General features: G+C 47.8%; 5 protein-coding genes, 1 long non-coding RNA gene and 1 pseudogene across 9 annotated transcripts in view; 2 read left to right on the forward strand and 5 right to left on the reverse strand.

The window, feature by feature from the left end:
* Positions 1-13024: 13024 nt before the first annotated feature.
* LOC144612253 (uncharacterized) lies at positions 13025-43452 on the reverse strand. 4 transcript variants are annotated; one of them, XM_078431810.1, is made up of 7 exons: positions 43349-43430; positions 38405-38577; positions 37565-37632; positions 28842-29032; positions 19879-23973; positions 19602-19776; positions 13025-17004 (listed from the first exon to the last, which is right to left on the reverse strand). In XM_078431810.1, the coding sequence occupies exon 7, from the start codon at positions 14789-14791 to the stop codon at positions 13025-13027; it is 1767 nt and encodes a 588-aa protein (XP_078287936.1). In that variant the 5' UTR covers positions 14792-17004; positions 19602-19776; positions 19879-23973; positions 28842-29032; positions 37565-37632; positions 38405-38577; positions 43349-43430. The 4 variants fall into 4 exon arrangements, with proteins under 4 accessions (XP_078287936.1, XP_078287935.1, XP_078287933.1 ...); XM_078431809.1 differs by lacking the exon at positions 19602-19776; XM_078431807.1 differs by having other exon boundaries at positions 19602-23973.
* Positions 43453-51657: 8205 nt separating this feature from the next.
* On the reverse strand, positions 51658-60481 carry LOC144612201 (protein FAM187B-like). Its single transcript, XM_078431757.1, is given in 6 exon segments — positions 51658-51894; positions 59259-59361; positions 59363-59580; positions 59582-60102; positions 60105-60409; positions 60411-60481. Coding segments are annotated over 6 exon segments (1455 nt in total).
* Positions 60482-95561: 35080 nt separating this feature from the next.
* Positions 95562-162298, reverse strand: LOC144612202 (uncharacterized). The gene is made up of 12 exons (XM_078431758.1): positions 162187-162298; positions 157636-157811; positions 156802-156869; positions 148107-148297; positions 142624-143247; positions 141543-141630; positions 123298-123405; positions 120451-120601; positions 115412-115683; positions 114571-114638; positions 100995-101185; positions 95562-97562 (listed from the first exon to the last, which is right to left on the reverse strand). The coding sequence occupies exons 5-12, from the start codon at positions 142986-142988 to the stop codon at positions 96382-96384; spliced, it is 2424 nt and encodes an 807-aa protein (XP_078287884.1). The 5' UTR covers positions 142989-143247; positions 148107-148297; positions 156802-156869; positions 157636-157811; positions 162187-162298; the 3' UTR covers positions 95562-96381.
* Positions 162299-171582: 9284 nt separating this feature from the next.
* Positions 171583-174613, forward strand: LOC144612092 (uncharacterized). Its single transcript, XR_013549618.1, has 3 exons — positions 171583-171689; positions 171999-172116; positions 174399-174613. It is a non-coding gene; the product is annotated as an uncharacterized LOC144612092 (long non-coding RNA).
* Positions 174614-187713: 13100 nt separating this feature from the next.
* On the reverse strand, positions 187714-188918 carry LOC144612088 (protein FAM187B-like; annotated as a pseudogene).
* Positions 188919-196886: 7968 nt separating this feature from the next.
* On the reverse strand, positions 196887-208119 carry LOC144612203 (uncharacterized). Its single transcript, XM_078431760.1, has 4 exons — positions 208038-208119; positions 206415-206537; positions 204623-204742; positions 196887-198476 (listed from the first exon to the last, which is right to left on the reverse strand). Exons 1-4 carry the CDS (start codon positions 208117-208119, stop codon positions 197632-197634), a joined length of 1170 nt encoding a protein of 389 aa, XP_078287886.1. The 3' UTR covers positions 196887-197631.
* A 35179-nt stretch (positions 208120-243298) lies between these two features.
* Positions 243299-288358, forward strand: part of LOC144612204 (myelin-associated glycoprotein-like) — a 760913-nt gene continuing 715853 nt past the window's right edge. The window contains 6 exon segments of the mRNA XM_078431761.1: positions 243299-243388; positions 254433-254514; positions 258963-259024; positions 259027-259342; positions 265322-265615; positions 266201-266482. Of these exon segments, the coding sequence (XP_078287887.1) occupies positions 254475-254514; positions 258963-259024; positions 259027-259342; positions 265322-265615; positions 266201-266482 (994 nt within the window). The 5' untranslated portion in view covers positions 243299-243388; positions 254433-254474.

The raw sequence follows: 288358 nt of genomic DNA on the forward strand, positions 1-288358 counted from the left end.
TAGTCGAGGCGAGGGGTTTGGTCGAGGCGAGGGGCTTGGTCGAGGAGGGGTTTAGTCGAGGCGAGGGGTTTAGTCGAGGCGAGGGGCTTGGTCGATGTGAGAAACAGGATGATTAAACCACCAGGGACAGGATGATTGAACTACCACTCAACCAAGGACAGGGCTATTAAACCGTCAGGGACAGGATGGTTGAACTACCACTCAACCAGGGACAGGGCTATTAAACCGTCAGGGACAGGGTGATTGAACTACCACTCTACCAGGGACAGGGCTATTAAACCGTCAGGGACAGGACGATTGAACTACCACTCAACCAAAGACAGGGCTATTAAACCGTCAGGGACAGGGTGATTGAACTACCACCGAGTTCGTTGGGGCACTGATAATGTGGTACAGGGATAGAGGCAGGCTGGACAAAGGGCCGTAAATTTAGGAGAGTGTCTAAGCAGCAGGGATGGGTTGAAATGGGTCATGAAGGTAACTAATGGTCATGTGGATAACTACTGCGCTTGCTCAATGAGGTAAATGAATATTGCAAATACGCCCCTGATCGGGGGAACTGCCAATTGCCATGCACATACAATGTATGATCTGGGGGGGGGGGGGGGGGGGGTACCCGGGGCAGTACAGAAGATTGTGCACCTCAGCGCTCTGATTGGAAGGAGCCCGAAGGGGAGGGGGATTCAGCAAAAGGGAGGGAGATTCAACAAAGTTGTACTGTATAAAGAGAAGGCACTGTCTTTGTCTCGGTTTGGAGAGGCACCCGGCTCTGCAGACTCGTGGATAAACTTGTCTTGTTTCCACGACTTTGTCTCTGGCATCGTGATTGTGAGCACTCACATTTACATCTCACAAGCTTGGGGGCTCGTCCGGGATCGCCACTTTGGCCGCTTGGCGGAGGCGCGGAAGGAAGGGAAGGTGCACCCTGCTGATTTCAGCAGTCCCTGATCTCCTTGCTTGCCATCAGCGGTTTGAGCGAGTGATATCCGGACAAGAGACTCGTGGAAACAAGAGGGAATCCGGAGAAAGGAAGGGATCAATCGAGCAATTTCTGTGCACAGGACCCGGGTAAGAAAATTGACTATTAAATATTACTCGGGCGATTGGGTTCTGTCGGACGGGAGAGGTCGGACAGGGAGGATGGGTAATTCTTGTGTTAAGAATAATAACATAACAGAGCTTTATTTGTCGTTCGGTACCGAAGTACCGAAAGAAACTACATAGCAGTCATAGAAAACAAAAAGAACACAAGACACACGACCCCAACACAAACGTCCATCACAGTGACTCCAAACACCCCCTCACTGTGATGGAGGCAACAAAACTTCCACTCTCTTCCCCACGCCCACGGACAGACAGCTCGTCCCCGACCGACCCGCACAGTCCCCGCACCGGGCGCTGAAACGTCTCGCGGCCGAACCGGGCGATGAAAGGCCCGCGACCAAGCCTTGCGCAGCTAAGTCCCGCAGCCGAGCCGCACCAGCGGTGAAAAGTCCCAGCAGCCGAGCCGCACCGGGCGGTGTTAAGTCCCGCAGCCGAGCCGCACCAGCGGTGAAAAGTCCCGCAGCCGAGCCGCATCGGGCGGTGTTAAGTCCCGCAGCCGAGTTGCACCGGGCGGTGTTAAGCCCCGCAGCCGAGCTGCACCGGGCGATGTAAAGTCCCGCAGCCGAGTTGCACCGGGCGGTGTTAAGCCCCGCAGCCGAGCTGCACCGGGCGATGCAAGTCCAGCGGCCAAGCCGCACCGGGATGTAAAGTCCAGCGGCCAAGCCGCACCGGGATGTCAAGTCCAGCGGCCAAGCCGCACCGGGATGTAAAGTCCAGCGGCCGAGCCGCACCGGGGGAAGTTAGGCCCCGCAGCCGAGCCGCACCCCGCGCCGTGAGGAAGAGAAAAGTTCCCCACACCCACCCACCCACACCCACCCCCCACACACCACCACCCCCTCCCACACATACACAACCAAAAAAATATATATAAAAATCATCCCAACACCGACACTCAACAAAAAAAAGACGGACAGACTGCTAGTCAGCCGCTGCCGTTAGGCGCCGCCACGTGAGCGAGTGATAAAAAATGTGCCAAGGAAAAGGGACCAAGGGAAGAGGGTCCCCACATTCCGCCCGATAGTCCGTTGGGGCGAATGTTACAACTCTGGGGAGAAGGAGGCACAGGGGGTAAAAATAAGGAGACTATGATTAAATTCTGTTATTTTGATTGGCCAAAGGAACCAATAAAAGGGAGTTCAGTCTGGTGGCCACGACTGGGCTCCGATGAGGCGATGAGGATTGGGTACGGCAGGCATTAAACGTGTTTGTCAATTCAAAAGCTTTACCCAATCTGGAGGAAAGTTGTTATGTAGGCTGTTGGGTTCCTCAGGTACGTTTACTAGAATTGGCAGGTAAACAAGAACCAAATGTTCCCAAATGGGATCCCTTGGAACATTTGCCACCACCATACGTGGTCCCACCGCCTCCCCTTTCCGGGTCTATACCCGAACAACCAAGGGAAGACGGAGGGGAGACGTCAGGTGGAGGAGGACAGGGAGCGGCAGAGAATCTGCCTTCCCTAGAACTCCGTAGATCCCGTCGAATAGAGGAAAGGAAGGGTGAAACTTCAACTGCATATCCCTTGAGGGAGGTCCCCATGGGCGGACAAGGAGGGGGATTCGGATTTGTAAACGTTCCCCTGACCAGTATGGAGGTTAGGAATTTAAAAAAGGATATGAAGGGTTTGCTGGAAGATCCCTTGGGGTTAGCAGAGCAACTCGACCAGTTTTTGGGCCCAAATATATATACCTGGGACGAACTGATGTCCATTATGGGAAATCTGTTCGACTCTGCAGAAAGACAAATGATTAGACAGGCCGGAATTAAAATTTGGGAGTGATCCGGGCATCATCCAGCTGTAGCGGGGAACGTGAAGTACCTGATTGCCTCGCCCAATTGGGACAAGCAGCCCGAAGAGGGTCGGAAAAGCATGAGAGAACTCCGGGAAATAATAATAAAAGGAATAAGGGAGGGCCGTGCATAAGGGACAAAATTTTGAGCGAGCATTTGAGAACCAGCAGGCAAAGGACGAGGCCCCCACTACCTTCCTACGAAGGTTAAGAAAGAACATGCACCAATATTCAGGGGTCGACCCGGAGTCAGACGCCGGGCAACAACTCTTGAGGGCGAATTTTGTAACCAAATCCTGGCCCGATGTCCGGAAGAAATTAGAAAAAATAGAGGATTGGAATGAGAAACCATTAAGTATATGTGCGGCGGGATGAGGAAAGGCAGAAGGGGAAAGCCAAAATGATGATGCAGGCGGTAAAGCAAGTGGTTGAGCAGGACCGAGAAGGGGATAGACGGAAAGAGACCTATAGGGGAAGAGGAAGAGGAATAAGGGGAAGAATGGGAAGCGAGAGAAGATATATAGGACGCGATGGGGCATGGAGAACAGGACCTTCTAGGTATTATCACTGCAATGGGGAAGGACATTTCAAAAGAGTAGTGCCCTAAACTAAGGAGAGAGGTTCAGTCGTCTGCCCTGATGGAAGAGGAATAGGGGGGTCAGGGGTTCCCCTCCTTGGGGTTAACAGGACACAAACGGGAACCCCTAGTAAATTTAAAACTCGGACTCCAAGGAGAAGACACAGTGTTTATGGTAGATTCGGGGGCTGAAAGATCAAGTGTGACCAGAATACCTGAAGGGATGGCGACCGGAAAAGGGCATGTGCAGATTTCTGGAGTAGGAGGGAAAGTGATGGCGGCCCCGGAGATAGAAGGAGTAAAAGTCAAATACGAAAATAGGGAGGCGGTAGAAGATTTGATTCTAGTTCCACAGGCTGGAGTAAACTTAATGGGACGGGATCTGCAGATCCAGTTGGGAATAGGAGCGGCACCTGTGGAAGGGCGGATAGTGGTCCAATTATATAAACTAAAAGAAGAAGATGAACAGAGGATCAATGATCAGGTCTGGGCTAGGGAAGGAAATAGAGGGGGGCTGAGGATACCACCCCTCCGGATAGCCCTCCGGGAAGGGTATGACGTGGTGCGAGTCAGGCAATACCCTATCTCCATCGAGGGCCGAAAGGGACTCCAGCCAATCATTGAAAATCTATTGAAGGAGGGAGTATTGGAAAGTTGCATGTCCCCTTATAATAGCCCTATCTTACCCGTACGAAAGACAGACGGAACATTCCGGCTTGTACAGGACCTCCGAGAACTAAATAAGGTGGTCCGGACTAGGTATCCTGTGGTCCCTAACCCAAACACGATTATGGGACGGATACCCCCCAGTCACAATTGGTTCAGTGTCGTGGATCTAAAAGATGCATTCTGGAGTTGTCCCTTGGATGAGGGGAGCCGAGACTTGTTCGCTTTTGAATGGGAAAACCCAGGAACGGGTAGAAAGCAACAGTATCGCTGGAAAGTACTTCCTCAGGGATTTACTGAATCTCCAAACCTGTTCGGTCAAATCTTGGAACAGGTGTTAGAGGAATACCCGTGTGTGTCCCGGATCCAGCTCCTGCAGTATGTGGATGACCTCCTGATCTCTGGAGAGGGAGAAGGGGAGGTGCGGGATGCCACTATAATATTACTAAATTTCCTGGGAGAGAAGGGACTAAGGGTATCGAGGAATAAACTCCAGTTTGTGGAACAAGAGGTGAAGTACCTGGGCCACCTAATTAGTGGGGGAAAGCGAAGAATAAATCCTGAAAGAATCGCAGGAATTACAGGCTTGCCGATGCCTCGGAATAAAAAGGAAATCAGAAAATTTCTGGGGCTAATTGGGTACTGTAGACTCTGGATCGATGACTATGCCAGACAAGTCCGGTTCTTGTACAACAGGCTAGGAGATGAGAAAGATAAGGTGGAATGGGACCCGAAAGAACAACAGGATTTCCATCAGCTAAAGAATAGCTTGATAACCGCTCCTGTTTTAGCCCTGCCATCAATAGGCCAGCCCTACCATCTGTTTGTAAATGTGGAGGATGGGATAGCCCTCGGGGTATTGACTCAGAGGAGAGGGGGAAGCCGGCAGCCTGTGGCATTCTTATCAAAAATATTGGACCCAGTGTCACGAGGATGGCCTGTCTGTATACAGGCAGTGGCAGCCACAGCGGTCCTAGTAGAGGAGAGCAGGAAATTGACCTTTGGGGGGGTTTTGGTGGTCTCCATCCCACATACGGTGAGAACAATATCGGCACAGAAGTCTCAGAGGTGGTTGACAGACTCAAGGATATTAAAGTATGAAGCTATCCTGATGGAAAAGGATGATTTGACCCTAATTACGGACAAAAACTTCAACCCATCTCAGTTTTTGTACCCGCCCGAAGAAAAAGAAAAAGAGACAGAGAAGCCGGAACATGATTGTAGCGAAATAATAGAATTAGAGACCAAGAGTAGGGAGGACCTGGGGGAACAGCCTCTGGCTGAGGGAGGTCGATGGTTTATAGATGGGTCATCTCGGTGCATAGATGGGAAAAGACACAGTGGATACGCCATAATTGACGGGAATACATTAAGTGAAATAGAGGCTGGACGATTACCTGGGAGCTGGTCAGCCCAGTCCTGTGAGCTCTATGCCCTGATGCGGGCATTGGAGTTACTCGAAGGCCAAGAAGGCACCATATATACTGATTCGAAATATGCTTTTGGGGTGGTGCATACCTTTGGAAAGATTTGGAAGGAAAGGGGAATGATAACAGCGAGAGGAAAGAAGTTAGCACATGAACAGTTGATTGAAAAAACCTTGGAATCATTAGCAAAGCCAGAGCAAATGGCAGTAGTACATGTGGCGGGACACCAGAAGGGAAATTCTCTAGAGGCCCGGGGAAACAGAGCCGCGGACGAAATGGCAAAATGGGCGGCTTTACAGGTGACAGTAAAGATGATGTCTCTGATACCTCTCAGGGAAGGGATGGAGAAGATACCCGTGTTTTCCAAATTCGAGATAGGTAGGATGAATGAGTTGGGAGCAAAAATAGCAAAAGATGGACGGTGGTGGACGCCGGATGGGAAGCAACTGCTAAATAATAATAATAATAATAATAATACATTACATTTATATAGCGCTTTTCATATACTCAAAGACGCTTTACAGGGATTTAGAGAACATAGGGAAGTGAATAAATAGATAAATAAGTAAACGAACAGAGAAAGGAGACAGAAGGTGAGGTGGCCTTCAGTGGTTGAAGGCAGTACTGAATAGGTGAGACTTCAGTGATGTTTTGAATGTGGTGAGTGAGGAGGAGTCTCTGACGGTTTGAGGTAAGAGTTCCATAGGGTGGGAGCAGCGATGGAGAAAGCCCTGTCCCCCCAGGATCTGAGTTTGGTCCGGATGTGGGGGGATAGGAGATTGGCAGCAGCAGAGCGGAGGGTGCAGGTGGGAGTGTGCCTGTGGAGGAGGTCGGTCAGGTAGGATGGGGCCAGGTTATGGAGGGCTTTGTAGGTCATGAGGAGGATTTTGTACTGGATTCTCTGGGGGATGGGGAGCCAGTGGAGTTTGTAAAGGACGGGGGTGATATGGTCACGGATCGGGGTGTGGGTGAGTAGACGGGCAGCGGAGTTTTGAATGTATTGAAGTTTACTGATTAGGAGGTTATCAGAGAATTATTGGGGAGATTACATTCCCAGTCACACTGGGGGGCTCAGGCATTATGTGATACCCTTTTACGTACGTATGCTTGTAGGGGAATATATACTCTGGCTAAACAAGCAGTCTCAAGCTGTGTCATCTGTCAGAAGATAAATAAGAAAGTGATGAGGGCAAAACAGTTAGCCATCAGACCATTCCAGAGAGTACAGGTAGATTTTACTGAACTCCCTAGGATGCAGAAATGTAAATACCTCCTAGTGGTAGTGGATCACTTTACTCGTTGGGTGGAAGCATTTCCCACAGTAAATGCCACTTCACAGGTGGTAGCCAAAATTCTATTGGAACAAATAATCCCGCGGTATGGAATCATCAAATCTCTCGATTCAGATCGAGGAACCCATTTCGCATCAAAAGCCCATTTGCTCATTTGTGATGCCCTGGGGATAAAATGGAAGTTGCATACTCCCTGGCACCCGCAGAGTTCGGGAATGGTGGAGAGGATGAATGGCACCCGAAAGACACAAATTACCAAACTAATGGAGGAGACTAGACTACCTTGGATTATGTGCTTGCCGATAGCCTTGCTTAGAATTCGAACCGCCCCACGAAAGGATATAGCAGTATCCCCCTACGAAATGTTGTTTGGGTTACCCTATTTGGGAAAGATAGAAGGAATACCCACCTTAGAGGGAAGTGATGTTTTCTTAAGGAACTATCTATTGGCAGTATCTCGTTCTATTACAGAATTAAAAACCAAGGGGCTGCTGGCACAGAGTCCCCCTCTCGACTTTCCAATCCATTCTGTGAAGGCGGGAGACTGGGTTCTTGTGAAATCGTGGAAGGAGGAGAAGTTGCAACCCCGTTGGACTGGTCCGTATTTGGTATTGTTGACCACGGAGACGGCAGTGCGGACGAAAGAGAAAGGGTGGACACACGCAGCGCGAATAAAGGGACCAGTGGAACCTCCGGCTGAGGAGGACTGGACAGTAAGGCAAGGGAGGAAACCACTGACTCTGATCTTTGAGAAAGAACGATTGAACTAGAAGATTACAATGCAGTGCGTGGCACTGGTGCTCATGATGGTTGCCACTGTAAGTAAATGCATGGACAGCTGTGATAAATGTTACCGCCCCATCAGGTATGGCGGACAAATCATAAGGTCTTTTACCTATTATTCCGATGCGCCTGACGCATGTTATACCTTTAGGGCCAAGGCCAGCTGTAAGGAGGGGGGGGGGGTAGAATACTACCTAGTGCAGAATTTGGGATACTCAGGGGCAAGGATAGGTTGTAAGGGGTTTCTGCGCCGAGCTTTCGCCCGACCTAAGGTCCCCGTGCCTTGCTCTGATCCCTTGACCAGGCCGTGCACACTGGTTCCCCGTGAGTGGTTCGACCCACTCACCCCTTACGGTTCTAGACACTGGGCTTAGATGCAGGAGCTCTTATAGTGCAGAAAAAATTCAACCAGACCAGATTTTAAAACCAGGGTTTAAATGAAAAAGGCTTTTATTCAGCACTTGGGACTATTGTCCATGAATACTTATACAGTTCTATAATACATGACTATGAAACACATACCGAATCACACGAATACTTATAACTATGAATCATAAAACACACACAGTTCTATAAGGCATATACACGAATACCTTTTACTTATGAATTCTTAAACACAGTTCTGCAAGACACATACACGACTGTAAGATGGGGAACGCACGACGCATCGCAACCTTGACCAACACATATTTTAGTACACACCCAACGTTTATTCACAACCACCCTCCCCTCTACACTAAACTATGTCCAGGATATGTAGGATTTGGAATGCATGCTCACCACGGGGCTATTACTGGGGTTACTGGCTGTTCGTTTGGCAGTATTTCTCCTCGAGTTGCGTGCCTGTTCCTCTCTCTTGCATCCGTTTTTCTTGCCTGTCTTTTCTTCCTCCTGCATTCGTTTTCTTGCCTGCTTGCGTTTCTTGCAGGTTTTCTTCTAGCTTCAGCTTCTTCTTCCAGTATTTCTTCTTGAGTTTAAAACCCAAAAGTAGTGGCCAGTTATACTGTTTCTGACCCGTCCTATCTCCCGCCAGATCTTGGAATCTCTTTGTTCAAAAGATATGTATGAGGTTTTTCTTCTGATCTGCCTTATGATCGGGGATACCGGGGATGGCCAGACGGTGTAAATTGGGATTTCATTGTGAGGTGATGGGTGTTAACTGGTTTCCCATCACCTACCAGGTAGTTTTCTATGGGCTATTGTGCCCCCTCACTGAGATGAACTGTTTAGGTCGGCTTGGGGCATTGTGAGTATGCTGATGTCAGCGCCCCAGTGTCTGGACTCCGACCTGGTTTCGTGGGTTTCTGCATGGCCAATACCCATCCTTTGTTCTGGCCATGGCTTTGCAGAAAAACCTAGAGACTGGGATGTAAGGTTTTTACCTTTTTGTGGCTGGTCACGAGGTCCTGCGGCCATTTTAGGACCCACGGATTGTGACATCCTTTGTTAATCTGACCGCAGCCTTTCTCCGCTATCAGCCCCAGTCTCCCGTTTAAACTGTCCAAACTGCAGCTCTTTGGTATTGCGTTGCTTTTCAAATGAGGGAAAACTTCTCAAATCTTACAGTCCCTCCTGTTGATTTGCATAACCCCAGCTTATCGAATCAATTAAATAATGTGGTTGAGCAATGTTTTCCCGATTCTCCATATCCAGACCCCTGAGGTTTTAACTAAACTAGTGTTTCATTGCGAACGTACAGTCCCCATCTCTTAGGCTGATCTTTACTGCCCGTGTCCCGGGCAAAACTATATTACATGTACATTTTCATATCGGACATATACACCTACACCTTGTCCCAGGCCGATGCCTCCGCCATCCTCCTACTGGTGTCAGCTGCAATGTAGGACATGAAAACGATACAGCAGTAAAACGATACATTTTTTTACATTCCTTCACAAATTCGAATACAAAAACCTAGTTTATACAAATTTTAAAAAAAAAAAGGGACAATATAAAACAGTCTACTCGGTGAGGAGGGGGGGGCACGTCCTCCTAGCAGCTTGTGGCTGGGTCCTGCTCGCCCACCCGCACGTAACGGTCTCTCCATTCCCCTTGATGTACTCGGTTATTGAGGTGCTGCCCTCTTTTACATTTTCCCCTTAGTGGTTTTTGGGCACTCACCCTCCTGTGCTACTGCCAGTGGAACTGTGGGAGGTGTCATGCGTGGTCGTGTGATGAGTTCAGTGGCGTTTACCGGGATCGGGGAAAGGGGGACCCCACAAGCCTGCGAGCTAACATCCCACCTCATCCCCTTACCGTCATCCTGCCACTGTCTCTGGAAAAATATGCTGTTGCCCGTGGGACAACGATACCTCGAACCCCACATACACATATAAATCCCCTCATCCGGTTCCCACCATTTGTCCCAACACACACTCAACTGTTCTTTAGTCCCAGAAATAGTCCTGTGAGTGTCGTTGTCAAGTCTCTCCCACTCAACAGTGGAGTTGGCCATTGTCCGGCTTGTTTTCCTCAGCCACCACCGCCTGCTCGCGGGGACCTTCCCCGTGCATACCAGGCAGATCCTTTTGCCAACGGTGGCGCTGATCTTTTGTGCGATGATTTTGACTCTCGGGCACAATAACGAAGTGTCCCGATAAGCAAAACCTGGGGCGCTGGAATACTCTGAAGAGTTTGATCCCAGCCACCCTGGCCACCGGCCTTCATGGAAGTAAACTGCGGTCTCCTCCGCTTCTCTCCTTCCAGTCCCATCGGTCGCGATGGGAGCCGTGTCCCCGGAGCAGCCGTAGACGATGATGTCCTTGGTGCGGCCCCGATAGGTCCACCCACATCCGATCGCCGTGGCAAAGATCCACCATACGAGTGCCTCCTTCCACTCCAGAAAACAGATAAAGAAGAATGGTATAGCCAGCCTCTTGGGGAGCGCTTGGCTTTGTTAAACGCCTCTGCGGGCGGGTCTCTTGACCCCCAGCCTGCACCCCACACCCACACATCCTGGACGCATCAACTTTATTTAAACGCTAACTATTCCCACAAAACTTATCTAAAATAGCTTATCCTTATCTAAAATACCTATCCTTATCTATATTACCTAAAATATCTTAAATAGCTTATCCTTATCTAAAATAGCTTATCCTTATCTAAAATACCTATCCTTATTTATATTATCTAAAATATAATACAGTGCCGCCTTCCCCGGGCGGCTCCGCTAATCCCTGTCAGGGCTGCAGCGGTTCTTCTCCTGCGGCTGCACCACGCTGTCTCCCACCTTTGATCCTCCGCAGCCTGTCGCTGCCTGTCGGGGGCTAAACCTCCGCTGAAACGTAAGCTCCCTCCTCCCTACTTGGCTCCCTTCCCTCGGGGCGTGATTGACCTCTGGCCAAAACTTTCTAAGTTGGGGTTTCCTGCTGGACCTACGGAGGATCACCTTAGACACTGCCCCCTGGACAGCCTGGCTGAGGACCGGTTCCTGCCGTGCCGCAGCTCGGGTACCCCCCGCAGCTGCCGACCCTGGCCCCGCCTCATCCAGCTCTGCCCCCTTGGTGCTGGGTATACCCGCGGCATCCGGCCTCACTCTACCTGTATCTACAGGTGGTGAGCCTTCGCTCGCTACCCCCGCCATCCTGGTGCATGAGTCGGGGACGTTACTGTCGTCCCCCTCCGACTCCTCTTCCTCCGTAATGGGATCCAGCCCCTGGTCGAGCTGATCAGGCTCTTCCTCACCTGAATCCCACTGTTGCCCGTGGGGCAACGATACCTTGAACCCCACATACACATATAAATCCCCTCATCCGGTTCCCACCATTTGTCCCAACACACACTCAACTGTTCTTTAGTCCCAGAAATAGTTCTGTGAGTGTTGTTGTTAAGTCTCTCCCACTCAACAGTGGAGTTGGCCATTGTCCTGCTCATTTTCCTCAGCCACCACCGCCTGCTCGCGGGGACCTTCCCCGTGCATACCAGGCAGATCCTTTTGCCAACGGTGGCGCTGATCTTTTGGGCGATGATCTTGATTCTCGGGCACAATAATGAAGAGTCCCGATAAGCAAAACCTGGGGCGCTGGAATACTCTGAAGAGTTCGATCCCAGCCACCCCGGCCACCGGCCTTCATGGAAGTAAACTGCGGTCTCCTCCGCTTCTCTCCTTCCAGTCCCATCGGTCGCGATGGGAGCCGTGTCCCCGGAGCAGCCGTAGATGATGATGTCCTTGGTGTGGCCCCGATAGGTCCACCCACATCCGATCGCCGTGGCAAAGATCCACCATACGAGTGCCTCCTTCCACTCCAGAAAACAGATAAAGAAGAATGGTATAGCCAGCCTCTTGGGGAGCGCTTGGCTTTGTTAAACGCCTCTGCGGGCGGGTCTCTTGACCCCCAGCCTGCACCCCACACCCACACATCCTGGACGCATCAACTTTATTTAAACGCTAACTATCCCCACAAAACTTATCTAAAATACTTAAACTTATCTAAAATACCTATCCTTATCTATATTACCTAAAATATCCATATCTATAATAGCTTATCCTTATCTAAATTTACCTAAAATATAATACAGTGCCGCCTTCCCAGGGCGGCTCAGCTAATCCCTGTCAGGGCTGCAGCGGGTCGTCTCCTGCGGCTGCACCACGCTGTCTCCCACCTTTGATCCTCCGCAGCCTGTCGCTGCCTGGCGGGGGCTAGGTCCCCTCCGGGACGTAAGCTCCCTCCTCCCTACTTGGCTCCCGTACCTCGGGGCGTGATTGACCTCTGGCCAAAACTTCCTAAGTTGGGGTTTCCTGCTGGACCTACGGAGGATCACCTTAGGCACTGCCCCCTGGACAGCCTGGCTGAGGACCGGTTCCTGCCGTGCCGCAGCTCGGGTACCCCCCGCAGCTGCCGACCCTGGCCCCACCTCATCCAGCTCTGCCCCCTTGGTGCTGGGTATACCCGCGGCATCCGGCCTCACTCTACCTGTATCTACAGGTGGTGAGCCTTCGCTCGCTACCCCCGCCTTCCTGGTGCTTGAGTCGGGGACGTTACTGTCGTCCCCCTCCGACTCCTCTTCCTCCGTAATGGGATCCAGCGCCTGGTCGAGCTGATCAGGCTCTTCCTCACCTGAATCCCACCCAAAACGGGAGACCCTCCATTCCTGGAGAATGTCCTCCCCCCTCACGCAGGCAACCTTGCCTGTCTGCGTGACCTGCCTCATCCTTGGCTGTGAACGCGCGCCAGTCTGTTCCTTCCCTGTGAACTCCGCCAGTGCGAAAGGGACCCCCGTGGACAGGGGAGAGTCAAAGGGTTGCTCTGTGTGGACCACGGTGCATGAAGCCCCCATGTCCAACAGATAACTGCCCCTTTGCCTCTCCACTACCATCTCCACAAGCGGCCTCTTCCACGCATCGTAGCGGAGAGGACACAGATAGGCAGGCTGCGTGGGCTGATGTCATTGGGGAATGTCCAGTGCCCCCCTCGCACCCGGGGAGCCGGTAGCGACTGCCACCTTCCCCTGGGCGGCCATGAGGGACTGCATCACCTCGATCATCGTTTCGATGATCTCGGGCTTAACTGGGACCTCGGTGCGCTGCGTGGTGCCAACCCTATCTTCCTTGGTGTGGGCCCTGCAATCCTTCCGCCAGTGCCCCACCTTACCGCACCTGAAACACTTGGACTGTGCGGTAGGGTTACCCTCCTGTCGCCACTCCTTTTGGGCCAGTGCAGTAGCCTCCGCTACGTACACCTTCCCTTTTTCGAGTCGGGTAGACGTACTCCGGGTGTTTCTATACCCTACCGTGAGATGGTCCAAAACCGCCTCCTCCGTGCTATTTGTGGGATCAAACCAGGCTTTCGCCTGCTCCCTGACGGCTGCCAGGCTGTTTGACACCAAGCAACGGAGCCACTGGGCTCTCCCATTCCCGGCCAGGTCATCCCGCGCGGGGACGTGCGGGCAACTGCTCTGATATACTGACCACAGTCGCGCTGCAAAAACTCTTGGGGGTTCTCCCTCCATCTGGAGGGTCTTCCCTAATCGGGCAAATGGACCCTCATCGCCTACCCCCAAGACTTCCAGGACCTCGTCCCGCAGGAGATCGTAGGTCCTGGTCCCTCTTTTACTCTCGTCTGAGAGGCATTGGAGGATCGAGCTGTCCAGGGAGAACAGCAACATTTTTGCCCGTTCTCCCTCGTCGCAACCGTTGATAGCGGCGGTTTGCTCGATCTCCCTAAAATGCAGCGAAGGGTCCCCTGATTCGGACAATTTAATTACATGTCCGATCATAGCTCTTAACTGCTGGGAGCTGTGGGGCACCACGATCTCGCTCTGAATGGGTCCGGCGTCCCCATTCAGCGCGGTGGGTCCCCGTCTGGTTTCCAGGACCGGGCACATGGGCGCCGGTGCCGAGTCCTCGACCGGGAGCTCCTCTCTCTCTCTCACCCCTACACTACCCCTTTCCCAGGATGCCTCGTAGCTAGGGGAATTGTGGAGTCTGGGGGCTGAAGCCACCATGGTCTTTCTAGGGATCGGAACCGGGACCTTCGCACCCGTTAGTGACTGGCCCGCGGGGTGGTTCATCAAACAGACCAGCCCGCTTGCTTTATTTAAAGCACCCCGCAGACCCTCTATCTCCTGCAGGCAGGCCCCGTGGTCGGCCCCTTCCGACCTGTCCTCCAAAACCATTTTATAGGCTGCCCTAACTCCCTTAAGTTTCTCTTCCTGGGTCTCCAGCTGGTGGCTCAGGGAAGCGCACTGCTCCCTGAGCTTGCCCTTACTGCGCATAGCCTCAGTGATCTGACACTCCATCAGCTCTACCCTGGCCTTGTGGCGGTTGGTTACGACCCGGCGCTCCTTGTTTAAAGAGTCCAGAGCCTCAATCAACTGGTTCCCACCCGCAGCCTTCTCCTCTACCTCCTCCTGAAGGTCCCTGATCTGGGCTGCCTGTGCCACAACCACGCGGTCCAAAAGCTGGACCTGCTTTTTATAGCAGGTCAGCCAGACCGCCTTTTCTACAGATTTCTTATGGGCTGTACTGGCCGTCCACCGGATCGCTGCATCCAGTGGGCGCTTGTCATCTAGTAACGCACACATCCATTGTTTGGTGATATTCACCTTACTAAACACATAGTCCGCAATGCGCTCGTCCATTATGTCCCTAGTTTTAAAATCTTTTTCTGGTACACTATCATCCTGCTGCCAGTGTCCCTTCGTGGTCGCCATTATCTGTAAGGGGTTTCTGCGCCGAGCTTTCGCCCGACCTAAGGTCCCCGTGCCTTGCTCTGATCCCTTGACCAGGCCGTGCACACTGGTTCCCCGTGAGTGGTTCGACCCACTCACCCCTTACGGTTCTAGACACTGGGCTTAGATGCAGGAGCTCTTATAGTGCAGAAAAAATTCAACCAGACCAGATTTTAAAACCAGGGTTTAAATGAAAAAGGCTTTTATTCAGCACTTGGGACTATTGTCCATGAATACTTATACAGTTCTATAATACATGACTATGAAACACATACCGAATCACACGAATACTTATAACTATGAATCATAAAACACACACAGTTCTATAAGGCATATACACGAATACCTTTTACTTATGAATTCTTAAACACAGTTCTGCAAGACACATACACGACTGTAAGATGGGGAACGCACGACGCATCGCAACCTTGACCAACACATATTTTAGTACACACCCAACGTTTATTCACAACCACCCTCCCCTCTACACTAAACTATGTCCAGGATATGTAGGATTTGGAATGCATGCTCACCACGGGGCTATTACTGGGGTTACTGGCTGTTCGTTTGGCAGTATTTCTCCTCGAGTTGCGTGCCTGTTCCTCTCTCTTGCATCCGTTTTTCTTGCCTGTCTTTTCTTCCTCCTGCATTCGTTTTCTTGCCTGCTTGCGTTTCTTGCAGGTTTTCTTCTAGCTTCAGCTTCTTCTTCCAGTATTTCTTCTTGAGTTTAAAACCCAAAAGTAGTGGCCAGTTATACTGTTTCTGACCCGTCCTATCTCCCGCCAGATCTTGGAATCTCTTTGTTCAAAAGATATGTATGAGGTTTTTCTTCTGATCTGCCTTATGATCGGGGATACCGGGGATGGCCAGACGGTGTAAATTGGGATTTCATTGTGAGGTGATGGGTGTTAACTGGTTTCCCATCACCTACCAGGTAGTTTTCTATGGGCTATTGTGCCCCCTCACTGAGATGAACTGTTTAGGTCGGCTTGGGGCATTGTGAGTATGCTGATGTCAGCGCCCCAGTGTCTGGACTCCGACCTGGTTTCGTGGGTTTCTGCATGGCCAATACCCATCCTTTGTTCTGGCCATGGCTTTGCAGAAAAACCTAGAGACTGGGATGTAAGGTTTTTACCTTTTTGTGGCTGGTCACGAGGTCCTGCGGCCATTTTAGGACCCACGGATTGTGACATCCTTTGTTAATCTGACCGCAGCCTTTCTCCGCTATCAGCCCCAGTCTCCCGTTTAAACTGTCCAAACTGCAGCTCTTTGGTATTGCGTTGCTTTTCAAATGAGGGAAAACTTCTCAAATCTTACAAGGTAGCATCTGCCCCAAAGGAGAGAGATGGTTTTGCTTATGGAAAGCCGGACAATGGGGAATGGGGTTCCGGTTGGGGAAGGAACATCTAGACAGGCAAAAGGAAATCCTAATAAAATGGCTACGAGCAAAAGGGACAACCCGACCAGCCCCACCAGCCCCAACTAAGGGACCTCAAGTACATGTATCCTTGTATGAAGAGATACAGAAGCTGATAGAAATTCCTGAATTGGGAGAGAATCTCTTTGTGGACCTGGCTACCAGGATTGCTCAGACGCTAAATGTCAAGGACTGCTGGGTTTGTGGAGGACCTCTTATGAGTTCTCAATGGCCTTGGAGGGGATCAACTGTCGAAGTGGGGGACCTATTTGGGTGGAACATCACGAAAGGGAGAGATCGGGGACCCCAGGAATGGCTATTGACTGACGCTCCAATAGGGACGGAATGTATAGCTCGACCAAAGACTCAGGGGAGAGAAGAAGTAGGCATTAGTCCTTGTCAACGCATCTTAACCTTGTGGGTGAACCAGACACGGACCTGGTGGCCTGAGGAACCTAAATGGTATCTGGCCAAAGAAGACTGGGGAAATTGTACAAACATCACCCCAGTCAGAGATAAAACAGGCAACGAAAGCCGAGTCTGGAACTGCACAGGGAACAACCCATATCAGGGTTTACCAGTTTTACGGGACCTCTGGGAGAGGGACACGGTCAGTGGACCTGCTCCAGAGGGATTACTCTGGATCTGTGGACATAAGGCCTACTCAATACTTCCGGGAAAATGGAGTGGAACGTGTTTCATTGGGTTAGTGCAGCCGGGATTCTTTTTATTGCCAGCCGGGGGAGGACGAATGCTGGGCACTCCAGTGTTTGATGACCTACAAAGGGAAAAAAGAGAGTTGGAGATAGGAACCTGGGAGGATGATGAGTGGCCTGCGGCCCGAATCATTTCATATTATGGGCCAGCCACCTGGGCTCAGGATGGTTCCTGGGGATATCGTACCCCGGTGTACATGCTAAACCGGATAATACGCTTACAGGCTGTATTGGAGGTGATCACTAATCGAACGGCTGCCACACTAGAGATGTTGGCAAAGCAGCAAACGCAGATGAGAACAGCAATATACCAAAATTGATTGGCCCTAGACTACCTCCTAGCCGAAGAAGGAGGGGTATGTGGGAAATTCAACCTCTCTAATTGTTGCCTGAATATTGACAATAACGGACAGGCAGTAATGGACATATCCGAAGGAATCCGGAAATTGGCGCATGTTCCAGTGCAAAACTGGAACTCAATTATGGGCATTGGATGGTGGGATTCCCTCCTGGGAGGGTCATGGTGGAGAACGGTGGCACAGGTGATCTTATGTGCACTGGCTGGGCTGATCTTTATTCCCTGTTGTGTACCTTGTCTTAGGGAGCTCATAACTAGGAGCATAAGTCAGATGCAGGCTGTAGCAGTGCCAATGGGGACAAGAGGGGAGGTGCACAAACTTAAAACACACGGTATTGAGGGTTCAGTGTTGAGGTGGATAGAAAATTGGTTGGCGGACAGGAAGCAAAGAGTAGGAATAAACGGGTCCTTTTCGGAATGGCAGGCAGTGACTAGTGGGGTACCGCAAGGCTCAATGCTGGGACCCCAGTTATTTAGAGTGTATATTAATGATTTGGACGAAGGAATCGAATGGAACATCTCTAAGTTTGCGGATGACACGAAGCTGGGTGGCAGTGTTAGCTGCGAGGAGGATGCTAGGAGGCTGCAGAGTGACTTGGATAGATTAGGCGAGTGGGCAAATGCATGGCAGATGCAATATAATGTGGATAAATGTGAGGTTATCCACTTTGGCGGCAAGAACAGGAAAGCAGAGTATTACCTGAATGGTGACCGATTGGGAGAAGGGGAGATGCAACGTGACCTGGGTGTCATGGTGCACCAGTCATTGAAAGCAAGCATGCAGGTGCAGCAGGCAGTGAAGAAAGCGAATGGTATGTTGGCATTCATAGCAAGAGGATTTGAGTTTAGGAGCAGGGAGGTTCTGCTGCAGTTGTACAGGGCCTTGGTGAGACCGCACCTGGAGTATTGTGTGCAGTTTTGGTCTCCTAACCTGAGGAAAGACGTTCTTGCCTTAGAGGGAGTACAGAGAAGGTTCACCAGATTGATCCCTGGGATGGCGGGACTTACATATGAGGAAAGACTATAGACTGGGCTTGTACTCGCTGGAATTTAGAAGACTGAGGGGGGATCTTATAGAAACATATAAAATTCTTAAGGGGTAGGAGAGGCTAGATGCGGGAAGATTGTTCCCGATGTTGGGGGAGTCCAGAACCAGGGGTCACAGCTTAACGATAAGGGGGAAGTCTTTTAGGACCGAGATGAGAAAACATTTCCTCACACAGAGAGTGGTGAGTCTGTGGAATTCTCTGCCACAGAAGGTAGTTGAGGCCAGTTCATTGGCTATATTTAAGAGGGAGTTAGATGTGGCCCTTTTTGCTAAAGGGATCAGGGGGTATGGAGAGAAGGCAGGTAAAGGCTACTGAGCTGAATGATCAGCCATGATCATATTGAATGGCGGTGCAGGCTCGAAGGGCCGAATGGCCTACTCCTGCACCTATTTTCTATGTTTCTATGTCTATGTTTCTATGTGCAGAGAATCATGATAATGCAGCCAGGGAAGGTTCTGGATTCCCAGAGTAAGGAAATTAGGAGAATGCTACATCAATTGGAGACAAAGGAGTTTGAAAATGGGGTTTAATCAGAGAATGCGTAGCAAAAGAAAAAGGATGGATTGTGAGAAACAGGATGATTAAACCACCAGGGACAGGACGATTGAACTACCACTCTACCAGGGACAGGGCTATTAAACCGCCAGGGACAGGACGATTGAACTACCACTCAACCAAGGACAGGGCTATTAAACCGTCAGGGACAGGATGGTTGAACTACCACTCTACCAGGGACAGGGCTATTAAACCGTCAGGGACAGGGTGATTGAACTACCACCGAGTTCGTTGGGGCACTGATAATGTGGTACAGGGATAGAGGCAGGCTGGACAAAGGGCCGTCAATTTAGGAGAGTGTCTATCCAGCAGGGATGGGTTGAAATGGGTCATGAAGGTAACTAAGGGTCATGTGGATAACTACTGCGCTTGCTCAATGAGGTAAATGAATATTGCAAATACGCCCCTGATCGGGGAACTGCCAATTGCCATGCACATACAATGTATGATCTGGGGGAGGTACCCGGGGCGGTACAGAAGATTGTGCACCTCAGCGCTCTGATTGGAAGGAGCCCGAAGGGGAGGGGGATTCAGCAAAAGGGAGGGAGATTCAATGAAGTTGTACTGTATAAAGAGAAGGCACTGTCTTTGTCGCGGTGTGTCTCGGTTTGGAGAGGCACCCGGCTCTGCAGACTCGTGAATAAACTTGTCTTGTTTCCACGACTTTGTCTCTGGCATCGTGATTGTGAGCACTCACATTTACATCTCACAGTCGAGGAGGGGTTTAGTCGAGGCGAGGGGTTTAGTCGAGGCAAGGGGTTTTATATCGCCGAATGTTCCTATCCGGCTATCTAGCAAGCTAAACAATTGACCCAATAAAGACCAGTAGAGACGAGCTGTCGTTTGATGCTTTACTGAATTCAAATGTGAAACTGTAACGTTTAGGCACAAAAAGAAATAACATAGGGTTTAGTTACATTATACGTTTAGTATAGGAACATATAAAGATGATGTCACTAAACATAATTACTTACAGACATTGCGTCTAACAAACTCTGTGACGAAGGATGGCAGCAGATTACACACAGATGAATCACACTGTCTACACCATGAGGGTTCCCTCTCTGACCTGCACTTCCTGTTTATGACAACTTCCTGTCTATTGTAGCGACCATAGGGATTGGTCCTGGCAGTCGAACCCTCGGATTGGCCAGCAAGGTCACATGGTGGTGCGACCATAGGGATTGGTCCTGAGAGTCGAACCCGCTGATTGGCCAGCTAGGTCAGGCGGTGGTTTTGGAGCCCAAAAAACGGGCAGTGGGAAGAGAACTTCGATATGAACAGTTTGAGTTAATGGTTGTCTGTAATCTCGTTTGTTATCCTTTGTAATTGAATATTGCTGCCGCAATAAACTTCTTTAACAAAGTACAAGCCTCCAGACTCGCCATACTAATCCCTTAACGATCTTATATGTTTCAATAAGATCCCTCTCATGCTTCTAAATTCCAGAGTATACAAGCCTAGTCTTTCAACATACGACAGTCCCGCCATTCCAGGGGATTAACCTGGTGAACCTACGCTGCACGCCCTCAATAGCAAGAATGTCCTTCCTCAAATTTGGAGACCAAAACTGCACACAGTACTCCAGGTGCGGTCTCACTAGGGCCCTGTACAACTGCAGAACTCCCCCTTCTCCTGTTACTCTCAATCCCCCTCTCTCTGTGTACTGTTACTTTCACTACCCCTCCCCCTGTGTACTGTTACTCTCCCTCTCTCTGTGTAATGTTACTCACTCCCCCTCTCCTCCTGTACTGTTATTGTGGGAAGAACTGACCTGTTGTGTCTTGTAATGAACATGGGCAGCACGGTACTGTGGGAATAGAGCGGCACGGTGGCGCGGCGGTAGAGTTGCTGCCTCACAGCTTACTTCTGCGGTGAGGAAGAGACCGTGTACCATTTGTATGAGAGGTTGCAGCCCGTGTTCGAGTGTCTAAAGGGGTTGCTCCCCAAGTTTTGGCTCCATTTTAATCCTGTGCTCCTGATTTTTGGGCACCCGGTACAGAGGGGGGGAGGGTCGGGAGGGACGGTGGGGTCTCCCTGTCGGTCTGCTCCTGGGCCTGGCCAAGATGGCCATTTGCGGGTCCAGGCAGCGGGTAGTCGACGGCCGCACCGGGGTCGGCTACCTGCCCCTCTTCCGGGCCAACGTCCATACCCGCGTGTCCCTGGAGAGGGAACACGTGGTGTCCACGGGCCGCTGGAGGCCTTCCGTGAACGCTGGTCGCCGCGGGACGTCGAGTGTATTATTGATAAAGTTGGCAATGTATTAGTTTGATGTTTGTTTGTTTGTAAACTGCCAATATCGGCAGCCTTTGATCGTGTTACCCTTTTGTATGTTTGTTTTGTTTTCTGAATAAAAGCTTTTGTATATATTTTTAAAAAGAGACCCGTGTTTGATCCTGACTACTGGTGCTGTCTGTACGGGGTTTATACGCTCTCTCCGTGACCGCGTGGGTTTTCTCCGGGTGCTCCGGTTTCCTCCCACACTCCTGCAGGTTTGTAGGTTAATTGGCTGCAGTAAATTGTCCCTCATGGTGTAGGATAGTGCTTGTGTGTGGGGTGATACATGGTGAACGCTGGTCAGCGTGGACTCGTTGAGACAAAGGGCCTGTTTCCACGCTCCATCTCTAAAGCCTAAAATAAAGAATACTTAATTCCAGTGAAGTTTCCTATCAGTGCAAGACTAAACTGTTTAAATGTTGGGATAGTCCCTGCCTCAACTACCACCTCTGGCAGCTTGTTCCACACATCCGTGGGCTGAATGGCCTAATTCTGCTCCTATCATTTATGACCTTTGTCAGCTTGACGGCAGCTGAATCCAATGCCCTCCATTAGAGTCGGAAGACGGGTCACGACCCGAAACATCGCCTATCCATGTCCCCCACAGATGCGGCCTGACCCGCTGAGTTACTCCAGCGCTGTGTATTTTATTTGTAATCCAGCATCTGCAGTTCCTTGTGTCTCCCCTCCATTTCCTGACGCTGCCCTCGCCCTCCCTCCCGCCCGCACTCACCGGGGTCCCACACATACACGCACTCGTCGCACACCACGGGAACCTCACGGCGGCCGGAGGAGCAGGGACCATGTCACAAGCGCATCGGACACAGACTGGGGAAACAGCTTGCATGAGCCGCGTGTGTATTGATGCAGCGCTGCAGAGGGTGAAGCCGGCCGGCTGAACAAAGGGCATAAATACTGGACGGTGCATGTGTGCAGGCGCTGCAGCGGCAGGGGTGGAGTCGAGCGCTGGGCAGGTTTGGTGATGAGGCAGGAGGGGATTACACAGTGACCAGCGCCGTGCGTCCACTGAGCCGCTGCACTTCCCATCAGCAACAACAGGGAACATGATGCACGGAGCTCCCAGGAGTTGATGCCATCGCCATTAAAAATACTCTTCAATCACATTGATTCACAACACAATTACTTGAATAACATGACAATAACATGAACAGATTTAGCCGGGACAACGCGGGTGCTGGTCAATCGCCTCACACAGAAATATTTTAAATACAATGCAAAATGAAACAAATTAAAACACATTTCAGGTCTCAAACATTCGTTAAATAAATTACATCAATCAGCATCTAACGATTCAATTTACAAACTCACCTTCTGCTTATACTTCGAACAACACTTCAAACGTTGCAAACTCCAGTGTCAGCATTTTAGTGATCACCACTTCAAGAAATCTCACAGGAATAAAGTGAAACCTGCAGGGACCAGCAGTTTGATCAAAGTAACCGGAGCAATGAGCCCACGGCACGGAACGGTTCTCCTGACTTGCGGCAACAATAAAAGTGGTTAATTTATTAATCGCCGTGTTGATGAACTCAGTGCGATAACCAGACTGCATCACGACAGCCCCGATCCGAGCAATCCCTCAGTCACAATAACCATCTAATTAAGATAGAGCTCTTAAGGATAGCGGAGTCAGGGGGTATGGGGAGAAGGCACGAACGGGGTACTGATTGAGAATGATCAGCCATGATCACATTGAATGGTGGTGCTGGCTCGAAGGGCCGAATGGCCTACTCCTGCGTCTATTGCCTATCCCAGTGGGGGCAGTCTATCCCAGTCGGAAGATGCAGTTGAGAGAGGGTCGGACATGCAACAATGATACCCGTCCCTGGTCCCCAATTCACACAGGGAGTGGGAAACCACGGACCCATCCCTTCTACCCCAGACTTCTCCACACAAAGTATCACCAAAAAGAGGGAAATACAGCAAATACCAATATTGATACTGTTTGAAAACATAAATAATTACTTAACGTAGTTCAAAAGGAAATAATTGAAATAAAAGAAATTAAATAATATAAAGGAAATTATAACACTGACAATTGGTGAACTTTTACTGTTCAACACAGGGTCTCAGGTGAACAGTGAAAGCTGCTGCGTCCTTGAAGACATTCCCACACACGGGGCATGTTTCAAGGCAGGTGTGAGCTTTCTGCTGATAGAGATAAGAAAAGCTCTTCCCACAGTCCAAACATGTGTACGGCCTCTCTCCGGTGTGGGTCCGCTGGTGTTTCCGGAGGTCCCCTGCCTGTGCAAAGCTCTTCCCACAGTCAGGACATTTGTACGGCCTCTCTCCGGTGTGGGTCCGCTGGTGTAGATGGAGAGTCCCTGCCCGTGCAAAGCCCTTCCCATGGTCAGAACATTTGTACGGCCTCTCTCCGGTCTGGGTCCGTTGGTGTCGGTGGAGGTGCCCTGAGTATGTAAAGCTCTTCCCACAGGCAGGACATTTGTACGGTCCGCTGGTGTAGGTGGAGCTGCTCTGCCCACGTGAAACACTTCTCACATTCTGCACATTCATGCCATTTCTCCGTTATTCGTCCTTGAATATCACCTGACTTCCCTATAACCCTCCTTCCGTCAGTTGGTGTGAACAGACTGCCCACATTTAATTTGTGGATCTGTGTTCAGTTTGGAGGAAGAAGGCTGTCCAGCTGACGTTGGTCTGGAGGCTTCAGGATGCCTTCTTACGTGCCTTGGAAGGAACTCCACCGTGGTGAATGCTACAGTGCAGTGAGGGCAGGGATGACAGTCTCCTTGGGTCACGCCGTCTATAGTCTATTGGAGAAGGAAACAGAAATGATCACTTTCAGCAAAGAATCCACTCTCTGATTTGGAAGACAGATTAGTAAATGCTTCAGTGTTAACGGAGCTGCTCGGAGATGTTAATTCAAATAATTTACAGGCGTGACTAGTGAAAGATTGTGGGGAGGAGGGATTTATCAATCACTAGATGATTCTGATAAAGACTCAAGGGGGATGGAATCTGTCTTTGATATACCCCAAGGAACAAGGTACACATCAATGTTTTTAAGAATTCTTCTAACCCAGTGTGATAACTGGTTTGTTAAAATGGGCAAAGTGCAGATGTCAAATAACATGATGAGCTGGGAGTTGCTGAGGATGACAGCAGGGCAAAGGGGATGACTGCATCTTTGTAAATGCTCAGTGATTCAGCGTGAGGTTCTCCAAGGATGTTTTGAGTAAAATCAGTGCATCAGTTTTTGTGCTTCTGACACCTGCGACATCATTCAGCAGTCTCCATCACAGGCTGACCTCTATTACAAACCCACTGACTCCCACAACTACTTTGTTTACACTTCTTCCCACCCTGTTTCCTGCAAAGACTCCATCTCCTACTCCTAATTCCTCCGTCTACGCCGCATCTGCGCCCAAGATGAGGGGTTCCCTACCAGGACATCTGAGGTGTACTCATTCTTCAGGGAATGAGAGTTCCCCTCTCCCATCATGGATGAGGCCCTCACTCGTGTTTCTTCGGTACCCCACAGCTCTGCCCTTCCTCCCCTCTCCCTAATCGCAACAGAGACAGAGTCCCGCTCTTCCTTTCCTTTCACCGCATCACCCCGCGCATACAACACATAATCCTCCAACATTTTCGCCACCTCCAACGGTATCCCACCACTAGTCACATCTTCCCATCTACACCCCTTTCCTCCTTCTGCAGAAAATGATCCCTCCGCAACTACCTGGTTAACTGGTCCCTTCCCACCCAAACCTCCCCCTCCCCAGTTACCTTACCTTGCAGAAGATGCAACATCTGCCCCAATACCTCCTTCCTCGAATCTCCCAGGCACCCCAACAGTCCGTTCAGGTTAGGCAGAGGTTCACTTGCACCTCCTCCAACCTCATCTACTGTATTCTTTATTCAATAGACTATAGACAATAGGTGCAGGAATAGGCCATTCGGCCCTTCGAACCAGCACCACCATTCAATGTGTTCACTGCTGATCATTCTCAATCAGTACCCCGTTCCTGCCCTCTCCCCATACCCCCTGACTCCGCTATCTTGAAGAGCTCTATCTAGCTCTCTCTTGAAAACATCCAGAGAATTGGCCTCCACTGCCTTCTGATGCAGAGAATTCCACAGATTTACAACTCTCTAACTTAAAACGTTTTTGCTCATTTCCGTTCCAAATGGCCTACCCCTTATTCTTAAACTGTGGCCCTGGTTCTGCACTACCCCAACATTGGGAACCTGTTTCCTGCCTCTAATGTGTCCAATCCCTTAATAATCTTGTATGTTTCAATAAGATCCCCTCTCATCCTTCTAAATTCTAGTGTATACAGGCCTAGTCACTCCAGTCTTTCAACATATAACAGTCCCGCCATTCCGGGAATTAACCTAGTGAACCTATGCTGCACGCCCTCAATAGCAAGAATATCCTTCCTCAAATTTGGAGACCAAAACTGCACACAGTACTCCAGGTGTGGTCTCACTAGAGCCCTGTACAACTGCAGAAGGACCTCTTTGCTCCTATACTCAACTCCTCTTGTTATGAAGGCCAACATTCCATTGGCTTTCTTCACTGCCTGCTGTACCTGCATGCTTCCTTTCAGTGACTGATACACTAGGACACCCAGATCTCGTTGTACGTCCCCTTTTCCTAACTTGACACCATTCAGATAATAATCTGCCTTCCTATTCTTACCACCAAAGTGGATAACCTCACATTTGTCCACATTAAACTGCATCTGCCATGCATCTGCCCACTCACACAACCTGTGCATGTCACCCTGCATCCTCATAGCATCCTTCTCACAGTTCACACTGCCACCCAGCTTTGTGTCATCTGCAAATTTGATAATGTTACTTTTAATCCCTTCATCCAAGTCATGAATGTATATTGTAAATAGCTGCAGTCCCAGCACCGAGCCTTGCGGTACCCCACTAGTCACTGTCTGCCATTCTGAAAGGGACCCATTTATCCCCACTCTTTGCTTTCTGTCTGCCAACCAATTTTCTACCCATGTCATTACCCTACCCCCAATACCATGTGCTCTAATTTTGCCCACTAATCTCCTATGTGGGACCTCGTCGAAGGCTTTCTGAAAGTCAAGGTACACTACATCCACCGGCTCTCCCTTATCCATTTTCCTAGTTACATCCTCAAACAATTCCAGAAGATTAGTCAAGCATTACTTCCCCTTCGTAAATCCATGCTGACTCAGAACGATCCTGTTACTGCTACCCAAATGCTCCGCAATTTCGTCTTTTGTATTTGACTCCAGCATCTTCCCCACCACTGATGTCAGACTACCTGGCCTATAATTTCCTATTTTCTCTCTCCCTCCTTTCTTAAAAAGTGGGATAACATTAGCTACTCTCCAATCCACAGGAACTAATCCTGAATCTAAAGAACATTGGAAAATGATCACCATTGCGTCCACGATTTCTAGAGCCACCTCCTTATGTACCCTGGGATGCAGACCATCAGGCCCTGGGGATTTATCAGCCTTCAGTCCCATCAGTCTACCCAACACCATTTCCTGCCTAATGTGAATATCCTTCAGATCCTCCGTCAGCCTAGGAACTCTGACCACTAGAACGTCTGGGAGATTGTTTGTATCTTCTTTAGTGAAGACAGATCCAAAGTACCGGTTCAACTCGTCTGCCATTTCCTTGTTCCCCATAATAAATTCACCTGCTTCTGCCTTCAAGGGACCCACATTTTTCTTAACTATTTTTTCCTCTTCACATACCTAAGGAAGCTTTTACTATAAGAATATAACTGCAGATGCTGGTACAAATCGAAGGTATTTATTCACAAAGTGCTGGAGTAACTCAGCAGGTCAGGCAGCATCTCGGGAGAGAAGGAATGGGTGACGTTTCGGGTCGAGACCCTTCTTCAGAAGCTTTTACTATCCTCCTTTATATTATTGGCTAGCTTACCTTCGTACCTCATCTTTTCTCCCCGTATTGCCTTTGTAGTTATCTTCTGTTGCTCTTTAAAAGAGTCCCAATCCTCTAGCTTCCCGCTCTTCTTTGCTATGTCATACTTCTCTTTTATTTTTATGCTGTCCTTGACTTCCCTTGTCAGCCATGGGTGCCTCTTACTCCCCTTAGAATCTTTCCGCCTCATTGGGATGAATTGATCCTGCAACTTCTGCATTATTCCCAGAAATACCTGCCATTGTTGTTCCACCGTCTTCCCTGCTAGGGTCTCCTTCCAGTCAAATCTGGCCAGCTCCTGCCTCATGCCTCTATAATCCCCTTTGCTATACTGTAATATTGACACTTCCGATTTTCCCTTCTCCCTCTTAATTTGTAGATTAAAACTTATCATATTGTGATCACTGCCTCCTAATGGCTCTTTTACCTCGAGTCTCCTTATCAGATCAGGTTCATTACACAGCACTAAATCCAGAATTGCCTTCTGCCTAGTAGGCTCCAGTACAAGCTGTTCTAAGAATCCATCTCGGAGGCACTCCACAAACTCCCTTTCCTGGGGTCCAGTACCAACCTGATTTTCCCAGTCTACCTGCATGTTGAAATCTCCCATAACCACCGTAGCATTACATTTGTGACATGCCAATTTTAACTCTTGATTCAACTTGCACCCTATGTCGAGGCTACTGTTTGGGGGCCTGTATGTAACTCCCATTAGGGTCTTTTTACCCTTACAATTCCTCAGTTCTATCCATACTGATTCTACATCTCCTGATTCAATGTCACCCATTGCAAGGGACTGAATATCATTCCCTACCAACAGAGCGACCCCACCCCCTCTGCCCACCTGTCAGTCTTTTCGATAGGTCGTATACCCCTGAATATTCAGCTCCCAGCCCTGGTCCTCTGGAGGTCATGTCTCTGTAATTCCCACAACATCATACTTGCCAATGTCTAACTGAGCCTCTAGCTCATCCACTTTATTTTTTATACTTCAAATACACTTTAACTTTGGTATTCACCTCCCCTGTCACACCGATCACCATTGGCCCTGACCTTATTCTCTTATCCCATCTTGATCTTTCCTTCCCATTTATTCGAGAGTCTTTTGCAATATTTCCTGTATCAAGATGTGGACTTGTATACATCGGCGAGACCAAACCTAGACTGGGCGATCAGTTTACTGAACACCTTCATGCTGTCTGCCTGAACCTACCTGATCTCCTGTTTGCTAAACACTTGAATTCTCCTTCCCATTCCCACACTGACCTTTCTGTCCTAGTTCTCCTCCATTGTCAGAGTGACGTTAAACGCAAATTGGAGGAACAGCATCTTATATTTCGCTTGGGCACCTTAAACCCCACTGGTATGAATATTGATTTCTCTAACTTCAAGTAACCCCGACATTCCCTGTCTCTCTATCCCTCCCCCACCCAAGTCGCACCAGCTTCTCATTTTCACCCAACAAACAGATAACAGAGGCCTGCTTCCTTTACTTTCGTAACTTTTTTGCATATCTTTCATTCATTGTTCTTTTTCTCCACATCACCTTCCATATCTCTTGTTTCCCTTTTCCCTAACTAGTCTGAAGAACCGTCTCGACCCAAAATGTCACCCATTCCTTCTCTCCAGAGATGCTGCCTGTCCCGCTGAGTTACTCCAGCATTTTGTGTCTATCAGTTCCTTCCCACACATTTAAAGTTGGCCTGCAGTTCCCCGATTTGTGCAGAATCCTCACGTTTTGGGTCTTGGTTTGACATCCACATTGTGGTCCATGTGATTCTCAGCTCCTTGGCATAGTCATCACCGTACCAGACCAGCAACTCGCAGTGAGGAGGAACCGGCTTGCAAGTCCTGTAGTAAATGTTGCCCCAGTGCTGGAAGGCAACAAGGTTCTGTTCCTCCTCCTTTCTGGCGCAGTTCACAAATCTGCAACACAACAAGCACAGATAGAAGGTACAACAGTCACTTAAAATTATAAGTGAACACAGAACGTAAAGTATATCAGCAAATTCTGTTGAATGGGAGATGTCCCCAGCCATGGCCCAAATTCAACCTTAAATATTGTACACCCTTTGTCAGCACACTGCTGAAGGAAACTTGAACTTTGTTTCTCTTCCCACAGATGCGGCCTGACCTGAGCAGTATTTACAGTACTTTGTGTTTTTATGTTTACCTTGTATTACTGTTGTTGGTATTGTATTGATTACTTTCTATTTATCTGCATGTTATTGCGTTAACAGACTTGTTAAGCTGCAGGAAGTTAGAATTTCATTGTGGAACAATTAAACACTGTTGACCCTGGCTGTGTTATTTACAGGGAGGCAAAGACAGAGCAGCTGTGATGCAGCGTGGCGTGAATTGAGTTATTCTTCTCTTGGAATATTGGCTTCACGGAGATACCACAGATTTTAACATCAAGACCTGATTTTAAACTGTGGCATCAGTCTCCCAGTCACAGATCAAGACATGACAGGCTGAATATTTGATGCAAAGTTTTGCAGCATCAGGTGACATTCCAAGAGCACGAGGCTTGAGATAGGAGTTGTGGGTCATGGAGTGATCCAAGGAGAAAGGCTGGTTTAGGCAAGGAAAGCATCGCCCAGACAGAATGCTGATTCTTTCTGGATTAATGAGTAAAATGGAATATTTTCTTTCCCCGAGTCATGTATTTCCCATTCATCCCCTCTTTTAAACTAAATAGTGGGGGGAGTGGGGGGTGTCAAATGGGATAGACAAAGATGGATTTGAAGGGAAAGAGAGTATAGGAAAAGTTAAGACACCAGAATTAACGGGACAGAAAGCTCACAAAGGGATAGGAGAGAATGGCCAAGTGTAATAGGAATCGGTGTGAAAGGTGAGATGAGTAATGGATTAAAAGTATTATATATGAATGCGCAGTATAAGAAATAAAGTGGATGAGCTTGAGGCTCAGTAAGAGATTGGTAGATATGACATTGTGGGGATTACAGAGATATGGCCACAGAAGGATCGGGACTGGGAACTGAATATTCAGGGTTTATAGGTCCTATAGAAAGGACAGGCAGGTGGGCAGAGGAGGTGGGGTAACTCTGTTCGTCAGGGATGAAATTCAGGCCCTTGCGAGGGGTGACATAGGGACTGACAATGTAGAGTCACTGTGGATAGAGTTGAGGAATTGTAACGGTAAGAAGACACTAATGGGAGTTATCTGCAGGCCCCCAAACAGTAGCCTGGATGTAGGGTGTAAATTGCAACAGGAGTTAAAACTGGCATGTAACAAATGTAATGCCATTGTGGTTATGGGGGTTTCAATATGCAGGTAGACTGGGTAAATCAGGTTGGTTCTGGACCCCAAAAAAGGGAGTTTGTAGAGTGTCTCCGAGATGGATTCTTAGAGCAGCTTCAACGGAGCCTACCAGAGAGAAGGCAATTCTCGATTTAGTGTTGTCCAATGAACCAGATTTAATAAGGGAACTCGAGGTAAAGGAACCGCTTGGAAGTAGTGACCATAATATGATTAGTTTTAATCTGCAATTTGAGAGGGAGAAGTTTAAATAAGAAGTGTCAGTGTTGCAGTTAAACAAAGGAGACTATGAAGGCATGAGAGAGAAGCTGTCCAACGTCGACTGGAAAAGGATCCATGCAGGAATGTCGGTGGAACAGCAATGGCAGGAATTTCTGGGCATAATCTAGAAGATGCAGGATCATTTCATTCCAAAGAGGAAGAAAGATTCTCGGGGAGTAAGAGGCAACATGGGAAGTTAGGGATGAAATAAAACTCAAAGAAAAGATGTAAAACATAGCAAAGAGTAGCAGGAAGCCAGAGGATTGGGGAACTTTCAAAGGACAACAGAAGGTAACAAAAAGGGCAATACAGGCTGAAAAGATGAAGTACGAGGGGAAGCTGGCCAGGAATATAAAGAAGGAAAGTAAAAGCTTCTTTAGGTATGTTAAGAGAAAAAGATTAGCAAAGACAAACTGTGGGTCCCTTGAAGGCAGAAACGGGTGAAATTATTATGGGTAACAAGGAAATGGCAGAAGTGTTGAACTGGTACTTCGGATCTGTCTTCAATAAGGAAGCCAAACAATCTCCCAGATGTACATGAGGACAGAGGATTTGGGAGACAGAGGAACTGAAAGTAATTTGCATTCGACAAGAAATAGTATTGGGTGGACTGATGGGATTGAAAGCTGATAAATCCCCAGTGCCTGGTGGTCTGCAACCCAGGGAACTCAAGGAGGTGGCTCTAGAAATCATGGACGCATTGGTGATCATTTCCCAATGTTCAATAGATTCATGATCAGTTCCTGTGGATTGGAGGATAGCTAATGTTATCCCACTTTTCAAGAAAGGAGCGAGAGAGAAAATGGGGAATTAGAGACCAGTTAGCCTGACATCGGTGGTGGGGAAGATGCTGGAGTCAATTATTAAAGAGGTAATAACAGCACATTTGGATAGCAGTTAAAGGATTGGTCCAAGTCAGCCTGGATTTATGAAAGGGAACTCTTGCTTGACTAATCTTCTGGAATTTTTTGGGGTTGCGACAAGTAAAATGGATGGAGAGCCATTGGATATGTAGACTTTCAGAAAGCCTTTGATAAGGTTCCACACGGGAGGTTGCTGAGCAAAATTAGAGCACATGGCCTTGAGGTAGTGTATTGACAATTGACAAGGGTTTGAAAAGTCCGGGAGCAGAGCAAGGACGCCCGTTGGCTGAGAAGAAAAGTAAGTGTTAATTGCAGTGGAAAAGGCAGTTTAAAAAGAGCGCCAAGAGGACGCTAGTAGTCAGTTTGAAAAGTCGGCGATTGGTAAATTGGCCATTTAAGTAATTTAGTGACTGATATAAGCAAGGCTTGCACAAGAGGTGCAGCCCTGTCCGGTTGCAGCCCTGTTGAGGGAAGTGCCCTGTGAGAAAAGTGCGAGTCTTTGGCTGCGAGTCTCCGGCGAGGAGGCTGAGGTGAGGAGGTTACGCTTGTTTTTTGAGCCGGAATTGTTTTTGACACCGAAGTGATGGCGCACAAGTTGGCGCAGTGTGTTTCCTGCAGGATGTGGGAAGGTAGAGACACTGCTGGGGCTTCTGGAAGCTACACCTGCAAGAACTGTGTCCAGGTGCAGCTCCTGACTGGACGTGTGGCAGAGTTGGAAAAGCAGCTGGTTGACCTCAGGGCCATCCGGGAATGCGAGAGTTTCCTGGACAGGACCTACTGTGAGGCTGTCACGCCAAGGGTCCAGGTCGAGCGAAGGTGGGAGACCGTTTCAGGGGGGAGCGAACTTGGACAACAGGAGACCCCGGGGGCTGTGCCTATTGCAAACAGGTACACCCTATTGGGAACTGTTGGGGAAGAAGACGCTTCCAGTCCGAGCGGCAGTCGCGTTGGCGGTTCTATCCCAGGCAAGGAAACTCGACCAGGGAGACCGAAGTCAGGAAGAGCCATAGTAGTCGGTGACTCCATTGTCCGAGGTACGGACAGGAGATTCTGTGGCGACAGGTGGGAGTCGAGGATGGTTTGTTGCCTCCCTGGTGCCAGGGTTCAAGACATCACGGAGCGGCTTCAGAACATCCTAGCGAGGGAAGGTGATCAGCCGGAAGTAGTTGTGCACGTGGGCACAAACGACGTCGGGAGGAAGAGGAAGGAGATACTGCAGTGTGAGTTTAGGGAGTTAGGAAGAAGACTGAGAAGCAGGACGTCGAGGGTGGTTATCTCTGGACTGCTGCCTGTCCCTCGTGCTGGTGAGGGCAGGAACAGAGAGATCGGGGATATGAATGTATGGCTGAGGGGCTGGTGCAGGGAGCAGGGATTTAGATATCTGGACCACTGGGATCTCTTCTGGGGTAGAGGTGACCTGTACAAAAGGGACGGGTTACACCTTAACAGCAAGGAGACCAACATTCTGGCAGGCAGGTTTGCTAGTGCTACAAGTGTGGCTTCAAACTAAGTAGTGGGGGGGAGGGGTTGACAAATTGGGAATATGGAGATGGAGTTAAAGGGGAAGCGAATACAGGAGAAACTGTAAAGGACTCTCGTATGAATGGGAAGGGAAGTTCTAGAAGGGATATGAGAGTAAGGTCAGGGCCAAGGGTGACCGGTGTGAGAGGGGAGGTAAATACCGAAGTTAAAGTGTTGTATTTAAATGCGCGAAGTATAAGAAATAAAGTGGATGAGCTTGAGGCTCGGTTAGACATTGGCAAGTATGATGTTGTGGGAATCACTGAGACATGGCTACAAGAGGACCAGGGCTGGGAGCTGAATATTCAGGGGTATACAATGTACAGAAAAAACAGGCAGGTGGGGAGAGGGGGCGGGGTAGCTCTATTGGTGAGGAATGATATTCAATCCCTTGCAAGGAGTGACATAGAATCAGGAGATGTAGAATCAGTATGGATAGAGTGAGGAATTGTAAGGGTAAAAATACCCTAATGGGAGTCATCTACAGGCCCCCAAACAGTAGCCTCGACATAGGGTGCAAGTTGAATCAGGAGCTAAAATTGGCATGTCACAAATGTAATGCTGTGGTGGTCATGGGAGATTTCAACATGCAGGTAGACTGGGAAAATCAGGTTGGTAATGGACCCCAGGAAAGAGAGTTTGTGGAGTGCCTCCGAGATGGATTCTTAGAACAACTTGTACTGGAGCCTACCAGGGAGAAGGCAATTCTGGATTTAGTGTTATGTAATGAACCTGACCTGATAAGGGGACTCGAGGTAAATGAGCCATTAGGAGGCAGTGACCACAATATGATAAGTTTTACTCTCCAAATGGAGACTGAGAAGGGAAAATCGGAGGTGTCAGTATTACAGTATAGCAAAGGGGATTACAGAGGCATGAGGCAGGAGTTGGCCAAAATTGACTGGAAGGAGGCCCTAGCAGGGAAGACTGTGGAACAGCAATGGCAGGTATTCCTGGGAATAATGCAGAAGTTGCAGGATCAATTTATCCCAAAGAGGAGGAAAGATTCTAAGGGGAGTAAGAGGCACCCGTGGCTGACAAGGGAAGTCAAGGACAGCATAAAAATAAAAGGGAAGAAGTATCACATAGCAAAGAAGAGTGGGAAGCCAGAGGATTGGGACTCTTTTAAAGAGCAACAGGAGATAACTAAAAAGGCAATACGGGGAGAAAAGATGAGGTACGAGGGTAAACTAGCCAATAATATAAAGGAGGATAGTAAAAGCTTTTTTAGGTATGTGAAGAGGAAAAAAATAGTCAAGGCAAATGTGGGTCCCTTGAAGACAGAAGCAGGGGAATTTATTATGGGGAACAAGGAAATGGCAGAAGAGTTGAACCGGTACTTTGGATCTGTCTTCACTGAGGAGGATACAAACAATCTCCCAGATGTTCTAGTGGCCAGAAATCCTAGGGTGACAGAGGAACTGGAGGAAATCCACATTAGGCAGGAAAAAGTTTTGGGTAGACTGATGGGACTCAAGGCTGATAAATCCCCAGGGCCTGATGGTCTGCATCCCAGGGTGCTTAAGGAGGTGGCTCTAGAAATTGTGGACGCATTAGTGATTATTTTCCAATGTTCTATAGATTCCGGGTTCGTTCCTGTGGATTGGAGGGTAGCTAATGTTATCCCACTTTTCAAGAAAGGAGGGAGAGAGAAAACGGGAAATTATAGACCAGTTAGTCTGACATCAGTGGTGGGGAAGATGCTGGAGTCAATTATAAAAGACGAAATTGCGGAGCATTTGTATCGCAGTAACAGGATCGTTCTGAGTCAGCATGGATTTACGAAGGGGAAATCATATAACATATAACAATTACAGCACGGAAACAGGCCAGTTTGGCCCTTCTAGTCCATGCCGAACACTTTCTCCGACCTAGTCCCATCTACCTGCTCTCAGACCATAACCCTCCAATCCCTTCCCATCCTTATACCTATCTAATCGTGCTTGACTAATCTACTGGAATTTTTTGAGGATGTAACTAGGAAAATTGACAGTGGAGAGCCGGTGGATGTGGTGTAACCTCGACTTTCAGAAAGCCTTCGACAAGGTCCCACATAGGAGATTGGTGGGCAAAATTAGAGCACATGGTATTGGAGGTAAGGTACTGACATGGATAGAAAGTTGGTTGACAGACAGAAAGCAAAGAGTGGGGATAAATGGGTCCCTTTCAGAATGGCAGGCAGTGACTAGTGGGGTACCGCAAGGCTCGGTGTTGGGACCGCAGCTATTTACAATATACATCAATGACTTGGATGAAGGGATTAAAAGTACCATTAGCAAATTTGCCGATGATACAAAGCTAGGTGGCAGTGTGAACTGTGAGGAAGATGCTATGAGGTTGCAGGGTGACTTGGACAGGTTGTGTGAGTGGGCGGATGCATGGCAGATGCAGTTTAATGTGGATAAGTGTGAGGTTATCCACTTTGGTGGTAAGAATAGGAAGGCAGATTATTATTTGAATGGTGTCAAGATAGGAAAAGGGGACGTACAACGTGATCTGGGTGTCTTAGTGCATCAGTCACTGAAAGGAAGCATGCAGGTACAGCAGGCAGTGAAGAAAGCCAATGGAATGTTGGCATTCATAACGAGAGGAGTTGAGTATAGGAGCAAAGAGGTCCTTCTACAGTTGTACAGGGCCCTAGTGAGACCGCACCTGGAGTACTGTGTGCAGTTTTGGTCTCCAAATTTGAGGAAGGATATTCTTGCTATTGAGGGCGTGCAGCGTAGGTATACTAGGTTGATTCCCGGAATGGCGGGACTGTCATATGTTGAAAGACTGGAGCGACTAGGTTTGTATACACTGGAGTTTAGAAGGATGAGAGGGGATCTTATCGAAACGTATAAGATTATTAAGGGGTTGGACATGTTAGAGGCAGGAAACATGTTCCCAATGTTGGGGGAGTCCAGAACCAGGGGCCACAGTTTAAGAATAAGGGGTAGGCCATTTAGAACAGAGATGAGGAAAAACTTTTTTAGTCAGAGAGTTGTGAATCTGTGGAATTCTCTGCCTCAGAGGGCAGTGGAGGCTACTTCTCTGAATACATTCAAGAGAGAGCTAGATAGAGCTCTTAAGGATAGCAGAGTCAGGGGGTATGGGGAGAAAGCAGGAACGGGGTACTGATTGAGAATGATCAGCCATGATCACATTGAATGGCGGTGCTGGCTCGAAGGGTCGAATGGCCTACTCCTGCACCTATTGTCTATTGTCTATTGACATGGATAGAGAATGGTTGGCAGACAGGAAGCAAAGAGTAGGAATAAACAGGTCATTTTGAGAATGGCAGGCAGTGGCGAGTAGAGTGCCGCAAACTCAGTGCTGGGACCGCAACTATTTACAATATATATTAGTGATTTGGATGATGGAATTAGAAGTAACACTAGCAAGTTTGCACATGACACAAAGCTGGGTGGTAGTGTGAACTGCGAAGAGGATGTTAGGAGGTTGCAGGGTGACTTGGACAGGTTGAGTGAGTGGGCAGATGCATGGCAGATGCAGTATAACATAGATAAAAGTGAGGTTATCCACTTTGATGGCAAAAACAAGGAGGCAGATTATTATCTCAATGGTGTCAGATTAGGTAAAGGGGAATTGCAATGAGACCTGGGTGTTCCTTGCACACCAGATGCTGAAAGTAAGCGTGCAGGTACAGCAGGCAGTGAAGAAAGCTAATGGCATATTGGCCTTCATAACAAGAGGACTTGAGTATAGGAGCAAAGAGGTCTTTCTGCAGTTGTGTAGGGCCCTGGTGAGACCACATCTGAAGAATTGTGTGCAGTTTTGGTCTCCTAATTTGAGGAAGAATGTCCTTGCTATTGAGGCAGTGCAGCATAGGTTCACGAGGTTAATCCCTGAGATGGCGGGATTGCCACATGAGGAAAGATTGGGCTTGTATTCACTGGAGTTCAGAAGGATGAAATGGGTTCTGGACAAGCTAGATGCAGGAAAAATGTTCCCAATGTTGGGGGAGTCCAGAACCAGGGACCACAGTCTAAGAATAAAGGGGAGGCCATATAAAACTGAGGTGAGAAGAAACATTTTCACCCAGAGAGTTGTGAATTTGTGGAATTCTCTGACACAGAAGGCAGTGGTGGCCAATTCACTGGGTGAATTTAAAAGAGAGTTAGATAGTGCTCTAAGGGCTAGTGGAATCAAGGGATATGGGGAGAAGGCAAGCACAGGTTACTGATTGTGGATGATGAGCCATGATCACAGAGAATGGCGGTGCTGGCTGAAAGGGCCAAATGGCCACCTCTTGCACCTATCTTCTATGTTTCTTTCCCCTCACTTGACTGGCTTTTTTCCCCGCCCCACCTCTCTTTTCCAGCTTTATTCCCTTATCCATCAGTCTGAAAAAAAGTCCCACCCGAAACGTTGTTTGTTGATTCCCTGCACAGATGCTGCCTGACCCACTGAGTTCCTCTCACACTTTGCTTTTACTCCAAGATTCCAGCATCTGCAGTCTCTTGTGTCTCCTTTCTGAAATAACCCAGTTATTGCTTATTATTATGATCAGCGTTAGTCTTTCCTTACCTCATCCAGTTCGATTTAGATTCATCCTGTGCATCAATGTATTCAGTGTCATTGTTTGCCTTACTGATCTATAAAAAGATACTTGATTAAAAACAAAACACATTGATAAAGAAAACAAAAGTGAAGCTTACACAGTTCCCAGTATTATGCCTTCAACTAACTACTACTAAACCTATTTTACTTGATTACACATTTATATCAGAACACTCCAAAATTCCCGCGAATTAAAACACATGGCAAAGAATCTCTAAGAATATAATAAACATTTTGCACAATTTCAAGGAGCTTTGTCGGGTTGTAATATGTTCTTTAATTTTGGTAATGTCACTGTTCTAATGATTTCTGATGGTCAGAAATGTTCAATGCATTCTCAAACAAGGAGGTCAGACATCAGGGTGAAAGAGGAGGAGCAGCAGAACAGGAAGGAGATGGAGCACTGATTCAGCTCAGAGATTGGGTGAGGGAGAGGGATGCCAGTCTGAGCAGTAAAGTGAGAATCACTGGAACAGGACAAAGAGCACAGACTCTTCAGTCTTTATTCAAATTGACAACCACATGAAAATGGAAACATGTAATTAAGAATCTAAGTTACAGAAAATATTTTCAGTTAGCTTCAAACTATTTCTTTATTGGTAAGAAACTTGATGACTCTGATTAGAATGCAAAATAATTCAGCTACAAAAAAATTGTAATAAAAACTGAGAATTCAGGAGATACCCAGCAAGGCACGCAGCATTCGTGGAGGATAAAACACAACTCACATTTCAGGATGATGATATTTCATCAACAAATGTTATCAAACCTGCTGAGCATTTTCCATGAACTATTGGAGTCACTTACCACCCATGAATATCCACTGGTAGCTTCTTCTTCACTTGAAACCTCTCCTCCATCGGGTCCAAAAGGTACACCCCTGGGAATAACCTTCCCTTAATTCCAGATGCCAAGATCGGCTTTACGAATTTTGGATGTGGCAATGCCGAGACCTTCCGGAAGAGTTAAACGAGCTCTATCTGGGCAATTGGAATCAACAACAGTGTCCTTCATGAAGACTGGTGGGCCATGCACAGGGTATTCGTCAATAAAAAATGTCCTGCAGGCTTCACAAACTAAAACGGAAACTGCAAAATTAAGAACTAATCAGGGTGTTGGCGTTATTGAAACTGGCTGGACTTTGTACTGAAAATGCTTGTTGATCCACAAAAGATGTTATCTTATTAAAAGTATTTCAGAATATAATACGACCATGATGTAGATGCTGTGCAGAAGATCTTGGCAAAATTACCTTTTCCAAAATTACTCTCTATGGAAGTATTGAAAATGTGAGAGATTAATAGTGGCCGATTTGTGAAAAATCCGTTCATGATGTTTGTCGGTCACCATGAATATCTTCGGGGTAAGATGCCGCTATTTAATTCAAAATGGCTGCGGTGTTGAACTGTATGGATATTTATAAACATCAAGAGAAAAATCATGACCACGGAATATAATTTTGCATTTAGTAATACCAAGCATGATGTAATGCAGAGGGTATGTTTAATGGTAACAGTGCTGTGGCGCATGGAGTTAACTCCAAGAAAAGTGTTTTGAAGGATAAAAGTAACAGTCTATTATGTGAACTAATGAAGCATTTGTAACAAGGCAGATGAATTAAGACCAGAGACATAGAAAATAGGTGCAGGAGTAAACCACTCGGCCCTTCGAGCAAGCACCACCATTCAATGGCTGATCATCTACAATCAGTACCCCGTTCCTGCCTTCTCCCCATATCCCTTGATTCCGCTAACTCTTTTGAATGCATCCAGTGAATTGGTCTCCACTGCCGTCTGAGGCAGAAAATTCCACAAATTCACAACTCTCTGGGTGAAAAAGTTTTTCCTCATCTCTGTTCTAATGGCCTACCCCTTATTCTTAAACTGTGCCCCCTCGTTCTGGACTCCCCCAACATCGAGAACATGTTTCCTGCAACTACTGTAGCTTGTCCAATCCCTTAATTTTATATGTTTCTGTATAAGATCCCCTCTCATCCTTCTAAATTCCAGTGAATACAAGCCCAGTCGTTCCATTCTTTCATCATATGACAGTCCCGCCATCCTGGGAATTAACCTCGTGAACCTACGCTGGACTACCTCAATAGCAAGAATGTCCTTCCTCAAATTAGGAGACCAAAACTGCACACAATCCTCCAGGTATGGTCTCACCAGGGCCCTGTACAACTGCAGAAAGACCCTTTTGCTCTGAAACTCCAATCCTCTCGTTATGAATGTCAACATGCCATTAGCTCTCTTCACTGCCTGCTTTACCTGCATATTTACCTTCAGTGACTGATGTAGAAAGATACTCAGGTCTCGTTGCTCTTCCCCTATTCCTAATCTGACACCATTCAGATAATAATCTGCCTTCTTGTTCTTGCCAGCAAAGTGGATAACCTCACATCTATCCACATTATGCAGCATCTGTCATGCATCTGCCCACTCACACACCCGATCCAAGTTACCCTGCATCCTCATAGGATTCTCTTCATAGTTCACATTGCCACCTAGCTTTGTGGCATCTGCAAATTTGCGAATGTTATTTTTAATTCCTTCATCTAAATCATTAATAGAAATTGTAAATAGCTGCGGTCCCAGCCTGGCGAACCAATTTTCTATCCATGTCAATACCATACCCCCAATACCATGTGCTCTAATTGTGCCCACTAATCTCCTGTGTGGGACCTTATCAAAGGCTTTCTGAAAGTCCAGATACATTACATCCACTGGCTCTCCCTTATCCATTTTACTTGTTACACCCTGAAAAAAATTCCAGAAGATTAGTCAATAAAGATTTCCCTTTCATGAATCCATGCTGACTTGGACCGATCGTGTTACTGCCATCCAGATACACTGCTATTACATCTTCAATAATTTATTCCAGCATATTACCCACCACCGATGTCAGGCTAATTGGTCAATGATTCCCTGTTTTCTCTCTAGGTCCTATCTTGAAAAGTGGAATAACATTAGCTATCCTCCAATCCACTGGAACTGATCCAGAATAAAATGATCACCAATGTGTCATGATTTCTACAGCCACCTCCTTGAGTACCCTGGGATGCAGACCATCAGGCCCTGGGGATTTATCAGCCTTCAGTCCCATCAGTCTACCCAACACCATGTCCTGACTAATGTGATTTCCTTCAGTTCCTCCGTCACCCTAGATCCTCTGTCCCCCTGTACTTCTGGGAGATTGTTTGTGTCTTCCTTAGTGAAGACAGAACCAAGTTACCTGTTCAACTCGTCTGCCATTTCCTTGTTCCCCATAATAAATTCTCCTGTTTCTGTCTTCAAGAGACCCACATTTATCCTTAATTAATCTTTTCCTCTTCACATACCTAAGGAAGCTTTTACTATCTTCCTTTATATTCTGGGCTAGCCTGTCTTCGTATTTTATTTTTTCTCCCCATATTTCATTTTTAGTTACCTTCTGTTGTTCTTGAAAAGTGTTCCAATCCTCTGGCTTCTCGCTCATCTTTGCTATGTTATATGTGTTATCTTGTAGTTTTATACTGTCCTTGACTTCCCGTGACAGCCACGGTCGCCTCTTACTCCCCTGAGAATCTTTCTTCCTCTTTGGAATGAAAGGATCCTGCATCATCTGGAATATTCCCAGGAATTCCTGCCATTGCTGTTCCAACACCATCCCCACTAGGATCCCTTTCCAGTCAACTTTGGTCAGCTCCTCCCTCATGCCTCCATAGACCCCTTTGATCAATTGCAACACTGACACTTCTGATTTTACTTACTCCCTGCAAATTACAGATTAAAACTTATGGTCACTACCTCCTAATGGTTCCTTTACCTTGAGTTCCCTTATCAAATTTGGTTCAATACACAACACTAAATCCAGAATTGCCTTCTCCCTGGTAGGCTCCAGTACAAGATGCTATAAGAATCCATCTTGGAGGCACTCGACAAACTCCCTTTCTTGGGGGCCAGCACCATCCTGATTTTCCCAGTCTGCCTGCATATTTAAATCTCCAATTCCCTTTGTTACATGCCAATATTAACTCCTGATGCAACTTGCACCCTATATCCAGGCCATTGTACCTTTGTTACATGCCAATTTTAACTCCTGATGCAACTTGCATCCTATAACTATGCAAAAAGAAAAGAGATTTAATAAAGTATGCAATACAGAAAACTAATTACATGGTTTGTATCTAAACTGAACTTTACCAAATGCAAGAGAAGGTTGCGTTGGTCCTACTGATATAATTTTACATGAGGGCAACTGTGATGAACAGCTTTGGCTCAGGAAATCATGTGGTGGAATAAGAGAGGTCAATCAAAAATGTCAAAGACATAGAGCACCTCACAAAAGGAAAATCAAATATTTGTAGACAACTTCAATCTTCATATAGAAAGGGTAAAAAATATGAATTCATGGGAAGTTGAATTTGAAACTGAAATGACAATAGACAATAGGTGCAGGAGTAGGCCATTCGGCCCTTTGAGCCAGCACCGCCATTCAATGTGATCATGGCTGATCATTCACAATCAGTACCCCGTTCCTGCCTTCTCCCCATACCCCCTGACGCTGCTATCTTTAAGAGCTCTATCTAGCTCTCTCTTGAAAGCATCCAGGTAATTGGCCTCCACTGCCTTCTGAGGCAGAGAAGGATCTAACCAAGGATCTGGTCTAAAAAAATCACATATCTATTTAGTTTACATGTGGGGAAAAAAACCTCATGTCAGCATGCATCAATAGAAAAGGGCAAAAAGGCAAAAATAGTATATTGTGGCGGCTCCCAAGGGTCGGGCCATATCATACCACTACCGACCCCTCGGCACGGGAATGGACCAGTCCAGGGGGGCGGTCCTGTACTAGGTATATAAGGACAAGGTATAAGAAAATAACTGCAGATGCTGGTACACATAAGAAAATAGCTGCAGATGCTGGTACAGACCCGAAACGTCACCCATTCCTTCTCTCCCGAGATGCTGCCTGACCTGCTGAGTTACTCCAGCATTTTGTGAATAAATCGATTTGTACCAGCATCTGCAGTTATTTTCTTATATCTTCCTGCATCTTATTATCTTCCTGTCTCCACCTATATCCTTCCTTTGTCCCACCTTCCTGACATCAGTCTGAAGAAGGGTCTCGACCCAAAACGTCACCCATTCCTTCTCTCCCGAGATGCTGCCTGACCTGCTGAGTTACTCCAGTATTTTGTGAATATAAGGACAAGGTTTTGGGCGCGAAGCCTTTCCAGCAGACTCGCCCAGCCTGATAACTGAGAAATAAACCGAACGCCCCAAAATACCCGGCTCCTCGCCTTTATTTCGGGCCTCTCTCGACGCGCCACATTGGTGACCTCGACGGTCCATTCATAGTAGGATGGACATACGATGGAAAGCCGACCGTCCGTCCAGCTCGCAGGCCGACCAGGCCGCAGCTGTCGACGCGGTAGCCATCAAGCTCCCGACTTTCGGGACCACCCGGGCTCAGTTCCAGCTGCGGGGCAACACAACGGATGACACCCGTTTTTTCCACCTGGTGGGAGCCCTTGACCAGGACACGGCCGAAGAGGTCACGGAGTTCCTCCAGGACCCACCGGCCCACGATAAATATAAAGCCCTTAAGGAGCTGCTGCTCCAAACCTACGGGCTAACCCGAATGGAGCGGGCCGAAAGGCTCCTCCACATGCCAGGCCTCGGTGACCGGCGCCCATTTAGCCTCCTGAAGGAGATGGTCGCGTTGCTCGACGGGCACAGACCGTGCCTGATGTTTGAATACACTTACCTGCACGTGCTGCCGGCCGACATTCGCCTGCAGCTCACAGACGCCTCCTTTGTTGACACCCGGGCCCTCGGCAGGCGCGCTATGGGCGGCGCGCCGTGATGACGTCGGCGCGCTAAACGTCACTCGAGGAGCGCCCGATTTTCTCCGGTCGGGCGGGGGAGCTGTGGAAGGAGTGACAGCTATGCCCCGGAGGCCTGCGAGATTTCCCCCCGGTGGCCATCGCGGGTCCTGCACCTGCAGTCCCACACCAGCAGGCTCCAGCCAGCATCAGTCGGAGGCACTGGTGTTATTACCACCAGCGCTGGGGTGCTACAGCCCGACAATGCCGCCAGCCGTGCACGTTCCCGGGAAACGCCGGGGCGGCTGCCAATAGTCCCCGTGGCGGCCGGCCAGATTCACCGCCTCTTTCGCCTGGGATCGGCGCTCCGGGGGCCGCTTCCTCGTGGATTCCGGGGCGGAGCTGAGCGTCCTGCCCCCTTTGCTGCTGGACATTCGTTCTGGGAAGCAGGGCCCATCCTCACCGCTGTAAACGGGAGCCACATTCGGACTTATGGCATCCGCACGGTCCACATCGTTTTCGGCGCCAGTCATTTCATGTGGCAGTTTACCATCGCCGACGTCTCCCAGCCGTTGCTCGGGGCTGACTTTCAGCGGGCTCATTCTCTCCTGGTGGACGTCAGGCAGCAGCGCTTGGTCCACGCCGCCACGATGGAGCCCATTGCGTTGCGGCTGAATGAGCCCGTTGTACGCCCGCTGTCGTCCGTGGACTCCCATTTCGCTCGGGTTCTGGCGGAATTCCCGGATATTATGGCCCCGCAATTCCGGTCGTCGACCCCCAAGCACGGGGTGGTCCATTATATAGTAACTACCGGCCCACCCCTCCATGCACGAGCACGCCGACTGCCGCCTGAGAAGCTATGCCTGGCACGGCAGGAGTTCCGCACGATGGAGTCCTTGGGGATTGTCCGCCCTTCCAACAGCCCATGGGCATCCCCACTCCACATGGTCCCCAAGGCAAACGGGGGCTGGAGACCTTGCGGGGATTATCGGCGGCTGAACGTCGCTACCGCCGAGGACCGATACCCCGTGCCCCACGTCCAGGACTTCAACGCCCATTTGGCCGGGGCCACGATATTCTCGAAGGTGCATCTGGTGCGAGGCTACAACCAGATCCCGGTCCACCCGGAGGATGTGCCCAAGTCGGCAATCATCACGCCGTTCGGACTGTACGAGTTCATATGGATGCCGTTCGGCCTCCAGAACGCCGTGCAGGCATTCCAACGGTTAATGGACGGCGTGTGTCGCGGGCTGGATTTCCTGTTCGTCTACCTCGACGACATCTTGGTAGCCAGCCGCTCGCGGCAGGAGCACTGTGCCCACCTCCGGCAGCTCTTTCAGCAGCTCAGCGAACATGGGTTGGCTACCAACCTCGCCAAGTGCCGCTTCGGCGTGGCCACAATTGACTTTCTCGGCCACCCTGTGTCCTCGCAAGGCGCGGTTCCCCTGCCGGCCAAAGTCGACGCCATCTGCCGGTTTCCCCGTCCGTCCTCGGTGCGCGGTCTGCAGGAGTTCGTCGGCATGGTGGCGTTTTATCACCGGTTCCTGCCATCTGCAGCCCACATCATGCGGACGCTATACGAGCTGCTGGTGGGGAAGCATAAAAACGTCGTGTGGACCGACGAGGCGGTAACAGCTTTCGACGGCGCGAAGGAGGCCCTGGCTCGGGCTGTGCTGCTGGTTCACCCACGGGAGGATGCCCCGACAGACCTTACGGTGGACGCCTCAGAGTCGGCAATTGGTGCCGTACTGGAGCAACTGACGGACGGGGTTGGCGCCCACTGGCCTTCTTCAGCCGCCACCTCAACAACGCCCAGAGGAAGTACAGCGCATTTGACCGCGAGCTCCTAGCTCTGTACCTGGCCGTGCGCCACTTCCGCTATTTCCTGGAGGGCCGCCCGTTCACCGCATACATGGACCACAAGCCGGTCACGTTCGCCCTGGCAAAGGTCTCCGACCCATGGTCCGCCCGACAGCAGCGCCAGTTGGCGTACATATCTGAGTTCAACACTTCCATCCGCTTCATCGAGGGGAAGGAAAACCGGGTGGCCGACGCGTTGTCTCGCCCCGCCATCAATGCCGTTTTAGAAGTGGCGCCCGGTATTGATTATTCTGCCCTGGCGGAGGCCCAGCTAACGTACGGGGAGATGCCCACCTACTGGACTGCCATCTCTGGCCTCCGCCTTGAGGATGTCCCCCTCGGCCCCGGAGGAGCGACGATACTGTGCGATGTGTCGGCAGGTCGGCCGCGCCCCATCGTCCTGGCCGCGTGGCGCCGGAGGGTGTTCGACGTGGTCCACGGGCTGGCTCACCCATCCATCCGGGCGACGACCACACTGGTAGCTGCGCGGTTCATGTGGCACTGTCTGCGCAAGCAGGTTGGCCACTGGGCCCGCACCTGCATTCCGTGCCAGATGGCGAAGATTCAACGCCACGCCCGGGCGCCACTCCACGAGATCGGTCTACCCTACCGACGTTTCGACCACCTGCACGTGGACATTGTGGGCCCTCTCCCGCCGTCCCGGGGCATCACACTCCTCCTCACGGTGGTGGACCGCTTCACACGGTGGCCGGAAGCCATACCGCTGGCCGACACAGCCACAGCTACATGCGCTCATGCGTTGGCTGCGCACTGGATCGCTCGCTTTGGGGTGCCGGTGGTCATCTCATTGTACCGGGGGCCACAGTTCACCTCTGAGCTTTGGTCGGCCATAGCCCACCTGTTGGGCGTGCAGCTGCACCACACCACGGCCTATCACCCGCTGGCAAACGGCCTAGTAGGGAGGTTCCACCGGCAGCTGAAGACCGCTGAAGGCGCGACTCTCTGGCCCCGACTGGATTGATGAGCTACCATGGGTCTTGCTGGGCATCCGGACTGCGCCCAAGGAGAACCTGGCTTCATCATCAGCGGAGCTCGTATACGGGTCCCTGCTCACGGTGCCCGGGGAGTTCGTGCCCTCGTTGCCGGGGCGAGAGGAACCACCCTCATCCACCCTACAGCACCTTCGAGAGCGAGTTGGCAAGCTCGCACCGGTGCCGACGTCCCGCCATGGGACATTCCGCCCTTGCGTGCCATCGGCCCTCCGGGACTGCGCCTTTGTGTTCCTGCACCGTGACGCCCACCGGACGCCGCTCCAGAGGCCGTATGAGGGCCCGTACCGGATGCTGGAGCACGGACAGACAACCTTTGTCTTGGACACGGGGGGCCGGCCGGAGACCGTGTCAATTGACCACCTGAAGCCGGCCCACTTGGACATCGACCAACCGTGCAGGTTGCCCAGCCTCGGCCACGAGGTCGCCCACCTTTGCGGGTCCCACCACCTGTCCCTTCAACTGTCCCTCCAACTGTGCCTCTGCCGGCCCCTCTGTCGACCGATTTCCGTACGCGGTCCGGTCGGGTTGTGCGACCACCAGTGCGGTTCGTGCCTCCGGTTCTGGGAGGGGGGGGGGGTCCTGTGGCAGCTCCCAAGGGTCGGGCCATACGATACCACTACCGACCCCTCGGCACGGGAATGGACCAGTCCAGGGGGGTGGTCCTGTATTAGGTATATAAGGACAAAGTTTTGGGCGCGAAGCCTTTCCAGCACTCGCCCAGCCTGATAACTGAGAAATAAACCGAACGCCCCAAAATACCCGGCTCCTCGCCTTTATTTCGGGCCTCTCTCGACGCGCCACAATATAATATTTTGTACAAACCAACGGCAAGAATGGCTTCGTAATTCCGCTTCACATTCTTAGAATGGAGCTTCTCCCAGTCACTTATTTCTTCAAACTCTTTCTTGGTAAAATAGTCAGCAGAACCAGGGGTCACAGCTTAAGAATAAGGGGGAAGTCTTTTAGGACCGAGATGAGAAAACATTTCTTCACACAAAGAGTGGTGAGTCTGTGGAATTCTCTGCCACAGAAGGTAGTTGAGGCCAGTTCATTGGCTATATTTAAGAGAGAGTTAGATGTGGCCCTTTTTGCTAAAGGGATCAGGGGGTATGGAGAGAAGGCAGGTACACGCTACTGAGTTGGATGATCAGCCATGATCATATTGAATGGCGGTACAGACTTGAAGGGCCGAATGGCCTACTCCTGCACCTATTTTCTATGTTTCTAATTACTTTGAAATGGTCAGGATCCTGGAAAAACAAACATTGTACCTGATACACTTTGGAGCATAATCTTAATTATCAGATATTAATTTCAAAACAGATTAAAAAATATCATTTTTTTATTTAATACAGGACATTTCCAGGATAATGAATCACAACAAAATGCTGGAGTAACTCAGCAGGTCAGACAGCATCTCAGGAGAGAAGGAATGGGTGACGCTTCGGGTCGAGACCCTTCATCAGTCTGAAGACGGGTCTCGACCTGAAACGTCACCCATTCCTTCTCTCCTGAGATGCTGTCTGACCTGCTGAGTTACTCCAGCATTTTGTGAATAAACATTAAGGAGACTTGTTCCAGACGATTATCAGTGACATATTGCATTGCACGTTACGAAATATCAATTAACTACAAAAAATGTTGTACTGTTGGATTAGTTTCAGGAGAATTACTTTTCCTAACGTGCTGCTTTCTGCCAACTTACTGTTCAGAGCAGATAAAATAGGGTAGTACTAGCGCCAGAGACCTGGGTTCAATCCTGTGTATGGGTGCTGTCTGTACGGAGTTTGTACATTCTCCCCTTGACCTTGGCCAAAGGCTAAGATAGGGTGGATGTGGGGACGAAGTTTCCACTAGAGTCGAGGACTAGAGGTCACAGCCTCAGAATTAAAGGACGTTTCTTTAGGAAGGAGATGAGAAGGAATTTATTTAGTCAGAGGGTGGTGGATCTGTGGAATTCTTTGCCACAGAAGGCTGTGGAGGCCAAGTCAATGGATATTTATAAAGCGTAGACAGATTCTTGATTAGTACGGGTGTCAGGGGTTATGGGGAGAAGCCAGGAGAATGGGGGTAGGAGAGAGAGATAGAGCAGCCAGGATTGAATGGCGGAGTAGACTTGATGGGCCGAATGGCCTAATTCTGCTCCTATCACTTATGACACTGCCAGAAGTGGTGATAGAAGCAGATACAATAGTGATGTTTGAGAGGCTTTTGGAAAGGCACATGGATATGCTGGGATTGGAGGGATATGGATCATGTTCAACTTGGCATCAGGGGCCTACCTGATCTCCCAGTTGCCAAACACTTTACTGCCCCATCCCATTTCCACACTGACCTTTCTGTCCTGTCCTCCTCCATTGTCAGAGTGAGGCCAAATACAAATTGGAGGAACAGCACTTCATATTTTGCCTGGGCAGCTTGCAACCCAGCGGTCTGCAGATGCTGGTTTAAACCGAAGATAGACACACAATGCTGGACTAACTCAGCGGGACAGGCAACATCTCTGGAGAGAAGGAATGGGTGATGCTTCGGGTCGAGACCCTTCATCAGTCTGAAGAAGGGTCTCGAACCGATCAGTCTGAAGTAGGTTCTCGACCTGAAACGACACCCATTCTTTCTCTCCAGAGATGCTGTCTGACCCACTGAGTTACTCCAGCTTTTTGTGCCTATCTTCGGTTTAAACCAGCATCTGCAGTTCCTTCCTTCATACAACATGTGTTAATTGGGTGTATGGTGAGATTGTGCTGAAACTGTGATGTTTGAAACTTGCAGATTGTGGAAGTCAGAGTACCAGTTGTGATTGAGATGTGGTGTTGTGTTGGAAGCACAGAGCTGGCCTGGGACATAACACATGCATTAGATGCATCAAGAAGTTGCTATGGAGACGGTGAAGGACGTTCCCCCCGGTTATGGCAGGATTCCCTTCCTGGGAACCGTTCCCAACATGCGGCCGTGAACAGAGCTCCCACACGGCAGAAGATGTCTGCAGCCCCGCAGCAGCCGGTAAATCCATCCCACCGTCTCCCACACACTCGCTCATGTGTATGGACTGCACTTTAGTGTGTTCCTAAGCTGGGGACGACCTACACCTCAAACAAGTCAACTCGGGGCTGGGCAACGAATAAAGACGAAGACAGAACAAATAAATAATGACAGGAAATGCTCGAAATACTCAGCCGGTTGGGCAGCATCTTGTGGAGAAAGAAACAGTTCATGTTTCAGGGCCGTATAGAAACAGGCCCTTCGGCCCAACTTGACCATGCTGACCCAGATGCCTCCTCTACGCTGATTCTATTTGCCCACGTTTGGCCCATCGCCCTCTGACCTTTCTTATCCATGTACAAATGTCTTCTGAAAAATGCTTTTTCAGATCAATGACCGTTGATCAGAACTGGATGCAGGCACATGATGTGGCCAGTTCTGATACAAACTGGAAAGGCTGGTTATCTGAAATTGTCCATATTAATGATGACCTCAAGGACTGCACCACACTCAGACGTGGTGCTGTTCCAAAAGATTTTGTCTGCTTCATTGGAACAATTGGAACGGTTTCACAGTGGGGCAGCGGTATAGTTGCTGCCTCGCAACGCCAGAGACCCGGGTTCTATCTTGACTACGGGTTTGTCTGTGACCTCTGTGGGTTTTTTTCCGAGATCTTTCGTTTCCTCCCACTACTTCAAAGACGTACATGTTTGTCGGTTAATTGGCTGGGTATAAATGTAAACTGTCCCTAGTGTGTGTAGGATAGTTAATGGGCAGGGATTGCAGGTCGGTGCGGATTCGATGGGCTCTCTAAACTAAACTGAACAATGTGGACAACATGCAACAGCCTAGAAAATCGGCCAGCCAGCAGCAAACTCCCAAATGCACCAGATTTATGAGTATTACTGGACTCTGACAACCAGAGTAGATCCTTTGGCGTTTCTGGAGGATTCCTGAGTATCTGAAGTTCTTCCCAGGTCAGAACATTTGTGCGGCTTCTCTCCGGTGTGGGTCCGCTGGTGTTGGTGGAGGTACCCTGCCCATGTGAAACTCTTCCCACATTCTGCACATTCATGCCGTCTCTCATTTGTCCATGCTTGAGTATCACCTGATTTTCCAATTCCACTCCTTCCGCCAGATGGTGTGAAAGGACTCTGCTCAAGTTTACATTGTGGATCTGTATTCATTCTGGAGGAAGAAAGGTTGTCCAGCTGACGTTACTCTAGAGGGTTCAGGATGCCTTCTTAAGTGCCTTGTAAGAAACTCTGCCGTGGTAAATGCAACAGTGCAGTGAGGGCAGGAATGACAGTCTCCTTGGGTCACTCCTGACTTGCCGCAACAATAAAAGTGGTTGATTTATCAATCACCGTGTTGATGAACCCAGTGCAATAACCAGACTGCATCACAACAGCCCCAATCCCAGCTATCCCGCACAGTCAGAATATCCCAGTGGGGGCACTTTATCACAGTTGGAAGATGCAGTTTGGAGAGGGTCGGCCATGCGGCAACGATACCTGTCCCTGGTCCCCAATTCACATAGGTAGTGGGAAACCATGGACCATCCCTTATACCCCAGACTTCTCCACACAAAGTATCATCATAAAGAGGGAAATACAGCAAGTGCCAATATTAATACTGTTGGAAAACAAATAGTTACTCCAAAGTAATTCAAAGGGAAAGAACTGAAATAATATAAAATGAAATAATATAAAGGAAATAATAACACTGAAAATTGGTGACCTTTTTCTGTGATTCTGTTCAACTGAAAGCTGCTGAGTTTTTAAGGACATGCCCCGCACACGGAGCACGTTTCAAGGCAGGTGTGAGCTTTCTGCTGACGGAGATAAGGAATGCTCTTCCCACAGTGAGAACATTTGTACGGCCTCTCTCCGGTGTTGGTCCAGTGCTGTTGGTGGAGGGTCCCTGCCCCTGCGAAGCTCTTCCCACAATCTGCACATTCATGCAGTCTGTGAAACTCTTCCTACAGCGTCTATCCCGTGTAAGTCCTCTGGTGTTGATGGAGGGAGCTGAAATCTGAAACCTTTCTTGCACACTGCATTTGCACTGCCTTTCTCCGGTGTGGGTCCGCTGGTGTAGGTGGAGGGTCCCAGCTCGTGTGAAACTCTTCCCGCAGCCTGAACATTTACACGGCCCCTCGTCGTGGATCTGCTGATGTCACTGGAGATGATCTATTCGTGTGAAACTCTTTGTATAATCTGAACATTTACATTCAATCTGCCTCTTTCCGATGTGGATTTGTCGATGTTACTGGAAGGTCCCTGCCTGTGTGAAACTCTTCCCACAGTGTGAACATTCACAAGGCCTCTCTGTGGTGTGGGTCCACTGGTATTGCTGGAGGTGATCTATCCGCGTAAAATTCTTCCCAATCAGTGCATTTAAACGGCCTCTCGCCAGTGTGCATCCACTGAAGGTCCCTGTTCACTGAAACGCTTCCCATGGTTGGCTTTTTTATGGCTCCTCCTGTGTGGATCCACTGCTGTCATTGGAGGTCCCTGCTCAGTGAAACGTTGCCCAGTCTGTGCATTTATGTGGCCAGTATGGATCCGCTGGTGTTTCTGGAGGATCGCTGAGTATGTGAAGCTCTTCCCACAGTCGGAACATTTGTACGGCTTCTGTTGATGAACACAGTGCGATAACCAGACTGCATCACAACAGCCCCGATCCCAGCGATCCCACACAGTCAGAATATGCCTGGTAGGGCAGTTTATCGCAGTCGGTCGATGCAGTCTGGAGAGGGTCGGACATACGACAATGATACCCATCCCTGGTCCCCAATTCTCGCAGGGAATGGGAAACCATGGACCCATCCCTTATACTCCAGACTTCTCCACATAAAGTATCACCATAGAGAGGGAAATACAACAAGTCCCAATATTAATACTGTTGGAAAACAAATGATTGCTCAAATAATTCCAACGGGAAAGAACGGAAATAATATAAAATGAAATAATATAAAGGAAATAATAACACTGAAAATTGGTGACCTTCCTCTGTGTTACTGTTTAACATAGGTGAACAGTGAAAGCTGCTGTGTCCTTAAAGACATTCCTTACATGGGGCACGTTTCAAGGCAGGTGTGAGCTTTCTGCTGACGGAGATAAGAAAATCTCTTCCCACAGTCAGAACATTTGTACGGTCTCTCTCCAGTGTCGGTGGAGGTGACCTGCATGTGTGAAACACTTCCCACATTCTGCACATTCATGCCATCTCCTTTATTCGTCCTTGGATATCACCAGATTTCCCAATTCCATTCCTTCCATCAGATGGTGTGAACGGACTCTGCCCACATTTACATTGTGAATCTGGGTTTCCTCTGGAGGAAGAAGGTTGTCCAGCTGGCGTTGGTCTGGAGGGTTCAGGATGCCTTCTTAAGTGCCGTATAAGGAACTCACAAAATTCATTTTAACATGAACATCCACCACAGTGACTCCTCCACATTCCTCACTGTGATGGAAGGTGAAAAAAAGTTCAATCTCTTCCCTTCTTTGTCCTCGCGCGGTCGGGGGCCTCACGCCTTACGTTGACGGGACAATCTTGACTCCCGTAGCCGGTGGTCGGGGCGATCAAGCTCCTGCATCGGGGGAGGGATCTCGGTTCCCCTGCGCCGAGCAATCGACTCTGGGTCGGGGCTAGTAGAAGTATTTCAGAATATAATACTACCATGATGCAGATGCTGTACAGAAGATGTTGACAAAAATACTTTTTCCAAAGTTACACTTCTGAGGAAGCATTCAAAATGTGAGAGATTAACTAGCTAATTTGTAAAGAATCCCTTCATGATGATTGTATTGGGTCACCATAAATATATTGGGGTAAGATGGCGCCGTTTAGTTCAAAACACTTTCACATCCTTGATAATGCCTGAATGTACACAGCAAAGAGCCTTGCCTAAATTGGACATGAACCATACTCTCTTCTCAAATCACTGTATTTTACAAATAATCAAGGTCGGATGCCAGTGTATGACAAAATTCCAGAAGTGAACGACAATTGTTACGAAAAGTAATTGTGATTCATTTTTAAAGAAAAATCAGTCCATGAGCGAACACAAGTCTGTGCTCTTGAACCAAAGGCTGCATTGTTCCACCATTGCCCTGGCTACCAATGCACCGTGCCATCACTAAAATGCTCCTAATGAAATATGGTTGCTCTGAAGAAGTAGATTGGTTACTTTGGACATACAAAGGTAATCCTCATCGTGGAGCTCCCATTCTTCTCTGTAAATTATCCTCTCCTTATTTCTTAAATTATAACTTCTCTTTTCTGCCTCTTTAGTCGTTTCATATCATATCATATCATATATATACAGCGCGGAAACAGGCCTTTTCGGCCCACCAGGTCCGCGCCGCCCAGCAATCCCCGCACATTAACACTATCCTACACATACTAGGGACAATTTTTTACATTTACCCAGTCAAATCCACGCTTGTAGATCCCAACGTTTTTCTGGTGGAGACTGTTGTACTACCTGGTCTGTTATACCTTTGTTATGACCCTGGACTGACCACAAGTACACGTGCTTAAAAGGTTTAAAGGCTGGAGCTTAAATCCAGGCTGTTTATTCCATGGCCACCTGGAACCAGAGTGACCACCAAATCACCTCATTCTCTTATGTACATGTTACTACACAGGCAAACAAAGTAGTCCTTGTGATACAACAAAGTAGTCCTTACAATATCACAACAGAGACAACTATGTACTTTGGACATACAAAGGTATTTGTCATAATTTGTTTTTAAAAATCACTTCATGATATGTGTAATGGGTCGCTATAAAGATGCCGCTGTTTAATTCAAAACACCAGCCGAATTCAGCTGCGTGGATATTTCTAAACTTCAGGAGAGTAATCCTGACCAGAGAGTATAATTATGATTTGGTAATAACCAGCATGTAGGAATGTGGAGAGCATGTTTAATGGTAACAGTGCTGTGGTGCATGGAGTCAACTACAAGAAAAGCGTTTTGAGGGATAAATGTAACAGTCTATTATGTGAACTAATGATGCATTTATAACATGGCAGATGAATTAAGACCATGCAAAGAGACAAGAAATTTAATAAAGCATACAATACCGAAAAGTGATTTCATGGTTTGTATCTAAACTGAACTTTATCAAATGCAAGACAAGGTTGAGTTGGCCCTAATAATATAATTTTCCATGTGAGCAATTGTGATGAACAATTTTAGCTCAGGAAATCATTTTGTGGAATATGAGAGAAGGTAAATCTCAGAAACCATGTTGAAATGACAGGAATGTACATTGAGCTGATGAGTGGTGACGTGAAATCAGAAACTTGAGATTTATCTGAAGTCATTTACTGATATATATAAGACCAGATTGCTTAGATTTGGAAATTAGATGAAACATTATTACAGGTAAACAAAAGTAATTATTTAAAGGCAATGATCAATCCAAGATAATACCTTCGAGCAAGGCACCTGCAATGCTTTCAATAATACTGCTGATTAGAAGGTAAATGGTAAAACAATACACAAGATGTCCACAAAATTACATAACAGGAAAAGATAAAAGACAAGAGGTTGAAAAGAGAATAAAATCTCATTGTTCTTTCCCACAATGTACCACACCAGTTTGATGAATATTTTCTGTAATGTAAGTTAGTTACACTGTTCATAGTCCTATATTAATAATACACAAAGCAATACTCTCTTACTTTCACGTCCTTTACAAATTGGACATGAACCACACTCTCTTTAATCATTCACTGTCAGTTTACCAGGAAAAATATCAGATTCCAATGTATAACAAAAGTTCAGAAGATAAAATCAAATGTTAAGTTAAGTAATTGTGATTAATGTTAAAAGAGAAATTAGTCCATGAGCGAACACAAGTATGCTCTCTTGAACCATTCCTGTCATTTTTCTACCATTGCCCTGCATACCAATCCACCACTCTGAGAAGGAGCAGCATCATCTTCCCCATTCCCAGGCCCCCAAGAGGACATTTATCACAATCACAATTATACCTTATTTGCCAAGTATGTTTTGCAACATGCGAGGAATTTAATTTGCCATACAGACATAACAATAAACAGCAACGGGCCACACAAAATACATTTTAACCTGAACATCCACCACAGTGACTGCTCCGCATTCTTCACTGTGATGGAAGGTGAAAAAAAGTTCAATCTCTCCCTCCTTTGTTCTCCAGTGGTCAGGGGTCTCTAACCTTCCATCGATGGGTTGATCTTGACTCCCGTAGCCGTTGGCGGGCCTTCCTTGTCGGGGTGATCAAGCTCCAGCATTGGGGGGGGGGGATCTCAACACCCCCATGCCGGGCGATCTACCCTGGGTCGGGGCTTGTCGAATGTCGTGCAGCTTGGAGCTCCCGAATTTGTCTCAACCCAAGACTGCGAGCTCCTGATGTTAAAGTCTGCATCTGTGGGATGCCCTGCCTCAGAAGGATCTGTGGAATGCCCTGCCTCAGAAGGCAGTGTAGACCAATTCTCCCAATGCATTCAAGAGAGAGCTGGATAGAGCTCTTAAGGATAGCAGAGTCAGGGAGTATGGGGAGAAGGCAGGAACGGGGCACTGATTGAGAATGATCAGCCATGATCACATTGAATGGTGGTGCTGGCTCAAAGGGCCGAGTGGCCTACTCCTGCACCTATTCTCTACTGCGGTTGGAGCATCGATCCCAGGCAAGGAATCGTCTCCGATGGTAAGTCCACGCCCCGCGGTGGGGCTCAAAGTCAGTCCCAGGCAAGGCCTCCAGCTCCACGATGTTGGGCCGCAGAGCGACCGGAGATACGATCCGGAAAACAATCGGATCCCCGGCAAGGTAAGAGATTGTCCCACTGCATTCCATCAGCAGTTTATGCTTCGAAGTTTTACACGTTCATAAGTTCTAGCAGCAGAATTAGGCCATTCAGCTCATCGCGTTTATACCGAAATTCAATCATGGCTGATCTACTTCTCAACCCCATTCTCCTGCCTTCTCCCCACAATCCCTGACACTCGTACTAATAACAAATCTGTCAATCTCCACCTTAAGAATATCCATTGACTTGGCCTCCACAGCCGTCTGTGGCAATGAATTCCACAGATTCACCACCCTCTGACAAGAAATTCCTCCTCATCTCCTTCCTAAAGGTGCATTTTTTAATTCTGAGGTGATTGCCTCTGGTCCGAGACTCTCCCACTAGTGAAAACATCTTCTCCACATTCACTCTTTCACTATTCTGTATGTTTCAAAGAGGTCCTCACTTATCCTTCTAAACTCCAGCGAGTACAGGCTCAGTGCCATTAAACGGCCATCTTATGTTAACCTACTCATTCCTCGGATCATTCTCGTAAGATCTCCTCAGGACTCTCTTCAACACCAGCACATTCTTCCTCAGATATGGTGCCCACAACTGCTCACAATACTCCAAATGCGGCCTCACCAGCGCCTTATAGAGCCTCAGCATTACATCCCTGTTTTTGTATTCTAGCCCTCTTGAAATAAATGTTTGCATTGTATGTGCCTTCCTTACTAGTGATTCGACTTGCAAATTAACTTTTTGGGAATCCTATACCAGCACACCCAAGTCCCTTTGCACCTCCGATTTCTGAATTATCTCCCCATTTAGAAAATCGTCTATGCCTTTATTCCTACGACCAAAATGCATGAGTCCAGACTTTGTTAGGCTGTGTTCCATCTGCTTGCTGCAGATTCCAGCTTTTTTAGTTTTTTAGTTTAGAGATACGGCGCAGACACAGGCCCTTCGGCCCACCGAGTGCACACCGACCAGCGATCCCCACACATTTGCACTAACCTACACACTACGGACACATTTACATTTCTACCAAGGCAATTAACTTACAAACCTACACGTCATTGGAGTGCGGAGGAAACCGAAGATCTTGGAGAAAACCTAGGCAGGTCATGGGGGAACGTACGAACTGTGTGTAGACAAGCAGACAAGCCTTCCATGATTTGATACTTTACAATAAAGACTTATCATTCTAATCTCCAGCGAGTACAGGCCCAGTGCCGTCAAAGCTCATCGTAAGTTATCCCACTCATTCTTGTAAACCTCCTCTGGACCTTCTCCAGAGCCAGCACATCCCTCCTCATATACAGTGCCCAAAATTCCTCACAATACTCCAAATGCGGCCTGACCAGCTCCTTATGGAAGATGCGACCCCTGACCCAAAACGTAGTCTGTCCATTCGTCACTGTGCTGTTTTTACCCAATGAATTCCTCCAGCGCGTTTGTTCTTTTTTCACATAACCGCATATTACGTTGCAGCGTGGAGAATAGTCACATATTAGTTACGATATGGAGGAATGTAGATTCAATGTAATGTTATTGGGATACTGGACAACATTTGTGTGGTTACAACAGGTGCAGAATGCGAGAGAAAAGGTCCATTTTATCTGCCGAGATGAATCCTGATCCTGAACACTGCGTTAAGATGTCCACTAAATGTCATGCACACTGACACACACAAACATGAAAACATGCAAACACACACACAGGCGGAGATTGGCACTGAACCTGTGTCTCTCGGTTTGAGAGACACTGGCTCTACCCGCTATGCCAAGCAGTCTACAGTATGAGAACAGGGTCTCCACTAATGAGTGGTGGGAAGGGATCTGGTTTGAATGGCCGAATGGCCACCTCCTGTCCTATTTCTTCTTAGCCAGCAATAAAATTGTAACTTCTCAATTAACCACGCACTTTAACATGAGACAACTTTAATTAAATAGAAGGCATTGTTGCTCTGTTCAGACTACTCAACTCAGTGTGCGGCGGTTTATGAAGGCGTGAGTTAATGGCTTTGGGACAGCAGGGAGTCTCACATGGTTTGATTCAATACTGTGGCGGGAGAGTCACCTCTTTACAGCTCCAGAGACCAGGGTTCAAATCTGACCTCCGGCACTGTGTGTGTGTGTGTGTGTGTGTGTGTGAGTGTGGGTGTGTGTTTGTGTGTGTGGATGTGTGAGAGAGAGTTTGTGTGTGTGTGCGCGTGTGTGTTTTGCTGGTTTTCCTCGCGTTTCTGTACACCTACTGCGCCCAGGTGCAGCGCCGCCAGGTCGTGCACTGGTAAATCCCCACCCTTCACACGTACACCCTCACTTGCACCAATATCACAGCAGGCCACTCACCCCCTCCGGGTGATAGTACCCCAGAGCATGTGTGCGTGTGTGAGGGAGTGTGTGTGAGTGTGTGCGTGCACGTGTGTGTGTGGATTTGTGTGTGTGTGTGTGGATTTTTGTATGTTTGTGCGTGTGCGCGCGCGTGTGTGGTTGTGTATGTGCGTGTGTATGGGGATTTGTGTGTGTGTATGGATTTGTTTGTATGTTTGTGTGTGTGCGCGCGTGGATTTGTGTGTGTTTCCATTGGCTGCTTCGATTCCTTCTCCATCCCCAAACAAGACATGCTGGTGTCGGTGAGGTTATTAGCTGCTGCGAAATATCGAACAAAGAGATGGGGCTGGGGTTCACTCACCTGTTCAAGTGTTAGGTGAATACTTGTGAGGCAATGCAGGGAAGGTATCTGTGCGGTGGCTGATTGGGTGGACAAATGCCGGAGATGGGAAAAGATACAAACGGCTGTCAGATAACGAGGGGGTGAAATGTAAAGCCAGAGGGAGTGATAGAGGTGAGATGGGGCGGGGGGGTAGTGGGTAGTGAGTGATATTGGGATAAAGAGGGGGATAAATTAGTTGATTAGTATGGATGCCAGGGGTTACGGGGAGAAGGCAGGAGAATGGGGTGGAGAGGGAGATAGATCAGCCATGATTGAATGGCGGAGTAAATTTGATGGAACGAATGGCCTAATTCTGCTGCTATAACTTATGAATGTATGAACTCACGTAATGAGGGGAGCTGTTAGGAAATAGAATGCAGATTGCTCTGGGATAGTATCACCCGGAGGGGGTGAGTGGCCTGCTGTGATATTGGTGCAAATGAGGGTGTACGTGTAAAGGGTGGGGATTTACCAGTGCACGACCTGGCGGCGCCGCACCTGGACCTTCTCGACGTCCTGCGTGTCCACCACGTAGTAAGCGAGGGTCCTGTTTCCCGACCTGCAGAGGTAGGTGTACAGAAAGGTGAGGAAAACCAGCAGCAGATACCAAGGCGATGGCAGTCAAGGCGTACCAGACGAAGCACATGGCGCTGGTCTTGGCCGCCGCCCTCCTCTCGTTAGGCTCCAGCACCTTCGGGTGGAAAGATCCAGCCAGTTCCTCGGAGACGTAGCACCTGTAGACCCCCTCGTCGACTTTCTGGACGCCCTTTATGTTGTAGACGATTCGGCCCATCACATCGTCCAAGGCGTGAGTGCTACCCACGCCGTCGGGAGAGATCCGCCCGCGAAACGTCGGTGGAATTTCTCCGCCACGACACCGGTGTGCAGACCGAGGCGTCGGGGCACTTGAAGCTCACGTTGCCGTTGACCAAGTAGGTGTCGATTAGGAGGACGACGGACAGTTGCAAAGGCCCAAATTTCTGACCGGGCACTTCGAGCTTCCTGACTTTGGCGAGGTATGGGGGCGAGGTAACGCAGGGAACGATGCACGGTTCCAGTCCCAGCTCCGGGGTCCGCCCTGGAAGTATCTGTAGCTCGACCAAAGCCCAGATGCCGCAGGGCACCGGGTTGTGGTCGATCGGGACTGGCCGGGCATAACAGAAACCCACTCGCATCCTCTCCGCCGGGACCCCGCACCTGTCGCAGTCTTCCCAGGCGTTCCACACGGTGAACAGCTCCAAGTGCCGGCCTCCTACTTCTAAGAAACGATTGGGGAGCGAGGAGACGCCGATGGATTTGCCCGAGATGTGGACCTTCTCGGCGTCCTGCGTGTCCACCTCTAGTAAGCGAGGGTCCTGTTTCCCGACCTGCAGAGGTAGACGCCCGAGTCCGTGACCATGGCGGACCTGATGACCAGATGCGGCCAGGATAACATGCAACGGGCCCGGAGATCCAAGAGCGCGTCCGCGTTCAAGGTGTCATCTCCAGTCCCAGCGAGGACCACCGTCTTGGTGTCGGGCCCCGTGGTGTTGTAGTAGACCCAGGCCACGCCGCCGGGGTGGCTCGGCCCGTTGGGACAGAGCAAAGTGGCCGGGTTCTGGGTGAGGAAGATGACTTGACACGGCCAGTTGGGGTAACAAGCCAACTTTGGCCAGCCGGGCGCCGGTCAAGAGCAACAGGGCGATTGGAAGAGTGGGGGTCCAAACCGACCAGGCGTCCATCCCACGGCGCCTGATGGAGAGAGGCGTCCCCCGTCTCCACGCCTCATCTCCTGGAGACCGCAGTGACGTGTAGAACGAGTCAACAATGGGGCCGTCGTTCACAATTCCACCCGGTTCGGTCCCGAGCCAGAACGTTGCGTCATCCGATTCTAAAAGAAAAGACTGTGAATGATCGCTGTTCCTTCTAAAGCCCCGGGGCCACAGTTTAAGATTAAAGGGTCGGCCATTTAGAACGGAGATGTGAACCTGTGGAATTCTCTGCCTCAGAAGGCAGTGGAGGCCAATTCTCTGGATGCTTTCAAGAGAGAGTTAGATAGAGCTCTTAAAGATAGCGGAGTCCAGGGATATGGGGAGAAGGCAGGAACGGGGTACCGATTGGGAATGATCAGCCATGATCACAGTGAATGGCGGTGCTGGCGCGAAGGGCCGAATGGCCTACTCCTGCACCTATTGTCTATTTCCTATTGTGTATTCCGGCAGTTCTCACCTTAAATGAGTTGGGTTTGAGTTTGGTTTATTGTCACGTGTACCGAGGTACAGTGAAAAGCTTTTTTTTGTTGTGTGCCATCCAGTCAGCGGAAAGACAACACGTGATTATAATCCAGATCTCCCAACATTTGATTTTAGTCATTCAGAAATTTATATAAAAATTCATGATATGCAACTTTTGAGCAAAAAAAGTATGCACACCAAATGCGCGTACGCGTTGCGTTACATTCATGTGTGAAAAACAACTATTATTTCCAACAGTCTGTAGTTCTTGGACCACATGTACAATGTCAGGCCTATCATGAGTACATTCTGCTATTTATAGAAAGGTTATTCAACAGAAATACTTTTTACAACACAACGAAAAAATAGTTTTGTTTTCCCTATTTTGCTTTTTCCTTACACAAAATATATGACAAAGTTTCATTAAAAAAATACACATACCTAATTTCATTGAAGACATACTTGCTCCAGTGGTTTTCAACAGCAAATCACAACAGTACATGTCCCCCCAATCCCCCACTCCTCCCCACCAAACCCCCCCCCCCACTGCCACTCTATCCCCACTCCCGACTTCCCCCGTACTCCACTCCCCCCGACTCCCGCCTCCCCTCTCACGCCTACCCCCCTACTCCCCTTTCCCCCCTCCCTCCCCACCTCTCCCCCCCCCCCCCCCACCTCCACTCCCCCTCCCCAGACGTGGGACTAGCATTGATGGCCGTTGTGGGCGAGTTGGTCCAAAGGGCCTGTTGCCGCACTGTATCACTCTATGACACAGGTGTCAAACACAAGGCCCGCGGGCCGAATGCGGCCCGCCACGTCATTTTATGTGGCCCGCGAGAGCTTAATTGTCATTGGTCGTATATCTTTTAAGTTACAGACATTTTAAACTTTCAAACTTTCATTTCTCAACACATTTTTCCAAGTTGCTGTGCGTCTGACGGCACGGCCTCTCCTCACTCGCACACACAAGATGGACGCTGTTAGCGGAGCCGCCCGCCCGCAATCACCGCCTCCCCTCTCCTCACTCTCCTACACCCGGGGGACACTGTCTCCCGAGCAGGAGGGAGATGGTCGGACTGATGGTCCTCATCCTTCCCTTCCGTCCCTTCAACCCACGCACGGCGTCCTCGAGTCCCCCTTCCACCGATGGCGGCGTCAACAAGGGCCGCTGCCACCGACGGCCCGTCGCGACTTCAGACTGCGCGCCTCCCGCAGCGCCTCTCTCGTCTCGCGATGCTACTAGACCGGCCCCGCCCGCCTCGAGTAGTCCCACCTCCGCTGCCCGCCTCGAGTAGTCCGGGGCTCCCTCCTCCCTGCACGCTCCGTAAGTGCCTTTCGCCGCCAACGGCTCCACGGAGGGGAGGGGAGTGGAGTGGATGTGGGGCCGAGTGGGGGGAGGGAAGGGTGGGGGGAGGAGAGAATGGGATTATGGGGGTGGGGGGAGGAGAGAGTGGGGGAAAAGGGGTGGTGGGGAAAGGGGGGGGGGGAGAGTGAGAGTGGGTGAGGAGAGAGTAGGGGGAGAGTGGGACTGGGGAGGGGACAGCGGGGGTGGTTGGGGAAGAGAGGGTGGGGGTGGTTGGGGGAAGAGAGAGTGGGGGTGGTTGGGGGAAGAGAGAGTGGGGGTGGGGGGAAGAGAGAGTGGGGGTGGGGGGAAGAGAGAGTGGGGGTGGGTGGAAGGGGAACAGCGGGGGTCAGGGAAGAGGGGGGAGGGGGTGGGAGGAGCAGAGAGTGGGGGTTGTTGGGAGAGTGGGACTGGGGAGGGGGTGGTGGGGGGAAGAGGGGGGGTGGGAGGAGCAGAGAGTGGGGGTGGGGGGAAGGGGACAGTGGGGGTCAGGGAAGAGTGGGGGGGGAAGGTGGGTGGGGGAAGGGGACAGTGAGAGTGAAAGGGGGAGGAGGGGGTGGGGAGGAGGGAGGGGGTGAGGGAGGAGGGGGTGGGGAGGAGGGGGCGGGGAGGAGGAAGGGGGTGAGGGAGGAGGGAGGGGGTGATGGAGGAGGGAGGGGTGAGGGAGGAGGGAGGGGTGGTGATGGGAAGAGAGAGTGGGAAGAGAGAGTGGGGGTGGGAGGGAAGGGGGACTGTGAGGGTCAGGGAAAAGGGGAGAGTGGGGGGAGGAAGTGGGGGAGGGAGGGAAAGGTGGGTGATGGGGAAGGGGACAGTGAGAGTGAAAGGAGGGGGAGGGTGGGTGGAGGAGAGAGGGAGTGTGGGGGAAGGGGGTGCTGGTGGGGGGAAGAGAGTGCGGGGTAGGGGGGAAGGGGGACAGTGGGGGTGGGGGACAGTGGGGGGGGAGGGGGACGGTGAGAATGCAGGTGGGGCGAGTGGGTGGAGGGGAGGAGAGGGTAGGGATGGGAGGGGGTGAGGAGAGAGTGGGGGAGGCGGGGGTGCGTGAGGAGGGGTGGAGGAGAGAGTGGGGCTGGGGAGGAGAGAGTGGGGCGTGAGAGTGGGGTTGGGGAGGAGAGAATGGGGGGTGGGGGAGGAGAGTGGTGGAATGGGGGGTGGAGGAGAGTGCGAGTGGGGGTGGGAGGGAGAATGGGGCTGGGGAGGAGAGAATGGGGGGTGGGGGGAGGAGAGAGTGGTGGAATGGGGGTGGAGGAGAGTGCGGGTGGGAGGGAGAGTGCTACTGGGGAGGAGGGGGTGTTGGTGGGGGATGAGAGAGGGGGTTGGGGAGAAAGGGGACAGTGGGGGTCGGGTAAGATGGGAGAGTGGGGGGTAGGGAGAGGAGGGCTAAGGAGGATTGAGTAGGGGGTTGAGGATGCTACACCAATACAGGAGAGGCTTTGGGTCCAAGGCTCCTCGGTCACACCCTCTCCCCTTCTCTGTACCGCCTTTAATTGCGCTCCCCCTCCCCTGGAGGAGCACGGCACCACAGTGAAGGAGAAAGAAGATGGCCGCTGGCAGGACGGTGTCAGAGGCTCCCTCTCCCCTTTCCCTTCCTCATCCACCCCTCCCCTCTCCACCTCCCCTCCTCCCCCCACCCATTGATTTTTATTTTTTTTAAGAGACAATTTATTTTAAAGAAAAAACGCGATTTCCCCAGGTCGCAATGGAAACCCTACGAGGAACTTGTCAATGTGCTTACATATATTTTTACATTTATGTTAATGCATGTACAATATTTGTTCATTTCAATAAATAATAATCAAATGCAGACAGTTATTTAACAATATGTTAAAGATTAGTTACATTTATACAGTCTTACAGTTACAACCGGCCCTTTGAGGGCAACTATAATGCTGATGTGGCCCGAGGTGAAAATGAGTTTGACACCCCTGCTCTATGACATGGGATACTGTCACTGCTGCAAAATACGTTGAGACATCAACAGATTGAGGAGGATGTGTGGAGTCAACTAGTGGCCAAAGCTTCGGTTTCAGACCTTGCACGATGTAGATGATGAATATAGAAAGATATCCACGATATGGAGTTGCGATGAATGGGTGAAATGAAGGGTGGTATCTGAAAGATGGAACCAGATGATTGGGGGGTGGGGTGGGGAGGGAAGAGGCAATGGGCAGATAAAATTAGATGAGAGAGCGTAAGGCGTCTTGCGAATGAGTGGTGCTGGTGGGATTTATTCTACTCACTTTCCTTCAGAACTTCTTAACTCAGGCTCTCCTCCCTCCCACACAGACCCTCTTCTCCACAGTCCTTCACAATTCAGACCCTCCTTCCCTCGTAATTTAGTACCTCTTCCAGCGGGCCTTCACAACTCAGACCCTCCTCACAACTCAGACCCTCCTCACAAAGACCATGCACACACCTCAGACCCTCCTCACAACCCAAACCCTCCTCAAAACTCAGTCCATCCTCACAGCTCAGTCCATCCTCACAGTTCAGTCCATCCTCAGTCCCTCCTTCTCTCAGTCCCTCGAACTCAGACCCTTCCCTCACTGCCCAACAGACCTTGTCTCTGCCCATCAAAGCCTCCTTGTTTCCCCTCTGACTCTCCCTTTCTCCATTCCTCTCCATCAGACTCTCTCTGCTCACTTCCCTTCAGAACATCTCACCCCAGACCCTCCTCCCCTCAAAACTTAGAACCTCTTCCTGCGGCCCCTCACAACTCAGACCCTCCTCACAACTCAGACCCTCCTCACAACTCAGACCCTCCTCACAACTCGGATCTTCCTCCCCTCGGTTTCTCACGCCTCAGACCCACTTCTCCTCAGCCTCTCACAGGTCTGACACTCCTCCTCTAAATCCCTCATAACACAGCCCCTCCCTCTCTCCCCCTCAGGCTGAGACCCTCCTCTCTCCCCATCAAAGCCTCATTCCTTCCCCTCAGTCTACCCCGCCCTCTTCCTTTCCTCTCCATTTACTCTCCTCACTTCCCCTCAGAACTCAACTCAGACCCTCTTCCTCTAAATCCCTCACAGCTCAGACCCTCCTCCCCTTGGTCCCTCACAGCTCAGACCCTCCTCCCCTTGGTCCCTCACAGCTCAGACCCTCCTCCCCTCGGTCCCTCACAGCTCAGACCCTCCTCCCCTTGGTCCCTCACAGCTCAGACCCTCCTCCCCTCGGTCCCTCGCAACTCAGACCCTCCTCCCCTCGGTCCCTCACAGCTCAGACCCTCCTCCCCTTGGTCCCTCACAGCTCAGACCCTCCTCCCCTCGGTCCCTCACAGCTCAGACCCTCCTCCCCTTGGTCCCTCACAGCTCAGACCCTCCTCCCCTCGGTCCCTCGCAACTCAGACCCTCCTCCTCTCGGTCCCTCACAACTCAGACGCTCCCTCCCTCCTCTCTCCTCCACCCTCCGCCCGCGCACGCGCTCTATCTCCCGCGCGCGGAGCCGGGAGCGTCACCCTCGCGCGGTGACCGTTGGAAGCCGCGGTGACGCAGTGCGCAGTGGCCGCGGGGCTGCTCTGCGCGTGCGCTACTTTTCCAACCGTCACTGCGCGAGGGCGACGCTCCCGGCTCCGCGCGCGGGAGAGAGAGCGCGTGCGCGGGCGGTTGTCGTCGTCCGATCGCCGAGCGGAGGGTGGAGGAGAGAGGAGGGTGGAGGAGAGAGGAGGGTGGAGGAGAGAGGAGGGAGGGAGGGACTGAGCTGTGAGGGACCGAGGGGAGGAGGGTCTGAGCTGTGAGGGACCGAGGGGATGAGGGTCTGAGTTGTGAGAAGGATATCAGTCAGGAGGTTCTGAAGGGAAGTGAGGAGAGTCTGAATGGAGGAGGGACTGAGGGGCAGGATGGGACCTGAGAGGGGAATGAGGCTTTGAGGGGGAGAGAAAAGAGGACTGTCGCGCAGTATCTGAGCGAAGAGGGCTTAAGGAGAAGGGATGTGGAAGATCTGAGTGCAAGAAGTGTCCGATGGGCGAGAGGAGGGACATGGAAGGAGCCGAGGGAAAGGGAGGGGCATCTGAGGCAGTGGGAATCTAAGACTTTCCATCATCATTAAAAGCACAAACATAAAATAGGAGGGAAGAGATGGATGGATTCTTGATTAGTACAGGTGTCAGAGGTTCTGGGTAGAAGGCAGGAGAATGGGATTAGGATGGAGAGACAGATCAGCCATGATTGAATGGTAGAGTAGACCTGATGGGCCGAATGGCCTAATCCTACTCCTATTCCTTATGACCTTATGAGGAAGAGGACAAGTAAGTAAAAAGTAAGATCCATTAGGATGTTTCCAGAAAGGAAAACCTTAGCTGTAAGGAAAAACGGGACAAACTGTAAATGTTCTCTTTGGAACTGGGCAGATTGAGGATTGAATGAATTGAGATGAGATAAATTATGGGGAGGTTAAATGTGAAAGATCTATTTTCCCTCACCAGAGGTGTTAGAAACAAGAAGTTGATTTTAAATAATTGTTGGGAAAGATTGGGGGGAGGTACGTTTTTTCCTCTCGAGGGTGGAAGGGAACCTACAATTTCCCAGTTGAAGGGGTTGCAGAGGCAGAGACTCCCAGCCAATTCATAAAACCCCTGAGCGCGTTTGTCTAGATCCATGACCTGCTGGAGTATTGTCAAGAGCAAGAATGTGGCATTAGACTGGGTCGTGTTTTCCCTACTGGCAAAGACATGGTTGGCAGAATAACCTTGCCCTAGCCATAAATGTTCAATGATTTTCAACATGCGGGGTGAAGATTTCGTGTGTGATAGACTGCATGGCACTATTGGTGTTTCCTTCTTTCCTTGGATCCAAAAAAGGAAGTCCTTAGTTTGATTTATGAGGAATTGGACAAAACATTTGTCAACATGGAAACCTCACGTTTATATTGTGACGTTGCTCTCTTCCAGCTCCGTCTCAACAAAATCAAGCAGCCTTTCAATGGCTCAGGGCACAGAGCAAACACACAATGAACCACAGCCCCACAGGTGAGCACCAGTTGAATGGTGGGGGGGAGGGGGCGGGCGCTGTTTTGATATCCAACACTTTGATCTGTTGATTCTCAGCCCCTTCCAGGTAGCATTTTGACTAAGTTGCAAATATCTGCAGGACCTAATGTGCAGCTGCCACTAGTAGCTGTGGGTGGCAGTAACGTCCTCGTTATATAACAAGACAGGGTCAGTGTGATTTAGTGAAAAATAAAAATTTGTTCAACACATCTAATTAAGCAGGTAACTGGTGAGCTGGAAAATTATTCTTTCTGAGCAAGTGGGTTCATGTTGTTGCATTGAAAAACACTTCCTGAACAATCATCAGGCTCTTGAACACTGCACACCAACCACTACCTCACCAACTGAGGACTTACCACTGTTGACTTTTTGGTTGTACTATGGACTGTGGTTTTGCACAGGCTTTGGTGACATGATGTTACTGATTATTCATGTATATATTCTTGAATACTGTGTGCTTATATGTCATCTTACTTGCTGCAGCCTGCAAAGCTGCAGCAAGTAAGAATTCGAATTGTTCTATTGCCGATATATATGACAATGAAACACTCTTGAGTCATGAATTACCAATTTGATTTATCAGTGACTTATCAATGGCCCGAAGTCGTGGTCTCTCCTGCAAATAGAGTTGTCTTCTCTGCAGCTACCTGTTTGGTCATTTTGAAGATTTCCTGAGGTTGAGGAATGATAGGATGAAGAGAAAAGAACCCCAGCCGGTTCGATCATTCTTGACAGGCATAATTTTTCAGTATGTGTTTGTTTTAGTAGACACTTTTATCTTTTAACACTTTGTTGGATCTTTGATTTTCCCTTTAACCTATCCCTCCCCACCTCTCTGCAACTTGAAGCAAAAAAAAAAAATTTCCTTTTAAAGTTCTGTTTTTGCTTGAAACCTGAACTGTTTCTCTTTGCATAATTGTTGCCGGGCCGCCGCCAGACAGTGAGGAGGGAGTGCTGCACCATGGGAGGGGTAATGAGGAGGAAGTGCTACACCATGGGAAGGGCAGTGTGAAGTGAATGAGACTCTGTGGGTGTGGCGGTGAGAAAGATGTGTTGCGTTGCAGGATGGGCAGTGCAGAAACGTTGTGGCATAAAAGACCGTGTCGGGCGCCCTTCCAGGAAAAAAGAACTCCAGTCTCGATCAGGTGCCAGATGAACAAACAGGTTACGATCTGGCCGTGTGCTCTGCCAATGGGCCAGTTCTCGTGGGTCTGAGGTATCGGGAGAAGAGAGGTAGGTTAGGACTTTATTTCTTGGAGAGCAGGAGGCTGCGGTAATATTATGGAGGTGTAGAAAATCATGAGGCGAATTCATTGGGTGAATGCACAGAGTCTTGTACACAGGGTAGGGAAATCAAGAACAAGACATAGCTTTAAGGTGAGAGGGGAATGATTTAATAGAAAACTGAGGGGGGAACATTCACTCGGAACTACATGGAACAAGCTGTTGAGGCATCTAAGGTAGAGCCATTTTACAGACACTTGTTGGTGAAACGTCCCTTGAACTGAGCTTTAACATGGAGCGGCAAAGTTTATGGGAGATGTGCGGGGCAGGACTTTTACACAGCATGTGTTGGGTGCCTGGAATACACTGCCAGTGATGGCGGTGGATGCAGATATGTTAATGGTGGTTGAGACTTTTCAATGGGCATATGGATATGCAGGGAAAGGAATTATATTCCGTCATCCTTGGCCTGCACCTCATCCTCCAGCACCCAGACCGCCATGGGACCTAAGCAAGGTTTTGTTTGTGGATTTTAGCTCTGCATTCAACACCATTGTGCCAGAGCTATTACACTCCAAACTCTCCCAGGTGGCTGTGCCTGAAACCCTCTGTCAGTGGATCACCAACTTCCTGACAGACAGGAAGCAGCATGTGAGGCTGGGAAAGTACACTTCGGGCTCGCTGATCCTCAGCATAAGAACATCTCAAGGCAGCATACTTGCCTTTACTCTCCCTATACTAACGACTGCACCTCCACAGACTCCTCTGTCAAGCTTTTCAAGTGTGCGGAGAACACAACGCCTGATTGAACTGAACTAGGATGGGGAGGAATCTGCCTACAGAGAGGAAGTTCCCTGGAACCATCATCTCCAGGGACCTTAAATGGGAGGCCACCATCGAATCCACAGTCATAATGGACCAACAGAGGATGTACTGCATGCTGATGCTGAGAAAACACAATCTGCCACAGGCACTGATGGTCTAGTTTTATACTGCCATCATGGAGTCTGTCCTCACCTCCATCGTGGTCTGGATTGGCTCAGCCACCAAGTACGACATCCGGAGGTAGCAGCGCATCATTCGATCAGCTGAGAAGGTTGTTGGCTGCACCCTTTCCCCCATTGACGAACTGTAAACTGCAAGAGCCAGGAAGGGAGTGGTTAAGATCATGTCTGACCCGTCTCACCCTGACCACAAACATTTTGAAGCAGTTCCTTCTGGGAGCTGACTCTGCAATGTCAAAGCCGCCACAGCCAGACATAAAAACAGCCTTTTTCCCCACGAGCAGTAGCTCTACTTAACAGCGAAAAGTCTGTAGCCTCTTTTTGCTCTGGTATTTTAATTTACTCTTCACATGTTTAAATTATAATTTTTATTTTTTATTGTCTAATGTATGTTGTGTTGTTATATAACAATAACAACATATAACAACTACAGCATGGAAACAGGCCTGTCCGGCCCTACCAGTCCACGCCAACCATTCTCCCTGACCTAGTCTCATCTACCTGCACTCAGACCATAACCCTCCAATCCCCTCCTATCCATATACCTATCCAATTTACTCTTAAATAATAAAATCGAGCCAGCCTCCACCACTTCCTTGTGAACAAAGCACCAAGGCAAATTCCTTGTATGTATACATATTTGGCTAATAACATTTATTCAATTCAATTCGATTCGTTTCTATGCATGCTCATCCTTCCTCTCGTCTACTGACAAGAATTTCAGTAAGAACCCCAGGTGCCGTCTAACCTGTCTTTGCAAAGTTACAAATAACGTCGCCAGAATTACCTGCCATATTATAAGTGTAAGAAAATAACTGCAGATGCTGGTACAAATCGAAGGTATTTATTCACAAAATGCTGGAGTAACTCACCAGGTCAGGCAGCATCTCAGGAGAGAAGGAATGGGTGACGTTTCGGGTCGAGACCCTTCTTCAGATTGAAAAAGGGTCTCGACCCGAAACGTCACCCATTCCTTCTCTCCTGAGATGCTGCCTGACCTGGTGAGTTACTCCAGCATTTTGTGAATAAATACCTGCGATATTATAAGGGTGTTCACAGGGAAACTACCCGTGTCCCCTCTTTCGGCCAGCAGGAGTCTGAACTGCAAGATCTTTCTTCAACAAATATTCCGTGGTGCTCCGGGGACACAGGTGGCTGCAGGTGCTGGAATCTGGAGCAAAACAAACTTCCCTGAGAAACACAGCGGGTTAAGCAGCAGCTGTGTCATAGAATAGAATAGAATTTCTTTGTTGTCGTTGCAGTGGTACATACAACGATGTTCAGGCGCACTGCCTGAGCGGAGCTCAAATGTACAAGACACAAAATAACAATAAAATAACAGTTAAAGAGTGAGAAAATCCAAGGGATAGACGAATTGGAGGTAAACGTGGACCCGGTGGTTAGATGGTTTTCATATGTCCGCATATTTAGGGAGCGCGAACAATAAGGGAGCCTATAAAAGATACACGGTTTTTACATCATTGATAGATAACAACGAAGATGAAGCCAGTGGAGGGCTGTCCGTGAAAGTACAAGATGGGAGGTGAAATATAAGGGGAAGATACAACATTAATGAATGACCCTTAAACCCTTGACCTTCAGAAACAATATTGGGGTATAGTCCATCATCCCAGGTAAGTGGCAACACAAGCAGGTAGAGATGTAAAGAGGCGTATGGTATATTGTATTCGGTGGCCCTGATGAGGCTTCTCTCCTTTCTGCGAGATTATTAGTGTAGACTTGGCGATGGTTTCGTCGGATACTTGCGCTCTGTGAGCAAAGTCATGCTCGAGCTCCCATTTATGAACTATTTTAACTCCGCTGCCCGTTCCCGTATCCATGTTTCAGCCAATGGCACCTTGGGTTGCAAGGGTGAAGCCACACGAAAACTGCACTCAGTGCCTCGTATTTCAACCCAGCCGCATGGACACTGAATTCTCCAATTTCAAGTAATACACCGCAAACGCCGTCTCTCGTTCCCCGGCCACGGACCCCTCCACAGATGTACACATTCCCCTATCATCTCGCACTACACTCATCATACTCCGTTCTCCTCCCGCTCTTATCCCACACCTTGCCACACACTTGCATCGATCCGTCTTATTTTCCCTCCCCTCTTCCCATCTACCTTCATCCCTACCTTTGTCCATATTTCACTCTTCTGGTTCTTTCCCTATGCAAACTGTCTTTGCCCCGTTTACATCAATAGTTTTTGTAACTTATTCTACCTACCTCCAAATCACTCGTCCCCATCTCTATTCACATCAGTCGACAGGTTTTTTCTACCCAATCTCTCTATTTCAGCTTTCTAGACCCGACTCCAGTCAGTCAGCATCGGGGTCCCGACCCGAGGATAGTCTCTCTTCTCTCTCCGCAGATGCTGCTTGATAATCGGAGTTCCTCCAGCATTTTATTTACCACAGGCTTGTGGCTTGCTTTCATCGATCGGGGCGATGAGTATGAGTCATTCTGCAGTTGTACAGGGCCCTAGTGAGAGCGCACCTGGAGTACTCTGTGCAGTTTTAGTCTCCAAATTGAGGAATGATATTCTTGCTATTGAGGGCGTGCAGCGTGGGTTTACTAGGTTAATTCCCGGAATTGCGGGACTGTCGTATGTTGAAAGATTGGAGCGGCTAGGCTTGGAAACACTGGAATTTAGAAGGATGAGAGGGGATCTTATCGAAACGTATAAGATTATTAAGGGGTTGGACATGTTAGAGGCAGGAAACATGTTCCCAATGTTGGGGGAGTCCAGAACCAGGAGCCACAGTTTAAGAATAAGGTGTGGGCCATTTAGAAAGGAGATGAGGAAAAACGTTTTCAGTCAGAGAGTTGTAAATCTGTGGAATTCTCTGCCCCAGAAGGAAGTGGAGGCCAATTCTTTGAATGCATTCAAGAGAGAGCTAGGGTAGCGCAGTCAGGGGGTGGGTATGGGGAGAACGCAGGAACGGAGTACTGATTGAGAATGATCAGCCATGATCACATTGAATGGTGGTGGTGGCTTGAAGGGCCGAATGGCTTACTCCTGCACCTATTGTCTATTATCTATTGTCCATTAAGTCAGCAAGTAATGTTACAGCTTTGATGACTCCGCATTTCGAGGATTCTGTCGCCCCATTATGGGAAGAATGTGGAAGCTTTGGAAAGGTCGAAGAAGATATTGACCAGAATGTTGCCTGTCTTAGGGATTATTAGTTGTAGGGGGAAATTGAACGAAGTTGCATTAGTTTCTCTGGAACGTAGGTTGGCGGGGAGATCAGGTAGAAGAACTTTGAATTTTGAGAAATAGGTGAGACATCAGAGCCATCTTCCTCTTCTTATCCATATTCATATTTCCTCCCTGGGAAGTGGTCTTTGACTTTCTTACCTGTCTTTATTTCTCATCATTTTGTATTTATAGCAGAGCATAGCTGGAGAGCATAGATTTAATGTGAGATGGACAATGTTTTAAGGAATATGTGCGGGGCAGGAACATTTTACACAGAGGGGCGTTTGCATCTGGAACACGCTGCCAGTGCTGGCAGTGGAACCAGTTAAAATACTGGCATGTAAAAGGCTTTCAGATGAGTATATGTATTGTTCTATGTTCTATGTTTTGAATGTATTATAATATACATCTAAACTGCCACGTTGAGTCCCTTGGTCTCACCCAGCCAGCGACGTTCCTATTGTATGGCCCATTCGTCACCACCTCTCTCCTGCTTAAGTCTGTCTTCGTTTCCTCTTTCATCGTTCTATGAAAGGTCCCTGACCTGAGTCTGCAATAGTTTTTCGTTCGCCCACGGATTATCTGCCCAGCTGGGTGATTCCAACATGGTCTGTGTCTCTGGTAACTTCATTAGCTTTACAGTATTTAAGATGTTCACGCTGAAGAATCCGACTGATGGGACTGTTCTGACAGCGGGAGACAAATCGAGTCGCGACCGTCCATTTCATTTCCAAAGGTAATGTAAAACTAATTTAGCGTGTTTTTAATTCAAGCAAACTCATACGTTTCACGTCACAATTTTATCCCTTGGAACACTTCTCAATCATACACGTTGGCACTGAGCTTATTTCAAGTTTCGCACTGGGATTTCTCGGATCAATCGATAGCAATAGCTCTATGCACAATACCCCCAAGTGAATCAAAACGCCACATTCGCCCACGGTTAAACAGTGAGCTTGTAATTCGGTTTGAATAGTATTTTGTGAATCAAAGGCACAGCAATTGCTCCCATGCCCCGCCCGTCATCCATAACAATTGACTTGGAAGAGACATGGCGCTTTGAGCGCTCAGTGTACCAACGAGCCCGTTATCTGCATAACCTTCTCTTGATCCGCAGATCAGGCTTCCTGTCTAATTAACAGGAGGCCCATAAACGAGGATGAACCTCTCCTTGCTTCAGGTGTTACGTTTTTGGAGGCCTTGTAACGCTAGGATATATATGACAGAAAATGAGGATTTTCGCAACTGTGTATGAAGTGTCCACCACATGTCCAAGGATACAGAATGGCAACAACGTAGTTTGATACGGAGACTCATAAAAGGATGGAGGGTATTAAACTGCACATAGAATATAAGATCAGGGAGCCATAAATTCAAGTACATTTAAAAATCTGCAAGCCATCTTGTCGGCGCCGGCTGTTTAAACGTATCTCATACGTATTTCACCCGCAAAAAAGGTTGAGCCTGGTGTGCTCTTTACGATTTGCAGTGGCCAATTCCATTCCATCCTCCGCGTATCTGGGACAAGGAAGCAAGGCCGAAGCAGCCAGCGAAGCGAAATAAAAGGCTCGACAAAACCAGCGGCGTAGGCTCCACCTCTGGAGTGGACGGCAGACGACACCATGTCGGGACCATTCTTCATACTGAGAGTGTAGGGCGAGAAACCTGGAACAGAGAGTAGGAGGTGGGCCAATGTCCGGAAATGACAGGCGGATGTACACCGATGAGCCAAAATATTATGACCACTGAATGAATAACATTGGTAATCTTACAATGACACTGTCAAGGGGTGGGATATATTAGGCAGCAAGTGAATCGTCAGTTCTTGAAGTTGATGTGTTAGATGCAGGAGAAATGGGCAGGAAATGAGCGATTTTGACAAGGGCCAAATTGTTATGGCCAGACGACTGGGTCAGAGCATCTCTGAAACGGCTAGACTTGTGGGGTGCTCCGGTCAGCAGTGGTGAGTACCTACCGACAGTGGTCCGAGAAGGGATAAACCTCAAAACGGCGACAGACAGTGTAATGGCCGTTTCTATACCTTCTCAAAGTCCAACTTCGATAGCCATTACTGCTCGGGGATGGAATGGTATAGCTTACGCACACACCGCACTCCGAGATAAGAAAGACGAATCTTCCAAACGCTGTTTCTTGATTAATTTGTCTTTATTAAAGTAACACAAATCAAAAGAGTAATTCATAACTTTTCGTTCTTATCAACTGTTTTTTCTTCAAGCAATACAATATAAATCGTGTAGTCGTTACCGTGTGGTCCTTGTGAGTGTAGCTGGCGCGAGTGTGGCAGTCGAGAGTGTGGCAGTCGAGAGTGTGGCAGACATGAGGGTGACTGGCGCGAGTGTGGTAAAAAATGTATTCTTTCCATCCTCCGAGACTAAACTGACCCACAATCTCTGTCGCTACGCTAGTCTCCTCCCATGTCGACACTCCCCATTACGTATCGAATCACACCCACAAGCATGGAAAAAAAGACAGAAACTAGAAATATTAAACATAGCCATAATACAATGACCGTAACTAAATTAAGCGTAAATGGCTCCTACACACCGGCCCCTAATTGTTCTGCGTATATAACGAAGCAATTACCAATAGATACTAGAAGGAGCTATAAAAGCTTAATATTTATCAAAAACAAAAGTAATATGCATTATATTTTGGCATCCAAACTTCTTTAGCGATTCTTCAATCTTCTCCTTCAAGAAGCAGACATATCTTGGTTATTGGTCTTACCAAGATGTTGTCCTTAGTCTGAAGTCGTATAGTACGCACAAAACCTTTAACGTCTGGCATGATCTCCAGTATCTTTTTACGAAGTTTTGACAAGATGTGATTTCTTCCTCCATGTCCGATCTGTTCATGAATATGTCGTAACAGCAATGTTGAAATATGAAAGTCCATCGAGAGAAAAATAGGATGTTTAGCTTCTTCAGGCACCGCTAGTTTATTTAGGCGACCACCTACTCTCAGAAGTCCTTTATCCAGTATCGGGTCAAGCCTGTATAAACAACTACTTCTTTTAACACCATGTTCACCAGCTTGTAATGCTGATAGCTCTTCCTTATATTTTTGTCTTTGACAGAAAGAGATAACTGCATCTTCTGCCTTAAAAAGATCATCCGGACATAAACACTGTCCCCGGTACGATACTCAACCTTTTCTTTCAGCTTGCCAGGATCCGTTTCAAAGCCACTCATAGCAGCCCGAGTTTCCTTTCTCTTACGAGTCCACTGCAAAAGCATTGTTTTTAATTTAAGAAACCAAGCCACCACAGTCTTCAACTTATTCCATGATGAGAAATGGGTAATTAAATAGTTTGTTGAATCCAATGGGTCCTTAATAATGGCGTTCACTAAGATGTCTTCCTTAATCTCCGGATCATTAGCAGAGATTTCAGTTTCAAGGTTAAATTTTGGCCATTCTCGGTCTGGTTTACATAGAAACTCTGGCCCATTGATCCATCTCTTACTGCTTAAGAAGCGATCTGCTGTTAATCCTCTAGAGGCTTCATCTGCAGGATTTTCCTTGGTATTAATATACTTCCACTGTGATACATTAGTAGCATCCCTTATAAAAGAGATCCTGTTTGCGACAAATGTTAGGAAGCGTTTATTTTCATTGTTGGTGTACCTAAGCACTGTCATGCTATCAGTCCACAAGGTAGATTCCCCCAGCAAAAGCTGCAGTTCTTTTTGCAGCAATATGTCAATTCTGACAGCTAAGACTGCAAGCTCCATTCTGGGAATCGTCATTTGCTTCAATGGTGCCACTCTGGCCTTTCCCATTAAAAATGCAGCATGTACTTCATTCTTATCATTTTCCAGTCTCAGATATGAAACAGTACCGTAACCACTTTCACTTGCATCAGAAAAGTGATGCAGTTGTGCAACTTTGATTCGACCAAAGTTTGTCGCCTTCATACACCGGTCCTAACCCTAACCGGTCCGAGATCTTGTCGAGATCTTCTAACCACTCTGTCCATCGCTGAGAGAAGATTTGCGTTATACTCTCATGCCATCCAAATTTCTTCTTACAGAGATCCTGTAAAGTTAACTTGGCTGGTAGTGTAAATGGTGCAAGAAATACCAAAGAGAGTGTGGCAGTCGAGAGTGTGGCAGTCGTGAATGTGACTGGCGCGGGTGTGGTAAAAAACTGTATTCTCTCCATCCTCCATACTAAACTGATCCACAATATCTGTCGCTACGCTAGCATCCTCCCATGTAGACACTCCCTATTACGTATGAAATCACACCCACCAGCATGCAAAAAAAGACAGAAACTAGAAATATTAAACATAGCCATAATACAATGATAGTAACTAAATTAAACGTAAATGGCTCCTACAGATAGGGTGTTGGGCGCCCAAGGCTCATCGATACGCGAGGGCAAGATGCCTATTCCGTCTGGTCCGAACCGACAGAAGGTCTACTGTGGCACAAGTCACAGAAAATGGTAAAGGCGGTCACGGGAGGAATGTGTCACAATACACAGCGCATCGCGTCCTGCTGCGTATGGGGCTGCACACGGAGGACCAACAGCATATTAGGTCATAATGTTTTAGCTTATCAGGTTATAATGTTTTGGTTCATCGGTGTATATGTAGGACCGATGAGTGGAGACGCCGACAAGGGTTAGAGATGAAAAGAAAACAAAGGCTGTGAAATAAGGAGAATAGTTGAGGAATGGAATGTAAACCGCAGCGAGGAATATGGTGGAAGTGGACGTTAGGGGAGGGAGTAGTGGGAATCTGAAAGGGAACTGAGGATCTCGGGGAAGGGATATATGCGTACGAGGAGGAGGAAGTAGCAGGGTGACAAGGCATGGGAGAAATATTTGTGCACCAGTGTGGGGGAGGGGTAAGATAGGGTGTAGGGGATATTACTTGAACGGACATTTGGTATTCCTTGGCGCAGAGAGCGCACATTCTCAGCGAAATGGTAAAAGCGTCGTCCCATGCGGTTGAAAAGTGGACTCGCATTGAGGAATTCCATGGTCTGGGTTAAGCAGAGCGGGGAGATGAATCTCCACGACCCAGGCCGCACAGCAGGATGTCACGTTACAACTTTGTAAAACAAAGTCACATTTGAAATATGGGGTGGAATCGCGGACTGCGTAACCGTCAGAGGGTGTAGGTGGACTACGATGCTACAAGAAGTGGTGACTGCTGTCCGGGAGTACAGGCGGGGCAAGTGCGTCTAGAATCAGAGATGAACCAGGAGTGTGGTTCTGTTTGAAGTTCACAAACCTATGAGCGCCGTAGCGAGACTAGAGACGAGAGAAACGTATCGCCGTAGCATAGGTTGCCATAATCGGAGCGCAGGCGCTTTAGATGACGTGGCAAGAGGTTGTATGAGCAAGGGTTATGCCATCTAGTATTAGCTTCAGATCTAGAACGCATTGCGTGAGTTGGTGATGGATGCAGGCACTGTCAGCGCTTGAAAAAATTAAGATGAATCTTTGAAATGGAATGACAAGAACGGCTACCATCCGAGTGATGGGACAACTGAGGAATGCCGACAGGTACATAATGAATGGCGAAAACACCGTGGGCAGAATGTTCTTCCCCCTGTACTGCGTGTCTCTGTGGCCATGAGTCACACTCGTTCAGGAGAATATCTGGACAAGAAGGTCAACTTTCAATGTTTGTTGATCAGAGACGTTAATCACGACAGCTCTGTGGCGTTTAGAATCGTTGGCTCTGGCTTTCAGATGTTATGCAACAAAATCGGAGTGAGGTGCAGATTTTAATAGCGCCGAAGGGGCGAGAGGCGGTGTTCCGGCCGTTGCTTGCTGGGAAAGATTTGCAAAAAAAATAACAACAGTGGGACTGAAACCATGGGAGACGTTTCATCCGGTTTGGCGCGTTCCAATCATGTTCAGCTATATCCTATGAAACGTGCGAATGAAATCCCCAATTAACCATTCATCAGCCCACCTGCCCAACATGTCAAGATCCTGTTGCAATTTTGACAACCATCTTCGCCATCTATAATACCACCCACTTTAGTGTCATCTGCAAACTTATTAATTATGCCTTGTCTGTTCGCATCCAAATCATTGATATAGATAACAAACAGCAATGGGCCAGGCACCGAACCCTGGAGCACCCACTACTCATCGGTGGCCAGTCCGAAATACAACGTTGTACCGTCACCTGCTTCCTTCCATGAAACCAATTTTCTATCTATTCGGCTAGATGTCTTTTGTTCCCAAGCCATGCAGCCTTTCGGAGCAGCCTGCCACGCGTACCTTGTCAAATACAATAGACAATAGACAATAGGTGCAGGAGGAGGTCATTCGGCCCTTCGAGCCAGCACCACCATTCAATGTGATCATGGCTGATCATTCTCAATCAGTACCCCGTTCCTGCCTTCTCCCTATACCCCCTGACCCCGATATCCTTAAGAGCTCTATCCAGCTCTCTCTTGGATGTATTCAGAGAATTGGCCTCCACTGCCTTCAGAGGCAGAGAATTCCACAGATTCACAACTCTCTGACTGAAAAAGTTTTTCCTCATCTCAGTTCTAAATGGCCGACCCCTTATTCTTAAACTATGGCCCCTTGTTCTGGACTCCCCCAACATTGGGAACACGTTTCCTGCCTCTAACGTGTCCAACCCCTTAATAATCTTATACGTTTCGATAAGATCTCCTCTAATCCTTCTCAATTTCAGTGTATACAAGCCTAGTCGCTCCAGTCTTTCAAATACCTTGCTCAAATCCATATATTCGCCGTCCTCAGCTCTGCCCTCAACAACATTTTGCTGAGATTTTCAAAAGCGAACGGGAAACTACAGGGAACTTGATCAATCACCTTGTTTAACTCTCGTTCATATGGAACACTTCAGAATACGTGCCAATCACATAACGCCCAACTCTCACCTGCAAAGAATAAACACTGAAACCGCCAAGTAACTGCACATTGGTGGAACTTGTAGAGCTGCTGGCAAGTAACTGCGGAGCCACAGTTTCAATCCGGACACGTAGTACTGATTGTGTGGAGTTTGAACCCTCTCCCTGAGACCTCATGGATTCCAACAGTGTCCCCAGAGTTCCACCGATACTTGAAAGACGTGGGAGTTGTTCGGCTGATTTGACTGTTTAAGGTTTGACGATTAGCACCTGGAGTAACTAATGGGTATGCGGGGCACGTTGAAACGAATGTTGTCTGTAGGTCCTTGATCAATGACGGGATATATCGGGGACCAGGTTGTGAACACATTATGTGACTATGGTTTAGATTTGAGTGAAGCGCCCAGTTGAAAATAAGCCATGGAATAAATGGGTTAAAATCATTGTTAAGACGTCGCTTATCATTGGCAGAAATATTCTAGAATCCAAGACAGTTGGTGGGAATGTGGAAGAATAAAAGGAAATTAGTGCCAAACGGATTAAGTAGGCCAACTGCACGGATCTGATTGCCTTCTCTCTGCGCCTGCAGCGATTGTTCGCCACCCAAGACAAATGTGGACAGAAATTAGTTTGAACCAAATCTATTTAAGCCAAACATGAGAACACAAACTGGCGTCTCCAGCATTTGAAGCGTGTTTTAATTGTCATCTACTGGATTGTTCACTAATGGAAGAGAAGATCAGGCAGTATTAAATTATGCCTGTAATAAGTTATGTTTCCATGCACGGGGCCGACTTTTCGATTGAATTAAGAGCCTTTTGATTTGAAACCAATCACATTCCATTGGTATTTCCCTGATGACGATTTGGAATGACAACTCATCCCTTCAGGCAATCCATGGCATCAGCGATTCAAGGTGAAGTTAAATGTGTCACCCCTTGTGGACAGAAAATTGGCTTCATGGCAGGAAGCAGAGGGTAATGGTGGAAGGATGCTTCTCGGACTGGAGGCCTGTGACTAGTGGTGTGCCTTAGGGTTCGGTGTTGGGTCCGTTACTGTTTGTCATCTATATCGATGATTTGGATGAGAACATACAGGGCAAGGTTAGCAAGTTTACTGATGGTACAAAAGTGGGTAGTTGTGCAGATAGTGAGAATGGTTGTGAAAAACATTGCAGCAGGATCTTCAGTTCAGTTGTGTTTAGTTTATTGTCACGTGTACGGACGTGCAGTAAAAAGCTTTTGTTGCGTGCTAACCAGTCAGCAGAAAGACAATACATGATTACAATCGATCAATTTACAATGTATACCTACTGTACATGAGAAAGGAATAACGTTTAATGCTAGGTTAAGTCAGCAAGTTCCGATAAGTCTTGATCGATTGGTCAGGTGCGCTGAGGAAAGTTTGATGGAATACAGAGAGATGTGAAGTATTGCATTTTGGTAAGTCGCACATGGGCAGAGCTTACACAGTGAATGGTAAAGCTCTGGCGAGTGTTGTGCAGCCGAGGGATGTAGGAGTGCAGGTGCGTGGTTCCTGAAGGTGCAATCGCAGGTAGATAGGGTGGTCGAAAAGGCTTTTGGCGAAAGCAAACATGAAGAAAATAATACAACGTTTCATGTAGATATTTAGGTTTTGATTTAACTTTGACAGAGAAACACCAATCGGCTGAAGCTGGGAAGATGAGCGTTTTGCAGAAATCGCGATGAATATTTGTTCTCTCCGAAGTGCCCGAACAACCACGTGGTGCTTACTTCACAATATTATGCAAAACTCTGTGAACAATAGGTTTGCTCAGGGACTGTGATCAACATGAAACTAATGACACCCAACGGTCCCGCAAGGATAATCCCTTTCCTTCAAATAAGGGAACTTTTCCAATGAGCTATTCCACAATCAAATAAGGAATTAACCTAGATGCCATTGGAGGATAAGAGGTGACAAGGAGATCAACGAATTTCAGATTGTTGGTATCGTATACGAGATCCAAAAGATATACTACCCGATCCTGGCTATTCTCGGTGTTCCGGGTAAGTGAGGAGGGCTGTCGTTTACGCTGTGCATATTTGAGAATCTGGCTGTATGTCTCTCGAAACTGCCTCTTTTAATTTCAAGTTCAGTGATCGCACTCTGCCGAGGGATTATTAAGGCGCGAACCATTCTTGCTGTATCGCATTTTACAACATTAAACGCAGAGTGATCGGCAACTTCCCGGTGTTTGCACTGGTTAACATCGAGCAGACGTGTTGTATTGCTTCTTTTATGTCCCATTGTCCAGTTCCAGCTGAATTGATGGAACATACAAAGTCACCGTGGATTGCGGAAATGCTGTGTTAAAGGAACCCCATTAATATGTGGGGCAGCAGCTGCGCCGGTCAATTTTTCATTTCAGTGCCCTTTCACTGGGTGATTTCCTGGCTTACATTATCACAGCAGGATCGGGTGAATTGCGGAGCGGGTTTAGAACTGCAGACTCAATGTGAATGATTAACCATCTCAACCACATCATGTTTCTGTCGAAATCATCCCAGTCTCCTCTTTGCATCAACTATTCATCTCTGTGTTTACCGTTGGATTAAAATCTCCGTTTCATGTTTGCCGTATAGTTCGATTGATTCATTTCCAAAACTTCCATTGAAGAGAAAGTTCCACGTCATCGTGGTGTTGTGGAATGCACTTCACAGTGCTGGGAGAACGGGCTTTGTTCCCTCTCTCTATGATAACTGTGTGACTTAGCAAGTGTGCGATCATTCGATATCAAACTCCTTCCTCAATTGCAATTGTAATTACTCCAATCACAAATATACCAGAAATCACACATTCCCATCATTTACCAAGTCAAAGATACGCATCATCTGGGTGAATTGCAAAATGGAAGTTAATCGATACTCACTAACTGCATGGTAAACGCCAATCTGATTCACGCCAATGTAATTTTGGATTCCTTTCTGATACTGAACCACTTGTCTGGGGGTAACCTACACGCATTCACACAACATACACGTCGTGGCTACCGATTTTTATATCGAGCAGTGCATTTGCCACATGGTATTATTAACCCTTATTCGTTGAGTCACGCAACATTGTTCTTTGCTTTCGGAATCACACGGATTCAATGGTGAAATCGCTGATGATGTACACCGAAGTACAGTGTGTTTTTTCACGGTGCTCGACATATGTAACTCACACAATGCGGAGGTTGCAAGCATCTTGCGCTGGTAACATGATCATTCTTTTTGCATCACAGTGAACCTGGTGGCAATTGTGGTCCTGTCTCGAGGAAAGTGTGGTCTCTCCAGCTGTGTGACCCGCTACCTGGTGGCCATGGCAGCGGCGGATCTTCTGGTCATTATCTTTGACCTGATATTGAGACAGATTCCGATTGCTCATCGTATAACATTTGTGATGTCCATCCCCCTGTGTAACATCCACGCCGTCTTGCTTTACACAGTGACTGACTGTTCTGTGTGGTTCACCGTCTCCTTCACCTTTGACCGATTTGTTGCCATCTGTTGCCAAAAGCTGAAGCATAGATATTGCAACGAGAAAACAGCGGCTGTGGTTCTGGGCACAGTGAGTGCACTGAGCAGCGCAAAGAATGTTTTCTGGTATTTTATGTACACACCTTGGTACAGATTGGTGAATACCCCCTGGTTTTGTTACATGGATGTCCGTGTTATGACTTCAATTACCTGGTCAACGATTGAGTCTCTTCATTATATCCTGACCCCCGGTGTCCCGTTTGTGTTGATTCTGCTGCTCAATGCTTTAACGGTGAGACATATTTTGGTGGTCAGCAGAGCCCGCGGGAGACTCCGGGACCAGAAAAGTGCGAAGGGCCCCAGTGATCCCGAAATGGTGAATCGATGGAAATCCGTGATATTGTTGTTATTTATCTCCGGAAATTTCGTTCTGTTATGGGCAACATTTACATTTTATATAATAAGTAAACGTGTGTGTATTTTCGAAAAATGTTTTTTTTCCCTCCCTACCTTTGTATCGGAAATAGGATTCATGCTTCAATTACTTAGCAGTTGCACAAACACGTGCATATATGCGGTGACACAGACGATGTTTAGAATGCAATTGTTGGCTGTGTTTACATATCCCGTTGCTCGACTGATAAGATTAATTAAACACTGAAAAATAATGAATAACTGGAGCATCTAAAGCATCATAATCAAATATTAGAATCAGACCTGTTGAAATGCATTACGCAAACAGACTCGACACTCATTGTGACCACGTTCGGCATTAACCATCCACTTACACTAATCTGACATTGATTCTATCCTCCATACATTGGATTAATCCCAGAGCCCCTCTACCTTCGGAATTAAGCGGCATAATCGGGGGTATTCACAGAGGACGCACAACGTCCACATTGCTTGTCATTGGAAGGTGGGAGGTAACATATATTTTCAGGCTAAACCTATGTGGTCACAGAGAGAAAGCGCAAAGTCCACACGCCAGCAGGCGAGGTTAGGACTGATCCCGGGTCGGCAGCGTCATGAGGCAGCCGCTCTAATAGCTGCGAGACTCTTTTCCGCTGTTCCCGCAGCTTCGTTGCAAATACGGGACATTTAGTTGGATACTGCTCATCCCATTTTTGACCTCTAGTTGTGTCTAGCGTTGTCCAAATTAGTGTATATCCCCAAGTCAATTAAATATTTCTAACACTGCTCGGTGGGTACCCCGACTCAGTCAGTTCTTCATATCATATATCATATCATATATATACAGCCGGAAACAGGCCTTTTCGGCCCACCAAGTCCGTGCCGCCCAGCGATCCCCGTACATTAACACTAGCCTACACCCACTAGGGACAATTTTTACATTTACCCAGCCAATTAACCTACAAACCTGTACGTCTTTGGAGTGTGGGAGGAAACCGAAGATCTCGGAGAAAACTCACGCAGGTCACGGGGAGAACGTACAAACTCCTTACAGTGCAGCACCCGTAGTCAGGATGGAACCTGAGTCTCCGGCGCTGCATTCGCTGTAAAGCAGCAACTCTACCGCTGCGCTACCGTGCCGTCAACACACTTCTTTCCTTGAACTCCAAGGTTAATTTCGCATTAAATATAATTTCTCAGTGTGAGCGATCAGAGGAACACCAAGGCTGGGGAACCAACATATTGACAGAGCATCCAAACTACACGTTTACAAAATGTCCGCTTGGCTCCCCGATTAATTTCCGCCAATGATTTAGTCAGTGATCGTGGTTTCCATTAAAAAAACGAAGATGCCCAAATAAGGGATGGCATACATCACGGAGTTTGCATAATCCACAGCGAATCAATAATCTAAAGACAATCCTCTGGAAAGGTGATGGACGGACGAGTTCCAACACTGGGTTTCTGATAGGGACAGACAAGATAGTTGGGAGATAACCCGTGCTCAATTGTCCATCAGTGAACCGTGATTAAAACCACGTCCTTGGTCATTTCAGGGAAGTGTCCCTTCAAATACCAGCAGCAGAGGTTTCACTCCTGGGAGCGGGAGATCTTGGGTGTAAAGGCGACGTCGCAAGTTATGGAAGTCATTAGAAATTCGGGCAAGTTTGTCATATATTTAACCCAAAAGCTTACATAATAAGAGAGTTAAAGCAAAAGTGTTTAATTGTCATGTGTATCATTTCAAAAATGTAAAATCCGCATGCAACCATTGTGACGCGAGCTATAGAAACTGTAAGTGCTGTGAATGCGTGAAAAATGTGGGTCCTCTCAGAGTGTTTTCCAGTATACGCTGTGAAGCTCTGTGAAGTTCTATGAATGTTTAAGAAAATCACCGCTACTCTACGAGATTTCTTACTGTCTTCCCCTGATTTGAGCCATAATTCTGAGTGCGACTGGTCCTCGTGTGAAGCCAGATTCAGGGTACTGGTCAGGCACACAATTCCCTCCAACACATGACACAGCGAGCAGGGGGCTACATAGAAACACATGGCTGCAAACCCGGGATGTTTAATTTTGCTACCTACATTTGTTCTATTGGGCCCCACATTGTTGTCGTGCGATTGCAAATTGTGGTACTATAAGATAACAAATTGGAGGGAAAGGAAATAATGCTGACTTGATTGGGCGAGAGCAGTGGAGGGTTAGGACTCTGTGTGGAGATGCGGCAACATGCGGCAACACACACACACACACACACACACACACACGCACACACACACACACGCACACACACACACGCACACACACACGCACACACACACGCACACGCACGCACACACACACACACACACACACTCACACACACACACACACACACATATATATATATATATATACAACCTATATACAAAACGACAGCTAGTCAGTAACACGAATGTGACATCAAATAATATGATGTAACGGCAGGGCACTCGAAGTTCAAATGTAAGCTGCAGATCGGAAACTCGCTGATATGAAATGGATACACAAGAGACCCAGAGTACAACGAATAGCGGATAATAATTTAGAATCTTTAGAAAATGGACATATTATGGTCGGAGACGATCTTGAATGGGGAATTTGGACGGTGGGCCATGTAGATATCGGTATGATCTACCCTGAACCTCTCCAGTGGACGTGCAGAACCTGCCCGCAGTCCCACGCTGTTTCGCACAGTAGTCGGGATTAAAAGAAGCGAACTGCATGGCTAACCCGTGAGGCTTTGCCAGCCTCAGAGAAACAAATGATTGTACAGGAACTGCCTACTTTCAGGAACCACGGCGATCAGCCATTTTGGGATACCCGAGCAAAGTTCAGGCTCAAGACTGAATAGTGAAATGGGAACTGCGAATGACGAGTTTTAATTGTGGACATCATGTCATTTTGCGAGTCAGTGTAGGTCACCCTGCCAGTAACCAACAAAGGGACAAAAATGCCCCATAAGCAGTACAGTGCTAATGGGAATTAAAAGCTGTTGGACGGATGATGCGGGGTTGTTTGTTGTATGTCTTTGCGTGAACAATGTCTTCCAGCATTCCCGTGTGTCAATGCTTTAAGTATCTGAATATTTCCTTGACGTGTGCTTGATTATGTTTTATTCTTATTTCGATTGTTGAGTGAAATGTGTATCGTATGCCATGTGTCGAGGGTCTGTGCGTTTTAGCATATCGCATGTGTCGCGACAACTTGTTGAGATAATTGTAATTTGCTGACAAGAAGTGAAAAGCCATGAAGAGCGTGATTGCAAAAGTTGTTTGTTGTTTGTTAAATCTGCTCTGTGAGAATGTTGAAGTCATTCCATGGAAAAGATAGAATGGGGTGCAACTGAATGATTCTGCTCTTCCACCTGAAAACACTTGTGGCTGAAGAAACAGTGTCTCGTTGAGAGATTGTCAGTTGAACGAATAGGTCGCGACAATCCATTCATCGTCTATTCTTTGTGGAAATTACCTATTTATTCTTTGTTTTGTAGTTACTTGTGAAATATCTAACTAGGGAGAGATGCAAGCATTCTGTATTGCTTTGTCTTACCCGTGTTTTAAGCTTGATTTGTTTTCTTTTCCGATTTCTTTGCTTTAGAATTGATTTTAAAGACAGACCTGGATTCCACGCTGGCCATGCGAAATCCAGCTTGAATAGATTTCATTGCAGATACGATCTGAACATTTAGGAAATAATTTGTCATTTGGGGAAATTGTGAAGAGTGTGTGTTTATACTTGGAATTTGAGTTTGGGAGATATAAACTCACACCTTTTGAGTCATCAAGTCAGAAGGGAACAGAAACTTCAGCCAAACCCGCCCATGCCGACCAAGATGCAGTATCTAGTCCAGTCTCATTTTCTCAAGTTTAACCTTCTGAAACTTTCCTATCAATGTACCCGTCCGTCTTTTAAAATAATATCAATATGTGAATATCCTTCTCTGCCACCTCGTTCCACATACCCACCACCCTCTGATTGAAAATACTGTTCAGTTCAGATTACGTTGGCCTCCTTTTAACATAAGTATGTACTGTGGTTATTGATTTCCCGACCTTAGATAATAGACGCTGCATTCACCCTACATGCTGGGCAATAAACGTCTAAGCCTGCCCAAGCTTTCACTAGACTTTAGGCCCTCGAGTCCTGCCAACATTTTCGTAAATCTTCTCTGTGCTCTTTCCATCTTAAGGATATCCTTCCTATAGCAGGCTGACAACAACTGAGCACAGTACTCCAAATTGGCCTCACCAACGGCTTTCGATCAACGAGATAGGACGTCCCACCTAAATGAACATGCTGACTATCCCTTATTAGGTCCTGTCTATCCAAATGCCTGTATATTTTAGCTTTCAAAATCCCCTCCACTACTTTCCCTACTACAGAGGTTAGGGTCATCGGTAAACAGTTCCAAGGGTCTTCTTATCACCCCGTCTTGAATAGAAACACAATATAAGTGACCTTTCGTTCGGCAACACATGCGTGCATAATGATGATTCATATACCTCAGCTGAGGTCCCTGTAAATTATTCGTTAGCTCCCCGCAGTATCTTCGGATGTATCTATCAGGCACAAGAGATTTATTTATCTTCGTAGGTTTAGGACATCCAGGAGCTGTTCGACTGCAATGCAAACAGTCAGTTACATTAACTGTCCAACTTCCCCAGCCTTATGTATTTCGCCACGGTAAGAAGAGACGAGAAACATTCGTTAAGGATCATGTCCACCTCCTGTGGCTTCACAGGTGGACCGCTTTGTTTTCTGAGGGACTCCATTTGTCTCCCGAGATAACCCGTTTCCTTAATGCACATGCTCCTGCGTCTATTTTCTATGTTTTTATATTTTCAAAAATCGCTTAAGATTCTCCTTAATTTTATCTGCCAGCGCTATCTTCTGCCCAGTTCTGGTTCTGGTTCTGGTTGATTAACATATAACATATATATAACATATAACAACTACAGCATGGAAACAGGCCTGTCCGGCCCTACCAGTCCACGCCGACCATTCTCCCTGACCTAGTCTCATCTACCTGCACTCAGACCATAACCCTCCAATCCCCTCCTATCCATATACCTATCCAATTTACTCTTAAATAATAAAATCGAGCCAGCCTCCACCACTTCCACCGGAAGCCCATTCCATACAGCCACAACCCTCTGAGTAAAGAAGTTCCCCCTCATGTTACCCCTAAACCTTTGTCCCTCAATTCTGAAGCTATGTCCCCTTGTTGGAATCTTCCCCACTCTCAAAGGGAAAAGCCTACCCACGTCAACTCTGTCCGTCCCTCTCAAAATTTTAAAAACCTCTATCAAGTCCCCCCTCAACCTTCTACGCTCCAAAGAATAAAGACCCAACCTGTTCAACCTCTCTCTGTAGCCTAAGTGCTGAAACCCAGGCAACATTCTAGTAAATCTCCTCTGTACCCTCTCCATTTTGTCGACATCCTTCCTATAATTTGGCGACCAGAACTGCACACCATACTCCAGATTTGGCCTCACCAATGCCCTGTACAATTTCAACATTACATCCCAACTTCTATACTCGATGCTCTGATTTATAAAGGCAAGCATACCAAACGCCTTCTTCACCACCCTATCCACATGAGATTCCACCTTCAGGGAACAATGCACAGTTATTCCCAGATCCCTCTGTTCCACTGCATTCCTCAATTCCCTACCATTTACCCTGTACGTCCTATTTTGATTTGTCCTACCAAAATGCAGCACCTCACACTTATCAGCATTAAACTCCATCTGCCATCTTTCAGCCCACCCTTCCAAAAGGCCCAAGTCTCTCTGTAGACTTTGAAAATCTACCTCACTATCAACTACTCCACCTATCTTAGTATCATCTGCATATTTACTAATCCAATTTGCCACACCATCATCCAGATCATTAATGTAAATGACAAACAACAGTGGACCCAACACAGATCCTTGGGGCACTCCACTAGACACTGGCCTCCAACCTGACATACAATTGTCAACCGTTACCCTCTGGTATCTCCCATTCAGCCATTGTTGAATCCATCTTGCAACCTCACTATTAATACCCAACGATTTAACCTTCTTAATCAACCTTCCATGTGGAACCTTGTCAAATGCCTTACTGAAGTCCATATAGACAACATCCACAGCCTTGCCCTTATCAATTTCCCTGGTAACCTCTTCAAAAAATTCAAGAAGATTAGTCAAACATGACCTTCCAGGCACAAATCCATGTTGACTGTTTCTAATCAGGCCTTGATTATCCAAATAATTATATATATTGTCCCTAAGTATCTTTTCCATACACCACATAAGTGACGATCTCGCGCAGGTCGGTGTGAGTAGAGTCGTGATTAAATTTTGAAGTGGCCCTTTTTGATTACGTTGAGGAGATCTAGTTGCCCAATCCTCAGTTTAAATGACTGAACATCGGGAGCGGCACGTGTGTTGGGTGGTAACATATTCCATTCCCTTATCATCCTTGGGTAAAGGGAATATTGGCAGCAAGGTTTATTGAAATTCAGCGAGTTGGTGATGTGGGGACGGGTATTTTGTCTTGTTTCATGGCGGTTGGTGCTCTGGGATGACGGAAGATTTGATGGCGTGATTTTGTGAATCTCCTTGTAAATTGCAATAAGTTTTAGCTTGATTCTGCGGAGCTCCAGGGTATCGCATCTGAGAGATGTCAGCAGGGCCTGTTTCCACGCTGTATCTCTAAACTAAACTAAACTAAACCCAAACTCCTCCCCGCACTCTACCCACTCCCCACACTGCTCATAAAACCAAACTCTTTCCTATTCCCTCTCTCCACGCTCCCCATGGACTGAAACTCTCTCCCCACAGACTCCTCTCCTCCCCATTCCCTCCCTCCACATTCCCCATGGACTAAAACTCCCTCCCACTCTCTCCCCACCACCCACCCTCCACATGGGGCCAAACATCTCCCCATTCCCTCTCACTGCCCACAGTCCCCGTGGCTCAAACATCTCCGCATTTCACTCCCACCGCCCACACTCCCAGTGAACCCAAATTCCTCCCCATTCCCTCCCACCACACTCCCCATGGACCCAAACTCTCTCCCACTCCCCACACTCTCATGGACACAACCTCCTCCCCATTCCCCCTCCACAGAGTTTCGGTGGAGCCAAACCCCATCCCAGAGAGACGATCCGAGGACAATTACAGTGGGAGAAAAGGTGAATAAGGTCATAAGTGACAGGAGGAGTATTAGGCTATTCGACCAATCAAGTCTACCCCGCCATTCAATCATGGGTGATCTATCTCTCACTCCTAACCCCATTCTCCTGCCTTCTCCCCGTAACCTCTGACACCCGTATTAATCAATGGGAAAAGAAATCGAAAGGAGGAGAAAGAGGGAAGTGGAAGCTGTGTGTCAGAGAATTAATGAGGGAGGGAGGGAGGGAGGGATGGAGGGATGGATTGAGGCACGATGGTGTGAAAGAGGTTGAATGAGAAAGATGGATACGGGGAAAGAATGATGAAAGGAATGTGGAAGAGTGAGAGGGAGAGAGAAGGATGAATGAAGGAATTCCCGACGAAAGAGAGGAGGGAGACAGAGGCAAAGAGGAAAGTGAGTGGACTGAATGAAATTCTGTCTTCCAGAAAGTTCCGTGGCGCAGCCGAAGGAGCAGAGAGCTGAAGATGGGCCGGTGGAGTCGCCCTATCAGGTTGGCACTGTTGTGGCAAAGAGGCAGGTCGGCGTTTGTCTCCTTGTTGTCCCTCCACACCAGCACTGCCCCTCAGATACTAACTCCATGACCGCGGCCATCTGCACCTCACGCTGCCACAACAAGGCCAGCAGCATAATCAAGGACCAGTCTCACCCCGGCCACTCCCTCTTCTCCCCTCTCCCATCAGGCAAGAGGTACAGAAGTGTGAAAACGCACACCTCCTGATTCAGGGACAGTTTCTTCCCGGCTGTTATCAGGCAACTGAACCATCCTACCACAACCAGAGAGCAGTGCTGACCTACTATCTACCTCATTGATGACCCTCGGGCTATCCTTGCTGGCTTTACCTTGCACTAAACGTTATTCCCTTATCATGCGTCTATACACAGTAAATGGCTCGATTGTCATCATGCATTGTCTTTCCGCTGACTGGTTAGCACGCAACAAAAGCTTTTCATCGTACCTCAGTACTCGTGACAATAAACTAAACTGAACTAAATCCCCCCTCCCGGTGTCGGGCACCAACCACCTCCCCCACACCTGCCCACCGAACCCACGCCTCCCAAATCACCGTCCCCACCCCCCGTCACCGTCTCTGCCCCAGGATACTGACCCCCCCCCCCCCCCCACCACACTGAATCCCTACGTCACATCCCACTCTGCCCACTGAGACTGGCCCACGATGTTCATAAGTGATGGGAGCAGAAGTAGCCCATTCGGCCCATCAAGTCCACTCCGCCGTTCAGTCATGGCTGATCTATGTCTCCCTCCTAACCCCATTCTCCTGCCTTCTCCCCATAACCCCTGACACCCGTACGAGTCAAGAGTCTATCTATCTCTGCCTTAAAAATGTCTACTGACTTGGCCTCCACAGCCGTCTGAGGCAATTATTCCCACAGATTCACCACCCTCTGACAAAAGAAATTCCTCCTCATCTCGTTCCTAAAGGAACGTCCTTTAATTCTGAGGCTGTGGCCTCTGGTCCCAGACTCCCCCACTAATGGAAACATCCTCGTACCCCACTCCCCCGCTCCGTCCCGTTCCACGTACTGAACATCACCAACCCTGTCCCTGCCCCACTCCCCCGCGGCTAGAACCTTATCCTGTGCCTCCACACCCCAACATTCACTCCCCTGTAAACCACCCATCCCCCTTAGCTCAGTGAAAGTCCCTCCAACCCCAGACTGTGTAACCACCTCTGTCCCCTACACCTCTCCCTGTCTCTGTAACCCCTCCCCTCCGGCCCCTACACCTCTCCCTGTCTCTGTAACCCCCTCCCCTCCGGCCCATACACCCCTCCCTGTCTCTGTAACCCCCTCCCCTCCGGCCCCAACACCCCTCCCTGTCTCTGTAACCCCCTCCCCTCCGGCCCCTCCACCGTGGGCTGTTTATTCTGTTCCTGTTACCGGTGTTTCTCTCCTCACAGGAGCTGGGTCTCAGCGAGTGGGATCTGTACAGCGACCTCAACCTCAGATACAAATGAGCCGCTGCTCAACCCCTCTCAGTGTGTACCTGGCCTCTGCCCACTTTCTGTTGTTTCTCTCTGCCCATCTCTCTCTCTCTTCCCTCACTCTCTCAAACCAACCTCCCTCCCGTTGAGTTAAAGGAGACGGACAGGGAAAGTTTTCTTTACACAGAGAGTGGGTGTCCAGAACGCACTGTCAGGGGGGCACGGTGGCGCAGCGGTAGAGTCGCTGCCTTGCAGCGAATGCAGCGCCGGAGACCCGGGTTCGATCCCGACTGCGGGAGCTGTCTGTACGGAGTTTGTACGTTCTCCCCGTGACCTGCGTGGGGTTTCTCCGAGATCTTCGGTTTCCTCCCACACTCCAAAGACGTACAGGTTTGTACGTTAATTGACTTGGTAAATGTAAAAATTGTCTCTAGTGTTTGTAGGATAGTGTTAGTGTGCGGGGATTGCTGGTTGGCGTGGACCCGATGGGCTGAAGGGCCTGTTTCTGCGCTGTATCTCTAAACTAGACTATTACTAAAAGGTGGTGGAGGAAGCAGACACCAGTAGTGACATTTAAGAAGCTTTTCACATGAATATGGAGGGGTACGAGTTGTTCAGGTAGAGACTGGTTTATCTTGGTATCATGTTCAGCACGGGCATTGTGGGCCGAAGGGCCTGTTCCTGTGCGGCACTGTTCTACGTTCTATGACTGCATGCGTCTCCACAGACGCTGCCTGACCCGCTGAGAGTTGCAGCATTTAGTGTTTTTATTTCAGATTTACAGAGTCCGCAGTTTGTTGATGTTTGATTTGCATCTTATTCAGAGTTTAATCCCCAGCTGGGCTACACAAGTGGCCCACAGACCGTACCCCATTCAGCAGCGCTCCCTGTTCACACACGGGACGCCAGCCAACACCGCAGAGCCTCAGTGACCCAGATACTGACCCGTCTGGGTGACCGAGAAATCCGTGCCGGGTTATCGCAGTTTCATTGTGTGTGGGAGGGGAAAGGGGCAAGTCAAGAATTTAGGGCCAGAATGATCTGCAAAGTGGCACAGAGTCAGAGAGCATCGTTACTGCTCCCTCCCCCTCTCCCTCTGTGCACTGTTACCCCTACTCCCCCTCTCTGTGTACTGTTACTCTCAGCCCCCCCCCCCCCCCTCTCCCCTGTGTACTGTTAGTCTCACTCTCCCTCTCTCTGTGTACTGTCACTCACTGCCCCTCTCTCCCTGTACTGTTATTGTGGGATGAACTGACCTGTTGTGTCTTGTGATGAACATGGGCAGCACGGTACTGTGGGAATAGAGCGGCACGGTGGCTCGGCGGTAGAGTTGCTGCCTCACAGCTTACTTCTGCGGCAAGGAAGAGACCATGTACCATTTGTACTTACAGTATGAGAGGTTGCAGCCCGTGTTCAAGTGTCTAAAGGGGCTGCTCCCCAAGTTTTGGCTCCATTTTAGTCCTGTGCTCCTGATTTTTGGGCACCCGGTACAGAGGGGGGGGGGGGGGAGGGTCAGGAGGGTCGGTGGGGTCTCCCTGCCCGTCTGCTCCTGGGCCTGGCCAAGATGGCCATTTGCGGGTCCAGGCAGCGGGTAGTCGACGGCCGCACCGGGGTCGGCTGCCTGCCCCTCTTCGGGGCCAACGTCCGTGCCCGCGTGTCCCTGGAGAGGGAACACGTGGTGTCCAGGGGCCGCTGGAGGCCTTCCGTGAACGCTGGTCGCCGCGGGACGTCGAGTGTATTATTGATAAAGTTGGCAATGTATTCATTTGATGTTTGTTTGTTTGTAAACTGCCAATATCGGCAGCCTTTGACCGTGTTACCCTTTTGTATGTTTGTTTTGTTTTCTGAATAAAAGCTTTTGTATATATTTTTAAAAAGAGACTCGGGTTTGATCCTGACTACGGATGCTGTCTGTACGGAGTTTATACGCTATCTCTGTGACCGCGTGGGTTTTCTCCGGGTGCTCCGGTTTCCTCCCACACTCCAAAAACGTGCAGGTTTGTAGGTTAATTGGCTGTAGTAAATTGTCCCTCATGGTGTAGGATAGTGCTTGTGTGTGGGGTGATACATGGTGATCGCTGGTCAGCGTGGACTCGTTGAGACAAAGGGCCTGTTTCCACGCTCCATCTCTAAAGCCTAAAATAAAGATACTTCATTCCAGTGAAGTTTCCTATCAGTGCAAGACTAAACTGTTTAAATGTTGGGATAGTCCCTGCCTCAACTACCTCCTCTGGCAGCTTGTTCCACACATCCGTGGGCTGAATGGCCTAATTCTGCTCCTATCATTTATGATCTTCGTCAGCTTGACGGCAGCTGAATCCAATCCCCTCCATTAGAGTCGGAAGACGGGTCCAGACCCGAAACATTGCCTATCCATGTCCCCCACAGATTCTGCCTGACCCGCTGAGTTACTCCGGCGCTGTGTATTTTATTTGTAATCCAGCATCTGCGGTTCCTTGTGTCTTCCCTCCATTTCCTGACGCTGCCCTCGCCCTCCCTCCCGCCCGCACTCACCGGGGTCCCACACACACACGCACTCGTCGCACACCGCGGGAACCTCACGGCGGCCGGAGGAGCAGGGACCACGTCACAAGCGCATCGGACATAGACTGGGGAAACAGCTCGCATGAGCCGCGTGTGTATTGATGCAGCGCTGCAGAGGGTGAAGCCGGCCGGCTGAACAGAGCATAAATACTGGACGGTGCATGTGTGCAGGCGCTGCAGCGGCAGGGGTGGAGCGCCGAGCGCTGGGAAGGTTTGGTGATGAGGTAGGAGAGGATTACACAGTGACCAGCGCCGTGCGTCCACTGAGCCGCTGCACTTCCCATCAGCAACAACAGGGAACATGATGCACGGAGCTCCCAGGAGTTGATGCAACCGCCATTAAAAAATACTCCAATCACATTGATTCACAACACAATTACTTTAATAACATGAGAATAACATGAACAGATTTAGCCGGAACAACGCGGGTGCTGGTCAATCGCCTCACACAGAAATATTTTAAATACAACGCAGAATAATACAAATTAAAACACATTTCAGGTCTCAAACCTCCGTTAAATAAATTACATCAACCAACACAACCAACGATTCAATTTACAAACTCACCTTCTGCTTATACTTCGAACAACACTTCAAACGTTCAAACTCCAGTGTCAGCATTTTACTGATCACCACTTCAAGAAATCTCACAGGAATAAAGTGAAACCTGCAGGGACCAGCAGTTTGATCAAAGTAACCGGAGCAATGAGCCCACGGCACAGAACGGTTCTCCTGACTTGCGGCATCAATAAAAGTGGCTGCTGCATCAATCGCCGTGTTGATGAACTCAGTGCGAGAACCAGACTGCATCACAACAGCACAGTCAGAATATCCCAGTGGGGGCAGTCTATCCCAGTCGGTAGATGCAGTCTGGAGAGGGTCGGACATGCGGCAATGATACCCGTCCCTGGTCCCCAATTCACACAGGGAGTGGGAACCACGGACCCATCCCTGACACCCCAGACTTCTCCACACAAAGTATCACCATAAAGAGGGAAATACAGCAAGTGCCAATATTGATACTGACTGGAAACATAAATAATTACTCAACGTAATTCAAAAGGAGATAATTGAAATAATATAAAATGAAATAATATAAAGGAAATTATAGCACTGACAATTGGTGAACTTTTACTGTTCTACACAGGCTCTCAGGTGAACAGTGAAAGCTGCTGTGTCCTTAAAAACATTCCCTCACACAGGGCACGTTTCACAGCAGGTGTGAGCTTTCTGCTGATTGAGATAAGAAAAGCTCTTCCCACAGACAGAACATGTGTACGGCCTCTCTCCGGTGTGGATCCGCTGGTGTCGGTGGAAGTGCCCTGTCCGTGCAAAGCTCTTCCCACAGACAGAACATGTGTATGGCCTCTCTCCGGTGTGGGTCCGCTGGTGTTGGTGGAGGTCCCCTGCCTGTGCAAAGCCCTTCCCACAGACAGAACATGTGTACGGCCTCTCTACGGTGTGGGTCCGCTGGTGTTGGTGGAGGTTCTCTGCCTGTGCAAAGCCCTTCCCACAGACAGAACATGTGTGCGGCCTCTCTCCGGTGTGGGTCCGCTGGTGTAGGTGGAGGTTCCCTGCCTGTGCAAAGCCCTTCCCACAGACAGAACATGTGTGCGGCCTCTCTCCGGTGTGGGTCCGCTGGTGTCGGTGGAGGTCCCCTGCCTGTGCAAAGCCCTTCCCACAGGCAGAACATGTGTACGGCCTCTCTCCGGTGTGGGTCCGCTGGTGTAGGTGGAGAGTCCCTGCCTGTGCAAAGCCCTTCCCACAGACAGAACATGTGTACAGCCTCTCTCCGGTGTGGGTCCGCTGGTGTCGGTGGAGGTCCCCTGCCTGTGCAAAGCCCTTCCCACAGACAGAACATGTGTACAGCCTCTCTCCGGTGTGGGTCCGCTGGTGTCGGTGGAGGTCCCCTGCCTGTGCAAAGCCCTTCCCACAGACAGAACATGTGTACGGCCTCTCTCCGGTGTGGGTCCGCTGGTGTCGGTGGAGAGTCCCTGAGTGTGCAAAGCCCTTCCCACAGACAGAACATGTGTACAGCCTCTCTCCGGTGTGGGTCCGCTGGTGTTCGTGGAGGCTCCCTGCCCGCGTGAAACACTTCCCACATTCTGCACATTCATGCCGTCTCTCCGTTATTCGTCCTGGAATATCACCTGACTTCCCTATTGCCCTCCTTCTGTCAGATGGTGTGAACGGACTCTGCTCACGTTTACTTTGTGGATCTGTGTCAACTCTGGGGGAAGAAGGTTGACCAGCTGGTGTTGGTCTGGAGGCTTCAGGATGCCTTCTTAAGTGCCTTGTAAGGTACTCCACCGTGGTGAATGCTACAGTGCAGTGAGGGCAGGGATGACAGTCTCCTTGGGTCACGCCGTCTACCGCTGGAGAAGGAAACAGAAATGATCATTTTCAGCAAAAAATCCACCCTCTGATTTGGAAGACAGATTAGTAAATGCTTCAGTGTTAATGGAGCTGCTCGGAGATGTTAATTGAAATAATTTACAGGCGTGACTAGTGAAAGATTGTGGGGAGGAGGGAGTTATCAATCACCAGATGATTCTGATAAAGACTCGAGGGGGATGAATTCTGTCTTTAATATCCCCCAAGGAACAAGGTACACGTCAGAAAGTTTTTAAGAATTCTTCTAACCCTGTGTGATAACTGGCTTGTTAAAATGGGCAAGTGAAAAGCAAAGTGCAGATGTCAAATAACATCATGAGCTGGGAGTTGCTGAGGACGACAGGAGGGCAAAGGGGCTGACTGCATCTTTGTAAATGCTCAGTGATTCAGCGTGAGTTGCTACAAGGATGTTTTGAATAAAATCAGTGCATCCACAAAGTTTTTGTGCTTCTGACACCTGCGACATCATTCAGCACAATTCTCTGCACTTCACTATTCTGCAAATTTCTCATCCTTACAACTGCTGCTTTGTTTTTGATCATAGTTTCTGACGTGCCACTTTAAACATCCGTAATTATTTTACAGTAAATTAGTTAAAGTTTGATTATGTTGAACAATCCCTGTTCCAGGCGTACACTGGCCCTATCCCTGACCTCTATCTCCGTCACATTGACAAGTGCATCGGTACTACCTCCTGCACCCATCCTGAACTCATGGACTTCATTAACTTCACCACCAATTTCCATCCTGCACTCAAATTCACTTGGACCATCTTTGACACCACCCTCGCCTTTCTTGATCTCAGTCTCCATCACAGGCTGACATCTATTTCAAACCCACTGACAGTCCACAACTACCTTGTCTACACTTCTTCCCACCCTGCTTCCTGCAAAGACTCCATCCCCTACTCCTAATTCCTCCGTCTACGCAATATCAAGATGAGGGGTTCCCTACCAGGACATCTGACGTCCTCATTCTTTAGGGAATGGAGGTTCCCCTCTCCCATCAGAGATGAGGCCTCACTCCTGTTTCCTCGGTACCCCACAGCTCTGCCTTCCCCCCCTCTCCCTATTCGTAACTGAGACAGAGTCCCGCTAGTCCTTACCTTTCACCCCCATCAGCCCTCACATACAACACATAATCCTCCGACATTTTCGCCACCTCCAACGGTATCCCACCACTAGTCACGTCTTCCCATCTCCACCCCTTTCCGCCTTCCACAGAAACCGTTCCCTCCGCAACTCCCTGGTTAATTGGGCCCTTCCCACCCAAACCACCCCCTCCCCAGGTACCTTCCCCTGCAGGAGATGCAACATCTGCCCCAATACCTCCTCCTTCAAATCTGTCCAGGCACCCCAACAGTCCTTTCAGGTTGGGCAGAGGTTCACTTGCACCTCCTCCAACCTCATCTACTGTGTTCAAGATGTGGACTCTTATACATCGGCAAGACCAAACATAGACGGATTATGGCGATCGTTTTGCTGAACACCTTCACGCAGTCCGCCTGAACCTACCTGATCTCCTGGTTGCTAAACACTTTAATTCTCCTACCCATTCCCACACTGACCTTTCTGTCCTAGGTCTCCGCCATTGTCAGAGTGAGGTTAAACGCAAATTGGAGGAACAGCATCTCATATTTTGCTTGGGCAGCTTGCAGCCCAGTGGTATGAATATTGATTTCTCTAACTTCAAGCCACAGAATTCTCTGCCACAGAAGGTAGTTGAGGCCAGTTCATTGGCTATATTTAAGAGGGAGTTAGATGTGGCCCTTTTTGCTAAAGGGATCAGGGGGCATGGAGAGAAGGCAGGTACAGGCTACTGAGCTGAATGATCAGCCATGATCATATTGAATGGCGGTGCAGGCTCGAAGGGCCGAATGGCCTACTCCTGCACCTATTTTTTATGTTTCTATGTTTCTAACCCCGGCATTCCCTTTCTCTCTATCCCTCCCCCACCCATGTCGCACCAGCTTCTTATTTTCACATAAACAAACAGATAACAAAGGCCTGTTTCTCTTATTCACAAAATGCTGAAGTAACTCAGCAGGTCAGGCAGCATCTCAGGAGAGAAGGAATGGGTGACGTTTCGGGTCGAGACCCTTCTTCAGACTGATGTCAAGGAAGGATATAAGTGGAGACAGGAAGATAGAGGAAGAACTGGGAAGGGGAAGAGAGGGACAGAGGAACTATCTAAAGTTGAGGTCAATGTTCATACCACTGGGCTGCAAGTTGCCCAAGCCAAATATGAGGTGCTGTTCCTCTAATTTCCGGTGGGCCTCACTATGGCACTGGAGGAGGCCCATGACAGAAAGATCATACTGGAAGTGGGAGGGGAAGTTGAAGTGCTCAGCCACCGGGAGATCAGGTTGGTTAAGGCGGACTGAGTGAAGGTGTTGAGCGAAACGATCGCCGAGCCTGCGTTTGGTTTCGCCGAAATAAAGAAATTGACATTTAGAGCAGCGGATGCAATGGATGAGGTGCAGGTGAACCTCTGTCTCACCTGGAAAGACTGTTTCTGTCCTTGGATGTAGTTGAGGGGGGAGGTAAAGGGACAGGTGTTGCATCTCGTGCGGTTGTAGGGGAAAGTGCCCGGGGTTCGGGTGGTTTGGGTAGGAAGGGACGAGTGGACCAGGGAGTTACGGAGGGAACGGTCTCTGCGGAACGCAGAGAGGGGAGGGGATGGGAAGATGTGGCCAGTGGTGGGGTCCCGTTGTAGGTGACGGAAATGATGGAGGATGATTTGTTGGATACTCTGGCTGATGGGGTGGAAGGTGAGAACGAGGGGGATTCTGTCCTTGTTGCAAATGGGGGGAGGGGGAGCAAGAGTGGAGCTGCGGGATATAGAAGAGGCCCTAGTGTGAGCCTCATCTATAATGGAAGAGGGGAAGCCCCGTTTCCTGAAGAATGAGGACATCTCTGATGCCCTAGAGTGAAACACCTCATCCCGGGCGCAGATACGCCGTAGACGGAGGAGTTGGGAGTAGGGGGATAGACTTTTTGCAGGAGACCGGGTGGGAAGAAGTGTAGTCCAGATAGCTGTGCGAGTCAGTGGGTTTATAGTAAATGTCAATCAGTAGTCTGTTTCCTGTGATGGAGATGGTGAGGTCCAGAAACGGTAGGGAGATGTCGGAGATAGTCCAGAAATGGTAGGTTTCCTTTATTATTTTTACTTTTTTGCATATCTTTCATTCATTGTTCTTTATCTCTCTACATCGTCGTTTAATATCTCTCGTTTCCCTCTTCCCTAACTAGTCGGAAGGGTCTCGACCCAAAACATCACCCATCCCTTCTCTCACGAGATGCTGCCTGTCCCGCTGAGTAAATCCAGCATTTTGTGTCTATCTGCAGCATCTGCAGTTCCTTCCCACACAATTAAAGTTGCCTGCAGTTCCCCGATTTGTGCAGAATCCTCACGTTTTGGGTCTTGGTTTGACATCCACATTGTGGTCCATGTGATTCCCAGCTCCTTGGCATAGTCATCACCGTACCAGACCAGCAACTCGCAGTGAGGAGGAACCGGCTTGCAGGTCCTGTAGTAAATGTTGCCCCGGTGCTGGATGGCAACAAGGTTCTGTTCCCCCTCCTTTCTGGCACAGTTCACAAATCTGCAACACAACAAGCACAGATAGAAGGTACAACAGTCACTTAAAATTATAAGTGAACACAGAACGTAAAGTATATCAGCAAAGTCTGTTGAATGGGAGATGTCCCCAGCCATGGTCCAAATTCAACCTGAAATATTGTACACCCTTTGTCAGCACACTGCTGAAGGAAACTTGAACTTTGTTTCTCTTCCCACAGAAGCGGCCTGACCTACGCAGTATTTCCAGTCTTTTCTGTTTTTATGTCTACCTGGTATTACTGTTGTTGTCATTGTATTGTTGATTACTTTCTATTTATCTGCATGTTATTGTGTTAACAGACTTGTTAAGCTGCAGGAAGTTAGAATTTCATTGTGGAACAATTAAACACTATTGACCCTGGCTGTGTTATTTACAGGGAGGCAAAGACAGAGCAGCTGTGATGCAGCGTGGCGTGAATTGAGTTATTCTTCTCTTGGAATATTGTCTTCACGGAGATACCACAGATTTTAACATCAAGACCTGATTTTAAACTGTGGCATCAGTCTCCCAGTCACAGATCAAGACATGACAGGCTGAATATTTGATGCAAAGTTTTGCAGCATCAGGTGACATTCCAAGAGCATGAGGCTTGAGATAGGAGTTGTGGGTCATGGAGTGATCCAAGGAGAAAGGCTGGTTTAGGCAAGGAAAGCATCGCCTAGACAGAATGCTGATTCTTTCTGGATTAATGAGTAAAATGGACCATTTCCCTTCCCCGAGTCATGTATTTCCCATTCATCCCCTCTTTTAAACTAAATAGTGGGGGGAGGGGGATGTCAAATGGGATAAACAAAGATGGAGTTGAAGGGAAAGAGAGTATAGGAAAAGTTATGACCCCAGAATTAACGGGACAGAAAGCTCACGAAAGGATAGGAGAGAATGGCCAAGTGTAATAGGAATCGATGTGAAAGGTGAGATGAGTAATAGAAACATAGAAAATAGGTGCAGGAGTAGGCCATTCAGCCCTTCGAGCCTGCACCGCCATTCAATATGATCATGGCTGATCATCCAGCTCAGTAGCCTGTACCTGCCTTCTCTCCATACCCCCTGATCCCTTTAGCAAAAAGGGCCACATCTAACTCCCTCTTAAATATAGCCAATGAACTGGCCTCAACTACCTTCTGTGGCAGAGAATTCCACAGACTCACCACTCTCTGTGTGAAGAAATGTTTTCTCATCTCGGTCCTAAAAGACTTCCCCCTTATCGTTAAGCTGTGACCCCTGGTTCTGGACTCCCCCAACATCGGGAACAATCTTCCCGCATCTAGCCTCTCCAACCCCTTAAGAATTTTATATGTTTCTATAAGATCCCCCCTCAGTCTTCTAAATTCCAGCGAGTACAAGCCCAGTCTATCCAGTCTTTCCTCATATGCAAGTCCCGCCATCCCAGGGATTAATCTGGTGAACCTTCTCTGTACTCCCTCTAAGGCAAGAACGTCTTTCCTCAGGTTAGGAGACCAAAACTGCACACAATACTCCAGGTGCGGTCTCACCAAGGCCCTGTACAACTGCAGCAGAACCTCCCTGCTCCTAAACTCAAATCCTCTTGCGATGAATGCCAACATACCATTCGCTTTCTTCACTGCCTGCTGCACCTGCATGCTTGCTTTCAATGACTGGTGCACCATGACACCCAGGTCACATTGCATCTCCCCTTCTCCCAATCGGTCACCATTCAGGTAATACTCTGCTTTCCTGTTCTTGCTGCCAAAGTGGATAACCTCACATTTATCCACATTATATTGCATCTGCCATGCATTTGCCCACTCGCCTAATCTATCCAAGTCACTCTGCAGCCTCCTAGCATCCTCCTCGCAGCTAACACTGCCACCCAGCTTCGTGTCATCCGCAAACTTAGAGATGTTGCAGTCAATTCCCTCGTCCAAATCATTAATATACACTGTAAATAACTGGGGACCCAGCACTGAGCCTTGCGGTACCCCACTAGTCACTGCCTGCCATTCCGAAAAGGACCTGTTTATCCCTACTCTTTGCTTCCTGTCCGCCAACCAATTTTCTATCCACCTCAAAACTGAACCCTCAATACCGTGTGCTTTAAGTTTGTACACCAATCTCCTATGTGGGACCTTGTCGAAGGCCTTCTGAAAGTCCAGATATAACACATCGACTGGTTCTCCCTTATCCACTCTACTAGTTACATCCTCGAAAAATTCTATAAGATTCGTCAGGCATGATTTGCCTTTGGTAAATCCATGCTGACTTTGTCCGATGATTTCACCACTTTCCAAATGTGATGCTATTGTTAAATCAAATTCTTTACCTTCAGTCTGAATAATCACACGTGATACTGGATTAGCACATCAGATTTATTCCACCATGGGGTTCTTCCCGAGAAGATCTCCAGACACAACACTAGTGTCTGAAGGGACCTTAACTCAGGGGAGGGGAAGAACAACTTCTCCACCATTGTTTACTTCGCAGTCAGACAGTGTGGGAGAGGACAATAGCCCATCTCTTCTGTACACTCCTTATCACTCGTAAAGGGACAAACACATTCTGTTCAAGGATAACGTTTCTGCCACAAGCATCCATCTTACTGCTTTCCTCTAAAATAAGCATCCATTTTATATTAGCTAAAACAACAAAAGAAACCATCTTTACTACAACAAAATATAATATCTCTAATTGACTATACCAGCTAATAGCATAGATTCTCACTATCACATCTTTAATAACTGACTAGCATTTTCCCCACTACCGATGTTAGGCTAACTGGTCTATAATTCCCCGTTTTCTCTCTCCCTCCCTTTTTAAAAAGTGGGGTTACATTAGCTACCCTCCAGTCCTCAGGAACTACTCCAGAATCTAAAGAGTTTTGAAAAATTATCACTAATGCATCCACTATTTCTGAGGCTACTTCCTTAAGCACTCTGGGATACACCCTATCTGGCCCTGGGGATTTATCTGCCTTTAATCCATTTAATTTACCTAACACCACTTCCCGACTAACCTGGATTTCCCTCAGTTCCTCCATCTCATTAGACCACCGGTCCCCCGCTATTTCCGGCAGACGGTTTATGTCTTCCTTAGTTAAGACAGAACCAAAGTATTTGTTCAATTGGTCTGCCATCTCCTTGTTCCCTATGATCAATTCACCTGTTTCCGACTGCAAGGGACCTACATTTGCCTTAACTAATCTTTTTCTCTTGACATATCTATAAAAGATTTTGCATTCTGTTTTTATGTTCCTTGCCAGTTTTCCCTCATAGTCTATTTTCCCTTTCCTAATTAAGCCCTTTGTCCTCCTCTGCTGGACTCTGAATTTCTCCCAGTCCTCTGGTATGCTACTTTTTCTGGCTAATCTGTATGCTTCATCTTTTGTTTTAATACTATCCTTGATTTCCCTTGTTAGCCACGGATGCACTACCTTTCCTGGTTTGTTCTTTTGCCAAACTGGGATGAACACTTGTTGTAGTTCATCCATGCGACCTTTAAATGCCTTCCATTGCATGTCCACCGTCAACCCTTTCAGCATCAATCGCCAGTCTATCTTGGACAATTCACGCCTCATACCCTCAAAGTTACCTTTCTTTAAGTTCAGAACACTTGTTTCTGAATCGACTTTGTCACTCTCCATCCAAATGAAGAACTCTACCATATTATGATCACTCTTGCCCAAGGGGCCCCGCACAACAAGACTGCTAACTAACCCTTCCTCATTACAATACCCAGTCTAGAATGGCCTGTTCTCTCGTTGGTTCCTCGACATGTTGGTTTAGAAAACCATCTCTCAAACATTCCAAGAAATCCTCTTCCTCAGCACCCCTGCCAGTTTGGTTCACCCAATCTATATGTAGATTGAAGTCACCCATTATAACTGCTGCACCTTTAGTGCATGCATTTCTAATTTCCTGCTTGATGCCATCCCCAACCTCACTACTGCTGTTAGGTGGGCTGTACACAACTCCCACTAGCGTTTTCTGCCCCTTAGTGTTTCGTAGCTCTACCCATATCGATTCCACTTCCTCCAAGCTAATGTCCTTCCTTTCCACTGCTTTAATCTCCTCTCTAACCAGTAACGTTACCCCACCTCCTTTTCCTTTCTGTCTATCCCGCCTGAATATAGAATATCCCTGGATGTTGAGCTCACAGCCTTGGTCACCCTGGAGCCATGTCTCCGTAATCCCAACTATATCATAATCATTAACAACTATCTCCACATTTAATTCATCCACCTTATTATGTATACTCCTTGCATTGAGACACAAAGCCTTCAGGCTTGTTTTTACAACTCTCTTACCCCTTATACAATTATGTTGAAAAGTGGCCCTTTTTGATTTTTGCCCTGGATTTGTCTGCCTACCACTTTTACTTTTCACCTTGCTACCTGTTGCTTCTACCCTCATTTTACACCCCTCTGTCTCTCTGCTCCTGCTCCCATCCCCCTGCCACATTAGTTTAAATCCTCCCCGACAGCACTAGCAAACACTCCCCCTAGGACATTGGTTCCATTCCAGCTCAGGTACAGACCGTCCTGTTTGTACTGGTCCCACCTCTCCCAGAACTGGTTCCAATGTCCTAAAAATTTGAATCCCTCACCCTTGCACCATTTTTCAAGCCACGTATTCATCTGAATGGATTAAAAGTGTTATATATGAATGTGCAAAGTATAAGAAGTAAAGAGGATGAGCTTGAGGCTCAGTTAGAGATTGGTAGATATGACATTGTGGGGATTACAGAGACATGGCTGCAGTAGGATCACGACTGGGAACTGAATATTCAGGGTTATAAGTCCTATAGAAAGGACAGGCAGGTGGGCAGAGGAGGTGGGGTAGCTCTGTTGGGAAGGGATGAAATTCAGTCCTTTGTGAGAGGTGACATAGGGTCTGACGATATAGAGTCACTGTGGATAGAGTTGAGGAATTGTAAAGGTAAGAAGACACTAATGGGAGTTATCTACAGACCGCCAAACAGTAGCGTAGATATAGGGTTTAAGTTGCAGCAGGAGTTAAAACTGGCATGTAACAAAGGTTTGTGGTTATGGGAGATTTCAATATGCAGGCAGACAATAGGTGCAGGATGAGGCCATTCGGCCCTTCGAGCCAGCACCACCATTCAATGTGATCATGGCTGATCATTCTCAATCAGTACCACGTTCCTGCCTTCTCCCCATACCCCCTGACTCCGCTATCGTTAAGAGCTCTATCCAGCTCTCTCTTGAATACAATCAGAGCATTGGCCTCCACTGCCTTCTGAGGCAGAGAATTCCACAGATTTACAACTCTCTGACTGAAAATGTTTTTCCTCATCTCAGTTCTAAATGGCCTACCCCTTATTCTTAAACTGTGGCCCCTTGTTCTGGACTCCCCCAACATTGGGAACATGTTTCCTGCCTCTAATGTGTCCAACCCCTTAATAATCTTATACGTTTCGATAAGACCTCCTCTCATCCTTCTAAATTCCAGTGTATACAAGCCTAGTCGATCCAGTCTTTCAACATACGACAGTCCCACCATTCTGGGAATTAACCTAGTAAATCTACGCTGCACTCCCTCAATAGCAAGAATATCCTTCCTCAAATTTGGAGACCAAAACTGCATACAGTACTCCAGGTGCGGTCTCACTAGGGCCCTGTACAACTGCAGAAGGACCTCTTTGCTCCTATACTCAACTCCTCTTGTTATGAAGGCCAACATTCCATTGGCTTTCTTCACTGCCTGCTGTACCTGCATGCTTCCTTTCAGTGACTGATGCACTAGGACACCAGATCTCGTTGTACGTCCCCTTTTCCTAACTTGACACCATTCAGATAATACTCTGCCCTCCTATTCTTACCAACAACGTGGATAACCTCACACTTATCCACATTAAACTACATCTGCCATGCATCCGCCCACTCACACAACCTGTCCAAGTCATCCTGAAACCTCATAGCATCTTCCTCACAGTTCACAGTGAGACAGGGAAAATCAGGTTGGTTCTGGACCCCAAGAAAGGGAGTTTGCAGTGTGCCTTCGAGATGGATTCTTCGAGCAGTTTGTACTCCAGCCTACCAGAGAGATGACAATACTGGATTCAGTGTTGTCCAACAAACCAGATTTAATAAGGGAACTTGAGGAACAGCATGGAGGTAGTGACCATAATATTGAATAGTTTTAATCTGCAATTTGAGAGGGAGAAGGTTAAATCAGAAATGTCAGTGTTGCAGTTGAACAAAGGGGACTATGAAGGCATGATAGAGGAGCTGGCCAAGGTCGACTGGAAAAGGATCCTAGCAGGAATGTCGGTGGAACAGCAATGGCAGGAATTTCTGGGCATAATCCAGAAGATGCAGGATCATTTATTTCCAAAGAGGAAGAAAGATTCTAAGGGGAGTAAGCCAGAGGATTGGGGAACTTTCAAAGGACAACAGAAGGTAACAAAAAGGGCAATACGGGCTGAAAAGATGAAGTACGAGGGGAAGCTGGCCAGGAATATAAAGAAGGACAGTAAAAGCTTCTTTCAGTATGTTAAGAGAAAGAGATTAGTTGGGACAAATGTGGGTCTGTTGAAGGCAGAAACGGGTGAAATTAACAGGTACTTCGGATGGTGATTGTGGGTGATTTCAATTTTCCGTATATAGACTGGGAATCACATTCTGTTAAAGGGCTGGATGGTTTGGAGTTTGTAAAATGTGTGCAGGATAGTTTTTTGCAGCAATACGTAGAGGTGCCTACCAGAGAAGGGGCAGTGTTGGACCTCCTGTTAGGAAATGAGATGGGTCAGGTGACGGAGGTATGTGTTGAGGAGCACTTTGGGTCTAGTGATCATAATGCCATTAGTTTCAATATCATTATAGAGAAGGTCAAATCTGGACCAAGGGTTGAGATTTTGGATTGGAGAAAGGCTAATTTTGAGGAGATGAGAAAGGATTTAAAAGGAGTGAAATGGAAATTGTTGTTTTATGAAAAGGATATAATAGAGAAATGGAGGATATTTAAAGGTGAAATTTTGAGAGTACAGAGTCTTTATGTCCCTGTTCGGTGGAAAGGAAAGAATAATAACTTGAAAGAGCCGTGGTTTTCCAGGGAAATTGGACACTTGGTTCGGAAAAAGAGGGAGATATACAATAAATATAAGCGGCAGGGAGTAAATGAGGTTTTTGAGGAATATAAAGAATGTAAAAGGAATCTTAAAAAGGAAATTAGAAAAGCGAAAAAAAGATATGAGGCTGCTTTGGCAAGTAATGTAAAAGTAAACCCCAAGGGGTTCTACAGATATGTCAATAGCAAAAGGATAGTGAGGGATAAAATTGGTCCATTAGAGAGTCAGAGTGGACAGCTATGTGCTGAGCCGGAAGAAATGGGGGAGATATTAAACAATTTCTTTTCTTTGGTATTTACCGAGGAGAAGGATATTGAATTATGTGAGGTAAGCGAAACAAGTAGAGTAGTGATGGAAATTAGGAGGATTAAAGAAGAGGAGGTACGAACACTTTTGAAGAATATAAAAGTGGATAAGTCTCCAGGTCCTGATAGGATATTCCCTAGGACATTGAGGGAAGTTAGTGCAGAAATAGCAGGGGCTATGACGGAAATATTTCAAACGTCATTAGAAACAGGGATGGTGCCGGAAGATTGGCGCATTGCGCATGTTGTGCCTTTGTTTAAAAAAGGTTCTAAAAGTAAACCTAGCAATTATAGACCTATTAGTTTGACGTCTGTGGTGGGAAAATTAATGGAAAAGATACTTAGGGACAATATATATAATTATTTGGATAATCAAGGCCTGATTAGAAACAGTCAACATGGATTTGTGCCTGGAAGGTCATGTTTGACTAATCTTCTTGAATTTTTTGAAGAGGTTACCAGGGAAATTGATAAGGGCAAGGCTGTGGATGTTGTCTATATGGACTTCAGTAAGGCATTTGACAAGGTTCCACATGGAAGGTTGATTAAGAAGGTTAAATCGTTGGGTATTAATAGTGAGGTTGCAAGATGGATTCAACAATGGCTGAATGGGAGATACCAGAGGGTAATGGTTGACAATTGTATGTCAGGTTGGAGGCCAGTGTCTAGTGGAGTGCCCCAAGGATCTGTGTTGGGTCCAGTGTTGTTTGTCATTTACATTAATGATCTGGATGGTGGTGTGGCAAATTGGATTAGTAAATATGCAGATGATACTAAGATAGGTGGAGTAGTTGATAGTGAGGTAGATTTTCAAAGTCTACAGAGAGACTTGGGCCTTTTGGAAGGGTGGGCTGAAAGATGGCAGATGGAGTTTAATGCTGATAAGTGTGAGGTGCTGCATTTTGGTAGGACAAATCAAAATAGGACGTACAGGGTAAATGGTAGGGAATTGAGGAATGCAGTGGAACAGAGGGATCTGGGAATAACTGTGCATTGTTCCCTGAAGGTGGAATCTCATGTGGATAGGGTGGTGAAGAAGGCGTTTGGTATGCTTGCCTTTATAAATCGGAGCATCGAGTATAGAAGTTGGGATGTAATGTTGAAATTGTACAGGGCATTGGTGAGGCCGAATCTGGAGTATGGTGTGCAGTTCTGGTCGCCAAATTATAGGAAGGATGTCGACAAAATGGAGAGGGTACAGAGGAGATTTACTAGAATGTTGCCTGGGTTTCAGCACTTAGGCTACAGAGAGAGGTTGAATAGGTTGGGTCTTTATTCTTTGGAGCGTAGAAGGTTGAGGGGGGACTTGATAGAGGTTTTTAAAATTTTGAGAGGGACGGACAGAGTTGACGTGGGTAGGCTTTTCCCTTTGAGAGTGGGGAAGATTCCAACAAGGGGACATAGCTTCAGAATTGAGGGACAAAGGTTTAGGGGTAACATGAGGGGGAACTTCTTTACTCAGAGGGTTGTGGCTGTATGGAATGGGCTTCCGGTGGAAGTGGTGGAGGCTGGTTCGATTTTATTATTTAAGAGTAAATTGGATAGGTATATGGATAGGAGGGGATTGGAGGGTTATGGTCTGAGTGCAGGTAGATGAGACTAGGTCAGGGAGAATGGTCGGCGTGGACTGGTAGGGCCGGACAGGCCTGTTTCCATGCTGTAGTTGTTATATGTATATCTGTCTTCACTAAGGAAGACACAAACAATCTCCCACATGTAGCGGCACGGTAGCGGCACGGTAGCGCAGCGGTAGAGTTACAGCGAATGCAGCGCCGGAGACTCAGGTTCGATCCTGCACTGTAAGGAGTTTGTACGTTCTCCCCGTGACCTGCGTGGGTTTTCTCCGAGATCTTCGGTTTCCTCCCACACTCCAAAGACGTACAGGTATGTAGGTTAATTGGCTGGGTAAATGTAAAAATTGTCCCTAGTGGGTGTAGGATAGTGTTAATGTACGGGGATCGCTGGGCGGCACGGACTTGGAGGGCCGAAAAGGCCTGTTTCCGGCTGTATATATATGATATGATATGATATAGTATAGTGAGGGATAAAATTGGTCCATTAGAGAGTCAGAGTGGACAGCTATGTGCTGAGCCGGAAGAAATGGGGGAGATATTAAACAATTTCTTTTCTTCGGTATTTACCGAGGAGAAGGATATTGAATTATGTGAGGTAAGCGAAACAAGTAGAGTAGTGATGGAAATTAGGATGATTAAAGAAGAGGAGGTACGGACACTTTTGAAGAATATAAAAGTGGATAAGTCTCCAGGTCCTGATAGGATATTCCCTAGGACATTGAGGGAAGTTAGTGCAGAAATAGCAGGGGCTATGACGGAAATATTTCAAACGTCATTAGAAACAGGGATGGTGCCGGAAGATTGGCGCATTGCGCATGTTGTGCCTTTGTTTAAAAAAGGTTCTAAAAGTAAACCTAGCAATTATAGACCTATTAGTTTGACGTCTGTGGTGGGAAAATTAATGGAAAAGATACTTAGGGACAATATATATAATTATTTGGATAATCAAGGCCTGATTAGAAACAGTCAACATGGATTTGTGCCTGGAAGGTCATGTTTGACTAATCTTCTTGAATTTTTTGAAGAGGTTACCAGGGAAATTGATAAGGGCAAGGCTGTGGATGTTGTCTATATGGACTTCAGTAAGGCATTTGACAAGGTTCCACATGGAAGGTTGATTAAGAAGGTTAAATCGTTGGGTATTAATAGTGAGGTTGCAAGATGGATTCAACAATGGCTGAATGGGAGATACCAGAGGGTAATGGTTGACAATTGTATGTCAGGTTGGAGGCCAGTGTCTAGTGGAGTGCCCCAAGGATCTGTGTTGGGTCCACTGTTGTTTGTCATTTACATTAATGATCTGGATGATGGTGTGGCAAATTGGATTAGTAAATATGCAGATGATACTAAGATAGGTGGAGTAGTTGATAGTGAGGTACATTTTCAAAGTCTACAGAGAGACTTGGGCCTTTTGGAAGGGTGGGCTGAAAGATGGCAGATGGAGTTTAATGCTGATAAGTGTGAGGTGCTGCATTTTGGTAGGACAAATCAAAATAGGACGTACAGGGTAAATGGTAGGGAATTGAGGAATGCAGTGGAACAGAGGGATCTGGGAATAACTGTGCATTGTTCCCTGAAGGTGGAATCTCATGTGGATAGGGTGGTGAAGAAGGCGTTTGGTATGCTTGCCTTTATAAATCGGAGCATCGAGTATAGAAGTTGGGATGTAATGTTGAAATTGTACAGGGCATTGGTGAGGCCGAATCTGGAGTATGGTGTGCAGTTCTGGTTGCCAAATTATAGGAAGGATGTCGACAAAATGGAGAGGGTACAGAGGAGATTTACTAGAATGTTGCCTGGGTTTCAGCACTTAGGCTACAGAGAGAGGTTGAATAGGTTGGGTCTTTATTCTTTGGAGCGTAGAAGGTTGAGGGGGGACTTGATAGAGGTTTTTAAAATTTTGAGAGGGACGGACAGAGTTGACGTGGGTAGGCTTTTCCCTTTGAGAGTGGGGAAGATTCCAACAAGGGGACATAGCTTCAGAATTGAGGGACAAAGGTTTAGGGGTAACATGAGGGGGAACTTCTTTACTCAGAGGGTTGTGGCTGTATGGAATGGGCTTCCGGTGGAAGTGGTGGAGGCTGGTTCGATTTTATTATTTAAGAGTAAATTGGATAGGTATATGGATAGGAGGGGATTGGAGGGTTATGGTCTGAGTGCAGGTAGATGAGACTAGGTCAGGGAGAATGGTCGGCGTGGACTGGTAGGGCCGGACAGGCCTGTTTCCATGCTGTAGTTGTTATATATATATATCTGTCTTCACTAAGGAAGACACAAACAATCTCCCACATGTAGCGGCACGGTAGCGGCACGGTAGCGCAGCGGTAGAGTTGCTGCTTTACAGCGAATGCAGCGCCGGAGACTCAGGTTCGATCCTGACTACGGGTGCTGCACTGTAAGGAGTTTGTACGTTCTCCCCGTGACCTGCGTGGGTTTTCTCCGAGATCTTCGGTTTCCTCCCACACTCCAAAGACATACAGGTATGTAGGTTAATTGGCTGGGTAAATGTAAAAATTGTCCCTAGTGGGTGTAGGATAGTGTTAATGTACGGGGATCGCTGGGCGGCACGGACTTGGAGGGCCGAAAAGGCCTGTTTCCGGCTGTATATATATGATATGATATGATATGTACTAGAGGACAGAGGATCTAGGGAGACAGAGGAACTGAAAGAAATTTGCATTAGGCGAGAAATAGTATTGCGTAGACTGATGGGACTGAAGGTTGATAAATCCCCAGGGCATGATGGTCTGCATCCCAGGGTATTCAAGGAGGTGGCTCGAGAAATCGTGGACGTATTGGTGATCATTTTCCAATGTTCAATAGATTCACGATCAGTTCCTGTGGATTGGAGGGTCGCTAATGTTATCCCACTTTTCAAGAAAGGAGCGGGAGAGAAAACGGGGAATTATAGACCAGTTAGCCTGACATCGGTGGTGGGGAAAATGCTTGAGTCAATTATTAAAGAGGCAATAACGGCACATTTGACAAAAACGGCAGTAAAAGGATAAGTCCAAGTCAGCATGGATTTATGAAGGGGAAATCTTGCTTGACTAATCTTCTGGAATTCTTTGATGTGACAAGTAAAATGGATGAAGGAGAGCCAGTGGATGTAGTGTATGTAGACTTTCAGAAGGCCTTTGATAAGGGCCCACACGGGAGGTTGGTGAGCAAAATTAGAGCATGTGGTATTGGGGGTAGGGTACTGACATGGATAGAGAATTGGAAGGCAGACAGGAAGCAAAGAGTAGGAATAAACGGGTTATTTTTGGAATGGCATGCAGTTGCGAGTGGAGTGCCGCAAGGCTCAGTGTTGGGGCCGCAACTATTCACCATATAAATTAATGGTTTGGATGATGGAATTATAAGTAACACTAGCAAGTTTACAGATGACACAAAGCATGAGGTTATCCACTTTGGTGGCAAAAACAAGGAGGCAGATTATTATCTCAATGGTATCAGATTAGGTAAAGGGGAAGTGCAGCGAGACCTGGGTGTCTTCGTACACCAGGCACTGAAAGTAAGTGTGCAGGTACAGTAAGCGGTGAAGAAAGCCAATGGCATGTTGGTCTTCATAACGAGAAGATTTAAGTATAGGAGCAAAGAGGTCCTTCTGCAGTTGTATACGGCCCTGGTAAAGCCACATCTGGAGTATTGTGTGCAGTTTTGGTCTCCTAATTTGAGGAAGGACGTCCTTGCTATTGAGGCAGCGCAGCGTAGATTCACCAGGTTAATCCCTGGGATGGCGGGATTGTCATATGAGGAAAAATTGGACCTGTATTCACTGGAGTTTAGAAAGATGAGAGGGGATCTTATAGAGACGTATAAAATTATAAAAGGACTGTACAAGTTAGATACAGGAAAAATGTTCCCAATGTTGGGGGTGTCCAGAACCAGGGACTACAATCTAAGAATAAAGGAGAGGCCATTTAAAACTGAGGTGAGAAGAAGCATTTTCACCCTGAGAGTTGTGAATTTGTGGAATTCTCCGATACAGAAGGCAGTGGAGGCCAATTCACTGGATGAATTTAAAAGAGTCAGATAGAGTTCTTGGGGCTAGTGGAATCAAGGGATATGGGGAGAAGGCAGGCATAGGTTACTGATTGTGGATGATCAGCCATGATCACAGTGCATGGCGGTGCCTGCTCAAAGGGCCAAATGGCCTCCTCCTGCACCTATTTTCTATGTTTCTTTCCCCTCACTTGCCCACCTTTGTCCCACCCCACCTCTCTTTTCCAGCTTTATTCCCTTGTACTCCATCAGTCTGAAAAAAGTCCCACCCGAAACGTTGTCTGTCGATTCCCTGCACAGATGCTGCCTGACCCACTGAGTTCCTCTCACACTTTGCTTTCACTCCAAGATTCCAGCATCTGCAGTCTCTTGTGTCTCCTTTCTTAAATAACCCAGTTATTGCTTATTATTATGATAAGCATTAGTCTTTCCTTACCTCATCCAGTTCGATTTAGATTCATCCTGTGCATCAATGTATTCAGTGTCATTGTTTGCCTTACTGATCTATAAAAAAGATATTTGGTTTAAAAAAAACCCACATTGATAAAGAAAACAAACGTGAAGCTTAGTTCCCAGTTCCCTTCAACTAACTACCATTTCACCTATTTTACTTGATTACACTTTTATATCAGAGCACTCGAAAATTCCTGCGAATTAAATCACATGGCAAAGAATCTCCAAGAATATAATAAACATTTTGCAATTTCAAGGAGCTTTGTCGGGTTGTAATAGGTTTTAAATTTTTGGTAATATCACTGTGTTAATGATTTCTGATTAGTCAGAAACGTTCAATGTATTCTCAAACAAGGAGGTCGGACATCAGGGTGAAAGAGGGGCAGCAGAGCAGGAAGGAGATGGGGCACTGAGTCAGCTCAGAGATTGGGTGAGGGAGAGGGATGCCAGTCTGAGCAGTGAAGTGGGAATCACTGGAACAGAAGAGAAAGACAAAGAGCACAGACCCTTCAGTCTCTATTCACATTGACAACCAAATTAAAATGGAAACATGTAATTAAGAATCTAAGTTACAGAAATTATTTTCAGTTAGCTTCAAACTGTTTCTTTATTGGTAAGAAACTTGATGACTTTGATTAGAATATAAAATAAATCAGCTACAAAAAAATTGTAATAAAAACAGAGAGTTCAGGAGATACCCAGCAAGGCAGGCAGCATTCGTGGAGGATAAAACACAGCTCACATTTCAGGATGATGATCTTTCTTCAACAAATGTTATCAAACCTGCTGAGCATTTTCCATGATGAACTATTGGAACCACTTACCGCCCATGAATACCCACTGATAGCAGCTTCTTTTTCATTTGAAACTTCTCCTTCATAGGGTCCAAAATAAATGCCCCTGGGAATAACCTTCCCTTCATTCCAGACGCCAAGATCGGCTTTACGAATTTTGGACGTGGCAATGCTGAGGCCCTCTGGTAGAGTTAAATGAGCTGTATCGGGGCGATTGCAATCAATGACAGTGTCCTTCATGAAGATTGGTTGGCCATGCACAGGGCATTCTTCAATAAAAAATGTCTCACGGGCTTCACAAACTAAAACGGAAAATATAAAATTAAGAACTGATCAGGGTGTTGGCGTTATTGAAAATGGCTGCACTTGGTACTGAAAATGCTTGTTGATCCACAAAAGATGTTATCTTATTAAAAGTATTTCAGAATATAATACGACCATGATGTAGATGTTGTGCAGAAGATCTTGGAAAAATTACTCTTTCCAAAATTACTCTTCTGAGGAAGCATTGAAAATGTGAGAGATTAATAGTGGCCGATTTGTGAAGAATCCCTTTGTGATGTTTGTCCCCCATGAATATCTTCGGGGTAAGATGCCGCTATTAAATTCAAAATGGCTGCCGTGTTGAACTGAATGGATATTTATAAACATCAAGAGAAAAATCATGACCATGGAATATAATTTTGCATTTAGTAATAACAAGCATGATGTAATGCAGAGTATGTTTAACGGTAACAGTGCTGTAGTGCATGGAGTCAACTCCAAGAAAAGTGTTTTGAAGGATAAAAGTAACAGTCTATTATGTGAACTTATGAAGCATTTGTAACAAGGCAGATGAATTAAGACCATTGACATAGGTGCAGGAGTAAGCCATTCGGCCCTTCGAGCCAGCACCACCATTCAATGTGATCATGGCTAATCATCCACAATCAGTTCCCTGTTCCTGCCTTCTCCCCATATCCCTCGATTCCACTAGCCACAAGAGTTCTATCTAACTCTCTTTTGAACGCAGCCAGTGAATTGGCCTCCACTGCCTTCTGAGGCAGAGAATTCTACAAATTCACAACTCTCTGGGTGAAAAAGTTTCTTCTCACCTCAGTTTTAAATGGCCTCCCCTTTATTCTTAGAATGTGTCCCCTGGTTCTGGACTCCCCCAACATTGGGAACATTTTTCCTGCATCTGCCTTGTCCAGTCCCTTTATAATTTTATGTCTCTATAAGATCCCCTTTCATCATTCTAAACTCCAGTGAATATAACCATAGTCTTTCCAATCTTTCCTCATGACAGTCCCTCCATCCCAGGGATTAACCTCGTGAACCTACACTGCACTGCCTAAATAGCAAGGACGTCCTACCTCAAATTAGGAGACAAAAACGGCACACAATACTCCAAATGTGGTCTCACCAGGGCCCTATACAACTGCATAAAGACCTCTTTACTCTTATACTCAAATCCTGTTGTTATGAAGGCCACAGCCTGCTGTACCTGCACGCTTACTTTCAGTGACTGGTGTACAAGGATACCAAGGTCTTGTTGCAATTCCCCTTTACCTAATCTGACACCATTGATATAATAATCTGCTTCCTTATTTTTGCCGCCAAAGTGGATAACCTCACAGTTATCTACATTATACTGCATCTGCCATGCATCTGCCCACTCACTCAACCTGTCCAATTCACCTAGCAACCTCCTAACATTATCCTCACAGTTCCCACTGCCACCCAGCTTTGTGTCATCCGCAAACGTGCTAGTGTTACTTCTACTTCCATCATCCAAATCACTTATATTGTAAATAGTTGCGGCCCCAGCACTGAGCCTTACGGCACTCCACTCTCCACTGCCTGCCATTCTGAAAAGGACCCGTTTATTCCTACTCTTTGCTTCCTGTCTGCCAACCAATTCTCTATCCATGTCCATACCCTACCCCCAATGCCATGTGATTTAATTTTGCTCACCAACCTCCCGTGTGGTACCTAATTAAACAACGGCTTTCTGAAAGTCTAGAAACACTACATCCACTTGCTCTCCTTCATCCATTTTACTTGTCACGTCCTCAAAAAATTCCAGATGATTAGTCAAGCAGGATTTCCCCTTCATAAATCCATGCTGACTTGGACCAATCCTTTTACCACTATCCAGATGTGCCGTTATTACCTATTTAATAATTGACTCCAGCATCTTCCCCACCACCGGTGTCAGGTTAACTGGTCTATAATTCCCCGTTTCCTCTCTCGCTCCTTTCTTGAAAAGTGGGATAACATTAGCTACCCTCCAATCCACAGGAACTGATCCTGAATATATTGAACATTGGAAAATAATCACTAATGCGTCCATGATTTCTAGAGCCACCTCCTTGAGTACCCTGGGATGCAGACCATTAGGCCCTGGGGATTTATCAGCCTTCAGTCCCATCAGTCTACCCAATCCTATTTCTCGCCTAATGCAAATTTCTTTTAGTTCCTCTGACTCCCTTTATACTCTGTCCACTAGTTCATCTGGAAGATTGTTAGTGCCTTCATTAGTGAAGACAGGTCCAAAGTACCTGTTCAAATCTTCAGCCATTTCCTTGTTACCCATAATAATTTCACCCGTTTCTGCCTTCAAGGGACCCACATTTGCCTTTACTAATCTTTTTCTCTTAACATACCTAAAGAAGCTTTTACTATCCTTCTTTATATTCTTGGCCAGCTTCGCTTCCTACCTCATCTTTTCAGCCCGTATTGCCCTTTTTGCCGTCTTCTGTTGTCCTTTGAAAGTTGCCCACTCCTCTGGCTTCCCGCTACTCTTTGCTATCTTATACATCTTTTCTTTTCGTTTTATTCCATCTCTAACTTCCCTTGTCAGCTACGGTTGCCTCCTACTCCCGTTAGAATCTATCTTCGCCTTTGGAATGAAATGATCCTGCATCTTCTGGATTATGCCCAGAAATTCCTGCCATTGCTGTTCCACCGTCATTCCTGCTAGGATCCCTTTCTATTTCACCTTGGCCAGCTCTTCTCTCATGCCTTCATAGTCCCCTTTGTTCAACTGCAACACCGACACTACTGATTTAACCTTCTCCCGCTCAAATTGCATATTAAAACTAATTATACTACAGTCACTACCTCCAAGCGGTTCCTTTACCTTGAGTTCCCTTATTAAATCTGGTTCAATGGACAACACGAAATCCAGAATTGCCTTCTCCCTGGTAGGCTCCAATACAAGCTGTTCAAAGAATCCATCTTGGAGGCAATCTACAAACTCCCTTTCTTGGGGTCCTGTATCATACTGATTTTCCCAGTCTGCCTGCATATTGAAATCTCTTTAACCACCCTAGCATTACCTTTGTTACATGCCAATATTAACTCCTGATGCAACTTGCACCCTATATCCAGGCTACTGTACCTTTATTACTTGCCAATTTGAACTCCTGATGCAACTTGCACCCTATAACTATGCAAAAAGAAAAGAGATTTAATAAAGTATACAATGTAGAAAAGTAAATGCATGGTTTGTATCTAAACTGCAAGACAAGGTTGAGTTGGCCGGACTAATATAATTTTACATGAGTGCAACTGTGATGAACAGATTTGGCTCAGGGAATCATGTGGTGGAATAAGAGAGAAGGTTAATCAAAAATGTCAAAGAAAGAGAGCATTTCACAAAAGGGAAATCAAATATTTGTGTTGTCAAAATCAATCTTCATATAGAAAGGAAAAAAATGCTGAATTTGTGGGAAAATGAATTTGAAACTGAAATGAGTCTGAAAACGTTCTATCCAAGATGAATGCTGGTAATCCCAGCAAGTCAGAGAAGAATTATGGAAATAAAAACAGTGTTAGCATCTCACATTGAAGTTCCAACAAAGGGTCTTCCTCCTCAAACATTAGTTGTGTTTCTCTTTCCACAGATGATGCTGGATATCTTGTGCAACATGACAGAATTAACTGGTAGCTTTGCAATAAAGAATCCTTTGGGACTCCTTGTTTAAATGACAGGAACGTACATTGATCTTATGAGTGATGAAGTGAAAACAGAACATAGAGAAATATATTAAGCCATTTACTGATATATTAAGGTCAGATTGCTTAGATTAGGAAATTAAATAGAAAGTTATGACAGTTGGCAAATAGACATCTTCAAAGACACCTTAGAGCAAGGCACCTGCAATGTTTCCAAGATTATTGCTGACAAGAAGGTAGATGGCAAAATAACTCACAAAATGACACAGATATCCACAAAATGACATAGCAGGAAAAGTTAAAAGACAAGAAGATAAAGAAAGATTAACAATTCATTGTTCTTCCCACAATGTATCACAACAGTTTGATTAATATTTTTGGTAACGTCAGTTGGTCATACTGCACATAGCCCTACATTAATAATACACAAAGCAATACTCTTACATTCACATCCTTTATGATGCCCCCAGTTACCAGGAAAGTGCCTACATAAATTGGACATGAACCACACTTTCTTTAAACAGTCACTGTCAGTTTACCGGGGAATCAATGTCAGATTCCAATGTCTGACAAAATTCCAGAAGTTAACATCAAATGTTACGGAAAGTACCAGTGATTAATGTTAAAAGAAAAAAAATCTTCATGAGTGAACACAATTTTGTGCTCTTGAACCAAAGCCCGCATTGTTCCACCATTGCACTGGCTACCAATGCACCATGCCATCACTTCAATGCTCCTATTGAAATATGGTTGCTTTGAAGAAATAAATTGGTTCCTTTGGACATACACAGGTAATCGTCATTACGGAGCTCCTGTTCTTTTGTATAGATGATCCTCTCTTTATTTCGTAAATTATAAATTATTTTGTCTGTCTATTTGGTCGTTTCCTCGCTTGTAGATCCCAAAACTGAAAAAAGAACGCCCAAAATAACCTAATTACATTGTTTCAAGTCAGGTAAGTGGTTGAACTGTAAAATATGGAAGTTAGTTACATAATATGCAACATGTTCTATGAATTGAATTGAAATGACATGGTGGTAGTCAGATGGTCATTATATCATCTCCATCATTTAATGGAATGCACAGGAGTTACTCATTTTGAGTTTTACTTTTACAAACAGAATTACCTGTTGCTCTTTTGATTCTTTTCACCAACACTGTGGCTTCCTTCGTTTCCTCAGCGGCTCCTCCCAAATCTCTTTTGCCCTCCCCTGTAATGACCTGTAAAGAGACATTTTGGTGCAACCTGTGATTCATAAGGACACAAATAGATTGGCTCTACTTCTTCTCGATTATTTCTTCCATCGCATTATTAACTTGGATACTCAAATAAGCTACTAATAAAAGCAGTAACTGCCTTGTGTGCAATATTTCAGTGAACTCTCGTCTTTCATACTCTACTCTAAAAGGAAGTTTGATATTGTCAGCAAATATGGGAAAATGTGGGAACAATTGTTCCTCTTTCAACAATAAAAACTTATTTGCGAATGTTAGCACCTGACTCCAACAGCAGTGACGAAGATTTGTCTAAAAAGCAGTCATTTCTATCTTGTAGAAAATAAAATGCCAATGTAGAGCCACTCTGTTAATTCTCACATGTCCTTTATCCTGGGAATAATTTCTGTTCTTACCTTTACGACGGGCTTTCTTTTCGTATTCTTGCCTTTTGCATTTTTAAAAGGATGCCTAAAGATTCTGACTCCTTAGGAAAAAAAGTGCCACATCAGTGCTGCTTTGGAAAAGCACAGACTTTATCTCAATAGTTTGGCAATTCTGGATATATCTAATGTTTTAGAGTTAAAAATGGAAGCAACATATCACAAAATTTAAAATTAGGAAAAGTAAATTTACATTTCATAAATAACACATTGGGAAAAACATTTCCAATTTAACAAGTTTCCTACCACTCCAAAGATAAGAATAAAATCACCCTTGCATGATTCCATAGGCTAATGGCCAAATTGATTAGAATCAATTATAGTTGAAAAACTGCATTTAATATTTCAAACAGATTTAAATTACGTTTTGCATTTTTTGTCAGAAGTTTAGGTGTCGAATCCTCATCTGATTCGCTAGATTCGTAGACTTGGGTTTGACGCCTTCTCCTCCGATTTGTCATGAATTCTGGCTTTGGTACATCCAATCCTGTGAAAAATAAAAATGCTCATCATCTGTTATGGCCAACTTCAAGTATTTATCTTCACTGAACTTAACAGTGCAAAGTGATATAATGATAACATTGCAAAGTGATATTTCGACAGATATTTATCTGTCGAAATATCACTTTGCAATGTTATCATTATTTCCTCCAGAGTATTCATGCTATTATTCAATTGTCACGTCTATTTGACAAAGACAGCAAACAACCTTACAATTATTTTTCAGAGTTAAAGAAAAATCAACCAGCATGAAGAGTATGACGGATGAGAATGTGTATATTTCCAGGTCAGAAATCGCAATGACCACTCGTCCCTGTGGTAAGTGAAATCAATCAGAATTCTTCTTTCCATTCCTCCAGGTTTAAAGTAATGGCTTATTCTAGCTGCCTGTACTCACAGTGACACTTTGTGCCATGGTTGAGTACATGGATTGAATAATGAACAACTAGGGCAACCCACCTCTTCATTAATGGGAACATTGACCTTTGTCCAATTTCTGATTTCAGGACTGTGACAAGTTGCAACATCAAAAAGCATAACTGTGCCCCAATGTCTATGGGGTTGTGCTATCCATGGTCACCATCTTCTGAATGACATAAAGCTTTGGTATTGATTGTAAAGTTAGTTCAATTTGAAATCACTGATGGAATTTTTGAATGTTGGTAAGGAACCTCTCCTGGAGGAAATAGTCATTAAAAGCAAAACTGTACATATCCTGCTGCCAATAATCTGGGACTAATCACAAGTCTGTTGGGTGTACTCATTTCATCAAAAGTTATAAGACAAATCTTACGGTTTGACACACGTAACCTGCCTGATATATTATTATTAACTCCTGCCTGATATATTAATGCCTTGCAAAGTCAATAAATTTGCAAGGCATTAATATATCAGGCAGGAGTTTCTCCCTTGGGACCTTTCAAATTTTCCAATGACCAGTGGGCACAGCGGTTAAGTTGCTGCCTTACAGCGAATGCAGCGCCGGAGACTCGGGTTCGATCCCGACTACAGGTGGTGTCTGTACGGAATTTGTACGTTCTCCCCGTGACCTGCGTAGGTTTTCTCCAAGATCTTCAGTTTCCTCCCACACTCCAAAGATGTACAGGTATGTAGGTTAATTGGCTTGGTAAATGTAAAAATAAATTGTTCCTAGAAGTGTATAGGAAAGTGTTAATACGGGGATCGCTGGTCGGCGCGGACCCAGTGGGCCGAAAGGGCCTGTTTCCACACTGTATCTCAAAAACGAACTAAAAAAGTGTGTGTGCACATAAAAATGAGGGCAGGAACAGATACCGCAACATTTAATTCTAAACATTATCTTTCAGACATTTGTTTATTAATTGAAAGATTGAGGGCATCACAGGCAGAGCTGGCATTTCTTGTTCTTTCCAAATTGCCCCTTGTGTGACATGGTGCAGAATGTGGAGGTTGTGGTGCTCCCAAGCACCCATTGCCCTCAACCTTTATGATGTAGAGGCTGCAGGTTTGGGACATGTTGTTATAGAAGTCTTACCACAAAGACTCCAGTGCAATGTCCACATTGATATCCCTTGTTTATTGGCAATCCCTTGGTGTAGAGGATCACTACTCCCATTCCAGCTCTGTCAGTTTTGAGAGAACTAATTCTTTAGGTCTTGGAGTAACCTAAAGACTCTGCTGCTGATGTCTATATGAGTGAATGGCTTATGAGGTTGGGATCGTGATATTTTTGAGACTCTTTGATTTCCTGAAGAGGTCAAAAGGCCTTCCAGGTGGTCCTCCTCCATCTTGAACAGCCACAGATCAAGGATTCCCACAAATTAATTATGCTGTTACATTTTCATAAAGGGCAGCCATAAAGCATTTTGTGCATTCTGCAAGATCTGGAGCCTTGATGCCACTCTGTTCATCTGGGAGAAACCAATGCCTATGGTTTACGTAATCCTGTCAATTAATTTGCAGAATTTTACAAAGAGAGCAGTTGGTTTATGTTTATTGTTGTCACGTGTTTGCAATACTGGGAAAAGCTTTAACTTGCATGCTATCCAATCAAATCACATAATACATCACAAGTAGAAAAGGTAGAGTGAAGGGAAAGATGGCAGACTGCAAAATATATTTCTCAGTATTGTCATGCAACAGTTCCAGAGAAAATGAACTAGGTTGGAGAATCGGGACTGTATCTAGCTTATCGAAGGACCATTCAGTAGTCTGTTAACTGTGGGGAACAGTGGCTGTTGTTTCAATGAGATTGGTCCACAAAGAATTGTTGGTAATCTTACGCCCAAGAATCCTTTGAACTTTGGCACTATTGATGATGATTGGGGCATGTATTCTATCCTGAAGTCGAGAACTAGCTTTTCATCTTGTGACATTGAAGGGGATGTTGTTAATTTGACACTAAGTTACAAGGTACTCTTTCTCCTTCCTGTACTCTGTCTCCTCATTGTTCATGACCAGACAGCGGTGTCATCTGCAAACTTATAGATGCGTCATTAATGACACATTTGATTAAGCATCGACAAACTTGTGGAGCCTGTTGCAAGTAGTACCTGTCTCTGGGACATTAAGGAGAGCAGGAATTACTGTTGCACAGTGGACCAAACAGTTAGTCTCAGATTGGAGTCTGTATCTTCAATTACTCATTCCTTCACACAACAGAAATCACTGCCTGTGTTTTCCTCCAATGGGTTTTTCCAGACATATGGAAATATATTCCCATTTTCCAAGGCTCATTATGGAAATGTTTTGCAGGAGTGTGCTGTACTTGAGGGAGCAGTGACATGTTAAGAGAGGAACTTCAAGGATAAAACACAAAGTGTTGGAATAACTCAGTCTCTGGCATGCACAAGTGATGACACAGGTTTGTTTGATCCCGATCCCAATTTTTCCAAATTATGTCAAGTTTATTGTTGTATGCATGTACGATGTAGATACAATGAAAGGCTACTTTGCAGAAGCATAACAGGTTTAGAGACGGATATACATAAAACTAATTATGTAGAAATTCTGTAAGACTGCTGCGAGAAGACTGTGCAACTCTACAAGACATCAGTCAAATTACGTTGTTATGAAACGTCTACGGTTGTGCAATAGGAATCACGGTTGCATTAGGATTGCACATATGATTTCAAGAATATAGTTGTCAGAAAGTAGCAGATCCTGATCCTGGTGGTGAGACTTCAGGCTTCAGTATCTCCTACCTGATTGTAGCAGCAAGATGAGAGAACAGCCCGGATGAATGGGAACCTTGATGACCAATGTCGCCTTCTTGAGGTGGGTTCTCATGTAGATGCTATTGATGGTGGGGAGGTGTGTGCCTGTGATGGACTGGGTCGAGTCCACCACACCATGCAGCCTCTTGCATTCCTCTGCATTGGATTGCCTTAGCAGGCCATGATGCAACCAGTCAGGATACTTTCTACAGTACATCTGCACAAGTTTGTTAAGAGTTCAGCTGGAGGTTATTGTTGCAGCACCACTCAACCAATTTCCCTCTCTCTCACATCCAGTTGCAAAGGAAGGCACAGAGAACCAGGTACTGGGCCTTACTGGTAATTTGGAGGGGATGATAGTGTTGAATGCCAAGCCGTAGTTGATGAATAGCTGTCTGACATGTATTCTCGGTGGTCTACAGCAGATGCAGAGCTAGTGAGATGGCATCTACTTTTGACCAGCTTTGACAGTTCACAAACTGAAGTGGATCCAAGTCATAGAACATAGAAAATAGATGCTGGAGGAGGTCATTTGGCCCTTCGAGCCAGCACCGCCATTCATTGTGATCATGGCTGATCATCTACAATCAGTAACCTGTGCCTGCCTTCTCCCCATATCCCTTGATTCCACTATCCCCTAGAGCTCTGTCTAACATTTGTGAGGCAAGAGTGGATTTGCACCCTAGCCAACCTTTGTAGGAACTTTATTACCGTGAATCTGAGTGCTACCAGATGGAAGTCAGTGAGGTAGATCACAGTGGCCTTCTTAAACATGGGAACGATAGATCCAATGTTGGATCAGGTGGGAACCTTGACCACAGATGCAAGAGGTTGAGGATATTCCTGAATTCTCAAAGTAGTTACTCGACACAGGTTTTTCGTACTTAGCCATGAACACTGTCTGGACTGGATGCTTGAAGTGAACTCACTTTCTTGAAGGAAAATCTGCCAATGACTTCAGAGACCAAGATCACAAGGAAGAGCCAACAGCAATTATGTTATCAAAGAACAGGAATGTTCAATATCCTCAGACATATTGTCAAAGTATACCTGTGGAGTGAAATGGTGAAAAGGAAGGATCTCACCAAGGACCTGGTCGGTCTCAGAAACCACAGATCTATTTAGTTTTCATGTGGGAAAAAAAATTTCATGTCAGCATGCATCATTAGAAAAGGGCAAAAAGGGAAAAAAAAGTGGACAAAATTTTGTACAAACCAACAGCAAGCATGGCTTCATAATTCCGCTTCACGTTCTTATAACGGAGCTTCTCCCAGTCACTTATTTCTTCAAACTCTTCCTTGGAAAAATAGCCAGCAATGTCTTTGAACTTGTCAGCATCCTGGAAAAACAAACATTGTATCTGATTCACTTTGGTGCATAATCTGTAATCATCAGATATTAATTCCAAAACAGATTTTGAAAATATAATTTAAAAAATTTAATACAGGACAATTCCAGGATAAAGAATCACAACTTAAAATTAAAGGGTAACTTCTTCAGGATAGAAATTAGATATTTCTTCACGCAGAATATAGTGAGTTTTTTTCTACGGTTGAAAGAAATCAGCTGTTAATTACATTCCAGGAAGATCAACACATTATTGATTCCAAGAAGTAATAAACCATATCACAGTAAGAGAGGAAACTGCATTTATAGTGCAGGTCTGGCGTGATCTGCCTGAAAGGTCCAGACCCAAAATGTTGCCTGTCAAGATTCAAGATTGCAGCTTCCAGCCAACAGACATTAGTGTCTACATTTCTGGCAATGAAGACAGTGACAATCATGGACTTCCCCCACACTGAAGTCAGGAGCAGCACACAGTGGCTCCTGCAAAACCACTATTGTAAAAAAAATAAAATTGCCCGAGATAATAATCAGCAAGTCAGGCAGCATCTGTGGAGGTAGAAACGGAGTCAATATTTCAGGTTAATATTCTTTCCTCACAGCTGGGGAAAGTTGCCAGATGGAGACAGACAACTAGAAGGATGAGGAAGATGGTCTGAATGGCCTCCCAGATCAATATTAATGTCAGTGATCCACTTCAGAGCCCAGGGAGCTCATCCACTCCTCACAGGCACCAATTCCTGGGGGTGGTGATGATCTGTGAAGGAGCTCCCTGGCATTTTCCCCGTTCCCAGGCTCCCAAGAGGACATTTATCTGGCATCTTCTGCCCACTCTCCAAGTCAAAGCTCCCTGGAGTCTCACCTCTGAGCCCCGCATCCCAGACATGGTCTTATCTCCTTCAGCAGCACCTCGGTCTCCCTTCCTGAGCTCAGCCACTCACTTCACAGCTCACCTCGACTAAATCTCACCTCGGCAACACCCCACCTCGACTAAACCCACCTTCACTAAACCCCACCTCGACTAAATCTCACCTCGGCAACACCCCACCTCGACTAAACCCCACCTCGACGAAACCCCACCTCGGCTAAACCTGACACCTCGACTAAATCCTCGCCTTGACTAAACTTTACCTCACTAAACGTCGCCCCTCAACTAAACACACCTCACTACTATATTTCACCTCACACCTAAACCCCTCACCTCCACTAAACCTCACGACTAATCTTCTTCTCACTCTTAAACCTCACCTCGACTAAACTTTTCCCTCGACTAAACTTTAACTCAAACCTCACTAAACCCTACCTCACTAAACCGCCTTGGCTAAACCCCACCTCACCTCAACTAAACCTCACCTCGTCTAAACCTCGCCTCAACTAAATCTCAATTAACTAAATTTCACTAAACCTTAAAACTCACTGAATCTCATCTCACTAAACTGCACAAGACTAAACTTTACCTCACTAAACCTCACCTCACTAAACCGCCTTGGCTAAACCCCCCCTCACCTCAACTAAACCTCCCACCTCACGACTAAAAGTTACCTCAACCAAACCTCACCTCGTCTAAACCTTACCTCAACTAAATCTCAATTAACTAAATTTCATTAATGCGCAAAACTCACTGAATCTCACCTCACTAAACTGAGCAAGACTAAACTTTACCTCAACTAAACCTCCCACCTCACCACTAAACTCCACCTCACCACTAAACTCCACCCCACCACTAAACTCCACCTCACCACTAAACTCCACCTCACCACTAAACTCCACCTCACACCTAATCCCCGCCTCTCTCCCGCTATTTATCCCAGGGAGCTTTGACATGGAGAGTGGGCAGAGGATGCCGGATAAATGTCCTCTCGGGAGCCTGGGAACAGGGAAAATGCTGCTGCTCCTGCTATCCCCCCCCGCCCCGCTCGCTCTGCCTCTCGCAGTGTAATCAGTGTTGTGGGGGAAGTGTGTGTGATGATACCATTAAAATGCAGAATATGTCTCATCTATCAATTCACAGATTTTTGTTATTTTTCTTTTAAAATGATTTCCGCAAGTTTCTGCCCACTAAAATGGCGTCATGACGTACTACAATTTTTATGGTCGAGTGGTCAACCTTGTTCCTCTAGTATCTTTGGTTGAGGTAAAGTTTAGTGGAGGCTAGGATTGGGTGTGAGGTGACGTTTAGTTGAGGCTGGGTTTAGTCGAGGTGTGGGGTTTAGTCGAGGCGAGGGGTTTGGTCGCGGCGAGGGGTTTGGTCGAGGAGGGGTTTGGTCGAGGCGAGGGGCTTGGTCGAGGCGAGGGGCTTGGTCGAGGCGAGGGGCTTGGTCGAGGCGAGGGGCTTAGTCGAGGCGAGGGGCTTGGTCGATGTGAGAAACAGGATGATTAAACCACCAGGGACAGGACGATTGAACTACCACTCTACCAGGGACAGGGCTATTAAACCGCCAGGGACAGGATGATTGAACTACCACTCTACCAAGGACAGGGCTATTAAACCGTCAGGGACAGGATGGTTGAACTACCACTCAACCAGGGACAGGGCTATTAAACCGTCAGGGACAGGATGATTGAACTACCACCGAGTTCGTTGGGGCACTGATAATGTGGTACAGGGATAGAGGCAGGCTGGACAAAGGGCCGTAAATTTAGGAGAGTGTCTAAGCAGCAGGGATGGGTTGAAATGGGTCATGAAGGTAACTAATGGTCATGTGGATAACTACTGCGCTTGCTCAATGAGGTAAATGAATATTGCAAATACGCCCCTGATCGGGGAACTGCCAATTGCCATGCACATACAATGTATGATCTGGGGGGGGTACCCGGGGCGGTACAGAATATTGTGCACCTCAGCGCTCTGATTGGAAGGAGCCCGAAGGGGAGGGGGATTCAGCAAAAGGGAGGGAGATTCAACAAAGTTGTACTGTATAAAGAGAAGGCACTGTCTTTGTCTCGGTTTGGAGAGGCACCCGGCTCTGCAGACTCGTGGATAAACTTGTCTTGTTTCCACGACTTTGTCTCTGGCATCGTGATTGTGAGCACTCACATTTACATCTCACAAGCTTGGGGGCTCGTCCGGGATCGCCACTTCGGCCGCTTGGCGGAGGCGCGGAAGGAAGGGAAGGTGCACCCTGCTGATTTCAGCAGTCCCTGATCTCCTTGCTTGCCATCAGCGGTTTGAGCGAGTGATATCCGGACAAGAGACTCGTGGAAACAAGAGGGAATCCGGAGAAAGGAAGGGATCAATCGAGCAATTTCAGTGCACAGGACCCGGGTAAGAAAATTGACTATTAAATATTACTCGGGCGATTGGGTTCTGTCGGACGGGAGAGGTCGGTCAGGGAGGATGGGTAATTCTTGTGTTAAGAATAATAACATAACAGAGCTTTATTTGTCGTTCGGTACCGAAGTACCGAACGAAACTACATAGCAGTCATAGAAAAAAAAAAGAACACAAGACACACGACCCCAACACAAACGTCCATCACAGTGACTCCAAACACCCCCTCACTGTGATGGAGGCAACAAAACTTCCACTCTCTTCCCCACGCCCACGGATAGACAGCTCGTCCCCGACCGACCCGCACAGTCCCCGCACCGGGCGCTGAAACGTCTCGCGGCCGAACCGGGCGATGAAAGGCCCGCGACCAAGCCTTGCGCAGCTAAGTCCCGCAGCCGAGCCGCACCAGCGGTGAAAAGTCCCGCAGCCGAGCCGCACCGGGCGGTGTTAAGTCCCGCAGCCGAGCCGCACCAGCGGTGAAAAGTCCCGCAGCCGAGCCGCACCGGGCGGTGTTCAGTCCCGCAGCCGAGTTGCACCGGGCGGTGTTAAGCCCCGCAGCCGAGCTGCACCGGGCGATGTAAAGTCCCGCAGCCGAGTTGCACCGGGCGGTGTTAAGCCCCGCAGCCGAGCTGCACCGGGCGATGTAAGTCCAGCGGCCAAGCCGCACCGGGATGTAAAGTCCAGCGGCCAAGCCGCACCGGGATGTCAAGTCCAGCGGCCAAGCCGCACCGGGATGTAAAGTCCAGCGGCCGAGCCGCACCGGGGGATGTTAGGCCCCGCAGCCGAGCCGCACCCCGCGCCGTGAGGAAGAGAAAAGTTCCCCACACCCACCCACCCACACCCACCCCCCACACACCACCACCCCCTCCCACACATACACAACCAAAAAAATATATATAAAAATCATCCCAACACCGACACTCAACAAAAAAAAGACGGACAGACTGCTAGTCAGCCGCTGCCGTTAGGCGCCGCCACGTGAGCGAGTGATAAAAAATGTGCCAAGGAAAAGGGACCAAGGGAAGAGGGTCCCCACATTCCGCCCGATAGTCCGTTGGGGCGAATGTTACAACTCTGGGGAGAAGGAGGCACAGGGGGTAAAAATAAGGAGACTATGATTAAATTCTGTTATTTTGATTGGCCAAAGGAACCAATAAAAGGGAGTTCAGTCTGGTGGCCATGACTGGGCTCCGATGAGGATTGGGTACGGCAGGCATTAAACGTGTTTGTCAATTCAAAAGCTTTACCCAATCTGGAGGAAAGTTGTTATGTAGGCTGTTGGGTTCCTCAGGTACGTTTACTAGAATTGGCAGGTAAACAAGAACCAAATGTTCCCAAATGGGATCCCTTGGAACATTTGCCACCACCATACGTGGTCCCAACGCCTCCCCTTTCCGGGTCTATACCCGAACAACCAAGGGAAGACGGAGGGGAGACGTCAGGTGGAGGAGGACAGGGAGCGGCAGAGAATCTGCCTTCCCTAGAACTCCGTAGATCCCGTCGAATAGAGGAAAGGAAGGGTGAAACTTCAACTGCATATCCCTTGAGGGAGGTCCCCATGGGCGGACAAGGAGGGGGATTCGGATTTGTAAACGTTCCCCTGACCAGTACGGAGGTTAGGAATTTAAAAAAGGATATGAAGGGTTTGCTGGAAGATCCCTTGGGGTTAGCAGAGCAACTCGACCAGTTTTTGGGCCCAAATATATATACCTGGGACGAACTGATGTCCATTATGGGAAATCTGTTCGACTCTGCAGAAAGACAAATGATTAGACAGGTCGGAATTAAAATTTGGGAGCGATCCGGGCATCATCCAGCTGTTGCGGGGAACGTGAAGTACCTGATTGCCTTGCCCAATTGGGACAAGCAGTCCGAAGAGGGTCGGAAAAGCATGAGAGAACTCCGGGAAATAATAATAAAAGGAATAAGGGAGGCCGTGCATAAGGGACAAAATTTTGAGCGAGCATTTGAGAACCAGCAGGCAAAGGACGAGGCCCCCACTAACTTCCTACGAAGGTTAAGAAAGAACATGCAGCAATATTCAGGGGTTGACCCGGAGTCAGACGCCGGGCAACAACTCTTGAGGGCGAATTTTGTAACCAAATCCTGGCCCGATGTCCGGAAGAAATTAGAAAAAATAGAGGATTGGAATGAGAAACCATTAAATCTATTATTAACAGAGGCACAGAAAGTATATGTGCGGCGGGATGAGGTTTGAAGGTTAATTGGCTGGGTAAATGTAAAAAATTGTCCCTAGTGGGTGTAGGATAGTGTTAATGTACGGGGATCGCTGGGCGGCGCGGACTTGGTGGGCCGAAAAGGCCTGTATCCGCGCTGTATATATATGATATGATATGATATGAAAGGCAGAAGGGGAAAGCCAAAATGATGATGCAGGCCGTAAAGCAAGTGGTTGAGCAGGACCGAGAAGGGGAAAGACGGAAAGAGACCTATAGGGGAAGAGGAAGAGGAAGAGGAATAAGGGGAAGAATGGGAAGCGAGAGAAGAGATATAGGACGCGATGGGGCATGGAGAACAGGACCTTCTAGGTATTATCACTGCAATGGGGAAGGACATTTCAAAAGAGAGTGCCCTAAACTAAGGAGAGAGGTTCAGTCATCTGCCCTGATGGAAGAGGAATAGGGGGGTCAGGGGTTCCCCTCCTTGGGGTTAACAGGACACAAACGGGAACCCCTAGTAAATTTAAAACTCGGACTCCAAGGAGAAGACACAGTGTTTATGGTAGATTCGGGGGCTGAAAGATCAAGTGTGACCAGAATACCTGAAGGGATGGCGACCGGAAAAGGGCATGTGCAGATTTCTGGAGTAGGAGGGAAAGTGATGGCGGCCCCGGAGATAGAAGGAGTAAAAGTCAAATACGAAAATAGGGAGGCGGTAGAAGATTTGATTCTAGTTCCACAGGCTGGAGTAAACTTAATGGGACGGGATCTGCAGATCCAGTTGGGAATAGGAGCGGCACCTGTGGAAGGGCGGATAGTGGTCCAATTATATAAACTAAAAGAAGAAGATGAACAGAGGATCAATGATCAGGTCTGGGCTAGGGAAGGAAATAGAGGGGGGCTGAGGATACCACCCCTCCGGATAGCCCTCCGGGAAGGGTATGACGTGGTGCGAGTCAGGCAATACCCTATCTCCATCGAGGGCCGAAAGGGACTCCAGCCAATCATTGAAAATCTATTGAAGGAGGGAGTATTGGAAAGTTGCATGTCCCCTTATAATAGCCCTATCTTACCCGTACGAAAGACAGACGGAACATTCCGGCTTGTACAGGACCTCCGAGAACTAAATAAGGTGGTCCGGACTAGGTATCCTGTGGTCCCTAACCCAAACACGATTATGGGACGGATACCCCCCAGTCACAATTGGTTCAGTGTCGTGGATCTAAAAGATGCATTCTGGAGTTGTCCCTTGGATGAGGGGAGCCGAGACTTGTTCGCTTTTGAATGGGAAAACCCAGGAACGGGTAGAAAGCAACAGTATCGCTGGAAAGTACTTCCTCAGGGATTTACTGAATCTCCAAACCTGTTCGGTCAAATCTTGGGACAGGTGTTAGAGGAATACCCGTGTGTCCCCCGGATCCAGCTCCTGCAGTATGTGGATGACCTCCTGATCTCTGGAGAGGGAGAAGGGGAGGTGCGGGATACCACTATAATATTACTAAATTTCCTGGGAGAGAAGGGACTAAGGGTATCGAGGAATAAACTCCAGTTTGTGGAACAAGAGGTGAAGTACCTGGGCCACCTAATTAGTGGGGGAAAGCGAAGAATAAATCTTGAAAGAATCACAGGAATCACAGGCTTGCCGATGCCTCGGAATAAAAAGGAAATCAGAAAATTTCTGGGGCTAATTGGGTACTGTAGACTCTGGATCGATGACTATGCCAGACAAGTCCGGTTCTTGTATAACAAGCTAGGAGATGAGAAAGATAAGGTGGAATGGGACCCGAAAGAACAACAGGATTTCCATCAGCTAAAGAATAGCTTGATAACCGCTCCAGTTTTAGCCCTGCCATCAATAGGCCAGCCCTGCCATCTGTTTGTAAATGTGGAGGATGGGATAGCCCTCGGGGTATTGACTCAGAGGAGGGTGGGAAGCCGGCAGTCTGTGGCATTCTTATCAAAAATATTGGACCCAGTGTCACGAGGATGGCCTGTCTGTATACAGGCAGTGGCAGCCACAGCGGTCCTAGTAGAGGAGAGCAGGAAATTGACCTTTGGGGGGGTTTTGGTGGTCTCCACCCCACATACGGTGAGAACAATATTGGCACAGAAGTCTCAGAGGTGGTTGACAGACTCAAGGATATTAAAGTATGAAGCTATCCTGATGGAAAAGGATGATTTGACCCTAATTACGGACAAAAACTTCAATCCATCTCAGTTTTTGTACCCGCCCGAAGAAAAAGAAAAAGAGACAGAGAAGCCAGAACATGATTGTAGCGAAATAATAGAATTAGAGACCAAGAGTAGGGAGGACCTGGGGGAACAGCCTCTGGCTGAGGGAGGTCGATGGTTTATAGATGGGTCATCTCGGTGCATAGATGGGAAAAGACACAGTGGATACGCCATAATTGACGGGAATACATTAAGTGAAATAGAGGCTGGAAGATTACCTGGGAACTGGTCAGCCCAGTCCTGTGAGCTCTATGCCCTGATGCGGGCATTGGAGTTACTCGAAGGCCAAGAAGGCACCATATATACTGATTCGAAATATGCTTTTGGGGTGGTGCATACCTTTGGAAAGATTTGGAAGGAAAGGGGAATGATAACAGCCAGAGGAAAGGAGTTAGCACATGAACAGTTGATTGAAAAAACCTTGGAATCATTAGCAAAGCCAGAGCAAATAGCAGTAGTACATGTGGCGGGACACCAGGAGGGAAATTCTCTAGAGGCCCGGGGAAACAGAGCCGCGGACGAAATGGCAAAATGGGCGGCTTTACAGGGGACAGTAAAGATGATGTCTCTGATACCTCTCAGGGAAGGGATGGAGAAGATACCCGTGTTTTCCGAATTCGAGATAGGTAGGATGAATGAGTTGGGAGCAAAAATAGCAAAAGATGGACGGTGGTGGACGCCGGATGGGAAGCAACTGCTACATAAGGAGGTTATCAGAGAATTATTGGGGAGATTACATTCCCAGTCACACTGGGGGGCTCAGGCATTATGTGATACCCTTTTACGTACGTATGCTTGTAGGGGAATATATACTCTGGCTAAACAAGCAGTCTCAAGCTGTGTCATCTGTCAGAAGATAAATAAGAAAGTGATGAGGGCACAGTTAGCCATCAGACCATTCCAGAGACTACAGGTAGATTTTACTGAACTCCCTAGGGTACACAAATGGAAATACCTCCTAGTGGTAGTGGATCACTACTCGTTGGGTGGAAGCATTTCCCACAGTAAATGCCACTTCACAGGTGGTAGCCAAAATTCTATTGGAACAAATAATCCCGCGGTATGGAATCATCGAATCTCTCGATTCAGATCGAGGAACCCATTTCGCATCAAAAGCCCATTTGCTCATTTGTGATGCCCTGGGGATAAAATGGAAGTTGCATACTCCCTGGCACCCGCAGAGTTCAGGAATGGTGGAGAGGATGAATGGCACCCTAAAGACACAAATTACCAAACTAATGGAGGAGACTAGACTACCTTGGACTAAGTGCTTGCCAATAGCCTTGCTTAGAATTCGAACCGCCCCACGAAAGGATATAGCAGTATCCCCCTACGTAATGTTGTTTGGGTTACCTTATTTGGGAAAGATAGAAGGAATACCCACCTTAGAGGGAAGTGATGTTTTCTTAAGGAACTATCTATTGGCAGTATCTCGTTCTATTACAGAATTAAAAACCAAGGGGCTGCTGGCACAGAGTCCCCCTCTCGACTTTCCAATCCATTCTGTGAAGGCGGGAGACTGGGTTCTTGTGAAATCGTGGAAGGAGGAGAAGTTGCAACCCCGTTGGACTGGTCCGTATTTGGTATTGTTGACCACGGAGACGGCAGTGCGGACGAAAGAGAAAGGGTGGACACACGCAGCGCGAATAAAGGGACCAGTGGAACCTCCAGCTGAGGAGGACTGGACAGTAAGGCAAGGGAGGAAACCACTGACTCTGATCTTTGAGAAAGAACGATTGAACTAGAAGATTACAATGCAGTGCGTGGCACTGGTGCTCATGATGGTTGCCACTGTAAGTAAATGCATGGACAGCTGTGATAAATGTTACCGCCCCATCAGGTATGGCGGACAAATCATAAGGTCTTTTACCTATTATTCCGATGCGCCTGACGCATGTTATACCTTTAGGGCCAAGACCAGCTGTAAGGAGGGGGGGTAGAATACTACCTAGTGCAGAATTTGGGATACTCAGGGGCAAGGATAGGTAGCATCTGCCCCAAAGGAGAGAGATGGTTTTGCTTATGGAAAGCCGGACAATGGGGGATGGGGTCCCGGTTGGGGAAGGAACATCTAGACAGGCAAAAGGAAATCCTAATAAACTGGCTACGAGCAAAAGGGACAACCCGACCAGCCCCAACTAAGGGACCTCAAGTACATGTATCCTTGTACGAAGAGATACAGAAGCAGATAGAAATTTCTGAATTGGGAGGGAATCTCTTTGTGGACCTGGCTACCAGGATTGCTCAGACACTAAATGTCAAGGACTGCTGGGTTTGTGGAGGACCTCTTATGAGTTCTCAATGGCCTTGGAGGGGATCAACTGTCGAAGTGGGGGACCTATTTGGGTGGAACATCACGAAAGGGAGAGATCGGGGGCCCCAGGAATGGCTATTGACTGACGCTCCAATAGGGACGGAATGTATAGCTCGACCAAAGACTCAGGGGAGAGAAGAAGTAGGCTTTAGTCCTTGTCAACGCATCTTAACCTTGTGGGTGAACCAGACACGGACCTGGTGGCCTGAGGAACCTAAATGGTATCTGGCCAAAGAAGACTGGGGAAATTGTACAAACATCACCCCAGTCAGAGATAAAACAGGCAATGAAAGCCGAGTCTGGAACTGCACAGGGAACAACCCATATCAGGGGTTACCAGTTTTACGGGACCTCTGGGAGAGGGACACGGTCAGTGGACCTGCTCCAGAGGGATTACTCTGGATCTGTGGACATAAGGCCTACTCAATACTTCCGGGAAAATGGAGTGGAAAGTGTTTCATTGGGTTAGTGCAGCCGGGATTCTTTTTATTGCCAGCCGGGGGAGGACGAATGCTGGGCACTCCAGTGTTTGATGACCTACAAAGGGAAAAAAGAGAGTTGGAGATAGGAACCTGGGAGGATGATGAGTGGCCTCCGGCCCGAATCATTTCATATTATGGGCCAGCCACCTGGGCTCAGGATGGTTCCTGGGGATATCGTACCCCGGTCGGTGTACATGCTAAACCGGATAATACGCCTACAGGCTGTATTGGAGGTGATCACTAATCGAATGGCTGCCGCACTAGAGATGTTGGCAAAGCAGCAAACGCAGATGAGAACAGCAATATACCAAAATCGATTGGCCCTAGACTACCTCCTAGCCGAAGAAGGAGGGGTATGTGGGAAATTCAACCTCTCTAATTGTTGCCTGAATATTGACAATAACGGACAGGCAGTAATGGACATATCCGAAGGAATCCGGAAATTGGCGCATGTTCCAGTGCAAAAGTGGAACTCAATTATGGGCATTGGATGGTGGGATTCCCTCCTGGGAGGGTCATGGTGGAGAACGGTGGCACAGGTGATCTTATGTGCACTGGCTGGGCTGATCTTTATTCCCTGTTGTGTATCTTGTCTTAGGGAGCTCATAACTAGGAGCATAAGTCAGATGCAGGCTGTAGCAGTGCCAATGGGGACAAGAGGGGAGGTGCAGAGAATCATGATAATGCAGCCAGGGAAGGTTCTGGATTCCCAGAGTAAGGAAATTAGGAGAATGCTACATCAATTGGAGACAAAGGAGTTTGAAAATGGGGTTTAATCAGGGAATGCGTAGCAAAAGAAAAAGGATGGATTGTGAGAAACAGGATGATTAAACCACCAGGGACAGGACGATTGAACTACCACTCTACCAGGGACAAGGCTATTAAACCGCCAGGGACAGGATGATTGAACTACCACTCAATCAAGGACAGGGCTATTAAACCGTCAGGGACAGTATGGTTGAACTACCACTCAACCAGGGACAGGGCTATTAAACCGTCAGGGACAGGGTGATTCAACTACCACCGAGTTCGTTGGGGCACTGATAATGTGGTACAGGGATAGAGGCAGGCTGGACAAAGGGCCGTAAATTTAGGAGAGTGTCTAAGCAGCAGGGATGGGTTGAAATGGGTCATGAAGGTAACTAAGGGTCATGTGGATAACTACTGCGCTTGCTCAATGAGGTAAATGAATATTGCAAATACGCCCCTGATCGGGGAACTGCCAATTGCCATGCACATACAATGTATGATCTGGGGGGGGGGGGTACCCGGGGCGGTACAGAAGATTGTGCACCTCAGCGCTCTGATTGGAAGGAGCCCGAAGGGGAGGGGGATTCAGCAAAAGGGAGGGCCCTGGTGAGACCGCACCTGGAGTACTGTGCAGTTTTGGTCTCCAAATTTGAGGAAGGATATTCTTGCTATGGAGGGCGTGCAGCGTAGGTTCACTAGGTTAATTCCCGGAATGGCGGGACTGTCGTATGTTGAAAGGCTGGAGCGATTGGGCTTGTATACACTGGGATTTAGAAGGATGAGGGGGGATCTTATTGAAACATATAAGATAATTAGGGGATTGGACCCATTAGAGGCAGGAAACATGTTCCCAATGTTGGGGGAGTCCAGAACCAGGGGCCACAGTTTAAGAATAAGGGGTAGGCCATTTAGAACGGAGATGAGGAAGAACTTTTTCAGTCAGAGAGTGGTGAAGGTGTGGAATTCTCTGCCTCAGAAGGCAGTGGAGGCCAGTTCGTTGGATGCTTTCAAGAGAGAGCTGGATAGAGCTCTTAAGGATAGCGGAGTGAGGGGGTATGGGGAGAAGGCAGGAACGGTGTACTGATTGAGAGTGATCAGCCATGATCGCATTGAATGGCGGTGCTGGCTCGAAAGGCTGAATGGCCTACTCCTGCACCTATTGCCTATTGAAGGGGAGGGGATTCAGCAAAAGGGAGGGAGATTCAACAAACTTGTACTGTATAAAGAGAAGGCACTGTCTTTGTCTCGGTGTGTCTCGGTTTGGAGAGGCACCCGGCTCTGCAGACTCGTGAATAAACTTGTCTTGTTTCCACGACTTTGTCTCTGGCATCGTGATTGTGAGCACTCACATTTACATCTCACAGTCGAGGAGGGGTTTAGTCGAGGCGAAGGGTTTAGTCGAAGCGAGGGGTTTAGTCGAGGCGAGGGGTTTAGTCGAGGCGAGGGGTTTTATACTGGACTCGCCGAATGTCCCTATCCGGCTATCTAGCAAGCTAAACAATTGACCCAATAAAGACCAGTAGAGACGAGCTGTCGTTTGATGCTTTACTGAATGCAAATGTGAAACTGTAACGTTTAGGCACAAAAAGAAATAACATAGGGTTTAGTTACATTATACGTTTAGTATAGGAACATATAAAGATGATGTCACTAAACATAATTACTTACAGACATTGCGTCTAACAAACTCTGTGACGAAGGATGGCAGCAGATTACACACAGATGAATCACACTCTCTACACCATGAGGGTTCCCTTTCTGACCTGCACTTCCTGTTTATGACAACTTCCTGTCTATTGTAGCAATCATAGGGATTGGTCCTGACAGTCGAACCCTCGGATTGGCCAGCACGGTCACATGGTGGTGCAACCATAGAGATTGGTCCTGAGAGTCGAACCCGCTGATTGGCCAGCTAGGTCAGGTGGTGGTTTTGGAGCCCAAAAACCAGGCAGTGGGAAGAGAACTTCGATGTGAACAGTTTGAGTTAATGGTTGTCTGTAATCTCGTTTGTTATCCTTTGTAATTGAATATTGCTGCCGCAATAAACTTCTTTAACAAAGTACAAGCCTCCAGACTCGCCATACTAATCCCTTAACAATCTTATATGTTTCAATAAGATCCCTCTCATCCTTCTAAATTCCAGAGTATACAAGCCTAGTCTTTCAACATACGACAGTCCCACCATTCCGGGGGATTAACCTGGTGAACCTACGCTGCACGCCCTCAATAGCAAGAATGTCCTTCCTCAAATTTGGAGACCAAAACTGCACACAGTACTCCAGGTGCGGTCTCACTAGGGCCCTGTACAACTGCAGAACTCCCCCTTCTCCTGTTACTCTCAATCCCCCTCTCTCTGTGTACTGTTACTTTCACTACCCCTCTCTCTGTGTACTGTTACCCCCTCTCCCCCTGTTCTGTTAGTCTCACTCCCCCACTCCCCCTGTACTGTTATTGTGGGAAGAACTGACCTGTTGTGCCTTGTGATGAACATGGGCAGCACGGTGGCTCGGCGGTAGAGTTGCTGCCTCACAGCTTACTTCTGCGACGAGGAAGAGACCGTGTACCATTTGTACTTACAGTGTGAGAGGTTGCAGCCCGTGTTCGAGTGTCTAAAGGGGCTGCTCCCCAAGTTTTGGCTCCATTTTAGTCCTGTGCTCCTGATTTTTGGGCACCCGGTACAGAGGGGGGGAGGGTCGGGAGGGACGGTGGGCCCTCCCTGTCGGTCTGCTCCTGGGCCTGGCCAAGATGGCCATTTGCGGGTCCAGGCAGCGGGTAGTCGACGGCCGCACCGGGGTCGGCTACCTGCCCCTCTTCCGGGCCAACGTCCGTGCCCGCGTGTCCCTGGAGAGGGAACACGTGGTGTCCATGGGGCCGCTGGAGGCCTTCCGTGAACGCTGGTCGCCGCGGGACGTCGAGTGTATTATTGATAAAGTTGGCAATGTATTAGTTTGATGTTTGTTTGTTTGTAAACTGCCAATATCGGCAGCCTTTGATCGTGTTACCCTTTTGTATGTTTGTTTTGTTTTCTGAATAAAAGCTTTTGTATATATTTTTAAAAAGAGACCCGTGTTTGATCCTGACTACTGGTGTTGTCTGTACGGGGTTTATACGCTATCTCTGTGACCGCGTGGGTTTTCTCCGGGTGCTCCGGTTTCCTCCCACACTCCAAAAACGTGCAGGTTTGTAGGTTAATTGGCTGCAGTAAATTGTCCCTCATGGTGTAGGATAGTGCTTGTGTGTGGGGAGATACATGGGGGGTGATCGCTGGTCAGCGTGGACTCGTTGAGACAAAGGGCCTGTTTCCACGCTCCATCTCTAAAGCCTAAAATAAAGAATACTTAATTCCAGTCAAGTTTCCTATCAGTGCAAGACTAAACTGTTTAAATGTTGGGATAGTCCCTGCCTCAACTACCTCCTCTGGCAGCTTGTTCCACACATCCGTGGGCTGAATGGCCTAATTCTGCTCCTATCACTTATGACCTTGGTCAGCTTGACGGCAGCTGAATCCAATGCCCTCCATTAGAGTCGGAAGACGGGTCCCGACCCGAAACATCGCCTATCCATGTCCCCCACAGATGCGGCCTGACCCGCTGAGTTACTCCAGCGCTGTGTATTTTATTTGTAATCCAGCATCTGCAGTTCCTTGTGTCTCCCCTCCATTTCCTGACGCTGCCCTCGCCCTCCCTCCCGCCCGCACTCACCGGGGTCCCACACATACACGCACTCGTCGCACACCACGGGAACCTCACGGCGGCCGGAGGAGCAGGGACCATGTCACAAGCGCATCGGACACAGACTGGGGAAACAGCTTGCATGAGCCGCGTGTGTATTGATGCAGCGCTGCAGAGGGTGAAGCCGGCCGGCTGAACAAAGGGCATAAATACTGGATGGTGCATGTGTGCAGGCGCTGCAGCGGCAGGGGTGGAGAGTCGAGCGCTGGGCAGGTTTGGTGATGAGGCAGGAGGGGATTACAGTGACCAGCGCCGTGCGTCCACTGAGCCGCTGCACTTCCCATCAGCAACAACAGGGAACATGATGCACGGAGCTCCCAGGAGTTGATGCCATCGCCATTAAAAATACTCTTCAATCACATTGATTCACAACACAATCACTTGAATAACATGACAATAACATGAACAGATTTAGCTGGTCAATCGCCTCACACAGAAATATTTAAAATACAATGCAAAATGAAACAAATTAAAACACATTTCAGGTCTCAAACATTCGTTAAATAAATTACATCAATCAGCATCTAACGATTCAATTTACAAACTCACCTTCTGCTTATACTTCGAACAACACTTCAAACGTTGCAAACTCCAGTGTCAGCATTTTAGTGATCACCACTTCAAGAAATCTCACAGGAATAAAGTGAAACCTGCAGGGACCAGCAGTTTGATCAAAGTAACCGGAGCAATGAGCCCACGGCACAGAACGGTTCTCCTGACTTGCGGCAACAATAAAAGCGGTTAATTTATTAATCGCCGTGTTGATGAACTCAGTGCGATAACCAGACTGCATCACGACAGCCCCGATCCGAGCGATCCCGCAGTCACAATAACCATCTAATTAAGATAGAGCTCTTAAGGATAGCGGAGTCAGGGGGTATGGGGAGAAGGCACGAACGGGGTACTGATTGAGAATGATCAGCCATGATCACATTGAATGGTGGTGCTGGCTCGAAGGGCCGAATGGCCTACTCCTGCGTCTATTGCCTATCCCAGTGGGGGCAGTCTATCCCAGTCGGAAGATGCAGTCGAGAGAGGGTCGGACATGCAGCAATGATACCCGTCCCTGGTCCCCAATTCACACAGGGAGTGGGAAACCACGGACCCATCCCTTCTACCCCAGACTTCTCCACACAAAGTATCACCAAAAAGAGGGAAATACAGCAAGTACCAATATTGATACTGTTTGAAAACATAAATAATTACTTAACGTAGTTCAAAAGGAAATAATTGAAATAAAAGAAATTAAATAATATAAAGGAAATTTTAACACTGACAATTGGTGAACTTTTACTGTTCAACACAGGGTCTCAGGTGAACAGTGAAAGCTGCTGTGTCATCATCATATCATCATATACATACAGCCGGAAACAGGCCTTTTCGGCCCTCCAAGTCCGTGCCGCCCAGTGATCCCCGTACATTAACACTATCCTACACCCACTAGGGACAATTTTTACATTTACCCAGCCAATTAACCTACATACCTGTACGTCTTTAGAGTGTGGGAGGAAACCGAAGATCTCGGAGTAAACCCACGCAGGTCACGGGGAGAACGTACAAACTCCTTACAGTGCAGCACCCGTAGTCAGGATCGAACCTGAGTCTCCGGCGCTGCATTCGCTGTAAAGCAGCAACTCTACCGCTGCGCTACCGTGCCGCCCTTGAAGACATTCCCACACACGGGGCATGTTTCAAGGCAGGTGTGAACTTTCTGCTGATAGAGATAAGAAAAGCTCTTCCCACAGTCCAAACATGTGTACGGCCTCTCTCCGGTGTGGGTCCGCTGGTGTTTCCGGAGGTCCCCTGCCTGTGCAAAGCTCTTCCCACAGTCAGGACATTTGTACGGCCTCTCTCCGGTGTGGGTCCGCTGGTGTAGATGGAGAGTCCCTGCCCGTGCAAAGCCCTTCCCAGTCAGAACATTTGTACGGCCTCTCTCCGGTGTGGGTCCGCTGGTGTAGGTGGAGCTGCTCTGCCCACGTGAAACACTTCTCACATTCTGCACATTCATGCCATTTCTCCGTTATTCGTCCTTGAATATCACCTGACTTCCCTATAACCCTCCTTCCGTCAGTTGGTGTGAACAGACTCTGCCCACATTTAATTTGTGGATCTGTGTTCAGTTTGGAGGAAGAAGGTTGTCCAGCTGACGTTGGTCTGGAGGCTTCAGGATGCCTTCTTACGTGCCTTGGAAGGAACTCCACCGTGGTGAATGCTACAGTGCAGTGAGGGCAGGGATGACAGTCTCCTTGGGTCACGCCGTCTATAGTCTATTGGAGAAGGAAACAGAAATGATCACTTTCAGCAAAGAATCCACGCTCTGATTTGGAAGACAGATTAGTAAATGCTTCAGTGTTAACGGAGCTGCTCGGAGATGTTAATTCAAATAATTTACAGGCGTGACTAGTGAAAGATTGTGGGGAGGAGGGATTTATCAATCACTAGATGATTCTGATAAAGACTCAAGGGGGATGGAATCTGTCTTTGATATACCCCAAGGAACAAGGTACACATCAATGTTTTTAAGAATTCTTCTAACCCAGTGTGATAACTGGTTTGTTAAAATGGGCAAAGTGCAGATGTCAAATAACATGATGAGCTGGGAGTTGCTGAGGATGACAGCAGGGCAAAGGGGCTGACTGCATCTTTGTAAATGCTCAGTGATTCAGCGTGAGGTTCTCCAAGGATGTTTTGAGTAAAATCAGTGCATCACAGTTTTTGTGCTTCTGACACCTGCGACATCATTCAGCAGTCTCCATCACAGGCTGACCTCTATTACAAACCCACTGACTCCCACAACTACTTTGTTTACACTTCTTCCCATCCTGTTTCCTGCAAAGACTCCATCTCCTACTCCTAATTCCTCTGTCTACGCCGCATCTGCGCCCAAGATGAGGGGTTCCCTACCAGGACATCTGAGGTGTACTCATTCTTCAGGGAATGAGAGTTCCCCTCTCCCATCATGGATGAGGCCCTCACTCGTGTTTCTTCGGTACCCCACAGCTCTGCCCTTCCTCCCCTCTCCCTAATCGCAAGAGACAGAGTCCCGCTCTTCCTTTCCTTTCACCGCATCACCCCTCGCATACAACACATAATCCTCCAACATTTTCGCCACCTCCAACGGTATCCCACCACTAGTCACATCTTCCCATCTACACCTTTCCTCCTTCTGCAGAAAATGATCCCTCCGCAACTACCTGGTTAACTGGTCCCTTCCCACCCAAACCACCCCCTCCCCAGTTACCTTACCTTGCAGAAGATGCAACATCTGCCCCAATACCTCCTTCCTCGAATCTCCCAGGCACCCCAACAGTCCGTTCAGGTTAGGCAGAGGTTCACTTGCACCTCCTCCAACCTCATCTACTGTATTCTTTGTTCAATAGACTATAGACAATAGGTGCAGGAGTAGGCCATTCGGCCCTTCGAACCAGCACCACCATTCAATGTGTTCACGGCTGATCATTCTCAATCAGTACCCCGTTCCTGCCCTCTCCCCATACCCCCTGACTCCGCTATCTTGAAGAGCTCTATCTAGCTCTCTCTTGAAAACATCCAGAGAATTGGCCTCCACTGCCTTCTGATGCAGAGAATTCCACAGATTTACAACTCTCTAACTTAAAACGTTTTTGCTCATTTCCGTTCCAAATGGCCTACCCCTTATTCTTAAACTGTGGCCCTGGGTCTGCACTACCCCAACATTGGGAACCTGTTTCCTGCCTTTAATGTGTCCAATCCCTTAATAATCTTGTATGTTTCAATAAGATCCCCTCTCATCCTTCTAAATTCTAGTGTATACAGGCCTAGTCACTCCAGTCTTTCAACATATAACAGTCCCGCCATTCCGGGAATTAACCTAGTGAACCTATGCTGCACGCCCTCAATAGCAAGAATATCCTTCCTCAAATTTGGAGACCAAAACTGCACACAGTACTCCAGGTGTGGTCTCACTAGAGCCCTGTACAACTGCAGAAGGACCTCTTTGCTCCTATACTCAACTCCTCTTGTTATGAAGGCCAACATTCCATTGGCTTTCTTCACTGCCTGCTGTACCTGCATGCTTCCTTTCAGTGACTGATACACTAGGACACCCAGATCTCGTTGTACGTCCCCTTTTCCTAACTTGACACCATTCAGATAATAATCTGCCTTCCTATTCTTACCACCAAAGTGGATAACCTCACATTTGTCCACATTAAACTGCATCTGCCATGCATCTGCCCACTCACACAACCTGTGCATGTCACCCTGCATCCTCATAGCATCCTTCTCACAGTTCACACTGCCACCCAGCTTTGTGTCATCTGCAAATTCGATAATGTTACTTTTAATCCCTTCATCCAAGTCATGAATGTATATTGTAAATAGCTGCAGTCCCAGCACCGAGCCTTGCGGTACCCCACTAGTCACTGTCTGCCATTCTGAAAGGGACCCATTTATCCCCACTCTTTGCTTTCTGTCTGCCAACCAATTTTCTACCCATGTCAGTACCCTACCCCCAATACCATGTGCTCTAATTTTGCCCACTAATCTCCTATGTGGGACCTCGTCGAAGGCTTTCTGAAAGTCAAGGTACACTACATCCACCGGCTCTCCCTTATCCATTTTCCTAGTTACATCCTCAAACAATTCCAGAAGATTAGTCAAGCATTACTTCCCCTTCGTAAATCCATGCTGACTCAGAACGATCCTGTTACTGCTACCCAAATGCTCCGCAATTTCGTCTTTTGTATTTGACTCCAGCATCTTCCCCACCACTGATGTCAGACTACCTGGCCTATAATTTCCTATTTTCTCTCTCCCTCCTTTCTTAAAAAGTGGGATAACATTAGCTACTCTCCAATCCACAGGAACTAATCCTGAATCTAAAGAACATTGGAAAATGATCACCATTGCGTCCACGATTTCTAGAGCCACCTCCTTATGTACCCTGGGATGCAGACCATCAGGCCCTGGGGATTTATCAGCCTTCAGTCCCATCAGTCTACCCAACACCATTTCCTGCCTAATGTGAATATCCTTCAGATCCTCCGTCAGCCTAGGATCTCTGACCACTAGAACGTCTGGGAGATTGTTTGTATCTTCTTTAGTGAAGACAGATCCAAAGTACCGGTTCAACTCGTCTGCCATTTCCTTGTTCCCCATAATAAATTCACCTGCTTCTGCCTTCAAGGGACCCGCATTTTTCTTAACTATTTTTTCCTCTTCACATACCTAAGGAAGCTTTTACTATAAGAATATAACTGCAGATGCTGGTACAAATCGAAGGTATTTATTCACAAAGTGCTGGAGTAACTCAGCAGATCGGGCAGCATCTCGGGAGAGAAGGAATGGGTGACGTTTCGGGTCGAGTCCCTTCTTCAGAAGCTTTTACTATCCTCCTTTATATTATTGGCTAGCTTACCTTCGTACCTCATCTTTTCTCCCCGTATTGCCTTTGTAGTTATCTTCTGTTGCTCTTTAAAAGAGTCCCAATCCTCTGGCTTCCCGCTCTTCTTTGCTATGTCATACTTCTCTTTTATTTTTATGCTGTCCTTGACTTCCCTTGTCAGCCATGGGTGCCTCTTACTCCCCTTAGAATCTTTCCGCCTCATTGGGATGAATTGATCCTGCAACTTCTGCATTATTCCCAGGAATACCTGCCATTCTTGTTCCACCGTCTTCCCTGCTAGGGTCTCCTTCCAGTCAAATCTGGCCAGCTCCTGCCTCATGCCTCTATAATCCCCTTTGCTATACTGTAATATTGACACTTCCGATTTTCCCTTCTCCCTCTTAATTTGTAGATTAAAACTTATCATATTGTGATCACTGCCTCCTAATGGCTCTTTTACCTCGAGTCTCCTTATCAGATCAGGTTCATGACACAGCACTAAATCCAGAATTGCCTTCTGCCTAGTAGGCTCCAGTACAAGCTGTTCTAAGAATCCATCTCGGAGGCACTCCACAAACTCCCTTTCCTGGGGTCCAGTACCAACCTGATTTTCCCAGTCTACCTGCATGTTGAAATCTCCCATAACCACCGTAGCATTACATTTGTGACATGCCAATTTTAACTCTTGATTCAACTTGCACCCTATGTCGAGGCGGGGGGCCTGTATGTAACTCCCATTAGGGTCTTTTTACCCTTACAATTCCTCAGTTCTATCCATACTGATTCTACATCTCCTGATTCAATGCCACCCATTGCAACGGACTGAATATCATTCCCTACCAACAGAGCGACCCCACCCCCTCTGCCCACCTGTCAGTCTTTTCGATAGGTCGTATACCCCTGAATAATCAGCTCCCAGCCCTGGTCCTCTGGAGGCCATGTCTCTGTAATTCCCACAACATCATACTTGCCAATGTCTAACTGAGCCACTAGCTCATCCACTTTATTTTTTATACTTCAAATACACTTTAACTTTGGTATTCACCTCCCCTCTCACACCGATCACCATTGGCCCTGACCTTACTCTCTTATCCCATCTTGAACTTTCCTTCCCATTTATTCGAGAGTCTTTTGCAATATTTCCTGTATCAAGATGTGGACTTGTATACATCGGCGAGACCAAACCTAGACTGGGCGATCAGTTTACTGAACACCTTCATGCAGTCTGCCTGAACCTACCTGATCTCCTGTTTGCTAAACACTTGAATTCTCCTTCCCATTCCCACACTGACCTTTCTGTCCTAGGTCTCCTCCATTGTCAGAGTGACGTTAAACGCAAATTGGAGGAACAGCATCTCATATTTCGCTTGGGCACCTTAAACCCCACTGGTATGAATATTGATTTCTCTAACTTCAAGTAACCCCGACATTCCCTGTCTCTCTATCCCTCCCCCACCCAAGTCACACCAGCTTCTCATTTTCACCCAACAAACAGATAACAGAGGCCTGCTTCCTTTATTATCGTAACTTTTTTGCATATCTTTCATTCATTGTTCTTTTTCTCTACATCACCTTCCATATCTCTTGTTTCCCTTTTCCCTAACTAGTCTGAAGAACCGTCTCGACCCAAAATGTCACCCATTCCTTCTCTCCAGAGATGCTGCCTGTCCCGCTGAGTTACTCCAGCATTTTGTGTCTATCAGTTCCTTCCCACACATTTAAAGTTGGCCTGCAGTTCCCCGATTTGTGCAGAATCCTCACGTTTTGGGTCTTGGTTTGACATCCACATTGTGGTCCATGTGATTCCCAGCTCCTTGGCATAGTCATCACCGTACCAGACCAGCAACTCGCAGTGAGGAGGAACCGGCTTGCAAGTCCTGTAGTAAATGTTGCCCCAGTGCTGGAAGGCAACAAGGTTCTGTTCCTCCTCCTTTCTGGCACAGTTCACAAATCTGCAACACAACAAGCACAGATAGAAGGTACAACAGTCACTTAAAATTATAAGTGAACACAGAACGTAAAGTGTATCAGCAAATTCTGTTGAATGGGAGATGTCCCCAGCCATGGCCCAAATTCAACCTGAAATATTGTACACCCTTTGTCAGCACACTGCTGAAGGAAACTTGAACTTTGTTTCTCTTCCCACAGATGCGGCCTGACCTGAGCAGTATTTCCAGTACTTTGTGTTTTTATGTTTACCTTGTATTACTGTTGTTGTCATTGTATTGTTGATTACTTTCTATTTATCTGCATGTTATTGCGTTAACAGACTTGTTAAGCTGCAGGAAGTTAGAATTTCATTGTGGAACAATTAAACACCGTTGACCCTGGCTGTGTTATTTACAGGGAGGCAAAGACAGAGCAGCTGTGATGCAGCGTGGCGTGAATTGAGTTATTCTTCTCGTGGAATATTGGCTTCACGGAGATACCACAGATTTTAACATCAAGACCTGATTTTAAACTGTGGCATCAGTCTCCCAGTCACAGATCAAGACATGACAGGCTGAATATTTGATGCAAAGTTTTGCCGCATCAGGTGACATTCCAAGAGCACGAGGCTTGAGATAGGAGTTGTGGGTCATGGAGTGATCCAAGGAGAAAGGCTGGTTTAGGCAAGGAAAGCATCGCCCAGACAGAATGCTGATTCTTTCTGGATTAATGAGTAAAATTGAATATTTCCCTTCCCCGAGTCCCGTATTTCCCATTTACCCCTCTTTTAAACTAAATAGTGGGGGGAGTCAAATGGGATAGACAAAGATGGATTTGAAGGGAAAGAGAGTATAGGAAAAGTTAAGACACCAGAATTAATGGGACAGAAAGCTCACAAAGGGATAGGAGAGAATGGCCAAGTGTAATAGGAATCGGTGTGAAAGGTGAGATGAGTAATGGATTAAAAGTATTATATATGAATGCGCAGTATAAGAAATAAAGTGGATGAGCTTGAGGCTCAGTAAGAGATTGGTAGATATGACATTGTGGGGATTACAGAGACATGGCCACAGAAGGATCGGGACTGGGAACTGAATATTCAGGGTTTATAGGTCCTATAGAAAGGACAGGCAGGTGGGCAGAGGAGGTGGGGTAACTCTGTTCGTCAGGGATGAAATTCAGGCCCGTGACATAGGGACTGACAATGTAGAGTCACTGTGGATAGAGTTGAGGAATTGTAAAGGTAAGAAGACACTAATGGGAGTTATCTGCAGGCCCCCAAACAGTAGCCTGGATGTAGGGTGGAAATTGCAACAGGAGTTAAAACTGGCATGTAACAAATGTAATGCCATTGTGGTTATGGGGGTTTCAATATGCAGGTAGACTGGGTAAATCAGGTTGGTTCTGGACCCCAAAAAAGGGAGTTTGTAGAGTGTCTCCGAGATGGATTCTTAGAGCAGCTTCAACGGAGCCTACCAGAGAGAAGGCAATTCTCGATTTAGTGTTGTCCAATGAACCAGATTTAATAAGGGAACTCGAGGTAAAGGAACCGCTTGGAAGTAGTGACCATAATATGATTAGTTTTAATCTGCAATTTGAGAGGGAGAAGTTTAAATAAGAAGTGTCAGTGTTGCAGTTAAACAAAGGAGACTATGAAGGCATGAGAGAGAAGCTGTCCAATGTCGACTGGAAAAGGATCCATGCAGGAATGTCGGTGGAACAGCAATGGCAGGAATTTCTGGGCATAATCTAGAAGATGCAGGATCATTTCATTCCAAAGAGGAAGAAAGATTCTCGGGGAGTAAGAGGCAACATGGGAAGTTAGGGATGAAATAAAACTCAAAGAAAAGATGTAAAACATAGCAAAGAGTAGCAGGAAGCCAGAGGATTGGGGAACTTTCAAAGGACAACAGAAGGTAACAAAAAGGGCAATACAGGCTGAAAAGATGAAGTACGAGGGGAAGCTGGCCAGGAATATAAAGAAGGAAAGTAAAAGCTTCTTTAGGTATGTTAAGAGAAAAAGATTAGCAAAGACAAACTGTGGGTCCCTTGAAGGCAGAAACGGGTGAAATTATTATGGGTAACAAGGAAATGGCAGAAGTGTTGAACTGGTACTTCGGATCTGTCTTCAATAAGGAAGACAAACAATCTCCCAGATGTACATGAGGACAGAGGATTTGGGAGACAGAGGAACTGAAAGTAATTTGCATTCGACAAGAAATTGTATTGGGTGGACTGATGGGATTGAAAGCTGATAAATCCCCAGTGCCTGGTGGTCTGCAACCCATGGAACTCAAGGAGGTGGCTCTTGAAATCATGGACGCATTGGTGATCATTTCCCAATGTTCAATAGATTCATGATCAGTTCCTGTGGATTGGAGGATAGCTAATGTTATCCCACTTTTCAAGAAAGGAGCGAGAGAGAAAATGGGGAATTAGAGACCAGTTAGCCTGACATCGGTGGTGGGGAAGATGCTGGAGTCAATTATTAAAGAGGTAATAACGGCACATTTGGATAGCAGTTAAAGGATTGGTCCAAGTCAGCCTGGATTTATGAAAGGGAACTCTTGCTTGATTAATCTTCTGGAATTTTTTGGGGTTGCGACAAGTAAAATGGATGGAGAGCCATTGGATATGTAGACTTTCAGAAAGCCTTTGATAAGGTTCCACACTGGAGGTGGCTGAGCAAAATTAGAGCACATGGCCTTGGGGTAGGGTATTGACAATTGACAAGGGTTTGAAAAGTCTGGGAGCAGAGCAAGGACGCCCGTTGGCTGAGAAGAAAAGTAAGTGTTAATTGCAGTGGAAAAGGCAGTTTAAAAAGAGCGCCAAGAGGACGCTAGTAGTCAGTTTGAAAAGTCGGCGATTGGTAAATTGGCCATTTAAGTAATTTAGTGACTGATATAAGCAAGGCTTGCACAAGAGGTGCAGCCCTGTCCGGTTGCAGCCCTGTTGAGGGAAGTGCCCTGTGAGAAAAGTGCGAGTCTTTGGCTGCGAGTCTCCGGCGAGGAGGCTGAGGTGAGGAGGTTACGCTTGTTTTTTGAGCCGGAATTGTTTTTGACACCGAAGTGATGGTGCACAAGTTGGCGCAGTGTGTTTCCTGCAGGATGTGGGAAGGTAGAGACACTGCTGGGGCTTCTGGAAGCTACACCTGCAAGAACTGTGTCCAGGTGCAGCTCCTGACTGGACGTGTGGCAGAGTTGGAAAAGCAGCTGGTTGACCTCAGGGCCATCCGGGAATGCGAGAGTTTCCTGGACAGGACCTACTGTGAGGCTGTCACGCCAAGGGTCTAGGTCGAGCGAAGGTGGGAGACCGTTTCAGGGGGGAGCGAACGTGGACAACAGGAGACCCCGGGGGCTGTGCTTATTGCAAACAGGTACACCCTATTGGGAACTGTTGGGGAAGAAGACGCTTCCAGTCCGAGCGGCAGTCGCGTTGGCGGTTCTATCCCAGGCAAGGAAACTCGACCGGGGAGACCGAAGTCAGGAAGAGCCATAGTAGTCGGTGACTCCATTGTCCGAGGTACGGACAGGAGATTCTGTGGCGACAGGTGGGAGTCGAGGATGGTTTGTTGCCTCCCTGGTGCCAGGGTTCAAGACATCACGGAGCGGCTTCAGAACATCCTAGCGAGGGAAGGTGATCAGCCGGAAGTAGTTGTGCACGTGGGAGGAAGAGGAAGGAGATACTGCAGCGTGAGTTTAGGGAGTTAGGAAGAAGACTGAGAAGCAGGACGTCGAGGGTGGTTATCTCTGGACTGCTGCCTGTCCCTCGTGCTGGTGAGGGCAGGAACAGAGAGATCGGGGATATGAATGTATGGCTGAGGGGCTGGTGCAGGGAGCAGGGATTTAGATATCTGGACCACTGGGATCTCTTCTGGGGTAGAGGTGACCTGTACAAAAGGGACGGGTTACACCTTACCAGCAAGGGGACCAACATTCTGGCAGGCAGGTTTGCTAGTGCTACAAGTGTGGCTTCAAACTAAGTAGTGGGGGGGAGGGGTTGACAAATTGGGAATATGGAGATGGAGTTAAAGGGGAAGCGAATACAGGAGAAACTGTAAAGGACTCTCGTATGAATGGGAAGGGAAGTTCTAGAAGGGATATGAGAGTAAGGTCAGGGCCAAGGGTGACCGGTGTGAGAGGGGAGGTAAATACCGAAGTTAAAGTGTTGTATTTAAATGCGCGAAGTATAAGAAATAAAGTGGATGAGCTTGAGGCTCAGTTAGACATTGGCAAGTATGATGTTGTGGGAATCACTGAGACATGGCTACAAGAGGACCAGGGCTGGGAGCTGAATATTCAGGGGTATACAACGTACAGAAAAAACAGGCAGGTGGGGAGAGGGGGCGGGGTAGCTCTATTGGTGAGGAATGATATTCAATCCCTTGCAAGGAGTGACATAGAATCAGGAGATGTAGAATCAGTATGGATAGAGTGAGGAATTGTAAGGGTAAAAATACCCTAATGGGAGTCATCTACAGGCCCCCAAACAGTAGCCTCGACATAGGGTGCAAGTTGAATCAGGAGCTAAAATTGGCATGTCACAAATGTAATGCTGTGGTGGTCATGGGAGATTTCAACATGCAGGTAGACTGGGAAAATCAGGTTGGTAATGGACCCCAGGAAAGAGAGTTTGTGGAGTGCCTCCGAGATGGATTCTTAGAACAACTTGTACTGGAGCCTACCAGAGAGAAGGCAATTCTGGATTTAGTGTTATGTAATGAACCTGACCTGATAAGGAGACTCGAGGTAAATGAGCCATTAGGAAGCAGTGACCACAATATGATAAGTTTTACTCTCCAAATGGAGACTGAGAAGGGAAAATCGGAGGTGTCAGTATTACAGTATAGCAAAGGGGATTACAGAGGCATGAGGCAGGAGTTGGCCAAAATTGACTGGAAGGAGGCCCTAGCAGGGAAGACTGTGGAACAGCAATGGCAGGTATTCCTGGGAATAATGCAGAAGTTGAAGGATGAATTTATCCCAAAGAGGAGGAAAGATTCTAAGGGGAGTAAGAGGCACCCGTGGCTGACAAGGGAAGTCAAGGACAGCATAAAAATAAAAGGGAAGAAGTATCACATAGCAAAGAAGAGTGGGAAGCCAGAGGATTGGGACTCTTTTAAAGAGCAACAGGAGATAACTAAAAAGGCAATACGGGGAGAAAAGATGAGGTACGAGGGTAAACTAGCCAATAATATAAAGGAGGATAGTAAAAGCTTTTTTAGGTATGTGAAGAGGAAAAAAATAGTCAAGGCAAATGTGGGTCCCTTGAAGACAGAAGCAGGGGAATTTATTATGGGGAACAAGGAAATGGCAGAAGAGTTGAACCGGTACTTTGGATCTGTCTTCACTGAGGAGGATACAAACAATCTCCCAGATGTTCTAGTGGCCAGAAATCCTAGGGTGACAGAGGAACTGGAGGAAATCCACATTAGGCAGGAAAAAGTTTTGGGTAGACTAATGGGACTCAAGGCTGATAAATCCCCAGGGCCTGATGGTCTGCATCCCAGGGTGCTTAAGGAGGTGGCTCTAGAAATTGTGGACGCATTAGTGATTATTTTCCAATGTTCTATAGATTCCGGGTTCGTTCCTGTGGATTGGAGGGTAGCTAATGTTATCCCACTTTTCAAGAAAGGAGGGAGAGAGAAAACGGGAAATTATAGACCAGTTAGTCTGACATCAGTGGTGGGGAAGATGCTGGAGTCAATTATAAAAGACGAAATTGCGGAGCATTTGTATCGCAGTAACAGGTTCGTTCTGAGTCAGCATGGATTTACGAAGGGGAAATCATATAACATATAACAATTACAGCACGGAAACAGGCCAGTTTGGCCCTTCTAGTCCATGCCGAACACTTTCTCCGACCTAGTCCCATCTACCTGTTCTCAGACCATAACCCTCCAATCCCTTCACATCCATATACCTATCTAATCGTGCTTGACTAATCTACTGGAATTTTTTGAGGATGTAACTAGGAAAATTGACAGTGGAGAGCCGGTGGATGTGGTGTAACCTCGACTTTCAGAAAGCCTTCGACAAGGTCCCACATAGGAGATTGGTGGGCAAAATTAGAGCACATGGTATTGGAGGTAAGGTACTGACATGGATAGAAAGTTGGTTGACAGACAGAAAGCAAAGAGTGGGGATAAATGGGTCCCTTTCAGAATGGCAGGCAGTGACTAGTGGGGTACCGCAAGGCTCGGTGTTGGGACCGCAGCTATTTACAATATACATCAATGACTTGGATGAAGGGATTAAAAGTACCATTAGCAAATTTGCCGATGATACAAAGCTAGGTTGCAGTGTGAACTGTGAGGAAGATGCTATGAGGTTGCAGGGTGACTTGGACAGGTTGTGTGAGTGGGCGGATGCATGGCAGATGCAGTTTAATGTGGATAAGTGTGAGGTTATCCACTTTGGTGGTAAGAATAGAAAGGCAGATTATTATTTGAATGGTGTCAAGTTAGGAAAAGGGGACGTACAACGTGATCTGGGTGTCTTAGTGCATCAGTCACTGAAAGGAAGCATGCAGGTACAGCAGGCAGTGAAGAAAGCCAATGGAATGTTGGCATTCATAACGAGAGGAGTTGAGTATAGGAGCAAAGAGGTCCTTCAACAGTTGTACAGGGCCCTAGTGAGACCGCACCTGGAGTACTGTGTGCAGTTTTGGTCTCCAAATTTGAGGAAGGATATTCTTGCTATTGAGGGCGTGCAGCGTAGGTTTACTAGGTTGATTCCCGGAATGGCGGGACTGTCATATGTTGAAAGACTGGAGCGACTAGGTTTGTATACACTGGAGTTTAGAAGGATGAGAGGGGATCTTATCGAAAAGTATAAGATTATTAAGGGGTTGGACATGTTAGAGGCAGGAAACATGTTCCCAATGTTGGGGGAGTCCAGAACCAGGGGCCACAGTTTAAGAATAAGGGGTAGGCCATTTAGAACAGAGATGAGGAAAAACTTTTTTAGTCAGAGAGTTGTGAATCTGTGGAATTCTCTGCCTCAGAGGGCAGTGGAGGCTACTTCTCTGAATACATTCAAGAGAGAGCTAGATAGAGCTCTTAAGGATAGCAGAGTCTGGGGGTATGGGGAGAAAGCAGGAACGGGGTACTGATTGAGAATGATCAGCCATGATCACATTGAATGGCGGTGCTGGCTCGAAGGGTCGAATGGCCTACTCCTGCACCTATTGTCTATTGTCTATTGACATGGATAGAGAATGGTTGGCAGACAGGAAGCAAAGAGTAGGAATAAACAGGTCATTTTGAGAATGGCAGGCAGTGGCGAGTAGAGTGCCGCAAACTCAGTGCTGGGACCGCAACTATTTACAATATATATTAGTGATTTGGATGATGGAATTAGAAGTAACACTAGCAAGTTTGCACATGACACAAAGCTGGGTGGTAGTGTGAACTGCGAAGAGGATGTTAGGAGGTTGCAGGGTGACTTGGACAGGTTGAGTGAGTGGGCAGATGCATGGCAGATGCAGTATAACATAAATAAAAGTGAGGTTATCCACTTTGATGGCAAAAACAAGGAGGCAGATTATTATCTCAATGGTGTCAGATTAGGTAAAGGGGAATTGCAATGAGACCTGGGTGTTCCTTGCACACCAGATGCTGAAAGTAAGCGTGCAGGTACAGCAGGCAGTGAAGAAAGCTAATGGCATATTGGCCTTCATAACAAGAGGACTTGAGTATAGGAGCAAAGAGGTCTTTCTGCAGTTGTGTAGGGCCCTGGTGAGACCACATCTGAAGAATTGTGTGCAGTTTTGGTCTCCTAAATTGAGGAAGAATGTCCTTGCTATTGAGGCAGTGCAGCATAGGTTCACGAGGTTAATCCATGAGATGGCGGGACTGCCACATGAGGAAAGATTGGGCTTGTATTCACTGGAGTTCAGAAGGATGAAAGGGGTTCTGGACAAGCTAGATGCAGGAAAAATGTTCCCAATATTGGGGGAGTCCAGAACCAGGGACCACAGTCTAAGAATAAAGGGGAGGCCATATAAAACTGAGGTGAGAAGAAACATTTTCACCCAGAGAGTTGTGAATTTGTGGAATTCTCTGACACAGAAGGCAGTGGTGGCCAATTCACTGGGTGAATTTAAAAGAGAGTTAGATAGTGCTCTAAGGGCTAGTGGAATCAAGGCATATGGGGAGAAGGCAAGCACAGGTTACTGATTGTGTATGATGAGCCATGATCACAGAGAATGGCGGTGCTGGCTGAAAGGGCCAAATGGCCACCTCTTGCACCTATCTTCTATGTTTCTTTCCCCTCACTTGACTGGCTTTTTTCCCCGCCCCACCTCTCTTTTCCAGCTTTATTCCCTTATACTCCATCAGTCTGAAAAAAAGTCCCAACCGAAACGTTGTTTGTTGATTCCCTGCACAGATGCTGCCTGACCCACTGAGTTCCTCTCACACTTTGCTTTCACTCCAAGATTCCAGCATCTGCAGTCTCTTGTGTCTCCTTTTTTAAATAACCCAGTTATTGCTTATTATTATGATCAGCGTTAGTCTTTCCCTTACCTCATCCAGTTCGATTTAGATTCATCCTGTGCATCAATGTATTCAGTGTCATTGTTTGCCTTACTGATCTATAAAAAGATACTTGATTAAAAACAAAACACAATGATAAAGAAAACAAAAGTGAAGCTTACAGTTCCCAGTATTATGCCTTCAACTAACTACTACTAAACCTATTTTACTTGATTACACTTTTATATCAGAACACTCCAAAATTCCCGCGAATTAAAACACATGGCAAAGAATCTCTAAGAATATAATAAACATTTTGCACAATTTCAAGGAGATTTGTCGGGTTGTAATAGGTTCTTTAATTTTGGTAATGTCACTGTGCTAATGATTTCTGATGGTCAGAAATGTTCAATACATTCTCAAACAAGGAGGTCAGACATCAGGGTGAAAGAGGAGCAGCAGAACAGGAAGGAGATGGAGCACTGATTCAGCTCAGAGATTGGGTGAGGGAGAGGGATGCCAGTCTCAGCAGTAAAGTGAGAATCACTGGAACAGGACAAAGAGCACAGACTCTTCAGTCTTTATTCAAATTGACAACCACATGAAAATGGAAACATGTAATTAAGAATCTAAGTTACAGAAAATATTTTCAGTTAGCTTCAAACTATTTCTTTATTGGTAAGAAACTTGATGACTCTGATTAGAATGCAAAATAATTCAGCTACAAAAAAATTGTAATAAAAACTGATATTCAGGAGATACCCAGCAAGGCAGGCAGCATTCGTGGAGGATAAAACACAACTCACATTTCAGGATGATGATATTTCATCAACAAATGTTATCAAACCTGCTGAGCATTTTCCATGAACTATTGGAGTCACTTACCACCCATGAATATCCACTGATAGTAGCTTCTTCTTCACTTGAAACCTCTCCTCCATCGGGTCCAAAAGGTACACCCCTGGGAATAACCTTCCCTTAATTCCAGATGCCAAGATCGGCTTTACGAATTTTGGATGTGGCAATGCCGAGACCTTCCGGAAGAGTTAAACGAGCTCTATCTGGGCAATTGGAATCAACAACAGTGTCCTTCATGAAGACTGGTGGGCCATGCACAGGGTATTCGTCAATAAAAAATGTCCCGCAGGCTTCATAAACTAAAACGGAAACTGCAAAATTAAGAACTAATCAGGGTGTTGGCGTTATTGAAACTGGCTGGACTTTGTACTGAAAATGCTTGTTGATCCACAAAAGATGTTATCTTATTAAAAGTATTTCAGAATATAATACGACCATGATGTAGATGCTGTGCAGAAGATCTTGGCAAAATTACCTTTTCCAAAATTACTCTCTATGGAAGCATTGAAAATGTGAGAGATTAATAGTGGCCGATTTGTGAAAAATCCGTTCATGATGTTTGTCGGTCACCATGAATATCTTTGGGGTAAGATGCCGCTATTTAATTCAAAATGGCTGCGGTGTTGAACTGTATGGATATTTATAAACATCAAGAGAAAAATCATGACCACGGAATATAATTTTGCATTTAGTAATAACAAGCATGATGTAATGCAGAGAGTATGTTTAATGGTAACAGTGCTGTGGCGCATGGAGTTAACTCCAAGAAAAGTGTTTTGAAGGATAAAAGTAACAGATATGTCAATAGCAAAAGGATAGTGAGGGATAAAATTGGTCCATTAGAGAGTCAGAGTGGACAGCTATGTGCTGAGCCGGAAGAAATGGGGGAGATATTAAACAATTTCTTTTCTTCGGTATTTACCGAGGAGAAGGATATTGAATTATGTGAGGTAAGCGAAACAAGTAGAGTAGTGATGGAAATTAGGATGATTAAAGAAGAGGAGGTACGGACACTTTTGAAGAATATAAAAGTGGATAAGTCTCCAGGTCCTGATAGGATATTCCCTAGGACATTGAGGGAAGTTAGTGCAGAAATAGCAGGGGCTATGACGGAAATATTTCAAACGTCATTAGAAACAGGGATGGTGCCGGAAGATTGGCGCATTGCGCATGTTGTGCCTTTGTTTAAAAAAGGTTCTAAAAGTAAACCTAGCAATTATAGACCTATTAGTTTGACGTCTGTGGTGGGAAAATTAATGGAAAAGATACTTAGGGACAATATATATAATTATTTGGATAATCAAGGCCTGATTAGAAACAGTCAACATGGATTTGTGCCTGGAAGGTCATGTTTGACTAATCTTCTTGAATTTTTTGAAGAGGTTACCAGGGAAATTGATAAGGGCAAGGCTGTGGATGTTGTCTATATGGACTTCAGTAAGGCATTTGACAAGGTTCCACATGGAAGGTTGATTAAGAAGGTTAAATCGTTGGGTATTAATAGTGAGGTTGCAAGATGGATTCAACAATGGCTGAATGGGAGATACCAGAGGGTAATGGTTGACAATTGTATGTCAGGTTGGAGGCCAGTGTCTAGTGGAGTGCCCCAAGGATCTGTGTTGGGTCCACTGTTGTTTGTCATTTACATTAATGATCTGGATGATGGTGTGGCAAATTGGATTAGTAAATATGCAGATGATACTAAGATAGGTGGAGTAGTTGATAGTGAGGTAGATTTTCAAAGTCTACAGAGAGACTTGGGCCTTTTGGAAGGGTGGGCTGAAAGATGGCAGATGGAGTTTAATGCTGATAAGTGTGAGGTGCTGCATTTTGGTAGGACAAATCAAAATAGGACGTACAGGGTAAATGGTAGGGAATTGAGGAATGCAGTGGAACAGAGGGATCTGGGAATAACTGTGCATTGTTCCCTGAAGGTGGAATCTCATGTGGATAGGGTGGTGAAGAAGGCGTTTGGTATGCTTGCCTTTATAAATCGGAGCATCGAGTATAGAAGTTGGGATGTAATGTTGAAATTGTACAGGGCATTGGTGAGGCCGAATCTGGAGTATGGTGTGCAGTTCTGGTCGCCAAATTATAGGAAGGATGTCGACAAAATGGAGAGGGTACAGAGGAGATTTACTAGAATGTTGCCTGGGTTTCAGCACTTAGGCTACAGAGAGAGGTTGAATAGGTTGGGTCTTTATTCTTTGGAGCGTAGAAGGTTGAGGGGGGACTTGATAGAGGTTTTTAAAATTTTGAGAGGGACGGACAGAGTTGACGTGGGTAGGCTTTTCCCTTTGAGAGTGGGGAAGATTCCAACAAGGGGACATAGCTTCAGAATTGAGGGACAAAGGTTTAGGGGTAACATGAGGGGGAACTTCTTTACTCAGAGGGTTGTGGCTGTATGGAATGGGCTTCCGGTGGAAGTGGTGGAGGCTGGTTCGATTTTATTATTTAAGAGTAAATTGGATAGGTATATGGATAGGAGGGGATTGGAGGGTTATGGTCTGAGTGCAGGTAGATGAGACTAGGTCAGGGAGAATGGTCGGCGTGGACTGGTAGGGCCGGACAGGCCTGTTTCCATGCTGTAGTTGTTATATGTTATATATGTTATATGTTATATGTCTATTATGTGAACTAATGAAGCATTTGTAACAAGGCAGATGAATTAAGACCAGAGACATAGAAAATAGGTGCAGGAGTAAACCACTCGGCCCTTCGAGCAAGCACCACCATTCAATGGCTGATCATCTACAATCAGCACCCCGTTCCTGCCTTCTCCCCATATCCCTTGATTCCACTAGCCCTAAGAGCTCTATCTAACTCTTTTCAATGCATCCAGTGAATGGTCTCCACTGCCGTCTGAGGCTGAAAATTCCACAAATTCACAACTCTCTGGGTGAAAAAGTTTTTCCTCATCTCTGTTCTAATGGCCTACCCCTTATTCTTAAACTGTGCCCCCTCGTTCTGGACACCCCCAACATCGAGAACATGTTTCCTGCATCTACTGTAGCTTGTCCAATCCCTTAATTTAATATGTTTCTGTATGATCCCCTCTCATCCTTCTAAATTCCAGTGAATACAAGCCCAGTCGTTCCATTCTTTCATCATATGACAGTCCCGCCATCCTGGGAATGAACCTCGTGAACCTACGCTGGACTACCTCAATAACAAGAATGTCCTTCCTCAAATTAGGAGACCAAAACTGCACACAATCCTCCAGGTATGGTCTCACCAGGGCCCTGTACAACTGCAGAAAGACCCTGTTGCTCTGAAACTCCAATCCTCTCGTTATGAATGTCAACATGCCATTAGCTCTCTTCACTGCCTGCTTTACCTGCATACTTACCTTCAGTGACTGATGTAGAAAGATACTCAGGTCTCGTTGCTCTTCCCCTATTCCTAATCTGACACCATTCAGATAATAATCTGCCTTCTTGTTCTTGCCAGCAAAGTGGATAACCTCACATCTATCCACATTATGCAGCATCTGTCATGCATCTGCCCACTCACACACCCGATCCAAGTTACCCTGCATCCTCATAGGATTCTCCTCATAGTTCACATTGCCACCTAGCTTTGTGGCATCTGCAAATTTGCAAATTTTATTTTTAATTCCTTCATCTAAATCATTAATAGAAATTGTAAATAGCTGCGGTCCCAGCCTGGCGAACCAATTTTCTATCCATGTCAATACCTTACCCCCAATACCATGTGCTCTAATTGTGCCCCCTAATCTCCTGTGTGGGACCTTATCAAAGGCTTTCTGAAAGTCCAGATACATTACATCCACTGGCTCTCTCTTATCCATTTTACTTGTTACATCCTGAAAAAAATTCCAGAAGATTAGTCAATAAAGATTTCCCTTTCATGAATCCATGCTGACTTGGACCGATCGTGTTACTGCCATCCAGATACACTGCTATTTCATCTTCAATAATTTATTCCAGCATCTTACCCACCACCGATGTCAGGCTAATTGGTCATGATTCCCTGTTTTCTGTACTAGGTATATAAGGACAAGGTTTTGGGCGCGAAGCCTTTCCAGCAGACTCGCCCAGCCTGATAACTGAGAAATAAACCGAACGCCCCAAAATACCCGGCTCCTCGCCTTTATTTCGGGCCTCTCTCGACGCGCCACATTGGTGACCTCGACGGTCCATTCATAGTAGGATGGACATACGATGGAAAGCCGACCGTCCGTCCAGCTCGCAGGCCGACCAGGCCGCAGCTGTCGACGTGGTAGCCATCAAGCTCCCGACTTTCGGGACCACCCGGGCTCAGTTCCAGCTGCGGGGCAACACAACGGATGACACCCGTTTTTTCCACCTGGTGGGAGCCCTTGACCAGGACACGGCCGAAGAGGTCACGGAGTTCCTCCAGGACCCACCGGCCCACGATAAATATAAAGCCCTTAAGGAGCTGCTGCTCCAAACCTACGGGCTAACCCGAATGGAGCGGGCCGAAAGGCTCCTCCACATGCCAGGCCTCGGTGACCGGCGCCCATTTAGCCTCCTGAAGGAGATGGTCGCGTTGCTCGACGGGCACAGACCGTGCCTGATGTTTGAATACACTTACCTGCACGTGCTGCCGGCCGACATTCGCCTGCAGCTCACAGACGCCTGCTTTGTTGACACCCGGGCCATCGGCAGGCGCGCGGACGCGCTATGAGCGGCGCGCCGTGATGACGTCAGCGCGCTAACGTCACTCGAGGAGCGCCCGATTTTCTCCGGTCGGGCGGGGGAGCTGTGGAAGGAGTGACAGCTATGCCCCGGAGGCCTGCGAGATTGCCCCCGGTGGCCATCGCGGGTCCTGCACCTGCAAATGCACCTGCAGTCCCACACAGCAGGCTCCAGCCAGCACCAGTCGGAGGCACTGGTGTTATTACCACCAGCGCTGGGGTGCTACAGCCCGATAATGCCGCCAGCCGTGCACGTTCCCGGGAAACGCCGGGGTGGCTGCCAATAGTCCCCGTGGCGGCCGGCCAGATTCACCGCCTCTTTCGCCTGGGATCGGCGCTCCGGGGGCCGCTTCCTCGTGGATACCGGGGCGGAGCTGAGCGTCCTGCCCCCTTCGCTGCTGGACATTCGTTCTGGGAAGCGAGGGCCCATCCTCACCGCTGCAAACGGGAGTCACATTCAGACTTATGGCGTCCGCACGGTCCACATTGTTTTCGGCGCCAGTCATTTCATGTGGCAGTTTACCATCGCCGACGTCTCCCAACCGTTGCTCGGGGCTGACTTTCTGCGGGCTCATTCTCTCCTGGTGGACGTCAGGCAGCAGCGCTTGGTCCACGCCGCCACGATGGAGCCCATTGCGTTGCGGCTGAATGAGCCCGTTGTACGCCCGCTGTCGTCCGTGGACTCCCATTTCGCTCGGGTTCTGGCGGAATTCCCGTATATTATGGCCCCGCAATTCTGGTCGTCGACCCCCAAGCACGGGGTGGTCCATTATATAGTAACTACCGGCCCACCCCTCCATGCACGAGCACGCCGACTGCCGCCTGAGAAGCTATGCCTGGCACGGCAGGAATTCCGCACGATGGAGTCCTTGGGGATCATCCGCCCTTCCAACAGCCCATGGGCATCCCCACTCCACATGGTCCCCAAGGCAAACGGGGGCTGGAGACCTTGCGGGGATTATCGGCGGTTGAACGTCGCTACCGCCGAGGACCGATACCCCGTGCCCCACATCCAGGACTTCAACGCCCATTTGGCCGGGGCCACGATATTCTCGAAGGTGGATCTGGTGCAAGGCTACAACCAGATCCCCATCCACCCGGAGGATGTGCCCAAGACGGCAATCATCACGCCGTTCGGACTGTACGAGTTCATACGGATGCCGTTCGGCCTCCAGAACGCCGTGCAGGCATTCCAACGGTTAATGGACGGCCTGTGTCGCGGGCTGGATTTCCTGTTCGTCTACCTCGACGACATCTTGGAGCACTGTGCCCACCTCCGGCAGCTCTTTCAGCAGCTCAGCGAGCACGGGTTGGCTATCAACCTCGCCAAGTGCCGCTTCGGCATGGCCACAATTGACTTTCTCGGCCACCGTGTGTCCTCGTAAGGCACGGTTCCCCTGCCGGACAAAGTCGAAGCCATCCGCTGGTATCCCCGTCCGTCCTCGGTGCGCGGTCTGCAGGAGTTCGTCGGCATGGTGGCGTTTTATCACCGGTTCCTGCCATCCGCGGCCCACATCATGCGGCCGCTATACGAGCTGCTGGCGGGGAAGCATAAAAACGTCGTGTGGACCGACGAGGCGGTAACAGCTTTCGACGGCGCGAAGGAGGCCCTGGCTCGGGCTGTGCTGCTGGTTCACCCACGGGAGGATGCCCCCACAGACCTTACTGTGGACGCCTCAGAGTCGGCGATTGGTGCCGTACTGGAGCAACTGACGGACGGGAGTTGGCGCCCCCTGGCCTTCTTCAGCCGGCACCTCAACAACGCCCAGAGGAAGTACAGCGCATTTGACCACGAGCTCCTAGCTCTGTACCTGGCCGTGCGCCACTTCCGCTATTTCCTGGAGGGCCGCCCATTCACCGCATACATGGACCACAAGCCGCTCACGTTCGCCCTGGCAAAGGTCTCCGACCCGTGGTCCGCCCGACAGCAACGCCAGTTGGTGTACATCTCTGAGTTCACCACCTCCATCCGCTTCATCGAGGGGAAGGAAAACCGGGTGGCCGACGCGTTGTCTCGCCCCGCCATTAATGCCGTTTTAGAAGTGGCGCCCGGCATTGATTATTCTGCCCTGGCGGAGGCCCAGCTAACGGACGGGGAGATGCCCGCCTACTGGACTGCCATCTCTGGCCTCCGCCTTGAGGATGTCCCCCTCGGCCCCGGAGGAGCGACGATACTGTGCGATGTGTCGGCAGGTCAGCCGCGCCCCATCGTCCCGGCCGCATGGCGCTGGAGGGTGTTCGACGTGGTCCACGGGCTGGCTCACCCATCCATCCGGGCGACGACCGCACTGGTAGCTGCGTGGTTCATGTGGCACGGTCTGCGCAAGCAGGTTGGCCACTGGGCCCGCACCTGCATTCCGTGCCAGATGGCGAAGATTCAACGCCACGTCCGGGCGCCACTCCAGGAGATCGGTCTACCCTGCCGGCGTTTCGACCACTTGCATGTGGACATTGTGGGCCTTCTCCCGCCGTCCCGGGGCATCACACACCTCCTCACGGTGGTGGACCGCTTCACACGTTGGCCAGAGGCCATACCGCTGGCCGACACAGCCACAGCTACATGCGCTCGTGCGTTGGCTGCACACTGGATCGCTCGCTTTGGGGTGCCGGTGGTCATCTCATTGTACCGGGGGCCACAGTTCTCCTCTGAGCTTTGGTCGGCCATGGCCCACCTGTTGGGCGTGCGGCTGCACCACACCACGGCCTATCACCCGCAGGCAAACGGCCTGGTGGAGAGGTTCCACCGGCAGCTGAAGACAGCGCTGAAGGCGCGACTCTCCGGCCCTGACTGGATGGATGAGCTACCATGGGTCTTGCTGGGCATCCGGACTGCGTCCAAGGAGGACCTGGCTTCATCATCAGCGGAGCTCGTATACAGGTCCCCGCTCACGGTGCCCGGGGAGTTCGTGCCCTCGTTGCCGGGGCGAGAGGAACCACCCTCATCCACCCTACAGCGCCTTCGAGAGCGAGTTGGCAAGCTCGCACCGGTGCCGACGTCCCGCCATGGGACATTCCGCCCTTACGTGCCATTGGCCCTCCGGGACTGCGCCTTTGTGTTCCTGCGCCGTGACGCCCACCGGACGCCGCTCCAGAGGCCGTATGAGGGCCCGTACCGGGTGCTGGAGCACGGACAGACAACCTTTGTCAGATTACTTTGGATCTGTCTTCACTGAGGAAGATACACACAATCTCCCAAATGTTCTAGGGGCCGGAGAACCTAGGGCGATGGAGGAACTGAAGGAAATCCACATTAGGCAGGAAATGGTTTTGGGTAGACTGATGGGACTGAAGGCTGATAAATCCCCTGGGCCTGATGGTCTGCATCCCAGGGTACTTAAGGAGGTGGCTCTAGAAATAGTGGAAGCATTGGAGATCATTTTTCAATGTTCTATAGATTCAGGATCAGTTCCTGTGGATTGGAGGATAGCAAATGTTATCCCACTTTTTAAGAAAGGAGGGAGAGAGAAAACGGGTAATTATAGACCAGTTAGTCTGACATCAGTGGTGGGGAAGATGCTGGAGTCAATTATAAAAGACGAAATTGCTGTGCATTTGGATAGCAGTAACGGGATCATTCCGAGTCAGCATGGATTTACGAAGGGGAAATCATGCTTGACAAATCAACTGGAATTTTTTGAGGATGTAACTAGGAAAATTGACAGGGGAGAGTCAGTGGATGTGGTGTACCTCGACTTTCAGAAAGCCTTCGACAAGGTCCCACATAGGAGATTAGTGGGCAAAATTAAGGCACATGGTATTGGGGGTAGGGTACTGACATGGATAGAAAATTGGTTGACAGACAGAAAGCAAAGAGTGGGAATAAATGGGGCCCTTTCGGAATGGCAGGCAGTGACCAGTGGGGTACCGCAAGGTTCGGTGCTGGGACCCCAGCTATTTACGATATACATTAATGACTTAGACGAAGGGATTAAAAGTACCATTAGCAAATTTGCAGATGATACTAAGCTGGGGGGTAGTGTGAATTGTGAAGAAGATGCAATAAGGCTGCAGGGTGACTTGGACAGGTTGTGTGAGTGGGCGGATACATGGCAGTTGCAGTTTAATGTAGATAAGTATGAGGTTATTCACTTTGGAAGTAAGAATAGAAAGGCAGATTATTATCTGAATGGTGTCAAGTTAGGAGGAGGGGGAGTTCAACGAGATCTGGGTGTCCTAGTGCATCAGTCAATGAAAGGAAGCATGCAGGTACTGCAGGCAGTGAAGAAAGCCAATGGAATGTTGGCCTTCATAACAAGAGGAGTTGAGTATAGGAGCAAAGAGGTCCTTCTACAGTTGTACCGGGCCCTGGTGAGACCGCACCTGGAGTACTGTGTGCAGTTTTGGTCTCCCAATTTGAGGAAGGATATTCTTGCTATGGAGGGCGTGCAGCGTAGGTTCACTAGGTTAATTCCCGGAATGGCGGGACTGTCGTATGTTGAAAGGCTGGAGCGATTGGGCTTGTATACACTGGAATTTAGAAGGATGAGGGGGGATCTTATTGAAACATATAAGATAATTAGGGGATTGGACACATTAGAGGCAGGAAACATGTTCCCAATATCATATCATATCATATCATATCATATATATACAGCCGGAAACAGGCCTTTTCGGCCCTCCAAGTCCGTGCCGTCCAGTGATCCCCGTACATTAACACTATCCTACACCCACTAGGGACAATTTTTACATTTACCCAGCCAATTAACCTACATACCTGTACGTCTTTGGAGTGTGGGAGGAAACCGAAGATCTCGGAGAAAACCCACGCAGGTTACGGGGAGAACGTACAAACTCCTTACAGTGCAGCACCCGTAGTCAGGATCAAACCTGAGTCTCCGGCGCTGCATTCGCTGTAAAGCAGCAACTCTACCGCTGCGCTACCGTGCCGCCCTTGTTGGGGGAGTCCAGAACAAGGGGCCACAGTTTAAGAATAAGGGGTAGGCCATTTAGAACGGAGATGAGGAAGAACTTTTTCAGTCAGAGAGTGGTGAAGGTGTGGAATTCTCTGCCTCAGAAGGCAGTGGAGGCCAGTTCGCTGGATGCTTTCAAGAGAGAGCTGGATAGAGCTCTTAAGGATAGCGGAGTGAGGGGGTATGGGGAGAAGGCAGGAACGGGGTACTGATTGAGAGTGATCAGCCATGATCGCATTGAATGGCGGTGCTGGCTCGAAGGGCTGAATGGCCTACTCCTGCACCTATTGTCTATTGTCTATTGACACGGGGGGCCGGCCGGAGGACATGTCAATTGACCACCTGAAGCCGGCCCACTTGGACATCGACCAACCGTGCAGCTTGCCCAGCCTTGGCCACGAGGTCGCCCACCTTTGCGGGTCTCACCACATGTCCCTCCAACTGTGCCTCTGCCGGCCCCTCTGTCGACCGATTTCCGTACGCGGTCCGGTGCGTACCACCAGTGCGGTTCGTGCCTCCGGTTCTGGGGGGGGGGGGGGGGGGGGGTCCTGTGGCAGCTCCCAAGGGTCGCGCCATACCATACCACTACCGACCCCTCGGCACGGGAATGGACCAGTCCAGGGGGGCGGTCCTGTATTAGGTATATAAGGGCAAAGTTTTGAGCGCGAAGCCTTTCCAGCACTCGCCCAGCCTGATAACTGAGAAATAAACTGAACGCCCCAAAATACCCGGCTCCTCGCCTTTATTTCGGGCCTCTCTCGATGCGCCACAATATAATATTTTGTACAAACCAACGGCAAGAATGGCTTCGTAATTCCGCTTCACATTCTTAGAATGGAGCTTCTCCCAGTCACTTATTTCTTCAAACTCTTTCTTGGTAAAATAGTCAGCAATTTCCAGAACCAGGGGTCACAGCTTAAGGATAAGGGGGAAGTCTTTTAGGACCGAGATGAGAAAACATTTCTTCACACAGAGAGTGGTGAGTCTGTGGAATTCTCTGCCACAGAAGGTAGTTGAGGACAGTTCATTGGCTATATTTAAGAGGGAGTTAGATGTGGCCCTTTTTGCTAAAGGGATCAGGGGGTATGGAGAGAAGGCAGGTACAGGCTACTGAGCTGGATGATCAGCCATGATCATATTGAATGGCGGTGCAGGCTCGAAGGGCCGAATGGCCTACTCCTGCACCTATTTTCTATGTTTCTAATTACTTTGAAATGGTCAGGATCCTGGAAAAACAAACATTGTACCTGATACACTTTGGAGCATAATCTTAATTATCAGATATTAATTTCAAAACAGATTAAAAAATATCATTTTTTTATTTAATACAGGACATTTCCAGGATAATGAATCACAACAAAATTAAAGGGTAACTTCTTCAGGATAGAAATGAGATCTTTCTTCTCTCAGAATATAGTGAATTTTTTTCCAGGGTTGAAAGAAATCAGCTGTTAATTGCATTCCAGCAAGATCAACACATTATTGATTCCAAGAAGTAATAAACCATATCACAGTAAGAGAGGAAACTGCATTTAGAGTGCAGGTCAGGCGTGATCTGCCTGAAACAGAGTGAATGTTTCAGGTTAATATTCTTTCCTCACAGCTGAGGAAAGTTGCCAGATGGAGACAGACAACTAGAAGGATGAGGGAGATGGTTTAAATGGCCTCCCAGATCAATATTAATGTCAGTGATCCCCTCCAGAGCACAGGGAACTCATCCACTCCTCACCGACACCAATTCCTGGGGTTGCGATGGTCTGAGAAGGAGCAACAACATCTTCCCCATTTCCAGGCCTCCTAGAGGACATTTGTCCGGCATCTTCTGCCCGCTCTCCATGTCAAAGCTCCCTGGAGATTCACCTCTTAAGCCCTGCATCCCAGACATGGTCTCGTCTCCTTCAGCAGCACCTGTCTCTCCTCCCGAGCTCAGATACCTACTTTTCCTCATCTCACCTGCGCTCACTTCTACACCTCGACTAAGCCCCTCGCCTGGACTAAACCCCTTGTATCAACTAAACCTCACTACTAAACCTCGCCTCGCCTAAACTTCACCTCACACCTAAACCTCAACACACTAAACTGTGCCGCGACTAAACTTCACCTCAACTAAAGCTCACACCTCGACTAAATCCTCACCTCGACTACACTTTATCTCACCTCAACTAAACTCAATCACCTCGACCAAACTTCACCTCAGCTAAACCTCACCTCAGCTAAATTTCACACCTCACTATACCTTGGTTCAATTAAACACTTCTCAACTAAACCTCACGTCGACTAAACTTCACCTCGACTAAACATCACACCTCACTACTAAACAACTACTCACACCTAAACCTCACTTTGACTAAACCCCACCTCAGCCAAACCCCACCTCAGCCAAACCCCACCTCAGCTAAACCTCACCTCAGCTAAACCTCACACCTCAACTATGTCCTTGCCTCAACTAAACTTTATCTCAACTAAACACACCTACCTACTATATTTCACCTCGCACCTAAACCACTAAACCCCTTACCTCCACTAAACCTCACACCTCACGACTAATCTCCTCATTCCTAAACCACACCTCAACCTAAACCCCACCTCGACTAAACCCCTCACTTCGACTAAACCCCACACCTCGACTAAACTTCACCTCACACCCAATCCTAGCCTCGACTAAACTTTACCTCAACTAAACCTCCCACCTCACGACTAAACTCCACCTCACACCTACACCTCACCCCTTCTAAACCTCACCTCAACTAAAACGCAATTAACTAAATTTCACTAATCTCCTTCCCTGGACTAAACCCCTTCCCTCGACTAAACCCCAACACCTCACTAAACTGCACCTCACTAAACTGCACCTCACTAAACTACACCTCAACTACACTTTACCTCAACTAAACCTCCCACCTCCCGATTAAACTTTACCTCAACTAAACCTCACCTCAACCTAAACCTCACCTTGGCTAAACCCCACACCTCAACTAAACCCTCACCTCTGCTAAACTTTACCTCACACCTCACTGAACCGCCTTGGCGAAACCCCACCTCACCTCAACCAAACCTCCCGACTAAACTTTACCTCAACTAAACCTCACCTCATCTAAACCTCGCTTCAACCAGAGGGGTGGTGAGGGAGAGAGAGAGAGAGAGAGAGAGAGAGAGAGAGAGAGAGAGAGAGAGAGAGAGAGAGAGCGGCGCAGGCGCACTGCCGGGGAGGGCTGACGTGTGGAGGGCTGACGTGCGTTGACGTTGACGCCGAGCCCCGCCCCCCCCCTGCGGCGCGAAAGCGAAGATGGCGGGAGACTCGCGACGGGGCTCGAGCTGTCCACTTCAGGGCGACCGGTACTCGAGCGGCAGCTGTGCAGTGAAGCAGCTCCCGCAATGGAATGGCTCCCTGCAGTGGAATAGCTCCTTGCAACGGAGCTGGTGTTGCAATGGAGCTGCTCCCGATGATGCACATCAGCTCCCTGCTGTGGAGCATCTCCTGCAGTGGAGCAGCAGGTGCAGTGGAGCATTCAAGAGATTCAAGATTCAAGATTCAAGATATCTTTATTTGTCATCCAAAAAACAAGTTTTTTGGACGAAATTTCGTCACCCACAGTCCAACAATAAGAGCAATAAAATAAGCAAATTACACAACCCCAACCAACACAAAACCCCCCAAAAAGAAACATCCATCACAGTGAGTCTCCTCCAGTCCCCTCCTCACTGTGATGGAAGGCCAGAATGTCTTTTTCTCTTCCCCTGCCGTCTTCTCCTGCGGTCAGGCTGTTGTCGTTGCCATGTTCCAGGCTGCGCCGGACGGTGAAATGTCCGCAACGGGCCGACCCAAGCCCCGCTGCAAGTCGGGGCGGTCGGGGCTCCCGACATTGAAGCCCCCGCCGAGCAGAGAAAATTCCGTGGCCTATTTCAGGCCGCGCCGGACGGTGAAATTTCCGCGGCGGGCCGACCCAAGCCCCGCGATCCGGGGCGGGCGAACACGCTGCCGCTGCCGGAGCTCCCGATTTCGGCATCCACGCGGCCCGAGCCTAAGGCGAGTCGCAGCCGCTCCCGCACCCTCCGAGAACGGCCGGCTCCGCTGATGATGAGTCTGGTCCGCGGGCTCTGCGAACCAGAGCCCTGGAGGCCGCCAGCTCCAGGAGTTGGGCCGATGGTAGGCCGCAGCAGGAACGGAGACACGGCCCAGAACACAAAGGTCGGGTCTCCGTTCGGAAGGGACACATATTTACAATGTTACAGTTCCCCCCCTCCCCCCCACATACACACATAGTACAAAAACACAAAAACACCACATCACAACTACAATTAAGACAACAAAAACAACAAAAACACAAAGACAAATGGACTGCAGGTAAGCCGCAGCTGCTAGGGCAGCGCCGCCATCTCCTGCAGTACAGCAGCCCCCTGTAGTGGAGCAGCCTCCTGCAGCTGCAGGGAAGTTCAAGCCTCCACCATCACCACAGGCAGCGTGTCCCATTATTGCAACCACTCTCTGGGTGAGTTTAATCTCATACACGTGTTCTGTTAGTCTAGTCTGGTCTGCAGTTCCTTGTACTATCATCTTATTCTAATTGCTGACTCCAAATACTACGTTTTCTCGTCTGTTCTTGCCCCATCAGAGATTTCCCCTTTAATCCACCAATCCACCCCAACCACTCTCTGCAACTGAAAAACAACTTGCCTTTTTTGCTCATTCCTACTCTGGTGAAGGGTCTCTGATCCCAAACTGAACTGGTTATTTTTACACAATTGTGTTGTCTAACCTGCTGAATGTTTTTTTTAATTTTCTTCTATTTTTATTTCAGATTTGCAGCATCTGCGGTTCTTTGCTTTACGCATTCATTTTGATGTTGTGACCTGCCAACAACGAATCAAAGGATATCAGACAGGTGGTGTTGTAATCTATTGGGATTCAAGTCAATAGTAAGTGTTTCAATGGGAAGGTTCTACCAACTCGGGATGGGACTCTTTTTTATTTTGCGGAAACAGGCCCTTCGGCCCATCGAGTCTGCGCTGACCAGCGATCCCCACACACTATCATACACACACTCGGGACAATTTACACTTATACTAAACCAATTAACCTACAAAACCTGTTCATCTTTGGAGTGGGGGAGGAAACAGAAGATCTTGGAGGAAACCCACGCAGGTCATAAGTGATAGGAGCAGAATTAGGCCATTCGGCCCATCAAGTCTACTCCGCCATTCAATCCTGGCTGATCTATCTCTCTCTCCTACCCCCATTCAACTGGCTTCTCCCCATAACCCCTGACACCCGTACTAATCAAGAATCTGTCTATGCTTTATAAATATCCATTGACTTGGCCTCCACAGCCTTCTGTGGCAAAGAATTCCAAGATCCACCACCCTCTGACTAAATAAATTCCTTCTCATCTCCTTCCTAAAGAAACGTCCTTTAATTCTGAGGCTGTGACCTCTAGTCCTCGACTCTAGTGGAAACTTCGTCCCCACATCCACCCTATCTTAGCCTTTGGCCAAGGTCAAGGGGAGAACGTACAAACTCCGTACAGACAGCACCCATACACAGGATTGAACCCAGGTCTCTGGCACTAGTACTGCCCTATTTTATCTGCTCTGAACAGTAAGTTAGCAGAAAGCAGCACGTTAGGAAAAGTAATTCTCCTGAAATTAATCCAACAGTACAAATTTTTTTGTAGTTAATTGATATTTCATAACATGCAATGCAATATGTCACTGATAATCGTCTGGAACAAGTCTCCTAATGTTTATTCACAAAATGCTGGAGTAACTCAGCAGGTCAGACAGCATCTCAGGAGAGAAGGAATGGGTGATGTTTCAGGTCGAGACCCGTCTTCAGACTGATGTCAGGGGGGGTGGGACAAAGGAAGGATATAGGTGGAGACAGGAAGTTAGAGGGAGAACTGGGAAGGGGAGGGGAAGAGAGGGACAGAGGAACTATCTAAAGTTGGAGAAGTCTATGTTCATACTGCTGGGCTGCAAGCTGCCCAAGCGAAATATGAGGTGTTGTTCCTCCAATTTCCAGTGGGCCTCACTATGGCACTGGAGGAGCCCATGACAGAAAGGTCTTAATGTTTGAACCTATTTCTAATACATTAGTCAGTGGGATGTATAAGAGGTAGCTGAAGTGAACAGTAAAATATTCAAATGTTTTAAATATTGCTGGTATCACTCAGTGTTTTAATATTGTTATGCTGCCTGGATTAGTGGGGATCAGCTACAAGGAGAGGTTGGAAACCCTTGGATTGTTTTCCCTGGAGCGTCAGAGGCTGTGGGCAGCCCTGATAGAAGTAAATCAAATTATGAGAGGCATCTTTGAGAGTAAATCAAATTATGAGAGTGAAGGTTGATGAAAGTTCAAAGACCGGAGGGTATAACTTTAAGGTCAAAAAGAGATGTTTAAAGGAGATGTGCTGGGAAAGATTTTTATTACACAGCGTAGTGGGTGCCTGGAACACACTGCCAGAAGTGGTGATAGAAGCAGATACAATAGTGATGTTTGAGAGGCTTTTGGAAAGGCACATGGATATGCTGGGATTGGAGGGATATGGATCATGTTCAACTTGGCATCATGTTTGGCACAGACATTGTGGGCCAAAGGGCCTGTTCCTGCACTGTGTTTCTGTTGTTGCTACAATGGAATATTGTTGTAAAGATTGATAATATTATGAGAAAGATAAAGCAAGTACAATATGTATTTGTGCCAGGGACCTACCTGATCTCCCAGTTGCCAAACACTTTACTGCCCCTTCCCATTTCCACACTGACCTTTCTGTCCTGGCCTCCTCCATTGTCAGAGTGAGGCCAAACGCAAATTGGAGGAACAACACTTCATATTTCGCCTGGGCAGCTTGCAACCCAGCGGTCTGCAGATGCTGGTTTAAACCGAAGATAAACACACAATGCTGGAGTAACTCAGCGGGACAGGCAACATCTCTGGAGAGAAGGAATGGGTGACGCTTCGGGTCGAGACCCTTCATCAGTCTGAAGAAGGGTCTCGAACCGATCAGTCTGAAGTAGGTTCTCGACCTGAAACGACACCCATTCTTTCTCTCCAGAGATGCTGTCTGAACCACTGAGTTACTCCAGCTTTTTGTGCCTAACTTCGGTTTAAACCAGCATCTGCAGGTCCTTCCTTCATACAACATGTGTTAATTGGGTGTATGGTGAGGTTGTGCTGAAACTGTGATGTTTGAAACTTGCAGACTGTGGAAGTCAGAGTACCAGTTGTGACTGAGATGTGGTGTTGTGTTGGAAGCACACAGCTGGCCTGGGACAGAACACATGCATTAGATGCATCAAGAAGTTGCTTTGGAGACGGTGAAGGACGTTCCCCCCGGTTACGGCGGGATTCCTTCCTGGGAACCGTTCCCAACATGCGGCCGTGAACAGAGCTCCCACACGGCAGAAGATACCTGCAGCCCCGCATAAGCCGGTAAATCTATCCCATCGTCTCCCACACACTCGCTCATGTATATGTCAAGTCAAGTCAAGTCAATTTTATTTGTATAGCACATTTAAACACAACCCACGTTGACCAAAGTGCTGTACATCAGTTCAGGTACTAATAAACGAACAACTAAATGGCACATAAACATAACAGCACAATACATAAACAGTCCACAGCGCCCCCTCAGAGGGCCTCAAACGCTAGGGAGTAGAAATAGGTTTTGAGCCTGGACTTAAAGGAGTCGATGGAGGGGGCAGTTCTGATGGGGAGAGGGATGCTGTTCCACAGTCTTGGAGCTGCAACCGCAAAAGCGCGGTCACCCCGGAGCTTAAGCCTAGACCGCGGGATAGTGAGTAGCCCCATATCGGCCGACCTGAGGGACCTGGAGATAGAGTGGTGGGATAGAAGATTTTTGATATAAGGGGGGGCAAGCCCGTTCAGGGCTTTATATGTGATTAGGAGGAGCTTGAAATTGATTCTGTACCTTACTGGGAGCCAGTGGAGAGAGGCCAGGATCGGGGTGATGTGCTCCCTTTTACGGGTACGCGTCAGGAGTCTCGCTGCGGCGTTTTGGACCAATTGTAGGCGGGACAGGGATGATTGACTGATCCCAGTGTATAGGGAGTTGCAGTAGTCTAAGCGGGAGGAAATGAATGCATGAATGATTTTTTCAGTGTCGTCAGATTTGAGGAATGGTTTGATTTTCACTATGGTACGAAGCTGGAAGAAGCTGGCCTTTACCACAGCGTTTACTTGCCTGTCAAATTTTAATGCCGAGTCAAATATCAGGCCCAGGTTTTTGACGTGCGGTTTGACCAGGGGGGATAGGCTTCCAAGGCTGCCTGTTATCGTTTTAATGGAGTCGGGGGGGCCGAATAGGATGACCTCAGACTTGCTCTCGTTTAGTTGAAGGAAGTTCTGTGCCATCCACATTTTATGTCCTCAAGGCAGTGCATGGGGCTGATTAAATTTGACCGGTTGTTGGGTTTCAGGGGGAGATAAAGTTGTGTGTCATCCGCATAGCAGTGGAAAGAAATGCCGTGCCTTTGAATGATTTGGCCGAGGGGGAGCATGTATAGAGAGAAGAGAATGGGGCCTAGGATGGAGACTTGTGGAACCCCGCAGGAGAGGCTAGCTGGGGAAGAGGAATAATTGCCTATGTTTATGGAGAAACTCCTATTTTTGAGGTAGGAAATGAACCAACTCAGGGCAGTGCCATCAACGCCAACCCCGTACCGGAGACGGTCAATAAGGATGGTGTGATCCACTGTATCAAACGCTGCGCTGAGGTCGAGAAGGAGCAAGATAGCACAGTCGCCGGTGTCGATGGCGAGAAGCAGGTCGTTGTGTACCTTCAACAAGGCAGACTCTGTGCTGTGGTGGGCCCTGAAACCTGACTGGAAACCTTCCAGGATTGTATTTTGGTGTAGGTAAGGCATTAATTGATTTAGAATTGCCTTTTCAAGGACTTTTGACAGGAATGGCAGTTTGGAAATGGGCCTGTAGTTGCTAGGTAAGGTGGGGTCTAAGTTAGGTTTTTTCAGGAGGGGCTGGACCACCGCGTGCTTGAAACAGGTTGGAACGGTGCCAGTGGCCAGAGAACTGTTGATGATAGAGAGGATACTGGGACTGGCTATTGCAATGACATCCTTCAGAAGGGTAGTGGGGACAGCGTCAAGTGGGCAGGTTGCAGGTTTCATGGTGGAGACAAGCTTTGCAAGGGAGGATAGAGTGATGGGTTGGAAATAGTCCAATTTAGATGAGCAAAGACCAGTGAGACAGCTAGGTCACGGGTGGGAGGGGAAATATTCATTCTAATGTTCTTGACTTTGCTGGTGAAAAATTTAGAGAATTCTTCGCACTTAGCAGGGGACCCAAACTAAGCTGGTACTGGGGGCGGGACATATGACAGAGGTAATAGTGCTAAATAGGATCTTGGAATTTTGAGAGTTTTTGGAGATAAGGTCAGAAAAGTATTGTGCTCTCTCCGACTTTACTGTTTCCTGGTATTTGAGAAGATTGTTTCTCAGAATTTCGACGGAAATTTGAAGCTTATCAGATTTCCACCTCCGTTCTGATTTTCTGCACTCCCTTCTTAGGGCTCTGGTGGTGTCATTGAGCCAAGGCTGACCTTTGGGCTTAGGCTTTTTCATTTTAAGAGGAGCAACAGAATCCAGGATGGAAGAGCAAGTGGTGTTAAATAAAGAGATGAGATCCTCAGTGCTGAGATGGGGGGAGAAGCCTCAATAGTGCAGATGTTGGGGGCAGCTATGAGAGCCTCGGAGAACTTATTGGCAGTCAGTGCATTTATGTAGCGGGAGTAGCGAACAGGGAGATGAGATAAAGGCAGAGATGCATCAAAAGTAATAGCGCTGTGATCTGATAGACAAGCCTCAGTAGTTTCAATATTGTAGATTGGGAACCCGGACGATAACACTCGGTCGAGTATGGACTGCACTTTAGTGTGTTCCTAAGCTGGGGACGACCTACACCTCAAATAAGTCAACTCGGGGCTGGGCAACGAATAAAGACGAAGACAGAACAAATAAATAATGACAGGAAATGCTCGAAATACTCAGCCGGTCGGGCAGCATCTTGTGGAGAAAGAAACAGTTCATGTTTCAAGGCCGTATAGAAACGGGCCCTTTGGCCCAACTTTGACCATGCTGACCCAGATGCCTCCTCTACGCTGATTCTATTTGCCCACATTTGGCCCATAGCCCTCTGACCTTTCTTATCCATGTTCAAATGTCTTCTGAAAAATGCTTTTTCAGATCAATGACCGTTGATCAGAACTGGATGCAGTCAGATGATGTGGCCAGTTCTGATACAAACTGGAAAGGCTGGTTATCTGAAATTGTCCATATTAATGATGACCTCAAGGACTGCACCACACTCAGACATGGTGCTGTTCCAAAAGATTTTGTCTGCTTCATTGGAACAATTTGAACGGTTTCACAGTGGGGCAGCGGTAGAGTTGCTGCCTCGCAATGCCAGAGACCCGGGTTCTATCTTGACTATGGGTTTGTCTGTGACCTCTGTGGGGTTTTTTTCCGGGATCTTTCGTTTTCTCCCGCTACTTCAAAGACGTACATGTTTGTTGGTTAATTGGCTGGGTATAAATGTAAACTGTCCCTAGTGTGTGTAGGATAGTTAATGGGCAGGGATTGCAGGTCGGTGCGGATTCGATGGGCTCTCTAAACTAAACTGAACAATGTGGACAACATGCAACAGCCTAAAAAATCGGCCATCCAGCAGCAAACTCCCAAGTGCACCAGATTTATGAGTATTACTGGACTCTGACAACCAGAGTGGATCCTTTGGCATTTCTGGAGGATTCCTGAGTATCTGAAGTTCTTCCCAGGTCAGAACATTTGTGCGGCTTCTCTCCGGTGTGGGTTCGCTGGTGTTGGTGGAGGTGCCTTGCCCATGTGAAACTCTTCCCCCATTCTGCACATTCATGCCGTCTCTCATTTGTCCATGTTTGAGTATCACCTGATTTTCCAATTCCACTCTTTCCGTCAGATGGTGTGAAAGGACGCTGCTCAAGTTTACATTGTGGATCTGTGTTCACTCTGGAGGAACAGGGTTGTCCAGCTGACGTTAGTCTAGAGGGTTCAGGGTGCCTTCGTAAGTGCCTTGTAAGGAACTCTGCCGTGGTAAATGCAACAGTGCAGTGACGGCAGGAATGACAGTCTCTTTGGGTCACTCCTGACTTGCCGCAACAATAAAAGGGTTGATTTATCAATCACCGAGTTGATGAACCCAGTACGATAACCAGACTGCATCACAACAGCCCCGATCCCAGCGATCCCGCACAGTCAGAATATCCCAGTGGCGGCACTTTATCCCAGTCGGTAGATGCAGTCTAGAGAGGGTCGGACATGCGGCAGCGATACCCGTCCCTGGTCCCCAATTCACACAGGGAGTGGGAAACCATGGACCCATCCCTTATACCCCAGACTTCTCCACACAAAGTATCATCATAAAGAGGGAAATACAGCAAGTGCCAATATTAATACTGTTGGAAAACAAATAGTTACGCAAAGTAATTCAAAGGGAAAGAACTGAAATAATATAAAATGAAATAATATAAAGGAAATAATAACACTGAAAATTGGTGACCTTTTTCTGTGTTTCTGTTCAACACAGGCTCTCAGATGAACAGTGTAAGCTGCTGAATTTTTAAAGACATGCCCCGCACACGGAGCACGTTTCAAGGCAGGTGTCAGCTTTCTGCTGACGGAGATAAGGAATGCTCTTCCCACAGTGAGAACATTTGTACGGCCTCTCTCCGGTGTTGGTCCAGTGCTGTTGGTGGAGGGTCCCTGCCCCTGCGAAGCTCTTCCCACAATCTGCACATTCATGCAGTCTGTGAAACTCTTCCTACAGCGTCTATCCCGTGTAGGTCCTCTGGTGTTGATGGAGGGAGCTGGACTCTGAAACCTTTCTTGCACACTGCATTTGCACTGCCTTTCTCCGGTGTGGGTCCACTGGTGTAGGTGGAGGGTCCCAGCTCGTGTGAAACTCTTCCCGCAGCCTGAACATTTACACGGCCTCTAGTTGTGGATCTGCTGATGTCACTGGAGATGATCTATTCGTGTAAAACTCTTCGTATAATCTGAACATTTACATTCAATCTGCCTCTCTCCGATGTGGATTTGTCGATGTTACTGGAAGGTCCCTGCCTGTGTGAAACTCTTCCCACAGTGTGAACATTCACAAGGCCTCTCTGTGGTGTGGGTCCACTGGTATTGCTGGAGGTGATCTATCCGTGTAAAATTCTTCCCAATCTGTGCATTTAAACGGCCTCTCGCGAGTGTGCAGCCACTGAAGGTACCTGTTCACTGAAACATTTCCCATGGTCGGCTTTTTTATGGCTCCTCCTGTGTGGATCCACTGCTGTCATTGGAGGTCCCTGCTCAGTGAAACGTTGCCCAGTCTGTGCATTTATGTGGCCAGTATGGATCCGCTGGTTTTAATGGAGGACCGCTGAGTATGTGAAGCTCTTCCCACAGTCAGAACATTTGTACGGCTTCTGTTGATGAACACAGTGCGATAACCAGACTGCATCACAACAGCAGCGATCCCACACAGTCAGAATATACCTGGTAGGGCAGTTTATCGCAGTCGGTCGATGCAGTCTGGAGAGGGTCGGACATACGACAATGATACCCATCCCTGGTCCCCAATTCTCGCAGGGAATGGGAAACCATGGACCCATCCCTTATACTCCAGACTTCTCCACATAAAGTATCACCATAGAGAGGGAAATACAACAAGTCCCAATATTAATACTGTTGGAAAACAAATAATTGCTCAAATAATTCCAACGGGAAAGAACTGAAATAATATAAAATGAAATAATATAAAGGAAATATTAACACTGAAAATTGGTGACCTTTCTCTGTGTTACTGTTTAACACAGGTGAACAGTGAAAGCTGCGGTGTCCTTAAAGACATTCCTGCACATGGGGCACGTTTCAAGGCAGGTGTGAGCTTTCTGCTGACGGAGATAAGAAAATCTCTTCCCACAGTCAGAACATTTGTACGGTCTCTCTCCAATGTCGGTGGAGGTGACCTGCGTGTGTGAAACACTTCCCACATTCTGCACATTCGTGCCGTCTCCTTTATTCGTCCTTGGATATCACCAGATTTCCCAATTCCATTCCTTCCATTAGATGGTGTGAACAGACTCTGCCCACATTTACATTGTGAATCTGGGTTTCCTCTGGAGGAAGAAGGTTGTCCAGCTGGCGTTGGTCTGGAGGGTTCAGGATGCCTTCTTAAGTGCCATATAAGGAACTCACAAAATTCATTTTAACATGAACATCCACCACAGTGACTCCTCCACATTCCTCACTGTGATGGAAGGTGAAAAAAAGTTCAATCTCTTCCCATCTTTGTCCTCGCGCGGTCGGGGGCCTCACGCCTTACGTTGACGGGACAATCTTGACTCCCGTAGCCGGTGGTCGGGGCGATCAAGCTCCTGCATCGGGGGAGGGATCTCGGTTCCCCTGCGCCGAGCAATCGACTCTGGGTCGGGGCTAGTAGAAGTATTTCAGAATATAATACTACCATGATGCAGATGCTGTACAGAAGATGTTGACAAAAATACTTTTTCCAAAGTTACACTTCTGAGGAAGCATTCAAAATGTGAGGGATTAACTAGCCAATTTGTAAAGAATCCCTTCATGATGTTTGTATTGGGTCACCATGAATATGTTGGGGTAAGATGGCGCCGTTTAGTTCAAAACACTTTCATATCCTTGATAATGCCTGAATGTACACAGCAAAGAGCCTTGCCTAAATTGGACATGAACCACACTCTCCTCAAATCTCTGTATTTTACAAATAATCAAGGTCGGATTCCAATGTATGACAAAATTCCAGAAATCAACGACAATTGTTACGAAAAGTAATTGTGATTCATTTTTAAAGAAAAGTCAGTCCATGAGCGAACACGTCTGTGCTTTTGAACCAAAGGCTGCATTGTTCCACCATTGCCCTGGCTACCAATGCACCGTGCCATCACTAAAATGCTCCTAATGAAATATGGTTGCTCTGAAGAAGTAGATTGGTTACTTTGGACATACAAAGGTAATCCTCATCGTGGAGCTCCCGTTCTTCTGTGTAAATTATCCTCTCCTTATTTCTTAAATTATAACTTCTCTTTTCTGCCTCTTTAGTCGTTTCCACGCTTGTAGATCCCAAAGTCTTTCTGGTGGAGACTGTTGTACTTCGTGGTCTGTTATACCTTTGTTATGACCCTGGACTGACCACAAGTACACGTGCTTAAAAGGTTTAAAGGCTGGAGCTTAAATCCAGGCTGTTTATTCCATGGCCACCTGGAACCAGAGTGACCACCAAATCACCTCATTCTCTTATGTACACGTTACTACACAGGCAAACAAAGTAGTCCTTGTGATACAACAAAGTAGTCCTTACAATATCACAACAGAGACAACTATGTACTTTGGACATACAATGGTATTTGTCATAATTTGTTTTAAAAAATCACTTCATGATATGTGTAATGGGTCGCTATAAAGATGCTGCTGTTTAATTCAAAACACCTGCCGAATTCAGCTGCGTGGATATTTCTAAACTTCAGGAGAGTAATCCTGACCAGAGAGTATAATTATGATTTGATAATAACCAGCATGATGGAATGTGGAGAGCATGTTTAATGGTAACAGTGCTGTGGTGCATGGAGTTATCTCCAAGAAAAGCGTTTTGAAGGATAAATGTAACAGTCTATTATGTGAATTAATGATGCATTTATAACATGGCAGATGAATTAAGACCATGCAAAGAGACAAGAAATTTAATAAAGCATACAATACCGAAAAGTGATTTCATGGTTTGTATCTAAACTGAACTTTATCAAATGCAAGACAAGGTTGAGTTGGCCCTAATAATATAATTTTCCATGTGAGCAATTGTGATGAACAATTTTAGCTCAGGAAATCATTTTGTGGAATATGAGAGAAGGTAAATCTCAGAAACCATGTTGAAATGACAGGAATGTACATTGAGCTGATGAGTGGTGACGTGAAATCAGAAACTTGAGATTTATCTGAAGTCATTTACTGATATATATAAGACCAGATTGCTTAGATTTGGAAATTAGATGAAACATTATTACAGGTAAACAAAAGTAACTATTTAAAGGCAATGATCAATCCAAGATAATACCTTAGAGCAAGGCACCTGCAATGTTTTCAATAATACTGCTGATTAGAAGGTAAATGGTAAAACAATACACAAGATGTCCACAAAATTACATAACAGGAAAAGATAAAAGACAAGAGGTTGAAAAGAGAATAAAATCTCATTGTTCTTTCCCACAATGTACCACACCAGTTTGATGAATATTTTCTGTAATGTAAGTTAGTTACACTGTTCATAGTCCTATATTAATAATACACAAAGCAATACTCTCTTACTTTCACGTCCTTTACAAATTGGACATGAACCACACTCTCTTTAATCATTCACTGTCAGTTTACCAGGAAAAATATCAGATTCCAATGTATAACAAAAGTTCAGAAGATAAAATCAAACGTTAAGTTAAGTAATTGTGATTAATGTTAAAAGAGAAATTAGTCCATGAGCGAACACAAGTATGCTCTCTTGAACCATTCCTGTCATTGTTCTACCATTGCCCTGCATACCAATCCACCGTGCCATCACTACAATACTCTGAGAAGGAGCAGCATCATCTTCCCCATTCCCAGGCCCCCAAGAGGACATTTATCACAATCACAATTATACCTTATTAGCCAAGTATGTTTTGCAACATACGAGGAATTTAATTTGCCATACAGACATAACAATAAAAAGCAACGGGCCACACAAAATACATTTTAACCTGAACATCCACCACAGTGACTGCTCCGCATTCTTCACTGTGATGGAAGGCGAAAAAAAGTTAAATCTCTCCCTCCTTTGTTCTCCAGGGGTCAGGAGTCTCTAACCTTCCGTTGATGGGTTGATCTTGACTCCCGTAGCCGTTGGCGGGCGTTCCTTGTCGGGGTGGTCGAGCTCCAGCTTGGGGGGGGGGGGGGAGGGGGATCTCAACACCCCCACGCCGGGCGATCTACCCTGGGTCGGGGCTTGTCGAATGTCGTGCAGCTTGGAGCTCCCGAATTTGTCTCAACCCTAGACCGCAAGCTCCTGATGTTAAAGTCTGCATCTGTGGGATGCCCTGCCTCGGAAGGATCTGTGGAATGCCCTGCCTCAGAAGGCAGTGTAGGCCAATTCTCTGAATGCATTCAAGGGAGAGCTGGATAGAGCTCTTAAGGATAGCAGAGTCAGGGGGTATGGGAAGGCAGGAACGGGGTACTGATTGAGAATGATCAGCCATGATCACATTGAATGGTGGTGCTGGCTCGAAGGGCTGAATGGCCTACTCCTGCACCTATTGTCTACTGCGGTTGGAGCTTCGATCCCAGGCAAGGAATCGGCTCCGATGGCAAGTCCACGGTGGGGCTCAAAGTCAGTCCCAGGCAAGGCCTCCAGCTCCACGATGTTGGGCCGCAGAGCGACTGGAGATACGATCCGGAAAACAATCGGATCTCCGGCAAGGTAAGAGATTGTCCCACTGCATTCCACCAGCAGTTTATGCTTCGAAGTTTTACACGTTCATAAGTTCTAGGAGCAGAATTAGGCCATTCGGCTCATCGCGTTTATGCCGAAATTCAATCATGGCTGATCTACTTCTCCCTCTCAACCCCATTCTCCTGCCTTCTCCCCACAATCCCTGACACTCGCACTAATTACAAATCTGTCAATCTCCACCTTAAGAATATCCATTGACTTGGCCTCCACAGCCGTCTGTGGCAATGAATTCCACAGATTCACCACCCTCTGACAAGAAATTCCTCCTCATCTCCTTCCTAAAGGTGCATTTTTTAATTCTGAAGTGATCGCCTCTGGTCCGAGACTCTCCCACTAGTGAAAACATCTTCTCCACATTCACTCTTTCACTATTCTGTATGTTTCAAAGAGGTCCTCACTTATCCTTCTAAACTCCAGCGAGTACAGGCTCAGTGCCATCAAACGCCCATCTTATGTTAACCTACTCATTCCTCGGATCATTCTCGTAAGATCTCCTCAGGACTCTCTTCAACACCAGCACATTCTTCCTCACATATGGTGCCCACAACTGCTCACAATGCTCCAAATGCGGCCTCACCAGCACCTTATAGAGCCTCAGCATTACATCCCTGTTTTTGTATTCTAGCCCTCTTGAAATAAATGTTTGCATTGTATGTGCCTTCCTTACTAACGATTCGACTTGCAAATTTACTTTTTGGGAATCCTATACCAGCACACCCAAGTCCCTTTGCACCTCCGATTTCTGAATTCTCTCCCCATTTAGAAAATAGTCTATGCCTTTATTCCTACGACCAAAATGCATGAGTCCAGACTTTGTTAGGCTGTGTTCCATCTGCTTGCTGCAGATTCCAGCTTTTTTAGTTTTTTAGTTTAGAGATACGGCGCAGACACAGGCCCTTCGGCCCACCGAGTCCACACCGACCAGCGATCCCCACACATTAGCACAACCCTACACACACTACAGACACATTTACATTTCTACCAAGGCAATTAACTTACAAACCTACACGTCATTGGAGTGCGGAGGAAACCGAAGATCTCGGAGAAAACCTAGGCAGGCCATGGGGGAACGTACGAACTGTGTGTAGACAAGCAGACAAGCCTTCCATGATTTGATACTTTACAATGAAGACTTATCATTCTAATCTCCAGCGAGTACAGGCCCAGTGCCGTCAAAAGCTCATCGTAAGTTATCCCACTCATTCTTGTAAACCTCCTCTGGACCTTCTCCAGAGCCAGCACATCCATCCTCATATACGGTGCCCAAAATTCCTCACAATACTCCAAATGCGGCCTGACCAGCTCCTTATGGAAGATGCGACCCCTGACCCAAAACATACGAGGAATTTAATTTGCCATACAAACATAACAATAAAAAGCAACGGGCCACACAAAATACATTTTAACCTGAACATCCACCACAGTGACTGCTCCGCATTCTTCGCTGGTCAGGAGTCAGGGGTCAGGAGTCTCTAACCTTCCGTCGATGGGATGATCTTGACTCCCGTTGCCGTTGGCGGGCCTTCCTTGTCGGGGTGATCGAGCTCCAGCATGGGGGGGGATCTCAACACCCCACGCCCGGCGATCTACCCTGGGTCGGGGCTTGTCGAATATCGTGCAGCTTGGAGCTCCCGAATTTGTCTCAACCCAAGACCGCGAGCTCCTGATGTTAAAGTCCGCATCTGTGGAATGCCCTGCCTCAGAAGGCAGTGTAGGCCAATTCTCTGAATGCATTCAAGAGAGAGCTGGATAGAGCTCTTAAGGATAGCAGAGTCAGGGGGTATGGGAAGGCAGGAACGGGGTACTGATTGAGAATGCGGCCTCACCAGCACCTTATAGAGCCTCAGCATTACATCCCTGTTTTTGTATTCTAGCCCTCTTGAAATAAATGTTTGCATTGTATGTGCCTTCCTTACTAACGATTCGACTTGCAAATTTACTTTTTGGGAATCCTATACCAGCACACCCAAGTCCCTTTGCACCTCCGATTTCTGAATTCTCTCCCCATTTAGAAAATAGTCTATGCCTTTATTCCTACGACCAAAATGCATGAGTCCAGACTTTGTTAGGCTGTGTTCCATCTGCTTGCTGCAGATTCCAGCTTTTTTAGTTTTTTAGTTTAGAGATACGGCGCAGACACAGGCCCTTCGGCCCACCGAGTGCACACCGACCAGCGATCCCCACACATTAGCACTACCCTACACACACTACAGACACATTTACATTTCTACCAAGGCAATTAACTTACAAACCTACACGTCATTGGAGTGCGGAGTTAACCCACTTATTCTTGTAAACCTCCTCTGGATCTTCTCCAGAGCCAGCACGTCCCTCCTCATATACGGTGCCCAAAATTCCTCACAATACTCCAAATGCGGCCTGACCAGCTCCTTATAGAAGATGCGACCCCTGACCCAAAACGTAGTCTGTCCATTCCACACTGTGCTGTTTTTACCCAATGAATTCCTCCAGCGCGTTTGTTCTTTTTTCACATAACCGCATATTACGTTGCAGCGTGGAGAATAGGCACATATTAGTTACGATATGGAGGAATGTAGATTCAATGTAATGTTATTGGGATACTGGACTACATTTGTGTGGTTTACAACAGGTGCAGAATGCGAGAGAAAAGGTCCATTTTATCTGCCGAGATGAATCCTGAATCCTGAACCTGAACACTGCGTTAAGATGTCCACTAAATGTCATGCATACTGACACACACAAACATGCAAACACACGCACACACAGACACACACACACAGGCGGAGATTGGCATTGAACCTGTGTTTGAAAGACACTGGCTCTAGCCGCTATCACAGTAAGAGAACAGGGACTACAATAATGAGTGGAGGGAAGGGATCTGGTTTGAAGGGCCGAATGGCCACCTCCTGTCCTATTTCTTCATATCCAGCAATAAAATTGTAAATTCTCAATTAACCACGCACTTTAACATGAGACAACTTTAATGAAATAGAATGCATTGTTGCTCTATTCAGACTATTCAACTCAGTGTGCGGCGGTTTATGAAGGCGTGAGTTAATGGCTTTGGGACAGCAGGGATTGTCACATGGTTTGATTCAATGCTGCAGCGGGAGAGTCACCTCCTCACAGCTCCAGAGACTAGGGTTCAAATCCGACCTCCGGCACTGTGTGTGCAAGTGTGGGTGTGCGTGTGTGAGAGAGAGATAGAGAGTGTGTGTGTGCGCATTTGTGTGTGTGTGTGTGTGTGAGAGAGTGTGTGTGTGTGAGCGTGTGTGGATTTGTGTGTGTGTGTGTGTGTATGGATTTGTTTGTATGTTTGTGTGTGTGCGCGCGCGTGTGTGTGTGGATTTGTGTGTGAATTTCCATCGGCTGCTTCGATTCCTTCTCCATCCCCAAACAAGACATGCTGGTGTCGGTGAGGTTATTAGCTGCTGCGAAAGATGGAACAAAGGTGGGGCTGGGGTTCACTCACCTGTTCAAGTGTTAGGTGTATACTTGTGAGGCAATGCAGGGAAGGTATCTGTGCGGTGGCTGATTGGGTGGACAAAGGCCAGAGATGGGAAAAGATACAAACGGCTGTTAGATAACGAGGGGGTGAAATGTAAAGCTAGAGGGAGTGATAGAGGTGAGATGGGGCGGGAGGGGGTAGTGGGTAGTGAGTGATATTGGGAAAAAGAGGGGGATAAATTAGTTGATTAGTACGGATGCCAGGGGTTACGGGGAGAAGGCAGGAGAATGGGGTGGAGAGGGAGATATATCAGCCATGATTGAATGGCGGAGTAAATTTGATGGGCCGAATGGACTAATTCTGCTGCTATAACTTATGAATGTATGAACTCACGTCATAAGGGGAGCTGTTTGGAAATATAATAATACAGTTGCTCTGGGATAGTATCACCAGGAGGGGGTGAATGGCCTGCTGTGATATTGGTGCAGATGAGGGTGTACGTGTAAAGGGTTGAAATTTACCAGTGCACGACCTGGCGGCGCCGCACCTGGGCGCAATTGGTGTACAGAAAGGCGAGGAAAACCAGCAGCACAGATACCAAGGCGATGGCAGTCAAGGCGTACCAGACCAAGCTCATGGCGCTGGTCTCGGCCGCCGCCCTCCTCTCGTTGGGCTCCAGCACCTTCAGGTGGAAAGAACCGGCCAGTTCCTCGGAGACGTAGCACCTGCAGACCCCCTCGTCGGCTTTCTGGACGCCCTTTATGGTGTAGACGCTTCGGCCCGTCACATCGTCCAAGGCGTGAGTGCTACCCCGCCGTCCGGAGAGATCCGCCCGCGAAACGTCGGTGGAATTTCTCCGCCACGACACCGGGGTGTAGACCGACGCACCGGGGCACTTGAAGCTCACGTTGCCGTTGACCAAGTAAGTGTCGATCAGGAGGACGTCGGACAGTTGCAAAGGCACCAATTTCTGACCGGGCACTTCGAGCTTCCTGACTTTGGCGAGGTATGGGGGCGAGGTAACGCAGGGAACGATGCACGGTTCCAGTCCCAGCTCCGGGGGGCGCCCTGGAAGTATCTGCCGCTCGGCCAAAGCCCAGATGCCGCAGGGCACCGGTTTGTGGTCGCTCGGGACTGGCCGGGCGTAACAGAAATCCACTCGACTCCTCTCCGCCGGGACCCCGCACCGGTCGCAGTCTTCCCAGGCGTTCCACACGGTGAACAGCTCCAAGTGCCGGCCTCCTACTTCCAAGAAGCGATTGGGGAGCGAGGAGACGCCGATGGATTTGCCCGAGATGTGGACCTTCTCCGCGTCCTGCATGTCCACCTCTAGTAAGCGAGGGTCCTGTTTCCCGACCTGCAGAGGTAGCCGCCAGAGTCCCTGACCATGGTGGACCTGATGACCAGATGCGGCCAGGATAACATGCAACGGGCCCGGAGATCCAAGAGCGCGTCCGCCTTCAAGGTGTCATCTCCAGTCCCAGCGAGGACCACCGGCTTGGTGTCGGGCTCCGTGGTGTTGTAGTAGACCCAGGCCACGCCGCCAGGGTGGCTCGGCCCGTTGGGGCAGAGCAAAGTGGCCGGGTTCTTGGTGAGGAAGGGGACTTGACATGGCCGGTTGGGGTAACAAGCCACCGAGGTCCCACCCCACGCCTGCCGGGCGCCGGTCAACAGCAACAGGGCGATTGGAAGAGTGGGGGTCCAAACCGACCAGGCGTCCATCCCGCGGCGCCTCATGGAGAGAGGCGTCCCCCGTCTCCACGTCTCATCTCCTGGAGACCGCAGTGACGTGTAGAACGAGTCAACAATGGGGCCGTCGTTCACAATTCCACCCGGTTCGGTCCCGAGCCAGAACGTTGCGTCATCCGATTCTAAAAGAAAAGACTGTGAATGTTCGCCGTTTCTTCTAAAGCCCCGGGGCCACAGTTTAAGATTAAAGGGTCGGCCATTTAAAACGGAGATGTGAACCTGTGGAATTCTCTGCCTCAGAAGGCAGTGGAGGCCAATTCTCTGGATGCTATCAAGAGAGAGTTAAATACAGCTCTTAATGATAGCGGAGTCAAGGGATATGGGGAGAAGGCAGGAACGGGGTACCGATTGGGGATGATCAGCCATGATCACAGTGAATGGCGGTGCTGGCATGTATTGTGTATTGTGTATTCCGGCAGTTCTCACCTTAAATGAGTTGGATTTGAGTTTTGGTTGATTGCCACGTGCAGAGTGAAAAGCTTTTTTTGTTGTGCCATCCAATCAGCGGAAAGACAACACGTGATTAGAATCCAGACCTCCCAACATTTGATTTTACAAAATTCAGAATTTTGATGTCCAAAATTCAGAAATTTGCATCAAAATTCATAATATGGCGCGTAATACAACTTTTCAGCAAAAAATGTATGCACGCCAAATGCGCGTACGCGTTGCGTTACATTCATGTGTGAAAAACAACTACAGTCTGTAGTGCTTGGACCACATGTACAATGTCAGGCCTATCATGAGTATATTCTGCTATTTATAGAAAAGGTTATTCAACAGAAATGCTTTTTACAACACAACGAAAAAATAGTTTTGTTTTCTCTATTTTGCTTTTTCCTTACACAAAATGTATGACAAAGTTATGAAGAAAGAGTTTCATTTAAAAATACACATACCTAATTTCATTGAAGACATACTTGCTCCAGTGGTTTTCAACAGCAAATCACAACAGTCCATGTCCCCCCAACCCCCCACTCCTCCCCACTCCCCCCTCCCCCCCAAATCCCCCCCCACTGCCACTCTACCCCCACTCCCGACTCACCCCGTACTCCCGACTCACCCCGTACTCCCCTCCCCCCTCCTCCCCTCAAAACTTAGAACCTCTTCCTGCGGCCCCTCAAAACTCAGAGTCTCCACACAACTCAGACCCTCCACACAACTCAGACCCTCCTCACAACTCAGACCCTCCTCACAACTCAGACCCTCCTCACAACTCAGACCCTCCTCACAACTCGGACCTTCCTCACAACTCAGACCCTCCTCATAACTCGGATCTTCCTCCCCTCGGTTTCTCACGCCTCAGACCCACTTCTCCTCAGCCTCTCGCGGGTCTGACCCGCCTCCTCTATCCCTCACAACACAGTCCCTCCCTCTCTCCCCCTCCGGCTGAGACCCTCCCCTCTCCCAATCAAAGCCTCATTCCTGCCCCTCAGTCTATCCCGCCCCTCCTCCTTTCCTCTCCATTTACTCTCCTCACTTCCTCTCAGAACTCAACTCAGACCCTCTTCCTCTAAATCCCTCACAACTCAGACCCTCCTCCCCTCGGTCCCTCACAGCTCAGGACGTCGACAACCGCCCGCGCACGCGCTCTCTCTCCCGCGCGCGGAGCCGGGAGCGTCGCCCTCGCGCGGTGACGGTTGGAAGCAGCGGGGCCGCGGTGCGCAGGCGCCGTGTTTCCAACCGGCCGCGGGACCGCTCTGCGCGTGCGCTACTTTTCCAACCGTCACCGCGCGAGGGCGACGCTCCCGGCTCCTCGCTCGGGAGAGAGAGCGCGTGCGCGGGCGGTTGGGGTGTCCGATCGCTGGGCGGCGGATGGAGGAGAGAGGAGGGAGGGAGGGACTGAGCTGTGAGGGACCGAGGGGAGGAGGGGCTGTGTTGTGAGGGGAGGAGGGGCTGAGTTGTGAGGGACCGAGGGGAGGAGGGACTGAGCTGTGAGGGACCGAGGGGAGGAGGGTCTGAGTTGTGAGGAGGATATCGGTCAGGAGGTTCCGAAGGGAAGTGTGGAGAGTCTGAATGGAGAGGAATGGAGGAGGGACTGAGGGGCAGGATGGGACCTGAGAGGGGAAAGGAGGCTTTGAGGGGGAGAGAAAAGAGGACTGTCTCGCAGTATCTGAGCGAAGAGGGCGGAAGGAGAAGGGATGTGGAGGATCTGAGTGCAAGAAGTGTCCGAGGGGCGAGAGGAGGGACATGGAAGAAGCCGAGGGAAAGAGAGGAACATCTGAGGCGGTGGGAATCTAACACTTTCCATCATCATTAAAAGCACAAAGATAAAATAGGAGGAAGGGAGCAGAATTTTGCCTGGGCTGAGATACGAGTGTGTAAAAATGGGCAGGAAACTGATCAGAAACTGAGTCTACATCAGAGCAGTGGGAGACCGTCAAGGAGGAAGTTCATTGGGTTTAGATTGAACATGTTCCAAAACCAAGCAGGAGGCATTCAATGGGAAGCACGATGTATAGTGGGCGAGAGAACACAATGAGGGAAGTTTCTGTTAGACACTGAGATTCCAAAACTACACAAAGCTTGATTGAATGTAGAACATTTTAGAGTGAAATTTGAGAGAAGTTAGGAAAGCACGGTGTTAAAATATATTGGCCGTAACATTAATAGAAAAGTAAAGTACACTGCTGAAAGTCTGAAGGAACGTGGAGAGTACCAGGATGAAATTGGAGGGAAGTGGAGGGAAATTGGAGGGAATTTCAAGTAATACACCGCAAACGCCGTCTCTCTTTCCCCGGCCACGGACCCCTCCCCAGATGTACACATTCCCCCATCATCTCGCACTACACTCATCATACTCGGTTCTCCTCCAGCTCTTAAATAACACCGTGCCACACACTTGCATTGATCTGTCTGGTTTTGTGTTCTGGGAACCGGGCCTGTAAGACAGAGAAAAGTTGAACCTACTGAAAAACAGAGTCCATCTGGCCTGACGTGAGTTGTGTCTCTTGGCTTTACGGATGTATTCCAGGTTCTTGTGATCTGTCCATACCAGAAAAGGCTGCTCGGCCCCCTCCAGCCAGTGCCTCCACTCCCCCAATGCGGCTCTGACCGCCAGCAGTTCTTTGTTTCCGACATCGTAATTCTTTTCTGCTGGGGTCAACTTACGTGACAGGTAGGCGCAGGGATGAATCCGGTTGTCCTTCTCTGGGAAAGTACCGCCCCAATCCCCTCGTTGGAGGCATCCACCTCCACAATGAACTGTCTCTGGGGATCTGGGATGGTCAGAACAGGAGCGTTGGTGAACAATGTTTTGAGGCGCTGGAAGGTGGCTTCGGCCTGAGGATTCCACTGGAACTGGGTCTTGGAAGACGTGAGAGAGTGCAGAGGAGCAGCAACAGCACTGAAGTCTCTAATAAAACGTCTGTAAAAGTTTGCAAATCCAAGAAACTGTTGCACCTTCTTTCTGTTAGTGGGGGTGGGCCAATTGGCCACCGCACTGACCTTATCAGGGTCCATCTGGATGTGGTCGACCGATATAATGTAGCCCAGAAAGGACATTGTGTCTGCGTGGAAGTCGCACTTCTCGGCCTTCACATACAGACGGTTAGCTAGGAGCTTCTGCAACACACACTTGACATGACGCTCATGAGACTGTATGTCTGGAGAGAAGATAAGAATGTCATCAAGGTAGACAAAAACACACTCAGAGAAATTCCCTGAGGACCTCGTTCATAAAAGCTTGGAAGACTGCGGGGGCATTGGTTAACCTGAACGGCATCACCAAATACTCGTAGTGCCCGTTAGGGGTGTTAAACCCAGTTTTCCACTCATCCCCCTCTCTGATTCTCACTAGGTGGTATGCATTCCTTATGTCTAGTTTAGTGAATACTTTGGCTTTGTGCAACAGTTCAAAAGCAGAAGACATCAAAGGAAGTGGGTAACGATTCTTGATCGTAATCTCGTTTAGGGGGCTGTAATCTATGCAGGGACGAAGTGACCCATCTTTCTTGCCCACAAAGAAAAACCCCGCGACTGCTGCCGAGGAGGACGGGCGAATAATGCCCGTCCTCAGGGAGGACTCAATGTACTCATCCATCGCCTTCCTCTCGGGGCCGGATATGGTGTACAGTCGCCCCTTGGGAATAGGGGCCCCCGGCAGCAGGTTGATAGCGCAGTCGAAAGGTCGATGAGGAGGTAGGGTGGTGGCCCTGGACTTGTTGAACACCTCCTTCAGTTCATGGTAACAGGGTGGAACCTTCGACAGATCGGGATAGTCATCATCATCATTAGAAATCTTTATTTCTTCAGATTTAAGAACATTTATTCCCAAAACCGCCCCGATCTTCCCGTAACTCACCCCTTTGTTCACTGGTTCAACAAGACATGTTTGTGTGCACTCAACCCCCTATCGTCTGATCTTACCAGATCGCCAATCAATCTGAAGATTGTGTTTCTGCAGCCAGGGGAAACCAAAGACCAAGGGATGTTGAGCTGAGTCAAACAAGTGAAAAGACATTATCTCCACATGGTTAGCATTGAACATGACTTTGACAGGTTCTGTACGATGAGTTATCTCAAACAACTGACGTCCATCTAAAGCGCTCGCCACAATAGGTTGCAACAAGGGCACAGATTTAACCTTACACGTTCGAGCTAGAGTCCAGTCCATGAGTCTCTCGTCGGCTCCGGAGTCGATCAAAACCCCCCGAGTCACAATTTGCTGATTCAGAGTGAGGGTTACCTGTGTCAGAGGTCGAGGAGGTAAGTCCGAAATGGGGAATTGACTCACCAGTGTCCTCCTTTTCACTGGTGAGCCACCCCTTTTACCGAGCAGTCGGCCAGACGGTGTCCTTGTTGACCGCAGTAAAAGCAGGCTCCGTCCTTCAGGCGGTGCTGTCGCTGCTCCGGAGTCAGCCTGGTTCGTCCTAGCTGCATGGGTTCCTCCAACGGCTGAGAGGGCGCTGTTTTCTCCGGCCAACGATGGACAGGGAACGATGACTTCTTCGGTGTGAAGGAACCGGAGGAGCGCCCCTGGTGATTGGGAGGACGATCAGCAGCCTGGTGTCTTTCATTTTCCTTTATCCTGTTATCGACACGAGTAGCCCAGGTAATTAATGTCTCTAGATCACTGGGTAACTCAAAAGGTGAGTCTGTCCATTATAGCCTCCGACAACCCATTCATGAATGCATCCACTTGTGCAGGCATATTCCACCCACTGTCTGCTGCAAGGGTTCGGAAGTCAATGGCATAGTCTATCACTGGGCGAGTGTTCTGTTTTAGCTGCAGTAAGACTCGGGAAGCTTCCCTAGCAGAGGAAGTGTGATCAAAAATACTGCTAAATGTTCTTTGGAAGAGGTCTAGATCCTGGCATACTATGGAGCCCCGAGACCACTCCGCAGTGGCCCATGCTGCGGCTCGTCCCGTCAAATGGGACACAATAAATGCTACCCTGGCCTGGTCTGAGGGGAAGTGTGCAGGGTTATGCTTGAAGTGGAGATCACATTGTACAAGGAATAATCTACAATTCTCAGAGTCTCCAGATAATTAATGTCTCTAGAATCAGCGTGGGGTTCGCAGGCGTGGCCGGAACAGCAGGCGGATAACCGGCTGGAGGTTCAACGTGAGCCAGTGGAGAAACTGCCGAGGTTGGGTCGAGATGAGCCAGAACCTGATGGAGTTGTACAGCGAGGTGGTTAATCTGGGTCGTCACTGATGACTGGAACTCGCCTTGTCTATCGTTCAGCTCGCGCACCCCGTGACTGGCTGAGCGCAGCTGCTCCTCCTGGTGCTGGATCTTAGTGCCCTGGTTGGCAAGGGCTGATTTCCAAATCTTAGAGTCGGCTGAGTCCATATTATGGCCAGTTCGTTCTGTTAGGTTCTGAGGCACACAGGAACTGGACTCAAACGCACGACTCACACACAAGAATCAATTTGGAGAAAAAAAAGGCGTTCTTTAATTTCAAAATTAAAGAACACTGTGATACAAACCAAAACCCTAAACTTACTTAGCTACAAAAACATTAGTTACAAAAATACTTACTAGGATACTCACTAACTATACTACGCTTGACAAGAACTTGGAAACAATGCGGGTAAGTCGAGAATCAATGACCGAGAGCACATGAATCACAAGACGAACTGGCACAGGACAAAGGGAGGCGTGGACTATATATACATGAGGTAAGGGCACACAGGTGGAAACAATCAAGGCGGGGCTGACAATTACAATGGCAGGAAGTCAAGGGACCTGAAATGAGATAAGAGGTAAGTTTCACCTTAAAACAGGAAGTGAGCACGAGACTTGACACGAGTGATTTTAATTTGACGAACCGCACTAAGGACAAGACGTGGACATGACATGACATGGGAATCTAAACACAGAACATGACACAAGACTAACAGATATGACGGGACATTACAGTTGCAGCCCGTGTTCGAGTCTCTAAAGGGGCTGCTCCCCAAGTTTTGGCTCCATTTTAGTCCTGTGCTCCTGATTTTTGGGCACCCGGTGCAGAGGGGGGGGGGGGGGGGGGTCAGGAGGGACGGTCGGGCCTCCCTGTCGGTCTGCTCCTGGGCCTCGCCAAGATGGCCATTTGCGGGTCCAGGCAGCGGTAGTCGACGGCCGCACCGGGGTCGGCTGCCTGCCCCTCTTCCGGGCCAACGTCCGTGCCCGCGTGTCCCTGGAGAGGGAACACGTGGTGTCCAGGGGCCGCTGGAGGCCTTCCGTGAACGCTGGTTGCCGCGGGACGTCGAGTGTATTATTGATAAATGTATTCATTTGATGTTTGTTTGTTCGTTAACTGCCAATATCGGCAGCCTTTGATCGTGTTACCCTTTTGTATGTTTGTTTTGTACTCTGAATAAAAGCTTTTGTATATATTTTTTTAAAAGAGACCCGGGTTTGATCCTGACTACAGGTGCTGTCTGTACGGGGTTTATACGCTATCTCCGTGACCGTGTGGGTTTTCTCCGGGTGCCCTGGTTTCCTCCCACTCCAAAAACGTGCAGGTTTGTAGGTTAATTGGCTGCAGTAAATTGTCCCTCATGGTGTAGGATAGTGCTTGTGTGTGGGGTGATACATGGTGATCGCTGGTCAGCGTGGACTCGTTGAGACAAAGGGCCTGTTTCCACGCTCCATCTCTAAAGCCTAAAATAAAGAATACTTAATTCCAGTGAAGTTTCCTATCAGTGCAAGACTAAACTGTTTAAATGTTGGGATAGTCCCTGCCTCAACTACCTCCTCTGGCAGCTTGTTCCACACATCCGTGGGCTGAATGGCCTAATTCTGCTCCTATCACTTATGACCTTCGTCAGCTTGACGGCGGCTGAATCTAATCCCCTCCATTAGAGTCGGAAGACGGGTCCCGACCCGAAACATTGCCTATCCATGTCCCCCACAGATGCTGCCTGACCCGCTGAGTTACTCCGGCGCTGTGTATTTTATTTGTAATCCAGCATCTGCAGTTCCTTGTGTCTCCCCTCCATTTCCTGACGCTGCCCTCGCCCTCCCTCCCGCCCGCACTCACCAGGGTCCCACACACGCACGCACTCGTCGCCCACCGCGGGAACCTCACGGCGGCCGGAGGAGCAGGGACCACGTCACAAGCGCATCGGACACAGACTGGGGAAACAGCTTGCATGAGCTGCGTGTGTATTGATGCAGCACTGCAGAGGGTGAAGCCGGCCGGCTGAACAAAGAGCATAAACACTGGACGGTGCATGTGTGCAGGCGCTGCAGCGGCAGGGGTGGAGAGCCGAGCGCTGGGAAGGTTTGGTGATGAGGCAGGAGGGGATTACACAGTGACCAGCGCCGTGCGTCCACTGAGCCGCTGCACTTCCCATCAGCAACAACAGGGAACATGATGCACGGAGCTCCCAGGTAGTTGGTGCAACCGCCATTAAACATACTCCAATCACATTGATTCACAACACAATTACTTTAATAACATGAGAATAACATGAACAGATTTAGCCGGGACAACGCGGGTGCTGGTCAATCGCCTCACACAGAAATATTTAAAATACAACACAGAATGATACAAATTAAAACACATTTCGGGTCTCAAACCTCCGTTAAATAAATCTCATCAACCAACACAACCAACGATTCAATTTACAAACTCACCTTCTGCTTATACTTCGAACAACACTTCAAACTTTCAAACTCCAGTGTCAGCATTTTACTGATCACCGCTTCAAGAAATCTCACAGGAATAAAGTGAAACCTGCAGGGACCAGCAGTTTGATCAAAGTAACCGGAGCAATGAGCCCACGGCACAGAACGGTTCTCCTGACTTGCGGCAACAATAAAAGTGGCTGATGTATCAATCACCATGTTGATGAACTCAGTGCGAGAACCAGACTGCATCACAACAGCACAGTCAGAATATCCCAGTGGGGGCAGTCTATCCCAGTCGGAAAATGCAGTCTGGAGAGGGTCGGACATGCGGCAATGATACCCGTCCCTGGTCCCCAATTCACACAGGGAGTGGGAACCACGGACCCATCCCTTATACCCCAGACTTCTCCACACAAAGTATCACCATAAAGAGGGAAATACAGCAAGTGCCAATATTGATACTGACTGGAAACATAAATAATTACTCAACGTAATTCAAAAGGAAATAATTGAAATAATATAAAACAAAATAATATAAAGGAAATGATAACACTGACAATTGGTGACCTTTTACTGTTCTACACAGGCTCTCAGGTGAACAGTGAAAGCTGCTGTGTCCTTCACACGGGGCACATTTCACGGCAGGTGTGAGCTTTCTGCTGATTGAGATAAGAAAAGCTCTTCCCACAGACAGAACATGTGTACGGCCTCTCTCCGGTGTGGGTCCGCTGGTGTCGGTGGAGGCTCCCTGAGTGTGCAAAGCTCTTCCCACAGACAGAACATGTGTGCGGCCTCTCTCCGGTGTGGGTCCGCTGGTGTAGGTGGAGGTGCCCTGCCTGTACAAAGCTCTTCCCACAGACAGAACATGTGTACGGCCTCTCTCCAGTGTGGGTCCGCTGGTGTTGGTGGAGGTTCCCTGCCAGTGCAAAGCCCTTCCCACAGACAGAACATGTATACGGCCTCTCTCCGGTGTGGGTCCGCTGGTGTAGGTGGAGGCTCCCTGAGTGTGCAAAGCTCTTCCCACAGACAGAACATGTGTATGGCCTCTCTCCGGTGTGGGTCCGCTGGTGTAGGTGGAGGTTCCGGGCCCGTGCAAAGCACTTCCCACAGACAGAACATGTGTACGGCCACTCTCCGGTGTGGGTCCGCTGGTGGTCGTGGAGGCTCCCTGCCCGCGTGAAACACTTCCCACATTCAGCACATTCATGCCGTCTCTCCGTTATACGTCCTGGAATATCACCTGACTTCCCTATTGCCCTCCTTCCGTCAGGTGGTGTGAATGGACTCTGCTCACGTTTACTTTGTGGATCTGTGTCCACTCTGGCAGTAGAAGGTTGACCAGCTGGCGTTGGTATGGAGGCTTCAGGATGCCTTCTTAAGTGCCTTGTAAGGTACTCCGCCGTGGTGAATGCTATAGTGCAGTGAGGGCAGGGATGACAGTCTCCTTGGGTCACGCCGTCTACCGCTGGAGAAGGAAACAGAAATGATCACTTTCAGCAAAAAAATCCACACTCTGATTTGGAAGACAGATTAGTAAATGCTTCAGTGTTAATGGAGCTGCTCGGAGATGTTAATTGAAATAATTTACAGGCGTGACTAGTGAAAGATTGTGGGGAGGAGGGAGTTATCAATCACCAGATGATTCTGTTAAAGACTCGAGGGGGATGGATTCTGTCTTTGATATCCCCCAAGGAACAAGGTACACGTCAGTAAGTTTTTAAGAATTCTTCTAACCCAGTGTGATAACTGGTTTGTTAAAATGGGCAAGTGAAAAGCGAAGTGCAGATGTCAAATAACATCATGAGCTGGGAGTTGCTGAGGACGACAGCAGGGCAAAGGGGCTGACTGCATCTTTGTAAATGCTCAGTGATTCAGCGTGAGTTGCTCCAAGGATGTTTTGAATAAAATCAGTGCATCCACAAAGTTTTTGTGCTTCTGACACCTGCGACATCATTCAGCACAATTCTCTGCACTTCACTATTCTGCAAATTTCTCATCCTTACTACAACTGCTGCTTTGTTTTTGATCATAGTTCTGACGTGCCACTTTAAACACCCGTAATTATTTTACAGTAAATTAGTTAAAGTTTGATTGTGTTGAACAATCCCTGTTCCAGGCGTACACTGGCCCTATCCCTGACCTCTATCTCCGTCACATTGACAAGTGCATCGGTACTCCCTCCTGCACCCATCCAGAACTCATGGACTTCATTAACTTCACCACCAATTTCCATCCTGCACTCAAATTCACTTGGACCATCTTTGACACCACCCTCGCCTTTCTTGATCTCAGTCTCCATCACAGGCTGACATCTATTACAAACCCACTGACAGTCCACAACTACCTTGTCTACATTTCTTCCCACCCTGCTTCCTGCAAAGACTCCCATCCCCTACTCCTAATTCCTCCGTCTACGCCACATCAAGATGAGGGGTTCCCTACCAGGACATCTGACATGTCCTCATTCTTTAGGGAATGGAGGTTCCCCTCTCCCATCAGAGATGAGGCCTCACTCCTGTTTCCTCGGTACCCCACAGCTCTGCCTTCCTGTCCTCTCCCTATTCGTAACAGAGACAGAGTCCCGCTAGTCCTTACCTTTCACCCCATCAGCCCTCGCATACAACACATAATCCTCCGACATTTTCGCCACCTCCAACGGTATCCCACCACTAGTCACGTCTTCCCATCTCCACCCCTTTCCGCCTTCCACAGAAACCGTTCCCTCCGCAACTCCCTGGTTAATTGGGCGCTTCCCACCCAAACCACTCCCTCCCCAGGTACCTTCCCCTGCAGGAGATGCAACATCTGCCCCAATACCTCCTCCTTCAAATCTGTCCAGGCACCCCAACAGTCCTTTCAGGTTGGGCAGAGGTTCACTTGCACCTCCTCCAACCTCATCTACTGTGTTCAAGATGTGGACTCTTATACATCGGCAAGACCAAACATCGTTTTGCTGAACACCTTCACGCAGTCCGCCTGAACCTACCTGATCTCCTGGTTGCTAAACATTTTAATTCTCCTACCCATTCCCACACTGACCTTTCTGTCCTAGGTCTCCGCCATTGTCAGAGTGAGGTTAAACGCAAATTGGAGGAACAGCATCGCATATTTTGCTTGGGAAGCTTGCAGCCCAGTGGTATGAATATTGATTTCTCTAACTTCAAGTAACCCCGGCATTCCCTTTCTCTCCAGCCGCTATTTAATTAAAAATGGCTGCCGTGTTGAACTGTATGAATATTTATAAACATCAAGAGAAAAATCATGACCATGGAATATAATTTTGCATTTAGTAATACCAAGCATGATGTAATGCAGAGTATGTTTAAAGGTAACAGTGCTGTTGTGCATGGAGTCAACTCCAAGAAAAGTGTTTTGAAGGATAAAAGTAACAGTCTATTATGTGAACTTATGAAGCATTTGTAACCCTTCGAGCCAGCACCACCATTCAATGTGATCATGGCTAATCATCCACAATCAGTTCCCTGTTCCTGCCTTCTCCCCATATCCCTCGATTCCGCTAGCCCCAAGAGCTCTATCTAACTCTCTTTTGAATGCAGCCAGTGAATTGGCCTCCACTGCCTATTGAGGCAGAGAATTCCACAAATTCACAACTCTATGGGTGAAAATGTTTTTCCTCATCTCGGTTCTAAATGGTCTACCCCTTATTCTTAAACTGTGGTCCCTGGTTTTGGACTCCCCCAACATCATAGAAACATCTAAAATAGGTGGAGGCCATTTGGCCCTTCGAGCCATTTGGCCCTTCACAGTGCTCATGGCTGATCTTCCACAATCATTAACCTGTACCTGCCTTCTCCCCATATCTCTGGATTCCACTAGCTCTACCGAACTCTTAAATTCATTCAGTGAATTGGCCTCCATTGCCTGCTGTGGCAGAGAATTCTACAAATTCACAACTCTCTGGGTGAAAAAGTTTCTTCTCACCTCAGTTTTAAATGGCCTCCCCTTTATTCTTAGAATGTGTCCCCTGGTTCTGGATTCCCCCAACATTGGGAATTTTTTTCCTGCATCTGCCTTGTCCAGTCCCTTTATAATTTTATGTCTCTATAAGATCCCCTCTCATCATTCTAAACTCCAGTGAATATAACCATAGTCTTTCCAATCTTTCCTCATATGACAGTCCCTCCATCCCAGGGATTAACCTCGTGAACCTACACTGCACTGCCTAAATAGCAAGGACGTCCTACCTCAAATTAGGAGACAAAAACGGCACACAATACTCCAAATGTGGTCTCACCAGGGCCCTATACAACTGCATAAAGACCTCTTTACTCTTATACTCAAATCCTGTTGTTATGAAGGCCAACATGCCATAAGCTTTCTTCACAGCCTGCTGTACCTGCACGCTTACTTTCAGTGACTGGTGTACAAGGATACCAAGGTCTCGTTGCAATTCCCCTTTACCTAATCTGACACCATTGATATAATAATCTGCTTCCTTATTTTTGCCGCCAAAGTGGATAACCTCAGTTATCTACATTATACTGCATCTGCCATGCATCTGCCCACTCACTCAACCTGTCCAATTCACCTAGCAACCTCCTAACATTATCCTCACAGTTCCCACTGCCACCCAGCTTTGTGTCATCCGCAAACGTGCTAGTGTTACTTCTACTTCCATCATCCAAATCACTTATATTGTAAATAGTTGCGGCCCCAGCACTGAGCCTTACGGCACTCCACTCTCCACTGCCTGCCATTCTGAAAAGGACCCGTTTATTCCTACTCTTTGCTTCCTGTCTGCCAACCAATTCTCTATCCATGTCCATACCCTACCCCCAATGCCATGTGATTTAATTTTGTTCACCAACCTCCCGTGTGGTACCTAATCAAACAACGGCTTTCTGAAAGTCTAGAAACACTACATCCACTTGCTCTCCTTCATCCATTTTACTTGTCACATCCTCAAAAAATTCCAGATGATTAGTCAAGCAGGATTTCCCCTTCATAAATCCATGCTGACTTGGACCAATCCTTTTACCACTATCCAGATGTGCCGTTATTACCTATTTAATAATTGACTCCAGCATCTTCCCCATCACCGATGTCAGGTTAACTGGTCTATAATTCCCCGTTTCCTCTCTCGCTCCTTTCTTGAAAAGTGGGATAACATTAGCTACCCTCCAATCCACAGGAACTGATCCTGAATATATTGAACATTGGAAATTAATCACTAATGCGTCCATGATTTCTAGAGCCACCTCCTTGAGTACCCTGGGATGCAGACCATCAGGCCCTGGGGATTTATCAGCCTTCAGTCCCATCAGTCTACCAATCCTATTTCTCGCCTAATGCAAATTTCTTTTAGTTCCTCTGACTCCCTTGATACTCTGTCCACTAGTGCATCTGGAAGATTGTTAGTGCCTTCATTAGAGAAGACAGGTCCAAAGTACCTGTTCAAATCTTCCGCCATTTCCTTGTTACCCATAATAATTTCACCCGTTTCTGCCTTCAAGGGACCCACATTTGCCTTTACTAATATTTTTCTCTTAACATACCTAAAGAAGCTTTTACTATCCTTCTTTATATTCTTGTCCAGCTTCGCTTCCTACCTCATCTTTTCAGCCCGTATTGCCCTTTTTGCCGTCTTCTGTTGTCCTTTGAAAGTTGCCCACTCCTCTGGCTTCCCGCTACTCTTTGCTATCTTATACATCTTTTCTTTTCGTTTTATTCCATCTCTAACTTCCCTTGTCAGCTACGGTTGCCTCCTACACCCGTTAGAATCTATCTTCGCCTTTGGAATGAAATTATCCTGCATCTTCTGGATTATGCCCAGAAATTCCTGCCATTGCTGTTCCACCGTCATTCCTGCTAGGATCCCTTTCTATTTCACCTTGGCCAGCTCTTCTCTCATGCCTTCATAGTCCCCTTTGTTCAACGGCAACACCGACACTTCTGATTTAACCTTCTCCCGCTCAAATTGCATATTCAAACTAATTATATTACAGTCACTACCTCCAAGCGGTTCCTTTACCTTGAGTTCCCTTATTAAATCTGGTTCAATGGACAACACAAAATCCAGAATTGCCTTCTCCCTGGTAGGCTCCAATACAAGCTGTTCAAAGAATCCATCTTGGAGGCAATCTACAAACTCCCTTTCTTGGGGTCCTGTATCATACTGATTTTCCCAGTCTGCCTGCATATTGAAATCTCTTTAACCACCCTACCATTACCTTTGTTACATGCCAATATTAACTCCTGATGCAACTTGCACCTTATATCCAGGCTACTGTACCTTTATTACTTGCCAATTTTAACTCCTGATGCAACTTGCACCCTATAACTATGCAAAAAGAAAAGAGATTTAATAAAGTATACAATGTAGAAAAGTAATTGCATGGTTTTGTATCTAAACTGCACTTTACCAAATGCAAGACAAGGTGAGTTGGCCGGACTAATATAATTTTACATGAGTGCAACTGTGATGAACAGATTTGGCTCAGGGAATCATGTGGTGGAATAAGAGAGAAGGTTAATCAAAAATGTCAAAGAAAGAGAGCATTTCACAAAAGGGAAATCAAATATTTGTGTTGTCAAATTCAATCTTCATATAGAAAGGAAAAAAATGCTGAATTCGTGGGAAAATGAATTTGAAACTGAAATGAGTCTGGAAACGTTCTATCTAAGATGAATGCTGGTAATCCCAGCAAGTCAGAGAAGAATTATGGAAATAAAAACAGTGTTAGCATCTCACATTGAAGTTCCAACAAAGGGGCTTCCTCCTCAAACATTATTTGTGTTTCTCTTTCCACAGATGATGCTGGATATCTTGTGCGACATGACAGAATTAACTGGTAGCTTTGCAATAAAGAATCCTTTGGGACTCCTTGTTTAAATGACAGGAACGTACATTGATCTTATGAGTGATGAAGTGAAAACAGAACATAGAGAAATATATTAAGCCATTTACTGATATATTAAGGTCAGATTGCTTAGATTAGGAGATTAGATGGAAAGTTATGACAGTTGGCAAATAGACATCTTCAAAGACATCTTAGAGCAAGGCACCTGCAATGTTTCCAAGATTATTGCTGACAAGAAGGTAGATGGCAAAATAACTCACAAAATGACATAGATACCCTCAAAATGACATAGCAGGAAAAGTTAAAAGACAAGAAGATAAAGAAAGATTAACAATTCATTGTTCTTCCCACAATGTATCACAACAGTTTGATTAATATTTTTGGTAACGTCAGTTGGTCATACTGCACATAGCCCTACATTAATAATACACAAAGCAATACTCTTACATTCACATCATTTATGATGCCCCCAGTTACCAGGAAAGTGCCTACATAAATTGGACATGAACCACACTTTCTTTAAACAGTCACTGTCAGTTTACCGGGGAATCAATGTCAGATTCCAATGTCTGACAAAATTCCAGAAGTTAACATCAAATGTTACGGAAAGTACCAGTGATTAATGTTAAAAGAAAAAAATTCTTCATGAGTGAACACAATTTTGTGCTCTTGAACCAAAGCCCGCATTGTTCCACCATTGCACTGGCTACCAATGCACCATGCCATCACTTCAATGCTCCTAATGAAATATGGTTGCTTTGAAGAAATAAATTGGTTCCTTTGGACATACACAGGTAATCGTCATTACGGAGCTCCTGTTCTTTTGTATAGATGATCCTCTCTTTATTTCGTAAATTATAAATTATTTTGTCTGTCTGTTTGGTCGTTTCCTCGCTTGTAGATCCCAAAACTGAAAAAAGAAAGCCAAAAATAACCTAATTACATTGTTTCAAGTCAGGTAAGTGGTTGAACTGTAAAATATGGAAGTTAGTTACGTAATATGCAACATGTTCTATGAGTTGAATTGAAATGACATGGTGGTAGTCAGATGGTCATTATATCATCTCCATCATTTACTGGAATGCACAGGAGTTACTCATTTTGAGTTTTACTTTTACAAACAGAATTACCTGTTGCTCTTTTGATTCTTTTCACCAACACTGTGCCTTCCTTCGTTTCCTCAGCGGCTCCTCCCAAATCTCTTTTGCCCTCCCCTGTAATGACCTGTAAAGAGACATTTTGGTGCAACCTGTGATTCATAAGGACACAAATAGATTGGCTCTACTTCTTCTCGATTATTTCTTCCATCGCATTATTAACTTTGAAACTCAAATAAGCTACAAATAAAAGCAGTAACTGCCTTGTGTGCAATATTTCAGTGAACTCTCGTCTTTCATACTCTACTCTAAAAGGAAGTTTGATATTGTCAGCAAATATGGGAAAATGTGGGAACAATTGTTCCTCTTTCAACAATAAAAACTTATTTGCGAATGTTAGCACCTGACTCCAACAGCAGTGACGAAGATTTGTCTAAAAAGCAGTCATTTCTATCTTGTAGAAAATAAAATGCCAATGTAGAGCCACTCTGTTAATTCTCACATGTCCTTTATCCTGGGAATAATTTCTGTTCTTACCTTTACGACGGGCTTTCTTTTCGTATTCTTGCCTTTTGCATTCTTAAAAGGATGCCTAAAGATTCTGACTCCTTAGGAAAAAAAGTGCCACATCAGTGCTGCTTTGGAAAAGCACAGATTGTATCTCAATAGTTTGGCAATTCTGGATATATCTAATGTTTTAGAGTTAAAAATGGAAGCAACATATCACAAAATTAAAAATTAGGAAAAGTAAATTTATATTTCATAAATAACACATTGGGAAAAACATTTCCAATTTAACAAGTATCCTACCACTCCAAAGATAAGAATAAAATCACCCTTGCACCAGATTCCATAGGCTAATGGCCAAATTGATTAGAATCAATTATAGTTGAAAAACTGCATTTAATGTGCAGTTTTGTTCTCCTAACCTGAGGAAAGACGTTCTTGCCTTAGAGGGAGGTCAGAGAAGGTTCACCAGATTGATCCCTGGGATGGCGGGACTTACATATGAGGAAAGACTAGATAGACTGGGCTTGTACTCGCTGGAATTTAGAAGACTGAGGGAGGATCTTATAGAAACATATAAAATTCTTAAGGGGTTGGAGAGGCTAGATGCGGGAAGATTGTTCCCGATGTTGGGGGAGTCCAGAACCAGGGGTCACAGCTTAAGGATAAGGGGGAAGTCTTTTAGGACCGAGATGAGAAAACATTTCTTCACACAGAGAGTGGTGAGTCTGTGGAATTCTCTGCCACAGAAGGTAGTTGAGGCCAGTTCATTGGCTATATTTAAGATGGAGTTAGATGTGGCCCTTTTTGCTAAAGGGATCAGGGGGTATGGAGAGAAGGCAGGTACAGGCTACTGAGCTGAATGATCAGCCATGATCATATTGAATGGCGGTGCAGGCTCGAAGAGCCGAATGGCCTACTCCTGCACCTATTTTCTATGCTTCTATGTTTCTAATATTTCAAACAGATTTAAATTACGTTTTGCATTTTTTGTCAGAAGTTTAGGTGTCGAATCCTCATCTGATTCGCTAGATTCGTAGACTTGGGTTTGACGCCTTCTCCTCCGATTTGTCATGAATTCTGGCTTTGGTACATCCAATCCTGTGAAAAATAAAAATGCTCATCATCTGTTATGGCCAACTTCAAGTATTTATCTTCACTGAACTTAACAGTGCAAATATCTGTGGAAATATCACTTTGCAATGTTATCATTATTTCCTCCAGAGTATTCATGCTATTATTCAATTGTCACGTCTATTTGACAAAGACAGCAAACAACCTTACAATTATTTTTCAGAGTTAAAGAAAAATCAACCAGCATGAAGAGTATGACGGATGAGAATGTGTATATTTCCAGGTCAGAAATCGCAATGACCACTCGTCCCTGTAGTAAGTGAAATCAATCAGAATTCTTCTTTCCATTCCTCCAGGTTTAAAGTAATGGCTTATTCTAGCTGCCTGTACTCAGTGACACTTTGTGCCATGGTTGAGTAAATGGATTGAATAATGAACAACTAGGGCAACCTACCTCTTCATTAATGGGAACATTGACCTTTGTCCAATTTCTGATTTCAGGACTGTGACAAGTTGCAACATCAAAAAGCATAACTGTGCCCCAATGTCTATGGGGTTGTGCTATCCATGGTCACCATCTTCTGAATGACATAAAGCTTTGGTATTGATTGTAAAGTTAGTTCAATTTGAAATCAATGATGGAATTTTTGAATGTTGGTAAGGAACCTCTCCTGGAGGAAATAGTCATTAAAAGCAAAACTGTACATATCCTGCTGCCAATAGTTATAAGACAAATCTTACGGTTTGACACACGTAACCTGCCTGATATATTATTATTAACTCCTGCCTGATATATTAATGCCTTGCAAAGTCAATAAATTTGCAAGGCATTAATATATCAGGCAGGAGTTTCTCCCTTGGGACCTTTCAAATTTTCCAATGACCAGTGGGCACAGCGGTTAAGTTGCTGCCTTACAGCGAATGCAGCGCCGGAGACTCGGGTTCGATCCCGACTACAGGTGGTGTCTGTACGGAATTTGTACGTTCTCCCCATGACCTGCGTAGGTTTTCTCCAAGGTCTTCAGTTTCCTCCCACACTCCAAAGATGTACAGGTATGTAGGTTAACTGGCTTGGTAAATGTAAAAAGAAATTGTTCCTAGAAGTGTATAGGAAAGTGTTAATACGGGGATCGCTGGTCGGCGCGGACCCAGTGGGCCGAAAGGGCCTCTTTCCGCACTGTATCTCAAAAACGAACTAAAAAAGTGTGTGTGCACATAAAAATGAGGGCAGGAACAGATACCGCAACATTTAATTCTAAACATTATCTTTCAGACATTTGTTTATTAATTGAAAGATTGAGGGCATCACAGGCAGAGCTGGCATTTCTTGTTCTTTCCAAATTGCCCCTTGTGTGACATGGTGCAGAATGTGGAGGTTGTGGTGCTCCCAAGCACCCATTGCCCTCAACCTTTATGATGTAGAGGCTGCAGGTTTGGGACATGTTGTTATAGAAGTCTTACCACAAAGACTCCAGTGCATTATGGAGATAGTAAACAGTGCATTTCAGGTTGGAGAAACCAGTGTACTTTGGAATGAAGAGTGCCAGGCTTCTTGAGTGTTGTGGATGATCTCTTCCAGGGATGTTGAGATATATTTCAATGTCCACATTGATATCCCTTGTTTATTGGCAGTCCCTTGGTGTAGAGGATCACTACTCCCATTCCAGCTCTGTCAGTTTTGAGAGAACTGATTCTGTCGGTCTTTGAGTAAGCTAAAGATTCTGCTGCTGATGTCTATATGAGTGAATGGCTTATGAGGTTGGGATCATGATATTTTTGAGACTCTTTGATTTCCTGAAGAGGTCAAAAGGCCTTCCAGGTTGTCCTCCTCCATTTTGAACAGCCACATATCAAGGATTCCCACAAATTAATTATGCTGTTACATTTTCACAAAGGGCAGCCATAAAGCATTTTCTGCATTCTGCAAGATCTGGAGCCTTGATGCCACTTTGTTCATCTGGGAGAAACCAATGCCTATGGTTTACATAATCCTGTCAATTAATTTGCAGAATTTTACAAAGAGAGCAGTTGGTTTATGTTTATTGTTGTCACGTGTTTGCAATACTGGGAAAAGCTTTAACTTGCATGCTATCCAATCAAATCACATAATACATCACAAGTAGAAAAGGTAGAGTGAAGGTAAAGATGGCAGACTGCTAAATATATTTCTCAGTATTGTCATGTAACAGTTCCAGAGAAAATGAACTAGGTTGGAGAATCGGGACTGTATCTAGCTTATCGAGGACCATTCAGTAGTCTGTTAACTGTGGGGAACAGTGGCTGTTGTTTCAATGAGATTGGTCCACAAAGAATTGTTGGTAATCTTACGCCCAAGAATCATTTGAACTTTGGCACTATTGATGATGATTGGGGCATGTATTCTATCCTGAAGTCGAGAACTAGCTTTTCATCTTGTGACATTGAAGGGGATGTTGTTAATTTGACACTAAGTTACAAGGTACTCTTTCTCCTTCCTGTACTCTGTCTCCTCATTGTTCATGACCAGACAGCGGTGTCATCTGCAAACTTATAAATGCGTCATTAATGACACATTTGATTAAGCATCGACAAACTTGTGGAGCCTGTTGCAAGTAGTACCTGTCTCTGAGACATTAAGGAGAGCAGGAATTACTGTTGCACAGTGGACCAAACAGTTAGTCTCAGATTGGAGTCTGTATCTTCAATTACTCATTCCATCACACAACAGAAATCACTGCCTGTGTTTTCCTCCAATGGGTTTTTCCAGACATATGGAAATATATTCCCATTTTCCAAGGCTCATTATGGAAATGTTTTGCAGGGGTGTGCTGTACTTGAGGGAGCAGTGACATGTTAAGAGAGGAACTTCAAGGATAAAACACAAAGTGTTGGAATAACTCAGTCTCTGGCATGCACAAGTGATGACACAGGTTTGTTTGATCCCGATCCCAATTTTTCCAAATTATGTCAAGTTTATTGTTGTATGCATGTACGATGTAGATACAATGAAAGGCTACTTTGCAGAAGCATAACAGGTTTAGAGACGGATATACATAAAATTAATTATGTAGAAATTCTGTAAGACTGCTGCGAGAAGACTGTGCAACTCTACAAGACATCAGTCAAATTACGTTGTTATGAAAAGTCTATGGTTGTGCAATAGGAATCACGGTTGCATTAGGATTGCACATATGGTTTCAAGAATATAGTTGTCAGAAAGTAGCAAATCCTGATCCTGGTGGTGAGACTTCAGGCTTCAGTACCTCCTACTTGATTGTAGCAGCAAGATGAGAGAACAGCCCGGATGAATGGGAACCTTGATGACCGATGCCGCCTTCTTGAGGTGGGTTCTCATGTAGATGCTATTGATGGTGGGGAGGTGTGTGCCTGTGATGGACTGGGTCGAGTCCACCACACCATGCAGCCTCTTGCATTCCTCTGCATTGGATTGCCTTAGCAGGCCATGATGCAACCAGTCAGGATACTTTCTACAGTACATCTGCACAAGTTTGTTAAGAGTTCAGCTAGAGGTTATTGTTGCAGCACCACTCAACCAATTTCCCTCTCTCTCACATCCAGTTGCAAAGGAAGGCACAGAGAACCAGGTACTGGGCCTTACTGGTAATTTGGAGGGGATGATAGTGTTGAATGCCAAGCTGTAGTTGATGAATAGCTGTCTGACATGTATTCTCGATGGTCTACAGCAGAGTGCAGAGCCAGTGAGATAGCATCTACTGTTGACCAGCTTTGACAGTTCACAAACTGAAGTGGATCCAAGTCATAGAACATAGAAAATAGATGCAGGAGGAGGCCATTTGGCCCTTCGAGCCAGCACCGCCATTCATTGTGATCATGGCTGATCATCTACAATCAGTAACCTGTGCCTGCCTTCTCCCCATATCCCTTGATTCCACTATCCCCTAGAGCTCTGTCTAACATTTGTGAGGCAAGAGTGGATTTGCACCCTAGCCAACCTCTCTAGGCACTTTATTACCGTGAATCTAAGTGCTACCAGATGGAAGACAGTGAGGTAGATCACAGTGGCCTTCTTAAACATGGGAACGATAGATCCAATGTTGGATCAGGTGGGAACCTTGAGCACAGATGCAAGAGGTTGAGGATATTCCTGAATTCTCAAAGTAGTTACTCAACACAGGTTTTTCGTACTCAGCCATGAACACTGTCTGGACTGGATGCTTGATGTGAACTCACTTTCTTGAAGGAAAATCTGCCAATGACTTCAGAGACCAAGATCACAAGGAAGAAGCCAACAGCAATTATGTTATGAAAGAACAGGAATGTTCAATATCCTCAGACATATTGTCAAAGTATACCTGTGGAGTGAAATGGTGAAAAGGAAGGATCTCACCAAGGACCTGGTCTCAGAAACCACAGATCTATTTAGTTTTCATGTGGGGAAAAAAAATTCATGTCAGCATGCATCATTAGAAAAGGGCAAAACGGGAAAAAAAAGTGGACAACATTTTGTACAAACCAACAGCAAGCATGGCTTCATAATTCCGCTTCACGTTCTTATAACGGAGCTTCTCCCAGTCACTTATTTCTTCAAACTCTTCCTTGGAAAAATAGCCAGCAATGTCTTTGAACTTGTCAGCATCCTGGAAAAACAAAGATTGTATCTGATTCACTTTGGTGCATAATCTGTAATCATCAGATATTAATTCCAAAACAGATTTGAAAATATCATTTTTTAAATTTAATAGAGGACAATTCCAGGATAAAGAATCACAACTTAAAATTAAAGGGTAACTTCTTCAGGATAGAAATTAGATATTTCTTCACTCAGAATATAGTGAGTTTTTTTCTACGGTTGAAAGAAATCAGCTGTTAATTACATTCCAGGAAGATCAACACATTATTGATTCCAAGAAGTAATAAACCATATCACAGTAAGAGAGGAAACTGCATTTATAGTGCAGGTCTGGCGTGATCTGCCTGAAAGGTCCAGACCCAATATATTGCCTGTCAAGATTCAAGATCGCTCCTTCCAGCCAACAGACATCACTGTCTACATTTCTGGCAATGAAGACAGTGACAATCATGGACTTCCCCCACACTGAAGTCAGGAGCAGCACACAGTGGCTCCTGCAAAAACACTATTGTAAAAAAATTTTTTTTTGCCCGAGATAATAATCAGCAAGCCAGGCAGCATCTGTGGAGGTAGAAACGGAGTGAATATTTCAGGTTAATATTCTTTCCTCCCAGCTGGGGAAAGTTGCCAGATGGAGACAGACAACTAGAAGGATGAGGGAGATAATAATAATAATATATTTATTTTATATAGCGCCTTAACACATGCACAAAGCGCTTTACAAATACAATTAACATAGAAACAAACAGACAAACAGACAAACTATCCTGACGGAAAAGCGGCGAATAATCAACGCCAGCGTCCTCTCACGTCAGGGTCCGGCAGTAGACATTAAAGAACACAAGACACACAGATACAATTTTTTACACAAAACAGCCATCACAGTGATTGCTCTAGGCATACCCTCACTGTGATGGAAGGCAAAGTCTTATCTCCTCCTCGTTCTTCTCCCGTGGCGCCACGAGGCGATCGAGGCTCCCAACCCCTTGAAGCCCCCACCGGGCGATGGAAAGTCCCAGGGTCGAGCCGAGCAGGCCGATGAAAGTCCTGAGCCATTAATTTTTGTAAACCAACCAGTTTTGGTTAACTTAATATTAAATGTGAAAAGTTTATCTGTTAACCTCTCCTATTCACTAGAAATAACCACCTCTCTCCATCTCTGTGACCCCCTCTCCCCGCCTCGGTGTGTGACCCCCCCGAAGTGATGTTTGATTCTCTCAGTACACGTGTAGTTTAGTCAGAAATAAAAGCAGTTTTATTGAATTTGATTTTCACGAGTAGATTCAAATGGGAGATGGTCTGAATGGCCTCCCAGATCAATATTAATGTCAGTGATCCACTTCAGAGCCCATCCACTCCTCATTGACACCAATTCCTGGGGTTGTGATGATCTGAGAAGGAGCAGCAGCATTTTCCCCGTTCCCAGGCTCCCGAGGGGACATTTATCCGGCATCTTCTGCACACTCTCCATGTCAAAGCTCCCTGGAGTCTCACCTCTGAGCCCTGCATCCCAGAAATGGTCTTGTCTCCTTCAGCAGCACCTCGGTCTCCCTTCCTGAGCTCAGCCACTCACTTCACACCTCACCTCGACTAAATCTCACCTCGGCAACACCCCACCTCGACTAAACCCACCTTCACTAAACCCCACCTCGACTAAACCCCACCTCCGCTAAACCTGACACCTCGACTAAATCCTCGCCTTGACTAAACTTTACCTCACTAAACGTCGCCCCTCAACTAAACACACCTCACTACTATATTTCACCTCACACCTAAACCCCTCACCTCCACTAAACCTCACACCTCACGACTAATCTTCTTCTCACTCTTAAACCTCGCCTCGACTAAACCTCACCTCGACTAAACTTTTGCCTCGACTAAACTTTAACTCAAACCTCACTAAACCCTACCTCACTAAACTGCCTTGGCTAAACCCCACCTCACCTCAACCCAAACCTCACCTTGACTCAACCCCACACCTTAACAAAACCCTCACCTCCACTAAATTTTACCTCACTAAACCTCACCCCACTAAACCGCCTTAGCTAAACCCCACCTCACCTCAACCTCCCACCTCACGACTAAAATTTACCTCAACTAAACCTGACCTCGTCTAAACCTCACCTCAACTAAATCTCAATTAACTAAATTTCATTAATGCGCAAAACTCACTGAATCTCACCTCACTAAACTGAGCAAGACTAAACTTTACCTCAACTAAACCTCCCACCTCACCACTAAACTCCACCACACCACTAAACTCCACCTCACCACTAAACTCCACCTCACCACTAAACACCACCTCACCACTAAACTCCACCTCACACCTAATCCCCGCCTCGACTAATCGCCGCCTCTCTCCCGCTATTTATCCCAGGGAGCTTTGACATGGAGAGTCCCCCTTCCCCCCCGCTCGCTCTGCCTCTCGCGGTGTAATCAGTGTTGTGGGGGAACAGTGTGTGTGATGATACCAATAAAATGCAGAATATGTCTCATCTATCAATTCACAGATTTTTGTTATTTTTCTTTTTAAATGATTTCTGCAAGTTTCTGCCCACTAAAATGGCGTCATGACGTACTACGGTTTTTATGGTCGATTGGTCAACCTTGTTCCTCTAGTATCTTTGGTTGAGTTAAAGTTCAGTGGAGGCTAGGATTGGGTGTGAGGTGACGTTTAGTTGAGGCTGGGGTTTAGTCGAGGCGAGGGGTTTGGTCGAGGCGAGGGGTTTGGTCGAGGCGAGGGGTTTGGTCGAGGCGAGGGGTTTGGTCGAGGCGAGGGGTTTGGTCGAGGCGAGGGGTTTGGTCGAGGCGAGGGGTTTGGTCGAGGCGAGGGGTTTGGTCGAGGCGAGGGGTTTGGTCGAGGGGCTTGGTCGAGGCGAGGGGCTTGGTCGAGGCGAGGGGCTTGGTCGAGGCGAGGGGCTTGGTCGAGGCGAGGGGCTTGGTCGAGGCGAGGGGCTTGGTCGAGGCGAGGGGCTTGGTCGAGGCGAGGGGCTTGGTCGAGGCGAGGGGCTTGGTCGAGGCGAGGGGCTTGGTCGAGGCGAGGGGCTTGGTCGAGGCGAGGGGCTTGGTCGAGGCGAGGGGCTTGGTCGAGGCGAGGGGCTTGGTCGAGGCGAGGGGCTTGGTCGAGGCGAGGGGCTTGGTCGAGGCGCTTGGTCGAGGCGAGGGGCTTGGTCGATGCGAGAAACAGGATGATTAAACCACCAGGGACAGGACGATTGAACTACCACTCTACCAGGGACAGGGCTATTAAACCGCCAGGGACAGGATGATTGAACTACCACTCAACCAAGGACAGGGCTATTAAACCGTCAGGGACAGGATGGTTGAACTACCACTCAACCAGGGACAGGGCTATTAAACCGTCAGGGACAGGGTCATTGAACTACCACCGAGTTCGTTGGGGCACTGATAATGTGGTACAGGGATAGAGGCAGGCTGGACAAAGGGCCGTAAATTTAGGAGAGTGTCTAAGCAGCAGGGATGGGTTGAAATGGGTCATGAAGGTAACTAAGGGTCATGTGGATAACTACTGCGCTTGCTCAATGAGGTAAATGAAAATTGCAAATACGCCCCTGATCGGGGAACTGCCAATTGCCATGCACATACAATGTATGATCTGGGGGGGGTACCCGGGGCAGTACAGAAGATTGTGCACCTCAGCGCTCTGATTGGAAGGAGCCCGAAGGGGAGGGAGATTCAGCAAAAGGGAGGGAGATTCAACGAAGTTGTACTGTATAAAGAGAAGGCACTGTCTTTGTCTCGGTGTGTCTCGGTTTGGAGAGGCACCCGGCTCTGCAGACTCGTGAATAAACCTGTCTTGTTTCCACGACTTTGTCTCTGGCATCGTGATTGTGAGCACTCACATTTAGATCTCAGTCGAGGAGGGGTTTAGTCGAGGCGAGGGGTTTAGTCGAGGCGAGGGGTTTTATACTGGACTCGCCGAATGTCCCTATCCGGCTATCTAGCAAGCTAAACAATTGACCCAATAAAGACCAGTAGAGACGAGCTGTCGTTTGATGCTTTACTGAATTCAAATGTGAAACTGTAACATTTAGGCACAAAAAGAAATAACATAGGGTTTAGTTACATTATACGTTTAGTATAGGAACATATAAAGATGATGTCACTAAACATAATTACTTACAGACATTGCGTCTAACAAACTCTGTGACGAAGGATGGCAGCAGATTACACACAGATGAATCAGTCTACACCATGAGGTTATCCCTTTCTGACCTGCACTTCCTGTTTATGACAACTTCCTGTCTATTGTAGCGACCATAGGGATTGGTCCTGACAGTCAAACCCTCGGATTGGCCAGCAAGGTCACATGGTGATGCGACCATACGGATTGGTCCTGAGAGTCGAACCCGCTGATTGGCCAGCTAGGTCAGGTGGTGGTTTTGGAGCCCAAAAACCAGGCAGTGGGAAGAGAACTTCGATGTGAACAGTTTGAGTTAATGGTTGTCTGTAATCTCGTTTGTTATCCTTTGTAATTGAATATTGCTGCCGCAATAAACTTCTTTAACAAAGTACAAGCCTCCAGACTCGCCATACGAATCCCTTAACGATCTTATATGTTTCAATAAGATCCCTCCCATCCTTCTAAATTCCAGAGTATACAAGCCTAGTCTTTCAACATACGACAGTCCCGCCATTCCGGGGGATTAACCTGGTGAACCTACGCTGAACGCCCTCAATAGCAAGAATGTCCTTCCGCAAATTTGGAGACCAAAACTGCACACAGTACTCCAGGTGCGGTCTCACTAGGGCCCTGTACAACTGCAGAACTCCCCCTTCTCCTGTTACTCTCACTACCCCTCTCCTCCTGTACTGTTATTGTGGGAAGAACTGACCTGTTGTGTCTTGTGATGAACATGGGCAGCACGGTACTGTGGGAATAGAGCCGCACGGCGGCGCGGCGGTAGAGTTGCTGCCTCACAGCTTACTTCTGCGGCGAGGAAGAGACCGTTTACCATTTGTACTTACAGTGTGAGAGGTTGCAGCCCGTGTTCGAGTGTCTGAAGGGGCTGCTCCCCAAGTTTTGGCTCCATTTTAGTCCTGTGCTCCTAATTTTTGGGCACCCGGTACAGAGGGGGGGAGGGTCGGGAGGGACGGTGGGGTCTCCCTGTCGGTCTGCTCCTGGCCAAGATGGCCATTTGCGGGTCCAGGCAGCGGGTAGTCGACGGCCGCACCGGGGTCGGCTGCCTGCCCCTCTTCCGGGCCAACGTCCGTGCCCGCGTGTCCCTGGAGAGGGAACACGTGGTGTCCACGGGCCGCTGGAGGCCTTCCGTGAACGCTGGTCGCCGCGGGACGTCGAGTGTATTATTGATAAAGTTGGCAATGTATTAGTTTGATGTTTGTTTGTTTGTAAACTGCCAATATCGGCAGCCTTTGATCGTGTTACCCTTTTGTATGTTTGTTTTGTTTTCTGAATAAAAGCTTTTGTATATATTTTAAAAAAGAGACCCGGGTTTGATCCTGACTACAGGTGCTGTCTGTACGGGGTTTATACACTCTCTCCGTGACCGCGTGGGTTTTCTCCGGGTGCTCCGGTTTCCTCCCACACTCCAAAAACGTGCAAGTTTGTAGGTTAATTGGCTGCAGTAAATTGTCCCTCATGGTGTAGGATAGTGCTTGTGTGTGGGGTGATACATGGTGATCGCTGGTCAGTGTGGACTCGTTGAGACAAAGGGCCTGTTTCCACGCTCCATCTCTAAAGCCTAAAATAAAGATGACTTAATTCCAGTGAAGTTTCCTATCAGTGCAAGAATAAACTGTTTAAATGTTGGGATAGTCCCTGCCTCAACTACCTCCTCTGGCAGCTTGTTCCATACATCCGTGGGCTGAATGGCCTAATTCTGCTCCTATCACTTATGACCTTTGTCAGTGTGAGAGATGGGTAAAAAGGGATAATTGATTTAGACTAAGGATCCTGAGAAATAGCTGACTCGACCATGCTTGACTAAAAAAACGGACCCTGAGAAATAACTGACCAGACAGTGCTCGGCTAGAAAAAAAACCCGTAAGAACAAATAGTGACAGACCAAGTTCAAGTGTTAGAAGATAATCAGAGAACTGGGAGGAAGGCCAAAATAATCAGAGAGCTAGGAGAGGGGGAGGGCATGAACTACTCTGTACTGTGCTTGCCTAATGAAATAAATGAATATTACTGTATGATGTGGAAGGCAACAGGGGCGGTGACGGTAGATTGTGCACCTCAGTGCTCCGATTGGAAGGAGCCCGAAGGGGAGGAATTAAAGGTGTAACAATTGTAAAATGAAGTGAATAAAAAGAAGGGATTTTTCCGACCTCGGTGTGTCTCGACAGGGGAGACACCCAACTCTGCAGACTTGCAAATAAAATACTTGTTTCTCTAGATTGTCTCGAGTATCGTGATTGTGAGCACTCACATTTGCATCTCACAAACTTGGGGGCTCGTCCGGGATCGCCACTCCGGCCGGCTGACGGGAGTATACGGAAGAAGGGAAGGTGCACCCCGCTGAGTTCAGCGGTCTCAGACTCCTTGCTTGCCGTCAGCGGTTTGAGCGAGTGATACCTGGACCAGAGACTCGAGAAACAAGTGGGAGGACCAGGAAATCGCGAGGAGCTAAATCGAGTGATTCTTGTGCACAGGACCCGGGTAAGAAAACTGACTATTAAGTACTACTCGGGCGATTACAGCTAAGATCGGAGGGAATAAAATAAAAAAAATAAGGAATTCCGATCGGGATAAGATCGGAGGGGAATTTCCGATTGGGAGGATGGGCAGTGAAAACGGAAAGCCCAAAGGGGAGGGGAAGGACGGTAAGCCCGACCCCCGCATTCCGCCTGATAGTCCGTTGGGGCGAATGCTGAGCCACTGGGGGCAGGGAAAAACCCAGGGATTGGAGAAAACAAAAATTATGATATTTGGGAACAGTAAAATAAACAATCAAGCACAGGTACAGATAGAGGGTGTTAACATAGAAAGAGTAAATGAAACTAAATTCCTTGGGGTGATAATAGATGAAAAAGATTTGCTGGAAATCTCACATTAAACATATCAACAGTAAAGTATCTAGAAGCATTTCAGTTCTGGCCAAAGCAAAACATTTCCTAGATAACAAATCACTTCGCATTCTGTTCTGTACACTAGTTTCACCTTATTTAAGTTACTGTATAGAAGTGTTGGAAAGTACATATATAAGTTCACTACAACCACTATTCATACTGCAAAAAAAGAGCCATTAGAATCATTCATAATGTCGGTTTTTGTGAACACACCAACTCATTATTTATAAAGTCTAAAATAATCAAATTTTATGACATTGTGGAATATCAAACAGCTCAATTCATGTACAAAGTGAGAAACAATTTGCTACCAAGTAACTTACAGGAAATGTTTTATGAAAGAGAGGGGGGGTATAATTTAAGGGGAACATTAAATTTCAAGATTCGCAATACTCGAACAACAATGAAAAGATTTTCTATATCAATCAGTGGAGTAAAGCTATGGAACAGAATGAATGCGGAATTAAAACAATGTTCAAACATCATCCAGTTTAAAGACAAATATAAACACATGATCTTTTCTAGGTACAGTGAGGAGGGGGATTAACAGTCACCAGGGGTCTACATATAATAACACATCATTATTTAAATAAGTATATCTATATGAACATATAAGGGTGTATGAGTATTTTTGTATTAATATCTGATACTTGATAAATATTGATTAGGGAATGGGGGTAGGATTAAATAAGTTCACACTTCTTCCTACTCCTTTTCGCACATGTTAAGTAATGGATGAAATTCCTTGTATTTCTTCTGTTTTTTTTGTTTATTTTGTTTTTTAATTGATGTCTTTTAACATGTTCGAAATAAAATAAAATAACTGCAGTTGAACTACTAAGTAGGAAGTTCCCCGTATCCAAAGAGGATATTTAAAAAAACACTCTGAGAAATGGAAAAAAAAAAAAAAAAAAAAAAATCTGGTTACGAAATGGCCCACGGAATGATATAAATATGATATAAATTTTGATATAAATTTTGATATAAATTTTGATATAAATTTTGATATAAATTTTGATATAAATTTTGATATATTTATATTTTGATATAAACATGTGTGATGAAATGGGAGTGTTAATTAAGAACTATAAACCTAAGGATAAATCAGAAACCCGAGTAACGAAAAAGGAAAAAGAACTAGACGTACTTAAATTGTTTAGAATAGAAGGAGAAAGGCTGAGGAAAGCATAGCAGGAAAAGAATACCACCCCGAACAAGGGTGAAAGACCCCCAAAACAGCATGAAAGTCAGGAGCTTCAGGAGAAAAAAAAATCAACTCTGTACCCCAGCCTATGGGACCCTGGGTATCCCCCTCCCTTTTCCGGCCAGGACGGAACAAAGCAGTGCCCTTTGGTAAAAGGGAATAGTAGAGATAGAGGGAGAAGTCACAACTTGGAACGATGAGCAAGACATAAAGGAATATAGACAGAGAAGGGGGCAGCGAGAAAAGGAAAGGATGAAGCAAGAAGCACGGGAACTAGAAGCAGACATCAAAAGGCTGCAGGACCTCAGGGACAGAAAGATTTATGGGACCCGTCAGGCAGCAAATGAGGAGTATGAGGGAGACAGCAACACAGAAACACAGGCAAGTAATCAGCAGGCATCAGAGAGAAGGCAAAACTGTGAGAATGAAGCAGAATTAGAAAGTGATGGGGAAAGAACAAGGGAGTGTAGAAGGGAAATAGAGGCATCCATAAAGCGCTTAGAGATAGAGATAAGGGAGATGGAAAAAGATATGGAAAGAAAAGAAAGGACAACCATTGGCAATAAGGCCCTTCCAAAGAATACAGATAGACTTCACTGAGTTGCCCCGACTACAAAGATGGAAATACCTGTTAGTGGTAGTGGACCATTTCACTAGATGGGTAGAGGCACTCCCTACAGCAACTGCCACCTCACAGTCGGTAGCCAAGGTATTATTAGAGCAAATTATACCCAGATATGGGATTGTGGAAACAATAGACTCGGATAGAGGGACCCATTTTGCCTCCAAAACACATAAAATGATATGTGAAGCATTAGGAATTGAATGGAAATTGCATACACCATGGCATCCCCAGAGTTCCGGAAAGGTGGAAAGAATGAATGGCACCTTGAAGACCCAAATCACCAAGTTAATAGAGGAAACGAGACTCCCCTGGACTAAGTGCCTTCCGATAGCCTTGTTAAGAATCCGAACGGCACCTCGGAAAGACATAGGGGTATCCCCATATGAAATGTTATTCGGGCTCCCGTACTTAGGAAAGATAGAAGGGGTCCCAACAATACCAGGGAACGGCATGTTCCTAAGGAACTATTTACTGGCAGTATCCCAATCTCTTGCAGAACTAAAAACTAAAGGATTACTGGCCCAGAGCCCGCCACTGGATTTTCCGATTCACTCAGTCAAGGCTGGAGACTGGGTACTAATAAAAACGTGGAAGGAAGAAAAGTTGCAACCTAGGTGGACTGGACCCTACCTTGTGTTATTAACCACCGAGACAGCAGTACGAACAAAAGAAAAAGGGTGGACACACGCAAGTCGATTTAAGGGTCCCGTGGAGGCCCCACCAGACAATATCAGCCCATGGACGGTACGTGGAGGAAAGGAGCCATTGACTTTGGTATTCACCAAAACCCCGCATGGAAAATGAAGACTTCGTGCTGGTGGATCGGGTGCTGGGTGGTTACCCAGCTTGTGAGTAATGTAACATGCATAAAAATCACTATACCACAGAATAGAAGGGCCACCACCATCCCATTTGATGTATGTAGAGGAAAATCATGGTGTGGTTATAGAATGTATGTATGCACCCATCCCTGTAAAAATTGGCACGAGGTATTCACTTCATCCAGAGAAGGGTGGCAAAAGTCCACCTATCAAACTGATAGGTGGAGAGTATATCAAAACCCAAACGAGGGATTGCCAGGATGTGTATATGTAAGCATACAGAGGGTTCAAATAAAGGAAAGTGGTAGGTATTGGATATGTGCAGATAGAACAGGGAAGGACGCATGCCTGAGGTTTGAAATAGAGGTAGAACGGGACGGATATATAGTAAAATATGAGGATAAGGGGGGAATGTTCCGGATAGATGACAGTCAGAGTAGGGATCCCTGGGCAACCCCAGCACCACCGGTAGTCAGCAATGTCACCACGGTATATGAGCCTAAGGATTTGAAGATAATGATAGTAACAGGAGAGATAGAATTAAGGCAATTATATGAGGAAGGAATACCAACAGGGGGAAAGGGAACCAACACCTGGCTTACCTGGATGATGTACACGGCCAGAAGTATGCAACAAACCAATTGCTATGCCTGCGCCAGAGCTAAGCCTCAGCTGGTCCCAGTACCATTTCCCCTGAATTGGAGTAGGACACCTGGGGCTATCATATCATATATCATATCATATATAAACAGCCGGAAACAGGCCTTTTCGGCCCTCCAAGTCCGTGCCGCCCAGCGATCCCCGTACATGTACTATGTCATGTATACTACAACTATTCACGAATCCCATACCAAGGAATGAGACCTGCCAGAGCTACCATTACCTATTCCCGGCTAGCAACAACAACACGAAGGGCCAAAGGAAAGACCCTCGACCTCCCCCATTCACCATTCCCCTAGGGGACGAGGGATTTGAGTGCTATACAAGATATAACCCAGATGGACAGGAAATGGGGGAGGTGCTAAACTGCAATCAGACGTATAACATAACAGCTGAGGAACAGGGGTCACTGTTCAGTAGCTCCTGGCTGAGAAAGCAGATAGTCAGTAGAGCCGATGTCTTGTGGTGGTGTGGAGAGGATACCCTGTGGCCCCGGCTACCAGGGTCATGGACGGGAACCTGTACCCTTACACAATTGATGATGCCCTTCACCATAGCAGTAGAGCATGCGGTCAAAATCAATGAAGGAGGCCGACGACAAAGGAGAGAGGTGAGAGGATCATTTGACACACACATCTATATAGATGCAATAGGGGTGCCAAGAGGGGTACCCGATGAATTCAAAGCCAGAAACCAGATAGCTGCTGGCTTTGAGTCCATACTCTTCTGGTGGTCCACAATTAATAAAAATGTGGACTGGATCAACTACCTATACTACAATCAACAACGCTTTATAAATTACACATAATACATCACAAGTAGAAAAGGTAGAGTGAAGGGAAAGATGGCAGACAGCAAAATATATTTCTCAGTATTGTCATGCAACAGTTCCAGAGAAAATGAACTAGGTTGGAGAATCGGGACTGTATCTAGCTTATCGAAGGACCATTCAGTAGTCTGTTAACTGTGGGGAACAGTGGCTGTTGTTTCAATGAGATTGGTCCACAAAGAATTGTTGGTAATCTTACGCCCAAGAATCCTTTGAACTTTGGCACTATTGATGATGATTGGGGCATGTATTCTATCCTGAAGTCGAGAACAAGCTTTTCATCTTGTGACATTGAAGGGGATGTTGTTAATTTGACACTAAGTTACAAGGTACTCTTTCTCCTTCCTGTACTCTGTCTCCTCATTGTTCATGACCAGACAGCGGTGTCATCTGCAAACTTATAGATGCGTCATTAATGACACATTTGATTAAGCATCTACAAACTTGTGTATCAGATACAATGTTTGTTTTTCCAGGATGCTGACAAGTTCAAAGACATTGCTGGCTATTTTTCCAAGGAAGAGTTTGAAGAAATAAGTGACTGGGAGAAGCTCCGTTATAAGAACGTGAAACGGAATTATGAAGCCATGCTTGCTGTTGGTTTGTACAAAATTTTGTCCACTTTTTTTTCCCTTTTTGCCCTTTTCTAATGATGCATGCTGACATGAATTTTTTTTTCCCCACATGAAAACTAAATAGATCTGTAGTTTCTGAGACCAAGTCCTTGGTGAGATCCTTCCTTTTCACCATTTCACTCCACAGGTATACTTTGACAATATGTCTGAGGATATTGAACATTCCTGTTCTTTGATAACATAATTGCTGTTGGCTCTTCCTTGTGATCTCGGTCTCTGAAGTCATTGGCAGATTTTCCTTCAAGAAAGTGAGTTCACTTCAAGCATCCAGTCCAGACAGTGTTCATGGCTGAGTAGGAAAAACCTGAGCCGAGTAACTACTTTGAGAATTCAGGAATATTCTCAACCTCTTGCATCTGTGGTCAAGGTTCCCACCTGATCCAACATTGGATCTATCGTTCCCATGTTTAAGAAGGCCACTGTGATCTACCTCACTGACTTCCATCTGGTAGCACTCAGATTCACGGTAATAAAGTGCCTACAGAGGTTGGCTAGGGTGCAAATCCACTCTTGCCTCACAAATGTTAGACAGAGCTCTAGGGGATAGTAGAATCAAGGGATATGGGGAGAAGGCAGGCACAGGTTACTGATTGTAGATGATCAGCCATGATCACAATGAATGGCGGTGCTGGCTCGAAGGGCCAAATGGTCTCCTCCTGCATCAATTTTCTATGTTCTATGACTTGGATCCACTTCAGTTTGTGAACTGTCAAAGCTGGTCAAAAGTAGATGCCATCTCACTAGCTCTGTACTCTGCTGTAGACCACCGAGAATACATGTCAGGCAGCTATTCATCAACTACGGCTTGGCATTCAACACTATCATCCCCTCCAAATTACCAGTACGGCCCAGTACCTGGTTCTCTGTGCCTTCCTTTGCAACTGGATGTGAGAGATAGGGAAATTGATTGAGTGGTGCTGCAACAATAACCTCTAGCTGAACTCTTAACAAACTTGTGCAGATGTACTGTAGAAAGTATCCTGACTGGTTGCATCATGGCCTGCTAAGGCAATCCAATGCAGAGGAATGCAAGAGGCTGCATGGTGTGGTGGACTCGACCCAGTCCATCACAGGCACACACCTCCCCACCATCAATAGCATCTACATGAGAACCCACTTCAAGAAGGCGGCATCGGTCATCAAGGTTCCCATTCATCCGGGCTGTTCTCTCATCTTGCTGCTACAATCAGGTAGGAGATACTGAAGCCTGAAGTCTCACCACCAGGATCAGGATCTGCTACTTTCTGACAACTGTATTCTTGAAACCATATGTGCAATCCTAATGCAACCGTGATTCCTATTGCACAACCATAAACTTTTCATAACAACGTAATTTGACTGATGTCTTGTAGAGTTGCACAGTCTTCTCGCAGCAGTCTTACAGAATTTCTACATAATTAGTTTTATGTATATCCGTCTCTAAACCTATTATGCTTCTGCAAAGTAGCCTTTCATTGTATCTACATCGTACATGCATACAACAATAAACTTGACATAATTTGGAAAAATTGGGATCGGGATCAAACAAACCTGTGTCATCATTTGTGCATGCCAGAGACTGAGTTATTCCAACACTTTGTGTTTTATCCTTGAAGTTCCTCTCTTAACATGTCACTGCTCCCTCAAGTACAGCACACTCCTGCAAAACATTTCCACAATGAGCCTTGGAAAATGAAAATATATTTCCATATGTCTGGAAAAACCCATTGGAGGAAAACACAGGCAGTGATTTCTGTTGTGTGAAGGAATGAGTAATTGAAGATACAGACTCCAATCTGAGACTAACTGTTTGGTCCACTGTGCAACAGTAATTCCTGCTCTCCTTAATGTCTCAGAGACAGGTACTACTTGCAACAGGCTCCACAAGTTTGTATAAGAAAATAACTGCAGATGCTGGTACAAATCGATTTATTCACAAAATGCTGGAGTAACTCAGCAGGTCAGGCAGCATCTCGGGAGAGAAGGAATGGGTGACGTTTCGGGTCGAGACCCTTCTTCAGACTGAGACATTAAGGAGAGCAGGAATTACTGTTGCACAGTGGACCAAACAGTTAGTCTCAGATTGGAGTCTGTATCTTCAATTACTCATTCCTTCACACAACAGAAATCACTGCCTGTGTTTTCCTCCAATGGGTTTTTCCAGACATATGGTAATATATTCCCATTTTCCAAGGCTCATTGTGGAAATGTTTTGCAGGAGTGTGCTGTACTTGAGGGAGCAGTGACATGTTAAGAGAGGAACTTCAAGGATAAAACACAAAGTGTTGGAATAACTCAGTCTCTGGCATGCACAAGTGATGACACAGGTTTGTTTGATCCCGATCCCAATTTTTCCAAATTATGTCAAGTTTATTGTTGTATGCATGTACGATGTAGATACAATGAAAGGCTACTTTGCAGAAGCATAACAGGTTTAGAGACGGATATACATAAAACTAATTATGTAGAAATTCTGTAAGACTGCTGCGAGAAGACTGTGCAACTCTACAAGACATCAGTCAAATTACGTTGTTATGAAAAGTCTATGGTTGTGCAATAGGAATCACCGTTGCATTAGGATTGCACATATGGTTTCAAGAATACAGTTGTCAGAAAGTAGCAGATCCTGACCCTGGTGGTGAGACTTCAGGCTTCAGTATCTCCTACCTGATTGTAGCAGCAAGATGAGAGAACAGCCCGGATGAATGGGAACCTTGATGACCGATGCCGCCTTCTTGAGGTGGGTTCTCATGTAGATGCTATTGATGGTGGGGAGGTGTGTGCCTGTGATGGACTGGGTCGAGTCCACCACACCATGCAGCCTCTTGCATTCCTCTGCATTGGATTGCCTTAGCAGGCCATGATGCAACCAGTCAGGATACTTTCTACAGTACATCTGCACAAGTTTGTTAAGAGTTCAGCTAGAGGTTATTGTTGCAGCACCACTCAACCAATTTCCCTCTCTCTCACATCCAGTTGCAAAGGAAGGCACAGAGAACCAGGTATTGGGCCGTACTGTTAATTTGGAGGGGATGATAGTGTTGAATGCCAAGCCGTAGTTGATGAATAGCTGCCTGACATGTATTCTCGGTGGTCTACAGCAGAGTGCAGAGCTAGTGAGATGGCATCTACTTTTGACCAGCTTTGACAGTTCACAAACTGAAGTGGATCCAAGTCATAGAACATAGAAAATAGATGCAGGAGGAGGCCATTTGGCCCTTCGAACCAGCACCGCCATTCATTGTGATCATGGCTGATCATCTACAATCAGTAACCTGTGCCTGCCTTCTCCCCATGTCCCTTGATTCTACTATCCCCTAGAGCTCTGTCTAACATTTGTGAGGCAAGAGTGGATTTGCACCCTAGCCAACCTCTGTAGGCACTTTATTACCGTGAATCTGAGTGCTACCAGATGGAAGTCAGTGAGGTAGATCACAGTGGCCTTCTTAAACATGGGAACGATAGATCCAATGTTGGATCAGGTGGGAACCTTGACCACAGATGCAAGAGGTTGAGGATATTCCTGAATTCTCAAAGTAGTTACTCGACTCAGGTTTTTCCTACTCAGCCATGAACACTGTCTGGACTGGATGCTTGAAGTGAACTCACTTTCTTGAAGGAAAATCTGCCAATGACTTCAGAGACCGAGATCACAAGGAAGAGCCAACAGCAATTATGTTATCAAAGAACAGGAATGTTCAATATCCTCAGACATATTGTCAAAGTATACCTGTGGAGTGAAATGGTGAAAAGGAAGGATCTCACCAAGGACTTGCTCTCAGAAACTACAGATCTATTTAGTTTTCATGTGGGGAAAAAAAATTCATGTCAGCATGCATCATTAGAAAAGGACAAAAAGGGAAAAAAAAGTGGACAAAATTTTGTACAAACCAACAGCAAGCATGGCTTCATAATTCCGCTTCACGTTCTTATAACGGAGCTTCTCCCAGTCACTTATTTCTTCAAACTTTTCCTTGGAAAAATAGCCAGCAATGTCTTTGAACTTGTCAGCATCCTGGAAAAACAAACATTGTATCTGATTCACTTTGGTGCATAATCTGTAATCATCAGATATTAATTCCAAAACAGATTTGAAAATATCATTTTTAAAAGTTAATACAGGACAATTCCAGGATAAAGAATCACAACTTAAAATTAAAGGGTAACTTCTTCAGGATAGAAATTAGATATTTCTTCACTCAGAATATAGTGAGTTTTTTTCTACGGTTGAAAGAAATCAGCTGTTAATTACATTCCAGGAAGATCAACACATTATTGATTCCAAGAAGTAATAAACCATATCACAGTAAGAGAGGAAACTGCATTTATAGTGCAGGTCAGGCGTGATCTGCCTGAAAGGTCCAGACCCAAAATGTTGCCTGTCAAGATTCAAGATCGCAACTTCCAGCCAACAGACATCAGTGTCTACATTTCTGGCAATGAAGACAGTGACAATCATGGACTTCCCCCACACTGAAGTCAGGAGAAGCACACAGTGGCTCCTGCAAAAACACTATTGTAAAAAAATTGCCCGAGATAACAATCAGAAAGCCAGGCAGCATCTGTGGAGGGAGAAACGGAGTGAATATTTCAGGTTAATATTCTTTCCTCACAGCTGGGGAAAGTTGCCAGATGGAGACAGACAACTAGAAGGACGAGGGAGATGGTCTGAATGGCCTCCCAGAACAATATTAATTTCAGTGATCCACTTCAGAGCCCAGGGAGCTCATCCACTCCTCATTGACACCAATTCCTGGGGTTGTGATGATCTGAGAAGGAGCAGCAGCATTTTCCCCGTTCCCAGGCTCCCGAGGGGACATTTATCCGGCATCTTCTGCCCACTCTCCATGTCAAAGCTCCCTGGAGTCTCACCTGAGCCCTGCATCCCAGACATGGTCTCGTCTCCTTCAGCAGCACCTCGGTCTCCCTTCCTGAGCTCAGCCACTCACTTCACACCTAACCTCGACTAAATCTCACCTCGGCAACACCCCACCTCGACTAAACCCCTCCTTCACTAAACCCCACCTCGACTAAACCCCACCTTAACTAAACCCCACCTCGACGAAACCCCACCTCGACGAAACCCCACCTCGACTAAACCTGACACCTCGACTAAATCCTCGCCTTGACTAAACTTTACCTCACTAAACGTCGCCCCTCAACTAAACACACCTCACTACTATATTTCACCTCACACCTAAACCCCTCACCTCCACTAAATCTCACACCTCACGACTAATCTTCTTCTCACTCTTAAACCTCGCCTTGACTAAATCTCACCTCGACTAAACCTTTGCCTCGACTAAACTTTACCTCAAACCTCACTAAACCCTTCCTCACTAAACCGCCTTGGCTAAACCCCACCTCACCTCAACTAAACCTCACCTTGTCTAAACCTCGCCTCAACTAAATTTCACTAAACCTCAAAACTCACTGAATCTCACCTCACTAAACTGCACAAGACTAAACTTTACCTCAACTAAACCTCCCACCTCCCTACTAAACTTTACCTCAACTAAACCTCACCTCAACCCAAACCTCACCTTGACTCAACCCCACACCTCAACAAAACCCTCTCCTCCACTAAACCTTACCTCACTAAACCTCACCTGACTAAACCGCCTTGGCTAAACCCCACCTCACCTCAACTAAACCTCCCACCTCACGACTAAAATTTACCTCAACTAAACCTCACCTCGTCTAATCCTCACCTCAACTAAATCTCAATTAACTAAATTTCATTAATGCGCAAAACTCACTGAATCTCACCTCACTAAACTGAGCAAGACTAAACTTTATCTCAACTAAACCTCCCGCCTCACCACTAAACTCCACCTCACCACTAAACTCCACCTCACCACTAAACCTCCCACCTCACCACTAAACTCCACCTCACCACTAAACTCCACCTCACACCTAATCCCCGCCTCGACAAATCGCCGCCTCTCTCCCGCTATTTATAGCCCCCCCCCCCCCCCCCCACACCGGCCGTTGGCGGCGCGTCACGTGAGCGGCTCCAACCAGAGCGCGGGTCACGTGGACAGCTCGAGCCCTCGGCGGCAAAAGCCGTTGCGAGTCGCCCGCCGTCCTCGCTTTCCCGCCGCCGGGGGCGGGCGGGGTCGACGTCATCGTCAGCGCACTGCGCCCCTCTCCCCCGGCTCTCTCGGGGAGTGCGCCTGCGCCGCTCTCCGCGCTCACCCCGCACCCCACTGCTCCGCCCGCGGCCGCAGCCACTCCTCCCCCCACCGGCGGCGCGGCGGCGGGAAAGCGAGGACAGCGGGCGACTCGCGACGGATTTTGGCGCCTTTTGCCGCCGAGGGCTCGAGCTGTCCACGTGACCCGCGCTCTGTTTGGAGCCGCTCCGCTCACGTGACGCGCCGCCAACGGCCGGGAGGGAGGGGAGGGGAGGGGGGGGTGGCTATAAATAGCGGGAGCGGGAGAGAGGCGGCGATTAGTGGAGAGGTTGAGTCCCCGAGACGGGAGGTTGGGTCCCCGAGACGGGAGGTTGGGTCCCCGAGACGGGAGGTTGGGTCCCCGAGACGGGAGGTTGGGTCCCCGAGACGGGAGGTTGGGTCCCCGAGACGGGAGGTTGGGTCCCCGAGACGGGAGGTTGGGTCCCCGAGACGGGAGGTTGGGTCCCCGAGACGGGAGGTTGGGTCCCCGAGACGGGAGGTTGAGTCCGGATCAAAGATACTGGAGGAACAAGATGAACCACTCCGTTGAAATCGCCCGTACTGAAGTGTAGTGCGCAAAGGGGCCATTTTAGTGGGCAGCCCCCCCCCCCCCCCCCCCGCTCGCTCTGCCTCTCGCAGTGTAATCAGTGTTGTGGGGGAACAGTGTGTGTGATGATACCATTAAAATGCAGAATATGTCTCATCTATCAATGCACAGATTTTTGATATTTTTCTTTTTAAATGATTTCCGCAAGTTTCTGCCCACTAAAATGGCGTCATGACGTACTACGGTTTTTAGGGTCGAGTGGTCAACCTTGTTCCTCTAGTATCTTTGGTTGAGGTAACGTTCAGTGGAGGCTAGGATTGGGTGTGAGGTGAACATTAGTTGAGGCTGTGGTTTAGTCGAGGTGTGGGGTTTAGTCGAGGCTGGGGTTTAGTCGAGGCGAGGGAATTAGTCAAGGCGAGGGGTTTAGACGAGGTTGGGGTTTAGTCGAGGAGGGGTTTAGTCAAGGCGAGGGGTTTAGACGAGGCGAAGGGGCTTGGTCGAGGTGAGGAATTTAGTCAAGGCGAGGGGTTTAGATGAGGCGAGGGGTTTAGTCGAGGCGAGGGGTTTAGTCAAGGCGAGGGGTTTAGACGAGGCGAAGGGGCTTGGTCGAGGAGGAATTTAGTCAAGGCGAGGGGTTTAGATGAGGCGAGGGGTTTAGTCGAGGCGAGGGGTTTAGTCGAGGCGAGGGGTTTAGTCGAGGCGCGGGGTTTAGTCGAGGCGAGGGGCTTAATCGAGGTGTGGTTGAGGCGAGGTTTAGGAGTGAGGAGAAGTTTAGTCGTGAAGTGTGGTTTAGTGGAGGTGAAAGGTTTAGTTGGTTTAGGTATGAGGTGTATATAGTAGTGAGGTGTGTTTAGTTGAGGGGTGACGTTTAGTGAGGTAAAGTTTAGTCGAGGTGAGGATTTAGTTGAGATGTGAGATTTAGTCGAGTTGTGAGGTTTAGTCGAGGTGTGAGGTTTAGCTGAGGTGAGGTTCAGCTGAGGTGAGGTTTAGTCATGAGGTAGGAGGTTTAGTCGAGGCGGGGATTAGATGTGAGGTGGAATTTAGTCGAGTTTAAGGTTTAGTGGGTTGTAAAATTTAGCTGAGTTGGGAGGTTTAACTGAGGTGAGGTTTGGTCGAGGGGAAGGGTTTCGGTGTGAGGTGGTTTGGTAGTAAAGTCATGTTTAGTTGAGGGGCGAAGTTTAGTTGAGGGGAGGTTTAGTTGTGTGAAATTTAGCTGAGGCAAGGTTTAGTTGAGGTGAGGGGTTTAGTCAAGGCAAAGTGTTTTGTCGAGGGGAGGTTTAGTCGAGCCGAGGTTTAGTTGAGGTGAGGTTTAAGTCGTGAGGCGAAGGGTTTAGTCGAGGTGTGAGCTTTAGTCGTGGCAAAGTTCAGGTGTGAGGTGGTTTGGTTGTGAGGTGGGAGGTTTAGTGAAATTTAGTTAATTGAGTTTTAGTTGAGGTGCGGTTTAGTCATGCGGTTTAGGTGTGAGGTGAATTTTAGTCAAGGCAAGGGTTTATCGTTGAGGGGCGAGTTTTTGTTGAGGTAAAGTTTAGTTGTGGTAAGATTTATGTTGAGACGAGGTTTAGGAGTGAGAAGTTTAGTCGTGAGGTGTGAGGTTTAGTCCAGGCAAGGGGTTTTGTTGGTTTAGGTGTGAAATTTAGTAGTGAGGTGTGTTTAGTTGAGGGGCGACGTTTAGTGAGATAAAGTTGAGTCGAGGCAAGGATTTATTCGGGTGAGGTTTAGCTGAGGTGAGGTTTAGCCGAGGTGAGGTTTAGTTGAGGTGAGGTGTGAAGTGGTTATCTGAGCTCAGGAAGGGAGCCGAAGTGCTGCTGAAGGAGACGAGACCATGTCTGGGATGCAGGGCTCAGAGGTGAGACTCCAGGGAGCTTTGACATGGAGAGTGGGCAGAAGATGCCGGATAAATGTCCTCTCAGGGCCCTGGGAACGGGGAAAATGCTGCTGCTCCTTCTCAGACCATCCCAACCCCAGGAATTGGTGTCAATGAGGAGTGGATGAGTTCCCTGGGCTCTGGAGTGGATCACTGACATTAATATTGATCTGGGAGGCCATTCAGACCATCTCCCTCATCCTTTTAGTTGTCTGTCTCCATCTGGCAACTTTCCCCATCTGTGAGGAAAGAATATTAACCTGAAACATTCACTCCATTTCTGCCTCCACAGATGCTGCCTGAGTAGCTGATTATCTCTGACAATTTATTCTTTTTTACAATAGTGGTTTTGCAGCAGCCACTGTGTGCTGCTCCTGACTTCAGTGTGGGGGAAGCCCATGATTGTCACTGTCTTCATTGCCAGAAATGTAGACACTGATGTCTGTTGGCTGGAAGCTGCAATCTTGAATCTTGACAGGCAACATTTTGGGTCTGGACCTTTCAGGCAGATCACGCCAGACCTGCACTCTAAATGCAGTTTCCTCTCTTACTGTGATATGGTTTATTACTTCTTGGGATCAATAATGTGTTGATCTTCCTGGAATGTAATTAACAGCTGATTTCTTTCAACCGTAGAAAAAAACTCACAATATTCTGAGTGAAGAAATATATAATTTCTATCCTGATGAAGTTACCCTTTAATTTTAAGTTGTGATTCTTTATCCTGGAATTGTCCTGTATTAAATTTTTTTAATGATATTTTCAAATCTGTTTTGGAATTAATATCTGATGATTACAGATTATGCACCAAAGTGAATCAGATACAATGTTTGTTTTTCCAGGATGCTGACCAGTTCAAAGACATTGCTGGCTATTTTTCCAAGGAAGAGTTTGAAGAAATAAGTGACTGGGAGAAGCTCCGTTATAACAACGTGAAGCGGAATTATGAGCCCGTGCTTCCCATTGGTTTGTACAAAATATAATTTACCTATGTTTTTTCCTTTTTGCCCTTTTCTAATGATGCATGCTGACATGAGTTTTTCCCCCCACATGAAATGTATATGCTTTCTGAGACCAGATCCTTGGTTCGATCCTTCCATTTCACTCCACTGGTACACTTTGAGAATGTGTATGTGGGCCGGCCGGCTTCACCCTCTGCAGCGCTGCATCAATACACACGCGGCTCATGCGAGCTGTTTCCCCAGTCTGTGTCCGATGCGCTTGTGACGTGGTCCCTGCTCCTCCGGCCACCGTGAGGTTCCCGCGGTGGGCGACGAGTGTGTGTGTGTGTGGGATCCTGGTGAGTGCAGGCGGGAGGGAGGGCGAGGGCAGCGTCGGGAAATGGAGGGAAGACACAAGGAACTGCAGATGCCGGATTACAAATAAAAAACACAGAGCACTGGAGTAACTCAGCGGGTCAGGCAGCATCTGTGGAGGACATGGATAGGTGACGTTTCGGCCCGGGACCCTGGGAGGGGGGACTGTTGTGAGGGACCGAGGGCAGGAGGGTCTGAGTTGTGAGGGAGTAGGGTCTGTGAAGGAGGATGGTTTGAGGGGAATTGAGGAGAGACTCAGGGACGGGATGTCTGCGGGGAAGGATTGAACAGTTCTTCTCATAGAACAGCGCTTCCTCATCAGCCCTTCCACAACACGGCGCTCCCTCCTCACTGCCTCTCCCACAGCAGTGCTCCCTCCTCACTGCCTCTCCTACAGCGCAGCGCTCCCTCCTCACCGCCCCTCCCACAGCGCAGCGCTCCCTCCTCCTGCAGAGCTCTCTCCTCCTGCAGAGCTCTCTCACACTGCCCCTCCCACAGCACAGCGCTCCCTCCTCACTGCCTCTCCCACAGAACTCCCGCCTCACTGCCTCTCCCACAGAGCTCCCTCCTCACTGCCTCTCCAACAGCGCAGTGCTCCCTCCTCCCGCAGCGCTGCCTCCTCACCGCCCCTCACACAGCGTAGTGCTCCCTCCTCACCGCCCCTCCCACAGCACAGTGCTCCCTCCTCACTGCCCCTCCCACAGTGTAGTGCTCCCTCCTCACCGCCCCTCCCACAGCGTAGTGCTCCCTCCTCACTGCCCCTCTCACAGCGTAGTGCTCCCACCTCACTGCCCCTCCCACAGCGTAGTGCACCCTCCTGACTGCCCCTCCCACAGCACTGCACTCCCTCCTCACCGCCCGTCCCACAGCACAGTGCTCCCTCCTCACTGCCCCTCCCACAGCACAGTGCTCCCTCCTCACTGCCCCTCCCACAGCGCAGTGCTCCATCCTCATCGCCCGTCCCACAGTGCAGTGCTCCAATAGGCAATAGACAAGAGGTGCAGGAGTAGGCCATTCTGTCCTTCGAGCCAGGACTGCTATTCAATGTGATCATGGCTGATCATTCACAATCAGTACCCCGTTCCTGCCCTCTCCCCATACTCTCTGACTCCGCTATCATTATCTAGCTCTTTCTTGAAAGCATCCAGAGAATTGGCCTCCACTGCCTTCTGAGGCAGAGAATTCCACAGATTTACAACTCTCTGAGTGAAAAAGGTTTTCCTCATCTCCGTTCTAAATGGCCTACCCTTTATTCTTAAACTGTGGTCCCTGGTTCTGGACTCCCCCAACATTAGGAACATGTTTCCTGCCTCTAACGTGTCCAATTTCTTAATAATAGAAACGTAGAAAATAGGTGCTGGAGGAGGCCATTTGGCCCTTCGAACCAGCACCAGCACTGCCATTCATTGTGATCATGGCTGATCATCCACAGTCAGTAACCTGTGCCTGCCTTCTCCCCATATCCCTTGATTCCACTAGCCCCTATCTAACTCTCTCTTAAATCCATCCAGTGATTTGGATACCACTGGCATCTGTGGCAGAGAATGGATAACCTCACACTTATCCACATTAAACTGCATCTGCCATGCATCCGCCCACTCACACAACCTGTCCAAGTCACCCTGCAACCTCATAGCATCTTCCTCACAGTTCACACTACCACCCAGCTTTGTATCATTTGCAAATTTGCTAATGGTACTTTTAATCCTTTCATCCAAGTCATTAATGTATATTGTAAATAGCTGCGGTCCCAGCACCGAGCCTTGCGGTACCCCACTAGTTACTGCCTGCCATTCTGAAAGGGACCCATTTATCCCCACTCTTTGCTTTCTGTCTGTCAACCAATTTTCTATCCATGTCAGTACCCTACCTCCAATACCATGTGCTCTAATTTTGCCCACTAATCTCCTATGTGGAACCTTGTCAAAGACTTTCTGAAAGTCAAGGTACACCACATCCACCGGCTCTCCCCTGTCAATTTTCCTGGTTACATCCTCAAAGAATTCCAAAAGATTAGTCAAGCATGATTTCCCCTTCGTAAATCCATGCTGACTCGGAACAATCCTGTTACTACTATCCAAATGCTCCGCAATTTTGTCTTTTATAATTGACTCCAGCATCTTCCCCACCACTGATGTCAGACTAACTGGTCTATAATTTCCCGTTTTCTCTCTCCCTCCTTTGTTAAAAAGTGGGACAACATTAGCTACCCTCCGATCCACTGGAACTGATCCTGAATCTATAGAACATTGGAAAATGATCACCAATGCGTCGACAATTTCTAGCGCCACCTCCTTAAGTACTCTGGGATGCAGACCATCAGGCCCTGGGGATTTATCAGCCTTCAGTCCCATCAGTCTACCCAACACCATTTCCAGCCTAATGTGGATTTCGTTCAGTTCCTCCGTCACCCTAGGATCTCTGGCCACTAGAACATCTGGGAGATTGCTTGTATCTTCCTTAGTGAAGACAGATCCAAAGTACCGGTTCAACTCGTATGCCATTTCCTTGTTTCCCATAATAAATTCCCCCGCTTCTGTCTTCAAGGGACCCACATTTGCCTTGACTATTTTTTTCCTCTTTACATACCTAAAAAAGCTTTTACTATCCTCCTTTATATTATTAGCTAGTTTACCCTCGTACCTCATCTTTTCTCCCCGTATTGCCTTCTTAGTCATCTTTTTTGTTGCTTGCCTTCTTAGTCATCTTCTGTTGCTGTGGTTTATATGGCAACAAATAAATAATATTCAAGTTTTAAAAAGAGCTTGAAATATTGGAATATATATATATCGTAGGTGTACAATTATTTATAAAACAGAAAAAATACAGTGACCATCACTGGGAGAGGGGTGAGAGAGAGTTGGGGGGTGGAGAGAGAGTGAGGGAGTGGGGGGGAGAGAGATAGTGGGGGGGGGTGGGGAGAGTGAGGGGGCAGTGGGGGGGGAAGAGAGTGGGGGGGGCGAGAGTGAGAGGGTGGTGAGAGTGGGGGGGGAGAGTGTCGGAGCAGAGGGAGCAGCGGGTGAGATGCTGCCTGACCTGCTGAGTTACTCCAGCATTTTGTGATACTGACATGCATTAACACGATCCTTACCCACTACCAAACAACCTGTAAACATTTCATATTTAAATTCGACCGATAAGTTGGTCAAATAACATTGGCAACTTCTTGTATTTTTTTGTGATTTATGGATTTTTCAAATGTGAATATCTCATAACGACACATTTGTGGATTAGCAGTATATTGCACCAACCCCCTTCAATTTTACATCATTCAAAAATGAACTTCACAAACAAGGATAACACTTTTTATTTCTGTCATTCGTGGTAAAATTTACATCATTTTGTGTGCGAGATATACAGGGTTGCACTGTTTTGCATATCGGCTAACCAATTAAAAGATCAGGTCCTGATTCATACCAGCTCTTCACCTTCCCCCCCTTGTCTGAAGAAGGGTCCACACTTGAAACATCACCCATCCTTTTTTTCTAGTATCTTTGGCTCTGACGGTGAGGGACAGCGCCCCCATGTGGTCCTGGACATTTATGCTGCTGTGAATAGAATAAAGCAACCGAGTTCACCGTGTTACTGTGAATGTCGGAGTGGTCACTGCCGAACCCGGCTTTCTCTCAACGCCACACACCCTCTCTGCTCATGCTGCCTCCTTCAGTGAGCTGTGAACCTGGACTCCTACATCCCACTGCACATCAATGCTGTCAATGAAGAAGGGACTCGACCCGAAACATAACCCATTCCTTCTCGGTCCAGAATGAATATTGATTTCTCTAACTTCAAGTAACCCGTGCATTCCCTCGCTCTCCATCCCTCCCCCACCCAACTCGCACCAGCTTCTCGTTCTCAGCTAGCACACAGCCAACATTGTTTCCTTTATCATAGTTCGAGTTAGATAGAGCTCTAAGGGCTAGTGGAATCAAGGGATATGGGGAGAAGGCAGGCACGGGTTATTGATTAGGGACGATCAGCCATGATCACAATGAATGGCGGTGCTGGCTTGAAGGGCCGAATGGCCTCCTCCTGCACCTATTTTCTATGTTTCTATAGTTACTTTTTTTGCATATTTTACATTCATTAGTTCTATATCTCTGTACATCCCCGGCTATGTCCCTCGTCTCCCTCTTCCCTGACTCAGTCTGAAGAACGGTTCGACCCAAAACGTCACCCATTCCTTCTCTCCAGAGATGCTGCCTGTCCTGCTGAGTTAGTCCAGCATTTTGTATCTATCTTCGGTTAAAACCAACATGTACAGTACCTTCCTACACTGTTAATGGTTTAGTTTAGAGATACAGCGCAAAAACCAGTCCCTCGGCTAGTTTCCACTGAGACAGCACCAACCTGTCATCCTCACACACTAACACTATCCTACACTAGGAATGATTTTTACTTTTATACCAAGCCCATTAATGGTGGGACGAAGGGCCTGTTTCCACGCTGTATCTTTAAACTAAATTAAATTAAATTTATAACATTAAATATATATATTTTTGGTGTTCATGTATAAATGTGAGAGCAATTTGTTTCTGTTATTTGTTAGTTTAGTTTAGCTTAGAGATACAGCACGTAAACAGACCCTTCGGCCCGAGTCCATGGCGACCTGCGATCCCCGCACATTAACACTGCCCCACGCACACTGGGGACAATTGTACATTTATACCAAACTAATTAACCCACAAACCTGTACTTCTTTGGAATGTGGGAGGAAACCCAAGCACCCGGAGAAATCCCATGCAGTCATGGGGAAATCGTGCAAACTCCGTACAGATAGCACCCGTAGCCAGGATCGAACCTGGGACTCTCGCGCTCTAAGGCAGTAGTTCTATTGCTACGCTACCGCGCCATCACCGCACTAATGCAGAGAATCTTTGCTGGTCATCGTGAACACGATGGGCCGAAGGGCCTGTTTCCGCAATGTATCTCTAAATTAAACACATACCTAGTGTGAACGGGTGATCACTGGTCAGCGCGGACTCGGTGGGCTGAAGGGCCTGTTTACGCGCTGTATCTCTAAACTAACAAAACTGTTATTAGTGTGCAGTGACATATTCACATTATTTTGTAATGCCTGTTTTTACTTTGAAATGCACTAAAAGAGGCTTGAAACTGGTAATTTTGTGTGTAATTTTGCGTTGTACGCCTCGTGCAAGCGCTCGGCTCTTTTCTTCCTTTTTTGTTGACCTCACTCACATGCCTGTGAGTTGCTCCAGCACTTTGTGTCTAATCTATCTACCCTTCGATTTGCAGTGTCGAAGGTGATGAGAAAACTGACCTGTGTTCGGCCTACGGAAGTCAACTCTGGAATCAAAATGAAGAAAGGAATTTTTGTGAGATATGAATCGGGGAGTGGGTTGGAGGGGCCGGAGGGGAGGGGTTTACAAAGATGGGGAGGGTGTGTAGGGGGCGGAGGGGAGGGGGTTAAAGAGACGGGGAGAGGAGGTGTAAGGGCCGGAGGGGAGGGGGTTACAGAGATGGGGAGAGGGTGTGTAGGAAGCGGAGGGGAGGGGGTTAAAGAGACGGGGAGAGGAGGTGTAAGGGCCGGAGGGGAGGAGGTTACAGAGGAGGGGAGAGGAGGTGTAGGGGCCGGAAGGGAGGGGGTTACAGAGATGGGGAGAGGTGCAGGTGCTGGAGGGGAGGGGGTTACAGAGACGGGGAGAGGAGGTGTAAGGACCGGAGGGGAGGGGGTTACAGAGACGGGGAGAGAGGGTGTAGGGGCTGGAGGGGAGGAGGTTACAGAGGAGGGGAGAGAGGGTGTAGGGGCAGGAGGGGAGAGGAGGGAATTACAGAGAGGGGGTGTCGGTGCCGGAGGGGAGGGGGTTAGAGAGACAGGGAGAGAGTCACAGAGACAGGTGGAGAGGGCACACAAACACACAGGCAGACACACAAACACACAGGCAGACACACAAGCACAATCCTGGGAGAGAGAGACAATGAGAGAGGGAGAGAGAGAGGGAGGGAGGGAAGGAGGGATGCACACACAGAAGGGTCTCTACCCGAAACGTCACCCATTCCTTCCCTCTAGTGGTGTTGCCCGTCCCGCTGAGTTCCTCCTGCACTTTGTTTTCTCGATGAATAAAGGGAGTGTTTTGCACAATCAGCTTTGGGGAACTCTATGATACATTTCCCTTCATTCTGTGAAAGAACATTTTCATTTTTAGCACTAAATTTCCTGTTACAACTTCTGTCTACTTCCTCATCTATCAAGGGATCATGGGCCTCTCGAGTCTCTGCCACTTCAAATGTTATAGTGATAACGGTAGTAATGAGAGGAAACTCAATGCTAGCATTTATACAATCGGGCTTGTATACCAAAACAGGGATGTAATGCTGAGCCTCTGTCGGGCGCTGGTAAGGCCGTATTTGTAATATGGTGCGCAATTTTGTGCCCTGTATCTGAGGAAGGATGTGCTGGCTCTGGAGAGGGTCCAGAGGAGGTTTACGAGAATGATCCCAGGAATGAGTAGGTTAACCTATGATGAGAGTTTGTTGGCACTGGGCCTGTACTCGCTGAAGTTTAGAAGAATGATGGGGGACTGCATTGAAACGTACAGAATAGTGAAAGGCCTGGATAGAGTGGATGTGGAGAGGATGTTTCCACCAGTGGGAGAGTCTAGGACCTCCCACAATTAAAGGAGATTTTTCTACTCCTATTCCTTCTGACCTTATGATAGGAGCAGAATTAGGCCATTCGGCTCATCGTCTACACTGTCATCCAATCAAGGCTGGTCTATCTTATCCTCCCAACCCAATTCTCCTGCCTTCTCCCCATAACCCCTGACACCTGTACTAATTAAGATTCTATCCATCTCTACCTCAAAAGTCTCCATTGGCTTGGCCTCCACAGCCTTCTGTGGCAAAGAATTCCACAGATTCGCCACCCTTTGTCAGGCTCGAACTCTCGTGTGGACCGGATGTGATCTGGGCCGACCAATCACACGGTCAGGGGTCGGGCCATCGTGTGCCAGGACAATAAAGGATTTGGCAATTGGAGATTGAATTCGGGCAGGCGTGGGTGAGCGACGGAACTGTATTCGGGTAATGATTAAACAGAGTGTTTACATGACGTGTGGACCTCCTCAGTGGTGACCCCGTCGATCCAAAATGGCTTATTGTGGATTATTGCCATGTTTGCAGCCGGCAACCTGGACCAGCAGAAAGCAGTTTTGGTTAAACTCCACATTCTCTGGACATCACAGCCCCAAGTGTGGTTTGAACAGGCTGAGGCCCAGTACCATATTCGACAGATCGCTGCCGATGCCACAAAATATTACCACGTGGTCAGTGCACTGGACCAGGACACCACCGGGTGCCTAATCAATTACCTTCGCCAGCCACCAGCTGCGGGCACGTACAAGGGCCTTAATGCGCTCCTTTTGCGCACTTTCGGTCTCAGCCTCCGCGACAGGGCCGACAAACTCCTGCACATGGACGGCCTCGGCGACCGCAAGCCGTCTGTGCTCATGAGCGAAATGTTCGCCTTGCTGAACGGCCACGCGCCCTGCCTCCTGTTCAAACAGATTTTCCTGGAACAAATGCCTGATGACATTCGCCTGCTCCTCGCGGACGAGGATTTCACCGTCCCCCGCCGGGTAGCTGCCCGTGCAAACGTGCTTTGGCAGGTTAAACAGCCGGGTGGCGCCACCATCAACGGGGTGGTGGCGCGGCCTCGGCGGGTCAAGCGGCCGGTCCCAGACTCCACCGAAGGTGCGCCGGAGAAGCTGGACACGAGCGATGCCAGTAAACGTACGTGGTGCTACGACCACCAAAGGTGGGGTTCCGAGGCCCGCCGATGCCGACCACCCTGCGCACATTCCAGGAAACGCCTCGGCCGGTCGCCAGTAGTGGGTACTGTGGCTGGCCAGAGGCATCGCCTCCTCTGCACCTGGGACCGTCATTCAGGGCGGCGTTTTCTGGTGGACACGGGAGCGGAGGTCAGCGTTTTGCCCCCATCGGGAGCCGACACTCTCTCGGGAGCTGTCTCGCTCTCAGATACCTCATCGGGAGCCTCCGATACCTCAGATACCTCCGCTGCGAAGTGTCCACGTGCTCTCACTGCCACTGGATCGCCCGTTTTGCTGTGCCAGTGGACATCCCCTCTGATAGAGGTGTGCAGTTCACCTCCGAGTTGTGGTCAGCAGTGGCCCGGCTGTTTGGCGCTCAGCTGCACCACACTGCAGCCCACAAGCCAACGGCCTAGTGGAGCGTTTTCACCGGCACCTGAAGATATCCTTAAAGGCGCAGCTCACGGGCCCGGACTGGATGGACGAGTTGCCGTGGGTACTGCTGGGAATACGCACTGCCCCGAAGGAGGATCTGGCAACTTCCTCAGCCGAGCTGTTGTACGGCGCCCCACTTACTGTCCCAGGGGATTTCATTCCAGCAGCACGTGGACATCAGGAACCATCCTTGACCATGCTGACGCACCTCCGGGAGAAGGTGGGCATGCTCTCTGCCGTCCCGACGTCCCGCCACGGACTCGCCCCCACGTGTGAACCACCGACCCTCACAAACTGCCAGTATGTTTTCGTTCGACGCGATTCCCACCGCACGCCGCTGCAAAGTGCTTACGAGGGACCCTTCCAGCTACTGCAGCACGGCACCACGACTTGTGTCATCAACACGGGAGGCAGGCATGAGACTGTCTCCGTGGACCGTCTTAAGCCGGCACACTTGGACGTTAACCAACCAGTGCAGGTGGCACAACCCCACCGCACAGGGCGTCCACTGTCACGACCGCACCCGCCCTCATCTCTGCCAGCTGCGACCCTGAACACAGGAGACGCGTACATGCGACCAGGCCGCCTCACTCGTCAGCCTACCCGCCTCCAGTACTCTGGTTCGGGGGGGGGGGGGTCATATAGCGGGCCAAGCCAATTTGGTATCGAACCATCGTTTGTCAGGCAGGACTCTCATGTGGACCGGGCGTGATCTGGGCCGAACAGCCACACGGTCAGAGGGTCGGGCATTCGTGTGCCAGGAGAACAAAGGATTTGGCAATTGGAGTTGGAACTCGGGCACGTGCGGGTGAGCGACGGAACGCGGGCACGTGCGGGTGAGCGACGGAACGCGGGCATGCGCGGGTGAGCGACGGAACTCGGGCACGCACAAGTGAACGATGGAACGTGGGCATGCGCGGGTGAGCGTCGGAACTGTATTCGGTTAATGATTAAACAGAGTGTTTACACGACGTGTGGACCTCCTCAACATCTTCAATTTAAACCAGCAACTGCAGTTCTTTCCTACAATTCTTGAATCAGTGCAACCTAACCATGGCACAGTGGAGCAGGAGACTGTCACACCCGTTAGATTAAATAGCTCCAATTTGCCAGGGAGGGGTGGAGGGGAGGGAGTTAACAGAGAGGGGTGTAGAGACCGGAGGGGAGGGGTTTACAGAGACAGGGAGAGGGTTGTAGGGGAGGGTTTGGGGTTTAGGGGCCAGAGGGAGGATTATAAAGAGAGGGAGGTGTGTAAAGGTCAGAGGGACGGGGGTTACATAGACTGGAGGGGTGCAGTGGCTAAAGGGGAGGGAAGGAGGTTACAGAAACAGGGGGATGTAGGGGTGGGATGGGAGAGGGTTACAGAGACGAGGAGAGTGGTGTAGGGGCCGGATGGATGGGAGGGTGTTACAGAGTTGAGTGTAGGGGTCAGAGGGGAGGGGGTTACAGAGATGGGGAGAGGTGTGAAGGGGAGCCGAGGGGGTTACAGAGACTGGGAGAGTGGTGTAGGGGCCGAAGGGGAGGGGGGTTACAGAGACGGGGAGAGGGGTGAAGGGGCCGGAGGGGAGGGGAGGGGGTTACAGAGAGGGGTGTAGGGGCCGAAGGGGAGGGGGTTACAGAGACGGGGAGAGGGGTGAAGGAGCCGGAGGGGAGGGGGTTACAGGGACGGTGAGAGGGGTGAAGGGGCCAGAGGGGAGGGGAGGGGGTTACAGAGACGGGGAGGGGGTTACAGAGACGGGGAGAGGGGTGTAGGGGCCGGATGGATGGGAGGGTGTTACAGAGTTGAGGAGTGTAGGGGTCAGAGGGGACGGGTTATAGAGACAGGAGTGCAGGGGTTAGAGGGGAGGGGGTTACAGAGTCATAGGGGTGGAGGAGGTCACAGAGATGGGGACGAGAGTGCGTGCCCGTTTTCCGGGGTTACGTCCGTACGCGGGTGGCACTGGAGAGGAACCAGGCACTGTCCATGGGCATTCTGGGGGATTTCCGGGACCGCTGGGCACCACGGGGGTGGAATGCATCCTGGACAAGGAATGTATCGTAGTTGTATAGTAGTTCATTTAGTATATTTGTTTGTCTTGTATTCTGGTGGTGGGTTCTGTTTTGTTTTATTGTATTTTAAATATGATTTTTAATAACTGAATAAATTGAGTCGAAGTCATGCCCCATCAGGGATGAAAAGGGTTAACTGTTTGCTGATAAAGAAATACTTCCTTATTTTACTTCCGTTTCTTGATGTAAATTTTCCCCTCCACACATTCTTGTTCTCCACACAGTGACGGCCGCTGAAGACAAGGACACTGGCCCGCTGATAGATTGTCAGTCGATACTCCAGAGACGAGCAGCGGACAGAACCCAGGTACGCAATTCCGTGTCTGTTAGCTCGTTCCCACGATCAAACACCTGTTTAGTTGAGTTGTGATTTTGTACAGAGTCTGATCACTGAAAGACTTGTGTATTAAGGTAACTGCACCGAAGATAGACACAAAGCGCTGGAGTAACTCAGCGGGACAGGCAGCATCTCTGGAGATTAGATTAGTTTAGTGGCAGCATCTCTGGAGTTTAGATTAGCAATTCACTGGATGCTTTCAAGAGAGAGTTAGATTTAGCTCTTAGGACTACCGGAATCGAGGGATATGGGGAGAAAGCACGAACGGATTACTGCTTTCGGGTGATCTGCCATGATCATATTGAATAGCGGTGCTGGTTCGAAGGGCCGAATGGCCTACTCCTGCACCTATTTTCTATTATTCTATGTTTTCTATGTTTATTGTCATGTGTACCGAGAGACAACGAAAAGCTTTTGTTGCGTGCTAACAACAAAAGGGGAGTGTTTGCTAGTGCTGTCGGTGAGGATTTAAACTAATGTGGCAGGGGGATGGGAGCATGAGCAGAGAGATAGAGGGGTGTAAATCGAGGGTAGAAGCAATAGGTAGCAAGGTGAAAAGTAAAAGTGGCAGGCAGACAAATCCAGGGCAAAAATCAAAAAAGGCCACTTTTCAACATAATTGTATAATTGTAAGAGTGTTGTAAAAACAAGCCTGAAGGCTTTGTGTTTCAATGCAAAGAGCATTCGTGATAAGGTGGATGAGTTGAATGTGCAGATAGTTATTAATGAATATGATATAGTTGGGATTACGGAGACATGGCTCAAGGGTGACCAAGGCTGGGAGCTGAACATCCAGGGATATTCAATATTCAGGAGGGATAGACAGAAAGGAAAAGGAGGTGGGGTAGCGTTGCTGGTTAGAGAGGAGATTAATGCAATAGAAAGGAAGGACATTAGCTTGGAGGATGTGGAATCGATATGGGTAGAGCTGCAAAACACTAAGGGGCAGAAAACGCTAGTGGAAGTTGTGTACAGGCCACCTAACAGTAGTAGTAGAGTTGGGGATGGCATCAAACAGGAAATTAGAAATGCGTGCAACAAAGGTAAAACAGTTATAATGGGTGACTTCAATCTACCTATAGTTTGGATGAATCAAATTGGCAGAGGTGCTGAGGAAGAGGATTTCTTGGAATGTATGCGGGATAGTTTTCTAAACCAACATGTAGAGGGAACCAACGAGAGGTCAGGCTATTCTAGACTGGGTATTGAGTAATGAGGGGTTAGTTAGCAGTCTTGATATGCGTGGCCCCTTGGGCAAGAGTGACCATAATATGGTTGAGTTCCTCATTAGGATGGAGAGTGACATAGTTAATTCAGAAACAACGGTTCTGAACTTAAAGAAAGGTAACTTTGAGGGTATGAGACGTAAATTGGCCAAGATAGACTGGCAATTGATTCTTAAAGGGTTGACGGTGGATATGCAATGGAAGGCATTTAAAGACCGCATGGATGAACTACAACAATTGTTCATCCCAGTTTGGCAAAAGAATAAATCAGGGAAGGTAGTGCATCTGTGGCTAACAAAGGAAATTAGGGATAGTATCAAAACAAATGATGAAGTATACAAATTAGCAAGAAAAAGCAGCCTACCAGAGGACTGGGAGACATTCAGAGTCCAGCAAAAGGGCTTAATTAGGAAAGGGAAAATATATTATGAAAGAAAACTGGCAGGGAACATAAAAACTGACTGCAAAAGCTTTTATAGATATGTGAAGAGAAAAAGATTGGTTAAAACAAATGTAGGTCCCTTCCAGTCAGAAACAGGTGAATTGATCATGAGGATAATTTTTCAAAACTCTTTAGATTCTGGAGTAGTTCCTGAGGATTGGAGGATAGCTAATGTAACCCCACTTTTCAAAAAGGGAGGGAGAGAGAAAACGGGGAATTACAGACCAGTTAGTCTAACATCGGTAGTGGGGGAAATGCTAGAGTCAGTTATTAAAGATGGGATAGCAGCACATTTGGAAAGTGGTGAAATCATTGGACAAAGTCAGCATGGATTTATGAAAGGTAAATCATGTCTGACAAATTTTTCGAGGATGTAACTAGTAGAGTGGATAAGGGAGAACCAGTGGATGTGTTATATCTGGTCTTCCAGAAGGCTTTCGACAAGGTCCCACATAAGAGATTAGTATGCAAACTTAAAGCACATGGTATTGTGGGTTCAGTATTGATGTGGATAGAGAACTGGCTGGCAGACAGGAAGCAAAGAGTAGGAATAAACGGGCCCTTTTCAGAATGGCAGGCAGTGACTAGTGGGGTACAGCAAGGCTCAGTGCTGGGACCCTAGCTATTTACAATATATATTAATGATTTGGACGAGGGAATTGAATGCAACATCTCCAAGTTTGCGGATGACACGAAGCTGGGGGGCAGTGTTAGCTGTGAGGAGGATGCTAGGAAGCTGCAAGGTGACTTGGATAGGTTAGGTGAGTGGGCAAATGCATGGCAGATGCAGTATAATTTGGATAAATGTGAGGTTATCCACTTTGGTGGCAAGAACAGGAAAGCAGACTATTATCTGAATGGTGGCCGATTAGGAAAAGGGGAGATGCAACGAGACCTGGGTGTCGTGGTACACCAGTCATTGAAAGTAGGCATGCAGGTGCAGCAGGCAGTGAAAAAAGTGAATGGTATGTTGGCATTCATCCCCAGCGAGGGGATTTGAGTATAGGATTAGGGAAGTTCTGCTGCAGTTGTACAGGGCATTGGTGAGACCACACTTGGAGTATTGCGTACAGTTTTGGTCTCCTAATCTGAGGAAAGACATTCTTGCCATAGAAGGAGTACAGAGAAGGTTCACCAGATTGATTCCTGGGATGGCAGGACTTTCATATGAAGAAAGACTGGATAGACTCGGCTTGTACTCGCTGGAATTTAGAAGATTGAGGGGGGATCTTATAGAAACTTACAAAATTCTTAAGGGGTTGGACAGGCTAGATGCAGGAAGATTGTTCCCGATGTTGGGGAAGTCCAGAACAAGGGGTCACAGTTTAAGGATAAGGGGGAAGTCTTTTAGGACCGAGATGAGAACTTTTTTTTCACACAGAGTGGTGAATCTGTGGAATTCTCTGCCGCAGAGATAGTTGAGGCCAGTTCATTGGATATATTTAAGAGGGAGTTAGATGTGGCCCTTGTGGCTAAGGGGATCAGGGGGTATGGAGAGAAGGCAGATACGGGATACTGAGTTGGATGATCAGCCATGATCATATTGAATGGCGGTGCAGGCTCGAAGGGCTGAATGGCCTACTCCTGCACCTATTTTCTATGTTTATTGTCAAGTGTACCGAGAAGCTTTTGTTGCATGCTAACCAGTCAGTGGAAAGACAACACATGATTACAATCGATGATAGACACAAAATGCTGGAGTAACTCAGTGGGACAGGCAGCATCTCTGGAAAGAAGAAGGGTCTCAATCCTTAATGTCACCCATTCCTTCTATCCAGAGATGCTGCCTGTCCCCGCTGAGTTACGCAGCATTTTGTGTCTATCTACCGTTTAAACCAGCATCTGCAGTTCCTTCCTACACATGATTACAATTGTTCCATTTACAGTGTACAGATACATGATAAGGAAATAATGTTTAGTGCAAGGTAAAGCCAGCAAAGTCTGATCAAGGACAGTCCGAGGGTCATCAAAGAGGTAGTTAGTAGCTCAGCACTGCTCTCTGGTTGTGGTAGGATTATTCAGTTGGAAGGAGATGAGGAGGAATATCTTTAGTCAGAAGGTGATGAATCTGAGGAGGCAAAGTCAGTGGATGTATTTAAGGCAGAGATAGATGGATTCTTGATTAGTATGGATGTCAGAGGTTATGGGGAGTAGGCAGGAGAATTGGGTTAGGAGGGAGAGATAGATCAGTCACGATTGAATGGCGGGGTAGATTTGATGGGCCGAATGGCCTAATTCTGCTCCTATCACTTATGACCTTATATGGTACGACTTGCCTGGGCTGCAGGCAAACACTGAATCCTGGTACACATGGTAATTGTACAACTATACCAATAGATGGGCCAAAAAAGGGCTGGCATGGACGTGGTGGGCCAAAGAGCCTGTTGCTGTGTGGATGGAACTGTTCCCCAACCAAGCTGCGATGCATCCTGATAAGATGCTTTCTAACGGGCCCTTCGGGGAGTGGAGTGGGGAGACTGCTTTGTGTGATGGAGTGGGTGATATCCACGTTGGGGGCACGGTGGTGCAACAGTAGAGTTGCTGCCTCACAGCACCAGAGACCCGGGTTCGATCCTGATTGCAGGTGCTTGTCTGTACAGAGTTTGCCTGTTTACATATTGTTTTCTGCTGCTGCAAGTAAGAATTTCATTGTACTATCTGGGACATGTGACAATAAAACATTCTTGAATCTGGGCTCTTGACCTGTTTGGGTTTCCTCTGGTTTCCTCCCACATTCCAAAGACGTGCAGGTTTCTAGGCTAATCGGCTTGCCAAAATTGTAAATTGTCCCTAGTTGGTGTCGGATAGTGCTAGTGTGCGGGGATCGTTGGTCAGCATGGACTCGGTGGGCCGAAGGGTCCGGTTCCATGCTGTATCGCTAAACTAAACACAGAACTAGTGTGTGAACGGGTGATCGCTGGTCAGCGCGGACTCGGTGGGCCGAGGGGGCCTGTTTCCGCACCGTATCTCTAAACTAAGCTGTCAGTAATTTCTTGTGGCCTTGGGCAGAGCTGCTGCCAAACCAAGGTGTGATGCAACCCAACAGTGTTCTTTCACAGTTCATGTGGAGAGGTTGCTGTGAGTCACTGGAGAAATGTCCAACTTCCTTCATCTTTTGGGCAAGATGAGACTTGAGTGTGCTTTATTGACCACAGCTTCAATGTAGCTGATGCAGCTGTTGGTGATATTTACAGTCATAAGTGAGAGGAGCAGAATTAGGCCATTGAGCCCATCAAGTCCACTCTGCCATTCAATCATGGCTGATCTTCTCTCCCTCCTAACCCCATTCTCCTGCCTTCTCCCACAGATTCACCACCCTCTGGCTAAAGAAATTCCTCCTCATCTCCTTCGTAAAGGAACGTCTAATTCTGAGGCTGTGCCCTCTAGTCCTAGACTCTCCCACTCTATCCAAGCCTTTCACTATTAGGTACGTTTCAATGAGGTTACCCCTTATTCTTCTAAACTCCAGCGAGTACAGGCCCTGTGCCGACATATGTTAAGTAATCATTGTCATAAACCTCTGGACCCTCTCCAGTACATCCCTCCTCATATATAGGGTCCAAAACTGCTCCCTAAACTCCATATGCGATCTGACCAGCATGTTATAAAGCCTCAGCATTTAATCATTTTATGGTCACTACCTCCAAACTGTTTTTTACCATAATCACCCACCAGTTTAAATTCCATTTGGAATATTTTGGAGGACCAAGAACCAAGAACCACCCTGATCAAATCTGGTTCGTTACACAATAGTTTTAGTTCTTAGTTTTAGAGATACAGAGTGGAAACAGGCCCTTCGGCCCACTGAGTCTGCGCCGACCATCGATCGCCCATTCACACACTAGTTCTATGTTGAGTTTAGAGATACAAAGCGCATACAGGCCCTTCGGACCACCGAGTCCGCTCTGACCAGCGATCCCCGCTCACAACTCTTTGGAGTGTGGGAGGAAACCGGAGCACAGGGAGAACGTACAAACTCCGTACAGACAGCACCCATAGTCAGGATCGAACCCGGGTCTCTGGCGCTGTGAGGCAGCAGCTCTACCACTGCTCCACTGTGCCACCCAAATACCAATGCCAAACCAAATTGCTTGGTATGCTCGATTACAAGCTGCTCTGAGAAGCCATCTCAAAGACACTCCACAAATGCCTTCTCGAATTTCTCGCACCAACTTGAATTTCCCAGTCTACCTACATATTGATCCCCTCCATGACCTTTATCCTGCTGCAACTTTACACCACCTGCCTTGCAAACCACAACGTCACAAATTTCCATATCACCTGAAAATTTGCAAATTATACTTTCTCCCACTAGAGACACAAAAGACTACAGATGCTGGATTCTGCATCAACACTCCATGTGCTGATGGAACTCAGAGGCTCAGGCAGCTTTTCCCAAGTTCATGAGATACAAGAGCAGATTTAGGCCATTTGGCCCATTGAGTCCACTCTGCCATTCAATCGTGGCTGATCTATCTTTCCCTCTCGACCCCATTCTCCTGCCTTCTCCCCATACCCCCTGTCTCTGCTATCATTAAGAGCTCTATCTATCTCTTGAAAGCATCCAGAAAATTGGCCTCCACTGCCTTCTGCGGCAGAGAATTCCACAGATTTACAACTCTCTGACTGAAAAAGTTTTTCCTCATTTCCATTCTAAATGGCCTACCCCTTATTCTTAAACGGTGGCCCCTGGTTCTGGTCTCTCCCAACATCGGGAACATGTTTCCTGCCTCTAGCGTGTCCAATCCCTTAATAATTTTATATTGTTCAATAAAGATCCCCTCTCATCCTTCTAAATTCCAGTGTATATAAGCCCTGTCGCTCCAGTCTTTCGAGATACGACAGTCCCGCCATTCCGGGAATTAACCTAGTGAACCTTCGCTGCACTTCAATAGCAAGACCAAAACTGCACACCGTACTCCAGGTGCGGTCTCACTAGGGCCCTGTACAACTGCAGGGCCTCTTTGCTTTTATACTCAAATCCTCTTGTCATGAAGGCGAACATCCCATTAGCTTTCTTCACTGCCTGCTGCACCTGCATGCTTACTTTCAGTGACTAATGAACAAGTACACCCAGATCTCTTTGTACTTCCCCTTTTCATAACTTGACACTGTTCAGATAATAATCTGCCTTCCTGTTCTTACCACCAAAGTGGATAACCTCACATTTATCCACATTAAACTGCATCTGCCATGCATCCGCCCACTCCTTCCTAAAGGTAGTGTAAGATTCCAAGAAAGCAGATGTGGCTGTTTGCAAGAAAGCAGACCCGGGTTCGATCCTGACTATGGGTGCTATCTGTACGGAGTTTGTACGTTGTCCCCGTGACCTGCGTGGGTTTTCACCGGGACCTCCAGTTTCCACCCACACTCCAGGTTTGTAGGTTAATTGGCTTGGTCTAATTATAAATCGTCCCTAGCGTGTGTAGGGTAACGTTAGTGTGCGGGGATCGCTGGTCGGTGCGGACTTGGTGGGCCGAAGGACCTGTTTCCACGCTGTATCTCTAAACTAAACACAGAACTAGTGTGTGAATGGGTGAGCGATAGTCAGCGTGGACTCGGTGGGCGGAAGGACCTGTTTCGACGCTGTATCGCCAAACTAAACGTAGAACTAGAGGGTGAACGGGAGATCGATGGTCAGCGTGGACTCGGTGGGCCTGTTTCCGCACTGTATATAATAAGCATAGAACTGGAGTGTGAACGTGTGATTGTTGGTCGGCATGGACTCGGTGGGCCGAAGGGCCTGTTTTCGTGCTGTATCTCTTAACTGAACTAAAGTAAACCAAATGTTGCTATTGTACTTGCCTCAACTACTTCCTCCGGCAGCTTGGTCCACAAACCCACACGACCCCTCATCAACCTCTGTATGAATCGTCTCTTACTTCCACGTTAGTAATGATCAGCTTAGAGGCCCAAGCTGTTCCTCAGATACCTTCCCTAATGCATGTACCGGGCACCTTGTGGAACGTAACCACATGGCAGACCAGTAGCCGTTGATGCCAGTTAAGTTTAGTTTTCTAGTTTAGAGATACCGCGTGGAAACAGGCCCTTCAGCCCACCGAGTCCGTGCCGACCAGCGATCGCCCGTTCACACACTAGTTCTGTGTTTAGTTTAGAGATACAGCGTGGAAACAGGCCCATCGGCCCACTGAATCCGTGCCGACCACTGACCAAAGCTATCTTACACACACTTGGGACAAATTTTTTTTTTTACTGAAGCCTAATTAACCTACAACTTTGGAGTGTGGAATGAAACCGGAGATCCCGGAGAAAACCCACGCAGGTCACAGGGAGACCGTGCAAACTCCGTACAGACAGCACCTGTACTCGGGATTGAAGTCGGGTCTCTGGCGCTGTGAGGCAGCAACTCTCCCGTTGCGCCACTGTGCGCCATCATGTTACTTGGCAAAGATTAGCGGGAAGTCTAACCATTGGGAAGCTTTAAAAAGCCAACGGAAGGCAACCAAGTTGCTCGTAAGTTGATGTGATAGGAGCAGAATTAGGCCATTCGGCCCATTAAATCATGGCTGATCTGTCACTCCTAACTCCATTCTCTTGCCTTCTCCCCATAACCCCTGATATCCGTACTAATGTTTTTGTATGGCTGTATGGTAATTCAAATTTCATTGTACCTCAATTGGTACATGTGACAATAAACTGACCTTGAAACCTTGACTTGGCCTTCTGTGGCAAAGAATTCCAGATTCGCCACCCTCTGACTAAAGAAATTCCTCCTCATGGCCACAGTTTAAAAATAAGGGGTAGACCATTTAGAACGGAGATGAGGAAAAACTTTTTCAGTCAGAGAGTTGTAAATCTGTGGAATTCTCTGCCTCAGAAAGCAGTTCTCAGAACCAGAGGGTGAAGGGGTGACCGTTGGTCGGCATGGACTTGGTGGGCCGAAAGGCCTGTTTTCGCACTGTATCTCTTAACTGAACTAAATGTTGCTATTGTACTTGCCTCAACTACTTCCTCCGGCAGCTTGTTCCACAAACCCACACGACCCCTCATCAACCTCTGTATGAATAGCCTCTTACTTCCACATTAGTAATGATCAGCTTAGAGCCCCACGCTGTTCCTCAGACACCTTCCCTAATGCATGAACCGGGCACCTTGTGGAACGTACCCACATGGCAGACCAGTAGCCATTGATGTCAGTTGAGTTTAATTTCCTAGTTTAGAGATACAGCGTGGAAACAGGCCCTTCAGCCCACAGAGTCCGTGCCGACCAGTGACCAACGCTTTCCTACACACACTTGGGACAAATTACCCGTACGTCTTGGGAGCGTGGAATGAAACCGGAGATCCCGGAGAAAATCCATGCAGGTCACAGGGAGAACGTACAAACTCCGTACAGACAGCACGTGTAGTCGGGATCGAAGTCGGGTCTCTGGCGTTGTGAGGCACCAACTCTACTGATGCGCCATCATGTTACTTGGCAAAGATTAGCGGGAAGTCTAACCATTGGGAAGCTTTAAAAAGCAAACGGAAGGCAACTATATTGCTCATATGTTCATAAGTGATGGGAGCAGAATTAGGCCATTCGGCCCATTAAATCATGGCTGATCTGTCACTCCTAACCCCCTTCTCCTGCCTTCTTCCCAGAACCCCTGACACCCGTACTAATTTATTAGTATGGCTGTATGGTAATTTAAATTTCATTGTACCTCAATTGGTACATGTGACAATAAACTGACCTTGAAACCTTGACTTGGCCTCCACATCCTTCTGTGGCAAAGAATTCCACAGATTCGCCACCCTCTGACTAAAGAAATTCCTCCTCATGTCCTTCATAAAAGAACGTCCTTTAATTCTGAGGCTGTGACCTCTCCCACTATTCGAAATATCCTGGTCATATCCACTCTCTCCAAGCATTTCACTATTCGGTAATTTTCAATGACGTTCCCCTCATTCTTCTAAACTCCAGCGAGCACAGGCCCAGTGCCGACAAACGCTCATCATATGCAAACCCACTCATTCCTGGGATCGTTCTTGTAAACCTCCTCTGGATCCTCTCCAGAGCCAGCACATCCTTCCTCAGATACGGGGCTCAAATGCCGGAGATGCGATTGTTTTCCAGATGGTATCTCTGGTCGCTCTGAGGCCTAACATCATGGAGCTGGAGGCCTTGCTCGGGACTGACTTTGAGCCCCACCACGGGGCCACGGACTTACCATCAGAGCCTGTGATCCTTTGCCTTGGACTTCAGCATCGAGGAGCTCACAGTCTCGGGTAGAGACCGATGTCGGGAAGCTCCAAGCTGCAGAAGGTTCGACCAGCCCCGACCCAGGGTCAGATCGCCGGCATGGGGAGCTGAGATTCTGACGACACTTACTCACTCCATCCCCCCTCAACTCCCCTTAAAACTGCCCCGGGGCCGGGGGTGGACGAGGGTGGAGAGGAAAGGGGAGGGAGCCACTCACTGCGGCCCCGGGCAGCCATCGCGGCGGCCAGCAGCAGGAGATCTCTCCTCCCCCCCTCATTGGGCGCCACTCCCGTCACTCGGGCTGGTCCCGCCTCCCTCCGAGCTGCAACCCTCCCCCAACTGCGCACGCAAGGATCCGGCGGCCATCTTGCGTAAGTATTAGATCAACGGGCCCCAACTGCGCAGGCACGGACCCGTTGGGTTCCCATTGTGATGTCAAACACGGAGGTAGCCAATCAGGATGTGCCGGACCCCACGTGGGGGGAGGTGCTAGAGCCAATCAAATTTATTAAAGTTTAAAAAGTGATCTTTTAAAGTTTAAAAGGTGGATAACTTTTAAAATAAAGCAGCCATTTGAACCTCAGGCCAATGGTGAGTAAGTTGGGCCTAAAATTGTTGCGCTATCGTGTACCGTTTTGGCTGTATTTTGGGTACGTACGGACAAACAAACAAGATGAGAGTTTTAGTAATACACTAGAGCAAGTGGACCAGTTGGGCCCAAACCTCTCCTGCATTGGTGCAGCACCCTCTCTTCCCCCTCACCTCCACACCGCTCCCCTCCCCCCACCCCTGGCCCCTCCTACACTCCCCTCCCACTCCCTCCATTCCCCTCCCCCTCAACCTCCATCCCCCTCAACCCCCCTTATCCTCCCTCCTCCCCCCCTCCCTCCCTTGGATATAGATTTAACGTTTAAAATGTGAATAACTTTTAAAATATAACACCGATTTCACTGAAACTTCTTCCATTTGCACAAAAAGGGACAACGGTGAGTAAGGTGGGCCTAAAATTGTTGCGCTATCGTGTACGGTTTTGGCTGCAGTTCAAGAACAAACAAACAAACAAACGAGAGTTTTAGTATATAGATAGATAGATAGATAGATTGGTCGCTGGAGTTTTACTGCAATTACTTTCTCTTCCAGACCAGGAGATCGGGACACTGACGGGATCTCTGGGATCGGACGATGATCGGGAGATCGCTCTTCCTCCTGACCCTTCTCCAAGGTACCATCAGCAGCAACTCAGGTGTTTTCTGGCGAGGGGGCTTTTACTGGTCGGTGACTAGTGGAGTTCCGCAAGGTTTGGTGCTGGGACCGCTACGATCGTTTCGCTGAACACCCCTCCGCTCAGTCCGCCTGGACCAACCCGATCTCCCAGTTGCCAAACACTTTAACTCCCCCTCCTATTCCCACACTGTCCTTTGTCCTGGCCTCCTCCACTGTCAGAGTGAGGCCCAGCGCAAATTGGAGGAACAACATTTCATATTTCGCTTGGGCAGCTTACAACCCAGTGGTATGAATATTCAGTAGGAAAGAACTGCAGATGCTGGTTTAAATCGAAGGTAGACACAAAACGCTGAAGTAACTCAGCAGGACAGGCAGCATCTCTGGAGAGAAAGAATGGGTGACGTTTCGGGTCGAGACCCTTCTTCAGACTGTAGAAGGGTTTCGACCCGAAACGTCACCCATTCTTCGTCACTGGAAAGGGCGGTGAGGAGGGAGCGCCGTGCTGTGGGAGGGGCAGTGAGGAGGGAGCGCCGTGCTGTGGGAGGGGCAGTGTGGAGGGAGCTCCGTGCTGTGGGAGAGGCGGTGAGGAGGGAGTTCCGTGCTGTGGGAGGGGCGGTGAGGGAGTGCCGTGCTGTGGGAGGGGCAGTGAGGAAGGAGCATGGCACGGTGGGAGGGGCAGTGAGGAGGGAGCTCCGTGCTGTGGGAGGGGCGGTGAGGAGGGAGCTCCGTGCTGTGGGAGGGGCAGTGAGGGAGTGCCGTGCTGTGGGAGGGGCAGTGAGGAGGGAGCGTGGCACGGTGGGAGGGGCAGTGAGGAGGGAGTGATACAATGCGGGAGGGGCGGTGAGGAGGGAGAGCCACACTAAATGGAGGGGTGGTGAGGGAGCGCAAGATGTGCACCAGCTTCTCGTTCTCACCTCGCAAACAGCTAACAATCTGAAAGGTCACAACCTGAAACGTCACCCATTCCTTTTCTCCAGAGATACTGCCTGCCCCGCTGAGTTGCTCCAACATTTTGAGTCTATAAACAGCTAATAATGGTCTATTTCCTTAATCATCGTTCCTTTTTTGCAAAAATTTCATTTATTTGTTCTATATCTCTCCACATCACCGTCTATGTCTCCCATTTCCCTCTCATCTGACTCCAGTCTGAAGAAGGGTCTCGACCCAAAACGTCACCCATTCCTCCTCTCCAGAGAGGCTGCCTGTTCCGCTGAGGTACAATAGACAATAGGTGCAGGAGGAGGCCATTCGGCCCTTCGAGCCAGCACTGCCATTCAAAGTGATCATGGCTGATCATTCTCAATCAGTACCCCGTTCCTGCTTTCTCCCCATACCCCCTGACTCCGCTATCCTTAAGAGCTCTATTTAGCTCTCTCTTGAATGTATTCAGAGAATTGGCCTCCACTGCCCTCTGAGGCAGAGAATTCCACAGATTCACAACTCTCTGACTAAAAAAGTTTTTCCTCATCTCTGTTCTAAATGGCCGACCCCTTATTCTTAAACTGTGGCCCCTGGTTCTGGACTCCCCCAACATTGGGAACATGTTTCCTGCCTCTAACGTGTCCAACCCCTTAATAATTTTATACTTTTCGATAAGATCCCCTCTCATCCTTCTAAATTCCAGTGTATACAAACCTAGTCGCTCCAGTCTTTCAACATATGACAGTCCCGCCATTCCGGGGATTAACCTAGTAAACCTAAGCTGCATGCTGTCAATAGCAAGAATATCCTTCCTCAAATTTGGAGACCAAAACCGCACACAGTACAATAGACAATAGACAATAGACAATAGACAATAGGTGCAGGAGTAGGCCATTCAGCCCTTCGAGCCAGCACCGCCATTCAATGCGATCATGGATGATCACTCTCAATCAGTACCCCGTTCCTGCCTTCTCCCCATACCCCCTCACTCCGCTATCCTTAAGAGCTCTATCCAGCTCTCTCTTGAAAGCATCCAACGAACTGGCCTCCACTGCCTTCTGAGGCAGAGAATTCCACACCTTCACCACTCTCTGACTGAAAACGTTCTTCCTCATCTCCGTTCTAAATGGCCTACCCCTTATTCTTAAACTGTGGCCCCTTGTTCTGGACTCCCCCAACATTGGGAACATGTTTCCTGCCTCTAATGTGTCCAATCCCCTAATTATCTTATATGTTTCAATAAGATCCCCCCTCATCCTTCTAAATTCCAGTGTATACAAGCCCAATCGCTCCAGCCTTTCAACATACGACAGTCCCGCCATTCCGGGAATTAACCTAGTGAACCTACGCTGCACGCCCTCCATAGCAAGAATATCCTTCCTCAAATTTGGAGACCAAAACTGCACACAGTACTCCAGGTGCGGTCTCACCAGGGCCCGGTACAACTGTAGAAGGACCTCTTTGCTCCTATACTCAACTCCTCTTGTTATGAAGGCCAACATTCCATTGGCTTTCTTCACTGCCTGCTGTACCTGCATGCTTCCTTTCATTGACTGATGCACTAGGACACCCAGATCTCGTTGAACTCCCCCTCCTCCTAACTTGACACCATTCAGATAATAATCTGCCTTTCTATTCTTACCTCCAAAGTGAATAACCTCACACTTATCTACATTAAACTGCATCTGCCATGTATCCGCCCACTCACACAACCTGTCCAAGTCACCCTGCAGCCTTATTGCATATTCCTCACAATTCACACTACCCCCCAGCTTAGTATCATCTGCAAATTTGCTCATGGTACTTTTAATCCCTTCGTCTAAGTCATTAATGTATATCGTAAATAGCTGGGGTTCCAGCACCGAACCTTGCGGTACCCCACTGGTCACTGCCTGCCATTCCGAAAGGGACCCATTTATCCCCACTCTTTGCTTTCTGTCTGTCAACCAATTTTCTATCCATGTCAGTACCCTACCCCCAATACCATGTGCCCTAATTTTGCCCACTAATCTCCTATGTGGGACCTTGTCGAAGGCTTTCTGAAAGTCGAGGTACACCACATCCACTGACTCTCCCCTGTCAATTTTCCTAGTTACATCCTCAAAAAATTCCAGTAGATTTGTCAAGCATGATTTCCCCTTCGTAAATCCATGCTGACTCGGAATGATCCTGTTACTGCTATCCAAATGCTCAGCAATTTCGTCTTTTATAATTGACTCCAGCATCTTCCCCACCACTGATGTCAGACTAACTGGTCTATAATTACCCGTTTTCTCTCTCCCTCCTTTCTTAAAAAGTGGGATAACATTTGCTATCCTCCAATCCACAGGAACTGATCCTGAATCTATAGAACATTGAAAAATGATCTCCAATGCTTCCACTATTTCTAGAGCCACCTCCTTAAGTACCCTGGGATGCAGACCATCAGGCCCTGGGGATTTATCAGCCTTCAGTCCCATCAGTCTACCCAAAACCATTTCCTGCCTAATGTGGATTTCCTTCAGTTCCTCCATCACCCTAGGTTCTCCGGCCCCTAGAACATTTGGGAGATTGTGTGTATCTTCCTCAGTGAAGACAGATCCAAAGTAACGGTTTAACTCGTCTGCCATTTCTTTGTTCCCCATAATAAATTCCCCTGCTTCTGTCTTCAAGGGACCCACATTTGCCTTGACTATTTTTTTCCTCTTCACGTACCTAAAAAAACTTTTGCTATCCTCCTTTATATTATTGGCTAGTTTACCCTCGTACCTCATCTTTTCTCCCCGTATTGCCTTTTTAGTTAACTTTTGTTGCTCTTTAAAAGAGTCCCAATCCTCTGTCTTCCCACTCTTCTTTGCTATGTTATACTTCCTCTCCTTAATTTTTATGCTGTCCCTGACTTCCCTTGTCAGCCACAGGTGTCTCTTACTCCCCTTAGAGTCTTTCCGCCTCTTTGGAATAAATTGATCCTGCAACCTCTGCATTATTCCCAGGAATACCTGCCATTGCTGTTCTACCGTCTTCCCTGCTAGGGCCTCCTTCCAGTCAATTTTGGCCAGCTCCTGCCTCATGCCTCTGTAATCCCCTTTGCTATACTCCAGGTGTGGTCTCATTAGGGCCCTGTACAACTGCAGAAGGACCTCTTTGCTCCTATCCTCAACTCCTCTTGTTATGAAGGCCAACATTCCATTGGCTTTCTTCACTGCCTGCTGTACCTGCATGCTACCTTTCAGTGACTGATGCACTAAGACACCCAGATCACGTTGTACGTCCCCTTTTCCTAACTTGACACCATTCAGATAATAATCTGCCTTCCTATTACCACCAAAGTGGATAACCTCACACTTATCTACATTAAACTGCATCTGCCATGCATCTGCCCACTCACACAACCTGTCCAAGTCACCCTGCAACCTCATAGCATCTTCCTCACAGTTCACACTACCACCCGGCTTTGTATCATCCACTTTGTGTCTATCTTCAGTTTAAACCAGAATCTGCAGTTCCTTCCTGCATGGTACTAAAGATTGTTCCTTCTCTCCTCAGCCGAGGTGTCGGGACAGCTGTGGCCTGCGGACAATCCAGGAGATGTGACAGCGCAGAATGGCTGCGCAGAATGGCTGCACAGATTCCGTGTCACTACACTTACCCGCCGACTCAAAGGATTAAAGATCGGATGGGAATCTGGTATAACAGTGAGCAGCAGAGCAGGGATGCTTCTGTAGCCTTCCACTCCGGGAATCCCAGTCTAGAATCAACAAAGTTTCACCATCGGACCCGGCTGTCTGGAAATCTGAGAGCCAAGGACTGTTCCCTGGTTATAGACAACGTCACACAGGATGACGATGGTCCCTACTTTTTCAGAGTTGAATTCGCTGAGGGATGGCGTGTCAACTACCACCCTGTAACACGGCTCCATGTTATTGGTAAGTGCTTTGTATAATCACTCAACATCAGATGCTCAGCAGTGAGTGGGGAATAACATGAACTGTACACGTTCCCTGTACACACACACACACACACACCGCAGCATCAGGAGCCTCGGCTCATTTCTGACGATTACGATACCTCCAGTTTTTGTGCTATTATTAGGTTTGCATTGCCCATATACACTGATGAGCCAAAACATTATGACCACCTGCCTAATATGCTGTTGGTCCTCGGTGTGCCGCCAAAACAGCGCCGACCCACCGAGGCATGGACTGTACAAGCCCCCTGAAGGTTTCCTGTGGTATCTGGCACCAAAACATTAGCAGCAGATCCTTCAAATCCTGTAAGATGCGAGGTGGAGCCGCCGTGGATCGGATTTGTCGATCCGGCACATCCCACAGATGCTCAATCGGATTGAGATCTGGAGAATTTGGAGGCCAGGTCAACACCGTGAACACTTCATGTTCCTCAAACCATTCCCCAACAATGTGTGCAGTGTGGCAGGGCGCATTATTACCGGAAGTGACGTGAGAGGACGCTGGCGTTGTTTGTTCGCCGCTTCTCACCACTTCTATTTTTGGATTAATTTTGCCGTTTTTAAAAAGATTTCTCAGATTTGACCCAGTTCTGTTCTCTCTCCCCCTCAATCCTCCTCCTCGGTGATTTCAACATCCACATGGACTCCACTGACTCCACAATAACCGCTGACTTCACTGAAATACTCAACTGCTTTAACCTCACTCAACACGTAAATTTTCCCACCCATAACCGTGGGCACATTCTGGACCTTGTCTGCTCCACTGGACTAAATCTACATCACCTCTCTGGCTCCGACCCCACCCTCTCTGATCACTTAGCCATCACCATGTCTGTCAACATTCCCACCCCAGCTCCAAAGCAAAAACGCAAAATAAACTTCCGCAAGCCGAACTCTGTTTCACCTACCTCGCTCTCATCCTCCCTCTCTGAAATAATGTCCGCCTCTCCCTTCGTTGACCTCCACAGCCCCTCTGACCTCACTGACTACTACAACCGCACTCTCTCCTCCTGCCTCGACCAGCTTGCACCCATAAAAACCAAAACAGTTTCCTTCACCCACTCTGCTCCCTGGTTTACCCCTGAACTCCGCGTGATGAAAACTCATGCCCGCCAACTTGAAAGACTCCGCAACAAAACAGGTCTCACAATTCACTCCCAAGCCTACAAAGACCACATACAGCACTATAAAGATGCCCTCTCCCATGCCCACTCCACCTACTACTCTCAAATAATTCACTCTGGCTCCGGAAACCCAAAAACACTCTTCTCTACAATAAACAAACTCCTCAGCCCCCTGGACACCATCTCCCAATCATTCACAGTTGACAAATGCACCACTTTCCTTTCATTCTTCCAAAGCAAAATAGACAACATCTACAGCACCTTAACCACCAACGCACCTGCTCCCCCTCAAACCACCTGCCCCCCCTTATCCTGTCAGCCCCTGCCTCAGTTCTCCCCAATCTCCACCACCGACCTCTCTGACCTCTTCACAGGAATAAAAACTGCCACCTGCTCTCTGGACCCCATCCCCTCCAGCTTTGTCAAGGCCTGCCTTCCTGCTCTCTCTCCACTTATCACTGCAACAATAAACTCCTCCCTGTCCACTGGCATCGTCCCGCCATCCCTCAAAATCGCTGCTGTCACCCCCATTCTGAAAAAACCTGGTCTAAACCCTGACACCCCAAACAACTTCAGACCAATCTCCAACCTACCCTTTCTGTCCAAAGTTTTGGAACGTGCTGTACCTTCCCAACTCAAATATCACCTCTCTACCAATAACCTGTATGAAACTTTCCAATCCGGATTCCGCTCAAACCACTGTACTGAAACTGCGCTCCTCAAAATCACAAACGACATTCTCCTCTCCTCCGACGCTGGCAACCTCAACATCCTCATCCTACTTGACCTCAGCGCCGCCTTTGACACCATAAATCACTCCATTCTCCTCACCCGACTTGAAACCTCCCTTAACATCACCGGCACAGCCCTATCCTGGTTCAAATCTTACCTCTCTGACAGACACCAGTTCATCTCCATTAACAACTGTAAATCCCCCACCGCTCCCCTCCCCCAAGGTGTCCCCCAAGGCTCAGTCCTTGGCCCCCTCCTCTTCATCCTCTACCTGTTCCCCCTTGGTCAATTAATCCGCCGTCATGGTCTCAACTTCCACTGCTTCGCCGATGATATCCAGCTCCTCATCTCCACCAAGTCAATCTCCTCCACCACACACTCTACACTGACAAACTGCATTACTGAAATAAAATCTTGGCTTCAATCAAACTTCCTCAAACTCAATTGCAACAAATCTGAATCATCATCATTGGTGCAAAAATGCTCACCAAATCCACCCAAAACTTCATCCTCAACATTGATGGTCTCCCAGTATCCACCTCACCTCACATCCGGAATCTTGGAATCATCCTTGATCAAACCCTCTCCTTCGACAAACACATCAAACACATCACAAAGACAGCCTTCTTCCACCTCAAAAACATTGCCCGTCTCCGTCCATCCCTCTCCTCCACAGCTGCAGAAACCCTCATCCACGCCTTCATCACCTCCCGTCTGGACTACTGCAACAGCCTCCTCTATGGCGCACCCTCAAAAATCATCAATAAACTTCAATACATTCAAAACTCCGCTGCCCGTCTACTCACACACACCTCGATCCGTGACCATATCACCCCCGTCCTTTATAAACTCCACTGGCTCCCCATCCCCCAGAGAATCCAGTACAAAATCCTCCTCATAACCTACAAAGCCCTCCATAACCTGGCCCCATCCTACCTGACCGACCTCCTCCACAGGCACACTCCCACCTGCACCCTCCGCTCTGCCGCTGCCAATCTCCTATCCCCCCACATCCGGACTAAACTCAGATCCTGGGGGGACAGGGCTTTCTCCATCGCTGCTCCCACCCTATGGAACTCAATTCCCCAAACCGTTAGAGACTCCCCCACACTCACCACATTCAAAACATCGCTGAAGTCCCACCTGTTCAGTACTGCCTTCAACCACTGAAGGTCACCTCACCTTCTGTCTCCTTTCTCTGTTCATTTATTTATTTACTTATTTATCTATTTATTCATTTCCCTATGTTCTCAAAATCTCTGTAAAGCGTCTTTGAGTATATGAAAAGCGCTATATAAATAAAATGTATTCTTATTATTATTATTGTTATCCTGCTGAAAGAGGCCACTGCCATCAGGGAATACCATTGCCATGAAACGGTGTACCTGGTCTTCAGTGATGTCTAGGTAGGTGACATGAGTCAAAATGACGTCCACCATGAATGGCTGGACCCAGGGTTTCCCAGCAGAGCATTGCCCAGAGCATCGCACTCCCTCCACCGGCTTGTCGTCTTCCCACAGGGCATCAGGATGCCATCACTGCCCTCGTGCATCGATGAGCCTTGGGCGCCCAACACCCTGTTGCCGGTTTGTGGTTTGTCCCTCCTCGGACCACTGTAGGTCGGTACTCACCACTGCTGACCGGGAGCACCCCACAAGCCTGGCTGTTTCGCAGATGCTCTGACCCAGTCGTCTGGCCATAACAATTTGGCCCTTGTCAAAGTCACTCGGGTCTTTACTCCTGCCCATTTATCCTGCATCCAACATGTCAACTTCAAGAACTGACTGTTCACTTGCTGCCTAATATATCCCACCCCTTGACAGGTGCCATTGTAACAAGATAATCAATGTTATTCACTTCACCTGTCAGTGGTCGTACTGTTTTGGCTGATCGGTGTACATTGCTAACAGTGATTCCATCTACACTTCTCGTTGCCTCGGTAAAGCAGCCAATTTGAACAAGTACCACTCACAACCCGGTCATTCTCTCTTCCCCCTACTCCCATCGGGCATCAGATACAAAAGCTGAAAGCACATCACACCAGATTCAGAAAAAGCTTCTTCCCTGCTGTCATCACACACTTGGTTGCACCTCTTATAAGCTAGGGACAAAAGACCTACCTTCCAATCTACTTCATTGCAGCCCTTGCACTTTTTTCATCGCACTTTCTCTGTCGCTGTGGCATTATATTCGGCGCCCTCTTTATTTTCTCTTCTGCACATCTTGTTTTCCTCATGAATGGTTTAATCTGCTTGCGTAGCACAAAACATAGCTTTTCACTATATCTTAGTACACATAACAATAAAAACCAGTACTAATACTAAATGTGCATTCCTCTGGCCTTTGCAGGTTTTTCTAGCTTCTTTGTAAACTCATCTCCACCCTTGACGAAGTCATATACAGCATGGAAACAGGCCCTTCTGCCCATCTACTCCATACCAACCATGTTGGCATTCTGGGCTAGTCCCAATGCCCATATTTGGCCCCCACCCTCTGAACCCTTCCTGTCCATATGCATTCCCTACAGTAGCAAGGACCTTATTTCCCCACGTCTCTCTTAGGAACGTTATTAACCATTGGATTTATCAGTGACTGTCTTATCCTAAGGTAGACACAAGAAGGTGGAGTAATTCAGAGGGTCAGGCAGCATCACTGGAGAATGTGGACAGGTACAAGGTGCTGGAGTAACTAAGCTGGTCAGTCAGCATCTCTGGAGAATGTGGACAGGTACAAAGTGCTGGAGTAACTCAGCGGGTCAGGCAGTATCTCTGGAGAAAAGGAATAGGTGACATTTTGGGTCGAGACCCTTCAGATTGAGAGGGAAACGAGAGGTATAGACAGTGAAGTAGAGAGATATAGAATAAATGGGTGAAAGATGTGCAAAAAATGTAACGGTGATAAAGGAAACAGGCCATTGTTAGCTGTTTATTGTTGGAAGGAACTGCAGATGCTGGTTTAAAAATCAACACAAAATGCTGGAGTAACTCAGTGGGACAGGCAGCATCACTGGATAGAAGGAATGGGTGACGTTTCGGATCGAGACCCTTCAAACTGAAGTCAGGGGTGAGGGAGATACATAGATAAGGAAGTGTGAGGTGAAAACAGGACAAAGGATGGAGATTGAGGAAAATGTACAACAGATCATTGTTAGCTGGGAGAAGGTAAAAACAGAGCAAACAGAGATAAAATGTAGTCGGAGATAGGCTCGTCGAAGAACTGGGAAGGGGGAGGGATGGAGAGAGAGAGACTGCAAGGGTTACTTGAAGTCAGAGAGGTCAATGTTCATACCACTGGGCTGTGAGCTGCCCAAGTGAAATATGAGGTGCTGTTCCTCCAATTTGCGTTTGGCCTCACTCTGACAATGGAGGAGGCCCAGGACAGAAAGGTCAGTATGGGAAGGGGAAATAGTGTTCAACAACCGGGAGATCAGGTAGGTTCAGGCGGACTGAGGGAAGGTGTTCAGCGAAATGATCGGCCAGTCTATGTTTGGTCTCCTTACAGCCCTCAGTGGAGAATCCTGCCCCCATCTACCTGATCACAGGCCATCATGACATTACTGATCCCTGGCCTTTTCAACTTCCCCTGACCATTGTTCCTCCCTGTTCATGGATCATCCTTGTGAATGTCCATTTACTTGTGGGACTGGGATAGGGGTGCCAACTATAGCACTCCCAAATACGAGACAAGGAGACGTCACCGCCCCGCGCCCCACGTGACCTCACTCAGCCAGCGGCCATGTGCTCACGCTCAACCAATGGCGGCTGCCCGGGGCGGGAGGCGGGTTGCTACGCAACCTCCATTAGGGGGTGCCTGGGCCTCCGGGCCTACACTGTCTGGGCCTGCACTGTCCAGGCCTGCACTCTCCGGGCCTGCACTGTCCGGGCCTACACTGTCTGGGCCTACACTGTTCCTCGAGCCTAATACGGGACAAGGGCAGTCTTGTATGGAAAAAGCCAATTTAGCCCAAAATACGGGATGTCCCAGCTAATATGGGACAGTTGGCAACCCAAGACTGGGATTTCGATGTGAACCGATGCATCTAATGATATTTAACTAAAAGTATCCGTTTCTCTGTGTGTTAGCTTTCACAGATAAACCCATGATATTCCCTGCTAAAATGGTGGCAGGTCAGCCTGTGAACGTGACCTGCTCCTTCAACACCACGTGTGATGGAACGACACCCAACTTAACCTGGGTCACCCCTGCTGATATACCATCATCAGCCTCACACAGCAAAACTCAGCGGGGTGACACGCTGACATATACTTCTGTTCTGTCCCTGACCCCAGCGCCCAAACATCACGGGCAAGACCTCACCTGCAAAGTCAGATACCCAACTGTCTCATCCAAGCAGAAACTCACACTGACTGTGCAATGTAAGTATGGAGATCGTTTATTGTGCAGGAACAGCAATCATCTATTCGCAGTGCTGGTACTTAAGGTCATAGATGATAGGAGCAGAATTAGACCATTCGGCCCATCAAGTAATTTGTGGGTGGCACGGTGGCACAGCAGTAGAGTTGCTGCTACTTACAGCGAATGCAGCGTCAGGGACCCAGGTTCGATCCCGACTGCGGGTGCTGTCTGTACGGAGTTTGTACGTTCTCCCCGTGACTTGCGACCTGCGTGGGTTTTCTCCGAGATCTTCGGTTTCCTCCCACACTCGAAAGACGTGAAGGTTTGTAGGTTAATTGGCTTGGTAAATGTAAAAATTGTCCCTAGTGTGTGTAGGATAGTGTTAATATGCGGGGATCGCTGGTCGGCGCGGACTCGGTGGGCTGAAGGGCCTGTTTCCGCGCTGTATCTCGAAACTAAACAAAGAACTAGTGTGTGAATGGGTGATCGATGGTCGGCGTGGACTTGGTGGGCCGAAGAGCCCGTTTCCGCGCTGTATCTCTAAAGTCTGAAGTCTTTCATTGAAAGTGCCGCAAAACTGGTTGCTAAATTTTATCTTTTTGCAGATGCCCCCCAGAATCTCTCCATCACTTCCCCCAACAACATGAACAGTTCCTGGGTCAGTGTGAAGGAAGGAAACTCTGCAGCGATCCTCTGCTCCGTCCAGAGTTTACCAGCATCTAACCTGACGTGGCAACATCTCGGTGTCACGCTGAACACAACACGTTCCAGCAGCGAGCTGTGGATGGAGTTTCCTCAGCTGGCACTGCGGGACGCTGGGGTCTATCAGTGTGTGGCACAGAATGAACACGGGACAACAGAGAGGGATGTGACCCTCACTGTAGAATGTGAGTACACACACACTGACACAACTCTCTAATGACAGATGGATTATTGGGCCATGACAGATGCGCGCGCGCACGCGCACGCACACACGCACGCACGCACGCACACACACACACACACACACACACACACACACACAATCTCTCTCACACACACACACACACTCAAAGGCACACACACTCACACACACTCACCCTCACACACTCATTCAAACACACCACACTCTCACTCGCTCTCTCTCACACACTCACCCTCTCTTACACACTCACCCTCTCTCACACACTCACTCACATACACACACACACTCTCTCCACACTCACTCACACACACACTCACTCACACACCTACACTCACACACACTCTCACACACACTCTCACACACATTCACTCACACACGTACACCCTCTCTCACACACTCACTCACATACACACTCTCCCTCTCTCACACACACACATTCTTAGTTTATAGATACACATCGCGGAAACAGGCCCTTCCACCCACCGAGTCCGCGCCGACCAACGATCCCCGCACACTAACACCATCCCACACACGCTAGGGATAATTTTTACATTTACCAAGCCAATTAACCTACAAACGTGTACATCTTTGGAGTGTGAGAGGAAACTGAAGATCTCAGAGAAAACCCACGTAGGTTACGGGGAGAACGTACAGACAGCACCCGTGGTCAGGATCGAACCTGGGTCTCCGGCGCTGCAAGCACTGTAAGGCAGCAACTCTACCGCTGCACCACCGTGCTGCCCCATGTTACCTGTCCAAATGTTTCTGAAATGTTGCGGTAGTCCCAGCCTCAACTACCTCCTCCGACAGCTCATTCCGTACACCCACCACCCTCTGCGTGAAAAAAGTTACCCTTCAGGTTCCTATTAAATCTTCCCTTCCGCTCTCATCTTAAACCTATGTCCTCCGGTCCTTGATTCACCTACTCTGGGCAAGAGGCTCTGTGCGTCTACCCGATCTATTCCTTTCATGATTTTGTACACCTCTATAAGATCTCCCCTCATCCTCCTGCGCTCCAGGGAATAGAATCCGAGCCTGTTCAACCTCTCCCTATTGTCTGAAGAAGGGTCTCGACCCGAAATGTCACCATTCCTTCTCTCCAGAGATGCTGCCTGTCCCGCTAAGTTACTCCAGCTTTTTGTGTCTACACGATTACAATAGTGCCGTCCACAGTGTACGCATACAAGATAAGGGAATAACGTTGAGTGCAACAAAAAGCCAGTAAAGTCCGATCAAAGATAGTACAATAGTAGTTCAGGACTGCTCTCTGGGTAGTGGTAGGATCATTCAGTTGCCTGATAACAGCTGGGAAAGAAACTGTCCCTGAATCTGGAGGTGTGCGTATTCAAACTTCTGTACCTCTTGCCTGATGGGAGAGGGGAGAAGAGGGAGTGACCGGGGGTGAGACTGTTCCCATCTGGCCAATCGATCAAGATCCTGCTGCAATCTTTCTGCCACATCCTGCCCCCTCTCTGTGATGCCTCCAGCTCTCCGATCTGACATCATTGTTCTTTATCTCTCTACACCATCGTCTATATCTCTCGTTTACCTTCTCCCTCACCAGTCTAAAGAAGGGCCTCGGCCCGAAACGTCCTCTGGTCCTCGATTCCCCTACTCTGGGCAAGAGTTTAATACAGAGAAATGTGAGGTGTTGCATTTTGGGATGCCTAACAAGAGCAGGCCCTACACAGTGAATGGTAGGTCTCTGGGGAGCGTTGTGGAGCAGAGGGATCTAGGAGTGCAGGTGCATGGTTCCTTGAAGGTCGAGTCGCAGGTAGATAAGGTGGTCACAAAGGCTTTTGTCACATTGGCCTCCATCAGTCAGAGTATCGAGTAGAGAAGTTGGGAGATCATGTTGCAGTTGTATAAGACGTTGGTGAGACCGCATTTAGAATATTGTGTAAAGTTTTGGGCACCATGTTGTAGGAAACATATTGGCAAGCTTGAAAGGGTTCAGAGAATATTTACGAGGATGTTGCCAGGACTAGAGGGTGTGAGCTATAGGGAGTGGTTGAGTTGGCTGGGTCTCTATTCCTTGGAGCGCAGGAGGATGAGGGGGGATCTTATAGAAGCATATAAGATCACGAGGGGAATAGATCGGGTAGATGCACAGAGTCTCTTGCCTAGAGTAGGGGAATCGTGGACCAGAGGACATAGGTACAAGGTGAAGGGGAAAAGATTTAATAGGAATCTGAGGGGTGACTTTTTCATACAAAGGGTAGTTGGTGTATTGAACAAGCTGCCTGGGGATGTAGTTGAAGCAGGGACTATCCCAACGTTTAAGAAACAGTTGAACAGGTACATGGATAGGACAGGTTTGGAGGGATATGGGCCAATGCGGGCAGGTGGGACGAGTTCAGATGGGGCCTGTTAGCTGGTGTGGGCAAGTTGGGCAGAAGGGCCTGTTTCCACACTATCACCCTATGACTCTAACTCTCGTTGGAAAGAGGAGGAGAACTTCTTCAAAGTAGACATACCTTGCGGATATTTCGCAGTGGAGCAGATGAAGTGTGTAGCATAGAACTGCAGACGCTGGTTTAAACCGAAGATAGACACAAAAAGCTGGAGTAACTCAGCGGGTCAGGCAGCATCTCTGCAGAACGTGGACAGGTACAAAGTGCTGGAGTAACTCAGCGGGTCAGGCAGCATCTCTGTGGAGAACGTGGACAGGTACAAAGTGCCGGAGTAACTCAGCGGGTCAGACAGCATCTCTAGAGAGAAGGAATGGGTGATGTTTTTGGTCGAGACCCTTCGTCAGACTGGTTACATTTGTATTTCATCTTCTGTGGCAGAGAATTACCCCTAAGATTCCTATTAAATCTTTCCCCTTCACCTTAAACCTCTGTCCTCTGGTCCTCGATTCCCGTACTCTGGGCAAGAGACTCTGTGCATCTACCCCATCTATTCCTCTCACGGTTTTGTACACATCTATAAGATCATGTTACAGATTAGTTTGTAGTCACGTGTACTGTGAAAAGCTTTTGTTGCGTGCTAACCAAGTCAACCGAAAGACAATAAACATGTCTACAATCGAGCCATTTACAGTGTAAGGGAATAACGTTTAGTGCAAATTAAAGCCAGCAAAGTCCAATCAAGGATAGTCCGAGGGTCACCAATGAGGTGGATAGTAGTTCAGGACCGCTCTCTGGTTGTGGTAGGATGGTTCAAAGTGTTCAAGGTTTATAGACACAAAAAAGCGCTGGAGTAACTCAGCGGGTCAGGCAGCATCTCCGTAGAACGTGGACAGGTACAAAGTGCTGGAGTAACTCAGTAGGTCAGACAGCTTCTCTACAGTAGGGGAGTAGGGGGTCTGGAGTGGGGGAGGTGGGGATCTGGAATAGGGGAGGAGGGGGTCTGGAGTAGGGGAAGAGGGTGTCTGGAATAGGGGAGGAGGGGATCTGGAGTAGGGGAGGAGGGGGTCTGGAGTGGGGGAGGAGGGGGTCGAGCCTGGAGTAGGGGATCTGGAGTGGGGGGTGGAGTAGTGGAGGAGGGGGGTCTGGAGTAAGGGAGGAGGTGGTCCTGGAATAGGGGAGGAGGGGGTCTGGAGTGGGGGAGGAGGGGGTCTGGAGTGGGGGAGGAGGGGGTCTGGAATAAGGGAGGAGGAGGTGGTCCTGGAGTAGGGTTAGGAGGGGGTCTGGAGTGGGGGGGAGGGGGTCTGGGGTAGGGGAGGAGTGGGGAGTAGGGAGTCTGGAGTAGAGGAGGAGGAGGTCTGGTGTGGGGGAGGAGGGGGTCTGGGATAGGGGAGGAGGGGGTCTGGAGTAGGGGAGGAGGGTGTCTGGAATAGGGGAGGAGGGGGTCTGGAGTAGGGGAGGAGGGGGTCTGGAGTAGGGGGTCTGGAGTAGGGGGTCTGTAGTAGGGGAGGAGGGGGTCTGGAGTGGGGGAGGAGAGTGTCTGGAGTGGGGGAGGAGGGGGTCGAGCCTGGAGTAGGGGATGTGGAGTGGGGGTGGAGTAGTGGAGGAGGGGGGTCTGGAGTAAGGGAGGAAGTGGTCCTGGAATAGGGGAGGAGGGGGTCTGGAGTGGGGGAGGAGGGGGTCTGGAGTGGGGGAGGAGGGGGTCTGGAATAAGGGAGGAGGAGGTGGTCCTGGAGTAGGGGAGGAGGGAGTCTGGAGTAGGGGGTCTGGAGTGGGGGGGAGGGGGTCTGGGGTAGGGGAGGAGTGGGGAGTAGGGGGTCTGGAGTAGAGGAGGAGGGGATCTGGTGTGGGGGAGGAGGGTGTCTGGTGTCGGGGAGGATCGGGTTTGGAGCGGAGATGAAGAGTCGGGAGTGGGATGGGAAGGGGGTCTGGTGTAGGGGAGGCTCGTGTGGGGTGTCTGGATTGGGGGACTAGGGTGTGGTGTGGCGAGCATGGGGTTTGAATCGCAGAGTAGGGGTCTGCACTGGGGGGGTGGAATCTGGAGTAGGGGAGGATGGGGTTTGGAGAAGGGGAGGAAGAGTCTGGAGTCGGGGGGGTCTGGAGTCGGGGGAGAATAGAGATGGAGGGTGGGGAGTCTGGAGGGAGGGAAGGCTTGAGTCGGTGGAGTGGAGAGGGAATTTGAGTTCAGTTTAGTTTGGAGATACAGCTTGGAAACAGGCCCTTCAGCCCACAAATCTGTACCGACCAGCAATTCCCACACATTTGGGACAATTTTCCAATTATGCCAAGCCATGTATGTGTGAACCTGTGGATTGGAGTGTGGGGGGAGAACCGGAGATGTATTAAAACTCACACAGGTTACGGGGAGAATGTACAAACTCCGTACAGACAGCAGGACGTAGGTGGACGAGGAGGGAGCGTGCAACGGGGTTGGTGGGTGGAGTGGAGCGAGGGGTGAGGCTGGATAGAGAGTGGTTTGGGATTAGGTGTGTGGGGTGAGGGTGCAGGGCGAGGGTGGTGGGGAGGAGAGAGTGGGGTGGGGGAGGATTGAGAGTGGGGTGAGTGTGGAAGGAGCGTGGAATTTGGGAGGAGGGAGCACGGGGTGGGGGAGAGGAGGGAGTGTTGTGTTGTGGGGGAGTGTAAAGTGGAATTAGGTGGTAGTCTGGAGGGGAGGCTGAAGTAAGCGAGAGGGAATGCAAGGGGAGGTGTCCGGGAGAGGGCTGGACAACTGGGATCACCAGAGACTGGTGTTGCCGTGCTCTTCGGTCTCCTTCCATCCTACAGAGCTACTGGATTATTTCCCCACTCCACCCACTGTCTGTCCACACTTTATTACAGATCCAGCCTCCGTACCAACTGAGGAACCCCAGGAAACAACACCCGAACCCCGGGAGGGTTTGTCCATTGTCCCAGAGCCTGATACAAGCTCATGTATTGATAGAGGGATCATTGCAACAGGGTCTTGAACCATATCTTTGTGCTCGTGGGGAAAGAGTAGGGTCAGGGGAACTGAGAGAAATATTGACATGAAGGGGGGGGGGGGTGGAGTAGGAGTTGAGGGAATCTAGAGCGAGAGGGAGGTGATCGTCTGGAATGGAGAGGAGATAACCACTGGAGCAAGTATGTCCAATGAAATTAGTTATGTGCAGTTTTAAATGAAACTCTTTCTTCATAACTTAATCATACATTTTGTGGCCATTGTTCTTTTATTCAATAGAATTGGGATGCGTAAGGAAAAAGCAAAATAGAAAAAACAAAACAAAACATTTTTTCTTTGTGTTGTAAAAAGTATTTCTGTTCAATAACCTTTCTATAAATAGCAGAATATACTCATGATAGGCCTGACATTGTACATGTGGTCCAAGAACACATGAATGTAGCGCATCGCATATGCGCATTTGGCGTGCACACCTTTTTTTGCTGAAAAGTTGCATTACGTGCCATATTATGAAGTTTGATGTAAAATTCTGAATTTTGCACATCATTATTATGAATTTGTAAAATCAAATGTTGGGAGGTCTGCATGGATGGGAACCCTGGAGTTGGGAGGCTGGAATACGGGGGGAGGGATTCAATGCAAGAGGCCCCATGTAAGGGAAAGCTGGAGTCTGGAGTGAAGGGAGGCAGGAGTACGGGGGGGGTTACAAGGGGAAGTGTCCCATGGAAGGGAATGCTGAAGTCTGGAGTGAGGGGCAGCAGTAGGAAGAGGGGGGAATGCAAGGGGAGGTGTCCCGTGGAAGGGAACACTGGAGTCGAGTGCGGGGAGGCTGAAGTACGAGGGAGGGGGGAATGCAAGAGGAGGTGTCCAATTCATCCTGACTCAGGCTGGGGGAGTGACGTGGAGTGACAGACATTTCCAAGGGAGTGTGGGTGAAGGGAGACTGGATGATGCTGCTATCTGCACAGATCCAATCCTCTAATTCCCAAACTCTCCTCCCAGTCGATGAGCTGTTGTGGTGTTGCCACGCTCCCGTGTCTCTATTTCTTTATTCCAGTTCTCCAGATGTCCACGGAGGAACAGGCCCATGGATCATCGACTGGAGAATCCACCCAGGAACCGTCTTCTGTCCCAGTGGGAGACACATCCTCAGGTACCAAGCCCCCTCACACATTATCACTTGTCCTCATTGACCATGTAGCCAGCTTTTGGAGGTCAGTATTGTTCTGCAATGGCGGACAATACTCCTGGGATTGAGATTGGTTCAGGGAACCACATGGAATTTGTGGGTGAAGTAGATTTAAATGGTTAGTGGGGTGGATTGGAGGCCTCTGAGATGGATTATGATCTGGGGTTCAGAGCAGGGCTGGATTGTGATTGAGGAATAGACCAGAGCAAAACAACAGCTGGTGTTATGGGCCTGAAGGAGATAAATGGCATAAAGAATGAGAAATATGATATTCACGAGATGAGTGGGAAGTGTCTGACCTGAAGAGAAGTGGAGCTTTAGGTTTATTATTGTTACTTATCCAGAGGTACTATCTCATCAAATGGCACAACATTTAACATTGACAATATTACACATGGATATAACCAAGCCAAATGCAAAAGGTAAAGAGAAAAGAAAAACATGCAGAATATTGTTCTCAGCATTGTACCTTTACTGTCCCAGAGTAAAATTGCAATGCTGCAGTGAGGTAGGTTGGAGTATCGGGACAGTTCCCTCGCTCTTGGAAAGACCATTCAGAAGTCAGATAACAGAGGCAAAGTAGTTGTTACTGCGACTGGAGTTGTGTGTTTACAAGTTGCTGGATCTTCTGGACAACGGGAGCAAGGAGAAGGCACTGGATTATATTGTCTGCTTTCCAGAAGCAGCTTCAGTGTAGATGGAGTCAATAGTGGGGAATCTGGTCTGTGCGGTGAACTGGGCTACATCCACAACTCCGCATTTCCTTACTATCTAGGGCAGAGCTATTCCCAAACCAATATGCCATGCAACATGACAGTATGATTTCTATGGTACATCTGTACAAGTTAGTAAGAGATGTTTGACACTTGCCTGATTTCCTCGGTCACCTGAGGAAATAGAGGGCTTGGTGTGCTTTTCTGGCTGTTGCATCAATGTGGTCGGACCACTATAGTTTGTTGGTAATATTTATGGCAACAATCTTGAAGCTCTCAACCACTTCCACGTAAACTCCATTGATGCCAATTGGGTCATGTACTCCATCACACCTCCTGATGTCTTGCTGACATTGAGGGAGAGGTTGTTGTCTTAACTCCATGTTACTAAGCTCTTTATCTACTGCCTGCACATGAGTGCCATCTGTAAACCTGAAGATGGAGTTAAAGCAGAACTTGGTTGCACAGTCTTCAGTGTACAGGGCCACAGTTAGCGACAGGGAAGGCATACTTGCAGGACACCAGTGTTGGGAATTATGGTGGAGGATGTGTTGTCACCTATTCTAATCTAAATTTACGTGCATTAATGGGAAGAGGGTATCTAGAGAGAGAATAATGACCCTCAGAAACCATCTGTCTGTCGACCAGGAGATGGGCACGAGTATTTCCCCTGTTTTTACGATGGTGAAAGACATGAAAAGTGGGAACTTGGTGCAGTTAAAGGTGATGTCTGAATGACAGTCCATATGTCAGTGATGCTGGACGTCCTTAGGCATATGAACCTAATAAATCTCCCGGGCCTGATCAGATATATCCGAGGATACTGTGGGAAGCTGGGGGAGAAATTGTAGGATCATCGTTAGACATGGGTGAGGTGCCGGGTGACTGGTGAGTGGCTGACATTGCACCTCTATTTAAGATGGGCTGCAAGGAAAAGCCATAGAACAGAACCTGAAATCAGTGGGAGGTAAGTTGCTGGAGAGGATTCTGAGGGATATGGAGGTTAGATTGCAAGAAATCTAGGGAGAACTAATGGACTGGAATCAGATTTCTTTTTGTGGTAGGAAGCAGAGGGTGGTGGTGGAAGGTTGTGTTTTTTTTGACTGGGAGTCCTGCTCAGGGGTTTGTGCTGGGCCCAAAACTGTTTGTGGTTTATATGAAAGATTTAGATGAGAACGTACAAGGCATGATTAGTAAGTTTTCGGATAATACTCGAATCAGTAAGTCATATCGTGGATGGTGAAGCTGGTTATCACAAGGCAGCAGGAGCTTGTTGAGCTGTGCAAGTGCACCCTGGAATGGAGAATGACGTTTGATGCAGATAAGTACAAGGTGGTGCATTTTCCGAAGTCAAGTCAGGAACTTCACAGTGAACGGTACGGCACTGGGGAGTGTTAGAGAGCAGCAGGATTTTGTTCCCTGTCAGTGGCGACATGGGTAATCTTTCTGTAACCACCCAACCTCCTGCTCCCTGCCTCCCACTCCAACCCTACCCCCCACGCACTCGTTCCCACCTCCTCCTCACCCTGCCCCCACCTCCAACATCCTACACAGCTCCTTCACTCCCCCCCGCCTCCCCCTCTCCCCAGACCCACCTCCCTCCTTGTCTACCCCCCTCCCCTTACCCTCGCCTCCCCCTCTACCCCCTTGGGGAGAGGAGGGAGCACGGGGTGAGGTTATATGGAGAGTGGCTTGGGGAAGAGGGAGTCTAGGGTGGAGTGCAGAGATGGGGAGGAGGGTGTGGTGTTGGGGCAAGTGTAAAGTGGGATTAGGAGGGAGTCTGGAGTGGGGGAGAGGGAATGCAAGGGGAGGTGTCAGGATACACGGTGCAGGAGAGGGCTGGACAATTGGGGTTACCAGAGACTGGTGTCGCCACGTACTTCGGTCTCCTTCCATCCCACAGAGCTGCTGCATTACTTCCCCACTACACCCACTGTCTGTCCACACTTTATTACAGATCCAGCCTCCGTACCAACTAAGGAACCCGGGAGTGGAGGGAGGAGGGGTTTGGAGTGGAGGGAGGAGGGGTGTGGAGTGGAGGGAGGAGGGGTCTAGAGTGGGGGCAGGACAGGCCCTGGAGTGGAAGGAGGAGGGGATTTTTGGGATGGGGTCTGGATTAGGGGTAGCAATTGGTCTGGTGTGGGGGTGCAGGGGGTCTTAATTGGGGGGAGGAGAGGGTGTGGAGTGGATGCAGGGGGTCAAGAGTGCTGGGAGGTTGGGAATGGGGGGATGGATGGGGTCTGAGTGCGGTGAGGAGCGAGTGTGAGGTGGAGAAATATCCAGATTTGGGAGGGAGGCGGTGGAGGGATTGTGAGATGGGGAGGACAGTTTGTGTGAATGGGGGAGGAGGGAATGGGGGGAGGAACCGGTCTGAGGAGGGAGTGTCGGTTGGAGGACGAGGGAGTGAGTGAGGAGGGAGTGTGGGGTGGGGGCAAGAGGATGTGTGAGGTTGGGCAAGAGGGAGTGTGGGGTGGGGGCAAGAGGATGTGTGGGGTGGGGGGAGGAGGGAGTGTGGGGTGGGGGTAGGAGGGAGTGTGGGGTGGGGGAGGAGGAGTGTGGGGTGGGGGAGGAGGGAGTGGGGTGGGGGTAGGAGGGAGTGTGGGGTGGGGGGAGGAGGAGTGGGGTGGGGGTAGGAGGGAGTGTGGGGTGGGGGGAGGAGGAGTGGGGTGGGGGAGGAGGGAGTGGGGTGGGGGTAGGAGGGAGTGTGGGGTGGGGGTAGGAGGGAGTGTGGGGTGTGGGGGAGGGAGTGTGGGGTGGGGGTAGGAAGGAGTGTGGGGTGGGGGGAGGTTGGGGTGTGGGGAGGAGGGAGATGGGTGGGAATCTGTTGGAGGGAGAGGATCCCAGGGAGAGTGGGCAAGTAGGAATATATGGAATATATATCATTGTGTGACAAGTGATGGCTGCTGGAAGGCTGTGAGATTGAAGATTGAACATGTGTCAGATGGTCAGCTCTCCTCGACCCTCGCGATCAGTGATTTCCGCACTGACGTGCGTCTGCAGCTACATCCCGGTTCACCCTGACACAACAGAGCCGCAGGACCACTGCCCTGTGTAGCCGCCCAGTGAACACACCATGTCCACACGAGGACTGCACCAGAGTGTGCAGCCAATCGTCATTGGGATTTAACTGTGGACTTTCTGTTGGCAGTGGACATGGGCAAGGTGACCGAGTGGAATGACATTTCAGACTCAAACTACAAGATGTCTCTCCCTCTCCCTCCCTTCCCCCCTCCCTCCCTCCCTCCCTCCCTCTCTCTCCCCTCTCTCCCTCTCTCTCTCCCTGTTTCCTGCAAAGACTATACCTTACTTCAAATTCCTCCATCTACGCCACATCTGCACCCAAGATGAGGTGTTCCCTGGCACGACATCTGAGATGTCCTCATTCTTTAGGGAACCCCCCTTCCAACGTAGATGAGGCTCTCACACGGGTTTCCTCGGTACCCCGCAGCTCTGCCCTTGCTCCCCCTCCCCAAGTCGCAACAAGGACAGAGTTCCCCTAGTCCTCACCTCTCCCCCAGCAGTTGTCGCATATAGCCCATAATCCTCTGACATTTTCGCCACCTCCAACGGGATGCCACCACTAGCCACATCTTCCCACCTCTGGGACAGTCAGAGTGTCAAGGGCTGAGACAGGGTTCAATAAAGTTTCCTCAGACATGTCGAGGCCCCTTTTCAGTGGAGAGCAAAGCTTGATCTACTGTTAGCAAATAGGGAAGAGAAAGTGACTGAAGTGTTCATGGATGAACCTTTTGGTACGGGCTACCACTGTTCTATTCGCTTTAAGATATTTATAAAGACAGGGCAGGCCAACGAGTTAACATTCTGAATTGCAAGGCCAACTTTGGTGGTATCAGTGAAGACCTTGCTAAATTTCATTGGTGTAGGTTGTTTGCAGCAAAAGAATGTCTGGAATGTGGAATGTTTAAAGACTTCAAGACTTGCGCATTCCTGTTAGAGTGAAGGGCAAGGCAGGTGAGAGTAAGGAAGCTTTGATAACGAGGGAAATTGAGGTTCTGGTCAGGTAAAAGGAGGCGGGGGCAGGTGGGGGAAGCCGGGATCAAGAGTATCCCTGGAGGTGTTTCGGGAACTGAGGAGCATACTTAAGAAGGAAATCAGGGGAGCAAAAATGGGTGCGGAGAAGGGGGCACCTTGATCCTCACGGCAGGTCGGGTGGAAGGGCCTGTTTCCACGGTGAATGACTGACGTGGGAAAGGAACACATTAGAAAAGAGAGAGCAGGGAAGACATCGTCTCAGCCACATTCAACCTGACTCTGATCTCCTTGTTGATGTTGGGCTATTGTATTCAGATGAAGAGGACCAGTGGATTGAGATAAAGGTGACAGTGGAAGGGGAGATGACTGAGGAAGATGTGATGGAAGCTCTCCGTGCAAAGGTGAGAAAATAGTACGAGGTGGAGGGAGAGAGGGACAGATCTCCCTCACTGTCTGCCCTCACTGAAGGGAGCAGCTCCCTTACCCTCCATATTTCCTCAGTATTTTCATTCCCCTTGTTCCCCTCTCTCTCCCCTCATCCCCCTCTCTCCCTCATCCCCTTCACTCTCCCCACATCAGCCTCTCTCTCTAGCCTCCTCCCCACTCTCTCCCCCCCTGTCTCCCTGTCCTCAGTTCCCCTCTCTCTCCACCCCCTCTCACTCTCCCTCCTCCCTCCATCCTCTCTCTTCTCTCCCTATCCCCTCTCGCTCTCTCTCTTTTTCTCATTTCCCCTCCCCCCCCCACTCGCTCCCCCCTCTCTCCCTTCATCCCCACTCTTGCAGTTACTCACCTTTGCTTTTCTCTGGGCTTCAGCTGAAGGAGATGTATGATGACCCGGACCCTGAGATTGAGCGAGTGCCGTGAGGGAGGAACCTGCGGTGGACTGACGGGGACCCAGCTGTCAACGCCCCGTCCTGTCAACGCCCCGCCTCTCGCTCGCCTTGTCCACAGCGATTCCATCCTGGGGGTGAGCTACATTATCATATCATATCATATATATACAGCGCGGAAACAGGCCTTTTCGGCCCACCAAGTCCGCGCCGCCCAGCGATCCCCGTACATTAACACTATCCTACACCCACTAGGGACAATTTTTTACATTTACCCAGCCAATTAACCTACAAACCTGTACGTCTTTGGAGCTGTACATTGTTGCTGCACCGCTGCTGCTTCTGCCTCTGCAGCAGGGAGTGGGGACGCTCGCTGCTGCTGCGTTTGAGTTTATTATTGTCACCTGTACCGAGGTGCAGTGAAAAGCTTTGCTTTGCATGCTATATATCAATACTATAATACGAGATATAAATATAATCAGCTCACACTCAAGTACAACGGATAGTGCAAAAGAAAGATACCAAGTGCAGAGTATAGTTCTCAGCATTGTAGCAAACAAGTTCCACAGACAGACTCCAATGTCCACAGTGGGGTAGAGGTGAATCCAACAGTGCCCTAGCTTATGGAAGGACCATTCAGAAGCCTGATAATGGTGGGGAAGATGTTGTTCCTGAGTCTGGTGGTCCGCACTTCTGTTTAATCTGTTGGGTCGGAGAAGGGAGAAGGAATGACCCGGTGGGACAAGTCTTTGATCATGTTGGCTGCTTTTCCGAGGCAGTGTGGTGTAGATGGAGTCAATGATGGGAAGTCTGGTCTGTGTGATGGACTGGGCTACATCCACAACTCTGCAATTTCTAACAGTCTTGGGCAGAGCTGTTCCCAAACCAAGCTGTTATGCAACCCAACAGTTCGCTTTCTATGATACACCTGGAGACGTTTATAAGAGTCACTGGAGACAGTTCAAATTTCCTATCTCTGCAATGACTCAACATCACTAAAGACAAGATTTTTTAAAAAACTTTTTTCATTGGGCTCCAATCCTGTGTGAATGAATCTATTTCTTTCTGACAAATGCAGAAATAAGGAAAGTCTCTGGCTCAGCTGTTTGTGGGAAAGGAGTTCTGCTCTTCATGGTTAATGGGGAAAGGTATTTGAGCTAGTGAGGAAGGTGCCTGGACAGGTAGTGGGAGCAGTGGAGGGGAGGGGTGATGTTGAGTGGGACCTGAGGGGCTGGTTAGAGAGGGTGGGAGAGGAGCAGCAGAGTCCATGGTGAGGGTCGAGCTCTCACAACCATTCACACTCCAACTCATATTCCCTCCATCTAACGCAATTCCATCTCATTTACACTCTCTCCACCACACACTCACACCATCAGTCTCCACCTCTCATACACCCTCCATCTCTCACACACCCTCCATGAAGTTGCAAGAATAACACCATTATTAACTTCAAGCTAAGTTTAATGAGCACGGGGATGCAAGGTTACAGACCAAAACGCAGCTCCTCAACAAGATGACTCCCCTGAGTAACACGCATGCGCGAGATAACTTCTTGCAGGAACGGTTCTGCGAACACTCGACATGGACTGTGAATAGTGACTGATCTGCAACACACCCTCCATCACACACACAAGCACACCATCACACACACCCTCCATTGCGCACACACCCTCCATCACGCACACACCCTCCATCACGCACGCACCCTCCATCACACACACACCCTCCATCACACACACACCGTCCATCACAAACACACCCTCCATCACGCACACAACCCATCACACACACCCTCCATTACGCACACACCCTCCATCACACACACCCTCCATTACGCACACACCCTCCATCACGCACACAACCCATCACACACACAACCCATCACACACACCCTCCATCACAAACACACCCTCCATCACGCACACAACCCATCACACACACACCCTCCATCACACACACAACCCATCACACACACACCCTCCATCACACACACACACCCTCCATCACACACACACCCTCCATCTCACCCCCCCCCCTCTCCCCACCACGCATCTGCTCTCCCCACTTTCCCCTTTGCACACTCACCTGATCTGCAACTTCTTTTCTCGGGCAGTGGTGTGTACATGGGACGAGCTGCCAGTGGAATGATTGAGGCGGATACAATAGCTACTAAAAGACGTTTGGACAGCTACATGGATAGGAAGGGTTTAGAGGGGCTAATTATGGTCAAATGGGGTGAGTTTCGATGGACATTCTGGTTGGCGTGGACGGGTTGGGCCAAATATTCTGTTTGGCTTCTGTGTTGCTCTACAACACTTTATCCACACAGACCGACATGCACACGCATGCCTGAAAACACACATACACACACTAACCACATACACACAACATACAAATAACTGAGCACAGACATACCGACGCTCAGTACAAACCATCCTGACTGCACGCAGATACACTATCCACACCCACTCAGACACAGGCACTCTCACACACGCATTCCTGACCACACACAGATGTACTGGAACACACACACACTGTCTCTCTCACTGCTGACCACACACAGACACAGTATAACCCAACACACCTCACTACTGACCGCACACAGATGCACTGTAACCACACACTCTTGGACTCAGACACACAAGCACTGACAATGTGCACACTGACAATGTGCCAATGTATTTTGACCACTCACACATGTGCACACCCATAGATGACAGGAACACTAATTCTACCACAGATCATCCTTCGTCTGTGCCTCTTCTTCCCTCAGTCTCCATCATCTGCCACATCTCCCGCCTCACCCACTCCTTCCCTTCCACACTTCTTCCCACAGGCTGCTTTCCCGGCGTCCTGCATTCTCTCACTCTCCTCCATCACGAACTCCCCACATTCTCCCTTTTACCCCAATCTCCTCCTCCCGACTGCACTGCTTGCTCTGCAGCTGTACTGGGTCTCCCCACTCCCCCTTCTCACCAGCCCCTGCCTCACCCACCACCTCGCTCTCTTCCCTCCCTAACTTTCCCTCCAATCCGCCCTCTGCTTTACCATGCTGATAAGTGTGGCATTGATAGGATAGACAGTGGCATTGACAGGGTAGACAGTGGCATGGACAGGGTAGACAGTGGCATGGATGGGGTAGACAATGGCATTGATAGGGTAGACTGGCATGGATAGAGTAGACAGTGGCATGGATGGGGTAGACAGTGGCATTGACAGGGTAGACTGGCATTGACAGGGTAGACAGTGGCATTGACAGGGCAGACAGTGGCATGGATAGGGTAGACAGTGGCATGGATGGGGTAGACTGGCATGGATAGGGTAGACAATGGCATGGATGGGGTAGACAGTGGCATTGACAGGGTAGACAGTGGCATGGATGGGGTAGACAGTGCATGGATAGGGTAGACAGTGGCATGGATAGGGTAGACAGTGGCATGGATGGGGTAGACTGGCATGGATAGGGTAGACAGTGGCATGGATGGGGTAGACAGTGGCATTGACAGGGTAGACAGTGGCATGGATGGGGTAGACAGTGCATGGATAGGGTAGACAGTGGCATGGATGGGGTAGACAGTGGCATGGATGGGGTAGACAGTGGCATGGATGGGGTAGAAAGTGGCATGGATAGGGTAGACAGTGTGAACTTTTTCTGAGGGTGCAAATAACAGTTACTAGGGAACATTGCTTTAAGGATGGAGGGGCAAAGTTTAATGGAGATGTATGGGCATGTTTGTACACTGAGGTTGGGTGCCTGGAACTGTTGCCAGGGCTGGGTATGGACCCAGATATGGTGGTGGTGCTTAAGAGACTTGAAGTGGGCATAAGGATGTGCAAGGAATTGAGATATATGAAATATGTGCCGGCAGACAAGAGTTTAGTCTCGGCCTCGTGTTCAGCACGGACGTTGAGGGCCGAAGGGCTTGTTCCTGTGCTGTACTGTTCTATGATGTTCAATGAGACTCGGCTTTCCCAACCTTCGCTGGGGAAGGGACGGCGCTGGCCTCAGTCAGTGGAGAGTGTTGTGGAATCATCCCCAGCGCGGTGACACACTGATGTGGAGCCGTGCCCGTGAGGAAGGAGAGATCATCCGGTGAGATTTTAACGATGGACAGGGGCGGAGGAAAGCAGAGTCCAGAGCGGCAGCGCGGGTTTAAAGGCCGGAATAATGAGACCGTCTGCAACACGCTTTAGTACTTGAATATTATTTACTGTAAAGCCAATGATTTATATTGCTTTTGTCTAATGTGTGTGCTCAATAAACCTGGAACCGCTTGACAGCAAGTTTCTGAAAGCGTGGTCTTCCTTTATCATCTGAATAATATGTGGGTGTTTGGTGCCAGAGGAGGGAGGTGAGGCGGGTACAATAACAAGGTGCATAGATAGAACAGTATAGCACAGGAACAACAAGGGAATAGATAGGGTGAACGCAAAAAATCGACCCGGATAAGCTAATCAAGAAACAGGGACATAGGTTCAAGTTGAGAGGGGAAACGTATTCACACAGAACAGTATAAAACACGGGCAAGGCCACGGTCTGAGAGTTGCGGGCTCCGGGGCTGTGAAGAAGATAGGTGGGATACTCGCCTTCATGGGCGGCGGCGTAGAATGCAACTAGTTCCACGTTGGTACAACTTTAGAAAGCTTGATCAGACCTCAGCTGGTGCACTGCGAGCAGGTCTGGTCACCACACGACTGAGGGCACAGATTCACCAGGATGGTACAAACACAGTGGGTATCAAAAAGAGTGAGAGACAGGGACTGGGATATGCTTCCCCTGTGGGGCAGAGTAAACTAATGGGTAACAAACAGGGATTCAATATTACGAGGGTGATTGGTGGGACAGATAGCCGTAAACTTCACAAAAGCAACAGTGGCTAAAATAAGAGGACAGGACAGTTTGAAAGGATGCGATTGGAGGTTTGGAGGACATGTTTATGGTGGAGACATAACATGCGAACAGGCCCTTTGGCCCACCGAGTCTACTCTGACCATCGATTACCATTCATATGAGTTCTGTTAGCCCACTTTTTCATCCACTTCCTACACAAATTGGGACAATTGACACAGGACCTGGAGGAAATCCATGTTCTCACAGGGAACGTGCAAACTCCACACCGATCGCAACCAAGGTCAGGATTGAACCTAGGTCTTTGGCACAGTGAGGTAGAAGCGCTACCAGCTGCACCACAGTGCTGATATGAAGGGAGGTTTTCCCCAGAGAGTGGTTGAAATCTGGAACTCACTGGTTTAGGTTTTTGTTCATTGTTGTCTTGTGCACAGAGATACAGTGAAAAGCTTTACATTACTTGCTCTCCAATCAGATCTAATAATGTACATGAATGCAATCAAGTCAAATTCAAGTACAACAGGTAGAGCAAAGGGGAAGATATTTGGTGCAGAATGTAGTTTTCACCATTGTAGCGCACCAGTTCTATAGACACAGTGTGATTGAGGTGAATTGGACAGTGCACCAGCAGATGGGACCTTCTTTGTTCTCGTCGCCACCGCACCCCGCCCCCCCCCCCCCCCCCCCGATCCCTCTTTATTCTAGCCATCCCCCCACGCTGTGTTGCTTTCTGTTCTCTCTGCGGCACGTCCCCCTCTGACCTCCAGCACCCACTGCGTGCTCCGCACGGCCTCTGGCATCCACCATGGCCCATCTGCCCTGCGGCACTCATGTGGGCTGGATCGGAGCAGGGAGAAGAAAGAATGATTGGGGTGAAATCAGCCTTTGATTATGTTGGCTGCTTTCCCGAGGCATCGTGCAATGTAGATAGAGTTGATGGTGGGTAGACTGGTCTGGGGGATGGACTGGGCTGTATTTACTGAGGAGGAGGAGGTTGAGGCAAGGTCTCTCAAAACATTTTAAAGCGTGCAGGTGCATACTTGAATCACCAAGCCGGGGGAGGCAACAGACCAATATTCTGAAATGGGATTACTCCGCATGCGTGGAGCTATTAAATTAGGTTTACAGAGCCCAAAGTATGTGTTGACAAGGATACCAGAGTTAATACCAGGCTCTTGTTGTATCTCAAGTCCCAGTGACATCCTCGTCAATCCATCTGAACCCTCTCCAGCTTAATTACATCCTCCCCATAGCATGGCGTCCATAACTACACGCAATACTCATCCAACATTGAAGAGTCCAGCATAGTAATTAACAGGCGCTTTGGCCCACAATGCCTGTGCCAAATTTGGTGCCAAGCCCAACTCTTAAACGCCTGCAAACAATTAATATCCATCCTTTCTCTGCATATCCATATGTCCATTCAAAAGTCTCAAACACCATTAACATATGTGCATCCAATGCCATCACTGGCAGTACATTCCAGGTACCCACCACATTCTGTAAACATCCTGCCCCGCACATCTCCTATAAACGTTTCCCCTCCACTTTAAAGCTCAGTCCAAGTGAGGTTTCACCAACAAGTGTCTTTTAAATGCTGCTGCCATGGATGTCTGAACAGCTCGTTTCATATAGTTGCGCATGAACGTTGCCCCTCAGTTTTCTATTAAATCCTTCCCCCTCACCTTAAAACTATGTCTTCTTGTTCTTGATTTCCCTACCCTGGGTAAAAAAAATCTCTGTTCGTTCACCCAATCAATTCCCCTCATGATTTTATACACCTCCATATTACCTCAGCCTCCTGCTCTCCAAGGAATCTAAGCCTAACCTACCCAACCTCTCCCGATACCTCAGACCCTCGAGAACTGGCACATTGTGGTGGGGAAGATGCTGGAGTCAATTATAAAAGACGAAATTGCTGAGCATTTGGATAGCAGTAACGGGATCATTCCGAGTCAGCATGGATTTACGAAGGGGAAATCATGCTTGACAAATCTACTGGAATTTTTTGAGGATGTAACTAGGAAAATTGACAAGGGAGAGTCAGTGGATGTGGTGTACCTCGACTTTCAGAAAGCCTTCGACAAGGTCCCACATAGGAGATTAGTGGGCAAAATTAGGGCACATGGTATTGGGGGTAGGGTACTGACATGGATAGAAAATTGGTTGACAGACAGAAAGCAAAGAGTGGGGATAAATGGGTCCCTTTCGGAATGGCAGGCAGTGACCAGTGGGGTACCGCAAGGTTCGGTGCTGGGACCCCAGCTATTTACGATATACATTAATGACTTAGACGAAGGGATTAAAAGTACCATTAGCAAATTTGCAGATGATACTAAGTTGGGGGGTAGTGTGAATTGTGAGGAAGATGCAATAAGGCTGCAGGGTGACTTGGACAGGTTGTGGGAGTGGGCGGATACATGGCAGATGCAGTTTAATGTAGATAAGTGTGAGGTTATTCACTTTGGAAGTAAGAATAGAAAGGCAGATTATTATCTGAATGGTGTCAAGTTAGGAGGAGGGTGAGTTCAACGAGATCTGGGTGTCCTAGTGCATCAGTCAATGAAAGGAAGCATGCAGGTACAGCAGGCAGTGAAGAAAGCCAATGGAATGTTGGCCTTCGTAACAAGAGGAGTTGAGTATAGGAGCAAAGAGGTCCTTCTACAGTTGTACCGGGCCCTGGTGAGGCCACACCTGGAGTACTGTGTGCAGTTTTGGTCTCCAAATTTGAGGAAGGATATTCTTGCTATGGAGGGCGTGCAGCGTAGGTTCACTAGGTTAATTCCCGGAATGGCGGGACTGTCGTATGTTGAAAGGCTGGAGCGATTGGGCTTGTATACACTGGAATTTAGAAGGATGAGGGGGGATCTTATTGAAACATATAAGATAATTAAGGGATTGGACACATTAGAGGCAGATAACATGTTCCCAATGTTGGGGGAGTCCAGAACAAGGGGCCACAGTTTGAGAATAAGGGGTAGGCCATTTAGAACGGAGATGAGGAAGAACTTTTTCAGTCAGAGGGTGGTGAAGGTGTGGAATTCTCTGCCTCAGAAGGCAGTGGAGGCCAGTTCGTTGGATGCTTTCAAGAGAGAGCTGGATAGAGCTCTTAAGGATAGCGGAGTGAGGGGGTATGGGGAGAAGGCAGGAACGGGGTACTGATTGCGAGTGATCAGCCATGATCGCATTGAATGGCGGTGCTGGCTCGAAGGGCTGAATGGCCTACTCCTGCACCTATTATCTATTGTCTATTGGCATAGCAGAAACAATTACTGCCTCACAGCACCAGAGACCCGGATTTGCGTTCTGCAAGGGATTTGTACGTCTTACTGTAACTGTGTGGGTTTCTCCTGGGTACTCCCGTTTTCTTCAAGATTGCCCAAAATATACAAGTGTGTAGATGAATTGCGATCTGTAAAATTGCTCTTGTAGTGTTGGGAATGGATATGAAAGTGGGAAAACATAGAACCTGTGAGAACCGGTGATCAATGATTGAATGGACTAGTTAGGCTGAGGGGTCTGTTTCCATGCTACATTGCTAAAACTAAAAAATGAATAAAACTGAAACATCCTCCATCTTCTCTGCACTTTTTACAGCTTGCAACAGGGTGACCAAAATTGAACACAATACACCACTTTAACAAACTGCATAGGCCCCCCAAAGCCTTTCTTTTCTGCAATATTCCCCAGGATGAAACACGGTCATTTGAAATGAAATGTACAGAGCGACCTTTTGGTCCAAGTCTACACAAAGTGGTAACACATAAAGATAAGGAAATGTTGCACCCAACGGGCTTATGACTGGCTCACGGGAGGGGGTATGCGCGGTCTGAATGGACGAGAAACGCCATAAAAGAACATGTCGGGCGCCTTTCCAGGAACAGAGAACTCCAGCCTCGAACGGTGTCAGGTGAACATCAGGATACGATCCGGACGCGTGCTCTGCTGTGTACATGGGGTTTGCGAGTGCATACGGGGATACATGAGTCTATGTGATGGCTCTCGCGGCTCGAGCTTGTGGCGGCCACCCTTCCCTTGTCCAACGATAATACTCCAGTCCGAATGTATACCAACTCCTGGGCGATTGCCAACGGTATGGCCGAGTGGTACATCTCCAGCGGTACATCTCTTCAGTGTCAGTGCACGCAATGCAGCCCAGCTTCCGTAGCAGAGCAATCACATCAATGCAGCTCAGTAGCAGTCCGCTAACATAATGTCACAGTTTACTAATCCAGCGCAGTAGCAGCAAGTTCAATTGTACTGTCTCAATGCCTTGAGTGCAGAAAGCCCACACCAGTGCAGCTCGGTGCTAAGTGCCACCTTGGTCAGTCTGATGCAGTTTGTCCACTCCAATGCAAGGCATTTATTTCCCAAAGCAGCCCACCTATGTTGATGCAATTTGCCACTTCGCGAATGCAGGACCGCCTCTCCCAGCGTAATCTGGTTGAGCCAACGCCATGCAGCTGCACTGGGGGGCGGGGGTGGGGGGGCTGCTTCTCCCAAATGCGGCCTAGAGCGACTCTCTCCCATTGTAGTCATCAAGGCAGCTCAGCTGAATTGATGCATGCCCCCCCCCCTTACAAGCACTGGTCTCTGCAAATCCGCGAATGCTATATTCATCGAACAAACCCCCATCCCTTGCACGGTCTTCCCATGATGGGGGGGGGGGGTGTGAAGGGGGTGAAGCAGGGAAAAGAGGGGTGGGTAGATTACAGGTCCCAACACCAACAGTCGCAGTCATGCGGTCAGGCAATTACGATGAACACCAGGACGAAAGTGCCAGCCTAAACTCAGAGGTCGCTGGCAGCTGCCGGGTGATGAGCCTGAGATTGGGCGGCGGTTTGTGCAGTGAGCAAGGCACCAGCCAGTCCAAGGCGGACTCTCAACCCCACCACCGCCAATCCCCGGCGTTGGCGCCCGTCGTCCCCACTGCCCCTTCCACCCTTCTGCACGCCCGCCAGTATATCTCGGAGCGAAGCTCAGCGCCACTCTGGGG

This window comes from Rhinoraja longicauda, chromosome 43, assembly GCF_053455715.1.
Source record: "Rhinoraja longicauda isolate Sanriku21f chromosome 43, sRhiLon1.1, whole genome shotgun sequence".
Taxonomy (NCBI): Eukaryota; Metazoa; Chordata; class Chondrichthyes; order Rajiformes; family Arhynchobatidae; genus Rhinoraja; species Rhinoraja longicauda.

Excerpts from the sequence above, each read along its gene's own strand:
- LOC144612253 (XM_078431811.1), bottom strand. The coding sequence starts at position 14,791 with ATGGCGACCACGAAGGGACACTGGCAGCAGGATGATAGTGTACCAGAA.
- LOC144612202 (XM_078431758.1), bottom strand. The coding sequence starts at position 142,988 with ATGAATGTGCAGAATGTGAGAAGTGTTTCACGTGGGCAGAGCAGCTCC. Across the intron at positions 141,631-142,623 it reads AAGGGCGGCACGGTAGCGCA|GTTTCACTTTATTCCTGTGA; the intron begins GCGGTAGAGTTG and ends TGGTCCCTGCAG. Across the intron at positions 97,563-100,994 it reads GTCAAACCAAGACCCAAAAC|CGGTAGACGGCGTGACCCAA; the intron begins GTGAGGATTCTG and ends TTCCTTCTCCAG.
- LOC144612203 (XM_078431760.1), bottom strand. The coding sequence starts at position 208,119 with ATGTGGACATTGAAATATATCTCAACATCCCTGGAAGAGATCATCCAC. Across the intron at positions 206,538-208,037 it reads CTGGCACTCTTCATTCCAAA|GATTGGATGTACCAAAGCCA; the intron begins GTACACTGGTTT and ends TATTTTTCACAG. Across the intron at positions 204,743-206,414 it reads TCTGACAAAAAATGCAAAAC|TTTTGGGATCTACAAGCGAG; the intron begins GTAATTTAAATC and ends TTCTTTTTTCAG.